This window comes from Balaenoptera musculus, chromosome 10, assembly GCF_009873245.2.
Source record: "Balaenoptera musculus isolate JJ_BM4_2016_0621 chromosome 10, mBalMus1.pri.v3, whole genome shotgun sequence".
NCBI classification, from domain to species: Eukaryota; Metazoa; Chordata; class Mammalia; order Artiodactyla; family Balaenopteridae; genus Balaenoptera; species Balaenoptera musculus.
The window spans coordinates 33,178,862-33,392,917 of record NC_045794.1 but is presented as its reverse complement, the minus strand read 5'-3'; the positions used below and the strand labels follow the sequence as shown (position 1 = coordinate 33,392,917).

Genomic DNA, 214,056 nt, shown 5'->3' with positions numbered 1-214,056 from the left:
ACAAAGAAGACTACAAAGGAAGAAAGGGAAGCAGCTACCTTGCAGTTCTGTAAAGAATTAATTAGGCTAGAAAACTAGGCCTACGGTTGCTATAAGGTGTTCATATAGATTTAGTTAACAAAGTGTCTAGTCAGTCACTAAACTCTAAAATTTGGTCCCAAGGTAAATATCAAATATTAAAACACTGCCTCTAATCTCTACATGGGTGAAGCAGAACCCTAATGATTGCATTTTCCTCACTTCAGACCAAACTGGAGAACATTTTGCTTACAGCCCATGTAGGGATGCTGATAAAATGTCAATGGGAACTCCTTTCAGCACTCAGTAAAAGAAAATGATTCACCTTGTGTATGCACTTGCTCTTCTTGGCACTCTGCTTTCCAGTTCCTGAGTTAAATAAAAAGTACCAGAAGTGCAAGGAGAGATTTGCTGTCTAACCCCTCTCACTTTAGATACAAAGCACGGGCCATCTTAAAAGGGTAGTAAAATTGGAATGGGCACTGAAGACTGCTAGATTCCCCTCTGTGGCATGTGGCCCTGCCCCACAAGGTCCTTGGGTGAAAGGCTGGGCAAGTATGGGTGTGGAGGTGTTTGGGGAGTGCCCAAGGGTGCGTAGCGCACAGGATTGTCAACACTGTGTGGGCAGGCTTTGGTTGACTGACCTGCTCTCTCCTAAGGCGCACTCGACTGCCGCTGTGGACAGAGAAGCAGTGTACGTGCTAGACCTTCAGACTTTACAAAAGGAACCAGGAATTTGAACTTCTGTAAAACATCTGCCAGATTCTCAATGCTAGCAACTAATTCAAACATTTCTGAAACCCTTTGAACAAAATGAGCCTGCCATCAGCAAGCCCCCAATGCATGGGTTATAAATTAAGCACTTGAAGCTGTCTCTTAGAGCTGTCTCGAGGAGGCACGACTAATTACTGTTTACAGAAATACATGTGACCTTTTTTTGAGGCACAAGGAAGAAAAATTATTGGGATTAAAAAAAATTCCACTAAGAGCCTCATTACCAATTTAATGTTCACAACACAATTATAAAAAACCTTTTTAATTAGGCAAATGAGAAAATTGCTAATTGCCTAGTTAGATTCTCTAGCCATTCTTCGAACTGTCTAAAAATAAGGCATGCTCCTGTACAGTCACATGGGTTTTCTGTTCACTTTCAAGCACACGAGGAAGGCTTCCAGGTAAACGGGAGAAATACACAGGAGCAACTGAAATTTGCATCTCTGAGCTCATGTTTTGCCAAAGTCACAGAAGCAATAACTCTACCAGGGGAAGAAAGTTGAAGGGTGGCTTCCACAAAATGTTTAGGAAGGAAGTGTGGAGGAAAAGTAAGACATGGGGTACGTGTATAGACTTGGTCACAGGATCAGAGCCAGTCTATTCTTTTTCAACAGACCCAGCTAGCTGGTCAGGTAGTCCCATTTTAGAGATCCATTTTAGCCTCAACTTCTCTTTTTGCAAAAGAAATTTCACATCCCTACTGCTGTGTGTGTACCAGGTGCTGTTTAGGACAACTTTAGAAGTAACTTGCAGCCCATTCTCCAGAAGCATTTGATTCCAGACAACATAAAAATACTAAAAATATGAAACTAGTTCTCTTAAATGCCAACACTTGTTGTAGTGTTCTTAGGTCAACGAACCAAGTAACTGATGCTGGAAAAGGTGATTACTGGTCTAATATAAATCTACCATAAAGCTGACCTTGGAGTGACGCGAAGCACACTGGACTTCAGGATTCAGGAGATCTGGGTTAGGAGACTCACCTCTCTCATTCACTCAGGCGGGTTAAAAGCTCTGACCCAGTTTCCACTTCCGTGAAATGAGAGTACTCAACCACCCCAAAGGTCTCCTTCCAGCTTCAGTATTCTGTGGAGACTGAATTTATTGGGTCAGCCAACAGAAAAGTCTTCCCACTCAGCATAAAGTGTTGTTTCCCTTTTCTGACTCTTTCATTTACCAACATATTAGGCAAGGATTCCTAAAAGGATGATCCTTCCAAACAAACACCATGGCTCATGGGAGTTGGGAACTGTAAAGACAGTTGGTGCTTTTTTATATTAATGCTTGGGACTCTGAATGGGCAAGAGGTTAAACTAAACCATGAAGTTTGGAAATGGTTATCTCCCTATCAGAGCCTGTAGGCAGTCTGGAGATGGCACAGAGTATGTGGAAGACAAGATATTTTCCTCCCAAATGTTGTTTCTCCCCAATTAACAGGATGAAAAGTAAGATTTTTTTCTACAATGCTATTGGCAGCATAGTCTGGAATCTCTGAACAAGTTGTAAGCAAAGCTGAAAAAGTGTTAACTGTGTTTAATCTTGGCTCCTAGAATAGGAGAGTTGAATTACCAGGCTCATTCCACTGAAATGGCTCTTGGCAAACCACCGTGGGTCCAAGTACCGCAGCCGAAGAAAGAGCTCTGGCTGTGGGCCCTGTGACCCTACCTGCTACCTGCCCCTTAACAACCGCCTCTTAGGAGCCTCAAAGGTGTGTTCTAAACTAACTCCAAAGCACAGGTCATGGGAACCGATAGGTGAAAACCAGGAAAAATCTACTGAGCTAGGATTTGAAAGTTATCGAAACTTTTTTGTAAAGTTATTTTTATATATTGCCCATTACAGTCATATCACACTTTAACTGTACATACCAATAGCTAGTGTGTCCTGGAGTCAGGATTGGAACCTAGTTCTGAATGACCACCGAACTTCCACTTCTTCCAAGAACAAACACTGAGTGTAGAATTGAAAGATTTGGGTAAAACCTTGCCTCTGCCCCTTCCTGCTATATGACCTTAGATGACTTTTACCTTCTGCCCTTAACTGTAAAGTGAGAAAAAAATCCTCATTGGCTTATAACCTGTGAAAGTGTGTGTGAATCTAAAAAACACTAGCGTGGCCATTCTAACCTTGTTCAGATAATGAAACAAATGAAAATCATGGTGCTCCTCTGAATCCTACACTTAGTATCTTAAACCCGAAATGTACTGTAAGCTACATCCGATATGGTACACTAGAGTCTACACAGAAGTAGCAGAATACAAAGTTTTTAAAAATGGGAAATTCCTACAAGGTGGGACTAGTCCCGTGCCCCTCCCCCCGCTTGCAGGGCTTATCTCCTTCACTCAACGTTCCCACCTCAGGACTGGGAGGCCGTGGCCTTTGCAGCAGAGGTTGAGCTGCCCCAGAGGGTGAGATGTTGAGAAAGCAGTGCCTCTCCTCTTGGCCGCTGGGGTGGACCAGGTTGCCCTTGTGTTGGAAAGAAAAGGTGACTTTCACACAAGACTCACCTCTTGGTTGAGTAAGGCCCACAGGGTTCAGTAGAACTCCACCCACTGGGATGGTGGAAAGCCACACTGGCCGAGCCCACATCATGGCTAAGGTTCAGTCCTGGCCAGTAAAGGAAAGGGAACGCGAACGCTTGAGCACGAAACATACCTCAGCCTGCTGAGCGGCCATTCTGCTGGACTGTAGCTTCTCTCTCCCCTCCCTGAGCCCTCCACACTCTCTCTCACACACACACACACACGCAGCCCCACCTGCTGGGGGCCGACCCCCTTTCTGGCCTCAGAAGCCTCAGGCGAGCGTAGGGTGTGGGCACACCCGTCGGCTGGTGCTGGGCCCGCTTGAAGGCATCACAGACGTTTGGTCTGTCTTTCTCAGGCGTTTGGTCATGAAGGATGGCCTCTTCCCACTCAAAGGATGCAGGGACAGTGTACCGTGTCTTGTCACCGGATCCTCTCCCTTTCCCCGGGCAGCCCGCCCTCAGTGAACCCTCGCTGCCCTCAAGGACAACAGCAGGGTCTCACCCAGAAAGCCTGAGAGGGGGCACCAGCAGGAGTCCCCGGAACAGGGCCCTGAGCCAGGAGGAGCTTTCCCGGCTGGTGCAGTCCTGAAGGCCACGTGCCAGTCAGCCAGGGCTACTCTGTCCTCTCCTCTCCCCATCTCATACGTGTTCTAACCAGGAAAAACATGACCGCACATGGGCAGCTTAGGTGGTGGATAGAGACCTCAGATGTCCTCTTGCAGCAAGTGTCTGTGTATGTTGTGGTTATTTTCTACCTTACATGTCCTCAAGTGTTTATATTTCAATAAACTTCAACCTTTTCTCTCTCTCACATACAGACACAAATGGGAAAAAGATTTAAAACCTTACACAATTTTAAACAAGTGTTGGTGAGGACGTGGAGAAAAAGAAACTCTCATACACTGTTGGTGGGAATATAAATTGGTGCAGCCTCTACAGAAAACTGTATGGAGATTCCTCAGAATAATTTAGAACTACCATGTGATCCAACTATCCCACTTTTTGGTATTTATCCAACGAATATGAAAACAGTAAATTAAAAAGATACATGCACGCCTGTGTTCACAATAGCCAAGATATGAAAACAACCTAGAAGCCCATCTGATGAACTGATAAAGATGTGGTACATATATACAATGGGCTACTACTCAACCATAAAAAAGAATATCTTGCCATTTGCGGCAACATGGATAAACCTTGAGGGTATCATGCTAAGTGAGTAAGTCAAACGGAGAAAGACAAATACCATATGATTTCACTCATGTGAAATATAAAAAACAAAACAAATGCGCAAACCAAACAAAAACAAACATGTAGATACAGAGAACGGAGCAGTGGTTACCAGAGGGGTAGGGGTGGGAGGGAGGGTGAAATGGGTAAAGGGGATCAACTGTATGGTGATGGATGGAAACTAAATTTTTGGTGGTGAGCACACTGTAGAGTATACAGAAGTAGAAATATAAGGTTGTACACATGAAACATATGTTATAAACAAATGTTACCTCAATAAAAAATAAAACACAAAACCCCCCAAAAAACCTTACACAATTTCAATAATAATGGTCTAACATCAGAACACCATTAATCTATGGGAGCAGAGCTCAAAAAACAACATGCTATAAAAAGCAGGCTGTCTCTACTGCTATACAAATGTGCACGCAGCCTTAACAATATTCGTCATCAAGTGACATCTTAAACACAACTTGAAACAGACTCTACAGTAGACTAGCAAAGCCTTTTATATAATCAGTCCCCATTACTCCAAGATCAATTATTATCGTACAATGGAAATGCAGGACTGGTGCAGCCTGCTGAAAGCCAACTTCAGTGAAGCTAACCCTCAAATATCATTTGTATTAGTTTGAGCAAAAGGGGAGCTGCTAGCCAGAAACCAGTAACATGGCTTAAACCATAAAGACGTTGATTCCTCTTTCACATAACAGTTCAGCACTCCATATGGTCACACAGGGATCCAGGCACCTTCCATCTTGTGGCTCTGCAACAATTCAAGGCTGGGTTGCTATTCCTATTACCTTAGGGAAGGGATAAGAGAGAGCATGAAGGAGGTACATCCACTGTCCTAAGGGTCCCAGCCCAGAAGTAGCAGCACTTCTGCTCAAATTCCACAGGAGAGAACTTAGTCACCTGATCACACCTGTGATGAGAGGGACACAGCAAATATAGTCCTAATTAGGCTGTCATGTGACTCAATTTCAATTCCATTACCACGGGAAAAGGGAAGAATAGATTCTACTAACTATACCTTAGTTTTACTAGCTGCCCCCGCCCCAGCACTTTTTTCTTTTTCACTGAATTGGGTACCATCAGTGCTCTCAAGAGAACTGGCAAGAAGGAGATGCTAACCCACAAACCTTGGTCTAACAAGCAGAATGTGGCCACCACTCACTGGAGGTGCCGGTGCCAGCCTGAGCAGTGTGACAGACATCATGCCGCTTGGGTGGCTGGCTGCCCAAAACACTGAATATTGTCCACCATGAATATTTCAGGGATGACCAGCTCACCATCTCCAAAGTTGCTGCCAAAAAACTGTCAGCGCTCTCCTGGGGGTTTAGGATCCCTTGTAGGAAGAAGTGTGAAATGAAGCTGAAACCACTATACAATATTTCGGCATTGTAGCACAGTCCTTCCTTTCTTAAGGGGATCTGCCCTCCCTTTCCTTCGTGAGGTTCTGGGTCTGTGAATTGGCTCAGGGCTGGGAAGTGGCTGAGGGGCTGTGAGAAATCAACATTTTTGGCAAGAATAAATACAAAGGTGATGATTTTAAAATCTTATTCTTAAGCAGGAGATTTCGGATTCAAAGTCCTTCATATTCTGCTCTCAACCTACCTTTTCCTACATTCGTCCCCTATTGTCTTCCCCAACCTGAACTTCTAATACTCTTCATTCTCTCCCTGAATAAGTCCTATTCCTCCCAGACCCAGGGGATCAAATGTCACTTCTTTTGTGAAGCATCAAAAAATAGGAGGACCTACAACGTTCCAAACTATGCTAGGAACTGGGGTCACAAAGACAATGTGGTTCCTGTCCTCCAGAGGTTACTATAAAGACGTAGGATTTTAATTCTGTAATTCTCTGAAACTCAGATTCCTAATTACACAATTACTGGGCACTACTGTACGCTCAATCTTCTCTCGCTTAACTGCTTTCTCAGACATGGAGACTCCCCAAGTCACCAAAGTTAATAGTTTCTCAATCCTCAAATTTCCTCCATCCTGCTGCTGAGTCAGGAGCCATCTTGCAGTAGAGGGTAATAAAAATCTACATTTAAGCAAGACACTCTAAGCCTGTTAAGAAAAAAAAAAAAAAAAGACAATCTAATTATTTAAACCCAGTTGCTTTATTTTGCACTTTTAAAATTCACAAAAAGCTTCACAATATCTGCTCTTCCCCTGTTGATCATCAAGGCTTTATGGTAAGACAGTGAAACCTTTATCACAGGAATTGGGCACACTCAAAAACAATGGATCATTTACAAACAAATTTCTTTAATCAAGAACATTTTGCAACATACATACTCTGGCACGTATCTGAATTCATCTATCTTAAAATAAGACTTTAAAAAGCTTTAAAAATAAAAGATTTAACACTGACAAGCCTACCAGAATAATGCTGATGGCAAGCTATAAACAGCTTTAAATGTTGAATGTAATTTGGGGAAAGGGGAAAAGGAATTATCTGTTGAACCTATATTTAAATGCATCTGTGAGTAAAACTTCTCTAGTTTAATGAATTTCAACAAAGTGAACAACTCCTTTGCCTCAAGGTAGTTGAGTCTCAAGTTTTATTTTTAAACTTGTGACATCTTGACTTAAGGAAATGAATCCTGGAATTAGAATATTTAACAAGAAAAACATTGGCGCCAGAGAGAAACAAGACTACTTTCTTAGTCTTTCTAATGTGGATAACAGATAAAACCACTGTTCACATTAGGGAAAAATAGCAAAGATGATACGTAGGGTTTAGTTTTGGCTTATGTACAATATCTAAATTCAAGGTGGTCTCATATAGGAAACTTAATAATTGTTGCCTTCAATTAGTTTTTTAATTTGTGGAATGGCATAATACATATTTTGAGGCACGCATTACAGGATCCACTACAATTATTTACACTGCTATTTTCACTTTTAATATAAGTTTTATCTACTCTGGGGTAGCTCTCTGGATATAATCAATAGAGGCCACTAAAAATAATGCCAGAATTCAAGTGAGAGGAGAGTGGAAATGGAAAGAGGATGGGAGGATAATGAAATTGGGTAGCAATAACAAACATTTTTAAAGGTTTCCGAACACATGCCATGAAATTACATATTTTGGCTAAATGCCATTGGGCAGCTGGAAGTGATCAGGAAATGAGTGGAATATCCTAATTGTCCCAGTTAGATTCTTAACTAACCCGTGATTTGGATGGCTCGCTCATGAAGGACTGTTTACATAGGCTGCTTGGTGAAGGGTAGTTGTGCTAGGCTTACAGCCTACTCTGCTTTGTTTCGTTCAAGAACATTTTTAGAGGGCTATGAACCCCTAAAAAGGGCAGCAGAACAAAGAGTCTGTTAGACTACAAACAGAGATTAACAAAGGCATAATCTGTAAATGGTTTAATTATGGATATGTCATCTATCACCTTCTTTCTTGAGATGGGGAATATGGGCCTACGGAAAAAATGAAACTCCACTACTCCCCCATATTGTAAATTTTTCTATTCTGGTTAGAAAGTTTTAAAGAAATCTCAACTTTAAAATAGGCCTCATCTTTCATCTCGAATTGCCCCTTCTCTTAGTCTTATATATGATATTGTTTAAAACTCACACATCAGTGAGACCAGTCAGGAGTTTCAGGACCATTTTAATAGAAGACAGTTCATTTACTTGGAAAACAGGATTTTATTATTTTAGAGATTTAAGTGCTCTGTTTTATCACAATGAGAGTTATCCTCAAAGCAAATATTCTCTAAGATAACAAAGTATTCAATTTATTTGGGTAATATACTTAAACATATTAAAAGTTACAAAGCCTAAGATAAGCAAGCAACAAGTCAATAAAAATCACCTCAGGATTCTAACATCTTCACATGGTATCACTGACTATGAAATGCAAAAAGACTATAAATGTTTAAGTGGAATGATCTCTAACCTATACAGTACATTAGTCTGACCAAACAAATGATCGCATACTAAGGAAGACTACAGGACATGAGTAAGTACAGAAAGCTGCTCTCCAGGACTGCATTTTCAAGAAAGCTTAAAAAATTAACTGACCATCATTTTAGGAGGGAAAAAAAGATAAGTATGGATTAGGAAGCTCTACATGTAGATTAAAAAAATTCGAATTAAAATATCTTCGACTATTTTAGATGTTTATTTGATACTGGAAATATGGTCACTATCATAAAGTATTTCTCTTCATCACAAAAATTCCATATATTAAGGATTTACACAATCCAGGGGGAAAAAAATCTAGAAACTTTTTTTTTTTTGCCTGAGCAAGTAATCTAAAAAGGCTCTCCAAAATCTTGACTAGAGGTATCATACTCTGCAATAAAATGCTTGAGTTCTTCAACACACCGCTCACCTATTTCATGTAAATTCTGTCTCAATGCAAACTGTATAGACTTTTCTAATGAAGGATCTTTTTCAATCAGCATTTTCACAACCATCCCAAAAGTTTCACAGTCTTGTCGGTAAACCTAGAAAGATGAAATACATTGTGGTTAGCTAAGAATAATTAGCCAAACATTGAGCTGATTCAGCTGGCAGAACTATGGTGCTAAAATCTAAAAGGGAGACACAATACTGCTGAACCTCTCTTGGCTCTGAGTATACACTACTGCCAAAGGCCATTTTAACCTCTATCTCTGAGATTTGCTGACAAGCTGAAAGAGTAGAAAAGCACTGATACACCACATCACTGACTATAGAAATCTGGCATGGCGTTTGTCAAGCATAAGGCAGTCTACTAACAGGACATCAGACTAGAAACGAGAAGAACTGAGAACAAATGCCAGCTAGGTAAGGCACGCTGATGGCTTTATTTTTTACTTGTTTGGAAGAAGTAAGTTTCCAAGCCCCTAACTTCAGATTATTTGTTTGAATCATGACCAGATGACAAATTTTAAATTCTGTTTAGTATACAAAAGACAACTATAAGAAGGCTGAAAGTATTTATTTGAAAAAAGCTTTTCAAGTTATAAATATTTAACCATAATTAAAATCACCAAGGCAGAGTTAAGATCAAAACAGTATGTTATACACATACATGTTCATGCATGCATGTGTGTACACATATATGTATATATAGATACACACATGTATACATGTGTATACATGTAAATATTTTTTCCACCTCAATGTATATATTATACTATTTTACTTCAATATGTATATATAATTTTTATCAATGGCAATTAGGTATTATTTCCTGCCCAAAAATTGCTAAATTTTCTCCAGACTAAATGTTATTTCTTCAGTTTACAGTCACAAAATGCATTTTAGATTTCTATGCTATTTTTCATACTCTGCAATTCATGTATTTAAAGAAATATTACAGTTAAGTCTCCATGAAAATTAAGTGAAATACAAATTGTCTGATTTAAAAGAACTGTCACATTAATTTTAACTTTTCCAAATTTAACAAAAACAATCAACATAACATGTTTATTCTCTGAAAAAGGATTTTATTCATTTTTTAAAACCTTAGAAAGAAGTAATTTGAGACATTGCTTCGCTTATGATAGTTTTCATTCCTCAAATGATCACTGCTAGTTGTGGTTGCTGCTAATATTTTTTAAATGTCTGCAAGATTTTTTTATCCTTTAAAATAGATATTTAAAGAAGAATATTTATTTTTGACTCTCAGTACTAGGTTGCTAACTTATACTAAATTCACTTCTTTGCTCTTGAAAACTATTCACAAGCCCCAAATTAAAAAGAATAAGTTTTTCAAATGACCTAGAAATTAAAATATATAAAACCCTCAGCTGCCTTCTCCATCTCAGTACTAACACACACACACACACACACACACCCCTTTTTCTAAATAGTGATGAAATTTACTAATAGCCATTAACTTTAATCCAACTATTTAAACCAAACATTTATTCCAGTTTATCTTAAGGTTTACATGACCCAGAATTGATATTACTAACTACTCTAATAAACCAACTTAGGAAACAGTATACCATTCACATGATATTACATAGGCTGTCAAGGCAATAGAGCACAGGAATTGGTCTAACAAACACAGAGTACCTAACCTAATGAAGCCAATGCAGTCCCCATGGGGGAAGGTAAATTCCTTACCAAACCAGTCAAGCCACATAATAACAGCATTCTAACACCAACCACAGGCCTCAGAAGACCACTTTGTGGGTGGCCTAAATTTTATAGGCTCCTTTATAGCAGATGTAACTAGATGAGGATAAGGTTACACTGTGAATTAACCTGCAAATTCTTTAATGTAAATCTGCTGTTTTACCTAAACTGTAACTCTTTGTCTAGCATATTTACAGAACATAAATGTACTACAGATTTGCATATCAAAAGTAAAACCGTATTAAAATGTGTTCATACATTTAAACTGCAAACTACTGTCACTCTGGAGACAAGATAATACAAGCATTTAAAGGCTGTGTTTTATTTTTTAATTGTAAATGCTTTTTGAATTATTCACTGAAATAGACAAATTTTTGTACATTAGTTGACAACAACTAGAACTGCCGAAAGCAATGTAATTCTCTACTACAGGGTAGATTTTCTAAAAAGACTGCTTAAAATGCAATGGTTGGGCATTAGACAGGAAATAATCAGTTTTTTGTTAAAGGAAGAACCTCACCCTCCAAACTTTTATAAATAAAATTCACAACAGTCAGAAACATATTTCCGAAATCTGTTCCACAGTAAACTCAATCCCAAACAGGAAGGGTGTAGTTATCTGTGGAAGAGTTTGTTTGCTTATGGTCCCAAGCTGGAAATGCATTAATAATCTTCAGATTTGATATCTACAGGCCACACAGGAAGATTTTTTGTTGTTGCATTTTCCCTTGATTGGACCTCATCAAAATGGGAAACATGTTAAAGTTTGGGTGGGGCTCACATACAATGCATAGAAACATAGTTAAGTTTGCCAGCAAAATGAAAACACTATCCAAATGTGCTTTCACACAGTCCTTTATTATAGTAGTCTGTGTTAATAGTTGAATTCTCATAAAGTGCTTCTAGGAATAAAGGGATATGATAAAATAAACTACCAAGGCTTTTTACTATTAATTATGCTGTCTAGTGACTGAAAGAAGAATATCTGGCAAAACAAACTACATACTTATAATGACATAAAATTCCTCTAAAATGTATATCATTGTAGACCTTACCTCTGTTCCCACAAAAAGAGAAAACAAAAATTAAGGCAAAATGAGTTGTTAGAATTTTCATTTCAGACAAACCATCTTTAGCATATATATTACAGCTCCGTAAGAGTAGTTCGGTGGAATGATAGAGATAACACAGCCATTAGCCACAGGAAGCTACTTAAATTTAGGTAAATATGCATATACTTATCTTAATATTTAACTTATAATTTATATTAATATTAGGAGGTACATGGATAAATCGCCAAAGTCAGACATGCACACAGCCTTAAAAGACTGAGGAATCAAAAACAATGATTTTTCTCTATTGTTGATACCTCAACATTCCATATAATTTCCTTTATCTGAACTCATTTGGTTCAAATCCTGTGTGTCCTATTTCAGGAGAGTCACATCCCAATGGGAAAGGTAAACACAGACAAGTAAAACACAGCATAAAGGAGATGACTAGATGTGGAAGGTGACAGGGAAGCTAGAAAGACGGAGTTCAAGTCCTGACTCTACTACTGTGTTGGGCTGAATAATGTTCTCCACCCCCACCCCACCCCCGAGATGTCCATATCCTCATGCCTGGAGCCTAGGAATGTGTTACCTTACACGGTACAAGAGACTTTGCAGATATGTTTACGTCAAGGATTTGAGAAAGGGAAATTATCCTGCATTATCCAAGTGAATAAAATATAATCACAGAAGTCCTTAAAAAGAAACACAGAAAAAGAGAGGAAATGTGATCACAGAAATAGAGGTTGAGTGATGACCTTTAAAGATGGAGGAGGGAGCTACCAGCCAAAGAGTACACGCAGCCTCCAGAAACTGAAAAAGTCCAGCAAAGAGATTCTCCCCTAGGGCCTCCGGAGTAAGTACAGCCCTTGCAGACGCACTTTTGGACTTTACACATTCTTCTTAAGCTCACGTGGAACGTGCACCAAGATACACCACATTCCAGGCCATAAAACATGCCTTAGCAAATTTAAAAGAACAGAAATCATACAAAGTATACTCTCAGACCACAGTGGAATTAAGTTAGAAATCAAAAGAAAGATAGCTAGAAAAATCCCAAGATATTTGGAGATTAAACAACATACTTCTAAATAACACCCAGATCAAAGAAGTCTCATCAGAAATTTTAAAATATTTTGAACTAAATGAAAATACAACTTATCAAAATTTGTGAGATGCAGCAAAAGCAGTGCTTGGAGAGAATTTTATAGCATTAAATGAGTATGTTAGAAAAGAAGATATAAAATAAACGATGTAATAAGCTAGGATTCTAGAAAAAGAAGAGCACATTAAATGCAAAGTAAGTAGAAGAAACTAATAAAAATTTGAGCAGAAATCAATGAAATTGAGAAAAGAAAACTAGAAAATCAATAAAACCAAAAGGTGGTTCTTTAAAAAGATGAATAAAATTGATAAACCTCCAGCCAGGCTAACCAAGAGAAAAAGAGAGAAGACACAAATTATTAATATCAAAATTGAAATAGGGGTCACCACTACTGACCTCCCAGGCATTTATAATAAAGGACTATTATGACAACTCTATGCGCACTAATTTGATAAATAGATGAAATGAACCAATTCCTTGAACGATACAGTCTAGCAAAGCTCAAACAAGGAAAAATAGATAATATAAATAGGCCTATATCTATGAAAGAAATTGAATTAACAATAACATACCAAAACAAAGCATTAGGCCCAAGTGGTTTCACTGGTAAATTCTACCAAACATTTAAAGAAAAAATGATAACAATTCTTCACAATCACTTCTAGTAAACAGAAGCAGAGGGAACATTTCCTACTGTTCTATGAGGTCAGCATCACCTTATTACCAAAACCAGACAAAGACATTACAAGGAAGAAAAATTACAGACCAGTATCTCTCATGAACACAGATGCCAAAAAATTCTGAAATCCAAAATACAATAAAAAGAATTACACATCACAATCAAGTGGGATTTACTGCAGGTATGCAAGGTTCGTTCAACATGTGAAAATCAGTTAATGCCATCCATCACATCAATGTGCTAGAAAAGAAAAATCACATGATCATATCAATAGATGCAGGAAAGCATTTGAAAAAAATCCAACACTCATTCACAACAAAAAGTCTCTGGCAAACTAGGAATAGAGGAGAACTTCCTCAACTTGATAAAAAATATCTACAATAACCCTACTGCTAAATCATGGTGAGAAAGTAGATGTTTTCCTCCCAAGACAGGAAACAAGACAAGTACATCCCCTTTTACAACTCCTATTCAACACTGTACTGAACACAGATAATGCAGTAAGACAAGAAAAGGTATACCAATTATGAAGGGAGAAATAAAACTCTCTTTGTTTGCAGATGACATGACTGTGTAGAAGATCCCAAAACTGACCAAAAAACTAGTGGAACTAATAAGTAAGTGATTAGAGCAAGGTTGCAGGATACAAGGTTAATATACAAAAGTCAACTGCTTTCCTAGATAATAGAAATGAACAACTGTAATTTGAAATTAAAAACAAAACACAGCACCAAAAACACTAAGTATAGTATAAATCTAACGAAACAGATACAAGATCTATATGAGAAAAACTATAAAACACTGATGAAATAAATCAAAGAAGATATAAATACCAGCATACCTCATTTTATTGCACTTTACAGTGCCTGCAGTGTTTTTTACAAATTGAAGGTTTGTGGCAACCTTGCATCAAGCAAGTCTATTGGCAACATTTTCCAACAGCATTTGTTCACTTTGTGTTTCTCTGTCACATTTTGGTAATTCATGCCATACCTCAAACGCTTCACCAGCAAAAAGATTATGGCTCACTGAAGGCTAGCATTTTTTAGCAATAAAGTATTTTTTTAATAAGGTATGTATATTGGTTTTTTAGACATATTGCTATTACACCCTTAACAGACTATATAGTATAGTATAAACATAACTTTTATATGCATTGGGAAACCAAAAAATTCATGTGACTTGCTTTATTGTGATATTTTCTTTATTAAGGCGGCCTGGAACTGAACCTGCAATATCTCCTAGGTATGTTTGTAAATGGAGATATAGTCCATGTCCATGGATAAGAAAACTAAGTATTGTTAAGAAATCAGTTCTTCCCAACTTGATCTATAAATTCAACACAGTCACAACAAAAATTCCAGCAAGTAATTTTGTAGATATTGACAAACTGATTCTAAAGTTTATATGGAAAGGTAAAAGACCCCAGAAGAGTCAACATAATACTGAAGAAAAAGAACAAAGTCAGAGAACTGACACTCAACTTACTATAAAGCCACAGTAATCAAGACTGTATGGTATTTTCAAAAGAACAAAGAGATCAGTTGTACAGAATAAAGAGCCCAGAAATAGATTCATACAATTCAACAGTCAACTGATCTTTGACAAAGGAGCAAAGGCAATTCAATGAAGAAAGAATAGTCTTCAACAAATGGTGCTGGAAGAACTGATCATCCATGTGCAAAATCTAGACAGAGGTAAACTCAGAATGGATCATAGACCTAAATGTAAAATACAAAACCATAATACTTTTAGAAGATAACAGAGGAAAAAATCTAAGTGACAACACCAAAAGCATGTTCCAAGAAAAAAAAAAATGGATTTCATTAAAATTAAAAACATCTCCTCTGGGAAAGACAATGTTAAGAGAACAAACAGACAAGCTACACACTAGGAGAAAAATCTTTGCAAAGCATATATCCAACAAAGTACTAGTATCCAAAATATACAAAGAATTCTTAAAACTCAAAAACGAGCTCAATTTAATAAATGGGCAAAAGATCTGAACAGACACCTCACCAACGAAGACATTTAGATAGCAAAAAAGCAAATGAAAACATGTTCAACATCATATGTCATTAAGAGTATTGCGTATTAAAACAATGATGAAATGAGATACCACTACACACCTATTAGAACTGTTAAAATCCAAAACAATGACAACCCCAATTTCTGGTGAGAATGCAAGCAATAGGAACTCTCATTCATTGCTGGTAGGAATGCAAAATGATACAGGCCACTTTGGTAGACTACTGAGAAGAATCACACAAATGAAAAAAAGAGGGGAAACGTTAGGTACCCTCTGTGCCTTAGTTTCAGTATCTACAGACCTAACTATGCTGTTGTAAGGACGGAGATAATAAACAGCACTCAGTATAGTGCCTGCTCTGTAGGAAGCATTTAATATATGTTAAAGATAGCGATGCTGATGATGGAAAGAGGAAAAACACTCTTCTGACTTTGTCTAGAGAAGGGAGTATTAGAAAATGATATTGTAACTTCTTTTTAATGTTTAACATCTAATTATATTTCTAACATCAAAGACTACAGTTAAAATTTTATCATTAATGCTTTTATTTTGGTTTTAGTTTTATCTCAAGTCCTTTGTTTTCTGCTGACATTAATCAGGTGCACATTGAAAAAAAAATCAATGTGAAGACCACATTTCCCATCTCAAGAGCTGATTCTTTAAACATGAGGAGTTCTCACTAGGAAAACATGAAGGAGGAAAAGGAAATAGCATTTTGGGAAAACTCAATTGGCTTGGCATAGTTAAAGCATGTTAACCTCAAAATAGGTCATGAAGAGCTTTCTTTCAAGGAGTTTAGATCTCAACTTATACATTAACAATTAGCAAATGGGTAAAAAGCTACAAGCAAGAAGTGGATCCTTTTGATGTATCAGGGAGAAAATGGTTAGGAATCAATGCTATGGGTTCCTGAGAACCAGAACTATGAATGCCACGTGATGTGTTAAAGAAAGAGGCTTAATTCAGAGTAATTAAGAAGCAATATGGATATGATAATATCAAAAAAACAAACAACCCAATCCAAAAATGTGCAGAAGACCTAAACAGACATTTGTCCAAAGAAGATATACAGATTGCCAACAAACACATGAAAGGATGCTCAACATCACTAGAGAAATGCAAATCAAAACTACAATGAGATATCATCTCACACCAGTCAGAATGGCCATCATCAAAAAATCTACAAACAATAAATGCTGGAGAGAGTGTGGAGAAAAGGGAACACTCTTGCACTGTTGGTGGGAATGTAAATTGATACAGCCACTATGGAGAACAGTATGGACGTTCCTTAAAAAACTAAAAATAGAACTACCATATGACCCAGCAATCCCACTACTGGGCATGTACCCTGAGAAAACCATAATTCAAAAAGAGTCATGTACCACAATGTTCACTGCAGCTCTATTTACAATAGCCAGGACATGGAAACAACCTAAGTGGCCATCGCATGATGAATGGATAAAGAAGATGTGTCACATATATACAATGGAATATTACTCAGCCATAAAAAGAAACGAAATTGAGTTATTTGTAGTGAGGTGGATGGACCTAGAGTCTGTCACACAGAGTGAAGTAAGTCAGAAAGAGAAAAACAATTACCATATGCTAACACATATATATGGAATATATATTAAAAAAAGAAAAAGTTCTGAAGAACCTAGGGGCCGAACAGGAATAAAGACGCAGATGTAGAGAATGGACTTGAGGACACGGGGATGGGGAAGGGTAAGCTGGGACGAAGTGAGAGAGTGGCATGGACATATATACACTACCAAGTGTAAAAGAGATAGCTAGTGGGAAGCAGCCACATAGCACAGGGAGATCAGCTCGGTGCTTTGTGACCACCTAGAGGGGTGGGATAGGGAGGGTGGGAGGGAGACACAAGAGGGAGGAGATATGGGGATATATGTATATGTATAGCTGATTCACTTTGTTATAAAGCAGAAACTAACACACCATTGTAAAGCAATTATACTCCAATAAAGATGTTTAAAAAAAAAAAGAATAATGGGTGGAAGATTTTAATTTATTTCAAGGGGGAGGGTATTGGGAATGGGAGATAAGGTCAGTACCTAATATGTAATTGAGGCACCTATCAAAAGGAAGTTGAGTACTGAGTCTAGACTTTAGGAGAAAGAAATAGAGGAGGGAGGGAGGGGGAGAGAGAGATCATTTTCAGCACCAATGCCAGCTTAGGCCATGGGAGTTCCTTGAAGAACGGGATAAGTTCTTTCCAGCTCCAGTATCTGATAAAGTAGATATTCAGTAAATGTTGAATGAATAGCTAAAGTCAGTTCTGAGAGAATGTATAGTATAAGAACAAAAGACAAAAAAAAAAAAAAAAGAACAAAAGACAGCCCAAAGTAGACATCTAAAAACGTCAATACCAACCCTAAAAGTGACAATAAGGAAGACTAAGAACCAGGAGAGAATGAAGGAGAAAGTTTGTAAAATAAGGACACAGTCAATCAAATGCCAGAGAAAGGTTTAGGAAGCTGACAAACAAAACATGTTCACCGGATGTGGAAATGAGGGAGTAGCCGGTCAACTGCAGAAGCAGTTCACTGGCTGGTGGCGCTTATGGAGCTATGCTGCCCAATCCAGCAGCCACCAGCCATATGTGACTACTTAACTTTAAACCTTAATTAATTAAATCAAAAATTCAGTTCCTCAGTTGCACTTTAGTGGCTTCCATATTGGATAGTGCAAATACAAAACGTTTACATCGTCACAGAAAATCCTATTAAACAGTGCTGTTATAGAAAATGGAGCAGTGAAAAAAGGGTAAAGTGACAAGTGTTGACCTGGTAAATTAATTAATATATATTTGCAACTATTTTACCATTAAAGTAGAAATAGAAGTTTACCACTTTTAAAGAAGCACTGTGAAATATTAGTACCTGTGAAATATTCTATAATCTTTTGGTGAAATTCATATAAAAATGTAAGTTAAAAAAAGTAACTCCAATTGAGGCTTAATATACAAGGAAACATTCATAATGTCTAATGTGTTGATGAGGCTGGGAAAAAAGTGACAGCATACTGATGTTAAATACTGGAGCAAACTTAAACCTTTTAATTTGGGTCTGTGGTAATGCAGAAGGTGTCAAAACTACTGTCATTTACGTTGCTCCTTGTGCTATATTAATAGAAAAAGATATCTTTGAAACATCCTCCTCAAAACTGCACTGGCTCTTAAAAACACAGCTCCTAAAAAGAACACTGATGGTTGCTAAGAAATGCACTATGAATACATGGATTAGATCTCAACCGCCTACATTCAATATGTGGGTACAACTACTACAGCCACATAAAAAAGTAAGTCCAAAATTAATGATAAAGTGGTTAAACGCTAAAAACACCTTAGCAATTAATGTCTGTAGAATTCTCATCCATAAATACAGATCAGTTTATAAACTTACACAATTCAATCAAAGATTAATATTTAAATGGTTTTCATTTTATCCTTTCCAGCTTATTGGTTCTTCCAATCTTAATATACTCAACAGACAAAAATAAAAGAAATAAATCCAAAGAGTCTACAAAATTTTTCGCTGATGCCAAAACCAGGTACCATGGAGATTAAATACAGGAACAAGACAAATCTCAAATTAATACTGAGCAAAAAAAAGTTGCAAAGGAAATTAGAGATACCATTTATGCATGTCTTTAAAAGTTTATTTAGTTTAGGGATACATACATATAAACTAAAAATACATAAGAATGACAACCCTGAGAAGGGAGGGAGAAAGCAGGGATCTGCGAGGGGCTTTATCTACATCTGTAATATTTTATTTATTTAAAAAGAGGGGGGGAAAGCCACAAATATTAAACTCTAGTTAATGACATACATGAAGTATTTAGGAGTGAAGTGTACTGAGATGGGCAACATGTGTTGACATGCAACTAAAAGTAGGATGAATTAATGGATGAACAGAAGCATGGATGGATATGTCAAAGCAAATAAAACAAAATATTAATTAGAGAATCTAGGTGATCAGTATATGGGTTTGCACTGTATAATTCCTTATGTTTGGAATTTTTATAATAAAATACTAAAGGGAAAGAGAGATCTAAAGCAAAATAAGGCCTAATGATGGGTATATGGGTCTGGGCATCTCAGCTTACAAATGAAGATGGATCTCTGTTTTGCTTGGACTCTGGGTACTGAACTCTGCATCTTATCAAAGTGGGTTGAGAATTACAGATATTAATGAATCTGTAAATGCAGATATAAATTTGAATGACAGACAGCTGTGCCCGTCAGACAACTAGAACTCATCTACTATGTGCAAGGCACTGGATTTAGTCAGTAATAGAGCAGACCCTGCCCAAGGAAATTAGATTCTAATAAAAAACAGTAATATGTTTAAGATAACCATAAGGCAAGGCAGAATACAGAAATACCTCAGAGATATTGCGAGTTCAGTTCCAGACCATCATAATAAAGCAAATATCACATCCCATGAATCTTTTTGGCTTCCCAGTGCATATAAAAGTTATGTCAGATAACCTATGGACTAGGAGAAAATATTTGCAAACAATGCAACCGACAAGTGGTTAATTTCCAAAATACACAAACTGCTCATACAACTCAATATCAAAAACCCAAAAAACCCAATCAAAAAATGGGCAGAAGAGCTAAACAGACATTTCTCCAAAGAAAACACACAGGCCAACAGGCACATGAAAAGATGCTCAATATTGCTAATTATTAGAGAAATGCAAATCAAAACTACAATGAAGTATCACCTCACACCAGTCAGAATGGCCATCATCAAAAAGTCTGCAAATAATAACTGCTGAAGAGGATGCGGAGAAAAGGGAACCCTCTTTCACTGTTGCTGAGAATGTAAACTGGTGTAGCCACAGTGGAAAACAGTGTAGAGGTTCCTTAAAAAACTAAAATTAGAGCTACCATATGATCCAGCAATCCCACTCCTGGGCACATATCTGGAAAAGATGAAAACTCTAATTTGAAAAGATACATGCACCCCAGTGTTCATAGCAGCACTATTTACAACAGCCAAGACACGGAAGCAACCTAAGTGTCCATCCAACAGATGAATGGATAAAGAAGATGTGGTACATATCTACAATGGAATACTACTAAGCCATAAAAAATACTGAAATATTGCCATTTACAGCAACATGGATGCACCTAGAGATTATCATACTGAGTGAAGTAAGTCAGACAGAGAAAGACAGGTATTATATCACTTATATGTGGAATCTAAAAAATAATACAAACAAATTTATTTACAAAACAGAAACAGACTCACAGGCATAGAAAACAAACTTATGGTTACCAAAGGGGGGTGGTGGTGAGGGGATTAACAGATACACACCACCATATATAAAATAGGTAAAACAATAAGGATTTACTGTATAGCATAGGGAACTACATTCAATATCTGGTAATAACCTATAATGGAAAAGAATCTGAAAAAAAAAAAAATATATATATATATAACTGAATCACTTTGCTGTATATCTGAAAATAATACAATATTGTAAATCAACTACACTTCAAAAAAAGAGTTATGTTGGGACTTCCCTGGTGGCTCAGTGGTTAAGAATCCGCCTGCCAATGCAGGGGTCACGGGTTCGATCCTTGGTCCGGGAAGATCCCACATGTCGCAGAACAACTTCTGAGCCTGCGCTCTAGAGCCTGCAAGCCACAACTACAGCAGCCCGCGTGCCACAACTACTGAAGCCCACGTGCCTAGAGCCTCTGCTCCACAACAAGAGAAGCCACCGCAATGAGAAGCACGCGCACCACGACAAAGAGCGGCCCCTGCTCGCCACGACTAGAGAAAGCCCGCGCGCAGCAACGAAGACCCAACGCAGCCAAAAATAAATTTAAAAAAGTTATGTTTACACTATACTGTAGTCTATTAAGTGTGCAATAGCATTATGTCTAAAAAATTGTATACACCTTAATTTTAAAATATTTTATTTCTAAAAAATGCTAACCCTCATCTGAGCTTTCAGTGAGTCATAATCTTTTTGCCATAATGACATCAAAGATCACAAATCACCATAACAAATATAATAATACTGAAAAAGTTTGAAATATTACAAGAATTACTAAAATGTGACACAGAGACACAATGCGAGCAAACACTGTTGGAAAAATGGTGCCAGCAGACTTGCTAGATGCAGGGTTGCCACAAACCTTCAATTTGTAAAAAATGCAATATCTGCAAAGCCCAGTAAAGCGAAGCACAATAAAACAAGGTATGCCTTTACAGTAAATGCCATAAGACAAACACAAAATATTGGTATTATAATAATTCCAAAGAAAAGATCATAATGAGTGGAGAGGGGGAGGACTAAAAGCACTTAGAACGCTGGCTATTTTCAGGAATCCTGGAAGATTGCTAACAAAAAAGCATAGAAAGAAGAATGAATCTTGGAAGACAGGGAAGATTTGGAAAAGATGGCTAATGGATAGACTAGAATCAAATGGAGCTAACATATGAACAGATCGGACTTGAAATAACTTATGACTGGCCTACGGTTTAACTTCTCCTTGGACTTAACTTACATTACATTGTAGACAAACATATTACATTGTAGACATTTTTTCCTTATTCAGCAGACAACAAACAAACCTCTGAAGATTGCTGATTAGAGGGAAATGAATGTATTCATTACTCAATATCCCCTTCAAATCTGATTCAGTAGACCAGGAAAAGTAATTTGGTGCTCAATGCCAGTTACTGATTTAAGAAAAGAAATTCTAAGATTCAAAACATTTTATAAAAAGGCTATATCTAGGGACTTCCCTGATGGCTCAGTGGTTAAGAATCCGCCTGCCAATGCAGGGGACACGGGTTCGAGTCCTGGTCCGGGAAGATTCCACATGCTGCGGAGCAACTAAGCCCATGCACCACAACCACTGAGCCTGTGCTCTACAGCCCACGAGTCACAACTACTGAGCCCGTGTGCCACAACTACTGAAGCCCACACACGTAGAGCCTGTGCTCCACAACGAGAAGCCAAAAAAAAAAAAAAAAAGGCTATATCTAAAGAAAAATAGTCATAATGAAGATAAAAGGCAATTAAATAAAATAGGTTTAAAAATTCTAATTGCTGAGAAAATGGTTAACAATAAGCATTTTGCAAAATGACAAAATTTATCTGGTGGCTTTTAATATTCTGATGTCTAAAAACAATAAAAAATTCTTTAATAAAGGCCAGGAAGGATAGGCTCAAGTTAGCCATTTTCCCAAGTTAATGTCTAAAACATTCATCACCATGAAAACAGATCACAGGTTAAAATGACAAGTCAGCTTCTTAAAAGATACTTGTCACTTAGAAAGTATTTCCCTTGAATAAAAAATAATCAAATGTAAAATTTCTCATGTATATCCTGAACTGATTTTTTTAACATATAGCTATTTGTTATAAAAGAACTTATTATATTAGTTGAAAATTAAATGAAGCTAATGAGTATACAACCAAAAGAAAAACCTAACATACAGTTTAAGTTAGTGTTATCCAAAGAAAATTTATTTTAATTAAGATTACTTCCAAATAAATCTTTTTAGAAATTAATAGATTTTAAATTGTTCATGAGGTTAGTCTAGTCCTCAAATGATTTAACATTATCAATCAGAAAAGTACAAAGTCTTGCCTTACAAAAGGTCACATTTTAGATTTGAATAAGGCTAAAAGAAAGTAAATAATTAGCAACAGCCTGTTCCATAAACGAAAAATCTTACATTGGTTTGAGAGAAATAAGAGGAGCAACCTCCATCCACCCAGTAACCCTCTGACAGGAGAAACCCTTAGGAGTGACTAAGCAGGAAGCAGCTTAGCTACTTCATGACCCGTCCACCGCACCCCCTTCCTCCTGGTTCCTCTCTCACACAAGAGGTTGGAGAGAATCCAAAAGTAAGGTTGCTTTAACCTTGTGAAGATATGGAAGAACGACTCAGAGCCTAAGCCCAGTCAGTGAGCCATCAGGAAGGGCTCACTACACAGGAAGAATTTTAAGAAAATGGGGAGGAATCCTAGGCAAACGTCTCTATGATTAGAAATGGTTATGGGTTACAATTCTAAAGGCTTTGTTTGTTTAAACATAATAGTATTTAGAAATTACTGGCATATTAGAAACATTAAGTCACTAACAACATCTTCACATAGACTTTTTACATTATTTTACGTACCAGGACTATCCTCATTTTACAAAAATACTGAAGCAGAGAGATTAAAGGAATTCACAGTTGCAAGAAGTATGACTAACATTCACAGCCTAGGTTTCTAATTTACCCCTTACAATACTTCTGCTATAACCCATGAGAATTATTTAAATCCAAAATTAGAAATAAAGCCACGACTGAGACTAAATCTTTGGCAAAGATAAATTAATCTGCTTGGTTTTGAAGAGTGGTGTAAAGAAAGATGACCTGGAAGGCAGGTCATCTGATCATGATTCCTAACTATCTTAAGAAAATGAGACATTATTTCTGTGTGTGTGCTTCATGTCTAATACTTTATAAGTCATTCCCCTAGTGCAATCTGAAATTTGGGTTATTTTTCCATACAGCTTCAAGGATGCCACTAAGATAAATTTATGAAAAATAAACAAGTCAGATCAGCCATCTTCCCCATGCTGAGAAAAAGCACTACTGTTCTGTAAACTATTTATGCTGTTGGTTTAAAGAGCATTTTATGGCTGAAATGGGACATTTTCAATGAATTCTACAGGGGAGGCTAGTTCTTCTCTAGCTTTTTGGCCAGGTGATTCAGTGCACCTTTTTTGCTATGTGATTCACTCTATCATCCCATTTCTTTCAACATTAAAATTCTATACTGTAAAGTTGATTTTAAGGGAAATTACTTTTCCTACTGTGAAATTTCCCCATGTCTCACACTGAAAAAATTAAGTTATGGTTCAGCACATATGTGCTGTTGTGCTACTTTTTCTTTTCCTCTGTTTTCAGTGACACTAGACAGTTTTAAATATTTTATATGTAGTGCAGTCTAGAAAAACTTTCATTTTTGTTACAGTATCAAGGTACTGTGAATTTTCAGCTCAAGATAAGAAGTCCTTGCTAATAGTTTTGGGAGACTTAAAATGTATGCCATCGTCTCTTCTTAGTGAAGGTAACGGGAGTGGGGGTTATGCAGAGGTCGCTGAACCAGAAGGTGCCAGTGAAGGGGTCGGACACACTAGAGGTGGTCAGAATTAACTATAACTTCAGTATTCTGGCAGCTTCAGCAGTTTCTGCTTAGCTGTACCTTATCCACCCCCACCCCGACCCCCATCCTGAGAGAGGCCTCCGGCAGCTATATTTATATTATATTCCAATTGAAAAATACATATTTAGAATAAAATTTAAGGGATTTTGGTGATAAAGACAAATCCCAGGGCGTGCTAGATTATGAATTAGGTTTATGATGCTGCATTGCCAAGGAACAGGAAAAGTAGACAGCTGGTGGGGAGGGAGGCATGGGGAGAAAGAAGGAAAATTAAGGAAGAAGTTTAGAAACTGCCTGGTAGCCTTTCAGTTCCAGGCTCTAAACCTGGTTTTTGCCCTGTATTTCATGAGAAATCCCCATAAGCTTTCCATACTTTCCCTTTACTTGCTAAAGGTAGTCTGAGCGGGTTTTATAACTTGCAACCAAAAAGAACTTCCTCCAGATACCTAGCATGATAGCCTGCTGCATGTAGTAGATGTCATCCGGCCCTTCTGGGCTGGGGTGACGATCTGGGAGCAGCAAAGACCTGTGCAGTTACACCTGCACTGCAGCATATCTGCTCATCGGTAGTGCTTTCACACTGGCAAGAGTGCCAAGGTGATGGTAGAAATCTATTTTCTCTTCAATACAGTTGCAAACCTATCAAAAAGGTGCTTCACAAGGCTTTATCCAACATAGTTGAAGACAGGCTATACTGTTTCATGGTGAAAGCTAAACAACTGCCAATCCTTGGAGTTCCATTGAAAATACAGCTTTTGTTACTCCTACTGAAAAAAAAAAAATGTATCTGCTTTCAACTCATCATATGCAAATGTAAGAAATAGAATATTATCAGTCTACTTAATTGTACTTCTACCAGAGAGAAGCTTTTCAATTGGATAACATATAGTACCACTCTGAATACTTCTAATATGTGTTCTTTTTTCTTTCCAGAAGAAAGGAATTATTCATAACTAACACAAATAGCACAGCTTCATTTTAAAAATAGGAACTGCAGTAACCGGTATATTAAAAGTAGGTTAAAATTAATGAATGTTTAAAATAACTTATTATTTTACTGTTATCTCTGAAGGTATTTGTATTATGTACAGTGGGAAAAGTCCATAAATCCCACTACATATGAATGGAAATACACATTTTCAAGGTCTCTCTGCAAATATTTTCTAGTCTATACATTTAATAGCAAAGTCTACAGAGTAATTGGTATATGATTTAAAATTAGTCTTAATATGTCTACTTGACATTACAAATAAAACTACTAATGACTTCTCAAATGATACTGAAGTACCTTCCAAGAATCAGAGACACACTTATAACAATACTGTGCACACAAATGAACAGACACATGCTAGAATCATGATGCTGTCATCATTACATCAACCAATTATGCCGCAACTTCCATTTTATGTTCAAGATAAGGACCATGTATTAATTGTTGTCTGATGTTATTAAATTTTTGTAAATAAGATGTAAACCTGGTCCTCAAAAAAGCCTTTTTGAAGATGGAATTTAGCTACAGCCAAGGATTTGAGATAGGAATCCAGTCAAATGAAATTTTCTAATGTTTGCAGATAATTTGGGGTAAGCTGCTATTACAGAATACGACTACATATTTCTAATTTGTGGTAAGCTGCTATTACACAATACAACTAAATATTTCTAGTTATTTGAAATTATGAGGATAAAAATGAAAGTACTAAAACTGTACTTTTAAATTAATAACTTTTTTTAGCTGGCAAAAGTCACTAAGATTGGAGTGATTGGTATAGTTTAGGTAAGAATAAAGGGGAAAACCAGACATTAAACCTTTGTTTGGATTAGCAGCACTGAACACTGAATTGTTTCAGATGAAATAATGGTCAGAAGGCTGGCCACCTTCCTACAAGAGCCAAAAGAAACTGTGGGCTATAGTTTCCCCTTTAACCTTACTTCATTCAAGATTATCACGTGCTCATGTTGATACAACATAGACAGAAATTTTTCATATAAACACATCCTGGAAAAATGCATTAAACCATTTCTTTCCCCATACATATTTTCAGTGTCCTATGTCAATAAAAAGCATAAATATCAAAATGTGGCTTCACTCTCTGAGGGTTCAGTGTGCTTCATGTTATAGTAATTAAAAGGCCAGAAATTAATATTGAAGGTTAGGACGTACTGCCTGAGAAAACACGAAATCATCTATAAAAATTAATTGCTAAAGTATTCTACTGTTAAAAGGGACTGTTTACACACTTTTGGAAGTACCATAGTGCTGCAATCTGACTCTGTTGTATACCTCCTTATTTCTTGATTGTGCTATTTCTACAGTCACGATACTGGTGTGAACCTAACCAATACAACTCTGTTATAACACAGTAGCCTTCTTTCTAACTGTTTTGTTTCTAGTCTTTTTATTCTAAACTCTCCTGCTCACAGAAGCCATTATCCTATTGGCTTCCAAGATCTGACTCAAATTCTTTAATAAAATCTTAGCTACTAAAATAGACTTATCACCTACCAAAATATCATGCATCATACATTTTTCAGGATTTTACTTGCTCTCATATGCCATTTGCATTTCCTTGGTTGCTTTTCTACTTCAATTTATTCAAAATTTTATTCAAGATATATTTCATGAAGTTTTTCCAGATCAAATTTTTCCAGTTACTTGAAATATCTAAGAAGTATACATTTATTTCTGGCCATCCTACCTCTATTATATTGAGGGTAAATACAATTTATTTTGCTTCCTTTGTAACTGTCTCCCATTAGGTATAAGGCTGGGAACAAAATGGATCTTTAATTCTCTGATTAAGTTAAAGGTTTAACATCATATATTCTGGCCTTGGCTCAAACTTTAATTAGACATTTTGGCAATCCTTCCAATTGATCCTAAATGCAAATTCTTTGAGATTAGTAAATGAATCTGTTCATAGGTGTTGTGAATAAATATTGTTCCTTGATCAAGTAAATATCATAATTAAATTTTTAATTGATTTAGCATTACAAGCAAGGTGTAACCAGCCCTGCCCATACCCACCAGTCTGTAGGCGTCAGGACTGGAACACATCAGGCCAAGCAACTAACTGGGCAGGGACACAGCCCCACTCACCAGCAGACAGGCTGAACCTGAGCCCACAGTTGCCCTTGGACATGGCCCTGCCTACCAGAGGGCCCAGGAACTGGTCCCACGCACCACTGTGCAAGTACTAGACCCAAGACCCCCAGGCCCTGCAGCCAGAGCACCAGGAGCCACCAGTGGGCAGACAGTAGGTCCAGAATCCCCTGGGACTTGGCCCTACCCACCAGCAAGCCACATCTAGCCTTGGGAAAAGTCACATCCACCAAGAAGTAGACTCAAGCCCCAGGACCACTACAGCCACAAAGCCTGCCATCAGGCTAGTACCAGCCCTAGGATGGGATGGGCCACAGCCTTGCCAAGCAGAAGTCCAACACAAGCTTCAGGACACCACAGACCACACAGTCAACTGTGTCATGAACTGGCAGAACACACCAGCAGTCCAACACCAGCTCTGGGACCCCTGGGCCTTGCACCCAGACCCCAAGACACAGCTCTGCCCCCCAGTGGGCTAGCACTAGTCTGAGGACTTGGCTTCATCCATCCACTGGTGGGCAGGCACCAGCCACATGATTTCCTGGACCCCAACTCTGCCCAACAGTGAACCAGCACTAACCCCAGTGCCCGCCAGTGTTCTGCGGCCAGGCACCTCATGATGCAGCCCTGCCAACCAGCAGCAGGCAGCCTCCACACAAGGCAGAACCTGGCAAACAACTGGACTGGGAGCCAGCCATGCCTACCAGACTGCCAAGAGTAGTCAGCCTGCCAAAAGAGAACAACCCACACAGCCGACATAGGAGGTATCCCTAGAGCAGATAACTCTGGTTACCAAAAAAGAGTGCACTGCTGGGACCCACAGGATGTCTCCTACAAAAGGTCACTTCTTCAAGGTCAGGAAATGTAGTCAACCTACCAGATACATAGAAACAAAAACAGCAAGTTAGGCAAAATGAGGAAACAGAGGAATATGTTGAAAATGAAGGAACAAGATAAGACCCCAGAAGAACAACTAAGTAAACTGGAGACAGACAATCTACCTGAGAAAGAGTACAAGGTAACAGTTGTAAAAATGATCAAAGAACTAGGGAGAATGAATGAACAGAGCAAGAAGTTAGAAGTTTCTAACAAAGAGTTAGAAAATATAAAGAATAACCAAATGGAGATGAACACCATACCTGAAATGAAAAACACACTAGAAGGAATCAACAGTAGACTAAACGATACGGAAAACAGATCAGTGAGCTGGAAGACAGAGTAGTGGAAATCACTGAAGCTGAATAGGAAAAAAAGAAAACAAGAATAAAAAGAAATTAGGACAGTTTAAGACACCATTGAAACAACATCAAATGTACTAATATTCACATTATAGGGGTCGCAGAAGGAGAAGAGACAGACAGAAAGGGGCAGGGAACGTTTTTGTAGACATAATAGTTGAAAACTTTCCTAACCTTGGAAAGCAAACATACACCCAAGTCCAGGAAGCACAGAAGCATACAAAAACTGCAGAAAACACAAACATGTGGAGGCTAAACAATATGCTACTAAACAACCCATGAATCACTGAAGAAATCAAAGAGGAAATCATAAAATACCTAGAGACAAATGAAAATGAAAACACAATGATCCAAAACCTATGGGATGCAGCAAAAACAGTTCTGAGGGGGAAGTTTATAGCAATACAAGCCTACCTCAAGAAACAAGAAAAATCTCAAATAAACAACCTAACCTTACACCTAAAAAGAAAGTAGAGAAAGAACAAACAAAACCCAAAGTTAGTACAAGGAAGGAAATCATAAAGATCAGAGCAGAAATAAATGAAATAGACACAAACACAAAAAAAGGCAAAGATCAATAAAGCTAAAAGCTGGTTCTTTCAAAAGACAAACAAAATTGATAAGCCTTTAGCCAGACTCAACAAGAAAAAAAGGAAGAGGGCCCAAGTCAATAAAATCAGAAATGAAAAAGAAGTTACAACTGACACCATAGAAATACACAGGATCATAAGAGACTGCTATGAACAACTATATGCCAACAAAATGGACAACCTAGAAGAAATGTACAAACTCCTAAGACTGAACCAGGAGGAAAGAGAAAATATGAACACACCAATTATTACAGAAATCGAATCAGTAATAAAAAAAAAATTCCAGCAAACTATAAAGTTTAGGAACAAGTGGCTTCACAGAATTCTACCAAACATCTAGATGGGAGTTAACAACTATCCTTCTCAAGCTATGCCAAAAAACTGCAGAGGAAGGAATGCTTCCAAACTCATTCTATGAAGCCAGCATTACCTTGATACCAAAACCAGACATAGATATCACAAACAAAAAAAAATTACAGGCCAATGTTCCTGATGAACATAGATGCAAAAATCCTCAACCAGATCAGAACCAAGATGGCGGAGTAGAAGGACGTGCTCTCACTCCCTCTTGCGAGAGCACCAGAATCACAACTGGCTGCTGGACAATCATTGACAGGAAGACCCTGGACTTCACCAAGGAGGATACCCCACGTCCAAGGACAGAGGAGAAGCCACAGTGAGACGGTAGGAGGGGTGCAATCAGAGTAAAATCAAATCCCATAACTGCTGGGTGGGTGGCTCACAGACTGGCGAACACTTATACCACAGAAGTCCACCCACTGGAGTGAAGGTTCTGAGCCCCACGTCAGGCTTCCCAACCTGGGGGTCCGGCTACGGGAGGAGGAATTCCTAGAGAATCAGACTTTGAAGCCTAGTGGGAATTGATTGCAGGACTTTGACAGGACTGGGGGAAACAGAGACCCCACTCTTGGAGGGCACACACAAAGTAATGTGTGCATCGGGACCCAAGGGAAGGAGCAGTGACCCTGGGGGAGACTGAACCAGACCTACCTGCTGGTGTTGGGGGGTCCCCTGCAGAGGCGAGTGGTGGCTCTGTTTCACCGTGGGGATAAGGACACTGGCAGCAGAAGTTCTGGGAAGTTCTCCTTGGCGTGAGCCCTCCCAGAGTCTGCCATTAACCCCACCAAAGAGCACGGGTAGGCTCCAGTGTTGGGTTGCCTCAGGCAAAACAACCAACAGGGAGGGAACCCAGCCCCACCCATCAACAGTCAAGTGGATTAAGGTTTTACTGAGCTCTGACCGCCACAGCAACAGGGAGGGAACCCAGCCCCACCCATCAACAGTCAAGTGGATTAAGGTTTTACTGAGCTCTGACCACCACAGCAACAGTCAGCTCTACCCACCACCAGAGCCTCCCATCAAGCCTCTTAGATAGCCTCAACCACCAGAGGGCAGACAGCAGAAGCAAGAAAAACTACAATCCTGCAGCCTGTGGACCAAAAACCACAGTTACAGAAAGATAGAGAAGATGAAAAGGCAGAGGGCTATGTACCAGAAGAAGGAACAAGAAAAAACCCCAGAAAAACAACTAAATGAAGTGGAGATAGGCAACCTTCCAGAAAAAGAATTCAGAATAATGATAGTGAAGATGATCCAGGACCTCGGAATAAGAATGGAGGCAAAGATTGAGAAGATGCAAGAAATGATTAACAAAGACCTAGAAGAATTAAAGAACAAACAAACAGAGATGACCAATACAATAACTGAAATGAAAACTACACTAGAAGGAATCAATAGCAGAATAACTGAGGCAGAAGAACGGATAAGTGACCTGGAAGACAGAATGGTGGAATTCACTGCTGCGGAACAGACTAAAGAAAAAAGAATGAAAAGAAATGAAGACAGCCTAAGAGACCTCTGGGACAACATTAAACGCAACAACATTCGCATTATAGGGGTCCCAGAAGGAGAAGAGAGAGAGAAAGGACCAGAGAAAACATTTGAAGAGATTATAGTCGAAAACTTCCCTAACATGGGAAAGGAAATAGCCACCCAAGTCCAGGAAGCGCAGAGAGTCCCATACAGAATAAACCCAAGGAGAAACACGCCAAGACACATAGTAATCAAAGTGGCAAAAATTAAAGACAAAGAAAAATTATTGAAAGCAGCAAGGGAAAAACGACAAATAACATACAAGGGAACTCCCATAAGGTTAACAGCTGATTTCTCAGCAGAAACTCTGCAAGCCAGAAGGGAGTGGCATGATATACTTAAAGTGATGAAAGGGAAGAACCTACAACCAAGATTACTCTACCCAGCAAGGATCTCATTTAGATTTGATGGAGAAATCAAAAGCTTTACAGACAAGCAAAAGCTAAGAGAATTCAGCACCACCAAACCAGCTCTACAACAAATGCTAAAGGAACTTCTCTAAGTGGGAAACACAAGAGAAGAAAAGGACCTACAAAAACAAACCCAAAACAATTAAGAAAATGGTCATAGGATCATACATATCGATAATTACCTTAAACGTGAATGGATTAAATGCCCCAACCAAAAGACATAGACTGGCTGAATGGATACAAAAACAAGACCCATATATATGCTGTCTACAAGAGACCCAGTTTAGACCTAGGGACACATACAGACTGAAAGTGAGGGGATGGAAAAAGATATTCCATGCAAATGGAAATCAAAAGAAAGATGGAGTAGCTATACTCATATCAGATAAAATAGACTTTAAAATAAAGAATGTTACAAGAGACAAGGAAGGACACTACATAATGATCCAGGGATCAATCCAAGAAGAAGATATAACAATTATAAATATATATGCACCCAACATAGGAGCACCTCAATACATAAGGCAACTGCTAACAGCTATAAAAGAGGAAATCGACAGTAACACAATAATAGTGGGGGACTTTAACACTTCACTTACACCAATGGACAGATCATCCAAAATGAAAATAAATAAGGAAACAGAAGCTTTAAATGACACAATAGACCAGATAGATTTATCAGATATTTATAGGACATTCCATCCAAAAACAGCAGATTACACTTTCTTCTCAAGTACGCATGGAACATTCTCCAGGATAGATCACATCTTGGGTCACAAATCAAGCCTCAGTAAATTTAAGAAAATTGAAATCATATCAAGCATCTTTTCTGACCACAACGCTATGAGATTAGAAATGAATTACAGGGAAAAAAACGTAAAAAAGACAAACACATGGAGGCTAAACAATACGTTACTAAATAACCAAGAGATCACTGAAGAAATCAAAGAGGAAATAAAAAAATACCTAGAGACAAATGACAATGAAAACACGACGACCCAAAACCTATGGGATGCAGCAAAAGCGGTTCTAAGAGGGAAGTTTATAGCTATACAAGCCTACCTAAAGAAACAAGAAAAATCTCAAGTAAACAATCTAACCTTACACCTAAAGAAACTAGAGAAAGAAGAACAAACAAAACCCAAAGTTAGCAGAAGGAAAGAAATCATAAAGATCAGAGCAGAAATAAATGAAATAGAAACAAAGAAAACAATAGCAAAGATCAATAAAACTAAAAGTTGGTTCTTTGAGAAGATAAACAAAATTGATAAGCCATTAGCCAGACTCATCAAGAAAAAGAGGGAGAGGACTCAAACCAATAAAATCAGAAATGAAAAAGGAGAAGTTACAACAGACACCGCAGAAATACAAAGCATCTTAAGAGACTACTACAAGCAACTTTATGCCAATAAAATGGACAACCTGGAAGAAATGGACAAATTCTTAGAAAGGTATAACCTTCCCAGACTGAATCAGGAAGAAACAGAAAATATGAACAGACCAATCACAAGTAATGAAATTGAAACTGTGATTAAAAATCTTCCAACACACAAAAGTCCAGGACCAGATGGCTTCACAGGTGAATTCGATCAAACATTTAGAGAAGAGCTAACACCCATCCTTCTCAAACTCTTCCAAAAAATTGCAGAGGAAGGAACACTCCCAAACTCATTCTATGAGGCCACCATCACCCTGATACCAAAACCAGACAAAGACACTACAAAAAAAGAAAATTACAGACCAATATCACTGATGAATATACATGCAAAAATCCTCAACAAAATACTAGCAAACAGAATCCAACAACACATTAAAAGGATCATACACCACGATCAAGTGGGATTTATCCCAGGGATGCAAGGATTCTTCAATATACGCAAATCAATCAATGTGATACACCATATTAACAAATTGAAGAAGAAAAACCATATGATCATCTCAATAGATGCAGAAAAAGCTTTTGACAAAATTCAACACCCATTTCTGATAAAAACTCTCCAGAAAGTGGGCATAGAGGGAACCTACCTCAACATAATAAAGGCCATATATGACAAACCCACAGCAAACATCATTCTCAATGGTGAAAAACTGAAAGCATTTCCTCTAAGATCAGGAACGAGACAAGGATGTCCACTCTCACCACTATTATTCAACATAGTTCTGGAAGTCCTAGCCACGGCAATCAGAGAAGAAAAAGAAATAAAAGGAATACAAATTGGAAAAGAAGAAGTAAAACTGTCACTGTTTGCGGATGACATGATACTATACATAGAGAATCCTAAAACTGCCACCAGAAAACTGCTAGAGCTAATGAATGAATATGGTAAAGTTGCAGGATACAAAATGAATGCACAGAAATCTCTTGCATTCCTATACACTAATGATGAAAAATCTGAAAGAGAAATTATGGAAACACTCCCATTTACCATTGCAACAAAAAGAATAAAATACCTAGGAATAAACCTACCTAGGGAGACAAAAGACCTGTATGCAGAAAACTATAAGACACTGATGAAAGAAATTAAAGATGATACCAACAGATGGAGAGATATACCATGTTCTTGGATTGGAAGAATCAACATTGTGAAAATGAGTATACTACCCAAAGCAATCTACAGATTCAATGCAATCCCTATCAAATTACCAATGGCATTTTTTACGGAGCTAGAACAAATCATCTTAAAATTTGTATGGAGACACAAAAGACCCCGAATAGCCAAAGCAGTCTTGAGGCAAAAAAATGGAGCTGGAGGAATCAGACTCCCTGACTTCAGACTATACTACAAAGCTACAGTAATCAAGACAATATGGTACTGGCACAAAAACGGAAACATAGATCAATGGAACAAGATAGAAAGCCCAGAGATTAACCCACGCACCTATGGTCAACTAATCTATGACAAAGGAGGCAAAGATATACAATGGAGAAAAGACAGTCTCTTCAATAAGTGGTGCTGGGAAAACTGGACAGCTACATGTAAAAGAATGAAACTAGAACGCTCCCTAACACCATACACAAAAATAAACTCAAAATGGATTAGAGACCTAAATATAAGACTGGACACTATAAAACTCTTAGAGGAAAACATAGGAAGAACACTCTTTGACATAAATCACAGCAAGATCTTTTTTGATCCACCTCCTAGAGTAATGGAAATAAAAACAAAAATAGACAAGTGGGACCTAATGAAACTTCAAAGCTTTTGCACAGCAAAGGAAACCATAAACAAGACGAAAAGACAACCCTCAGAATGGGAGAAAATATTTGCAAATGAATCAACGGACAAAGGATTAATCTCCAAAATATATAAACAGCTCATTCAGCTCAATATCAAAGAAACAAACACCCCAATCCAAAAATGGGCAGAAGACCTAAATAGACATTTCTCCAAAGAAGACATACAGACGGCCACGAAGCACATGAAAAGATGCTCAACATCACTAATTATTAGCGAAATGCAAATCAAAACTACAATGAGGTATCACCTCACTCCTGTTAGAATGGGCATCATCAGAAAATCTACAAACAACAAATGCTGGAGAGGATGTGGAGAAAAGGGAACCCTCTTGCACTGTTGGTGGGAATGTAAATTGATACAGCCACTATGGAGAACAATATGGAGTTTCCTTAAAAAACTAAAAATAGAATTACCATATGACCCAGCAATCCCACTACTGGGCATATACCCAGAGAAAACCGTAATTCAAAAAGACACATGCACCCGAATGTTCATTGCAGCACTATTTACAATAGCCAGGTCATGGAAGCAACCTAAATGCCCATCAACAGACGAATGGTTAAAGAAGATGTGGTACATATATACAATGGAATATTACTCAGTCATAAAAAGGAACGAAATTGAGTCATTTGTTGAGACGTGGATGGATCTAGAGAGTGTCATACAGAGTGAAGTAAGTCAGAAAGAGAAAAACAAATATCGTATATTAATGCATGTATGTGGAACCTAGAAAAATGGTACAGATGAGCCAGTTTGCAGGGCAGAAGTTGAGACACAGATGTAGAGAATGGACATATGGACACCAAGGGGGGAAAACTGCGGTGAGGTTGGGATGGTGGTGTGCTGAATTGGGCGATTGGGATTGACATGTATACACTGATGTGTATAAAATTGATGCCTAATAAGAACCTGCAGTATAAAAAAACAAACAAAACAACTAATACTAAACTTTCATTGGGTTATCTGTATGGAAATATGTTAATATAAATGTTTCAGACATTACATGAAATTTCTAAAAATCTTATATTTGTATTTGTATGGAAATATGTATGGAAATATGTTAATATAAATGTTTCAGACATTAAAAAAAAATCCTCAACCAAATATTAGCAAAATGAATACAACAATACATTAAAAGGATCACACATCAAGATCAAGTGAGGTTTATCCCAGGGATGCAAGGAATGTTTCAACATCCAGAAATCAATGTGATACACCATACTAACAAACTGAAAAATAAAAACCATATGATCATCTCAGTAGATGAAGAAAAAGTTTTTGACAAAACTCAACATCCATTTATGATAAAAACTCTCCAGGAAGTGGGTATGAGGGAATATTTCTCAACATAATAAAAGTCATATATGAAAAGCTGACAGCCAACATCACACTCAGTGGTGAAAAGTGAAATGCATTTCTTCTAATATCAATAACAAGACAAGAATGCCCACCCTCAACACTTTTATTCAACACAGTATTGGAAGTCCTAGTGAAAGCAATCAGACAACAAAAAGAAGTAAAAGAACTCCAAATTGGAAAGGAAGAAGTAAACTGACACTATCTGCAGATGACATGATACTATTCATAGTAAATCCTAAAGACACCACCGAAAAACTACTAGAGCTCATGAATAAATTCAGTAAAGCTGCAGGATACAAAATTAATATACAGAAATCTGCTGCATTTCTATCCATTAACAATGAATTATCAGAAGGAGAAATTAAGGAAACCATCACATTTACAATCACATCAAAAAGAATAAAATACCTAGGAATAAACCTACCTAAGGAAGTAAAAGACATGTACTTGGAAAACTAAAAGACACTGATGAAAGAAATTGAAGATGACACAGATGGAAAGATATGCTGTGTTCACAGATTATAAGAATTAATATTGTAAAAATGACCACACTATCCAAGGCAATCTAGACTTAATGCAGTCCCTATCAAAATACCTATGGCATTTTCCACAGAACTAGAATAATTTTAAAATTTGTATGGAAACACAAGAGACCCTGAAGAGACAAAACATCTTGAGAAAGAAGAACAGAGCTAGAGGTATCCTGCTCCCTGACTTCAGACTATACTATTCAATACAAAGCTACAGTATTCAAAACAGTTTGGTGCTGACACAAAAACAGACACATAGATCAATGAAACAGAATAGAGAACTCAGAAATAAACCAACGCACTTACAGTCAGTTAATGTACGACAGAGGCAAGAATATACAGTGGGGAGAAGACAGCACCACCTAGGTGGTACTAGGAAAATTGGATAGCTACATATAAAAGAATGAAATTAGAATTTTTCCCACAACATATACAAAAAATAAACTCAAAACGGATTAAAGACCTAAAAGCAAAATCATAAACTATAAAACTTGTAGAGGAAAACATGGGCAGAAGACACTTTGCCTGTCTCCCTAGGCAAAGGAAACAAAAGCAAAAATAAACAAGTGGGACCTAATTAAACTTAAAAGCTTTCGCACAGCAAAGAAAACCATCAACAAAACAAAAAGACAACCTAGAGAATGGGAGAAAATATTTGCAAATGATATGACCAATAAGGGGTTAATATCCAAAATATAGAAACAGCTCGTACAAGTCAATACCAAAAAACAAACAACCCAATTAAAAATTGGGCAGAAGATATGAACAGCCGTTTTTCCAAAGAGGAAATGCAGATGTCAACAGGCACATGAAAAGATGCTCTACATTGCAAATCATCAGAGAGATGCAAATCAAAACCAGAATGAGACATTACCTCATACCTCACACCTGTCACACTTTTGGCTATCATCACAGAGACTATAAATAACAAATGTTGGCGAGGATGCTGAGAAAAGGGGACCCTTGTACACTGTTGGTGGGAATATAAATTGGTACAGCCACTGTGGAAAAGAGTGGAGGTTCCTCAAAAAATGAAAAAAAAGAACTACCAAATGATCCCTTTTCCACTCCTGGGTATACATCTGAAGGAAATGAAAAAACTAATTCAAAAAGATACATGCACCCCATGGACTTCCCTGGTGGTCAGTGGTTAAGACTCTACACTTCCAATGCAGGGGGCGACAGTTCGATCCCTGGTTGGGGAACTAAGATCCCACATGCCATGTGGCACAGCCAAAAAACAGAAAAAAAAAAAAAAAAAAAAAAAGATACATGCACCCCAATGTTCACAGCAGCGTTATTTACAACAGCCAAGATATGGAACCAACTTAAGTGTCCAACAACAGATTAAAGGATAAAGAAGATGTGGTACATATATACAATGGAATACTATCCAGCCATAAAGAAGAAGGAAATTTTGTAATTTGCAATAACATGGATGGACTTGGAGGGTATAATGCTAAATGAAATAAGTCTGACAGAGAAAGACAAATACTATATGATATCACTTAAATATGGAATCTAAAAACTACACCAAACTAGTAAACATATAACAAAAAAGAAACAAGACTCACAGATATAGAAAACAAACTAGTGGTTACCAGAGGGGAGAGGGGGAAAGAGAGAGGCATGGTAAGAGTAGGGGATTAAGAGGTACAAACTACTATGTATAAAATAAATAAGCTACAGGATATATTGTACAACACAGGGAATAAAGCTAATATTTTATAACTATAAATGGAATATAACCTTTAAAAATTGTGACTCACTACGTTGTACACCTGAAACTTAATAATAATAATAATATTGTAAATCAACTATAACTCAATTTAAAAAAATTGGTCTAAAGTTTTTTCCCTGTAAGACAATCATATTGTAGAAAAATAATAAAATTCAATTAGAAACACTGTGCTTCACTATACATTCATATAGTTTTCACTATTAAAACTGAACACCAAAGGAGAAAATAAGTTTTTTAAAAAAAGACTATTATACAAAGAGACAAGTTGCAAAATGTCTAAAAATATATTTATATTGCCATGTACAGAAAACAAACAAAACATACACACAAAACCCAAAGCAAAACTCATCCAGAAATGGTACCATTCAGATGACAGTATTTAAGATGTCAAGAGGATTGCATGTTACTAAGATGAAGCAATAATTAAAATGTAAACATATTGCATGTAAAACAAAGGAAAATTCTGCCTCTGTCTCTACTGTGTAGGTGTGACAGGAAAGCTCTAAATTTTTCCCTCAAACACTGAATCATCTCCAGTGATTCAAGCCAGTATTTATCTCATATAACTCAATTGTGTAGCCGCTGCATTCTGTATTTTTCTTTAAATGGCACTTAAGTTATTTCAGTTTTAGAGACAAAAGAAACCACATTAAATTGGAAAAACCAAATACAACTTTAAAAGTCAAATTTTGACTATAACATCCTATATCTCTGTCAAAAAAAAAAAAGAGAATAATATACCATTCTTCTCACATACTGAACACATTCTGAATTATCCATATGAAAATTACCCATATAAAAATCAGATTATGTTTTCTTAGCCTTCTATCATATGTGGGACATAATTACCCGTTAAAGCTTCAAATTGAAATCCTTTGCACAATAAGAATCAACTTGCTATGACCTTGAGGAATAAGCCACTTATATCCACAGGTATTCCAAAAAAGAAAAGAAAAAAAATGTAAAAAATTATCATAGGTATAATTTCTTATCATTTTCTTTCTACGAAAGAAAGAAGTAACTTTTTCATTCATACTGAACGTAAGTGGTTTAAACATAATTCAATATTCAAAACTAAAAAAAAAAAACTTAATTCTCCAACCCTTTAAAAAATTCCCACAGATGCCACTATTATAAAAGGTAGGCTCATAAGCATTTTAAACGTCCAGTTTTATTTTTTCTTACTTTTAAAAATGTGTATGAAAGAATTTAAATTATTAACAGGATGGAAGGGGAATATGGCAGAGTGATGGAGATGATGGATTTTAAGGTCATGGAGTCCCTAGGTTTGGGTTGCTGTGTGTCTCTGGGCACAATATTTAATTCTGTAAGCCCCAGCTGCCTTGTTTATAATGTGGGTATTGTAACATGACCTTATGTCACACGGCTTTTGTGAGTATTAAGTGACGGAGCAAACATAAAGTACTTAATACTCAGAAACCATTCACGCAACAAACATTTGAGGGCCTACGAGCCAACAAATATTTGAGGACCTACTATGTACAAACCCTGTGCAAGTGGTGAACAAAAAAACATACAGTCCCTATCCTCAGAAAGCTTTCTTTTTAGTGGGAAAGATACGCAATAAAAAGTATAAAAACATATAAACATATGTATAATTGTGGGAAGTGTTATAAAGGAAATAAAGTAGGTTCAGTGATGGGGGAATTACTTTGATTGGTCAGGGGGATAAGGAAATGTTTCAGTGAAAGGGTAATATTCAAGCAGGGGCCTGAAAGATGAGAAGAAGCCAGCAAGAGCATTCCAGGAAAAAGTAATAGCGTCAACAAAGGCACCCAAGGGGGAAGAGAGTGTGGCCTATAAGAGGCCAGTATGACTGCAGCATGGTGAACCACGAGGGTAATACGAAAGAAATTTGGAGGGAGAGGTAGTAGAAAGAACCAGCAGATCTCTACAGCCACGGTAAAGACGTTGGATTTTTATTCTGAAATACTATAATGGGAAGCCACTGGAGGGTTTCAAATGGGAAAACATTATATTTAACAGGTTTAGAAGTCAGGAAATAACCATAGCAACATTCCATTTGACTAAAAGATCGAGATTCAATGTATCCTGGAGCACTGCAACTCGCTTGTTTAAAATACTATTGTTTGGGACTTCCCTGGTGGTCCAGTGGCTAAGGCTCCGCGCTCACAATGCCTGGTCAGGGAACTAGATTAGATCCCACATGCCCCAACTAAGAGTTCGCATGCCGCAACTAAAAGATCCTGCATGCCGCAACAAAGATCCCGCGTGCTGCAACAAAGATCCCGCATGCCGCAACAAAGATCCTGTGTGCCGCAACAAAGATCCTGCGTGCCGCAACAAAGATCCCATGTGCCGCAGCTAAGACCTGATGCAGCCAAATAAATAATTTTTTTAACAAAGTATATATTCCCTATTTTAAAAAATACTATTATTTGTTTCTTTCAGGTGGAAAATTCTAAAATACATTAGCCATTTCATATCTAAGGCTAATATATATGTATTTTTAAAAAGACACCTCAAAAACATTAAAAACTAAAGTACTTGTTTCTTTTCCCCCCTTTTAAATGCATCATGATCAACCGTTATGCCAAGTTATGAATGTAAGTTTAATTTTTATCACTTGCCTCTTCGATTTTGAGTTGCACAATATGTCAGTTGTTCAAAAGCCTGGGCAACAGAACTGGTCAAACTTCCTGGCGTATAAATAACTGAATTAAAAGAGACTAAGTTTGTGTCTTTTTTTTTTTTTTCAGTAAAATCATCACCTTCACCATCTATCAGTGAGCCTTTTTTGATTGTTTAGTAATATTTAAGGTGTTCTTACTTGGTTAGCTATGGATAAACAATCTGGTTTGCTTTTCTACTCTTACTCAAAGGATACTGTGAATTACTGGAAAAAATCCAAAACTGCAATTATTTGATCCACCACAAACTCTTTAATCTCCCTGTTGAGTTCTATATCAACACGCACCATTTGGGGTATCCTAAGCCCGTTCCTTGCCCAAATCAGGAACGCCAACTGCTGATAGGACTCTCTCCTCCGTATCCATTTCCCCGTACTCTGAGCAAAACTGCCTCTCCTAAACTGATCCTCCTCTTCACCTCAAAAATGCTGCCACTTTATTCTCCTTTGCCCTAGTTGCAGAAAAAAGTGTTCTCTAAATTTTCAAGGTTAAGTCCCTCTATCTGTGCTACTGATAGCTTGCTTGCTATCAATTATTGCTTCATCAATATTTCATCTGTTTTCTTATCTCACTCTCTCTCATATTACCCTTAACCTTTCACAAGTGGTCAAAAGTAAGTAAATAAATAAATAAATAGGGCATCAAGTTTTGTTTGTTCTCCTGCCACATGTTATCACACACTAGTTCTCCACTGCTGACTTCACCAATCTAATTCAGGCTCTCATCATCCCTCACCCGAAGAGTAGCCAAACAGCTCTACACAGCCAAACTCATCTTCAAAACAATCCTGATCCTAATTCTCATGTATCTGAAATTCATCCATAAACCCTACTGCCTATCAACAGAATTCAAACTCTCTTTTTCTGGCACTTAAATTTTTCAGCAAACTGGCTTCAATCCACCTATCCTCAGAAAACTATCCTAGGCTTGCTATCTACTATCTTTTCCCTACCAACAAATTTCTGTAAAATACAGTCTATAATCACACCCTTTCTCACACTACCTTAGTTTCTCATCTTCTACTTGGAGACTGTGCCCTTTAACTTGTGGGATCTACACTAACTGTGAGTGGTTAATGCCAGAATTGAATTGCAGTACACCAGTACACCAGATGAAACAGAATACTTCCTTCCTGATTTGTATCCTTTATAACAAAACTGTAATCAGAAGTTTAGCACTTTCCTGAGTTCTGTCAGTTGTTCTAGCACATAATTGGTCCTGATGGGATCACGGGGAACCCCAAATTTGTAGCCAACTGGTCAGGAGTTCAGGGAGCCCCAAAGTACAGCCAGCTGGTATCTAAAGTAAGGGCAGTCTTGCTGTGCCCTTTAACTTTTGGGGTCTGCACTAACTCTGGTGGTTAGCAACAGAACTGTAGTAAACCAGGTGGGACTGAAACAAAATACTTCCTTCCAAAGTCTTTCTACCAAAGCAAGACAAAGATCTTAAGCCCATTACTTGAGACTATTCAAGATCCTTCTAATAATACCACAGGAAATAAAATTTTGTCAACATCTACTCTATGAAATCACAGCAATAAATGCTGTGGCTGGGGAGTGGAATAGGAGAATGAAGGGTATGAGGGAAAGATTAAAAAATATTCATGTACAGATGGGCAATAGGCACATGAAAAGATGCTTGTCATTGCTAATTATTAGAGAAATGCAAATCAAAACTACAACGAGGGTCTTCCCTGGTGGCGCAGTGGTTAAGAATCCACCTGTCAATGCAGGGTACACGGGTTCGAGTCCTGGTCCGGGAAGATCCCACATGCTGCAGAGCAACTAAGCCTGTGAGCCACAACTACTGAGCCTGCACTCTAGAGCCCGCGAGCTACAACGACTGAACCCGCGTGCCACAACTACTGAAGCCCACGCACCTAGAGCCCGTGCTCCACAACAAGAGAAGCCACCGCAATGCGAAGCCTGCGCACCTCAATGAAGAGTAGACCACCGCTCACTGCAACTAGAGAAAGCCCGCACGCAGGAACGAAGACCCAACGCAGCCAAAAATAAATTAATTAATTAAATAAATTTAAAAAAACAACAAAACCTACAATGAAGTACCACCTCAGACCAGTCACAATGGCCATCATTCAAATGTCTACAAATAATAAATGTTGGAGAGGGTATGGAGAAAAGGGAACCCTCTTACACTGTTGGTGGGAATGTAAATTGGTGCAGCCACTATGGAGAACAGGATGGAGGTTCCTGAAAAAACTAAAAGTAGAGTTGCCATATGATCCAGCAATCCCACTCCTAGGCATATACCCAGACAAAACTGTAATTCAAAAAGATACGTGCACCCCTATGTTCATAGCAGCACTATTTACAATAGCTAAGACATGGAAACAACCTAAATGTCCATCAACAGAAGAATGGATAAAGAAGATGTGGTATATACATACAATGGAATACTATTCAGCCATAAAAAAGAATGAAACAATGCCATTTGCAGCAACATGGATGGACCCAGAGATTATCATACTAAGTGAAGTAAGTCAGAAAGAGAAAGACAAATACCATATGGTATTACTTATATGTGGAATCTAAAATACAACACAAACGAACTTATCTACAAAACAGAAACAGACTCACAGACACAGAGAACAGACTTGTGGTTGCCAAGGGGGAGTGCAGTGGGGGAGGGAAGGACTGCGAGTTTGGGATTAGTAGATGCAAACAATTATATATAGGATGGATAAACAACAAGGTCCTACTGTATAACACAGGGAAATGTCTTCATTATCCTGTAATAAACCATAATGGAAAAGAATATGAAAAAGAACATATATGTGTATAGCTGAGTCACTTTGCCGAATAGGCAGAAATTAACACAACTTCGTAAATCAATTATATTTCAATAAAATTTTTTTAAAAAGTAGAAACCCCCCAAAAATTCATGTGAAATATGATTTTACCTAAACTAAACTACTTGTAATTGTTTTTTTTTAAACAACTTTATTGGAGTATAATTGCTTTACAATGGTGTGTTAGTTTCTGCTTTATAACAAAATGAATCAGTTATACATATACATATGTTCCCATATCTCTTCCCTCTTGCGTCTCCCTCCCTCCCACCCTCCCTATCCCACCCCTCTAGGTGGTCACAAAGCACTGAGCTGATCTCCCTGTGCTATGTGGCTGCTTCCCACTAGCTATCTATTTTACATTTGGTAGTGTATATATGTCCATGACACTCTCTCACCCTGTCACACCTTACCCCTCCCCCTCCCCATATCCTCAAGTCCATTCTCTAGTAGGTCTGTGTCTTTATTCCCGTCTTGCCACTAGGTTCTTCATGACTTTTTTTTTTTTCTTTTGATTCCATATATATGTGTTAGCATACTGTATTTGTTTTTCTCTTTCTGACTTACTTCACTCTGTATGACAGACTCTAACTCCATCCACCTCATTACAAATACCTCCATTTCATTTCTTTTTATGGCTGAGTAATAAATATTCCATTGTATATATGTCCCACATCTTGTTTATCCATTCATCCTATGATGGACACTTAGGTTGCTTCCATGTCCTGGCTATTGTAAATAGAGCTGCAATGAACATTTTGGTACATGACTCTTTTTGAATTATGGTTTTCTCAGGGTATATGCCCAGTAGTGGGATTGCTGGGTCGTATGGTAGTTCTATTTTTAGTTTTTTAAGGAACCTCCATACTGTTCTCCATAGTGGCTGTATCAATTTACATTCCCATCAAGAGTGCAAAAGTGTTCCCTTTTCTCCACACCCTCTCCGGCATTTATTGTTTCTAGATTTTTTGATGATGGCCATTCTGACCGGTGTGAGATGATATCTCATTGTAGTTTTGATTTGCATTTCTCTAATGATTAATGATGTTGAGCATTCTTTCATGTGTCTGTTGGCCATCTGTATATCTTCTATGGAGAAATGTCTATTTAGGTTTTCTGCCAATTTGTGGATTGGGTTGTTTGTTTTTTTCTTATTGAGCTGCATGAGCTGCTTGTAAATCTTGGAGATTAATCCTTTGTCAGTTGCTTCATTTGCAAAATATTTTCTCCCATTCTGAGGGTTGTCTTTTGGTCTTGTTTATGGTTTCCTTCGCTGTGCAAAAGCTTTTAAGTTTCATTAGGTCCCATTTGTTTATTTGTGTTTTTATTTCCATTTCTCTAGGAGCTGGGTCAAAAAGGATCTTGCTGTGATTTATGTCATAGTGTTCTGCCTATGTTTTCCTCTAAGAGTTTGATAGTGTCTGGCCTTACACTTAGGTCTTTAATCCATTTTGAGTTTATTTTTGTGTATGCTGTCAGGGAGTGTTCTAATTTCATATTTTTACATGTAGCTGTCCAGTTTTCCAGCACCACTTATTGAAGAGGCTGTCTTTTCTCCACTGTATATGCTTGCCTCCTTTATCAAAGATAAGGTGACCATATGTGTGTGGGTTTATCTCTGGGCTTTCTATCCTGTTCCATTGATCTATGTTTCTGTTTTTATGCCAGTACCAAACTGTCTTGATCACTGTAGCTTTGTAATATAGTCTGAAGTCAGGGAGCCTCCAGCTCCATTTTTCGTTCTCAAGATTGCTTTGGCTATTCGGGGTCTTTTGTGTTTCCATACAAATTGTGAAATTTTTTGTTCTAGTTCTGTGAAAAATGCCAGTGGTAGTTTGATAGGGATTGCATTGAATCTGTAGATTGCTTTGGGTAGTAGAGTCATTTTCACAATGTTGATTCTTCCAATCCAAGAACATGGTGTATCTCTCCATCTATTTGTATCATCTTTGATTTCTTTCATCAGTGTCTTATAATTTTCTGCGTACAGGTCTTTTGTCTCCTTAGGTAGGTTTATTCCTAGATATTTTATTCTTTTTGTTGCAATGGTAAACGGGAGTGTTTTCTTAATTTCACTTTCAGATTTTTCATCATTAGTGTATAGGAATGCAAGAGATTTCTGTGCATTAATTTTGTATCCTGCTACTTTACTAAATTCATTGATTAGCTCTAGTAGTTTTCTGGTAGCATCTTTAGGATTCTCTATGTATAGTATCATGTCAACTGCAAACAGTGACAGCTTTACTTCTTCTTTTCCGATTTGGATTCCTTTTATTTCTTTTTCTTCTCTGATTGCTGTGGCTAACACTTCCAAAACTATCTTGAATAACAGTGGTGAGAGTGGGCAACCTTGTCTTGTTCCTGATCTTAGTGGAAATGGTTTCAGTTTTTCACCATTGAGAACAATATTGGCTGTGGGTTTGTCATATATGGCCTTTATTATGTTGAGGAAAGTTCCCTCTATGCCTACTTTCTGCAGGGCTTTTATCATAAATGGGTGTTGAATTTTGTTGAAAGCTTTCTCTGCATCTATTGAGATGACCATATGGTTTTTCTCCTTCAATTTGTTAATGTGGTGTATCACGCTGATTGATTTGCATATATTGAAGAATAGCTGCATTCCTGGAATAAACCCCACTTGATCATGGTGTATGATCCTTTTAATGTGCTGTTGGTTTCTGTTTGCTAGTATTTTGTTGAGGATTTTTGCATCTATGTTCATCAGTGATATTGGCCTGTAGTTTTTTCTTTCTTTGTAACATCTTTGTCTGGTTTTGGTATCAGGGTGATGGTGGCCTCGTAGAATGAGTTGGGGAGTATTCCTCCCTCTGCAATATTGTGGAAGAGTTTGAGAAGGATAGGTGTTAGCTCTTCTCTAAATGTTTGATAGAATTCGCCTGTGAAGCCATCTGGTCCTGGGCTTTTGTTTGTTGGAAGATTTTTAATCACAGTTTCAATTTCAGTGCTTGTGATTGGTCTGTTCATATTTTCTATTTCTTCCTGGTTCAGTCTCGGCAGTTTGTGCATTTCTAAGAATCTGTCCATTTCTTCCAGGTTGTCCATTTTATTGGCATAGAGTTGCTTGTAGTAATCTCTCATGATCTTTTGTATTTCCGCAGTGTCAGTGGTTACTTCTCCTTTTTCATTTCTAATTCTATTGATTTGAGTCTTCTCCCTTTTTCTCTTGATGAGTCTGGCTAATGGTTTATCAATTTTGTTTATCTTCTCAAAGAACCAGCTTTTAGTTTTATTGATTTTTGCTATTGTTTCCTTCATTTCTTTTTCATTTATTTCTGACCTGATCTTTATGATTTCTTTCCTTCTGCTAGCTTTGGGGTTTTTTTGTTCTTCTTTCTCTAATTGCTTTAGGTGCAAGGTTAGGTTGTTTATTCGAGATGTTTCCTGTTTCTTGAGGTAGGCTTGTATTGCTATAAACTTCCCTCTTAGCACTGCTTTTGCTGCGTCCCATAGGTTTTGGGTCGTCGTATTTCCATTGTCATTTGTTTCTAGGTATTTTTTGATTTCCCCTTTGATTTCTTCAGTGATCACTTCGTTATTAAGTAGTGTATTGTGTAGCCTCCATGTGTTTGTATTTTTTACAGATCTTTTCCTGTAATTGATATCTAGTCTCATAGCGTTGTGGTCAGGAAAAGATACTTGATACAATTTCAATTTTCTTAAATTTACCAAGGCTTGATTTGTGACCCAAGATATGATCTATCCTGGAGAATGTTCATGAGCACCTTGAGAAAAATGTGTATTCTGTTGTTTTTGGGTGGAATGTCCTATAAATATCAATTAAGTCCATCTTGTTTAATGTATCATTTAAAGCTTGTGTTTCCTTATTTATTTTCATTTTGGATGATCTGTCCATTGGTGAAAGTGGGGTGTTAAAGTCTCCTACTATGATTGTGTTGCTGTCGATTTCCCCTTTTATGGCTGTTAGTATTTGCCTTATGTATTGAGGTGCTCCTATGTTGGGTCCATAAATATTTACAATTGTTATACCTTCTTCTTGGATAGATCCCTTGATCATTATAGTGTCCTTCTTTGTCTCTTGTAATAGTCTTTATTTTAAAGTCTATTTTGTCTGATATGAGAATTGCTACTCCAGCTTTCTTTTGATTTCCATTTGCATGGAATATCTTTTTCCATCCCCTCACTTTCAGTCTGTATGTGTCTCTAGGTCTGAAGTGGGTCTCTTGTAGACAGCATATATATGGGTCTTGTTTTTGTATCCATTCAGCCAGTCCTGTGTCTTTTGGTGGGAGCATTTAATCCATTTACATTCAAGGTAATTATCGATATGTATGTTCCTATTCCCATTTTCTTAAATGTTTTGGGTTTGTTATTGTAGGTGTTTTCCTTCTCTTGTGTTTCTTGCCTAGAGAAGTTCCTTTAGCATTTGTTGTAAAGCTGGTTTGGTGGTGCTGAACTCTCTCAGCTTTTGCTTGTCTGTAAAGGTTTTAATTTCTCCATCACATCTGAATGAGATCCTTGCTGGGTAGAGTAATCTTGGTTGTAGGTTTTTCTCCTTCATCACTTTAAGTATATCCTGCCACTCCCTTCTGGCTTGCAGAGTTTCTGTTGAAAGATCAGCTGTTAACCTTATGGGGATTCCCTTGTGTGTTATTTGTTGTTTTTCCCTTGCTGCTTTTAATATGTTTTCTTTATATTTAATTTTGGATAGTTTGATTAATATGTGTCTTGGCGTGTTTCTCCTTGGATTTATCCTGTATGGGACTCTCTGTGCTTCTAGGACTTGATTAACTATTTCCTTTCCCATATTAGGGAAGTTTTCAACTATAATCTCTTCACATATTTTCTCAGTCCTCTTCTTTTTCTCTTCTTCTTTTGGGACCCCTATAATTTGAATGTTGGTGCGTTTAATGTTGTCCCAGAAGTCTCTGAGACGGTCCTCAGTTCTTTTCATTCTTTTTTCTTTATTCTGCTCTGCAGTAGTTATTTCCACTATTTTATCTTCCAGGTCACTTATCCGTTCTTCTGCCTCAGTTATTCTGCTATTGATCCCGTCTAGAGTATTTTTAATTTCATTTATTGTGTTTTTCATCATTGCTTGGTTCCTCTTTAGTTCTTCTACGTCCTTGTTAAATGTTTCTTGCATTTTGTCTATGCTATTTTCAAGATTTTGGATCATCTCTACTATCATTATTCTGAATTCTTTTTCAGGTAGACTGCCTATTTCCTCTTCATTTGTTAGGTCTGGTGTGTTTTAACCCTGCTCCTTCATCTGCTGTGTGTTTTTCTGTCTTCTCATTTTGCTTATCTTACTGTGTTTGGGGTCTCCTTTTCACAGGCTGCAGGTTCGTAGTTCCCATTGTTTTTGGTATCTGTCCCCAGTGAGTAAGGTTGGTTCAGTGGGTTGTGTAGGCTTCCTGGTGGACTGGACTAGTGCCTGTGTTCTGGTGGATGAGGCTGGATCTTGTCTTTCTGGTGGGCACATCCACGTGTGGTGGTGTGTTTTGGGGTGTCTGTGGCCTTATTATGATTTTAGGCAGCCTCTCTGCTAACGGATGGGGCTGTGTTCCTGTCTTGCTAGTTGTTTGGCATAGAGTATCCAGCACTGTAGCTTGCTGGTCGTTGAGTGAAGCTGGGTCTTGATGTTGAGATGGAGATCTCTGAGAGATTTTCGCCAGTTGGTACTACGTGGAGCTGGGAGGTCTCTTGTGGACCAGTGTCCTGAAGCTGGCTCTCCCACCTCAGAGGCACAGCCCTGATGCCTGGCTGGAGCACCAAGAGCCTTTCATCCACACGTCTCAGAATAAAAGGGAGGAAAAATAGAAAGAAAGAAAGAAAGAGGATAAAATAAAAGAAAGCTATTATAATAAAAAATAAGAAGAAAAAGAATTATTAGAGAAAAAATTTATTAAGAAAATTTTTTTTAATTTTTAAAATAAATTTATTAATTTTTTATAATAAAAAATAAGAAAAAAATTATTAAGCAACAAATTTATTAAGAAAAAAATTTTTTTAATTTTTTAAAATAAAAAATATGGAAAAACTTATTACGAAAAAAAATTTTTTAATTTTTAAAAATAGAAAATAAGGAAAAAATTATTAAGAAAACATTTATTAAGAAAAATAATTTTAAAGTACAAAAAAAAAAAAAAAAAAGGACGGACCGAACCCTAGGACAAATGGTGAAAGCAAAGCTATACAGACAAAATCTCACCCAGAAGCATACACATATACACTCACAAAAAAAGGAAAAGGGGAAAAATTAATATATCCTGCTCCCAAAGTCCACCTCCTGAATTTGGGATGATTCGTTGTCTATTCAGGTATTCCACAGATGCAGGTACATCAAGTTGTTTGTGGAGCTTTAATCCGCTGCTTCTGAGGCTGCTGGGAGAGATTTCCCTTTCTCTTCTTTGTTCATAAAGCTCCCGGGGTTCAGCTTTGGATTTGGACCGGCCTCTGCATGTAGGTCACCTGAGGGCGTCTGTTCTTCGCTCACACAGAACGGGGTTAAAGGAGCAGCTGCTTTGGGGTCTCTGGCTCACTCAGGCGGGGGGATGGGAAGAGTACGGATGTGGGGCGAGTCCGCGGCGGCAGAGGCCGGCGTGATGTTGCAGCAGCCTGAGGCCCGCCGTGCGTTCTCCTGGGCAAGTTGTCCCTGGATCACGGGAGACCGGCAGTGGCGGGCTGCACAGGCTCCCGGGAGGGGCGGTGTGGATAGTGACCTGTGCTTGCACACAGGCTTCTTGGTGGCGGCAGCAGCAGCCTTAGCGTCTCATGCCCGTCTCTGGGGTCTGCGCTGATAGCCGTGGCTCGTGCCCGCCTCTGGGGTCCGCACTGATAGCTGCGGCTCGCGCCCGTCTCTGAAGTTCGTTTAGGCGGCGCTCTGAATCCCCTCTCCTCGCGCACCAGGAAACAGGGAAGAAAAAGTCTCTTGCCTCTTCGGCAGCTGCAGGCTTTTTCCCCAGACTCCCTCCCGGCTAGCTGTGGTGCGCTAACCCCTTCAGGCTGTGTTCGTGCCGCCAACCCCAGTCCTCTCCCTGCGATCCGACCGAAGCCCAAGCCTCAGCTCCCAGCCCCGCCCGCCCCGGCGGGGGAGCAGACAAGCCTCTCAAGCTGGTGAGTGCTGCTCGGCACCGAGCCTCTGTGCGGGAATCTCTCCGCTTTGCCCTCCGCATCCCTGTGGCTGCGCTCTCCTCCGTGGCTCTGAAGCTTCCCCCCTCTGCCACCCGCAGTCTCCGCCCGCGAGGGGCTTCCTAGTGTGTGGAAACCTTTCCTCCTTCACAGCTCCCTCCCACTGGTGCAGGTCCCGTCCCTATTCTTTTGTCTCTGTTATTTCTTTTCTCTTTTGCCCTACCCAGGTATGTGGGGAGTTTCTTGCCCTTTGGGAGGTCTGACGTCTTCTGCCAGCGTTCAGTGGGTGTTCTGTAGGAGCAGTTCCACGTGTAGATGTATTTCTAATGTATCTGTGGGAAGGAAGCTGATCTCCGCATCTTACCCTTCCGCCATCTCTGTAATTGTTGATTGTTCCCTACAGTGTCCTATTTTTCAACTTATGTTCATGTCATTCACTGCTATCTAGAATCTTTTACCTCATATTCCTACCTATGAGACTCCTACCTGAATTTTAAGAGTCCAAACCATTGTCACTTCCAAAATGAAACCTTTCTGGTTCTCCTAACTGAAACTGATTCTTTAAATCTCAGTTTCAAGGCAAACAAGAATAACAGAATGCAATAAGTTAAGGAGCAGTCACATTTTTACCATTTCCAGTATAAACTTGAATAAGTCACTTCAGCTTTTTAAACTTGTAAAATAGATATAGGGCAAAACAACACATTATTATTTCCCAGAAAACTCTCCTTCCTTAAAAAACTTAGAAACACATTCTTTTAGAAGCATAGCTAAGCTCTTAAAATAAGTGAGGGGGGAGCGTCCCTGGTGGCACAGTGGTTGAGAATCTGCCTGCTAATGCAGGGGACACAGGTTCGAGCCCTGGTCTGGGAAGATCCTACATGCCGCGGAGCAACTAGGCCTGTGAGCCACAACTGCTGAGCCTGCGCGTCTGGAGCCTGTGCTCCGCAACAAGGGAGGCCGCGACAGTGAGAGGCCCACGCACCACGATGAAGAGTGGCCCCCGCTTGCCACAGCTAGAGGAAGCCCTCGCACAGAAACGAAGACCCAACACAGCCCAAAAAATAAATAAATAAATAAAAATTAAAAAAAAAAATAAGTAAGGGGAACTGCCAACAGTCACAAATGAAGAAAGAAAAGAAGCAAGAAACCAGAGTGCTAAGCTAGTATCATGAGCCATGGCTGCCCCAAAGAGCCAGGAACTCACAGCCTGGTGGGCAATGAGAGACACGACTTCTGGCTCATTCAAGATAGAGTTGGTTTTAAGGCCTCTGTATAAAGCTAAGATTTTTGTGAAAGGTCGAACTAGAAAAAAACAAACAAAAATCACCCGTCAGTAAAAGAAAATGACAGGAAAACTTCTCTGCCTTGGTCTAGGCTCTTGAGGTGAAGAGATGCAGTTTCCTCTGTGAATTCATAAGCACAGTCTACCTTCATATGCATTTGTAGTTCTAAATATAATATCACAACTCCAAAATACAAATTACATGAGGGAACATGCTACCATAGGCAAGGGTTAGCAGAAACAACAGCTGGATTAAAGACCTGAGACTTCAGCTATTAAAATGATCAGTTACAGAAAATAAGATGTTTAAAGAAATGAGAGAATGAAAACATAAGCAATAAACAATCTAATTCTAGGTAGATTTACAAAAGGAACCAAATTGAACTTCTAAAAGTGAAAAATATTAACCGAAATTAAGAACTCAATGGATAGATTAAACAACAAATTAGATACAACTGAAGACTTAGAGGGAGTCCTGAACAAAATACCCATAATTTCAAATAGAAAAAGATAGAAAAGATGAAAGAAAAAAATTTAAGAGAAATGAAAGATGGGATGAAAACATCTACCTGTGTCCAACTGGAGTACATAAAAGTAGAAATACAGGATACTCAAAATTCAGAGAGTTAAGAGTTTATAATTTTCTAGCTCTAATGAAAAATGTAAATTCTCAGAAAGCATAAATTATCTTACACAGAATAAATTTTAAAACATCCTTATCTAGACACATTATAGTGAAACTGCACTTCAAAAGTAACTAAATTTTAAAATAATAATCTCTTCCTTGTCCCTTCATAGGTTGTTGTAAAGATCTAATTTTTTACATCAATAACAATTTCTTACATCAATCTTCTAATATGTATTTTAGTCATATGTAATAAATATATGAGAAATCCTCTCAACCTTGTAGACTATGAAAACCATTAAAATCTGGCTATGCTTTTGCAACAAAATGAATGAAGATGGTTTTCCTTCTTCCTTTAGTTCCCAATCCCTGGAAGGGAAAGATCCTTGAAGCTAAAATGGCAGAGCAAAAACTACATGGGACCAAGGTTGCTTTGGGCACTGCTTCTAGTTCCATTCGTTCAACTGGTAAACACACACTGTGAGTCTACTGTAGGCAAGGAACTGGATGATACAAAGATGATTGATTGGTAATTGTCCTTTCAGCCTATTAGAAAGGTAAATAGCATTGTGGATGAACATATGCTAACTACGATTAGGAGAAAAAGATGTTATTAACTTTTGACTGTGTAACTTTCATGGGCAAACAACAGTTGGCCGTGCAACTGATGAATTCAGTGAATAAAAATAAAGTTTTAGCATAAATAAAACAAAATTTAGAAAAGTAAACATGCTGCAAACAAACTGTCCTCTCTTAATACCCTGTTTCAACAAGAAAGTCAATAATTTAATATTTTTTACACTTTTGCTTTACATGGGGCCCTGATCTCTTTCACAATTACAATCAAGAATGTACTACATTTAAAAAATGGAATGGAGGGCTTCCCTGGTGGCACAGTGGTTGAGAATCTGCCTGCCAATGCAGGGGACACAGGTTCGAGGCCTGGTCTGGGAAGATCCCACATGCCGCGGAGCAACTGGGCCCGTGAGCCACAACTACTGAGCCTGAGCGTCTGGAGCCTGTGCTCCTCAACAAGAGAGGCCACGATAGTGAGAGGCCCGCGCACCGCGATGAAGAGTGGCCCCCGCTCGCCACAACTAGAGAAACCCCTCGCACAGAAACAAAGACACAACACAGCCAAAAATAAATTAATTAATTAATTAATTTTAAAAGAAAAAAATGGAATGGAAAACTATTTTTATGTAAGAACAAATTCTTTACTGAGAGAATCAGATGCATTTCTTCAAGCTTGGTTTCAATAGAACCAAGAATTTTTACTAACATAGTTCGTGATTAAATACTTAAGTAGAATAAATGAGTACTATTTAAATCTCTAGATTAAAAAATCTGTGTTATTATTAAGACCTTATTTGATCTATAACTTTTGGACAACAAATATAAAGGACAGACAGAGAAACACATGCAGTTGTTGAAGTAGTAAGTACAAGAGGTTTTTCTTAGTTCTCCTCAAACAGTGTCAATGAAGGATGTTAATAAACAGAATAAAATTTCAGGGCAGAATAACACAAATCATAATTAGAGAGCAATACAGTATGGAACTGTCCAAGCTCTGGGCAAAATTATAATTAAGAATCCTCAAAAGAAGTGTATGTATGACTATATGTAAGAGAGAGAGAGAGAGAGAGTGTGTGTGTGTGTGTGTGTGTGTATATACACCCTTATAATTAAGCCAATGAAGCTAATGAAAACAGATAAATAATCTTCAAAGTCAGAAATATCCTAAAGATAGAAATAAGCACCACAATTCAATACAGTCTACATATAGTAAAAGACAATGGAGTGTATATGGTCAGGAAAATGTTCAAGAAAAACTGGATACAAAGAAGTGGTTTAATGGGAGAAAGGCATACTACTATATCTGCTGACATGGAATTTTAAAAACTTTGTAACTTGAATTCACATACCATAAATGATTATTTCAAAATCCCCGGAAATAAAATACTTCCTATCAATCTAACATGCGTATTGTATGGATAAAGCAATAAATAAAAGACAAAAGCCCTATTCAAAATATGAAATTGCTAATATATATTTTATAGACTTTTTCCAAGCAAATTAATCTTTAAAAGATATATATACAAAAATTAAGTCCTACTATAGCCTCAATATAATCACTACCATCATAGGTAAAATGGAGATGACAATATAGCATCATATTATCACCATTCTACATGTTTCAGTTATTCAATATCTATTTTGCCTTTTACCTTTCACTCCTAGTAAGAGGGACTCACTAGATGAAAGTGAGAGGAGGAGTCATTTTTGTCCTCCTTTGTTTCAATGACGTTAATTATAATTTCAACCCATTCACGAAGATTATAATTTAAAATACAAGACTACCAAAGGAACAGATCATTTTTCAGTGTGACTTACAAGTTACTTGGTCAGTTTAAGCCTTATTTTTTCTAAGCTGGGATTCCATGTGAATCCACAAAAATCCTGTAAGCACACAAGACTTAATACTTTTCATCTACCATGAAAAATAGTACAAAACAATAGCAGCAGCCATGTTGATACTGACAATATACTAGGCAACTTAAATATGTATTCCCACTTAATTCTACCTTTACTATGAAGAGGGTAATATCACCATTCCCGTTAGAGTAGTGAGGAAAAAGCAAGGCTCAGAAAAGTTAAGTGACTTTCCCAAAGAAGCACAGCAAGTGGCTGAACTGGGATTCAAGCCAAATCCCCTAACTCCACAGTTCCTACACTACTTATTCTAACTTCTAAAATACTGCAGCAGCACTGTGGTAATTCTCCATAAATCCTTCTACTGAGTATACAGAATTCCATAGTGTGGATGTGCTAGAATCTATTGAGTCATTGTTCTTCAGGTAGAAGAAAATGATCCTTGATGGAAGTTAGAGATGTAAGAAGCAATGAAAATAACAAAAAGGGTAAATATTTAAATAAACCAAATGAACATTAACTGCATAAAATACTATTAAGTATCTTGTGGGGTTTAAAATACATATGGGAGTAAAATACAAACTAAATCAAATCAATCAAGAGGAAGTTCAATGGATTTCAAATGATCTAAGGTGGCTGCATTGATCATCAAGGAGTGAAAAGTACTAGTTTATATTAGACTTCAATACGTCAAGGATGCATGGTGTAAAGAATGTATAACTACAAAGAAAATGTGGGTGTATGGGAGATGAACGATAAATTTAAAAATACCAAAGAAAGAGAAAAGGAAAGAAAAAGGACTACAGAACAGGAAGAACAACTAAACATAAATATAACAGTAACTACAGTAAATGGAAATGATTCAAAGAAAAGATGTATTTTATTCAAGATGGATTTTTTAAAAACTCAACTATATGGCTGCTTACAAGAGAAATAACTTAAATACAAGAATGAAAGTAAGGTAACAAAAACAGACATCATGCCCAAACTAACTTAGATAAATATGAGACATTAGAGATTAAGGGGACTATTTCATAAAGACATAAAATAATTCTAAACTCATATGCACTTTACATCATAGCCTCAACATATAAAAGGAATAGAAACATTTAAAAGAGATATGCAAATCCACAAACATATTTGAAGGTTTTGACACAACTCTTTCAGAAACTGTTAAGACAAGCAAAATCAATACGGATATGAAAGAGTTGACACAATAATAAACTTTATCTTATTGACATACTAATAGAACAATGCACTCAACAAACAAAAAATACACCTTCTTTTCAAGTATATAGAACACTTAGAAAAACTGACTGGACTTCCCTGGTGGTGCAATGGTTAAGAATCCACCTGGCAATGCAGGGGACACAGGTTCCATCCCTGGTCCGGGAAGATCCCACATGCTGCGGAGCAACTAAGCCCGTGCGCCACAACTACTGAGCCCGCGTGCTGCAACTGCTCAAGCCCGCATGCCTAGAGCCCGTGCTCCACAACAAGAGAAGCCACTGCAATGAGAAGCCCATGCACTGCAATGAAGAGTAGCCCCTGCTCACTGCAACTAGAGAAAGCCCATGTGCAGCAATGAAGACCCAACACAGCCAAAAAAAAAAAAAAAAGGAAATAAAAAAGAAAAACTGATGATGTGTTGGGCCGCAATGTAAGTTACAACAAATTTCATAGGACTAAAATCCTAAAGAATATGTTTTCTGACTACAGTGGTTTAGAAATAGAAATTTTTTTTTTAAACCTACAAAATCCCCATGTTTGGAAATTAAAAAATATTCTAAATAACTCTAAATAAGAAATCCAAGGAATATTAGGAAAATATTCTAAACTGAATGACAATAAAAATAACATCAAAATTTGGAAGATGAGCTAATGCCATGTTGAGAGGGAATTTATAGGTTAAAAGAAAAACTACAAATCAGTAAGTATCTATCTCAAAAATTTTTTCAATAACAGCAATTAAACCAAAAAATGAAGAAGGAAAAAAAACAATAAAGGCAGAATTTAATGAAATATAAAATCAAAACAAGAAAAAAAAATGAACAAAACCAAAAGTTGGTTCTTTGAAAAAGACTAATAAAGCTGGTAAATTCAGGTTACAATGATCATGGAAGATGTGGCAGCCAACCCCCAGATAGCCCCCAGTGATCCCCACCCTCCTGGTATTTTCATCCTTGTGTAATCCCTTCCTGTTGAGTGTTGGCTGGGCTTAGTGACTCACTTGTAATTAACAGAACAAGGTAGAAGTGACAGACAGTATGTGACTCGGAGAACAGACCAAAAAAGGCAGCAAAGCATTGCTCTTTTTTGCTCACTCTTGGGGGAGGCAATGATTACATGCAAGGAACTGAAACTCATGCCAACAGCTACATAAGTGAGCTTGGAATCTCAAGTGGAGATTGAGATTCCAAGCTCACTTGGAATCTCAGCTTGAATTCCAAGCTCACAGTGGATCTTCCAACTCCAGTCACATCTTGAGAAACTATAGCCCTTGTTATCAGCTTGACTGCAGCCTCGTGAGAGATCCTGAGCCTAGATCCCAACAGGCTTTGTTTGTTATACTGAGAACATGAGAAACAAATTCTAAAGTTTCTACAGAAATTCACAGTTCCAAGTACAGGCACCCTTGAAAAAAAAACAACAGGGAGGAGGATTTGCTCTACTGGATATCAAGACTTAATTGTGAAGCTATAGTAATGAGGACAGTGCAGTACTTTTACATGAATCAAAAGACCAATAGAATAGAACTGAGTCCAGAAACAGATTCACATATATATGGACACCTGACTTATTACACAGTGCAGGTGTCAATGCAGAACAGTGAGGAACACATGGTCTTTCCAAAAGATGGTTCAGTGTCAAATGGATATCCACATGGAAAAAAGTGAAACTCGATCCCAGCTACATTTAATATACACTATACATAAAATCATTTTCAGATGGATTGTAACTCAATGTAAAAGACAAAACAGAAAAGCTTCTAGAAGATAATAAAAGAGAAAGATATCTTAAATAGGAGACAAATAAAAGCAATAAAGACAAAGACTCAAAGTCTGGGCTACATTAAAAGTAAGAATTTTTATTCCTCCATAGATATCAAAAGAATGAAAAAGCAAGACACAAAATGGGAAAAGATATCTGCAACACACGTAACTAACAAAGGGCTTGTATTCAGAATATATAAAGAACTTCTACAAATCATTTAAAAAAAAAAAAAGAACTCAACAGGAAAACAAGCAAGAATCTCAACAAGTACTTTACAGAAGAGTACTTGTACTATGTGCGAATAACCATATGAAAAAATCCTCAGCATCATCTGTAATCGGGGAAATGCAAATTAAAACCAAAAGGAGCTATATTACATGTAACAATATCAATGAATCTCATAAACACAATGCTGAACAAAAAAAAGCTAGGCACAAAATAATATCTACTGTATGATTCTATTTGTGTAAAGCTCAAAAACTATACTACAATGTTAGGAATCAATTTAGTGGCTACCTTTGGGAAAGGAGGGGCAGTGATTAGGGAGGGGGTATGATGGGACTCCTGGGGTGCTGGTAATCTCTATTTCTTGCCCTGAATGGTAGTTTTCACTAGTGCTTGCTTTGTGAGAAATCATTCAGGTTAATTATGTTTTGAACACTTCTCTCTGTACATGTGTTATACATTGTTAAGGTGACTTTCTTAAAGTAGAGCATATTAGTAATCATAGCAGAGTTTAGCATAATTGAACATCAGCTAACCAGAAAGCTGAATGATGCTGAACTGCTCATTTCCCCTCAAGTCCAGATAACTGAAGGATTAGAAATCTTAAGATTCAGTTCAGAGGCAGACAAAAAAAATCTCCAAATAATCTCCTGGCTAATTCAAGTAAACAAGTATTCTAAACAGAAATGATATATACTGCATTGTCCAATTTCCTGTACTACTTTTTTTAAAAAACAAAATTTAAAAAAGAGAAAGAATAAGGGAAAAGCACACAAAATAATAATATAAGTGACTCCCAACATCAACTCACTTCTAGTGCTTAATTTCAAGTTACCTTTAAGTAGAAACATAAGATTATCTAAGTGCAACTTTTAAAACACCATCTATAAATGAATTGAGAATATCAATTAACTCACACTGTAGTCAGCAAATGAGTGTATATAACAGACAAGTTTGTTATCTCCTTGCACAATACTTGAATTAAACAACAGTTAAGAGAAGACAGCAGATGTTATAGGAGGGATCACATCTTAAAAATAAGGGATGACAAGTGAAGGGGGATATATGGGAACAATTTATGTCTTAGGAATGGGGAGGGAAAGCAGGGAATTCTAAGGAGAAGGAAACATTAATCTTTTATGGTACTTCTTATGTCTAGAAAAATAGATAAGGACCAGTGAGATAAAAAAGCAAGCCAAATGGAAAATGTGAAAGGAAAATTACAAAGCCCCCCAAAATAAATAAAATATTTCATAGTAAAATTATTTTCACATTTCATTTTGAATAAAGGGGAAATCCCCCAAAATAAAAACAGAAGTAAAAGGACAAGAGGTAAACAGCCCAAATCTTCACACTGATGAGAAAATGGGCTCTCAAAGTTAAACTTATACAGGAAACTTGCTATAAAATATTCCTAAGAGGTAATCTGAAAGTAGTCAATATTCCAAGGTTGCAAAGAAACAGGCAAAGTAATACTCAACACAACCATAAGCACTTGTATAGTGATTTTCAATATATAAAGGGCTTTCACATACAAGAGTTTGTTAATTCTGCAGGAAAACATGCAACTAATCCCATTCAACAAATGAGGAAAAGGCTCTGAGAAGTTAAAGCACTAAATGGAAGCATCCAGCAATTTCTATGCCACACTACTTAGAAATGTTCCCAATGTGAAGTACTCAGAGACTAAATAAAATTGTTAACTTACAAAAGGGGAACTGAATAGCAAGTGACAGTAATTTGGAACCACTAGAGAAAATCCTTACCTAACACTGGTTAACAGGAAACAAAGAAGGGAGGTGAGAGAAGGAAGCTCATGCATGGGCTTATGCCATGGGGAATACCTGTATTGGGTACTTTTGTTTAAATGATGACATTCCCAGGGATAATGTCCAGGATGGCCTTATCTCTTCTGGTACTTGCAACATTTTAAGTATGGTTTTTATAAGGCTTGGTATCTGTATTGTCCAAATTTTATATTTTATGTAAAAATAGTATCTTAACAGTCATCAATCTCCATATTTATGGATTTATATCAGGTATAAATAATAACTTACTTTTAATTAAACGTAAAAGCTGAGACACTTGGTTTTGACATTTCAAATATGATACAAATTACCTTCTGAGACAGCTTCCAGATGAAACTCCCTTAAAGTGAAAACTTTACACTTAGGTTTCAGCAACAAGTGTCTATAGTAAGAGCATGAACAGAATCTGACTGATAAATTGTAACTTTCAAAAACTCGAAATTTAGCCAAAATAAATGATTTATTTTCAATGTGTTTTGGGAATAAGAGATTTTTCAGAGGTAAATCTTATGTGAGTATATTTTACTAAATCTATATATGTAAGGTCCGAATAAGTGGTTGGTAATAATGGACTGTTAAATACAGTAGGGTAGACTTGATGTCTAGACAAGATAGTGGGTAAGAGCTGCACTTTTAAAAAGTTCGTTACTTGCTCTGATAAAAAGAAAAAACAAAGAATGTTTCTATCATGTAGGATTAGTATAAAATGCTTAGATCATGCATATACAATGATAGAGTTGCCACTACTTTGGAAACAATTTCATTTTAACCCATCATGTGTGACTCTTTTCCATGTCCGCAACTCTAGTTAACATTTCAGGAAGATGGTTCATTTGATTAATTTTCAAGCTTTTTCTCTGTAAAAGTAAAACAAAAATATCCTATTTTATATTGAGGGAGAAAGAGCAAGACCCAGTGAGAGGACTGGGAAGCATCAGCTATATAGTTAGATGGTGACTGAAACTAGACACTCTAAGAAAAGAAGAGGGCCACAGGCAGAATGGTGACTAAGCGGAACATCTTGTGTACTGAACAAAACACTTTCTGCACAATTCATTAGCTCAACAAGCACTATTAATTACTGACTGATGCATAGCAATGATAAATATTTGAGTTTTTAAAAAGCATTTTAATGTAAGTACACTGTGTCCTCATTAAGAGGTTTAAAAAAGAATCAACACCTAAATATTCTATAGTGAAATCTGAAATTAGCTTCTTTATGTACATATGTAATAGTGTGTACAGAAGAAGCAACATTTAGCTTTTAATTTTTAATATGATTTAGATTAGGAAGAGACCTAAGATTATTCAGCCTAACTTATTTTGAAGAAGAAAATGAAGAAAAGCCAGTGAGCAGCCCATACGGTCACAAAATGGTTAACATGTAGAATTCAAATTAAAATAAAAACCACATATTAAGTAGATTGATCTAGACTTACAGTAAAACTGTATTAACCTATAAGACTGATGACCTAGACAGGCAACAAAATGATTTCGGAAGTAACTTGATTTTTATTAACTAGAGTAAGGAAAGTGGCCCCAACATGGCTAAGAAATAAAATTTCCTCAATATAACAAGGCTGGCATAGCTATGATTGACTATAAAAAATAATGTCTTTACCAAAACAAATGCATATTCAGTTTAAGTCTTTGGAAGTTAAAAGAAGGAAAGAAGAAAAATACACAATCCCCTCTATCAAGAGTCTCTGAGTACTCTCTCTGTTTTAGAACATTAGATTGGCACCCTCTCTGGATCTAAAATGATTCCTGTCTATATTTTAATTATAAATTATCAGATAAATATAGTAATCAACCATTCAGTTAACTGAGAGACGTACTTGCAGGTAGAAATATCAGCTTTTTCATAAAACAGCTTTATGTTATTAGGATCGTGTCCTGAAATAGCCAAAGAGGTCTTAAAAATGAATTTGCCTTCATGGTACTTGTTCTTTTTTGAATTACTCACCAAATAAGAAGAAAGAAGAGATGGACTTTCCCCCTTACAAATGATGACTTTCTGCGATTTGAGGAACATCATGAGTAATGCATTTAAAGAATATTATCAGGTACATCCCCGCAATTAGATTGGCTTAGATTTTATTAATTGCTTGCATCTACTAACATCATTTTTAAGAAAGGCTGATAAAGACTGGTACAAGCAAGAAATTCAGATTCTCTACAAACTCACATATTACAGTTATTCTCAAACTTGGCATGCCATTAGAACCATGAGAGGTAAACAGGCACTCTGGTGATCTCCTATGCAGTTATTAAAACCTGCACAGCACTTCACAAAACATAAACACAGGCATTTGACACCCACAGTATTAAAGCAACTCCACAGCCCCAAACTGTATATTTTAAATGTAATATTTTATTTTAAAAATACATATATATACATTTTTTTAATGTGGAGAAATCAGAGGACCTATATTTTGAAACACGGTTCCCAAGGGATTATAAATGTCTATTAATAGGGGACTAGTTATATATACTGATATAGAATGGTCACTAAGACATTGAACAGGGTAGAGAGTATTCTACTGTATTTAAAGAAAAAGCATGGAGACACACACACCAACTTTTATTTTTTTTAACACTCAGGAATGACTTTTTAAAAATTTTTTTAATTTTTTTTTAAATTTTATATATTTATTTATTTATTTATTTATGGCTGTGTTGGGTCTTCGTTTCTGTGCGAGGGCTTTCTCTAGTTGCAGCAAGTGGGGGTCACTCCTCATCGCAGTGCACGGGCCTCTCACTATCGCGGCCTCTCTTGTTGCGGAGCACAGGCTCCAGACGCACAGGCTCAGTAATTGTGGCTCACGGGCCTAGTTGCTCCGCGGCATGTGGGATCCTCCCAGACCACGGCTCGAACCCGTGCCCCCTGCATTGGCAGGCAGACTCTCAACCACTGCGCCACCAGGGAAGCCCCACACACCAACTTTTATCTCCACTCATCTGAATCAAACATGCTCCAGATGTGTGTGTGTGTATATGTATGTATGTATGTATACACACATACATACTGTATATAAACTCTGTGTATACACATATATATGTATATATACACATACAAATATATACAGTATATCTACACGTTGGGGAAAGAAACTGGGCAGCTAAGAATTACAGGTGAGAAGGAAACTTGTTTTCACTGCATAATCTCTTGTGCCTTTTGAATTTTATCCTTGTGTATTTTATCTCTTAAAATACAGCTTTCAATGGATAGGCTGGAGGATATTTTAACATAAACTAAATCAAAGGACATGCTTTTGAGATATAACCATGACGTTAGTTCCTAACTGAATGTTATTACTGTCAGTAAAATCAACTGCATAACTGAATAGAAAAGACTTTCATAAATATTTGTTTTGGGTGATATTTACAAAGTGCTACAACTGTTACAACTTATCCAACTGAATATTTAAGATCTATGCATTTTATTGCATGCTAATGATACCACAATTAAAAAACAGACAGTACAAAAGTCTCTTAATTTACATAAAAGGTGGTAATAGTTTTCAACCTTTCAGCACATTAGAAAGTATAGAAGAACTTAAGAAAAAACAGTCACCTCCTTCCAACTCCTTGTTACTCCAAATATGGTACATAGACTAGTAAAATCAGCGTCACCTGGGAGAATGTCAGACATTCCAATCTCAAGCCCCATCCCAGATCTACTGAATCAAAATCTGTATTTTAACAAGATCCCCCAGTGATTTACACCCACATTAAAGTTTGAGAAGCTCTGATAACTAACTTACCAGAATATTTATGGCAGATATCCAACAAGCTCTACTTTTTAAAAGCCCCACAGATGTACAACAAAAGCAGAGAATTACAATATAAGCACAGTGCCTTGAGAGTGAAGAGATGAAAGGTTCTTTTTTTAAAGACTAGTTGGCAGAGCAAAATATCCTAATAAACTTCAGTTACTCACCAACTATCCTTACAGTTGCTTCACTAGGCACCTGCTTCTCTACAACTTCTTGTGTCTTTAGGAGGATTTTAGCCACCCTGACACTCTCAGTCATATGATTTGCTAGGCCAACCATGCATATGCATATTTTTTTGTCTGTGTATGTATACATATACATGTGTGTGTGTGTGTGTGTGTGTGTGTGTGTATACCCCAGATCTACTCATATTATCCGATTCCATCTGAAGAAAGAGTAAGATAGAAGAATCGAAGCCAGATCTTGCCAGTGGGGAATTACAAGAAGACTTAAATATCATTAGATGCCAGGACCCCAAGAAAACAGAGGATCTCGCTGACAGGCTATGTCTAAGCTCAATTTTATCAAAGTATGAGGGATTTTGCAAATCTTAAATAAGAGAATTCCAAAGAGTTAAAGTAAATATTGCTTTATCCCTCAAGGTACAATAGAGGAAAGAAGGGTATGTAATAATGGAGGATTTCAATTTGCGTCGTTCATTCAAAGTAACAATTCGTTAAAAGCCAAGATTCCTCACTGGTAAAATAGCAAGGAGTAGGATGCCCTTTCAAATCAAATAGTTCAGTAGTAGTAGGTATGTGAGGTCTTGCAGGATATATCACGATCAAGGGGTTAATGCCAAATACCTGAACCACAATATGAATCATCTATATTTTTTTTTTGAATTTTAGAATTTTATTTATTTTTTTATACAGTAGGTTCTTATTAGTTATCCATTTTATACCTATTAGTGTATATATGTCAATCCCAATCTCCCAATTCATCACCTATATTTTTGTGGATTAAGTCTCTCTAGGAATTACCATAATGACAGAAGAAATTCTGAAGTTCGCCTCTCTAAGCTCAGAAGCCAGAAAGCCTAGGAAAATATTCCAGTATTTGAATGCAAAAGGTGGCCCAAATTGGGTAAGAGGGGATAATCTGGGGAAATAGGGGGAAAAGATATACCACAGGATCCAAAGCATAAGGAGGATAAATGTGCTGTAGCAAGAGAATGAATCATACCCACTAAAAGATATTTACGTAAAAGTGAGATGTTTCAAATGATCTCTAGCAACATAATATTCAGAGATGCAATCTGATGTCTTCTGGCTCAAGGATTTTAGACCAGTGGTTCTCCACTATATACGACTATAAGCTGGCAGCTTTTTCAAAAGGCACCTGTACCTCTACCCTACCGAATTCTTATATGCCCAGGAATGAGATGGCAATAATATGGCAAAGAACATGAATCTGTGCTTATTGAAGCGATTCTGATACAATCTATCTCCATATGTGTGCCCTTAAACATCAAATAAGCCACATTTGTAGGCCCTCTGAATTAAATCAAATTTTGGCCTGAAGATTTAGTTTATTACATATTGTAATACTGCCTCAAGTTAATGACTTTCTTTGGATTCAAGGGCTGAAGGACCTAATTTATATAAACCCTCAAAAAATTACATGTGGAAATTTATAAGATACCTGAACATATTGCACTTGACATAACAGGGAGAAAAAGCAACTTGGCTATAACACCAATATTTACATTCCTGCATTATTCTAAGTTTGATTTGTTGGCCTCATCTATGCAGGCCCTTTTTTGGGGGGCTATTATTCATTTTTTAAATCATGCAATATTTCAAGTATATGGAAAAATATAAATTACTAGACAGCTGTAAAACTAACTACCATCTAGCTTTCTCAAACCTTTATAATATTCCCATCTATCTGGTATTTAATCTCTAAAAATAAAATGTGCAAATGTTGGAGAGAAATCTCCTTAAACTTAATTTTTTCATTTTCAAAAATCACTATAACATTAAGACATGATTTATAAAATAATTATATGTCATTATTTACTAGCTTTGTGACATTTTGAGGAATTTTGGTTTGATTTTCTTGTCAATATATGAAAACCAAAGTACCCTAGCAAGAACACAGTAGTTACATTCCAACATTTAACATCATTAAGTTCTCTATTTTATAATGGTTTTACTTCTCTAGTACATCAGAATACAGTATTGACCTTTTAGAGTTATTTTTCTTTCTTTAGGTCATCTGTCCTTGTTCAATATACTTTAGTATCAGATTTTTCATGTGTTTGAACAATGGGCAGATGAAAACAGAGATATAGTCATACTTACAGGTCAAACATATATGGGTGTCTGTAAAGTATACAAACACTGGTTTCATATTAAATAATTTTATGTGTGTGCTGCTAAGCTAGGCTCTACCTCTGACTGGTAACCCACCTTTTCAAGATCAAATAGATCAACTACGACTAATAACAAGAGGAGACAGTACAAATATTAATAAATAACAACCCAAAATACTCCCTCCCAATAGGGGAGTCAGTCAAGTTTTTCTACCGGTTATATTCTTAAGAAAACCTCTCCTTTAAAGAACTGCAATTTAGGTGAAAAAGAAAAATAACATTAAATAATTCATTCACTTAACAATCACTTATCAAGCATTTACTATGTGCTGGGCCTAGGCACTCTGTTAAGTGGTCAGGTTAAGACGCACTCTGATTTCAAGTGACTCAGTGACTATCCGTACAACACGTATTTCTTGTGAGCCCACTACATGCCAATCACTGTTCTGGGTAATGAAGATAAAGCAGTAAACAAAACAAAGTCCTTACTCTCATGAAGCTTCCATATGGAAGGGAGACAAGCAAACATATGTCAAATGGTAGGGGAAAAAAAAAAGCTACAAAGAAAAATAAGTCAGAGTAAAAAGACAATAATTTTATATAGGGCAATGATATTCATATTCGTATTGGACGATACACCTAGTGAGCAAACCATTTATTTACTCCCATTTAATTGATATCTTGAAAGGCACCAATCTGCCATTCACATCACCAAATTAAACCGGATTTTCTCAGTCACCGTTTTCCTATATAAGCTGCACAATCATATCTAGGATTTAAATAAGATCTTCTACTTAACCAAGGGAAATAGATTTTAATTGATGTGGAAATGGACAGCACCTTGAGAAAAGGTTTAATTTTGTTCTAATTTCCAATAGTTTTTAGAAGATTATATAACAATATAATGACATTTACTCAAGGCACTAGAGAGTAACAACATCAAAAACAAACAGCTGTACAACATGTCACATTTTATAAAGCCCTTTCACATTTCATTTACTTCATTTAATTCTCATAAAGTGATAATACCGTATAAAGCAGGTAATATTTCCATATTGAAACACTTTCAACTTTTCTATGCATAATGAGCATATGCAAGGAGAATTAAAGAGGAAATGATGGCTACTTTTTAAATCTTAGGTAAAACAAAGCCTCTAGGCTTATTCTATTCCAAAATTACATTTCACACTGTATTAAGATACAGATAGAAGGTTTTGTCCTATAACTATTCCTTAAGCAATCTATTCAATCTAGTAAAAACAAGATCCTGACTTTTCAGAATGACATCATTAAAATTAGATTTAAATACCTATCCTTTATTTTTTCTTTACTATTTGAAAAATACTTAAAAGTATAATGAAAACCATCAAGAAACATCTGTAATCCCAGTATTCAAAACTAACATTTGCTATCATATTGGTATATTTTTCAACCCATCTCTATGTTTAATAGTTTTTTAATTGCTCCACACTAACTAGAATATTAATATTCTCTAAAATAGAAGCTTGCTTTTTATTAAAAAAAGAAAAAAAAATTAAGCAGGGGTGGAGGACCAAACTGATCAAAATTACTGTGAAATCAAATCAAACACTTTTTAGAATTTTTTACATTGTAATTTCAGGGTCACAAATGGAAAAAGACAAAATGAAATATATTTATTCAATAAATATTTACTGTAACTACTGTGTAAAAAGTGACAGGAACAAAAGATTTTGTACTTTAAGCAGACTGGATTCTCACCTGTTCAATCTCTTTGGTTTTTGAAGCTATTGCTTTAGAGCGACTGGTTAGCTGACTGTCTTCGAATAATTCTATGCCATCTGTTGCATTTGGCTCAGGTTCTTCTGGCTGGTCAATGAACAATGGTGCCGTGGATCCCGCCTTTAAAAAGAATTAGAAATCTTTTATTACTTTCTTAAAGGACATACAGCATTTTAGATGACTGAATATAAGCACCAACTGGCAGATTATCTCAAGAGAAAGTGCTAAATTTAACCTGACTTAAGAAAAGAAACACTTTCAATCTTGCTATGCAGAATGAACATATGTGAGGAGGATTAAAGAGGAAATGATGGCTACTTTTTAAATCTTAGGTAAGACAAAGCCTCTAGGTTTATTCCAGTCCAAAATTATATTTCATACTATATTAAGACAGAGCTAGAAGGTTTTGTCCTGTAACTATTCCTTAAGCAATCTATTTAAGAAACACAGAAGAAAAAAGTCCAACTGGAAGTGAGAAGTGTGAACACACATAAGCAAATATATTACACAGGAACACAGAAAAGGACTCTACTTTCAGAAGTTAAAAATACCTTGCCTCCTGTAGCCTAAGAATTTATTGAAATAACTGAAAAGAAAACAACTCCAAACAGCAATAATTATTACTTCAACAATACTGCAATAGTTCATTAATGAGTAAATGATCCCATAAAAAGCCCAAGGCCGATTATTTTACTTTCTAAAAATACTTCTGAGGAAAACTAAATAAATGAGGGAAAACTATTATTTAACTACAGTGCATTAGTTTACTCAAAAATTTATTCTATGATAAATGCCAAGCACTGCTCAAGGGACACTAGATATATCAATGAACAGAACAGACAAAAGTTCTTGCCTTCACGGAGCCTGCAGTAAGCAGTAACTTGGAAAGAGTAAAGTTTGAGCTAATATATTTTACTGTTGTATATTTTAGTTGGGTGGGAGGTGAAGAAGGAAATAAGAAAACTGTACTCATCACAAGTTTATCAAAAAACTTACAGTTTTTGTGATTGAAGTAGCAGCAAACAGCAGTAGTTTTAGAGAAGTCACAAGATATATATTAATTAGTGGTATTTTTCACCAGTAAGAGCAGTGGCATTCCAACATCTAATGTGTTGTACACTGCCACAACCTCTTTAGAGAGTAATTTGGCAATATTTATCAAAATGTACCACATATCCCTTTCACCAAGCACCTTCACCTGTAGGAACTTAATCTACAGATACACACATGAGCAACAAATGCTACGATATGGCTGCCATTAATGGCAAATGATTGAAAACAACCTAAATGTCCATCAAATAAATTATGCACTATCTAGAACCATGGAATACTAAGAAATCATTTAAAAGAATAAGAACAGTCTAAATATATTGCATAACGTATCCTAATTTTTCTCCTGGCAAGTCCCGAAGGTCATTCCCCATAAATATACTGCCAGTTGGGCTTCCCTGGTGGCGCAGTGGTTGAGAATCTGCCTGCCAATGCAGGGGACACGGGTTCGAGCCCTGGTCTGGGAAGATCCCACATGCCGCGGAGCAACTAGGCCCGTGAGCCACAACTACTGAGTCTGCGCGTCTGGAGCCTGTGCTCCGCAACAAGAGAGGCCGCGATAGTGAGAGGCCCACGCACCGCGATGAAGAGTGGCCCCCACTCGCCGCAACTAGAGAAAGCCCTCATACAGAAACGAAGACCCAACACAGCCAAAAATAAATTAATTAATTAATTTAATAAAAAAAATATATATATACTGCCAGTTGTGTCAAAAATAAAAGGGAAGAGGGAAGCATGGGTGTATATACCTTTATGCATATATATGAACACACTACCTCTGGAAGGATATTACCTATGGGGAAAAAAATGATAAAAGAGGCTGTCTCAATAGGGATAACTTAGAAGACACTGTACTATTCCAATGCCTTTTGAATTTCTGACATGTGCATGCATAATCTACTCTTTTAAAAAACCTGGTTTTTATAAGTCTGAGTTATATATCTTCAGGGATTTAAATTGAAAGTATATGAATCATTTAGGGGGAGAGGATTCTGGGAAGACAGCAGAGTAGGAAGCACTAGCAATCTGTCTCTCAACCTACACAAAAAATTACACTGGCATAATGTCTGATTTAACTATTGTGGAACTCTGGACTCTGTTGAAGCCTTGTCCCTTCCAAGGAAGACATGGGTGGTAAAACTGAGGTTAAATTCAGCTCTTAGCACAGTAGCAGCTGCCCATCTCCCACCCCTACCCACTTGGCAGGAAGCTGTGTACATGTTCCTAGAGCAGCTTACACATTGCTTATGGGAGTCAGACTGGGGAAAAAGTACGCTATCCTCCAAATATCAGAGAACTGTGCTCCAACCACTGATTGCTGCTTCTGATCAGAGGGGCAGACAAACAGGCGAACAGCCATTATTATTATACCTCCCCCGATTGTTGCAAGTCCCTCTTATTCTGGCTGAAGTGACTTCCAGGGGATATAAAGGACCAGAACCCTTCCCTCCTTCATTTTTCACGTCTTCCTCTTTTGGGAGCCAGACATTAAAGATAAGAATGTTCAAAAAAAAACTGTATACATGGGGGAAGTTAGAAAGTAAATGGGCACAACAAGGGAAAGGCTCAGAAAGAACAGAGAAGACTTTGTTTATACCTCAGACTGATCCTCAGTACAGAAACAGCCAACAATAAAAAACAAAAACAATAACAACAACAAACCCAGCAAGCCCAGGGGTACAGGGAGAATCTGACTTACAGTTACCACATTATTAGATTCAAATGCCCAGTGTTCAACAAAAAAATCACAAATCATACAAAGAAATGGCAAAGTATTGCTCATTCAAAGAAAAAAATGAATCAACAGAAACTGCTCCTGAAAGAGACCTAATGGCAGATCTACTGGATGAAAAAACTTTAAAATAACAGTCTCTAAGATGCACAAAGAACTAAAGAAAGATGTGGGAAAAGCCAAGAAAGCAATGTGTGAACAAAATGGAAATATCAATAAAGAAATAAAAAACCTAAAAGGAAACCAAAAAGAAATTTCATAGCTAATAAGACCAATAATTACAATAAGAAGTTCACTAGAGGGATTCAAAGGCAGAAGAAAGAATCAGTGAACTTGAAAAATAGGACAAGGAAATAGGAAATTATTGTCTGAAGGACAGAAAGAAAAAAGATTGAAGAAAAGTGAACAGAACCTAAGGGATCTGTGGAGCACCATTAAGTGGACCAATATACACTTAATATATACATCCTTCTGGGAATCTCAGAAGGAGGAGAGAGAGAAAGGGGCAGAGAAGATACCTGAATAAATAATGGCTGAAAACTCCCAAATCTGATGAAAGACATGAATATAAACATCCAAGAAGCTCAAAAAACCCCAAGATGAACTCAAAGAAGCTCAAAAGACACATTATAATCAAACTTTAAAGATAGAGACAAACGGAGAATCTTGAAAGCAGTGAGAAATCATCATCATCTATATAAGGGGTCTTCAACCAAGATTTAGCAGATTTATCATCAGAAACTTTGGAGGCCAGAAGACAGTGGACTGATATGTTCAAAGTGTTAAAAGAAAAAACTGCCAACAAAGACTGCTATATCCACCAAAACTGTCCTTCATAAGAGAGGGAGAAATTAAGACATTCCCAGATAAACAAAAGCTGAGGAAGTTCATGATACTAGATCTGTCATGCAAGAAATGCTTACTTAAGGGAGCCCTGCAAGGTGAAATGAAAGGACACTAGATGGTAACTCGAAGCTGTATGGAGGAATAAAGAGCTCAATAAAGTTAAATGCATGGGCAGTTAAAACAGCTAGTATTACTGTAAATAGTTGGAAACTGCACTTTTTATTTGCAACATGATTTAGGAGACTATGACATTTAAAGAAAAAAATTATTAGTGTAAAAACTAGTATCACTGTAATGTTCGTTTATAACTCCAAGTCTTATTTTCTAGATAATTTAATATGCTAATGCATTTAAAATAATTATTAGTTTATGGTTTGGGGCAGCACACAATGTATAACGATGTAATTGTGGACGATCAACAAATGAAGAGGTAGAGACAGAGCTGTAAAGGAATACAGGCTTTGTATGTTATTGTAGGTAAGCTGGTATAAATTTAAATTAGTGTTACAATTTTAGGATGTTAAATGTCATCTCCATTGTACCCACAAAGATAACAGCTATAGAATATACACAAAAGAAAACAAGATAGAAATTTAAACATTTCACTACAAAAAATCAACTAAAAACAAAAGAAGACCTGAATGCAGGAAATGAGGAACAAAAAAGCTATAGGGCATATAGAAAACAAATAGCACAATGACAGGAGTAAGTCCCTCCTCAGTAATTACTTTTAAGTGTAAATGGTTTAAATTATCCAGTCCAAAGACAGAAACTGGCAGAATGAATAAAAACATATGATCCAACAATATGTTATCTACAAGAGATTCACTTGAGACCCAAAGACACAAACAGGTGGAAAGTAAAAGGATGGAAAAAAGATATTCCATGCACATAGTAACCAAAAGAGAGCAAGAGTGGCTATAATAATAGCAGACAAATAAACTTTAAATAAAAATGGTTACAAGAGACAAGGACATTATGTATTAATAAAAGTTTCAATAAAGCAAAAAGATATAACAATTACAAACATTTACACACCTAATGACAAACTATAAAAATATATGAAACAAAAACTGACAAAATTGAAGGGAGAAATAAACAGTTTCACAATAATAAGTAAGGAAATAAGTAAGTAAGGGAATAGTGGGCTTAAGCAACACAATACACTAACTACATCTAACAGACATATACAGAACAATCCAAACTTCAACAGAGTACACATTCTTCTCAAGTGCACATGGAACATTTCCCTGTATTGGTGCACATATTAAATCTCAATAGATTTAAAAAGAAAAAATCTGGAAAATTCACAAAATTGTGGAAATTAATGCACTTTTAAACAAACAAAGAAGAAATCACAAGGGAAAGTAAGAAATAGTTAGAGATGAATGAAAATGAAAACACAACATACCAATGAACAGATAAACAAACTGCAGTACACACACACACTGCTATACTTAAAATAGATAACCAACAAGGACTTACTGTAAAAAATTTAAAAAAAAAGAATGTACTCCTAGCCCATCTGAAAACCCCAATCAATTTCCCCAAATATCACTAAAGTATCTTTTAAACCTATTTAAAAATCCACTAAGGGATTCTAAATAATATAAAGCATTTAAAACACACACACACACAAACACAAAATATAGTACACACATACACAATGGAATATTACTCAGCCTTTTAAAAGAAAAAGGAAATTCTATAATATGCTACTACATGGATGAACCTTGAAGACACTATGCATAATGAAATAAGCCAGTAACAAAAGACAAATACTATATGATTCCACTTAAGTACTTAAAGTAGTCAAAATCATAATGACAGAAAGCATAATAGTGGTTGCCAGGGACTGAGGGAGGGGGAGAATGAACTGATAAAATTGCTTTGGAGAGTTGTTGTTTAATTGGTGTAGAGTTTCAGTTTTACAGGTGAAAAGAGTTAAGGGGATGGAGGGTGGTGATGTGCATAATAATGTGAATGTATTTAATACCACTGAACTATACACTTAAAATGGTTAAGATGAGCTTTAAATGACACAATAGACCAGACAGATTTAATTGATATTTATAGGACATTCCATCCAAAAACAGCAGATTACACTTTCTTCTCAGGTGCGCATAGAACATTCTCCAGGATAGATCACATCTTGGGTCACAAATCAAGCCTCAGTAAATTTAAGAAAACTGAAATCATATCAAGCATCTTTTCTGACCACAACGTTATGAAATTAGAAATCAATTACAGGGAAAAAGAACGTAAAAAATACAAACACAAGGAGGCTAAACAATACGTTACTAAATAACCAAGAGATCACTGAAGAAATCAAAGAGGAAATCAAAAAATACCTAAAGACAAATGACAATGAAAACATGACAATCCAAAACCTATAGGATGCAGCAAAAGCAGTTCTAAGAGGGAAGTTTATAGCAATACAAGCCTACCTCAAGAAACAAAAAAAATCTCAAATAAACAATCTAAACTTACACCTAAAGGAACTAGAGAAAGAAGAACAAACAACACCCAAAGTTAGCAGAAGGAAAGAAATCATAAAGATCATATCAGAAATAAATGAAATAGAAACAAGGAAAACAATAGCAAAGATCAATAAAACTAAAAGCTGGTTCTTTGAGAAGATAAACAAAATTGATAAACCATTAGCCAGACTCATCAAGAAAACAAGGGAGAGGATTCAAATCAATAAAATTAGAAATGAAAGAGGAGAAGTTACAACAGACACTACAGAAATACAAAGCATCCTAAGAGACTACTACAAGCAACTCTATGCCAATAAAATGGATAACCTGGAAGAAATGGACAAATTCTTAGAAAGGTATAACCTTCCAAGACTGAATCAGGAAGAAGTAGAAAATATGAACAGACCAATCACAATTAATGAAATTGAAATTGTGATTAAAAATCTTCCAACAAACAAAAGTCCAGGACCAGATGGCTTCACAGGTGAATTCTATCAAACATTTAGAGAAGAGCTAACACCCATCCTTCTCAAACTCTTCCAAAAAACTGCAGAGGAAGGAACACTCCCAAACTCATTCTATGAGGCCACAATCACCCTGATGTCAAAACCAGACAAAGATACCACAAAAAAAGAAAATTACATACCAATATCATTGATGAATATAGATGCAAAAATCCTCAACAAAATACTAGCAAACAGAATCCAACAACACATTAAAAGGATCACACACCATGATCAAGTGGGATTTATCCCAGGGATGCAAGGATTCTTCAATATAGGCAAAGCAATCAATGTGATACACTATATTAACAAATTGAAGAATAAAAACCATATGATCATCTCAATAGATGCAGAAAAAGCTTCTGACAAAATTCAACACCCATTTATGATAAAAACTCTCCAGAAAGTGGGCATAAAGGGAACCTACCTCAACATAGTAAAGGCCACATATGACAAACCCACAGCAAACATCATCCTCAATGGTGAAAAACTGAAAGCATTTCCTCTAAGATAAGGAACAAGACAAGGATGTCCACTCTCACCACTATTATTCAACATAGTTTTGGAAGTCCTAGCCATGGCAATCAGAGAAGAAAAAGAAATAAAAGGAATACAAATTGGAAAAGAAGAAGTGAAACTGTCACTGTTTGCAGATGACATGATACTACACACAGAGAATCCTAAAGATGCCACCAGAAAACTACTAAAACTAACCAATGAATTTGGTTAAGAAGCAGGATACAAAATTAATGCACAGAAATCTCTTGCATTCCTATACACTAATGATGAAAAATCTGAAAGAGAAATTAAGGAAACACTCCCATTTACCACTGTGACAAAAAGAATAAAATACCTAGGAATAAACCTACCTAGGGAGAAAAAAGACCTGTATGCAGAAAACTATAAGACACTGATGAAAGAATTTAAAGACGATACCAACAGATGGAGAGATATGCCATGTTCTTGGACTGGAAGAATCAATATTGTGAAAATGACTATACTACCCAAAGCAATCTACAGATTCAGTGCAATCCCTATCAAATTACCAATGGCATTTTTTACGGAACTAGAACAAATAATCTTAAAATTTGTATGGAGACACAAAAGACCCTGAATAGCCAAAGCAGTCTTAAGGGAGAAAAACAGAGCTGGAGCAATCAGACTTCCTGACTTCAGACTATACTACAAAGCTACAGTAATCAAGACAATATGGTACTGGCACAAAAACAGAAATACAGATCAATGGAACAGGATAGAAAGCCCAGAGATAAACCCACGCACCTATGATCAACTCATCTATGACAAAGGAGGGAAGGATATACAATGGAGAAAAGAAAGTCTCTTCAATAAGTGGTGCTGGGAAAACTGGACAGCTACATGTAAAAGAATGAAATTAGAACACTCCCTAACACCATACACAAAAATAAACTCAAAATGGATTCGAGACCTAAATGTAAGACCGGACACTATAAAACTCTTAGAGGAAAACACAGGAAGAACACTCTTTGACATCAATCACAGCAAGATCTTTTTTGACCCAGCTCCTAGAGAAATGGAAATAAAAACACAAATAAACAAATGGGACCTAATGAAATTTAAAAGCTTTTGCACCGCAAAGGAAACCATAAACAAGACCAAAAGACAACCCTCAGAATGGGAGAAAATATTTGCAAATGAAGCAACTGACAAAGGATTAATCTCCAAGATTTACAAGCAGCTCATGCAGCTCAATAACAAAAAAAGAAACAACCCAATCCAAAAATGGGCAGAAGACCTAAACAGACATTTCTCCAAAGAAGATATACAGATGGCCAACAGACACATGAAAGTATGCTCAACATCCTTAATCATTAGAGAAATGCAAATCAAAACTACAATGAGGTATCATCTCACACCAGTCAGAATGGCCATCATCAAAAAATCTAGAAACAATAAATGCTGGAGAGGGTGTGGAGAAAAGGGAACACTTTTGCACTCTTGGTGGGAATGTAAATTGATACAGCCACTATGGAGAACAGTACGGAGGTTCCTTAAAAAACTAAAAATAGAACTACCATACGACCCAGCAATCCCACTACTGGGCATATACCCTGAGAAAACCATAATTCAAAAAGAGTCATGTACCAAAATGTTCATTGCAGCTCTATTTACAATAGCCAGGACATGGAAGTAACCAAAGTGTCCATCATCGGATGAATGGATAAAGAAGATGTGGCACATATATACAATGGAATATTACTCAGCCATAAAAGGAAATGAAATGGAGGTATTTGTAATGAGGTGGATGGAGTTAGAGTCTGTCATACAGAGTGAAGTAAGTCAGAAAGAGAAAAACAAATACAGTATGCTAACACATATATATGGAATCTAAGGAAAAACAAAAAAAAAAAGGGTCATGAAGAACCTAGTGGCAAGATGGGAATAAAGACACAGAACTACTAAAGAATGGACTTGAGGATATGGGGAGGGGGAGGGGTGAGATGTGACAGAGTGAGTGTCATGGACATATATACACTACCAAATGTAAAATAGATAGCTAGTGGGAAGCAGCCGCATAGCACAGGGAGATCAGCTCGGTGCTTTGTGACCACCTAGAGGGGTGGGATAGGGAGGGTGGGAGGGAGGGAGATGCAAGAGGGAAGCGATATGGGAACATATGTATATGTATAACTGATTCACTTTGTTTTAAAGCAGAAACTAACACACCATTGTAAAGCAATTATACTTCAATAAAAATGTTAAAAAAAAAAAGATGAAAAGACAACCCTCAGAATGGGAGAAAGTATTTGCAAATGAATCAACAGACAAAGGATTAATCTCCAAAATATATAAAGCTCATGCAGCTCAATATTAAAAAAACAAACAACCCAATCCAAAAATGGGCAGAAGACTTAAATAGACATTTCTCCAAAGAAGACATACAGATGGCCAAGAAGCACATGAAAAGCTGCTCAACATCACTAATTATTAGAGAAATGCAAACCAAAACTACAATGAGGTATCACCTCACACCAGTTAAAATGGGCATCATCAGAAAATCTACAAACAACAAATGCTGGAGAGGGTGTGGAGAAAAGGGAACCCTCTTGCACTGTTAGTGGGAATGTCAATTGATACAGCCACTATGGAGAACAGTATGGAGGTTCATTAAAAAACTAAAAATAGGGGCTTCCCTGGTGGCACAGTGGTTGAGAATCTGCCTGCCAATGCAGGGGACACGGGTTCGAACCCTGGTCTGGGAAGATCCCACGTGCCACGGAGCAACTGGGCCCGTGAGCCACAATTACTGAGCCTGCGCGTCTGGAGCCTGTGCTCCGCAACAAGAGAGGCTGCGATGGTGAGAGGCCCGCGCACCGCGATGAAGAGTGGCCCCCACTTGCTGCAACTAGAGAAAGCCCTCGCACAGAAACGAGGACCCAACACAGCCATAAATAAATTAATTAATTAAAAAAAAAAAAAACTAAAAATAGAATTACCGTATGACCCAGCAATCCCACTACTGGGCATATACCCAGAGAAAACCATAATTCAGAAAGACACATGCACCCCCAGTGTTCATTGCAGCACTATTTACAATAGCCAGGTCATGGAAGCAACCTAAATGCCCATCGACAGATGAATGGATAAAGAAGATGTGGTACATATATACAATGGGATATTACTCAGCCATTAAAAGGAACGAAATTGGGTCATTTGTAGAGACGTGGATGAATCTAGAGACTGTCATACAGAGTGAAGTAAATCAGAAAGAGAAAAACAAATATCATACATTAATGCATATATGTGGAACCTCGAAAAATGGTACAGATGAACCAGTTTGCAGGGCAGAAATTGATACACAGATGTAGCGAACAAACGTATGGACACCAAAGGGGGAAAGCGGTGGGGGGTGGGGGGGTGTGATGTGGGATGAATTGGGAGATTGGGATTGACATGTAGACACTAATATGTATAAAATAGATAACTAATAAGAACCTGCTGTATAAAAAAAAAAAGATGCCTGTGTCCCTACTGCCACCTAATGGTTCTTTGAGCATTAAGGTCTCCATTGCGTAGTTCTTTTTTTTCCAACTGCTGACACTATACCAATAAACTGGCTAAATGTGACCATATCAAACTATGTACCACTAGTCTTACTGTGGCAAAACTCTGGGGCTCATTCTGGTTTCTGGAAAAAGTCATGTTAACTGTCTCCTTTTTCCTCTTTACATTTGGGAATGTATATCCCCCTACTCCCCATGGTTGTTTGGTATAAGTATCATTTTAAAAAAAGATTGTTTTATAATCTATCCACTGTGCAATAAAAGTGCTGTGGAACGTTAAAAAAAAAAAATGGTTAAGATGGAAGTTTTATGCTATATGTATTATACTACAATAAAAAATAATTTAAGAAATAAATCACAATATCAGTATAAGGTTTCTAACACTAGACAGACAACAGTTAGTTTCAGATGATGTCAAGAAAGATTATTTATACTGTGTTCTGACTACCCCATGGTCAAAATAATTCTGCCACTAGATTCCATTTTAGTTAGGTCAATGCAAAACAAACAAAACAAAAAATTATTAAAGTTTTACAACACACTCAAAATAGGAATTTCAAGCTTCATCATAATTCTAGACCTACATACAAAAATAGAAATTGATGAGCATAATAAACACATCAGTGTAGATGAGTTTTGGGAAAATAAAAGGCAAGTAACGAAGAGAAAAATAACTTGAATTGACACTAAAAGAGCTCATTAGCTACAGTAATCAAAACAGTATGATACCAGCATAAAAAGAGACACATAGGCCAAATGGAACAGAACTGAAAGCCCTGAAATAAACCCATGCATATATGGCCAACTAATATTTCACAGAGGAGGCAAGAATACTCAACGGAGAAAAGAAAGTTTCTTCAATAAATGGCGCTGAAGAAATCAGGTTATTCACATGTAAAAGAAGGAAACTAGAGCCCTATCATACACTATTCACAAAAATTAACACAAAATGCACTAAAGACTTAAATGTAAGACTGGAAACCATAAAACTCCTACAAGAAAACAGGAAAGAGAGTTCCTTGATATGGGTCTTGGCAATGATTTTTTAGATATGACATCTAAAACACAAGCAACAAAATAAAAAATAAACAAGTGATACTATATCAAACTATGAACCTTCTGCACAGCAAAAGAAACGATTAACAAAATGAAAGACAAACTACAGAATGGGAAAAAAATATTTGCAAATCATATATGTGGATAAAGAGTTAATATCCAAAATAAAGAACTCATACAACTCAATAGCAAAAACAAAAAAAACCCCACACAAAACCAAATAACACGATTAAAAATGGGCAAAGGACCTGAACATAAATTTTTCCAAAGAAGATATATGAATGGTCAACAGGTACATGAAAAGGTGCTCAACATCACTAATCATTAGGGAAATGCAGATCATCACCACAATGAGATATCACCTCACACCTCTTAGAATGACCAGCATCAAAAGGACAAGATGTAACAAATGCTGGGAGGATGTGGAGAAAAGGGAACCTTTGTGCACTGTTGGTGGGATTGTAAATTGGTACAGCCACTACAGAAAACAGTATGAGATTCCTCAAAAAATTAAGAAGAGAACTACCATATGATCCAGCAATTCCACATCTGGGTATATATTTGAAGAAAATAAAAACACAAACTTGAAAACATACATGCACCCCAATGTTCATAGCAGCATAATTTACAATAGCCAAGATACAGAAGCAACCTAAGTATCAATCAACTGATATACAGACAAAGAAGTTACATGCACAATACAATATTATTCAGCCATAAAAGAGAAAGAAATTCTGCCATTTGCAACAACATGGATGGACCTTGAGGGCATCATGGTAAGTGATATAAGCCAGACAGAGAGACAAAAACTGTATGATCTCACTTATATATGGAATTTTTTTAAAAACTCATAGAAAAAGAGATCATATCCATGGTTACCAGAGGTGGGGGCTGGGGAGTAGTGGGGTGGGAATTGGATGAAGGTGGTCAAAAGGTACAAACTTCCAGTTATAAGATAAATAAGTACTGAGGATGTAATGTACAACATGATGTTTATAGTTAACAATGCTATCTGGTGTATTTGAAAGTTGACAAGAGAGTAAATCCTAAGAGTTCTCATCACAAGGAAAAAAATATTTTTCTTTTTTGTGGTGTTTATATGAGACAATGGATATTAACTAAACTTACTGTGATAATCATTTTGCAATATATGTAAGTCAATTCATTATGCTGTACACCTTAAACTTATACAGTGCTGTATGTCAATTATATTTCAGTAAAACTGGAAAAAAAGAGCTTATTAGTAATTAAATTTAGTTTAGTTCATTAGATATATATTATCCAAGGTACTGGAGGGAAAACAAGACATGAGATACATTCTATCAATCTATCTATCTATCTAAATTACTAGACAAGTAAAAGAAATTTTTAATAAAGGCAATATAAGGTCATCAGTGAAACAGTGGCAAAAAACTTTACAACAGGAAAGGAAGAAAAGTGGAATCAAGAAAGATATTGAGTCTTATTATCTCGAGCACTACTGATTTCACTGAATGGATCTGAATTTGAAAGAAGGCCATGGAAGTTGGGCATACTTCACTAGGGACAGGGTAAGCGGAAAATAACACCTGATACGTGGAAACAACATAATTCACATTTTCACATTTAAATAAGAAACATTTTAAAATTTTCTTCTGCAGCAAGAAGCAACAACCTGCTCTACCACAACATTCTAATAATCTCTGAATAATTTGCTTTTCATTTTGATAGCCAAAAGCAAAACTCTCATGGCCATATGTTTACAGATAGTAAATTATATCTCTACCAAACTTGACCGCAAGCTCTTTGAAAGCTAGGATAGTGTCTCTAATGCAGTGTTTGACATAAACAGACGCAGAATGAATATTTAGTGAATTTAAATAAACTATGAGAAAGCCAGTATAGTATTATTTTCTGAAAATACATGCCTTAAAACACTAATACTAAAATTTGCACTGTGAAGAAAAATTCAAGCCAAAAATTTGATAAATTATGCAAACTTTACTATTCATCCTCCTGTCACAGACCACTAATGAGCATATTAACATATTAAAATCTCTGAAAAGTACTGAAATGCCAAAATCAACCTACCTCTTTTAAATCTAGCATTTCCCAAATGTAAGGGGGCTAACAGAATCTTTTTTGTTCTTCCTCAGACCACTAAGACCCTTCAGAATTATCATTCTATCAAATACTTTAGGAAATTCTCTATTAGAGTCCAAAAGGTAAATGTATGCAAACTGTTACAGAAGAATGAATTATAATATTCCTGAATATTTAAACATATCACTGAATTTACCTTCAATTTCACTGGACTCTATTAACTACATGGTCTCCCAACCAAATTGCTTAAAACTATATTGATGACAGCAAGAGAAGATAAACCGGAAACTTAAATATTTAATCTCCTCTCTATTCAACAGCTAATATAAAGATTGTCACAATTAGATTTAAACACACACACACACACACACACACACACACACACAGCACTATGCCAAACTCTTCCATAGCATCAAAGTCCTTTTTTCCTTCCACCTTATTCTTTCAAATCAGATAGGAGTTTATAGATAGGAGATAGGAGATAGGAGAACCTAGATAGGAGAACAGATAGGAGAACCAAGGTCAAAATTCTCAAAAAGTTTACTTCTCATAAAACATAGATCACTGAAATGAGCAACTATTTAAAAACTACCCTAGAACAAATGTGACTATCTGTGCCCAAAAGACAGAGTATCGTTAAGAATTTCTCAACTGCTTTATCTCCAGTATGGAAAAGTATCAATGTAACTTGAAGAACATTTAGATGCTATGAGATTGATAATGCCGCTCAACGCTCATGATGTACACCAACTAACAAACATACTAAAGTAATCTCAACCCTGCTCTCACCTTGCCTTTGGTCCAACAAAAAATCATGTCTGACCTATGACCCACATATAGATTTTTAGGATTACTGACTTCTCATTAATTCAAAACCTAGCAAATTCTGGGCATATTTTAGAGAAAAAACAAGGAGCCTGAAAAAAAAGTCTTTCTAGACCCAATGTCACTGACTATTCAGAGTCAAAATCTAGTCAAGCAATGAAAAAAGACTATAAATAGAATATTTAAAATCTGGAAAAGGTGGATAGTGAGTTTTTTTTTTTAATGAAGAGCTATCAAAGAAGACGAGGGGGGAGAATGAATATATCTTAATAAAGCTTTGCTAATTGAAGATATAGTATTTAGGAAACAAAAAATTAAGTATTTTTGGAAGTTTTTGGTTTAAGTACTCTGAGAAAAATTATCAGATGTCCAAATTAGCAATTTTAAAGCACATATTTCTATTATTAATATAAAAACCATTATTCTAAATTATTAAGGAAAATAGGCAAAATGATCCTATTAAATGTATGACTGTATTGTTCATGCTTTTAAATAGTGCTAGAAAGGTACCAAAGAAGGACAGCTTGATATTTTTATATCTTTACTTGAAAATATGCATATCTATTATTATAGCTACAGTAGCAAGGAAACCTTGACCTATTTAAGAACAACTGATAGCTAAATGATAAATCAGCATCTTAAAAAAGAAAGGCTCTATTTCTGAAAGTACTGATAGGGTTTGTACTGGTTTGTACTTTCTATGAGCAGTGTACATTAGTTATTTTGGAAAGGATCTTTTCATAGTGTATTAAGATGTATGTAGGTATATAATTTGTACATCAAATTCTAATGCTTGATCTGTTTTATCAAAGGACCTTCCTTAAAAGGCATCCAAAAATATATTGTAAAGTCAAAAATCTCCTCCGAATATACATAATTTGTCATCATACAGAGATTTTTATATTCTCTGCCAGGTCAAAATAATTCCTCTAGTAACAAATTCTGAATCTAGAAGCTTAACTTTGGCCACAAAATATCTGTATTTCACTCCATTACAGGTTATACAGAAATTTTTCAGTTCATTTTCAAATATTTTAATGAAAACATTCTATAAAGAGTATTCTGTGGACCCAAAAATGTTCTCATTTTTTGGTACTCAAGACTCATCAAAAAGCACAGGTAGACCAAACAATGCATAATTGCATTTCTTGGAATATTTATGAGATAATTTGCATAGAGTATAACATGCAATATAAATATAGCCCAAGATCCAAGGTTTAATTAGATTTTTGTTCTGAATTCATTGCCTTGTGACTAGTGGCTTAGCATGATTTCTAGAAATACTTTTAAAAGCTCACAAAAGAAGCATATAAATATTGCATTTTCCTTATACTCCATATTTATACTATTCTTACACTTCTAAACTACTAGAGACATTCAGACATAGTATAATTACTGAATTCAGAGTCATTCACATTCATTCTATTACTGTGTGTAGTAAAATTTAATAATCCTTGAGGACATTTTCCCCAAATATACTTTAAAACACTAGAACAAACTAAAATTTTCATCCATAATTTAAAATCCAGGCAAAACTCTCAGATGTGAAACATAAAGAAGAAATTTTGCCTTACCTCATACTCAGAAATTTCAGGTAAGTTACTTTCATCTGCCTTCTCTAGCTTTTCAGCGGCCCACTTGCTTGCAGCCTCAGCAAGTTCCTTTTCCGTTAGCCTACTGGGTTTGTCTAACACCTAATAAAAACAAAAGAATGGTTCTGTTACAGTTCTCAAGGGCTTTTAAATTTCAAATACATCAAGAAGTATACCCCACTTACACATAAAATCATATAAGCCTTCAAATTTATATAGAGAACAAGTACATTCTTCGCTTTTTCAAAAATATTCAACACAGAATTTAGTTGAGTTGCAATTTGTTTGGGACATATAGAGTAGATCTGACTCCTACTTTCATTTATATAAGCTTTAGAAATTCATCTAAGGAACAAAACAAAAGACACTGACAACTAATATACTAAATAGTGCTTAGAATATACAAGACATTATACTGATTTCAACTTTGTATCTTTAATTATATTCAATGAAATAACTAATGCCAAAATTTCATCAAGGTAAATTCCTAATTAACGAAACAGAAAAGTCCAGATATGCTATTTTATACTTTGTAATAGTTTATATAAATCCTACTCTTCACACGAAATGTATACACTTAAATTTCATTTTTTGGTACTACCACTACTTCCCTTCTCCAACCACATACAATACTAAACAAAGTATAGGATTTGGAGTTACAGACAAAGCTGGGTTTGAATAGCAGTTTCATCACTAGTGAGGGTAGATGATTTTATATACATAACTTATGACACTGTGAGCCTTCGTTTTCTCATTTACAAAACAGGGATTAATAATATTATATTCACTCTTAAAGTAGTTGTGAGAATCAAGGGAAGTAACAGACCTGAAAGCATCTAGCATAATGCTTGGTACTTTAATTTTGTCTCCATCTCTTACTTCTATAACGTCACATCATTGATTCTAAATATACCTCTTCTGGATGACAGTGTCAGTAAAAATCCCCACGTTATGGTACACTATCATTTAAAAGCGCTTACACATGCAAACCAAAAAAAGGTATTTTAATTAAACGGAATTTCATGAAAGTGGCTAGACTTCATCACCCCCAACTTATAAACCAAAAAACTGAATGTCAAAAGGTTAGTGATTTGCACACAGTTACCAATAAATGCTGAGCTGGAACTTAAAACTAGGTCTTCTAGATGAGTAAGGCCCTTGACCACCTTCAATTCAATTTACCAAAAAACTGGTTTGCCATCCATAATATTTACTGGAAGATAATCACAGTGTATCTACATGGAGTGTTTCCATGGCCACTGAGTAAGCCTAAATATCTTACTCCAAAGCCCTACCCATACATAAGGTTAAAAAGATGTAAGCGGGGCTTCCCTGGTGGCGCAGTGGTTGAGAATCTGCCTGCCAATGCAGGGGACACGGGTTCGAGCCCTGGTCTGGGAAGATCCCACATACCGCGAAGCAGCTGGGCCCGTGAGCCACAACTACTGAGCCTGCGCGTCTGGAGCCTGTGCTCCGCCACAAGAGAGGCCGCAATAGTGAGAGGCCCGCGCACCACGATGAAGAGTGGCCCCCGCTTGCCACAACTAGAGAAAGCCCTCGCAAGAAATGAAGACCCAACACAGCCAAAAATAAATAAATAAATAAAAATTAAAAAAAAAAAAGATATAAGCAATACCTTTATTATTACTCAGTAATAAGGTTAAAAAGTTTTTTAAAAAATAAGAAACACACACAAATACATTTTTTTAAATGTACACCTCACTTTTCTTTGGTACCTGTTTTGAAGAGAAAGTTATAGAGCAAAAACAAAACAAAACATTGTAAATTATCTCTAGTAAAGGAAGCAAAATCTTTTATAACTGAATCCTTCTATTCAACCATTATTAACTCTGTACACTTAAAAAACTCTCATTTGAAACTGCCTTCTAACAGCAGAAAATAAACTCTGAAAAACTATTCCTACGTGACAGTAACCATAATGTTTAAAAGAAAAAGTCCTCCACCATATCAGGAAATCTAGGTAATAAAGCTAGCATGTAACCCTGGGAAGAGGACACAGGAAGCTGTACTTTCCCAATACATAAAATGATTATAGATCTAAAATTCTGAAATTCTAATTCCATTCTAAGACAAAAATGCAAACATCTAAAATAAACTGTCAGATGAAAATATCTAAAATCCATTAGGGTTGGATTTTACGGTTAAAATATATTTTTATCACGTACCATAAAGTCCTATGCTGTAACATATTCACACCACATTATAGTTCAAGAGAAATAAATATTTCAAATATCATAATTTAAATATTCATAGTGACTTAGATGAGTAAGTATTATTTACTCTTCATTCATTTCTAGCTGGGGAAAAAAAACCCAAAAAAACAAAACCAAGCCAGTGTTTCAGATGGGTAAAGCACCCTTGATATGATAAGAAGGAACCGAAAAATCCAATCAATCTTTCCTATTCAAAATCCAGCATTCTAGCATCCTCAGACTTCTGGGAAAGCTCCAAAGACACAAGTTGTCACAAAGACACCTTTTCTTTTTTCCATTTGAGGCAGAGAAGCAGCTGCCCACTGAACACCAGCACAGACCACCAGGTGATATCTATTCTTACAGAAAAGCCAAACATACCAAAGACAGAAAACAAAAAGAAGTGAAGAAAGACGAGAATAGAAGTAACAACAGTTATGGAAAGAGAAAGAGTGTGAGGTTGGTGAAGAGAACCTCAGCAACACCCCAAAGTTTTAAGTTTTGAGGATTAGAACCATGCACCTTTTCAACATGTTTTCGGATGCTGAGAAGGAAGGACTGAGAAGAATGATGAGTGAAGACTGGCTATGTCCTTGAGAAAATGATTTAACATCTAAGCCTTTTCCATAAAATGGAGATATATACCCACTTTTTTTAAATTGCAAAATAATCACAACCTTAGCGTTAGCTAACACCTGCATCATGTCACATAATTACCATTTCTTTTTTGTGGTGAGAACATCAAAGATCTCTTAGCAAATTTCAATTATACAGGAGAATATTATTAACTATAATAACTATGCTATACATTAGATACCCAGAAGTTATTCATATTATAGCTTCAAGTTTATAATCTTTCACCAACATCTCCCCTTTTCTCCCATCCCCCAGACTCTGGTAACAACCCTTCTTTCTGTGAATTTGACTTTTTTAGATTCCACATGTCAGTGGGATCATAGAATACTTGTCTTTCTCTGTCTGGCTTATTTCACTTAGCATAATGCCCTCAAGGTCCATCCATGTTGTCACAAATGGTAAGATGTTCACCTTTTTCATGGTCAAATAATATTCCATTGTATATGTATACAATATTTTCTTTATCCATTTATTCATTGAGGGCAGGTTAGGTTGTTTCCACATCTTGGCCATAGTGAATAATGCTGCAATGAACACAGAAATGCAGGGGAATTCCCTGGTGGCCTAGTGGTTAGGATTCCAGGCTTTCACTGCCGTGGGCCAGGCTCAATACCTGGTCAGGCAACTGCGATCCCGCAAGCTGGGCAGCACAGCCAAAAAAAAAAAAAAAAATGCAGATATCTCCTTGAGATACTGTTTTCATTTCCTTTGATTTCTTCAGTGATCCATTGGTTGTTTAGTAGCATGTTGTTTTGCCTCCAATGTGTTTGTGTTTTTTTTTTTTTTTTTTTTTTTTTTGGTCAAATAGGAGTTAAGTATTTATTATCTGATAATTATTTTAGTTTATTTTCCTACAACGATTATTTGGGGAAGGATTGTTTTTTAGGGAGGAAAAACTGACACACGAGGCTCCCGAAATTGGACAGAATGTTTATGAATAGAGCTCTTCCTTTAGGATTTTTCTACCAGTAAGCTCCTAGCACCTGAATTTTCACACACTGCACCACAAACTTTCTCAAAACGACCGCCAACTTCTACAACCCAACAGCTTTTCAACCCACCCGAGTGCATGCCCTGGGCACAAGGTACAGTAGGGAAGACTCAAGTGAGGAGTGAGACAGCAGTGCAGTCCCTGAGGAAGGAGCTATGGCAGCTGAAAAAAATCAGGATTTCTCTGGAAATATCAGCACAATAAATGACATACAGACCTGAATTTTCTCTATTTTTGTGGTGTTTAACGTTTCTGTTAAAGTGATTAATCATTTTTGTGGTGGATTTAAGTTAAGAAGAAAGGAGGACAAAAATCCCACAGCCATCTGCCAAGCACCTATTAAACAAAACCTAAAGTAGCTCTGATTCTCCTCAGGCAAGCCTTTTGGCCTAGGAGATAGATAACAGCAAAACCAACCTGGATGAGGCTGAATAAGGATGCAAAAGCCAAAATAAGAAAAACACACAATCAATGGCTTGATGTCACATATGGCTGTAATGTAGAAATACTGTAAACTGCAATTTAGTGTTAATACTGTCAACTAATCAGGAACTTCTGAAAACTGGCAAGGCCTAAACCACAAGGATAAATATACCTTATGTTCTAAGTCTATCAGCTTGGGATTTTAACTATTCCATGTCTGGTAGAGTACACCCTGAAAAACAAAATGCACAGCTGAAACAGATGAGCTAGGAAGTACCCAGAACTTAAAAGACAAGAGCATATGTACATAAAAATCCTTACTGGAACCACAGAACTTACTGAATGAGGGCTATTCCGTTTAAGTTTTCTTTTCATCTTAAAACCCTATTTTCTAGCAATAAGTTAAATTAAGGACAGCTCCACTTGCATTAATCTACAGAACAGTCCATATGCCAGCGTGAGGCTGCTATCCCAATACCAGCACAGCTAGCCTGACTTTCCACTAGTGGTATTTTGGCAAAAATGTCAAAGAGGCGATCAAAGACAGGACAGGTCGTGGGTTTCTCCCTAGGAAGGTCATCGCTCCCTTTCCCTCCCCCACCCGACCCCAACTCATGGGAAAAATAAAGACTGCGGTAGTAGCATCAGCGTGCGCTGCCAGTCCAGCTGGGGGCCTTAATTGTTGCCTTCTCCACCGTCGTCGTCTTGCTGATCGCTTGTCCAGAGCGTGAGGTTGTCGCGGAGGAGCTGCATGATGAGCGTGGAGTCCTTGTAGGAGTCCTCGTTGAGAGTGTCGAGCTCGGCAATGGCGTCATCAAAAGCGGTCTTGGCCAAGTGGCAGGCTTGCTCTGGGGCGTTCTGGATCTCATAGTAGAAAACGGAGTAGTTAAGGGCCAGGCCTAACCTAATGGGGTGAGTGGGCTGCATGTGCTCCTTGCTAATCTCATGGGCTTCGCTGTAGGCCTTCTCAGATGACTCCACGACGGTCGCCCTCTTCTCTCCAGTGGCGACTTCGGCCAGGTAGCGGTAATAGTCCCCTTTCATCTTCAGGTAAAACACTTTGCTCTCATACTGGGTCTCACTGCAATTCTTGATCAGGTAGTTATCCAGCAGGCTCAGCACATCCTGACATACGGCCTCCAACTCCTTCTCTATTTTTTCACGGTAAGCACGGACCATCTCTATCTTCTTCTCATTACCATCTGCAGATGTCTTCTGCTCAATGCTACTAATGACCCTCCAGGAAGAACGGCGTGCCCCAACCACATTCTTGTAGGCCACAGAGAGAAGGTTTCTTTCTTCATTGGACAGTGGCTCATTCAGCTCTGTCACGTTCTTCATGGCCGCGGCCATGTCGTCGTAGCGCTCCGCCTGCTCCGCCAGCCGGGCTTTCTGCACCAGTTGCTCGCGGTCCACCATCTTCACGGGCTGGGTCGGGCCGGGCGAGGAGACCGGGGCGGCCTGAAGGGCTCGGAGGGCGGCTGCGGGCGCGGCTGGAGCCCGTGTGCCGGAAGGACCGACCCACGAAGCGAGCGGCTGAGGCGACGGCGCGAAAGCTGCGGCTCGAGCTGCGACCGAGGGCTGTGTTTGTGTTTTTTGCAGGTTTTTTCCTCGTAGTTGATTTCTACTCTCATAGCCTTGTGGTCAGAAAAGATGTTTGATATGATTTCAATTTTCTTAAATTTACTAAGGCTTGTTTTGTGGCCTAGCAAGTCATCTATCCTGGAGAAAGTTCCATGTGCACTTGAAAAGAATATGCATTCTGCTGCTTTCTGGATAGAATGCTCTCTCTATATTAATTAAGTCCATTTAGTCTAATGTGTTATTTAAGGCCTATGTCTCCTTACTGATTTTCTGTCTAGATGATCTGTCCACTGATGTAAGTGGGGTGTTAAACTCCCCTCCTATTATTGTGTTACTGTCGATTTCTCCTTTTATGTCTGTTAATATTTGCCTTATACATTGAGGTGCTCCAATGTTGGGTGCATATATATTTACAACTGTTACATCTTCTTCTAGGATTGACCCTTTGATCATTATGTAGTGTCCTTCTTTGTCTCTTGTGACAGTCTTTATTTAAAGTCTATTTTGTCTGATATAAGTACTGCTACTCCAGCTTTCTTTTGATTTCCATTTGTATGGAATATCTTTCTCCATGCCCTCCCTTTCAGTCTGTATGTATCTCTAGATCTGAAGTGAGTCTTTTGCAGACACCATATATATGAGTCTTGTTATTGTATCCATGAAGCCACTCTATGTCTTTGGTTGGAGCATTTACTCTGCTTACATTTAAGGTAATTATCAATATGTATGTTCTTATTGCCATTTTGTTAATTGTTTTGGTAGGTCTTTTCCCCCCCCTTTCTTCTTTTGTTCTCTTCTCTTGTGATTTGATGACTATTCTTAGTATTATGTTTGGATTCCTTTTTCTTTTTTGTGTGTATATATATTACAGATTTTTGGTTTGTGGTTACCATGAGGTTTCTATATAACAGTATATTAAGTTGCTGATCTCTTAATTTCAAATGCATTTTTAAAACCCTGCATTTGTACCCTCCTCCCCTCACGATTACTGTCTTTATCTTATTTTACATCTAATTGTTTTGTGTATCCCTTCACTGCTTATTGTGGATACAGATGATTTTACTACTTTTGTTTTTTAACCTCCTTACTAGCTTTGTGTGTAGATGATTTCCTACCTTTACAGTTGTGTTTGCCTTTACTGGTAAGCTTTTTCATTTCATAATTTTCTTGTATTCTTGTTGTGGCCTTTTCTTTTTCACCTAGAGAAGTTCCTTTAACATTTGTTGTAAAGCTGGTTTGGTGGTGCTGAATTCTTTTAGCTTTTGCTTGTCTGTAAACATTTTGATTTCAAATCAAACCTGACTGAGAGCCTTGCTGGGTGAAGTCACAGGTCACAGGTTTTCCCCTTTCATCACTTTAAATATACCGTGCCACTACCCTCTCTGGCCTGCAGAGTTTCTGCTGAAAAATCAGCTGATAGTTTTATAGGAGTTCCCTTGTATGTTATTTGTTCCATTCCCCTTGCTGCTTTTAATACTCACTTTATCCTCAATTTGTGTCATTTTGATTACTATGTGTCTCAGCATGTTCCTCTTTGGGTTAATCCTGAACAGGGCTCTCTGTGCTTCCTGGATTTGGGTAACTGTTTCCTTTTCCAGATTAAGGAAGTTTTCAGCTATTATGTCTTCAAATACGTTCTCTTCCCCTTCCTCTCTCTCTCTTCTCCTTCTGAGACCCCTATAATGTAAATATTAGTGTGCTTCATGTTGTCCCGGAGGTCTCTTAAACTGTCCTGATTTCTTTTAATTCTTTTTTCTTTTTTCTATTCAGTGGCAGTGATTTCCACTACTCTCTCTTCCAGCTCACTGATCCGTTCTTCTGTATCATTTAGTCTACTATTGATCCATTCTAGCGTATTTTTTTAATTTCAGTTATTGTATTCTTCACCTCTGGTTGTTCTTTATATTTCCTAACTCTTTGTTAAAAACTTCTAACTTCTCACTCTGTGCATCCATTCTCCTCCCAAGTTCTTTGATCATCTTTACGATCATTACTCTGAACTCTTTTATAGGTAGATTACCTATCTTCACTTAGTTCTTCTTCTGGGGTTATATCTTGTTCCTTTCTAGAACATATTCCTCTGCTGCCTCATTTTGTCTAAGTTGCTCTTTGTATTTTTATGTATGTGGTAGGTAGGTTATGCTTCTCCACCTTGGAGAAGTAGCCTTCTGTAGGAGACGTCCGTTGTGTCCTAGCAGTACACTCCCTCCTCCGCCATCACCTAAGCTATATGCTCTAGGCGTTCCCCCTAAAAGGGCTGTGTGGGTCCTTCTGTTATGGTGGGCTAACTATGTGGGTAGTCTGGTAGGCTTGGTTGGCCCCTAGTCCAGTTGGCTGCCCCCAAGTCCAGCTGGTTGCCAGGCCCTGCCTTGTGGAGATGCTGCTGGCTACTGTTTAGTTGGGCCTGGTCACAAGGTGGCTGGTTGCAGAACCCTAGGGGGCCCCAGAGCTAGTGCTGGCTCACTGGTGGGCAGAGTCAGGGTCTCAAAGACTCTAGAGCTGCTGCCCACACACTGGCAGGTGAAGCCAGAACTGGGGTTAGTGCCAGACTATTGGCAAGCAGAACTGCTTCCTGGAGTCTGGCTGCAGGGCCAGGGATCCCAGAGTTCATTTCAGATTGCTGGAGTAGGGGGGAGGCCAGTTCCTGAAACAGTTGGGTATGGGGTCTGGGGTGTCCCGAAGGTTGTGCTGGCCTGCTAGTGGTCAGTGCCAGGGCACAGCTGGTCCCAGGGCAGGGTCTGGCTTGCTTCTGCTGTCTGCCCCCTAGTGGGTGAGGCTGGTCTAGAGGCTAGTGCAGGCTTCCTGGCAGGAAGGGCTGGTGCCTGTCCACTGGTGGTTAGAGCTGGGTCTTGGCCCTTTGGTGGGTAGGGCTGTGTCTAGGGGTGTGTCTAGAGGTCAGGAAGTCTTTAGGCAGGCTGTCTGTTGATGGATGGGGCTGTGTCCCCGCCCAGTTAGTTGTTTGACCTGAGGCACCCCAGCACTGACCCCTACAGGCTGCTGAGTGGGGCCAGGTCTTGGTGCTAATGAGCCAAGATGACAGCAGCCAGCAACTGTTCATGTGTCTGAGCGTTCCCTAGTATGTCTGCCACCAGAGTCCATGTCTCCAGGGTGAGCCGCAGCTGCTCCCTGCCTCTCCAGAAGACTCTCCAAGACCAGTAGGTGGGTCTTGTCCAGGCTCCTATCAAATTACTGCTTTTGCCCTGGGTCCCACTACACATGGGATTTTGTGTGTGCCCTTTAAGAGTGAAGTCCCTATTTCCCCCACTCTGTGGGGCTCCTGCAATTAAGCCCTGCTGGGCTTCAAAGCCAAATGCTCTGGGGGCTTGTCTTCCTGGTGCCAGAACTCCAGGCTGCGGAGACTGACATGGGGCTCAGAACCCTCACTCCTGTGGAAGAACTTCTGCAATATAATTATCCTCTAATTTGTGGGCTGCCCACCTGGGGGGTATGGGATATGATTATACTGCGAGTCCATCCCTCCTACCTGTCTCGTTGTGGTTCCTTCTTTACGTCTTTAGTTGTAGAAGATCTTTTCTGGTAGGTCCCACCCTTTTTCACTGATGGGTGTTCTGCAGGAAACTGTGATTTTGGTGTGCTCCTGAGAGGAGGTGAGCTCAGGGTCTTTCTACCTTGCCATCTTGGCTGCTCTCCTTATGAGAGCAGTATGAGCAGTGGTCATACATGCATACTGAAGCATCATGGCAGATGGACACCGAAATCCCAGTGTTGACACGTGGGCTGAGTTTTGTGGCCAATAGGAGGCAGTTTATGATAAAAGATGCTTAGGCAAGGCTAAGTGAAGGGGTGCAGAGCTTCCTTGCACTCTCAGAGCTGCCATGTGTTTACCCTGTTTTCAATTCTTTTGCATATATAACTAGAAGTGGCTTGCTGGATGATATGATAGTTCTAATTTTTTTTTTTTTGAGGAATCCCCATACTGTTTTCCAATTTACATTCCCACCAAGAGCACACAAGGATTCCCTTTTCTCCATATCCTCTCCAACATTTGTTATTTGTACACTTTTTGATGACAGTCATTCTGACTGGTGTGAGGTGATAATCTCATTGTGGTTTTGATTTGCATTTCCCTAATAATCAGCAATGTTGAGCATCTTTTCATATGCCTGCTAGCCATCTGTATGTCTTGTTTGGAAAAATGCCTATTCAGGTCTTCTGCCTGTTCTTTGATATTGAGTTGTATGAACTATTTATATATTTTGGATATTAATCCCTTGTTGGTCATATCATTTGCAAATATTTTCTCCCATTTTGTAGGTTGTCTTTTTATTTTATCAATGGTTTCCTTTGTTTTGCAAAAGCTTTTAAGTTTAATTAGCTCCCACTTGTTTATTTTTGCTTTTATTTCTTTTTAGGGTTTTTCTACATATAAAATCATGTTATCCACAAATAGTAACAGTTTTACTTCTTCCTTTCCAGTTTGGGTGCTTTTTATTTCTTTTTCTTGCCTAATTGCTCTGGCTAGGACTTCCAATACTATGTTGAATAAAACTGGTGAGAGTGGGCATCCCTGTCTTGCTCCTGATCTTAGAGGAAATGCTTTCAGCTTTTTGCCACTGAGAATGACGTTGGCTGTCAGCTTGACATATATAGCCTTTATTTTGTTGAGGCATGTTCCCTCTATGTCCCCTTTGTTGAGTTTTTATCATAAATTGATGTTAAATTTTCTCAAATGCTTTTTCTGCATCTACTAAGATGATCATATGATTTTTATCCTTTATTTTATTAATGTGGTGTATCACACTGATTGATCTGCAGATACTGAACCATGCTAGCATGCCTGGAATAAATCCCACTTGATCATGGTATACGATCCATTTAATGTGCTGATGAATTTGGTTTGCTAACATTTGGCTGAGGATTTTTGCATCTATCTTCATCAGAGATATTGGCCTGTAGTTTTCTTTTCTTGTAATGTCCCTGTCTGGTTTTGGTATCAGGATAATTCTAGGCTCATAAAACGAGTCTGGAAGTGTTCAATCCTCTTCTATTTTTTGGAAGAGTTTGAGAAGTACAGGTATTCTTAAATGTTTGGGAGAATTCATCGGTGAAATAATTTGAGAAAATTATTTAACTTCTGAGCCTGTTATATAAAATGGAAATATACACTTACCTACATCATAGAATGTTTATATGAATTAATAACAGAAGAAAATACATAATATAGTATATAGAATCAAGTAAGTATACAATAAATATTAGGTCTCTGCCTATTACCCCACTTCCAAAATAAAAGCACAGTCTCTCAAATATGCCTCATCTGGATATTCATTCCCACTCGGCTATGGTCAAGATGAGAAGGGGCTCAGTAAATACTAATTTTAGCATAACCTGTGGAAATAATTCTATGAGAAAACTGCTCATTTACTCTGGGGGCAACTTTTAAGTTATGGTTACTTAAAACTCAAGCTTTCAATGCAGCAAATTACCCCCATTAGGAGTGACAGTAAAGAATAAAAGCATCTGTACTATACAATCCATCTCATTTACTTTGTGTTTCCTCTTTGAATTGATTTTAGAAATACAACAAACCTTTGATGAAGGAACTGCTGAAGAACTTGAGGGTGAAGTGTCTCTTGATGTTTTCAAAGACTGAACAGGTCTTTCTTTACCTATATAAGAAAATATAAAATGCAATTTTCTAGCTTATTTGTTTTCAACTAGAGTGATTTTGTAAATGAATAAACAAGGGGTGGAGGTCATACACTTATTTTAATAGTGAAATCTTTATTACATTATTAAATTAAATCTGTTAATATCTAAATCCTCCTATCTTAGAGGCTGGGCACCATCAAAAATTTCAAATAACCTAGAACCAAAGGACAGCATATATGGCAATCTAGGCCATATCAATGCCAGTTAGCAAACACGGAACCACAGAGAAGACCTCAGGAAAGGCAAAAAACATTTTAAAATCATAAATGCTTCCTCCTCCAAGTTCCGAAAAGTTAACTTTTAATACATCACACTAAAAATCCAATGGAGGTTATTATATAGATACTACCAAAGAGAATTAGCTAATTATTAGCTAATTAAGCTATAGCTCAAAGAGAAAGGTATGTAGGAAACTTAGCAGGTATTCATGAAATGTTTTAAAAAAATTAAAACTAGAAAACTATAATAGAGCACTCACTAATCCAGTACCTGATATGAATGAGTACCTAAATATTTGTTAAATGGTGAAAAATAAATTTGTATGCGATAAAGTCACTAACCTTTATCTTTGGTCACTTCAGACACTCACATAGTGCTCTATGTGTACTATTGTTTTTATGGAAATATAAGCCAGAAAATAAATTTAAATATTATTTTAGTTGGTTCAACGAAAACAACAAAAATGGGTTTAGTTAAATATAATCTTAAAAATAACAGTGAGCTGTTGCTAATAGAAAAGCATTTCATTAAATTATCTATATGTCAACTGTAACAGATATCCTCTGCTTTCAAGTGCTAGGAAAACTTTAATTACAGAGAAGAGGAAAAAGTAGCACCAAGTTCGGAGTGACACAGAAACTGGTCAAGACTGGATAGTGGGTTAAGGCCAGGAAAGCAGTCAAGAGCAAAAGCGGAGACAAAACGACCTTGAAACTGAGGCAAAGCCAGCTCCAGTCAAAAAGCCTCTTAAGCTCTTCCTGCTATGGTCAAGACAGCGAAGTAAGGGCCTGGAGGTCAAGGGCTTCCAACCACCTGGCGATGTAGTGAATAACATCTCTTTCCAATGTCCTGCAGAGCCGGAAAGGCTTGCTCAAGACGCCCCCCACAGCTCCCCGCACCCACAACACGTGGCAATGTGTGAAGATATTTCTGATTGTCACAGTGGGTGAGTGCCACTGGCACATAGTAAGCAGAGGTTAGGGATGCTGCTAAACATGCTACAAATGCACAGGGCAGCACCCACAACAAAGAATTATCCAGCCTCAAATGTCAGTAGTGCTGAGGTTGAAAACTCCTGCTCTAGGCACAGTATTCCAACTGTGAAGCTCCAATAGTCTTAAAAAAGACCTAACTCTAGAATCTTTTAACTTGTGGTACCATTAAGAGACTTTCACACTAAGCAAGTTTAAAAGTTCTTACAGACCTTAAAAATCAAAAGCAAAATGATACCAACCATCACTACATCCCCAAATGGCTAAGAACATGGTTTATTTAGTCATTCCCTACTGTATTTCCATTGCACATGGCAAATTCCATATCATAATGTGACAGTGTCAGTCTATCCCACTGCACCAAAAGCCCCTAGAGGAACAAGTATCATAGCTCATTTTTTTCCAAATACCCAAGGCCTACCTAGTTGAGTCCTTTAAGAAAAGAGTAGGCACTCACAAACTGGTGAAAAGATGAATTCTTTTTCTACCCTTAGGATTCAATGACCTCCCCAGTCTATTCTGATTAAGTATTTCCTTGAGAGATGAAGAACTCAGCACAGCACACTATGTTAATTAAAGACATAATTATAGGCTCAATTCTGGCACACAGCAGCTAAACACAGCAAAAAACTTTCACAAGCAGCTGTTAATCTCTTATTTAGCACCTCCTTTACAAACAAAACAACAGCACTACAGGTATGCCAAGTATGGTATCCAAGTGTAGTCTTAGGATCTTTCACGATTTTAGCTGCATAAGGCTAATTTAAGCAGATTTCAACCAATCTCAGTGTGCAGAAGCAAAGGAACATTGAAGGAGAGGGCAGTGGTTTATCAAATATCAACATATATTCATATATACCGGTGGCATGAAGGGCAGGGACAGGCAAGAAGCAAAGGATAAAGAAAAAGGATGATACAGATGGCAGCAGAAAGAGCACAAAAATGGTAAATAGAAATATCCTGATCCTACTGATGTTGGGTCCTTTCTGCCAGTGACTTGTCTACTCTACAGATCTCAACCTCCTATGAGGTGGCAGTTGCTGACTGGGAGTGTCTAGCCCAGACAACAAACCCACATGTCTCCCCAAATCCTACTACCTGAGTCTGCTATTGTTCAACTCTGGTTCCAACAGCAGACTAATGGAGCAGTTATACACTTTTCCCATTTCTATAACCTCTATCAATTATAGCCCCCCACCCTTCACGATCCCAAATCACAATCTAGCTCAAAACTCACCTCTTTCTGGCTTTCCTTCATTCTGCCGTTTGTAGGAGGCACCAGCACGCACGGACTCTAGGGAAAGGTGGGCAGGGAGGAATTAACACCAGCACCTCTGTGCCCAGGAGGAACAAGAACCCAGAAGTAGGAGTAATGAGAACAGGAACTTCTGAGCATTTGCCAGTGACCCTAACCACCTTCCTACCCTGCTTTCAAGTTGGGCTGCCTGAGCAAACACCAATGAAGAGAAATAAATAACAGAATAGGAGAAAAACTCTGTTTAAGATTGCGTCCAACAACAATGATGTATGAAGATGAGGCTAACCAAGGACAGCATGAGCAGAAAGAAATGAGAAAAGGATCCTATGATAAGACACCAAAAGTTAAAGACGGGGATCACACGTCTTACTTATCACTATAAGCATCTAATCTAATCTCCTCCATAAAGTCAATATTCAAAGGATTAAAGAATGACACCAAAAAATCAAGAGTGAAAGATGAATCACCACTAGAAATCAAAAAGGACACCTGGGAAAGTTTTCATGGTATATCATATCAGTTCCCTGAGCATAGGACGGCTACCGGCAAGCAGTCATTCTGAACGTGTTCTCAACAGGTAGCCTATTACTAAATCTTGCTAATTCTTTTTATACGAACTCTCTCACATATGGATTTTCCTTATAAACAAATCCACAGCTACTTGATCTCCTAATTATCCCATACTTAGAATCTTGTAAATATTTTGTTAGTTTCCTTACCTGCAAACTCTTAATGATGCAGATGGAATCGGCTTTCTAAATAGCCTAAATAAACTAGAAGGGGCTCTCAGCTATATTTCCAATAAGTTTTCTTATCATTTATTTCAAATTATTCTACTATAGATCCCAAATTGCCAATTTTATCTTTTTTTCTGAGAAAATAATACATTTTCTGAATCACTTTGGCACTGTCAGCACCTTGCATTAAAAAAAAAATTCAAGAAACATCACACAAATATTGCCATCCTACTTTTGCAAGAACGTTGAAGACGCAGTATCCTTATCTAATTGTTCACTGATGTCATCAGAAAGTTTTGTTCCTCCTGAGCAGCTGATGTTTTTATCTAAGTTTCACTATGAACACTATTTATTGCTCATTTCCTCTTTGTTTTAGGCAAATCCTTAGTTCACTTATAGTAATTGTTGAAATCCTTATCATAGGCAACTATTTCATAAACTACTAACTTTATTCTTTTATTTTCACACCCTTATTTCCCTTTTATATAAAATTCTTCACCCGTTTACTTAATCCTGTTTTAATAAGTGTTTATTTTTGTTAACCTGCCTCAAATTCTTTGTAGATCAAGAGATCAGGACAATGATATTTTTTTATAGGAGTGTCTGGGGCTTGGGCCTGGCTCACACTAGCTGTTGAGAATGAACTGTCTGTATCTCTTCCAAACTCTTAAGTTCAGTGACTCCACACTGGTAGCCTGAAATCAGCCATGGTAAAAGTATTCACTCCACGAATATTGGCAAACGTCACAATCAGGTGTTTTTCCCCTGAAGAGTCAGTTTACTAACACACCACTGGTGCTGTGTTGATTGATTTTGATTCCAAATTTCAGAAACACTGTAGGAATTACTGCATTTAACTACAGATTCCCATCCATGCTACCTTCAACAGACCTGGGCTACTTAATAATACCCTAACAGACAGTAAAACCACCCAGCTGAATCCAGCTCAGACTGCAAAATTGTAAACAAGTGGTTGTTTTAGTCCACTAAATTTTAGAGTATTTTTTTTAACACAAGAGATAATAGAAACAACCCACTGTGCTTAAACTCTTTATCCCAGAGTTTCCAATGATCTGCTTACATTAAAACTGAAGGTCTTTCTTCTTGTCCTCTACTACTGCAGCTTAATGATTCATACACAAGTTCTTCTTAATATTTTACCATTTGCTTTTCATGCCTTTGTACGTTTCTGTTTGTCATCCTACATCTTCCTACCTTTCTCTTTCTTCTTTGTTGGTTATTGTTCATTAAATATGAATGTTCCTCCTATCCTCAATCCTTTTTGTTTTGTTATTCTTCCGTGGCTCCAACCAATACTATGAAGACAAATGTCTCTCAAATCCACTTCTTTCACTCACACTTCTATATTTCTAATTGACAGAATGCTATTCCTTGGCTAATTAGCCATTACCTCAAATTCATCTCACATGTGATCTTAGTAAGCAGAAACTAACTCCTACTTGAGAGCAGGGCAAAAGGGCTCAACACATTCCTGCCTTTGCTGTGATTTGCTAAAGAAAATGAGTTCTAAAGTAGGATGAAGGAAAGAAACCAGGAAAGAAAAATTCTAAAGTTGGCAATATGGAAATCAAAATCCAAGTCAATGTATTGGTGAGTGAAAGAATAAATGGTGAGGAAGACAATGAACAAGAATTTCAAATACTGGTTCCATAGACTAGATATAAAGTTCTTCCCACGCAGGTGAAATGAAAGCCAGAGAAGCAGCTTAATGTTACAATAAACATTTAAAAGTTCTGTAAGAATTTAACAATATTTGCTGTCTCTTTGAATATAATAGCTGTAAATCTGATACGATCTTTCAGAAATATACTTTCTTGCTGATGTGTTCTCCTGATGAAAGCAGCGATGAACTTAACCAGACTCACCCAATCCTATCAAGTATTATTAATTATTGATAACCCATATAGGAGCAAAATACACTGCTAGGAAAAAAAATTAAAACCATCCCTAGAGGGACTTCCCTGGAGGTCCAGTGGTTAAGATTTCGCCTTCCAATGCAGGGGGTGCAGGTTTGATCCCTGGTTGGGGAGCTAAGTTCCCACATGCCTCGTGGCCAAAAAACCAAAAAACATAAAACAGAAGCAATATTGTAACAAATTCAGTAAAGACTTTTAAAAAATGGTCCACATCAAAAAAAAAAAATCACTGGAGATAATAAAATTAGGGGCTACATCTTGCAAACTATTAAATTCTTGGTACAGTGCCTGATGTATAAGAGAAAACCAGATACTTCTGAACGTCTTATCAATAAACAAATAAACTTAACAGCGCAGGTAGTAGATTCATCTCTCCTTTGATAGCTGAAGCATTAAAGGGGAAATTAAGATATGAACAAATGAAGATGTGGTGGCTATAAAGATGCTGAGGAAATGATTCATTTTTCTGGATCATGGATGAAGACATGCAAATTTGGGGCTCTTGGTTAGGAAGAACATGATTTCTCAGAGATCTACTGGTTTATTCAAGAAGGTATGAAACAGGGAATTCTCTGGAGGTCCAGTGGTTAGGACTCCGCACTTCTGTAGCAGGGGGCACAGGTTCATCCAGACACGGGTAGAAAAAGCTCTCTCTGTATCACCTCTGCTTCCCACAAATAACAAACTTTTGGAGGTAAGAGATCCAACAAGTTGAAATAAAGGCATATTAACTATGAATACATGGAAGTGCATTTCTGAAGAGAACTTCCCTTTAATACATCAGTTACAACCACATGGGCTCACTTTTTAAAATATAAGTAAAATATTACATCATCTGTACATATTATGAACATGTGCAACAGGGATGCTATAAATGCCTACACATAGGAAAATGCCATTAATTGATTACTGTTTCAGAACCTCCATCACTCAGGTGCCAGAAAAGCTAAAGCTGTACTCCTGGGATTCACCCAGAAAACTCACAGCCAAAGCTCTTTGTGATATAATAAATAGACTCTCACACACAAGAATACATTGTAGAATCTAATTCAATAGCACACTTACAGCCTGGATCAGTTAACAGCCCACGATCAAATTCCTCATGAAACAACTCATCCCAATAACGCTTCTCCACTTTCCTCCTTCCACCAACTTCTGCCCACTCTTCAGATATCCCCTAAAATGCCTAATTCCATGTAATGATTTGTCTCCTTCTCTAACCCATAAACTCAGAGGGCAAAGACTAGATCTGTCTTGCTTGGCAAACCATTTATATGAAATATATTTTTGTTGAATGATTTTATGAGTACTGAACATAAATACAATGACTTTCAAACCAAGAAACACTATAAAATTTAGCTGCTAAGAAAATAGGTTCTTACTGCGTAATAAACATGATCTGATGGTAAAGCCTTATTTCCATATTCCCATTATCACTTACACCCGCACAGAAAAGCCTTCTTTCTAAAGGCAGAATTAAATCTCTAAATTTTATTGGAATTTCAGCTGTGATCCAAAAATTCATGTGGACTTCCAAATTCATTCACAGCCAACAGGTATTAAGACATGTGTCTTTTCCCATTATACTTAAGTTCAATAATAGAGTCTATCTTCCAAATACACTCTTCTCAAAATAGTATTTTTAATTCTTGTACATTTTCAGTTATTGTAGAAGATATGCTTTCGAAAAGGATTAAACACTGATGAATAAGTCTTTCTTAAAAATATCTTTCATTCTTAACAATGGCTGCTGATATTGAGAAAATAAGGGGAGGCTGAGCCCAAAGTCAGAGCTATAGAAAATCAGATACAGACCAACAAAAACAATAAACTTACAAATCTTCCATAGTAATGACATTTAAAAAATTCAACCAAAATGTCACACAACCTAATTTATATATGAGCATCACTGGTAAATGTGACATTAATCTGTAGCAAATGTTTAGAATGAATTAACAAAGAGTTTGTAAATACTTAACATAATCATCCCTAGGAGCCACAACAGATTTACAAAACAAAGCAAGGCTATCTTTATGTCATTGTTTCCATAGTGGAAATGCTTTGTAATCCTCAAGTGGAAAAGAAAACAAGATGGGGAATCACAACTGGTTGAATAACAGCAAACAATGCAGATAAATGGCTGTGGTCCACAGAGGGAGGTGCCTAGAGGTTTCTATATTGGGCCTATGCTACTCAACATAATTTTTTTTTTAACATCTTTATTGGAGTATAATTGCTTTACAATGGTGTGTTAGTTTCTGCTTTATAACACAACATAATTATTAATGATTAATACAAAACACATAAAGCATACTTCATTTGTAGATAAAACAAAGCTGTTTTTATCTGCTGCTAAATACACAGGATCACTAAAGAGATTTTAAGACCTTTATGGAAGAGAATTATAAGCCAAAGTTAACTACATGAAATATATCATTCCAAGATTTTTTTTTTAATGCATTAACTACAAACAAATAATTGCAGCTGAAAAAAGTACAGGCTGCAGAGCTTTTTGTTTCATAGTAATATATGTGAAAATGGCCTAGGTTTCAGTTGTCTGCAGTTTCAGTAAGGACCAGTAATACAATATGGTTGACAAAATAAAAGTTCACTTCTGGCATCATGACTTAAAAGGAATAGAAAGAAAATTAGGAAAGCAAAAGGTCTGAAAACCACGTCAAATGAAAGGAACAGCTGAAGGAACTAAATATATTTAAACCTGGAAAAAAAAAATCAAAAAGATTATGATGGTACTTTTCAAATACACAAATGGTTCCAACAAAAAAAGAAATATCTTTACGGCTCTAAGATAAATAACTAGTATTAAGTAGACATTATAGCAAAACATTTTAATTGTTTTTTAAAATGAGCTATACAAAAATGGAAAGACTGTACTGTGATACAGTAAACATCACAGGAAGTACTTTAACAAAAAGTCTCCTATACCCATATGGGAGACTAAACATAGTGATCATTATTAATGCTATTATCCTAAACAGAGGTAAACAGCAAAAGTATAAGATAGGAAAACAATGAGATTCATTTGAGAGAAGGTAGGGAAAAAGGAAATAAATAAATAAGAGATAGTTGACAAATGGGGAGATGTTTTGTTAGATTAATTAGAATAAAATAAACTTCAAGTAAAAATACACAAGGTATACATAACAAAACAATTTTAACTATAACAGTATCATAATAATCTGTTAATAAACAGATTAAGAAGGACAACCTACACTGTTAGCATGTGAATATGAACAACAATAAGGAATGAAAAACAGTATCGTAGTCACCGTTATGACCAGGTTAGTCCACTTAAGTTATAGGCAGAAAATTCTTAAACGTGAAACACAAGGTGTAAACAGTTTGATTTAGGAAGATAATTAGTCTATGTCAGTACAAAGTTCCATAAGATTTAACCCAAAAGGCTAAGTAGAAAAAATTTAAATAACATGTGTGGACATGTGTGCACACGTGTGTATGTGTGTAAGCACAAAATGGGAACTAAGCAGCTGAGATGAAAAAGTAATAATCATTCTGTGGCTTATAATTAAGCACAGATACATTAAATGCACAGAACAATTGTGAAGAATTAGTCCTAAAATAATTACCATGGACAAACTACTAGTGATTATTAAAATAAATAAAATTACTCTGAAAAGTATGAACAAGAAGCAAAAAATTAAAAGTTAAAGAATTAACAAAATGAGGGCATAAGGAATAAGAAAATTATTTTTTACCTGTTACAGAAACATTTAAAATCTTTGTCAAAATTTCAATTTACATTGGAAAACTAAATTAACCCATCACTGTTAATTAGCCCAGTTTAAGTGACTGATAATTGAAGGATGATATTTCTCAGTCCTTTTTTGAAGAAAAGCAAGGTGCCATCAACATTTGTGAGATTTAGATTTAAAGCAAAAACCATTATCACAGATATGTAAAATAACAATTACTTTTTCCTTTTATTGTTTAAAGCAAGACTTTTACTGTTAACTTTTTGGAAGATGATCTCATATAACTATTCTAAAAACTATTTAATGAAAGGAGTACAGAAAAACATTTCAACAGTTCAGCCCAAACAGCTAAGGAATCAACCAAAGTAACCCGTAAAGAGAGTTTTCCCAGAACAAACTGTTTTTCTTGATTAAAGAACTTTACTTTCAAAGCTAAATGACTTAAGAAAATAAACATAAAGGCATTAACAAAGTCATACACTCTATTTCATTCAATTCACACCAGATTTTAGTCTCCCAACTTTCTCTGTTATCCTTCCATCACTGCAAGATATTAAAGGTATTAGACCTCAGAGGATGGGGAAAGCATATCGCAGACACTAAGACAGGAGCATCACTGTGTGACTCTACATTTCATCTTGAGATTTGAGAGTTTTGGCCACTGACTACCAGGCCAAAGGCAGACAGAAGATGCCTCCCTAGGAATCTGTTTTAGAGGAGAAATGTAAAAAATAAGGCTAATTCAACAGTAACTTAAATAACTTAATGGCTTCACTATAAGCTGTAAAGAAGGATCTCAAGCTTCCATTTTACTCATGTTTTGTTAAAAAGGCTTCAAAATCAGTTTCCAAAGACACTTTCTTCCTCTTAACCAAATTATTAATAGATTTGGATTTAAGTCACACACATCTAAAAAAATATCGTCGGTCTTAGAAGGTATATCGGGCTAATTTGGGATATTTAGGTCTGTGCATGTGAGCATAAATTAGACTTAGAGGTTATTTATCCACTTGAAGGGTGAGGGGAGAAAAAGGAAGTAAAGCATAGGAGAAAATACCAAACTTTTAACACTGAACTCCACAGTAAAACTTTCAGTTACCTGGAACTATTCCAAGAATATTTTAAGCAGTCAGGCATGTGTAAGTGACTATGTTTGTTTTAAATCCTTCAAATGGCATTCTTACACATATATCCAAAAATATGTTTTTTGGAAACCCCACTCTACCTAGCTCTGGAAACAGTAGACAAGTGATAAATGTTTGTTAAATACAGGAATCCAGCAACAGCTACAATGGAGACAATCTAATGATCTGAAGTGATCTTGCCTCTGAACATGCAGGAGGCAAAGACTGTTGAACTAAAAACCTTATCATTTGAAAAAAACAGTTAAAAGGGAGGAAGTTAAAAAGGAAAGAAAAATTATTGGCTTATAATTCCTTCTACCTAGAAGATACTTCTCCACCTGTAGAAGTCTGAAATAAAAGATAAGCCCAAATGTCATTTCCTCCATGGCATGTTCTTCCATCCCCAGAGTGAGAGTCTCTTACCCTGACCGGCTAATGTCATGTTAACTCATTTACGACATAACGAGCCTTACATCAAAGTTATACTTTACATGTTATATTTACATAATGATAAAATTGTTATTAGTTGGGGAAAAATACACATATATATTCTAGTTCCTTGGTGACAGGGACATCGTTCTAACACAGTGCCCTGGATACAGAAGGCATGAGGAAGTGTTTTGTGAATGAGCTCAACTGCAGGTAGTAGAGTCTAGAATGACAACACAGGAAAGCATTACCTAGAAAAGTTGCTTCATTTATTTATTCCAACACATACTGAGCAACTGGGCCAGGATGACATGCACTGAATGCCATGCATGTCCAGGCACTCCAAACTTAAAAAAAACAAAAAACAAACTGGAGGTTGGGAAAGAATTAAAAAAAAAAAAAAAACAAATTGGAGGTTGGGAAAGAATGAACCTAAGGTAGGTTTTAGCTCTAAATTCTATAAGGCTATATACCTTATATTTAGGGGGATCCACTAATATTTTTCATGAAAAATATAAATAGATTTCCTCTAGTGACAGAAGATTAAAGAGGTTGGATCAGCTCAGGAATTAGCAGAAAATACAGGAGGTGTGTAACTTGCCAACATGATTACAACCTCTTCCACGCTGAAGAACTAGAAGTGAAATGTCATATAGACTGCAATTTAAATGGTTTCAAAATGTTTGTGTGTGTCTATGTGTGTGTATGACATTCATTATACTATTCTTTCAACTTTTCTGTAAGTTTGAAATTTTTCAAATAAAGAGTTAAAAATAATAACACATATAAGGCAATCTGACTCAATACGTTCTTATCAGTGGAGGTTGCAAAAAAAAAAAAAAAAAAAAAGGAGAACTCTTAAAAATACATACTTCTATGTTGAGACTGATGGAAAGAGTAAGTTTTGCTTCTTTCTGGGGAGTAACTTCTACTGCTGACACTGGAGCCAGATCTGCTGTGTGGAGAATCCTTTCGGCCTGCAGGTGATTCTCTGAAAAAAGGAGTGTCTCTTTTATGAGGAGACCGGTCTCTCACATAATGGGAAGAGTAGAAACTTTTTCTTCTAAAGCCGTCTCTCATGTCCCTTTGAAGAAAAAATAAAATAAGTTAATTATATCCTATACTCTCTATATACAAGCTCAAATGGCAAAAGCTCTGGTTACAAACCACTGTTTGTGTTGTAATTTATGTCCCCTTTTTCTACCACCACCTAACTTCTGAAATCAGTCAACAAAATGAAACTTTATCAGTGAATTATGTCATTTTTTCAGTTTGGGGTAGAACCAGGTGGTTAAGTGCAAAAGTTACTTTATTTTAAGCAAGCACAAAAATTTTTTAATGTGAAAAAGTCACATAGTCTCTACTTCTGCTTGCTACTAACAACATACCACACAGCTACCATACTCTCAAAGACACCTAGAGAATGCCAAAGATTTCCCCAATGAGACAGTTCATGGTCTACTATCCTCTTCTAAGTACAGTATATACCACTGGTTTTCAACTAGTGTGATTCCCCACTGCCCTCCATGATAATTTGGCAACATCTACAGACACTTTTGTTGTTACAACTGGAGAGGAGGGAATGCCCCTACTGGTTAGGGGCAGGATGCGCCTAAAATGCTACAATGCCCGGGACAACACCCACACATATACACAGTAAAAAACTATGCAACCCAAAGTGTTGACAATGCCAAGGTTGAGAAACCCTGGTATATACCTATTAAATCCTTGCTCTCTGAATTTACAACAGATTGTTGCCAATCTCTAAATACCAACTTTTTATATCATCTTTACTTTTATAAATTAAATTTCCTTAGTAAGCAATATCATCAACTCAAAGCAGAAAGTAAGCCCAAGTAATAAAGATTTATAAAGCGAAACTATGTAACAGTAAAGCAAATTAAAATTATTAAATACAACTATGAAGACACAAGCCTCAGACTTCCCTGGTGGCACAGTGGTTAAGAATCCGCCTACCAACGCAGGGGACACAGGTTCAAGCCCTGGTCCAGGAAGACCCCACATGCCGCGGAGCAACTAAGCCCTTGCACCACAACTACTGAGCCCACGTGCCACAACTACTGAAGCCCGCGTGCCTAGAGCCTGTGCTCAGCAACAAGAGAAGCCACTGCAATGAGAAGCCCGCATGCCTAGAGCCTGTGCTCAGCAACAAGAGAAGCCACTGCAATGAGAAGCCCGCTCACCGCAACAAAGAGTAGCCCCCGCTCGCCACAACTAGAGAAAGCCCGCGCAGCAATGAAGACTCAACGCAGCCAAAAATAAACAATTAATTAATTAAAAAAAAAAGACACAAGCCTCTATTTAAAAGAACACTTGGAGTCAAACAGGTTTTAATTGAAGATTTAGCAAATGTACCTCCATATTAAAATTAGAGACCATTATCTTCAGACAGAAGAATGCTAAAAAGACGAGCCAATTGTATGAAATTTCAACTGCTCAGAAAATAATTTCAGCATATTGACTGGTAGTCCACAATATATAAGTAGGTTGTTGTCATTAACTGATTAATACCCAAACTATATCCTCTTTCCAGATATAATTTTCTCTGTGCAAAAGTAGAAAACAGTTAAAACTCATTTATGATAAATAAACTCAGACAAAATACTAATACTGAAATAAAGCATTAAAGAAATTCCAATATATTCAAGTTCAATCACTAAAGCTATAGAAATCATATCAATATCACTGAGAGCTGAAGTAAGTAGCTATATATGTATTACACAGATTTTAGGAACTGTACCAGGAGCTGGGGACCCAGTGGTGAACCACATGCACTCAGTCCCTGCCATTACGGAACTCTCAGGCTAGTGGGAGAGGCTGATATTAAACATACAGACAAAACATGTAGCCAGTGGTGTGTGCAGGGAGACTAGGAGTCTACTTAGTCCAGGCAAGAGACAGTGGTGACTTAGATAAGGCGGGAGCAGGGGAAGGGTCACAAATTCAACATGCACAAGAGTGCAGTTTTGTAGACTCAACGAGACAAGGTAAATGTTTGACTAATGAGTGTGAGAGATGGTGGATGACAAGATGATACCCAGAATTCTGGCATGATGGATTACTGAAATAAGAAAAACAGACCTGAGAAATAGGGACAGGGTGGGAGATCCACATTTAGACTTGATAGTGCTATATTTGAGATGCTCATGTAATATCTTGGTAGGCAACTACAGATACTGGTGATAATATCAGAAGAGATTTTTGGCTATAACTATAAATTTGTCTGTAAACAGGCAGTATTTAAAAGCCTTGGGTATAGATGAAAACAAAGGATAAAAAGTGCAGAAGGCCCAGAATCTAGGGCTAGAAAACTGCCACACTGAGAAGGAAATGGGATGTCTGAGAAGAATGAGAGTGGCCACAGAAACATGAGGCACAGGTGAGTAAGTTATCAGGGAAGGCAATGAAAGAGTGCTCCAAGAAGGAGAATAAAGGTTTCATACAGCGAAAGTAAATGAGCTCTTCCTGATAACTTACTCAGGAAATGGAGAAGAACAGGCCCACATTCAGAGGAGAGACTGCCTATCTTCTCTGGAGGGAATGGAAAGATGAAATGCTGAACCACAGTTTCCTAATTCTGACACCAGATGGCAGTAAAATCACAATAGCACAGTTGAGAGCTGTCAGAGCGGCTTGGGGTGGCTAGATACACACGGGGGAAGTGCACATCAGATTTTAACATCTCAGAGCAGAGTAACGTCTCTCCTCTCCTTCACATCAGCATCTCCTACTGACCATCAGATTAAGCAAAAACATCACCACAGGCGTCAGCTACCGTAAGTACATGGTACTACTTTGATAAAGTGGTAATATTAGCCAAGCCATTTATTCATGTGTGTATGTATGCATACTTTTTCATATCTATATATCTCTGTCCCAATATATGAAAGGCACTATGAGGAATTACTGTGGCTCTGAAGAAGCTTAATATCTAATGGGGGGATGGGGAGTAAATGTTCCAGAAGGCTGGTACTGTAATTTAGAAGAGACATATATACATATTAATAGATGAAAAACTGACCAAGGAGTCTTTAAGCAAAGGTGAAATTTAGATCAATATTGTCTAAGAGAAATATAATCAAGGCACAGATGATGCAGTCATATTTCAAAAGTAAAGAGAAACAGGTGAAATTAATTTTAGCAATATTTTACTTAACCCAATATATCTAAAATATTAGCAACATGTAATCAATATTAAAAAATTTAGTGAGATACTTTATATTCTCTCTTTCATCTTACAGCTTGAAAATCCAGTGTGTATTTTACACTTACACAATATCTCAGTCTGAACTGGCCACATTTTTTTTTTTTTTTTGGCTGTGTTGGGTCTTCGTTTCTATGCGAGGGCTTTCTCTAGTTGCGGCGAGCGGGGGCCACTCTTCATCGCAGTGCCCGGGCCTCTCACTATCGCGGCCTCTCTTGTTGCGGAGCACAGGCTCCAGACGCGCAGGCTCAGTAGCTGTGGCTCACGGGCCTAGTTGCTCCGCAGCATGTGGGATCTTCCCAGACCAGGGCTCGAACCCGTGTCCCCTGCATTGGCAGGCAGACTCTCAACCACTGCGCCACCAGGGAAGCCCCTGAACTGGCCACATCTTAAGTGCTCAACAGGCACATTCAGCTAGTGGCTCCCATATGAACAGCACAGATTTAGATGGTGGGAAAAGCATTCCAAGCTTCAAGAAAAAGCAGAGAAGGATTAAAGGATATTATGCAAACAAGAAGAGAAGTAGTCAGAACAGTGAAAACTTAAAAAAGCAGTAACTAAAAAACAAAGGAAGAAATTTTTGAAAAGGGAAAAGGTAGTTAATATCAAATACTGCAGAGGCTGGAAGAGATCTTCATATTTAAAACCTAAGAGTCACATGACCAGTGAGTGGGCTGTCCAGTAAAACTCTGGAAACCAAATCAGACTATAAGAAATTATGACATATCTACTAAAGGAGTTAAACTACTTTTCTTCTAAAAAAAAAAAAGTTTGGCAGAGGGAAGAAGGAAGAGAATTGGGACAATACTCTGAGGAAAGGGGCTTACTTGGTCATATTTGGAAGCTGGGGGGAAAAGGCTAATTTCCTATTGAAGGAGAAACTGATAATCCAAGACACAAAAATGGTAACTGACAAAGAAGGAGCCAAAAATCACCAGGAAAAAATGGGACAAAGGAACTAAGTAGAAGAGAATAGCACTGAAGCCAAGAAGAGAAGAACACGAAAAGGATAAAGAGGAAAATTCTCATTTCAAGAAGAAAAAATATGAGAAATCTCTCTTCACAAGTCCTTTACCTCAGTAACATAATTCTAGAAGTCATTAATAGAAAGTAAAGAAAGTAAGGACATGAACAGACGCTTAGGGCAGAGTGGAAAGTATTTGTCCTTTGGGGGAAAGTATTCATTTGAGCAGTGTTCCTCAAAATGCAGGTCCCCAGACCTTCATCAGCATTACCTTGGGAAGGTGATAGAAATTCAAATTCAGGGCATCAAACCACACCTACTGAATCAGAATTTCTGGGAGTGAGACCAAGGATTCCGGGCTTTAACAAGGCTCTCCAGGTGATTCAGTTGCACAGGAAACTTTGAGAAGGACTGAACTAGACAAACTCACTAACGTCTAAGAGCTGTGTACGTATAAATATGGTATCTTTAAGTCAAAAACAGAAACTCAGGGCTAATGATAGAGGCAGAACATTTTCCAGTGGTGATGATTGTAGGGTTTGACCATGCCAGTGGAGAGCTAAAGAGCTGAAAACACAAGAAAGAACTGGTGTTAATTAAAAGCATCATCAAATCAGGATAGGGAGGGATGGAGGAGAAGACTATATGCCAGAAACTATAATAATCCAAGAACAAGAAATGGGGTCCTGGAAGTTCATCAAAGAGTACAAAGATGAGGACAGGTGGTACAAATGGAGAAGTTCAGAGATGACACTGGAACTGTGGCTTGGAGGAGGTAATAAGGAGCAAGAAGTATGCCCAGAACTTATCTCAAGAATCAAGGAATTAGGAGGCAAGTGAGTTGGGAGGTAAGTGGTTTCAACTCTTGGAAGTTAGGTTCCTGTTGCAGAAAATGGATGGAAAGAACAATAGAAAATATATCCACTCTACTTTGATACTAAAAGACCAAGTCTTTGCCCTCATGAAGCCTATATTGTAATGGAGAAGACATATAAATACAACATTTCAGACTGACAGGCAGTATAAAGAAAGGCAGATGTGAGGGAGGTTATTTTTGATGGGATGATCGGAAGAACATCTCTGAGAAGGTAATATCAGAGCAGAGATGTAACAGAGGGGATGGAACCCAACAAAGAATGAGGCAGTAGAGAGACCTGATGTACATTTACAATGATCACTCTAATTGCTCTGTGAAGGCATCATATGTTGGTGCCAAGGACACAATGATGAGTCAGAGAGCTTTCTTGGCGTTTATAGAATTATACAGCACCAACATTTCAAATATAATACTAGCTCTATGTATAGGACTTAACAGAATCATAACAAGTAGAGGAAGGAAAGAGACTCCTAAGGCCCTCTGTGAACTAGCCTCCTAAGTACTAAAAGCCCCTCCCAAAGTAACTACTGACTCCATGACCTTGAACAAGTTACTTAACCTCCTTATGCCTTAATTTCATCATCTACGAGGTGGGGATAATAACAGTACCTACTTACAGCTGCAAGGAGTAAATGAGATATTATATGTAAAGCACTTAGAACAGGGCCTGGTACACAGCACTCAACAGATGTTAGCTAATTCTATTGACAGTATTACCCCACTATGATTTCCATCAAATCGGTATAAAGGCTTATTCAAGAAATTAGCTAAGCGTGCCAATACAACCGCTTGATAGCTTTATCATTCAGAAAAAACTATGAAATCTTACATATTTGTTAAGAGTTTAAAACCTACTCAAAATAATAAAACCTCCAGAACAAGACTTCCACTTGACTTCCCAAGCAATTTGCTTTACAGAAGATGAACTGTGGATAATTCAATGTAAAGAATGGCAGTTATGGAGTTCTGTACACAGACAAAACACATATAAAGTGAAAAGTAGGCAGAATGGCCATTTGCTAGACTAGGGGGTCAACAAACATTTGTTTAAAGGTCCAACTACAAATATTTTAGGTTTTGTGGGCTATATGGTCTCCATCACAACTCCTCAACACTCCACTCTAACACAACAGCAGCCACAGATGATATGTAAACCAATGTGTGTGGCTGTGTTCCAATAAAACTTTATTTACAAAAATAGACAGCTGGTCAGATTTGGCCCATGGGTTATAATTTGCTGATCCCAATGTAAACAATTATGTACTTCTTGAAGGTTTCCAAACACAATTTATTAAAGAATAAAGAGTTTACCTATAGCTTCCTTTTTCTCACAGAACACAAAGAAAAGTATGGGGATTTTTTTCACCTTACCCCTTGCCAATATCTCAAGATTTTTATGCTTTAGAAGTTTAATTGTATTTTGGAGAGCAAATTAGTTACATAATGATAGAAATACGTTTTGGCTGATTCATATTTTCTTTTCTACCAGAGACCTGACTTTATATGTTTATAATGTAATTGTAAATATACAAATTTAATGTTTATTTACTTATAATATAAAAAAGCCTTTCTCAAAATATGTTCCACAAAATACTAACCCACAACTGTGGGAAACACTGAGTTTAATAAAATTAAACACCTTTATTTACAGTGACACTTCTCAGAGCATTCTCTGCAGGAAGACACAGACTCAAAAATTAGTTCAGCCGCTCATGTATGGCCTTTGATCTTAATTTACTTCCTAACTCCTTTAAGCACAGCAACTTTGCAATGAACGGTATCTATGACTATAGTTCTAAGCTTTAGTCTTTTCATTATCCGTTATCTTATTTTTAACCTTCCCCCAAACATATGGATCCTCAAGTTATAAAATATTTTACCTAACTTTGAGACAACGTGGGGAAGAGGGTGATAGATTCTCTTTCCTTTAACACATACTATGACAAATTCAGGCTGACTAAAAAGCTAAATGTTTGGAAGGAAGGGATAGGAGAAAAAGACCTGTCTCTCTGTCTGTCTGTCTGTCTCTGTCTCTCTCTCTCTCTCTATATATATATATATTTAAAAGATACTAAATAATTATAAGTCAACAGGAAGAAACCACTGTGTATCAAAATACCAAGTTTAAACTACATACCAAAAAAGTGCCTAAAGTTGAAAATTTAATTAGATTTAAAGCAAATTTCCAATTAAGAGGGAAAATTCCAACATCTGATGGCAGTCTTAAATGTTAGTCTTTAATAATTTAATGAATGTTGACAAACCTTTGAACAAGATGAAAACACCAATAAAAAGTAGATGAAGGATATGAAGATAAATCAATGAAAGACAAATGTATCACCTCACTAAATATTTAATATAACTCAAGTTATTTTAATTTTTCCCTATCAAATAGGCAAATGATCCCATCCAATAGTGAAAATTAGGGTGGGATATATAAGCCTCATCATGAATAATACACAATTTGGGTTGGGCTGGAAATTGCTAGGGATTTACTGGTCCTAAAAAGAAAAATACTACTCTAGTCCATAAAACAGAGTTAGACTTCAAGGTCCACACTGTCAGAATGCCTTTCTTATCTTTAAATAACAAGTTTCCTTTCTCTCTTCCTCTATTTATATTCTGTACAAATCTCACTTTTTCTAGGCTCAATCTAACGTTACAAAATGCTACACAATACTTTGAATTCCTTCTTTTTCTAGGCATAACACCTGGTTAATTTAGTTCGCACTTGGTTTCAAATGTCAACCATGAGAGTGTCTATCTTTGAGAGAAAAAAGTCACAGCTATCAAAACAATCCAGTAATCCATAAATAAGATGGGTGTCAATGTATATCACTAGTGCACGTGATATTAGTTTTATGAAACAACTGAGTCTTAATTTTCTTAAATTTTTGTCTTCCACTATAATTTATGACAGACTTAGGTAAAAATGGATATACAAGGACTTAGCTGTTTTGTTCTTTAAATTAAGATAATATGGCAAGGACAAATTGAGCAACCTTGTATCTTTTACCTTATACCTAAACAAAACCCTTTCATTTACTTCGATTTCTTTGGCATAAAATGTAATGTAAGAGTGCAATGAGTTTTTAAAGCATGTAATTCAACAGAAAATCAACAGTGCTTTCATCTGTAAACTTATTCCTAGTAAAATCAAGGAATTTTTTCCTTTCTTTTCAGATGATTTCTATAATGTGATTGTAAGTACTTCATAATGTAAGTTTCAAATTTTTATTTTTATTTAATTAGAAATTAGTTGTTAAGTTTTTTTTTCTTTCATTTCATTGATAGTTCCTATTTATCAAGTGGAAGACCAAATATTTCACAATTATTTAGTAAATCAGTTTGACTATTATAAACAACATATGTAACTAAATATTTTCTGATGTCAATATTCTCTTAAGTTCCCTATTTTAGATTTTAAAAATTGATCTTCCACTACTCAAAGCCACCTCCCTCCAACACCAACCTTCCAATCCAAAAAGAAATCTGGATAGCTAATATTCTCCACAGTAATTAAGTAGCTGTAATTATACTTCAAAGAGGAAAAGCAACCTCTAGAAACAGTTTCCTGATGCTTAATGTACTCAAGTGACGAGTACAGCTATTATTACTGCTCTGAGAGTCTGATACTCTAAATGCAAAAAAACCCTACTTATCCAAATTATGAATATGAAAAACAGTCAAAATATATGCAAGGATAAAAAAGGATTCTATTAGTGAGGCTCCTTAGTATACTGATGGTTCTCAAGTGACAGTGATTTTGCTCCAAGCAGGACATGTGGCAATATCTGAAGACATGACATTTTTTACTGTCACAACAGGGGGATACTACTAGCATCTAGTGGGTAAAGGTCAGGGGTGCTGCTAAACAACCTACAGTAAACAGGACAGACCCCCTCAATAAAAAACTGCCCAGCCCAAAATGCCAATAGTGTCAAAGTTCAGAAATCCTGAGACAGACAGACACACGTGCATGCACGCGGGCACACACACACACACTCACTCAAATTTAATCTATCAGTTTAAGAAATAAGAAGAAACATTCTAAAGCTTTCTTGGAACCACTTAACAATTCTAAAATGTTACTTTATAACATACCTAACATCAAGTATTAAAATTCCTTCAACTCTTCTAAACATTCAAATTATATGTTACATTTTCAAGTAAAGTATTTTCTATTCTATTTTCAATCTTTAATTTATATACAGTCCAATAGTTAAGAGCATAGACTCTGGAACAAGTCTGCCAGGTTTCAAATCCTGGCTCCATCATCTGGTTACCATGGGAGAGGTGTGACAGTTACTTAACTTCTCTGTGCCTGTTTCGTCATCTATAAAACGGGAATGATGGATTAAGAGGAATAATGCCTACATAATTCATAATACATAATAAGTATTCATACTTATTAACTCAAATTAAAAAAAAAAAGACACTGAAAATACCAAGTGTTGACAAGGATGTGAAACAACTGAAATTCACATGTGTTGCAGATGGGAATATAAATGGGTGCAAAGCTGCTAGCTCTCAGTCCACAAATCACCACAGGACTAACAAATGCACATCATCATCAGTGACGAACCGCACTGCATTTTTCAAAGGCTTTTGGATTAGTCACGGTGCATCTGTTACTCAGTTCATACACAGACAACAAAGCATGTAGTTTTGTTGCCTTCTTGTTCCCAGTGATAAACCCACATGATATTTTATAAAAATGGATAATTGAAAGAGAATTAGTCAACAAAGACAAAAGTGCAGCCAAGAAACAAAGAAGTGACAATGATAGGAGTGGAATTCAAATTGAACATAAATGGAGTTACGGAAGAAACAGGTGACCATGGGAATGTTGACAATGTTGCCTTCAAGATATGCAGCCTGAGGAAACTGGTGAAGGCAAACTTATTGAAGGCAAACAACGAAAGGAACTGTGACAAAAAAGGATGAAGATGTCCCAGAGGAAGTGAGGCTAAGAAAAAAATTCACATTAAAGGAACTCTCAGAGATATTTCACGGCAATGAAAATGCAAAGGATAAAATGTTGGAAACTGATCCAAACTCAGAATGGAGTACATATGACCATTCACCAAGGCATAAAAAAGATGCTTGCTTCGAGAAGAAGACAAACACTGTTCAAACTACTCTTGATAAGTTTTTTTACAAAGAAATAAAACTCAAACTCTCAATGTTTCTAATGTTATAAATTACAGTGTATTAAATGAATATTAGTTTTACCATTTATTTTACTTCCCTATACATTTCTATTGAAAGAGTTTAATGTTTTGACAAAAGGTTTTACAAGTCACAACGACTGTAATTATTCTCATTGACTGTTAAGATGGCTTTATGTCAGAATAATGATCACCTTTGGCGAGGAAGAAGAAAATAACTGAATAGGTGCATGAAGAAGCTTCTGGGGTGCAAGTAATGTTCTATTTCTTAACCTGGATGTGGTTACACTTACAGTTAACACTGAGCTATACACCTTGATTTGTGTACTTTATGTATGTTATATGCTCTAATAAGTGTCTATGAAAAAGAAAGGTATTGGGACTTCCCTGGTGGCACAGTGGTTAAGAATCCATCTGCCAATGCAGGGGACACAGGTTCGATCCCTGGTCCGGGAAGATCCCACATGCCACAGAGCAACTAAGCCCGTGCACCACAACTACTGAGCCTGCACTCTAGTGCCCGCGAGCCACAACTACTGAAGCCCATGCACTCTAGGGCCGGTGCTCCACAACAAGAGAAGCCACTGCTATGAGAAGCCCACGCACTGCAACGAAGAGTAGCCCCCGATCGCCGCAACTAGAGAAAGCCCGTGCGCAACAACGAAGACCCAACTCAGCAAAAAAAAAAGAAAGGTGTTTATTTTCCTCTAAAAATGTGATATACAAAAATTTAGCTCCTTATCACTTAAAATGATGTGAAGGGATTTTTTAAAGAAAGCAAACAGAACTTTCATCTTCGAGAAAAGAATTTTCATTTTTAATATTTTAAGGGAAAACAAATTGTAAGACCAACTACTGTCTAAAAATCATTATTATATTTTAAAGATTTATTTCGAACACCTGAACAGCATAGCATTACTCGCCAAACCCAAGAGAAGGCAGCCTTGTCAACTTCAACTACCAACGTGGTGTCAGGTAATCTTCCCAGAGGATCACCAAGAAATCAGGGCAACATGATTAGCTTCCTCCTCCTCAGGATATTCTCTCTGCAAAGGCAAACCTTATAATATGTCTTGACCAAGAAATAATCCAACTTATATTTTGTTGCTATTTATTTTTCCATTATTCAGAAAAATGCTATACCTTAACAAAGCAATTCTTAACCTTCAACGTTATTTCCAAATATGATTCTCTTCACCTGACCTGCAGAAAAGTTAGTGCACAGATTTGAAGACAATCTTTTTTTTTTTTTTTTTTTTTCTTTAGACATCTTTATTGAAGTATAATTGCCTTACAATAGTGTGTTAGCTTCTGCTTTATAACAAAGTGAATCAGTTATACATATACAATAGGTTCCCATTTCTCTTCCCTCTTGCATCTCCCTCCCTCCCACCCTCCCCATCCCACCCCTCTAGGTGGTCACAAAGCACCGAGCTGATCTCCCTGTGCTATGCGGCTGCTTCCCACTAGCTATCTATTTTACAATTGGTAGTGTATATATGTCCATGACACTCTCTTACCCTGTCCCATCTCACCCCACCCCCTCCCCATATCCTCAAGTCCATTCTCTAATAGGTCTGTGTCTTTATTCCCGTCTTGCCACTAGGTTCTTCATGGCCTTTTTTTTTTTTTTTTTTTTTTTTTTTTCCTTAGATTCCGTATATATGTGTTAGCATACTGTATTTGTTTTTCTCTTTCTGACTTACTTCACTCTGTATGACAGACTCTAACTCCATCCACCTCATTACAAATACCTCCATTTCATTTCTTTTTATGGCTGAGTAATATTCCATTGTATATATGTGCCACATCTGAAGACAATCTTTTATAGATAAAACATTAAAAAAAATAATCCTTTATAACAAAATATAAAATTTAAAGATTTTTTTGTCTCCCATAGTTTTTCTTAAATCTTTGGTGCCTGCTATTGTATGTATGCAACTAAATGTTATCAAATGACTAATGAATAAGCAAACACAAAATAATTATTAACAGAAAAATTTTAAGTCTTCTGTTGCCCTTGCTTTAACAGCTTGTATTTCTGTAAACTCACTCACGGTTTTACTCTGTACCATATATTTAATAGATATTTTCTACTAATAAAATCTTTGACATATTTTTTAAATATTTCTGTTTCATAGAGTTTGACCTAAAGATACCATTACTTCAAGGCTCACCTCGATTTCTGCTACTTCAACAAAATACCACTACTACATTTAAGAAATACTTCTATGTCCAAAAATGGGGAACTAAATAATTCTAACTTTACTGCTGAAAAAAATCTAGAAAAACTGGACAAAAGATTTGTTTTTTAGTAATCTGCTCAGAGTCATCAGAGAGCTAAAAATGTAGTAAAGAACTATGGATCCAAAGTACAAGAGAAGTAGGAAGCCCAGATTGCTGAGCCTGTCTTTTTTGGGCTGCTTTTGCTTTTATATATCTGCCAATTTCAGAAGCAGGATTTGAGAGGATGAAAAGCTGAGAAATAATTCTGATGGCTTCACAGAATGAGGATATAAAGATCTTCCTAAGGGTTACACAGTGAGCAGGGTGAACCTGGCTTCATATGACCTAAATTCCCTTAGGTTGACCCTGAATTGCTAATGACTAACCCTCTATTTGAAATACTTCGAGATTTCTGTCTTCTTGATCACTAATTAAGATTCCTTAAAATTATTTCAGATGTAAAAATCCCATTTTAACAAGAAAATCTAAGTATTTAAAATCACATAAGTAAAATAAATTTAAGCTAAACGTTCTTAAATACAGAACTGTCTCCTGAAGAACGGTACAAATTAAAACAAACCCACATACACAACTGTCATTTAGTACTTAAAATGCAAAACATAAAATCTCTATAGTTTATCATTAGTTTGTCCAAAAAAAATTAAAAGAATCGATTGAATAAGTATCACAGTTTTATTCATACTTTTTTCTTTTAAAGTGTGTTAGTCCCAACACTCATGATTAGCTATAAAATTCAATTAATATCAACTAGTATAATTTTCTTTGTGCAAGTATCATCCTGATTTTAAGAAAGAATTTTGTTTAAAGATGCCCCTGAAGCATGCTAAACACAGCAACATGATACTGGGAACTTGAGCACATTTTAATTGTCATTCCTTAATTCACAGGGTATAACTCTGCACTGCAAGTAAGACGAAGTTCCATTTACTGCACAAAGAAAACTTACATCAAAAGCCTTCAAACTATAAAGTTTCTAGCTATGTTGAAAATGAGGATATCAACATATATAATGAATCCAATCAAAAAGAGAAGAAGAAATATAAGTACAGCTAGAATGCTTACTATGAGGCCTCCCAAAAAACCCCATATATTTAACAGAACTGATCCTTTTTATTATCAAAAAAGTATATAACTTGAGAGCTAGGACAGCATCTTTGGCTGTGTCACAAACATTTCAGCCATAATGCTGGGCATATATATAGGGGGCAAAGTCACCTAGAGAATGGAAGATGGGAAGAACTAACATGCTATAAGGCACTGTTTCTCAAAATGTGAACCTGGGACAATCTACACTATAATTACCTTGAATGCTGGTTTCAAAAGCAGACTTATAAAGTTCAGGATTCTCACCTGTTAATATACACCCCCAAAGTAATTCCACCCCTCACACCAAACCAGACAAACTGTGATCAACCTCTGAATTTCAGCAGATGTATGTTTACTGGTTAAGAGTAAAAATCAGGCAAAGATATAATGGGAGGGAACAAGGGGGAGAAAGAAAGCATTTTACTTCTTATTCAGGACCTCATCTTCCTTTCCTTCCCACATTCAACACTCAGAAATACTTCACACAAAATACTGCCTACTTCATTTCTTGTCAACAAGAACTTCAAAAAGGAATTAAAATTTCAGGAATCATTTAGAGAAAGCAGCTTGGTAACTAGTAGAGCAGGGTTAAGAAAAAGTTAAGTGCAGACCTCAAATATCTGTTTTTAAATGTGGAACAAGAGAACGAGGGGTACTGTTACTTAAGCTAAGGGATTTCCCACATTACTTTTTACTCTATACTACCCCAAAATCAAGTAACTGTCTTATACCAGAGTTGAGATGAGAAGTTTGGGGACCCAGTGCAGAGTTCTTCCCACAAAACCACATCTTTACAGTTAAAAGTCATCTGGGAATGAGATATGGGCTGAGATCTCCCAGCTAGAATACAGATCTTTTCTGTGTTATTCACAATTTGATCATTGACACCTAAAACAGTGCCTAACGTTAAGGAAAAACGTTCCTAACTTGCTATAACAAAAATACCAAAAAATGTAATGTTGAGTCATTACACAAAAGAAGTCTATCTAACCACCATGAAACAGTCTAGGGCAGGCCTTCCAAGGTGAGAGACTCTGCTCCATGCATCATCCAAGAACCCTGGCTGACCACTCTGCTATTTCAACACGTGGCTTCCAAGGTCACATGCCTGCTGCCATTGCATTCCAGGGTCCACCCTGCAACATGGGAAAAGGCAAATGTGTGTGGAAGAATATGTGTAGAAACAGAACTCCTACTCACATTATTCTGGACATAAATAGTTACATGGCCACACCTAGCTGGAAGGAAGGCTGGGAAAAGTAGTCTACCTATATGCCTAAGATGTGTGAAGAAGAGGTTGAAGTCTTTTCAAGAATGATGAAATAAAAAGTTTTCAATGAAAAGTCTGGGATTCCCAAGTGAAAATGTGTCTAATAGGCAGTTGGATGTGGAAATGTAGAGCTCAGAAAAGAAGCCAAGGCCAGAGATACAGATTTGTCTGCCATCAGCAGCAGACAGTACAGGTCAGAGATTCTCAAACTTCAGTCCTCAGACCCTCTGCATCACAATCATCCAGGGAGCTTGTGAAAAATACAGGTGATTCAGATTCTAAGGCTCCACTTACTGAATCAGAATCTCTTGAGATGAAGACTGGCAATCTTCATTTTTAATGAGCTCCTAAGCAATTCTTATGAACACAAGTTCTAGAAACATAAGCAAAGGGAATAACTGCTGTCAAAAATAAAGATTCAAGATGAAGTTAGCACCAATGAGAGAAGGTGCCAAGAAGTCACTGTTAACATGATCCTGCAGTTTCTGGACTGTTGTCGAGCCACACTACCTATTAGATCAACGGTTCTCAAGTCTAGCTTCACATTAGAACATCTGATGAGCTTTTAGAAAATACTGATGCACAGGTTCCACCCAAGACCAATTACATCAGATCACCAAGTGTGAGGACCAGGAATTATGGAGTATTTTTTTTTTTTATAAAAAGCTTTACACCTAATTCAGAGTACAGCCAGGACTGAGAAACACCATTATGAGACAGCTGCTGTTACATGCTCTTCATTTCAGAGTCCCAGATTATTGCCCTACTCCAGAGATCACAAACCCTTTTTTTAATTAGTTGTGAACACTGAAAAATCAAGAGATCTAACATTTTTTAAAAATCTGAATTTCTGACTTCTTTTGAAGCAGGCCACAGTGGCCTTATATTATTCAACAGCAAAGATCAGCTGGTACCAGGTAGCAGCTGCTCCAACCTGACCCTCGGCATTCGTTTACATTCCCTAACTGGCCACTGTAGGCACATGAGTTACTGCCATTGATAGACAGGGACGTTATTACCACAGATAAACAAATATGTTAACTACTCACCTGTGAGTATTACAAGTACTTTATGCTTAATAACTGTATTTGTTTCACTCAACGTAACAAAAATATAGTAATCTGAGTCAATCTTGTAATGTTTTCATATCAGCTTCTTCATAAACCAATCCCTCCAACTTCCTTTAACTGAAACCTGGCAATGGAACACAAATACTATCTCCCCTCAAACTCTTGAGTAATAAGTGCACATTGATGACTTTACCTCAAGCTCCTGAGGTATATGGGGCACAGGATTATGTTCTAAATCCTCCATCCTCTAAGAAAAGGGAGAAAGAGCCCGACAACTCCTTATTTAAATTCATGCCATCCCACTGTAACCCCACATTGCCTATATTACCAACCTTCTGGGAATTTTCCCACATTTCCTAAAGCCTTTAACTCAATGCCACAGTCTGCACTGTAACATATCCTACCCACATCATGAGTGACTTTCAGAATTCACGTGGATCCTCTGTGCAGCATGGTAGCAATTCCTTGACCACCTCCTACCTCTTCACAATACTTAGGCACTCCCTGAAATCCAAAACCTTGCCACTTATTACCCAGAGGTGCTCTTCATCAGAATCCAATACTGCATTCTTACCACAATCTCTTATCCTTCAGTTTTCTCACTCCTACAATAACTCCACCTACACCTCATGGATACCTGTAAGTCTCTTATATTTCCTAGCAATCCATGAACCCCATTCTTATTGTGCTTCCAGCCTAAATTACAGTATTTGAAATACTTTATGAAAACCACTAACTTTCCCTCCCGGCAATTCTGATACATCATCTAAGGCAACCCAAAGCCTGAGTTAATTCCAAAATCTGTGATTTTTTTCACTGATGTAGTTGGGTTGCCATATCCTACAGAGAAATTACACAAGCCTACAGATTGGTCCCCCTTTGGATACATGGTCTCTGACTTCCACTGTGACTTCAACTCCACTAGTAATATTTTTATTTATCATTAGTGAGCTCAATCTCCCATTCATGCCAGCAAGTATTCTCTATGTTGATAATTCTCCCCAAGTCCTTTAACCTAGAACCAAACTTTTCACTCTCAATGAGTGACCTCACATACTGAAAAATACAGCAATCTTTAGGCATGAACTACCTCAACTGCCAGCCCACACCCCTCTCCCCCAATTTGCCTTCATCTGCCCACCCCTAATTCTGTCCTTCCTTTCTTGGTATATGACTCTCTCCTCCCCACCATTAAAAGTTAGACTTTCTTAGATTGGAAGATTGGGATTAACATATACACAGTACTATATATAAAACAGATAACTAGTAAGAACCTACTATATAGCACAGGGAACTATACTCAAACTCTGTAATGACCTATAATGGAAAAGAAGCTGAAAGAGTGGATATATGTATATGTATAACTGATTCACTTTGCTGTACAGCAGAAGCTAACACAACACTGTAAATCAACTATACTCCAATAAAAATTAATTAAAATAACAAAACTATCTGTCAGGATGCCATACCACAGCTACCTAAAAAAAAAAAAGTTAGCCCTTCTATCAATGGTCTTCATCCTCGTCCTCATTCACCTGCTTCATCAGTTATCCCTTTTCTGTCTTGTATCTTCAACCTCTCTTTCCCTTCAACCTATAAATATGCTCAAATTACTGACCAGCTAAAAAAAGGTTTTAGGTGATCTCCCTTTAGCCAGTGTCCTTCTCCAGCTAACAACATTGCCTACTTTCCATCCCAGTTAAGTATTTCTTAAAAAGTTATCCACCCAGGCTGAATCTACCCCCTTCCCATGTCATTCATCCTGACACTGCCAAACCCAAGAGATATTTTAATCTTTACATCACTGAAATACTCAGTTGCATTAGACATCGGTGACCCATAATACCGTTTAAAAAGCTTTATTTTCCACCACTTCCGTAAAAGTGTTCCCTAGGGTTCTGACCTTAGTCCACTGCTCTTGTCTAACTATACTTTCTCCTTGGACAACCTCAATTTTGAATGCAGCTCCTCCCTTGAAACCATTCCTCCTATACTGCCAATCTCAGATAATGGTATTATTACACACACAGTAAACAAACAAAAAATCCAGATATTCCCCTCTTCTTCTTGTTTTTATAAATTTATTATTTTATTTATTGATTTTTGGCTGTGTTGGGTCTTCATTGCTGCGCGCGGGCTTTCTCTAGTTGCAGTGAGCGGCGACTACTCTTCGTTGCGGTGCGCGGGCTTCTCGTTGCAGTGGCTTCTCTTGTTGCGGAGCACGGGCTCTAGGCGCACGGGCATCAGTAGTTGTGGCACGTGGGCTTCAGTAGTTGTGGCTCGCAAGTTCTAGAGCGTAGGCTCAGCAGTTGTGGCACACAGGCTTAGTTGCTCCGCGGCATGTGGGATCTTCCCGGACCAGGGATCGAACCTGTGTCCCCTGATTCAGGTTCTCATCGCTGCCGCTGTCTTCCGTGTCTGAGTCGATCACAACGCGGCCTTTCTGCTTCTTTACCATCGTGATCCCCCGGCTCCCATGCCAGACGCCGCCCGGACTCCAGATATTCCCCTCTTCTTTATTCCCACATCCAACAACCACATCTTGCTGATTTTTCACTTCCTAACCATTTATCAAATTTAACCCTTTTCCTCCACCCCCAACTCCCTTTCTCCAATTAAGATAGTCATGGTTTCTTATTCTATCTCTAGTGCCATCTTTATTTTTTTTTTTAATTTATTTATTTTTGGCTGCGTTGGGTCTTGGTTGCTGTGTGCGGGCTTTCTCTAGTTGCGGCGAGCGAGGGCTACTCTTTGTTGCAGTGCGCGGGCGTCTCATTGCGTGGCTTCTCTTGTTGCAGAGCACGGGCTCTAGGCGCCCGGGATTCAGGAGTTGTGGCTCGTGGGCTCTGAAGCGCAGGCTCAGTAGTTGTGGCGCACGAGCTTAGTTGCTCCGCGGCATGTGGGATCTTCCCAGACCAGGGCTCGAACCCATGTGCCCTGCATTGGCAGGCGGATTCTTAACCACTGTACCACCAGGCAAGCCCTAGTGCCATCTTTAAAAGTCATCCCCTACACTGAAGACAAGCTACAACCTGACTGCGTTACTGTAGCCCCCCTCTTTCTACCAAGCTAAAATTTTTCAGTAGTTCCCCACAGTTAATAGAATAAAACCCAGACTTCTTAGAGATTAATCCACAGTTCCCCAGCTCTTACATAATCGTCTATTAATAGCTCTACACATCATGCTTTACACAGCTTTGCTCACGCTCTTCCCTTTGTAGGAATATGGTCCCTGTTACTCTTTTTTTTTTTTTTTTTTAATTCTCCTTTTCCTTCTTTTTTTTTTTTAAACTTTGGGTTTATTTATTTATTTATTTATGGCTGTGTTGGGTCTTCGTTTCTGTGCGAGGGCTTTCTCCAGCTGCGGCAAGTGGGGGCCACTCTTCATCGCGGTGCGCGGGCCTCTCACTATCGCGGCCTCTCTTGTTGCGGAGCACAGGCTCCAGACGCGCAGGCTCAGCAATCGTGGCTCACGGGCCCAGTCGCTCCGCGGCATGTGGGATCTTCCCAGACCAGGGCTCGAACCCGTAACCCCTGCATCGGCAGGCAGACTCTCAACCACTGCGCCACCAGGGAAGCCCCCCTGTTACTCTTTTTCTGATTAACTCTTACTTTTCCTTCAGGTTCTGTTGAAATTATCCACCCCTCCCAGAAACTTTTAATAAAACCTCAGTACAGGATAAGTGCTTATTTGTCTTCAGCACTTGATGAAACTTCAGCACGTATTATATTATGCTATGTACTTGTGCATCTATTTCACTACCTAGACTGTAAGTCAGTGATACAAACACAGTGGCCTAACATAGTAAACACTCAATAAACATTTGTACCCCTGAACTAAATAGAAAAAGATGTTATACAGTATTTTTCTCCATCAAACAGATTATCACCTAAGAAGATAAAACAGCTATAATAAAATTAAAAATTAAATCTACTCTTTTTAAAAAATCAATAAGTATGAAATACTTAACAACTAAATCAAAACTTTCCATATGTGAATGCAGGAAAAAAAAACTATTTAAAATTAAAGTATACTGACCACTTGGTGACACTCTTGCTCCATATTTTTAGATATTATTTAGTACTTTAAACAAATTCCATCCTAAGGTTTATTCTGAGACCTCATAAGTACAGGGGGAAAAGTGACTGTTAAAAATAACCTCATTCTATCTATATCAATAAAGTATGACATGTTCCTTGAATACAAAATGAAAAAAATCCTAACATATTCTGAATTTCATCTACAAGTGTGTTTTGAACAAATAGATAATATAATCACTGGGTAAATACAGAACCAAGATTAGTAGGTGATTATATACTTGAAATGTAGACAAATTACCAGGTATGTGGCTCTATTAAATAAGAAAGTGAGGGAGGGGATATGGGGACATATGTATACATATGTCTGATTCACTTTGTTGTATAGAAGAAACTAACACAACATTGTAAAGCAATTATACTCCAATAAAGATGTTAAAAAAAAATAAGAAAGTGACAGGCGGGGGGCGGGGGTTGTTGCATGCGGATGATAGAAAACTTGATACATTCTCTTTTCCTCTGTTAGCTGTTATTTCATTCAGTTGCTTCCAGTGATTCCACAGTCCTACTAATAAAACATATTTGAATATAAACCACTAATTCACACACACACTAGATTTATGAAGTACGTAATGTGCCACAATATGAAACACATAAAACAGAACGTTCCACTGCCAGTAACAGACCTGTGGAAGATGGTGTGAAAGCAAGGCACCCCAGTAGCAGCCAGTGATGGCAATCTGCAAAAGGAAAGTGCTGAGGAGTATGAGAAGAAAGACCGACAGGGTCAGAGGATTAACTATGTACAGGAATGTAAGCAAATATATTGAAGGTGCTGGTTTCAGCTCCGAGATCAGATTTTACTCTGTTTACAAGCTAATGAGTTAGACTGTTACTATTTCATGGATGCCTGCAGAAGACACAAGACTCTTGGATCAGAGACAAAGTACTTAATACATCAGCATAGCAAACAACATAAGCGCTGGCACGTTTGTGTCAGTTTCCCCAGGTCCCAAGTCCCACAGGGATGATGTGATATGAGCCCAGATGGATGCACATGTCGTGGGTTTGGTTCATAACTGAGGAACACTGAACTCGGGGAACCCAAGTAAAAAACCACTATTTTTACCCCAAGCAATAAGCAAGCCTGTTCTTTGACACAGAGGGAGATATTACCTTATCCTTCAAGAGTGCTCACTACAAACTCAGCTCTGAGAAATAATATGGATAAAAAGTGATCAGGGCCTTGCATTCCTGGTGTAACTTGGCCAGATGTGTAGGAGTGCAAGAGACCCATGGAGGACTGTCTCTACCAACAAATGGAAGCCAGGTTTCTCACTGATGAAGAAGCGAGGTGAAATATGGAAAAGATGAAAGGATACTGCCATGAACTCATATATGTAAATACTGTATAAAAATAAATACAGATGTAAAGGTGTGTGTGTGTTTGTGTGTGTGTGCGTGCATATATGCACGCACCTAGTGTCCAGTTCTTGGTTATAAAAAACCACTCTCCACTAAAGAGAACCTGTGTTCCTTAGAGAAATTGCTGATTTTAGGGTCAGGGCAGGGAAAGTATAAAAAGACCATGAACATCTTTCAGCAGAAAGTAAGGAAATAATCAAAAAATGAGGTAGATAAGTCAAAACAACACAGATGATCTTAATTTGGCAATAAATTCTTATATGACACAAAAACATTAGCAACAAGAGGAAAAACAGATACATTAGATTTTATCAAATTTAAAAATTTTGTACATCAAAAATGGACATTATCCACAAAGTGAAAAAACAAGCTAAAGAATGGGAGAAAATATTTAGAAATCACATATCTGATAAGGATTTAATATCCAGAATATATAAAGGACTCCTAAAACAACAACAAAAAGACAAACAACTCAATTTTCAAATGGGCAAAAAAAGAAAAAAAATGAATAATTTCTCCAAAGAAGAAATACAAATGGCTGATAAGCATATGAAATGAGTTGTTCATCATTACTAGTCATTAGGGAAATGCAAATCAAAACCACAAGATACCACTTCACATTTACCAGGATGGCAGTAATAACAGTAATAATGATGGTGATGATGATGATAGGAATGTAACAAGTGTTGGTGAGGATGTAGAAAAACTGGGACTCTTGCACATTGCTGGTACGAATGTAAAACAGTACAGCTACTATGGAACAGTTTGGTGGTTCCTCAAAAAGCTAAACATAGAATTACTGTATGACCCAGCAATTCCACTCCTGTGTATGCATCAAAAAAATTGAAAACAGGGACTCAAAACAGATACTTATATGTCAGTGTTCACTGCAGCATTATTCACAATAGCCAAAAGGTGGAAATAACCCAAATGTCCATTAGAGGTTGAATGGATAAACAAAATGTGGTATATACATACAATGGAATATTATTCACCAATAAAGAGGAATGAGGTTCTGACATATGCTACAATATGGATGGACCTTGAAAACACTATGCCAAGTGAAAGAAGCCAGACACAAAAAACAAATATCGTATGAATGCACTTATATGAAATATCTAGAACAGGCAAATTCCTAAAAGTAGAATGTTGGTTGCCAGGTGCTGGGGGTAAGCGGGGGATAAGGAGTTATTGCTTAACAGGTATGGAGTTTCTGTTTGGGGTAATAAAAAGTTTTGGAAATAGTGGAGATGGTTGTACAACACTGTAAATGTAATTAATGCCAGTGAACTGTATAACTGAAAATGGTTACAATGGCATATTTTATGTCATATATATTCTACCACAACAAAATATTTTTTAAAAAAAACACAGAAGTTACTTTGAACGGATTCACACTGGCCAAATTTGGGCATCAAAATAATAATGGCAACAGATTATACCACACAGAACAAAGTTTTGTTTGTTTTTTAAAGGGGCTGGTGGAGAGAAGAGAAAGCTCTTCTCACAACAGAATGCCTGCATAATAAATATAGAAAGAAGCACCTAATTACAAAATCACCCATTTAAAAGCATCTCATTAATAATTAATTCAGGCAAGAAACATCAATGGATGCTAAAACTAGGGGGTGAAAGTGGGATGAAGAATGGCATAATCACATAGTTTCAAAGTATCTCCCCACAAACACTAACTTTAAGGGAGGAGGCTAACTTCACAGTGAAGAAATTTCACAGGCCCCATCTTAATCAAGTGATAAAAGACAACAATACTGGGCTTCCCTGGTGGCGCAGTGGTTGAGAATCTGCCTGCTAATGCAGGGGACACAGGTTCGAGCCCTGGTTTGGGAGGATCCCACATGCCGCGGAGCAACTAGGCCCGTGAGCCACAACTGCTGAGCCTGTGCGTCTGGAGCCTGTGCTCCGCAACAAGAGAGGCCGCGACAGTGAGAGGCCTGCGCACCGCGATGAAGAATGGTCCCCACTTGCCACAACTAGAGAAAGCCCTCGCACAGAAACGAAGACCCAACACAGCCATAAATAAATAAAAAATAAATAAATAAATAAATATTAAAAAAAAAAATTAAAAAAAAAAAAAAGACAACAATACTAATAAGGGGACAAATCAATAGCATGTGCAACCTAACAGGATGCAATACAAAGAACACAGCATCACTTCAGAAACTGCATCAGAAAAAAATGTATAACCTGGATCTAATCATGAAGAAACATCAGACAAACCCAAATTGAGAAACATTCTATAAAATGTCTGTCCTGTTTTCATTTTGCCAAAAACAGCCATAAAAATCAAGGAAAGACTGAGAAACTGTTCCAGATTAAGGAAGTCTACAAAAACATGACCTATGAGATCAGATAGATCTTTTTGCTATAAAGGGCATTACTGGGGCAGTGTTGGAGACATTAATGGGGTCTCTTGTGAAGGATTACAGGAATTCTTTGAATTATTCTTGCAACTTTTTTAAATTTTAAAAACTGTTTCAAATAAAATATTTTAAATGTTCTAATATTTCCTTCCCGTAATAAGGAATTATTATGTATACCCCACTGACAAAAACAAAAACACTGACTAGCATGGTTCTCCTAATTGCTCAGAACATTATTCTCTTACAAAAATACACAACTACTCTGTCTGGTTTACAATGCAGTAATTTTTTCCCCCTAGAACAACAGCTATTTTCCACTCACAAAGTCTTTTAGGTAGAAGCTCCAGAAAGATGCCAGCCAGTAAAAGCTATAGCTTTTGTGATAGTGTAAAATGTGAAATGTTACTGAAGACATCCAGACATCAAGTGAAGGTACAGGAAGGTGCTGAAGTAGAAGCACTTTCTACTCCACTACCCTGTTTTATTTTTCTTCATAAAACTTATGTTTTGTTTTTTATCTGTTTACTATCTATGATCTATACTAAAATGTAGGCTTCGTGAAAGGAGCTTATTGTCTCCAGAGGCTAGAAGAGTACCTGACATAGTAAACACTTACCAAATGAATGAATATACCATATAGAATTAACTCTATACCCTGAAAAGAGAATATACCTTGCTTTTTTTCCACAGTTAACATTTATTAAATGATTACTATGTGACAGGCATGGTAAAATATGCGTTGTATGTGTAAAATCACTTAATCCTTTTTTAAAATTGAAGTATAGTTGATTTACAATATTGTGTTAGTGTCAGGTGCGCAGCATAGTGATTTAGTATTTTTGCAGTTTATATTCCATTACAGGTTACTTCAAGATAATGGGTATAATTCCCTATGCTATACAGTATTGGGCTGGCCAGAAAGTGCCTTCGGTTTTTAATTAAAATTAAGACACATTTTTCATTTTCACCAAGAACTTTATTGAACAACATATTCACCTTTTTGTTTCACTACCTTCTGCCATTTTTCAGGCAACTTCATAATTCCATCTTCCCAAAACTTTTTATCTTTTTGAGCAAAGAACTGTTCCAGGTGCCTTTTACAGTCTTCCAGGGAACTGAAATTTTGTCCATTAAGAGAATTTTGTAAAGACCGAAATAAATGGAAATCTGAAGGTGCAATGTCTGGTGAATATGGCGGATGAATCAGAACTTCCCAGCCAAACTGTAAGTTTTTGCCTGGTCATCAAAGAAACATGCATTCTTATGTTATCCTGATGGAAGATTATGCGTTTTCTGTTGACTAATTCCAGATGCTTTTTGTCAAGTGCTGCTTTCAGTTGGTCTAACTGGGAGCAGTACTTGTTGGAATTAATCGTTTGGTTTTCCAGAAGGAGCTCATAATCCCACCATATATACAACATCACCTTCTTTGATGAAGACCGGCCTTTGGTGTGGTTGGTGGTGGTTCATTTCACTTGCCCCACGATCTCTTCCGTTCCACATTTTTGTACAAGTATCCACTTTTCATTGCCCGTTACAATTTGTTTTAAAAATGGAACGTTTTCATTACGTTTAAGTAGAGAATCGCATGTGGAAACATCGTCAAGGAGGTTTTTTTCGTCTTACTTATGTGGAACCCAAATATCAAAGCGATTAACATAGCCACGCTGGTGCAAATGATTTTCAATGCTTGATTTGGATATTTTCAGTATGTCGGCTATCTCCCATGTGGTATAATGTTGATTCTTCTCAATTAATGTCTCAATTTGATCACTATCAATTTCAAATGGTCTACCCGAGAGTGGAGCATCGTCCAGCGAGAAATCTCAAACACGAAACTTCGCAAACCACTTTTGACATGTTCAATCAGTCACAGCACCTTCTCCATATACTGCATAAATCTTTTTTGCGTTTCAGTTACGTTTTCACCTTTCCTGAAATAATAAAGCATAATATGCCGAAAATGTTGCTTTTTTTTCTTCCATCTTCAGTATTAAAATGGCTACATAAAAATTCACCAATTCTGATGTCTTTTTTTTTTAATGCACGCTGATATGACAGCGGTCACATACAATCTAACAAAATTGTTTCGAATGAAGTTAAAGACAACTAAGTTCTACTAAAGCCATCTTACGGAAAAAACCGAATGAACCTTTTGGCCAACCCAGTATATAGTTATTTTTTATCTGTTTTATACTGATACACAATAGTTTGTATCTGTTAATCCCATACCTCTAATTTGTCCCTTCTACCTTCCCTTTGCCCTTTGGTTACCAGTTTGTTTTCTATATCCGTGAATCTGTTTCTGTTTTGTATATACATTCCTTTGTATTATTTGTTAGTTTCCACATTTAAGTGATACAGCACTTGTCTTTCTGACTTATTTCACCTAGCATAATATTCTCTAGGTCCATCCACGTTGCTGCAAATGGCAGTATTTCATTCTTTTTTTATAGTTCAGTAATATTCTATTGTATATATATATATACCATGTCGTCTTAATTCATTCGTCTGTTGATGGGCACTTCGGTTGCTTCCACGTCTTGGCTATTATAAATAGTGCTTCTATGAACATTGAGGTGCATGTATATATCCAGAAAAAATTCAAAAAGAAAATATCTTATTTTAATGCTCATGGTACAGATAAGAAAACTGATCAACTAATGATCAATGAATTTCAAACAGCAGAGTAAGAATACAGGCAACATTCTCTGATCACAGAATAACTAGAATATACTATGTCAGAATCAGTATAAAATTGCTACATATCTGAATCAGTGGGATACAGTTACAACAATGCTTAAAGGAAATTTCAAAACTTTACTTATGTTAATAAATAAGAAAAACACTTCACATCGGTAAGAATGGCCATCAACAAAAAAATCTACAAACAATAAATGCGGAGAGGGTGTGGAGAAAAGGGAATCCTCCTACACTGCTGGCAGGAATGTAAACTGGTATAACCACTATGGAGAACAGTATGGAGGTTCCTTAAAAAACTAAAAATAGAACTACCATATGACTCAGCAATCCCACTCCTGGGCATATACCCAGAGAAAACCGTAACTCGAAAAGATACATGCACTCCAAGGTTCATTGCAGCGCTATTTACAATAGCCAGGACATGGAAGCAACCTAAATGTCCATCAACAGAGGAATGGATAAAGAAGATATAGTACATATATATACAATGGAATATTACTCAGCCATAAAAAAGAACAAAATAATGCCATCTGCAGCAACATGGATGAACCTAGAGACTGTCATGCTGAGTGAAGTAAGTCAGGCACAGCAAGACAAATATCACATGATATTTGTGGAATCTAAATCTTACATGTGGAGTCTAAAAAAAAAGGGTAGAAATGAACTAATTTACAAAACAGAAGTAAAGTCACGGATGTAGAAAACAAACTTATGGTTACCAGTGGATTGCGGGGGGCGGTTAAATTGGGAGGTTGGGATTGACATTTACACAATACTATATATAAAATAGATAACTAATAACAACCTGCTGTATAGCACAGGGAACTCTATTCAATACTCTGTAATGGCCTATATGGGGAAAGAGTCTGAAAAAAAAAAAGAGTGGATATATGTATAACTGATTCACTTTGCTGTACATCTGAAACTAACACAACACTGTAAATCAACTATACTCCAATAAAAATTTAAAAAATAAAAAAAATAAAAACTCTGCTTCACCAATGAGAAAAAAAAAAGAAAAACAAATTAAACTTGAAATTAAAATATTAGATTTTTAAAATGAAAGCATAAGTGTTTTAGGCTTTTAGAAGGCAAACTGGAAACATCTATTAAAATTTTAAATATATATGCCCTTTGACCCAGAAACTCCACTTTTGGCAATCTATCCCATAGAAACCAAAGTACTGTTTCTTAAAGATATTATGTACTCAGATTTATTGCAGCACTGTTTTGTACTGGAAACAGCATGAATATTCATCAATAGGTGAACAACTAAATTATTTGGTATAGCCACAAAATGGAACATTACTTGGCCACTAAAAAGATTCAAATTAAAGTTAAACCAAATAACTTGGAGGGATTTTCACAAGCCTCTGAAGGAGAAAAGCAACTTCGAGAAAAGTGTGTGTAACATGATCTCATCAACAAAAATCAAATACCCCAAATGTCTATGAATATGGAGAAAAGTAGAATATACACGAAGCTGTTAACATAGCTTTTAAGATTGAGGAGTCACATATATGATTTTATTTCATTTATGTAAAATTATACACAGGCACAGGAAAAAAAATGCTAACAAAGACAAAAACAAGAAAGATAAAAACAGAAACTCTAATTTTAAACACTGAAAAACAACAGAATTAAAATAATCCAAGAGCTGTTTCAAAAAAAAAAAGAGCTGTTTATTTAGGGAGAAATATAAACCATTAGCTAATCTAACCAAAAGCTGTGTTGTTTTTTTTTAATTTTGCTTTTCATATTCAGGTCTCTAGTATATCAGATTATTTATGTTGACATGCCAGGCTTCCAGTTTCACATTTTTTTTTCCCCCAAATGGATAGCAGTTTGTCCCAGTACTATTTATTAAAAAGTTCATTCTTTCCCCATTTGACTTTTAATACTACTAATATCCTAAATTCCTAGACATATCTAGGTTTGCTTCCAGATTCCCTATTCTATTTCACTGTTTACATTACTACAGCTTTAATAAGTTTTGATATATGGCATATTCAGTCTTCACATGTTTTTCAATATCTAGGTTTGCTTCCAGATTCCCTATTCTGTTTCACTGTTTACACTACTACAGCTTTAATAAGTTTTGATATATGGCATATTCAGTCTTCACATGTTTTTCAATACCTAGGTTTGCTTCCAGATTCCTTATTCTGTTTCACTGTTTACACTACTACAGCTTAATAAGTTTTGATATATGGCATATTCAGTCTTCACACGTTTTTCAATACTATTTTTGCTATTTGGCCCTTCACTCTTCATATTAATTTTAGAATCAGTTTGCCACCTTCTATGCAAAAAAAAAAAAATCCTGGAATTTAGACTGGAACCACATTGAATTCACACCTGAATTTGAAGAGAACTGACATATTTGTGATGCTGTCTCTTCATAGCCAAGGATGTACTCAGGACTTTAAAATGTTCTTTAGAAATGACTTGTAACTTCATCCAAATAGGTCTCACACACTTCAGTTAAATTTATTCTTATTACTCCTTATAGTTTTCATACTATAGTATTTTTGTAATTAATTAATTTATTTATATATATATATATTTTTTTTTTTGGCTGTGTTGGGTCTTCGTTGCTGCGCATGAGCTTTCTCTAGTTGCAGCGAGCAGGGGCTACTCTTCGTTGAGGTGCGCGGGCTTCTCATTACGATGGCTTCTCTTGTTGCAGAGCACAGGCTCTAGGCGCGCGGGCTTCAGTAGTTGTGGCATGCAGGCTCAGTAGTTGTGGCTTGCGGGCTCTAGAGCGCAGGCTCAGTAGTTGTGGCGCATGGGCTTAGCTGCTCCGTGGCATGTGGGATCTTCCCGGACCAGGGCTTAAACCTGTATCCCCTGCACTGGCAGGCAGATTCTAAACCACTGCACCACCAGGGAAGTCCCTGCTATAGTGTTTTTAAATTACGTTGTCTAATTTATGCTGCTGATAGTTGATTTTATTATACTGAACTTTGCTAATATCCTAGTAGTTCTATAGTTTATAGACTCCTTTGGATTTTCTGCATAGATAATTATACAATCTGTAAATAGTTTTGTTTCTTTCATTCTAACACTTAACCTTCATTTTTCTTGTCTTACTGAAGGTGTTGAGACCACCATTACCATAATGAATAGAAGCAGTGAAAATAGGCATTATTGCTTTGTTCTGGTTTTAAGGCGAATGCTTCTAACTTTACCATTCAGTATAGCAAATGCCTATCAAATAATGGTAATTCTCTTCTATTTCTAGCTGGCTGACAGTTTTTATAATTACTGAGTGTTAAATTTTATCAAAGTATTTTTCAGCATCTATTATCTCTGTTGCTTCTTTTGAGAGAGGCAGCCTGCCATGAGTTCTGAACGCCCTTGAACATGCCTGCCATACATACCAAACTGAAAGACCTAACCATCCAGTGATACTGAAGAGCTTTTGTAACTGGTCAAGAGACAGTTCAACAGGTCAAGGTGACCACAGCATAATTACCATGTGACTGCTTACTCCCTGGGAAAGGACTGGCTTGCTTCCTGACTGCAACAAAAGGTACCCAGCACTTAACTCTGGGTTCCTTAGCTGCAATGCATAGCCACCATCTCTGCCTATCACATCCCCCTGTGGGCCTTGGGGGCAGGAAACCAATACTGCCATGCTGATGCCCCTTCTGGCTGCTGTGCTATGAGTAATTAACTGCCCTGCTCTTATCCATGGAATCCAGCTGTCTACTTCTGGCACCTATGGAGCTGTGGCAGTTACTCCTTGCCATTCTCCATGAGTTTGGGATTCTTGTCTGACAGTCTATAAGAGATCTTTAAAAGGCTCCTTTTGCAACTTCCAACACTACCAGAGTGAAATCATTTAAAAAAACAACTACCAACCTGGTTAAGTACGTCCATCTTTTTTTCCTAACTATTCTATCAAATGCCTCTATTAAGTAACCAAAGCTAACAATGATCGAGGTCCTTCCAAAATGTGTCTTCCCAACAGAACTTAATTGATCAAAATAAAGCAACTGGGAGATGCTTTTTAATAGGAGACAATTTGTAATGACTCAAATATTTTCAAGAAGGATATTTCTGGAAAAAATGCCTTATTTTCTAATTAAGCAAATATACACCTTATAATCCACATGACTCATTAAGAATAATTAAATAATTAGAGAAGAATATAACAAGAGTTTAAATATTTTTAAATATATATTTTTACTGTCAATTACAAAATGCCAAGAGATACAGAACACTAGCTATTAGTGCCATTAATATATTACACAGTCACAAAAAGAATATAATGCTAGTTGCTTTCAAATTTTTAAATCCTATTAAATATTTCATTGATTTGCCTTGAGGTTAGATTTCAATAGCAGACATCTCAGTGAGGCAAATATCAAAGTAATTATGTTATTTTTATCTTTTTACCTGTATTCAGGCTGTCGGCTTGCAGAATGATCATCTCTTGTCCACCTATAGCCAGATTCATCCTGTAACAGAAAAACGTTACTTAGATATTCATTTACATTATTTTGGTCAGGTAGGGTATATATGTATCTAACAGAACTACTAGAAACTAGTCTCTAAGACCAAAATAATATGAGGGCAAAAACACCTTTCTAAATTTCTCTGAGCTTCAAAGGCATAAAAAAGTAAAAAGGATACAGCAAGTCATCCATTTCAACAACTAATTTGGTAGACTGAGAACCTGTGGTACCATTTATCTCTATTAAAATACTTAAAGTATTTCTTTGGTAGGCCCAAACAGCCTTATTACCAAAAGCACATGCCAACATTCACAACATAGAAAGTCTGTTCGAGAACAAAGGTTCAATTTAAATTTAGCCAAGCACACATTTCTCGACCTTTCATTTTATTCTTCCTCTGTCAAGTTTGCTCAGCAATTTTCATATTCAAGCCCAATGAAGAACTTGTCACTTTTCCACTTTTCTTGTTCAAGTTTCCTTTTCTCAACCTACCTCCCATTAAAAACCACAACTGGAAACAATATAATAAGAAATCAACACTTACTGATAAGCTATATTAGAACAAGATGTGGCACTAAGTTTAAAATTAATCAAAGAAAGCACACTTTGTCCTCTAAAACAAATTTGGAAAAGGTACATATAAAAGAACCACATGGTAATCCATACTCAATTACTTTAAAATTATACAAAGAACAATGTACAATCAGCCGTCCATACCCACAGGTTCTGCATCGGCTCAAAAATATTGGAGAAGGGGGAATTCTAGAAAGTTCCAAAAAGCAAAACTTAAATTTGCTGCATGCCAGCCAACTATTTACATAGCACTATGTTGTATTAGGTATTATAAATAATCTAGAGATGATTTAAAGTATACAGAAGATGTGCATAGGTTATATGCAAATACTATGCCATTTTATATAAGGGACTTGAGCAACCTCAGGTTTTGGTATCCTGGTGGGTCCTGGAACCAATCTCCTGATATCGAGGGACAACTGTAACATGTGCATTACCTACAATCAGAAACATTGATTCACCTAAAATAAATACTATCTTCATCCTCCTCTTTAGCATCACGTACTCTATTCTTACAGAAGTAAAATGTATTCATCATTTTCCTTCCCAACATTAAACCATTAACAAACAAAAGAAAAAACTCAATAGCTATAATAGAATATTGGATCAAGTAAGCAGTTTGCTTTATACTAACTGAACTCTAGGTAAGAATTAGCATCATGAGAAACCTAAGGATCTCAAGTGGGCCTGCTTGTTTGTTTGAAGAAAATTTAAAGAGAAAATGTGTAAAGTATGAATAAACACAATTTGTAACAACAATAGTAAAAACTATTATCGAGGCACTATTATGCTGCAAGGTTTTAGAAAAAAATCTTGTTCATACGGCTTCAAATACAAATTGGTCCAATGAATCCAAAATTCCCTGTCTACACTAAATGGCCACAGGGTTTTCCTAAGAGGGATAACAACTGTTTATGCAAAGGGCAAACTGTTTCTTCTTGAGACTACCTGGAAGAATGGCTCTGATGGCAAAATCCAGTATTTCTAAAATAGAGATAACACATAGTATTTACTTTTCAATACCAAACCCTTCTTCCTAAAGGAACAGCATGACATTTAAAATTGAACAAAATAAAAATCAATTCTATTGAGAAGTAAGGAAGCTATAACACCCCAAACTTAAAAACAAACACAAGAAAATATTGAATAGTCTCACTGCCACTTTAGAATTGTCAAGGGTCACGATGATGTGGTAGTAAGAGAACTAAACTCCCATACATACTCATCTTGGGTAAATCACCTTAGCTCCATTTCCTCAGGTGTAAAGTATGGAAACTAATTCCAATGGCTACTGTGAGGTCAAATTTATCATAAGCAATGTCTGAATATGTACCATTAATTACAACATTATATAGAAGGGAAGGAGAAAAAGGAGAAAGTGTAGGAAAATGGTCTAGCAAAGGAATGTTATAAACATGCAAGCTAGGTCAAAGGAAGTGCATCAAGGAATAGTTTAATCAAGTTCAATAACAGATTATTGCAACATTAAATATATACTTCTAGATTACTAAAGATGATCAAGAGAAAAAACATAATAATAATAGCAATAATGGCTAACACTTAAAAAGTGCTTATTATAGAAAAGGCAATGTTTTGAGGGCTTTCTAATCTGAGTTAGGAAGTAGACTTTAATAATAACAAAAATGAGACTGAATCTCAACAACCTTAACCCAACCTTACCCACAGCATTTCATCATGATGAAAATAAAGTAATTGTAAGTGGGCACATCCAGTAAAAGATAACTACCTGGTTATCACTTATTGAATACAAAAGCAATAGACAAGATTACCTTTATCTGGTTCTGCAAATCCTTGCCAATTTAGGGGATAAAAAAGCAGGCTAGCTGGAATTAATGTCATTTAGATAGAGCTATCCAGAGGGCTTACCCACTTTGTCCAGCACCCCAAGATTCTTGACTACCAGTTCCCATTTGACAGCTCCAGCAGGCAAGTCAACAGAGCATCAAGCAGGAAGTGTTTATTCAACTGCCTTCATGGCCAGTCCCATAAATTCCAAAAATTACATGATTTTTTAAACTTATAAAATATAACAATTAGTACATGGGGGAAATTTACATACTCCTCTGTGAGGTGGACCACTTCTTCGATCATGAGAAAAACTGCGGCCCTCGTCATATTCTCGGTAATCAACATGACTGTAATATCTACTGTAGCTTCCTTCACCAGGTCTGTCTAGCAGTGGTGGTTTCTTTGGCACAATATTAACTACTCTATGGTAGCCATCCTAAAACAGACAAAAAGAAATATATAAAAATCACTAACTTCTCTATTTGGTCTTGGAAAGGTTTTTTAAAAAGCACAGGAGTTCTTATCCTTAATCAAATAGAGTAAATGTATAAACAAACAAAAATGCATTAATGAAATAACATGAATATAACTAATAGTAAGGTCTTCACATGAATTAAAGGAAATAAAACTGTTCAATGAAGAAAGCCAGGTGTTTAAAGTAACATGCAGCAATGCAAAAAACCAATCATAAGTAAAAGAAAAAATACAATATTATTGTTTTAATAAAAAATAAACTACAAAAGTGAGAATATTACAGTAGCTCTAATCCCTAACTGTCTAGGAATTTTATAAGTAAAACCATTTAAGATAGCACACATCTTTGGTCTACTGTGTTTGAAGTACTGTTCAGAAGAAATATAAGATTTTTACACACAACCAACAGCAAATAGGGAGGTAATACTGAGCTAGAAAGATCTAGAGAAAACATTTTGCTATTTCTCCAGCAGCACTAGAGAGAGGAGAGCATTTGACATCACAAGTTTTGAAGCAAAATAAAACTCGTTAAAAAATTTGAACTTTCAAATAATTTTCAAAGTAATACATTAATGTTTTAAAGTTTTAGTAGCTGAATGGATTCTTAGTGGGAGTTGGGAAACTGGACAGAGGGAGAGAAGAACACCTGTCTTAGACAAGAAGCTGCTGTAAAATAACTAAACAAAAATGATTATCAACAAGAAGAACTGGAGAGCTACAGAACATGTATCTGTAAACAATCTGGTCTTAAGCACTCTTGCTATGTTTATCAATACCAGATTAGGTATATGTGAAAGAAACTGGCAAGCTATCTAAGTATAAGATATGATCAATATGAGTTAATTAATTTGACAAAATGAAAAACCAAAATATAATGCCCAACGTTCGGGGCTGGTTATTTTACCATCTTAAGTCTCAGTTTCATTATCTGCAAAATGAGATTAATACTAGTACCTACCTCATGGAGTTGTGAGGATTAAATAAAAACCAAATTGTAAAACATTTAGCACAGCAGGACACACTAAGTGCTCAAAAAATGTTTGCTCTTTTGATTACTATTTTTGCAAGTCTAAGTGAAACACTAAATTCCTCAAAGTGTCTATTTCCTTACATTACTTCTTAGCATTAATAACTACAACTATTCAGATATAAATAATTACATCCAATTCAAATTTCCCAATGGGTAGGAAATTTGTCAATGTGTTAGGAAAAAATAAAATCAATAGTTCATATCTATTTGACAGTTAAAATGACCTACCTAATTTTTTTCCATGGGGATACAAGTTGGTTTCCTTCTTTAGTATGTTAGACATTAAACTGTAATATATATTCTGTATGATTACATAAAATATAGTACACAAATGAATTTATTGACTCTTTCTTCTAAACACTATCTTTCACAGAGATTTCAATTAAATCTAAACAAATACTGAGTTTCTTTTTTAAAAAAAATGGCATTAAGCCAAAATTAACATTACAATTTATAGCATTTTCTAATTCAAAATTTATTATACATAAAATTAGAATCACTGATTTCTCCAATTCCAGGAAATCATAAAATTCCACTCCACAATATCCTTGTTTGTACATGCTTTGGTGAAGGGATGGTGGGGTGAGCATATACGCCTAAACGCTTCTATTAATAGACAGCTTATTACCTTACCAAGCAGCCTGTTTCTGTGTTCAACTCCCCCAAATTACTACAAAGTTATTTAAGGATTTTAAAATGTATATGGTAAAACTTTCAAAGAAGTAAAACTCAAGTCACATTTAGTTATATATTTAACAAATTGTTTCTACAAAATAATACAAATGAAAATAATCATTCCAAACTTGTTAATCAGCAAAAGAAAAAATCTCCTAATGACAGTTCTTACATCTAGCAATGAAGATGAAATTGGCATTTCCTTTATGTTCTGAGAAAGTCTTCAAATGTAAGTATCATTATACCATCTCTGCTCTGTAGGCATCTAATCTTAAAGAAAACTCCTTCATTCTATGAAAAGATTTAAGGAAATGAAGACGACTGTAGAGTCTGTGACAAAGCAAGACTGTGTTTTCAGAGAGTTCATAGCTTATCCAGATATACCATTCAAGAACTTTTTTCTTTCCAATAAAATCCATGATGAGAGGCAAAGATTTCAGAATCTCTCTTTCAAAAGCTTATATTATTAAGAAAGTTCAAACAGTATTTTATATTACTTACAAAGCCAGATCTGAATGGAAACACCACCACTGTTTGAAATTCTTGTACAAATCTTACATTAAGCTATAAATATGTAATTTTCCTTCCTAAACGCTAATGGAAGTACACAAGGCTTCAGATACTGATGTTTGGAACCTCCTTTAAAGAAATGTTTTGGAAAACAATGGCACCATAATACATGAACCAGAAATCAAAATTATAACTTATGAAGAATATGTTATACAGGGTTTTTAAGAACAACAGGATCATTTTCAATTAATTAAAAAATAAACTCAATGGAATGGAAACATTTATTATTTAAAATGCAGATGGATCCATCGGCTTTGCTTCTCCAAAGTTAGTATTAATGGTATGATCAGTCAGACCAAAAATAAATAGTATATGTAGTTCATTAAAAAAAAACGATAAATTTAAAAACCCATTTTACTTAATCATTTATCCACTCTGGCAGGACGTAGAAAGCAAAAACATGTATATAAACTTAACCACTTTTTTGAAAAGTTATAGTTCTATGATTTTTACACTTTTGTAATTGTCATTACCTTTTAGACGAGACAATTCCTACCACAAGGCTCTCTGCATTTCTGAAATATGGACTATTCACAGTTTGCTTGTGCTAACAGAAATCTGATCAGATTAAGATACATATCAAATTAGTTTTGCAATTTTGAAATCTGAAATGGTGATTGTGTTTTGTTGCAAAACAACCAATTATTTCTTCATTTTCTATAAATTCCAATTTAATATAACTACCTGTTATGAGAAACACTTTCATTTTAGTCAAGTAAAAGCACCAAGTTTGATGTTTTCTTTGATTCCATATATAAATTACATGAAATTTCCCACACTAATGTTTAGTCTCATTACTAACTGCGTACAAATTATCAGGATTACATTTCTTTAAAAACATTTATTTTCCATTGTCCTTAAAATATATTTTCCACCCATTTTAACACAAAAACATTTTTAATATATAAGCACCCCCTTAAGCATCTTTATCTTTTAGGAACACATACTGAAATATTTTCATTTGAAATAAGTTTTGGATTTACTTCAAAATAATCTAGGAGGGAGGAAAGTGGTGAAGGCATAGACAAAACAAGATTGACCATGAGTTGATAATTACCATTTGAATGATTTGTCCTTGGGAGTTCATACATCATTTTGTTTACTTTCATATACTTAACTTTTACCCTTATAAAAAGTCAAAAACAACTAAAACATTAACCTACCAACAAAGTAACTAAGTACAATGGTACATGTAACTATTCAATGCCATTATTTCCTGACACAGTCAACTTAGTATGAATGCAAGTTTCATGGGCACAGAAACTTTGGTCTTATCCACTGCTCTATTCCCAGCACCTGGAACAGTACTTGGCACACAGCAAGCACCACATACATAATATACATTCCACTTTGCTATCTCAATTTTACGCTCCTGTTGGCATCACATGCTTTTTACTAGAAAAGTACAACACCTAACTAAAAAATTTGATTGCCCACCAGGCTGGTGGACTTCTGCTTTCAAAAGCTTGAGGTTTCCTCACTCTGATCCCTCATGTTTTATGAGATGTCTCTGTATAGTAGCACTTATTGGTTTAATTCACTCACTGAATTTTCAATGAAATATTGATTTTTCTGGGTCATTTCAATGGCTTTTGGGAATAATGGGTCAAATATCTGAAACTGGAACTGCCCCAGAAAATTAGGACAGGACTTCCCTGGTGGTGCAGTGGTTAAGAATCCGCCTGCCGATGCAGGGGACATGGGTTCAAGCCCTGGTCCAGGAAGATCCCACATGCCGCGGAGCAATAAGCCCGTGCGCCACAACTACTGAGCCTGCGCTCTAGAGCCCGCGAGCCACAACTATTGAGCCCACGTGCCACAACTACTAAAGCCTGCGCGCCTAGAGCCCATGCTCCACAAGAGAAGCCACCGCAATGAGAAGGCTGTGCACCACAACGAAGAGTAGCCCCTGCTCGCCACAACTAGAGAAAGCCCACGCATAGCGACGAAGACCCAATGCAGCCAAAAATAAATGAAATAAAATAATTTAAAAAAAAAAAAAAAGAAAATTAGGACATATTACAGAATGTAGCCAAGAATTGCTCATATCTCTCTGGAAATAGTGACAACAAAAAGAAAGTTAAGTTCATGCAATTCTGTCAGCCAAAAAAATTAAACACCTCCTAGGGCAGCTCTACACAAAGGAACATTATTAAATCAAAACTCAGCAAATGAACACTTAAGATTTTGTATTTCACATACGTAATTTTCACATTTCAAGTAAACTGTAAAAAAAAAAACATTGCACTTTAGGTAATGATATGCATGTTTAGGTAGGTAATGTAAAGTGTACTGTTGTCCACAGTTTACCTTGAAATGCATCCCCAAAATTTGATGGATTAAGTGTATGCATAAAGGACAGACAGATGGATAAAGACATGATAAAACAAGTTCAGTAAAATGTTAACAGCTGAATCTAAATGATGAGTAAATGGATGTTCACTATAAAATTTAACTTTGCTGCAGGTTTTAAAACTTTCATAATAAAATACTGAAAAAAGTTTTATTTACATGGGTAAATTTACAGGAACACTGACTAGGTAAAACAATAAACTGCGGGGCATAAAAAGAATTAAATCATGCATGTGCACACTTTTAATAAGTGTTTCATGAAATAAGAGTGGGAAGAAAAGGAATATTTCCACATTAATATACTTTAAGCAATAGTATCTGGAATATGTATATAACTGAATTGCTAAATTAAGTAGACCTGATTATTTCAAGTTGGATTAAAAACAGATGTCTGATTTTATCTTGGGTACATTTAAATATGAGAATACATGGAACAAATATATGTCCTATATATTACCTATAAGGCCTTAGAAATTAACAAACTCATGTTCTGAATTCACTAAAAAATTGATTTCTGATTGGCTAGAGTCTCCAAGAGGGAAATAACCAATGACAAGAACAGTAGAAACATTCAACTAACCCAAGGAAATAAATATATTGTTATGTAATTACTTACTTATAAAACCTAGTTATGTAACTCAAAACCAATTATATGTGACAGAAAAATTTTTTTAAAAAAAATGTTTTTTTGGCCGCACAACACAGCTTGCAGGATCTTAGTTTCCCGACCAGAGTTTGAACCCGGGCCATGACAGTGAAAGCTCCGAGTCCTAACCACTGGACCGCCAGGGAACTCCCAAAAAATAAAATTTTTTAAAAATGTTGCTGCTCATCACTACCCTCAGTCTTTACAATTCTCACTGCTACCAAGATTAGAAAATCTTTTACTTAATATGCATTTGTTAAAGGAACAGAAGAAGAAGGCAGGTAGAAGCAGATAGGATTGCTTCAGTCCCAGTTACATTACAGTGCCCCAAATATAAGCTGCTAGTGTTTTGATCCTAGTTTCCAAACTTTACCATCTCTAAAAATCTGAAATAAGCCAATGGAAAATGGACATTTTATGTTGCAACTTCATTAAAATGTTCCACATTACCTATCTGTTCCCTATCAGGCTAACAAGGCGGACTTCCACAACTGGAAATTTACTGGTATCTAAAAGCCATTGTCACAAAACTTGAAAAAGGCTATAAAATCATATAACCAAGCTCACAGAAATTACAGATTAAAAAGTAGAAAGCATGTTTTTAAAAATAAAGACCTTACAGGGACTTCCCTGGTGGTCCAGTGGTTAAGACTCCATGCTCCCAACGCAGGGGGCCTGGGTTCAATGCCTGGTCACGGAACTAAATCCTGTGTGCTGCAATTAAAGATCCCGCATGCCGCAACTAAAGATGCCGCAACTAAAGATCCCGCATGCTGCAACTTTATTTATCCCGGCACAGCCAAATAAATAAATAAATATTTTTAAAAATAAAATAAAATAAAATAAAAAGTAAAAGCCTTACAGACATCTAGAAGTTAAATGTAGATGTTCTGTGATAATCAGTGTCCTCCCAACAAAGGAATGTGTATGTTTACATGCAGATTCTGTGTAGTATACTTCTTTGGGCTTAAGTCTCCTATTTATCTACCCAAGTTTAAGACTAAATAAAAATTTATGTGAAGCACCTTAAGAGTAACTTATTATTGATACAGAAGTAATTTTTAAATGCTCTAAAGTGCTAAAATAATAATTGATATATTTGTCAAGTTGTACATTGAGGATAAGCTTTCCAATACTCAAATTAAGTGTAATTTAACATCAGCACCAAAATATATGTGTCCAATTGCCTTCCAGGTTTATCAAAAGCTAGAAGCTCACAAAATAGTTGCTTTATAACTGAGGTCATACTAGTGTAGTAGGTACCTTCTAGAGTCCCTATTTGATGTCATACTTTATGTCATAGCAATAGTTTCTCAAACACATTTCTGATGTATCAGAATTGGGAATGAATGGGACAAGGGGAACAGTAAGAAAAAAAAAAGAGAAATGCAGTAAAATCGTTTGTTGCTAGAGAACAGAACCCAAACATACAAAATAAAATAGAACATTAACTTTGTCTATCCCAGACACTAATGAGAGTGGGTTCTCACTTTATGAAGGACTGGCTAAAGTTTTACATTTAGAAAAAAATATATATTCTGTCCTTTCAAAATTTTAAGTAAAGTTTTATTTAGGTATGACAGCCACATAAAAAAGTGTACAAACCGTGAATGTATTTCTGGATAAATTTTCACAAGGTAATCATACTGTGTAACTACCACCCAGATCAAGAAACTGAACATTCCTAGCATGGCAAAAGCCTTCCTGTGCTCTCTCCCAGTCACTACCTCTGTCTCCCAAAAGTTAACTTCTTTCCTGGCTAGTTCTGCCTGTTTTGAAACTTTGTATAAAAGGAATCATACAGGACACACTCTTCTTTCTTCCAGTATTGTTTGTGAGGGTCACACATGTTGTTGCATATGGCAGCAGTCCATTCTTTCTCATTGCTGTATAACTGCACAATTAATTTATCCATGCTGTTGGACACTTGGATTGTTGCCAGTTTGGAGTTCTTACGAATAATACTGCTTGGGAACATTCTTGTACATATCAATATCATACACCAATATACTTTTTAAAATAACATTAGATGATCTCTGCTTTGTAAGCAAATATTTTAAAACTTTTAATTATGTTTTTATTAGATCCAAAGTCAGAATTACAACTTCAGTGATTTACATTTCTAGTTCCAGTGTCACTTAAACGCTTTAACCCAAGAATTCTGTCGGTCCATGAAATCAGATGTGAATAAAAAATTACTTTTTCACCTAAAAGTAGGCAACAAACAACACAACAGCAAAAGCAGTATCTGTGGCTTCACCACTAACAGAAATCACAGATATTTTTATGTTCATGTTATAGCTGTTGCTATAACAACAAAGTATCATTTACACTCATCACTCCTTTGAAAACACAGCAATGAAATCCCCACCACTAGTTCTTGCTTGATATCTAATGACCTACTAAAAGAAGTATATATTACTATATCACAAATTTGGTTTCTAATAGTTTTATAATTATATTCAAATATAAGTGGTCTCCTTTAATTCTGTGTATTTTATTTTATAGTTTTAAAAATGCTATTCTAGGAAGAGATCCATAGGCTTCACAACACTGCTAAAGGGATCATGGCACAGAAAAGGTTAAGAACCTATGCTTTTTTAACTAAAATGTAGGTGTAACATAAAAAGCAAAGGGATAATTTTCCAAGAGCCATCAAAGGGGTATAACATATCAAGAGGAAAGGAAGGCTTTAAATTACTAACCATAATAAGACCAAGTTCACCAGAAAAAATGTCGTGTCTTGAGTCTTGTGGAGGGGGGGGATGTGGGAAGACAGAAGGATTTATAAAGTAATAGAAGTTGACTGTGGGGGATGGAGAGACCAATCTAATGGAATTAAAAGAAGAAAGACCAGAGGAATGAACTTGGACAAGTTCTGGGCACATTCCATGCTCCAGAAGGAGAAAAGCAGTCTGGGCTCTTCCCCATCTAGGAGAAACCTAGTAGCCAGAGAACTTAAGGAAGTGAGATTTACCTTTAGGCACTTACAGTTGAGTATATCCAGTCTGATTTTAAGGGCACTTGTGGTAAAAACATATCTCCCTATCTGCTTACCGTTGATGAAATTATTTTACAAAGGAAAAATGCCTCTGTTTCACTTTTACACACACACAAAAGGTATAAAATGAAAACGTTTGGGTTTGTTTAAATTTTACTACAATATCCTCATTCATTGAGGACTTCCCTCACCTGTCATCTTTACCTCAACCGTCATCATCAGCAACTTCAGTGTTCAGCTACAATCTGACTTTCTTAACTCTGCATACAGGAATCACCTGATGAACTTTTAAACAACACTATTGTCCAGATCCTATCCATAAAGATTATGACTTAATTATCTAGGGCCCATTCATCGGTATTTAAGAGCCCTCTAGGTAATGTACAGTGAGGACTGAGAGCCCCTAATCTAGATTACTGATCCAAAATCTAACCTCAAAGTTTTGTTGACCTCAACTCCAATAACCTTCACCCACCCTCATTCCCACCACCATATACTGAACTTCAGTCACCCAGAACTGTTCCATCTTGGAAACTCTACATTCCAAAATACTGATTGCTTATCTTTCCACCATACCCTGGTCTTCAACCTCATTAAGCCTTTCCTGTCCCTCAACCCCTTACTTCTTTCAATCCATCGTCCCTCTCATAGCCTTATTCCCTTTCCTAATCAGCCCATTCCACATATCACCTCAATAATTCTTCAATATCCTTATCTCCCTGGGTCCACCATTCATCTTGGAATCTTAAATCAATACAACTTGCTTTCTCTACTCCCAACCTGGGCTACTTAGATAATAAAGCACACAATCCTGCAGATTGGTGCCCCTATAAAATTTAAGGTACATAAGCTTACAGCCCCTCAGCAACAGTCTTTTTAAACATATCTAGTCAGGAGATACCTACAATGGCTACGCCAAACTTCAATGGCCTCAAGTCTCCCTCTACCTCCTCCAATTTCAATAGATGATCTTGCCACCTCTTACTTGAGAGAAAAAGGCTGTTAGATATGAGCTTTCTCAAATCCATTCTCACACAGACAATGACCTTACTAGAGATAGAGAGGGCCCTACTTATTGGTCTTTATGACACTGATAAACTGATTATTCCCATCTTAAAACTCACTCCTCCCCAGCATATTTAAGCCAGCTTCCTTGATAAGCAATAGCCTCTGGGCAGGTCCCTCAGCTTCCAGTTTTAACAGCTCTTTAAGCCAACTCCCACTGCAGTGTGTTCTATCATATAACAGAGCATGCACACATAATGCAGAATGGTGTCTTAAAAGTTTTACATCATAACTTTCCCCACGATTTTATCGTATTTCCCACTGTTCTCTGAAATTATATTTCTGTATATAAATCTCTGTCTACGTTATAAGGCTTCTAAAACACTCTACTACATTCTAGAAATGTACCATTCAACACTGAGAATTGTTTTGAAGATTAGGAAGTTGATATATACCTCACTTACAGTAGGTAGGTACTAGTTAAATAGATAGTTACAATAAATTTCCATTTAAAGTAAGTCATCCCCTCTCTAAATTACCTTATTTTATAATTTGGAGCCATGTAAAAGTGTTACATTAAAAAAAAAAAAACTAATTAGAAAAGAAAAAAAAAAGGCAAACCCCCAAAATCAAAAACAAAGCACGGCTTCCCTGGTGGGGCAGTGGTTAAGAATCCGTCTGCCAATGCAGGGGACACGGGTTCGATCCCTGGCCCAGGAAGATCGCACATGTCGCAGAGCAACTAAGCCTGTGCACCACAACTACTGAGCCTGCACTCTAGAGCCCGTGAGCCACTTGAGCCCAGGTGCCACAACTACTGAAGCCTGCGTGCCTAGAGCCCATGCTCCGCAACAAGAGAAGCCACGACAATGAGAAGCCCACGCACCTCAACGAAGAGTAGCCCCCGCTCGCTGCAACTAGAGAAAGCCCACACACAGCAATGAAGACCCAATACAGCCAAAAATAAAAACAAAAAAATTAATTAATTAAAAAAAAAAAGGTAGGGGCTTCCCTGGTGGCGCAGTGGTTGAGAGTCTGCCTGCCAATGCAGGGGAAACGGGTTCGAGCCCTGGTCTGGGAAGATCCCACGTGCCGCGGAGCAGCTGGGCCCGTGAGCCACAATTACTGAGCCTGCGCGTCTGGAGCCTGTGCTCTGCAACAAGAGAGGCTGCGATAGTGAGAGGCCCGCGCACCGCGATGAAGAGTGGTCCCCACTTGCCACAACTAGAGAAAACCCTCGCACAGAAACGAAGACCCAACACAGCCATAAATAAATAAATAAACAAATACTTAAAAAAAAAAAAAAGTAAAAGTCTAAAAAAAAAAAAAGATGTGGGGAGGTGGATGATATCTTTAAAAAAAAAAAAAAGGTAAAACAAACCCAACTATATATTCAGTTAATGGCATAACCACACAGAAAATTCCTTTAAGTATCCCAAATTTCTAATAGGATATACCCATTGGAGGGTAAGGGACCTAAAAAAATAATTTAAAAAAAATTCATCCCTTTTCCCATCCCTGTGTTAGTCCTACATCTTGTTTATCTATCACTTTTTTGTTCTAGGTAAACTATAAAATAATTCTATCAAGCTGAAAAAATTTCTAAATTGAGATTTTGATTAGAAACATCAAGACTATTAATTAACCTGGAAAGAAATGACATTTTGTAATAATTAAGTCCGCCCCTTCTGAAATATGGGAGGCCTCTTCATTTTTTCCATCTTAATTCATTTTAGATCAACCCCAAGCTAAGCTGTAACCTAGGCCAAATGACAACCATGAAGATGATATCACCCATCTAAGTGGGTTGTAGGATTTACTTACAACATATACAAAAAATAACTAACATATAAACTAATATTTGTGCCCTTTGATAGTGTATAGTGAATCCATAATATACCCATATACCATCACCATGAGCCCAATCCCTTGGTGCTTAGAATGGACCTAAGCAAAAGTTTAAGATTGACAGCTTCTTGACCTTACCCAAACCCTCCCTTGGGTCTCTATAGAGGATTTTGAGGAGAGAAAGAGAGCACACACCCATTCAATAAACAGTAAGCTCCTACTATGTGCCAGGTACTAAACACAGTGCTGGGAATACAATAATAAGCAAAACAGCAAGCTCCTTTAGAAAAGAAAAGGACTGGTTCAAAATTATCAATTCCCAGAGCAACAAAGAGACAAGCAGTAGAACAGCATACCAGAAACTGCCTACCTCCCCCTACTTTAGAATTTCACATATCCAATTTGCAAACATTTTTAGGAATATAGAAAAACAGGTGACAGCCAATAGTAGCAGCAGGTGCTCAAATATTTCTTTGTTAACTGATGGTCTGAGCTTTATCAAACCTTAAATTTTCTTCACAAGTTAAGTATAAATCCTCCCTTTTAGAAATTTAAGCAAGAAATATAAAATACAGATTTTCTACATAAATAAAATGTTGCCTTTCATTTTCAAACTTTTGACTTTTAAAAGATAAGCTTGATCTATCTACATTTCAACTAGCTTTTGGTAGACAAAATTCACTTGGACACTTGGTTCTGAATTATTCTATAGGTAAGAACAACTTACACTGGGGTGACTTCGAGGAGGTACTCTTTCTCTTGGAGGTCTTTCATAGTCATATCGTCCCTCAGACCACATTTCATCTCTTCTGTAAGCCACTAAAGAATAAAAAAAAAGAAATCAAAGAATAATGGGTTTTATGTTACTATGAAATAGTAAAGAAGAAAAGGAAAAAGTAAATGATTACATTCTAATACAGATATTTTCCAGAGATACTTAAGGGAAAAAAAAAAATGTAAGTGACCGAAAGGAAAAAACAATGATTATGGCAATTCTTCAAAACAATTTTGAAATTTTCTTAAAAAAAAAAAAAGTAATAGAAAGCCCCACCTTCCTTCTATTTCCAAGGCTGTTTAAAAGCTTCAAAGACCTTATTCTCATCAACTGTGGGAAGATCCATAAGACCACAGATTTTTCATTCTCATAGAGTAAAAATTAGAAAAGATTCATTTTAATGAACAGTGTAAAAGGCTAATAAGCAAAGCTGGATGGTGTGTACAACAGTAGTTTCAGCTTTTCTACATCCTTGGAGCTTACTGTCTATGTCCAATGAAGTGGTTTTAACTGAAAAAAATACTAAATAAACAACCCTGTAAAAACACACTCAACAGGACTTCCCTGGTGGCGCAGTGGTTGAGAATCCACCTGCCAATGCAGGGGACACGGGTTCAAGCTCTGGTCCGGGAAGATCCCACGCGCCACAGAGCAACTAAGCCCATGCGCCACAACTACTAAGCCTGCGCTCTAGAGCTCGCGAGCCACAACTACTGAAGCCCACGTGCCCCAGAACCCAAGCTCCGCAACTACTGAACCTGCGCTCTAGGGACCGTGTGCCGCAACTACTGAGCCCACATGCCACAACTACTGAAGCCCACGCACCTAGAGCCTGTGCTCCGCAACAAGAGAAGCCACCGCAATGAGGCCGCGCACCACAACGAAGAGTAGCCCCACTCGACACAACTAGAGAAAGCCTGCGCGCAGCAACAAAGACCCAATGCGGCCATAAATAAATAAATAAATAGGAAAAAAACCCCCACAAAACACACTCAACAAACCCTGAGACAAACCACTCTTGATTTTGTTTTTAATATTATAATCTTATTTTAATGCAGAGGCACCTTCATAAATTTGACATTAAAAGTTCTGTCAGCATTTTTCCCATTTGGGATGCAGAGAGAGGCTTCCTACTTTGATGGAGAGCTGACATTTTCTGGGTAGAGGGCTAATGCAGTGCGTTACAGAGTCCAGATGAAAGAGCATCTGTGAACAGGTAAACAAGGCAAATAAGACAGAAGATGAGAATAGGGTACAGGAAACAGCCCAAAGGTCATTTACAGGAAATGGTGATACAGTAATTGAGGGGTTGGCGAATGTTTTTTTAACGGACCAGGCAAATATTTTGGCCCTGCAGATCACAGGTCTCTGTCACAACTACTCAATTCTGGTAGTATAAATGACAACAGTCATAGGCAATATATATAAATGTATGGGTGTGGCCGTGTTCCAAAAACATTTTATTTACAAAACCAGGCAGGTGGCCCACAGGGAACAGCTTGACAAGCCCTGGAGTAGATGACAAATGGTTAACAGGGCAGAACTGGGGGAGGGTGAAGTAATCACGGAGCAGGTTAGAACAGTGAACCATCCTGATGCGTAGAAGGATGATCATGAGCGAGCAGTGAAAATGGAACAGGTACCAAGTTATGGCCTTTTAGTACATAGAAAATAAGGCAACAAGTCCACATACACAGTCCACAGATCAGTGAAGATGAAAAATATTTCAGAGAAGCCATATATCCAGAGATTTTTGGTGGTTCTTTCTGATGTACTACTAAGGGGGAAGAAAAAGAAATAGACACTCCCTTCTGGCAGCACAGAACTGTAATAGTTTAGGTTAGTTTAGGCTAAGGAAAAAACAAAGACTGGAAGATGAGAGCAATACTTTTTTAACACTATCATAGTAAAATCAATCTTAATTTTCTCTGTACAAACAAACCTATAATACTTTCTAATACAATCAGACCAAATAAAATGAACTAACTAACCAAAGATACCTAGCGAAATGTTAATTTAAGTTACAAATTAGCTTTTAACATTATGCATAAATCAACCTGAATTCTAACTCTACAATCAGACATCATTAACAGTGTTATTTCAAAGTAACCAGTCTTTTAGGTAGAAGAACTGATGGAAGCTTAAAAGGAAAAGAAATAGTCAACATGGAAAAGAAATAGTCAACATTGCTTCTCCTCACCTACCTTTACTGAATCCAGGTTTCAGTAAAAGGGTTTCAGTCTAAAGAATGAGTTAGGTTTTATACTACTTAAGATACAATACACAGAAATAGTAACAGCAACAAATTGAAATCAAATCACAGGAAAAAATCAACAACCCAAAAGAAAAATAGACATATGATATGAAGACAGTTTACAAAAAAGGAAACACAATGGCTCAATCTTTTGAAAAGATGCCCACCTTTCTTCAAAATAAAGAAGATGAAAACTAAAACTATAATGGAGTACCCAAAGCTCTGAAGAAAGCAAACTGTTTTGATGAGAGTAAGGAAAGCAACACTCATAATTAATGGAGGAAGTATAATTTGGAACAGACTGGGAACAATTTGACAATATCTATTGAAAATGTTAAATGCACATATGCTTTGACCTGGCAATTCCACTTCTACATATACTTGTACATGTGCATGGCAAAGACTGAAAGCAACCTAAAATGTCCTTCAGGAGGGTACAGGTTAAATACAGTGTTGTACATTCATATAAAGGAATTCTATGCAAACCATTTCAAAGAAAATAATCCCATATATAACAATATAGAAAGATTGCCAAGATACACTGCTAAGTAAAAAAGAGCAAAGGGCAGTCTAACATGTAGAGTATGCTGACGCTTTGGCAGTAAAAAGGCAAGATATGAATACATATATGCTTTTGCACAGACCACTTCTGGAAGTATAAGCAAGAGAACATAACCATGCCTGCCTCTGGGAAAAATGGGGTGGCTGGAGTATAGGAAGGTAAATATTTTCACCGCATGTTTTATACATCTTATTATCTATTATAAAAATAAGAAACTGTTTTTAAAGGTCCTGAAAATCATTCAATAAGTATAACGTGTCAGTTGATGGCAAAAATTATGACTATAAATTAATGAACTAAAGGAGAACATAAGGAAAAGTAAGATTTTGTAATTAATGTGAAACAAAAATAAACTACAAGAGTTCTAAAGAAATCCTATATAGTTTCTTAACTAGATACAGCAATAAAATACTGAAATCTACTGGCTGCCCACAAAGAATGTATGAATAATTACTATACCACTTACTTGAGTCTTTTCAGGAATCAAATTTAAAGTTTTCAACAATCTCCTGCAGGTGGGGGGAAAAATACAGACATAAGGATTTGTGTCTGTATGTATGAACGGAGAAAAATAACTAAACCTTCATTATTTGTATAAATAAAACTCTCAAAATAAAAAATTATGCGCCTTAATAAGCAAGACTCCCTTCAAACACACCTTTGAAAATAGAAGATATTATTTTGACCACCAGAGGCCACTCAAGTTTCGTAAGAATAACAAAATTACATCAAGAAGACTTCTAGTCCTAACTTTGCCAGTTGAGAGCTGGACAGGGCATAGCTCTTATCCTTTCTCTGAAAGGATTGCACTAGATGTTTAAGTCATTTTTACCTAGAATATTAAAAACACTAGCTTTAAAATACCTCACATATTGAAAGAAAATCTGGCATCCTCAGCCTGGAAAACCCTACAGTTTTATTTTGGCAATAAATGGTCCCATGTTCAAAAGTAATCCCAATATCAAGCCAGTAATCATTCACTCATCAAAGAACACCAAACTTATAAGGTATAAGTTTGATGGAGAACTTTTAATGACTTTCTCTGAATATATACAAAGTACACTGAGCAGGCTTAGGTAAAATTAAAAAAACAAAAAGGGCATGTACGATTAACGATGGAAATTCCAAATATTTCAAATATTCTTACGTTTAAAAAAAAAGTGACTCTAAATCTACTCAAGCCTGTAGCCCTACCTACCACTTTACATGAAATTCAAAGGATAGAGGAGTGGGTCTACTAGAAAGACTAGGCTCACCTAATTGCTTTACAGAAATTTTGAGAAGTGCCTCACTAGCTGAGTGCAGAAATAAGACTGTATTTATAGTCTTAAATTTATAGGTCACTCCTGATCTAGTTGCCTTTTTCTGCTTGGCAGTTTGGAAGACAAATAACAAAAATTTTATTGCAATTACCTCACAGTATTTCTACTTTAATTAATAAATCCACAGCTTACAGAAGCTAAAAAAAAAAAAAAAGCAGCAAACAAAGTAAAAGTATTTAATTTTGATGAAAACCTAGCAATTGGAAACAAAGCAGCTAGAACAAGGCAAAAAACAGAAACATAATCATACAGAAAGTCAAAACAGCACTGTCTAGAATATACATCATCAAGAGACAAGAGACCAATTAAATTCATTTGTGGAAGAGCTAAATGTAAGCAAATGAATCAGAGTTAAAATCCAGAGACAGAGAAAAAACCTAAATAAAAGCAAATTTATCTGATGGGGAGTCATTGTTTAATAGGTATGTTGTTTCAGTTTGGAAAGATGAAAAGCATTGGGTGGTGGTGATGGTTGCACAACAATGTGAATGTAAATACTTAACACCACTGAATTGTATGCTTAACTGGTTAAAAAGGAAAATTTTATGTATATTTTACAATTAAAAAAATTTTTTTTAACGTGAATTTATCTGGCACCAAACTCCCAGCTGACTTTGCTGAATGTAACAATCACTTCTGTAAGGCATCAATCTGTATTTTGAACTTAATTTCTACTAGAAACAGAGAGCATCCACAAAACAGCAAGATATTACACTACTGTTACCAAAATTTCAATTCCTATAGTTAATCCTATGACAACTTTGCATATTTGACTTCATACCTGATGATGCCCCAATGGAGTAGTCACCTTACCCGGAGCTACAGAAATCACAGTTTCAAGCAAAAATGTTTAGTAAATAAGGTAAATTTTCTTTACCTTAAAAAGTTGACAATTTTTAAAGATCTTAATTTAAAATTTCAATTACTGTAAGTATAGGAATAATTTTATAAAAGGAAGTTAGTTTCCTTTACAAATAACAAATAAATTGCTTACATGTCTATATTACAATGATTAAACAGAAACATTAGGCTATAAAGTAATCTCATAATCAATTATTTCATTTTTTAAGTTATCTCTTACTAGTGAGTATACTGAAATATTAATATCTTTACAGAATCTGCAGGTATTCAGTTTTTAAATGTACTCTTACCATACCTATTGCTTTTACAAAACAGCAATATCAGAATATAATGCTTTATTGTTATCTAAATTACTGCGTATTTTCAGAATAAGAACATAAAAATAGTAGAACACAATGTAATGGTGAAATTAAATAGAGCTTGGTGTAGCAAAATAATTAGCACCTACTAGTAGAAAACACCGCAAAAAATCAAACACCACTGGTGAGGCCCATGCCAAATTACTAAACTTCTTTTATCTTTAAGAAACCTACACTACCAAGGGGGAAGGGGGGTGTGGGTTGAATTGGGAGATTGGGATTGACATATATACACTACTGATACTACGTATTAAATAGATAACTAATGGGAACCTACTGTATAGCACTGGGAACTCTATTCAATGCTCTGTGGTGCTTCCTTCCTAAATGGGAAGGAAATCCAAAAAAGAGGGGATATATGTATACGTATAGCTGATTCACTTTGCTGTATAGTAGAAACTAACACAGCACTGTAAAGCAAGTATACTCCAATAAAAATTAATTTTAAAAAAAGAAGCCTATATAATTGGGGAAGGCAGTAGTATAAATAGACGATTCCATATGCAACCCTGTACTGTTAGTAAAACAAAACAGAAGACACAGTTTGATGATTACATACAAAAGAAAGAACATTGGGCTGTAAAGAAGATTGGCTTTAAGCCAGATCTTTAATTAAAACAACAGAAAAGGGAAAAGGTATTAGAGCAGGAGGATATAACGAAGGTACTATAGGATAATAAGGGAAGAATATGCTAATACCACCTTGAATTCAAAGAATCTTTTTTGTAACTTTCAAAGGATTTTAAAATAACTGATGAGTACAGCAACCTTCTGATTAGCGGCACATGTTTATGACATTATCCAGATTTAGGCTATTGACCCGTTCTGCAACTGAAGCCAGTCAGCTAAATTTAAACCAAGGTGGGGCTTCCCTGGTGACGCAGTGGTTGAGAATCTGCCTGCCAATGCAGGGGACACGGGTTCGAGCCCTGGTCTGGGAAGATCCCACATGCCGCGGAGCAACTAGGCCCGTGAGTCACAACTACTGAGCCTGCGCGTCTGGAGCCTGTGCTCCGCAACAAGAGAGGCCGCGATAGTGAGAGGCCCGCGCACCGCGATGAAGAGTGGCCCCCACTTGCCGCAACTAGAGAAAGCCCTCGCACAGAAACAAAGACCCAACACAACAATAAATAAATAAATAAACAAACAAACAAACTAAGGTGCTCTGACTCCCAGTGAAGTGATCATGTTACTTACCCTGTCATCACTTCACTAATCTCCCATTAGGGGAGTATCAGAAGTACTCCAGTAAAGTTCTCTGATCCAACACCGTATGAAAACTGAATACAACTGAAAAACGGAAGGATCCTCTACATGACAATTAAGCAGAGAACAGAATTAGAATTCAGTGTGGGGAATGTAGGCTTCATTTAGAAGTTTGCTAATAACTGGTCATAGATTATAAAAATCTCATTCTCTTATGCCATATTCAATAGAGTACGTTTAATATACCATCATGGTATATTTACGTCCAGGAAGAAATAAGCTTTCTTAGAGCATTCCACTGAGCTACCCAACCACTGTCATGTTAGCTTCAACTGAGGGCGAAGATGAAGTCTCGGTAAGAGTAGCCTGGAAATTGAGAAACCGGAAAGTCACAGGCAATATCCTTCTGTAAAACTATTCACGCTTTGAATCCACAGGCAAGGCAACAGAGAAAGATCTGTTTTTCATTTTATCTATAAGGTTATAGTAGCAGCTTAGACTACACAGAAACTCTGCACATTGCTCTAGCCAGCTTCCAGTATTAAATACACTCAGGATAAATAGCTTTCCCTCCTTCCCAAATGCATTCCTTTCACTCTTTATATTCATTCAGTAACTTTTTTTTTTTAATTTTTACTTTATTTTTATTTATTTATTTATTTATTTATTTATGGCTGTGTTGGGTCTTCGTTTCTGTGCGAGAGCCTTCTCTAGTTGTGGCAAGCGGGGACCACTCTTCATTGCGGTGCGCGGGCCTCTCACTATCGCGGCCTCCCTTGTTGCGGAGCACAGGCTCCAGACGCGCAGGCTCAGTAATTGTGGCTCACGGGCCCAGTTGCTCCGCGGCATGTGGGATCTTCCCAGACCAGGGCTCGAACCCGTGTCCCCTGCATTGGCAGGCAGATTCTCAACCACTGCGCCACCAGGGAAGCCCTCAGTAACTATTTTGATAGCAAACCATGGTTAGGAATTAGGTCACATTTGACCTCATGCTTTAGATGAGCCATAGGCCTTCGCACTGGCAATTCCCCACCCAGGATGCTTGTCTCCAAGTATCTGCATGGTTAACCTTTCAATGTCACCTCCAATGTCTTCTTAAAGTTATTTTTCTACCAGATCCCCCTAATCTTGCTGTTTTTTTTCACAGCACTAATCATCTAAGATACTATATAACTTTGATGTATATTATTGGTCCCTTGCTACTAGGAATGTGAACTATATGAAAGCAGGGATCTCTCTACATTGTTCACTGATTAATATTAAGCACCTAGAATAGTTTGCACAATGTATGTGCTCAGTATTCATGGAGTAAATCTATTAAAGCTGGTAACATGCCCCCTCTGGATAAATGATTCCCACGTCTCCACTTCCTTTCAAGAGGGTATCTCACAGCACCTCCAACTTCATATGCCAGAACAACTCTTCACACTTCTCAGAAAACTGCTTTATCTCCTGTGTTCCTCATTTTGGTCAATGACACTATATCAGATACCCAAAGGCCCAAATCAGAAACCTGAGTCACACAAGACCCAAAACTTTTCATATCTAAGTAACTAAATTCAGTTTTATCTACCACCTCAATATATAAGGCACATGTATCTCCACTTCCCTAACCCAGCTACCACTGTCTTTGTTCATATGCTCTTAATCTAGCCACTGGACTCCCTAACAGTAAAACACTGGTCTCCTTGCTTCTGATGTCACCTCTTCCACTCAGCAAACTGTAGCCAGAGTGTTCATTCTGATAAGACACCTTATTTTAAAATCTCTCAGTTATTCCCCATATCCTAAAGAATGAAGTCTCAGCCTAAACTTGAAAAAGCTTATTTATGACCTTGCTCCTACCATTCCAGCTTCACCTCCTACCAATTCCCCAACAGCCTCCAGAACCTCCAGACATAACAAACTACATCTTGTTCTGCAAGTGTGCCACTATTTCTCACCACCATATCATGGCATGCTTTTCTCCTGCCTAGAATATCTTTCTTCTACTTATTTGCCTTCACCCTCTACTCTTCCTTCAGGGTTCAGCTCAAATGTAAACTTTTCTTATATTCTCCAGAAAGAATAAAGTGTTCCTCCTTTGGGCCCCTTAAAGCGCCCTGCTATACTAGTGCTATGTAACATTATATTCAAATTACTTTCCTTCCTCTCCTCCCTCCCAAACTAAACACCACTGCAAAGGCAATGAATGTGTACCTTTCTTATTCCTGTTGCTTAGCACAGTAAAGGTACTTATTAAATATTGATCAAATAAATATATTATTCATATGACCACTGCGTGAGCCATTCTGAAGAACCTAAATATTAGTTTGTACCTTTTGGTTACTCAGAAAATTTCCAATGAGCACTATTAGATTATGGCTCCTATCACACTTCTCATGACACTAATGCCATTTCATTTTTGAGCAAAAGGTACCAATGAGAATCCTTTAGCTCTAGCACCTAAAGCAGTGATTCTCAACCCTGTCTGCATATTAGAATCATCTAAAGAGCTTTAAAAAAAATACTAATGCCTAGGTCTTGTCCTCTGAAGTCCCTATACAGTTGCCTGGGACATTTTTTTTAAATCTTAAACTTATCTTAGGATGAGATCCATTGATGTTAAAGCAAGGTAAACGTATTCCTGATATCCTAAATTAAAACAAGAAGTTTTTAAGTGTTGACTTGAACCTAAAAATTACATAATACTACTTCTACTTGAAAATGTTTAAAATTCCAGACATCTAAAACAAAAATGAATTTTAGAATATAAAGTCTGTGAAGAAAAAAAAATAACATTGGATGTCAATTAAAATGGTCAAAATAAAGAATCCACAGGAATTAATCATTGTTCAGTACCCAGGGAGAGATAAATGCAGGCAATGATACTTTAAAAAAAGCCAAGAAAATTTAATCTTGAGAGAGTGCTTAAATGTGGATGAACAACAGTCAATGGTAGAATCCAAGAAAACAGAAAGGAATTGGGGAAGATAAAACGTCCATGAGAAAGATACAAACGACCAGGGCAGAAGATTGGCATTGCAAAGGAGTGGGAAATGAGCCTGCATAGGTATTCAACAAGCTTTCATTTCCTCCCCTGAAGGAGATATTATCCCTCCCATTCCAGAAAAAAAAACACAGAGACTCTGAAAATCTCAAATCTCAGAGGCATACGGAGCCTGGAATCAGACTCAGGCCTGTATGACTTTAAAAACCAAGCCCTTTCCACCATATCACCTTGCTTCACAAAGCAAACAGGCAAGGACAGAGAAAACAAAATTCAAGGGCATTAAATGGCACAACAAAGCAAAAAAAACAGGGACTTGCCTGGTGGCGCAGTGGTTAAGAATCCGCCTGCCAGTGCAGGGGACACGGGTTTGAGCCCTGGTCCGGGAACATCCCACATGCCGCGGAGCAACTAAGCCCGTGTGCCACAACTACTGAGCTTGTGTGCTGCAACTACTGAAACCCGTGTGCCTAAAGCCCGTGCTCTGCAACAAGAGAAGCCACCACAATGAGAAGCCCGCGCACCACAATGAAGAGTAGCCCCCGCTCACTGCAACTAGAGAAAGCCCGCGCAACAACAGACCCAACACAGCCAAAAATAAATAAAATAAATAAATTAAAAAAAAATAAAGATACATGCCAACTAAATACTTAAAAAAGAAAAATGAGAAAAACTAGAGGAGGAGCTCCCTGTAGGCTTTTAAACCTAGAAATAAGGTGAGGGGGGAAAATGTCATTCCAAATGACATTAACCTGGCAGTATACACGAAGGACTGAAGGTGAAGAGGCTTGAGGAAAGGAGATCGCTGATTGCTTCATAACGAACAATAGAACTTAGTACTGTTAAAGTACTGCATTCTTTAGTAGTTTCACAAGTTACTTGACTTTTCACTGCTTTAAGGAAACTTCTTTTATGTAAGTATTAAATACTTAGTAGTAGATTCTTGATTGTTCATCATAAGTGATCAAGTAATGGAAATTACTCAAATAGGCAAAGTTTGTGTGTAATATTTTCAAATCTAAATCTTATTTCACATCTGGATGGAGTTTACAGTCTTTAGTGGTCAGCCTCCTTCCTGTCTTTTACCCTCCATTTCACCCTTAAAAAGGGATACTCAATTAACTTTGCTAATATGTCATTCATATCTGAAGTTTCCCTGATCAAGAACCCAAATAGTTTCTTATTAATTAACTGTAACAAATCCAAACATCTCTGCCCTTTACATGCCCCCTTCTACCATCTCACCTAAACTTCTGTTCTCTCAGAAAGGATCATTCATGCCTTCCTCCTCACTGTGTCACAAAGTAACAAACACTACCCTGGAGCTGTCTTATTTCCCAAACTGGAATACCTCTTTCCGTTCTCTCACTCAACTTCCAAACATCCATAGAGGCCCAGTTCAAAATCTATTATTCTCCAGAAAGCCCATTTCTGAACCCTACAACACTTACAAAAGATTCCATAACAATGACTGCGAAGCCACGTGTGACTTATGTTTGGCCCAGGTTTCTTTTTTTTTAATAAAACTTTAGTCCATTGACCACACTTAAAAACTGGAAGATAACCCTTTAAGAAACTATATTTCCAACTTTCCTTGAAAAAACTGGACACTCTGGCAACGCTGGGATCACACAGTCACACAGCCACAATCAGCTGTAGCTGAGTAGCAGCTGACGTCTTTTGAAAGATTTTTACATTTTAAAGTCAGGAGATGACATCAACCGCCTGACTTCTGAGGCTGTATCTGCAGCAACTGCAATGATTCAAGAAATACTTGACTGCCTGTTAGGCAGTGGAGTTACAAAAGTAAACAAGACAAATACAGTCCCTCCCCAAAAGCCTAGCTTAGTAGCAAAGACAAAGAGATAAGCAATCAGGATACATCCTATAAGTGCTACTAAAAGGGAAGTAGAGGGCACTTAGCACACAGCAAGGGTACCTAATTCTGTCTATGGGAAGTCAGGGAACACCCCTCAGAGAAATTGACTAAACTGAGATCTTTAGCAGGTATAGGAACTATCCAGAAAAAGGTAGGGTAGGGATCAGGAAAATCAAAGAACTTTTGCAAAGACGCTGACTGAAGAAAAAAGCATTAAGAAAGTGAAATCAGTTCCATATGGCTAGAGCCATGACTCACCCACAAACGCAGGTGTCAAGAGAAAGGGCTCAATTGAAAGGGTTGGAGGGAAAAAACAAGTGTTAGTTAGGGTCAGGAGACGTAAGAAAATTTCCATAAAGAGGCTGAGTAAGTAAAAGTTTGTTAAGCAAGGAAGAAAGGTTTCAGAGAGCACAGTTGTTGTGTTGAGGGGTGAAATGTGGAAGAAAAGTAGGGAGAAGCAGTGAAAGCCTAAATCAAGGCAGAGGGAGCGAGCACAAAGTAGCACGGGGATGGGGGTGTAGCATAGAAGACCAAAGGGGCTTACATCTTGGACGGTAACCAAGGATAACAGGGATGTGAAGCATGGCAGTTTTGGCTGGCCACAAGTTTGCCAAGAGAATTAGTCCCAGCGGTCCCCTGGTGGACGCGGAGGCATTCGGGCCTCTCAAAATTCTGCTGCGCCCTGGCTGGATTGCACTTCCGTCTCTCTAGAAGACATCGGCTTCAGTCTGGATGGATTGTGCAGGCTCCAGGAGAGGCTCTGAGTTCCAGGCTGCTGGCACGCAGGCTCCCAGGGAGTGGTTAGAGGCCTGGTCTGTGTGTGCTGGTGGGTAGAAGTTAAGTATAAACTACCTTGCATTATTTTCTGGTTTTTCTGTCGGAATGACGGGCCTGTTTACAGCCACTTGGGGAAAGAGCAGTGTGTGCCCATTATAGATTTACAGGAAGAAAAAAGGTGCCAAGAAAGTTAACATTTGTCCATACCAATACTCAGGATGAGTCATTCTGTGAATCCGAGTCTCCCCAGGTTGACCTTGTCTCCCCAACGAGACTGAGATATCCTCCAGAAAAAGGCCGCTTTACACTTTTTTGTAGCTCCCGAAGTGCCTATAACCGAACTGGGTACGTCGAACACATTCAGTAAATTTACCGACTTACTAACCGACCTCGGCTCATTGAAGTCACCTAGTTCAGTCCTCTTTTTGCATATTACGATGCTAAAGAAAAGCGAACCTGTATCACAGACTCAACACTTTCCTTTATTCCAAACTCCGCTGCGTCTCTCCACCCTCAACCGCAGGAGCAGAATCGTTGCACGATTCAAATGCAGCGGGAGACTCCAGGTTCCGCCGCGGAAAGGCCCGCCCGCCCGCGCCCTCCCCTCTTCCCGGTGTAGCAGCCCATGCCCATCCCCGTCCACCTCTCGGAAAGGTAAAATGCGCTCACCGACTCTGGGCCGCCGGGAGACCCCGTAAACGTAGTCGTCCACTCGCCGCCGCGCTCCCAGGGAGGCACTTCCGGCGCGCGCAAAGACGTCAGCAAAAGCGCCCGCCCCTAGACCCGCCTCCGGGGCTTGGGTCAAAGGAGATCCTGGAAGAGGCACTGCTGCTAACTTCTTGTCGCCGGCTCCTGACCCCTCCCAGGACCCGTGATGCCAAGGCAGCTGCAAGGGGCGACGAACAGTCGGGGTTGAGCCCCGAGTGAGCTGAGGGCTCGCGCTCTTCTAGTCTCCCGGGCCTGCCCCACCTGAAGGTAAACGCCTACCCAGCTGCGGCCTTTCTCCCTGCGGGCTCCTCCCCAGACCCAGCTGCCGGAAACATTTGCCCCTCTCTCCCGCCACCCTTTTTATTCCAGGACCTTTACTTTTACCTACCCTCGCCATTCTCACCAGAACGGCTAACGTGTGAAGAGTTTCAGTTGGAAGCTTTTAAAAAGCGACCTGTCGATAAAGTTGTCCCCCAAAACATCCCAAGCATCAAGCGGTTTTCCCATTACATCGCGAACTGGCACGCCTTAGAATCAGTATTTTGATATTTGTGATCGTAAATACACACCACACACACTTTTTAAATCGAAAATTTGAACTTGGTTGAGTCTGATATCATTTTCAGAGATAATTTGCTGACTTTGCTATATACGGTATGAAAATGAATTACAGATTATATTTGTAAACTGAAAAATACATATACAGGTCAATACCCTTCAGGGTACTGAAAACTATTACAATAATGAAATGTATCATTTCATAATTTAGCAATAATATGCAAAATTAGAGATTTGAAAGAACTTTTTTTACATCGTCAAAATGTGAGGCTGAAATTTCCTCTTAGCACCGCTCCAGAGAAAAATATTAAGACAACCAAAAAGTTACCCAGCCAAATTAGTGAAAATCAACAGCTAAGGTTCTTTCTGAGCTCCCAGGCTCTTTCTCTCGTGGGTAGTCAAGGTATTAGGCATATCTGAAAGCACTTTCTTGCTCTCAGCCTGAGGGGAGGTTAAGAGTAGCTTCAGAGTTTTTCCTTCATCTGTTTGAAACTCACCTCTCCACTCACGCCATATTCCATCACTGAAAGGGGTTAGTGTAAAGAATCTACTTGAAAGGAGGACCAGAAAACTCCTTTAAGTGGTGTCTGGAGAAAAGAAATTCCTTAATTCACCCAGCTGGAGTCAACGTTTCCTGAGTATTACTAAGAAGGAAAGTATATAAATTTGTCACTTGTCTATAGTATTGGTTTTACTTGGAATGAAGAATACCTGGTTTAGATTGCTTCTGGGTTGGTTTGTTTGTTTTTTAGAAATGAGTGGTGGATTGGCCCCAAGTAAAAGCACAGTGTATGTATCCAACCTGCCCTTTTCCCTGACCAACAATGACTTATACCGGGTAAGTTTTTGTATTAGTATTGTTATCTACTGAATTCTCTGTTTGAGATACAAATGTAGCTTCAGCAAACAGTTCTCTTAGGCAAAATTCATAATAAATACATTACAATGCACTTAAATCATTAATATCAAAGACCTCTATGGCAAACATAAGTAAGTGAAAAAAATTAGACACTTGTAATTTCCGAAGAGAATTCCCAGTGCTTTATAGAGGATAACAAGTTTTTTATAAACACAGAAGACACTACTAGCATAATGATGCTGATTTTTCCTGCTTGCTTACTTGGCTTTTGAAACTGGTAGTGGGGTGGAGGTTTTGGAGGAAGGGCTGATGGAAGCAAAACAGATCCCTTTCCTAATCCTCCAATTCTGAAAGTATATCTTAATTTATATATGTGGCAAAAACTTAACAGTTTAATAAAGTTTGTTTTCAATTCAGGATAGGGGTGATTGGAGGAGAAAAAAATCCCTGCCAACATCTTCTTTCACCTTGTTGCCTTACAGAGAACAAAATTTCCTTCTGTGCCTGTCCTGCAGATGGGTGGTTGAGAGGGACTGGTAGGAATGACATGAGTCCTCTCTACAAGTGTGCCCTCTTTTCTCTGCTACTTTGGGTAGATGTTAAATACAGTAGAGAGATGCTGCATAGGTGGTACATAGTACTTGATTAATTAAGATAGCTTGAGTCTCCAAGAACAGAGAAGAAAACAAACTTTAGTGTCCTTCCTTGTATCAAAATAGAGACATCTCTTTTTATTGAACACTTACTATATGCCAAGGCACACTTACAAGTACTAGGTACACATCAGTGAACAAAAAGATGAAACTCCCTTTTGGCATTCACAATGTAGCGAGATAGAGAAACAATTTGAAATATAAAAAATTCAGATGATGCTATTTGTTAGATACTAAGTTAATGCTAAGGTGTTAGGTGCTAAGGAGAAAAAATAAAGCAGGAAAGGAGGGTTAGTCAATGTTAGGTTGGGGGTGAAATTTTACTTTAGGAAGGTGACTTTCGATTAAGACATGAAGGAAGTAAGAGGCAGCGATGCAGCTGTCTAGGGGGGACAAGCATTTCAGGCAGACAGAGTAAATAAAGTGGAGAGAAGAGGAGGGGCAGTCAGAGGTAAGCCCATTCAGGGGTGCCTTATAGGGCTTGCACAGATAACGGTAAGGACTCTGAGTGAAATGAGAAGCCATTAGAAATGTTATGTAGAAAACTGTCTTTCATACAGATGGCCAATAGGCACATGAAAAGTTGCTAAACATAGCTAATTATTAGAGAAATGCAAATCAGAACTACAATGAGGTACGACCTCACACTGGTCAGAATGACCATCATTAAAAAGTCCACAAACAATAAATGCTGGAGAGGGTGTGGAGAAACGGGAACCCTCCTACGTTGTTGGTGGGAATGTAAATTGGTGCAGCCACTACGGAAAACAATATGGATGTTCCTCAAAAAACTAAAAATAGAGTTGCCATATGATCCTGCAATCCCACTGCTGGGCATATGTCCAGAAAAAACTATAATTTGAAATGATACATGCACCTCTATGTTCATAGCAGCACTGTTCACAATAGCCAAGACATGGGAACAACCTATATGTCTGTCAACAGATGAATGGATAAAGAAGATGTGAGATAGATAGATATACATACACACACACACACAATGGAATACTACTCAGCCATAGAAAAGAATGAAATAATGCCATCTGCAGCAACATGGATGGACCCAGAGATTATCATACTAAGTGAAGTAAGTGAGAAAGAGAGACAAATACCGTATGATATCACTTATATGTGGAATCTAAAATATGACACAAATGAACTTATCTACAAAATAGAAACAGACTCACAGCCATAGAAAACAGACTTGTGGTTGCCAAGGGGGAGGAGTGGTAGGGAAGGGATGGATTGGGAGTTTGGGATTAGCAGATGCAAACTATTATATACAGAATGGATAAAAAACACGGTCCTACTGTATAGCACAGGGAACTGTATTCAATATTCTGTAATAAACCATAATGAAAAAAATATGAAAAAGAGTATGCGTATATATATATATATATATATATATATATATATACATGTATATGTGTGTATATATACATATACACTTTGCTGTACACCAGAAACTAACACAACATTGTAAATCAACTATACTTCAATAAAGTAAATTTTTTTAAAAAAAGAAAATGAAAGGCAAACCACAAAAAAATAAAGAGAAAACTGTCTTTTTGGTCTTCAGAATTCAGTATTACTAACACTGCAATCCAGTTATACTATGTTCCATGGTTACACAACTTATAGAACTCAAGCATTTATTATTACTGATTACATACATTAATGTATTCTGAAAGACTTTTGTACGAAGCATTATATAATAAATAGGACCGGCTGAAACAGTAGAAGTAGATGAGATTGCTTAGAGTGAAGATGTAGATGTAAAAGGGAAGAAAGGGCCAACTGTAAAGTACCACCAACATATTATGGTGGGCAGATGGAGACTGATGGGAATGGATTTTTCATTATAGAAGCTTTTTTGTTTTATAAACAGTCTACGTAAGGGTTTGTCTTCTGACATAGTGATTGCTTGATGGGGTTGGGGGTAGGCCAGGAACAGTGATATTCCACAACATTGATAGTTGAAGCACAAGATTTCTCTGGCGCTATGGTGGGGTTGATAGTTGTCATGGATATACCACAGGAACACTCAGCTGTGCAATGTGTGTGGCTTCAATCTACCACATATGAAGAGTGTTTTTTTTTCTTCTGTCAGAAATTTAGGAACTAAGGCAAATACCTGTGACACCAGTAGCCAAAAAAAGAGTATTATGCTAGTCACTAAAAAAATATATCTTCTAGGGCTTGCCTTATACACCAGAGGCTAAAAATTTTCATAAACTACAACAAACAATGTGGTCAGTATATACAGCCTGAAAGTTTCATGTTTTCTTATGATTTTAAATTAAATTGCAAATTATTATGTGGAAATAATTATTGCAAATAATTATTATTATTTGTTTCAGATATTTTCCAAGTATGGCAAAGTTGTAAAGTAAGTATATCAGATTTTGAAACTTCATTTAAAAGTCTATCGGAATTTACTTCTCCATTATTTTCTTAATGGAAGTAGATTTACTATTTTTTATAAAACAGATATTTGATATAAAAAAGAAATAAAAATACTACTGTTAACATTTTATGTATATTTCAGTAATTTTTTAATATACATAAATATCTATAGGCAAGTTTTAAAAGACAATTCTATACATGCAATTTTGCTGTCTTTTTTTTAACTTGACATATCGTAAATATCTTTCCATGTACTATATAGATACATCCTTGTATGTAATGATTTCATGGTATTCCTTTATATGGCTTAATTTATTTAAATAATATAATTTTGTACCATATTACTAAGAACTAAAACTGATCCTGTTATCCAATATAAGACATAAGTTAAAGGCTCTGATTAAATATATATTTTAGGTACTAGGAGGTGTGTTATCAAGTATACTATAAATGGATTATTATTTGTCAAACAAATAGAATATAAAAACAAACACAGTTGACTCTTGAACAATGCAGGGTTAATGAGAGTATAAAGTAAAAGCAAGATAGTGTTATTCTATCTTACAACTAATAATATGTTCTGGTATAAATTTAAAGTCGTACTTAAAATCCCAAGAATTTAGAGCATATTTATCTTGCCTAGTTGTTTTTCTTTTAGCTTTGACAAATGGATGTTAAACAGTTGAAGTTCATCTGCATCCTGAGGTTAACTTCTTTTAAACTTACTTCTCTATTAAAAAACCATCAAAAATGCTACTAGGTCTTCAGAATTTCAAACAGTGATCATTATCAATCAGAACACTAATAATGATGATATGTAACAATGAACACATAAATACACTATGCATTGTTCTAATATCTTTACATAAATTATCTCATTAAAGTCTCACAACTACCTTTTAAGGTAGCTACTGTTATTATCCTGATATTATAAATGACAAAACTGAAGCACACAGTAAACCTAAAATCATATTGCTGGTTAGCAGTGGAGCCAAGGTTTGAATCCAATAGTTTGATTCCAGCCTATTCCTTTAACCTTTACCTTTTCTTGATTTTTCCCTGTCAGAATCGCTGAATGAATTTCCGTACAAATACATAATTATAAGCCATGAGAATGCTATGAAGTTAGACACAGAGTTATAAGCACCTATAAACAGGGAAGACCTGATCTAGGCTAGAGAGTCAGGGTAGATTTACCTAAGTCATTATCCTTTGAGTTGAAACCTAGAGGCTGAGTAAGAGTTAAGTAGGTTAAAAGAATGGGAGGAACATTTCAAGTAGAGGGACTTGCTTGTGCAAAGGCCCTGTGGCAAGAGAAAATAAAGCAAGATCAAGAAACAGAAAGAAGGCCAGTGTGGCTTGAGATGAGTGAGCAAGAGGGAGAAAGCACAAGACAGGTCCAGAGATGGAAGCAGGTTCCTCTAAGGACACCAAGAATCCATTAAATAATTTTAAGTGAGGGAGTGACATGATCTGAATTTTTAGAAGCTTATTCCATCCAGCTTCAGTGTAGAGATTGGATTGGAGGGGAACAAGAGCAGATGCAGGGAGACCAGTCAAAAGATATAACAATAGCCCAGGGGAGAAATTTGGACTAAGATGATACAGGTGGAGAGGTAAAGACTGGTCAGATTTGAGAGATCATTAGGCAGGAAAATGGGTAATACTTAGTGATATACTTACTTTGTATGTAAGGGTTGGGTGAGCGAGAAGGAGGTGTTATGGATGACACCCAGGTTTCCCAGAATAGTGTCTGCTTCACTTCATGTGCTTAAATGAGTACATCATCTACCTTATATCAGGAAATGGTACCACCATCTAGCTTTTTTCCCATGCTAGAGACATGGGAATCATCCTAGGTTTGTCCTTTTAAATCCTTGCTGAAATTATTTTTCTGTTACCGTAGAAGGTACCTCTATCAAAGTAATGTATTTTAATTGGTTTATAGGTCTTTCTCCACCTCTAGACTGTAAGCCTTTTCCTGGGGATAAAAACCTGTCCTATTGCCAGTGCTTAGTACCTGTGCTTGAGGCTAATGGAAAGACTGAATGGCCACATGAACAAACAAATGGATGCACGCTTTTGAGAAACTGCTTTCCCATTTGTATCTGTCTTTTTGTTTTAACATATTGAGGTAGGATTAATAGGGGTTACAGAAACAATCTTAAAGAAGATTTTTATATCAAAACAGGTGAGATGAAAGGAACATTTTATAGATAAAGCTTAGAGAGGTGCCTGGCAAATAATAGAGTAAAAATTCCATCACATGTATCCAAACGTAAAGATTTGTGATCACTGCAAAAATAAATTTTTTGAATAGGGGAGGTGAGGCCTTGTTTATACAGAGATTTCAGTAGAGACAAGCAGAAAAGCAAGGAGAAGAAATTATTTCCAGTTAAGAACTGATACATTCTGAACCCTGAAGAAGGAGTGAAATTTTAATGGGCAAAACATTGAGATTTGAAAGCGGATAGAAGCCATATGAACAGAGGCACCAGTTTAGGGGAAGTTCAGGCCATGCTCCATGAACACTGAGTGCCTTCTTGTGGCTAGACCTCATAGTTTGCAAGTGAGGAGCAGTGAAAGATGAGGGAAATGGGAGCCATAATCATGAAGGATATTGATTGCTGGACCAAAGAATAGGCAACTTGAAGAACAAAGATTTTTGAGCAAAGGAATAAGTGATTTTATTTACTCCTCAAGTAGAAGACTTTTCCACTAGCAGATGAGCGTAAATTAGCATCAAGGGAACCAGTAAGAATAGATTATGGAAACAGTAGTGCCACCGTGGACAAGAAAAAAAGCAGTGGGAATGGAAAAGAGAGGACAGATGAAAGAGATCATTAGCTGAGTATGACCTAGAAAGCTAACACTTCCAAATAGTACTTTCAAAAAAATGATTTATGACTTTAACTGACATCACAACATTATGAAATTTTTAAAAAGTTAAAGTAACTATCTTACTTTATACTCCTTTCAAAATTGGTTAAAAACTTTCCTGTTTATGCTAACTGGTGTGGCTTTGAAGAAAACCAGCCTAAAAAAAAAAAAAAAAAAAAAAAAAAAAAGAAAACCAGCCTAAACTTGAGCTGCGTCAAGTGCTTGACTTCTCTTCCTTCCTTCTAAGCCCAATGAATAAACAGATGCAGCCTTTTGAGAAAGTAAACCATTTTTGTTGCCCATTTTTCCCTAAATTATTGTAACATATATTTTTTAATGAAATAAGACATCACTTCTCTTAATATAGTGGCATCTTTTTACCAATTTCATTCCAATGACTCTATAGGTACCTAATCCCAAATCCAAATAAAATAAATTTCAATATGTGAAATGTAATACTAAATCAAATTTCTGTTTATTTATTCATTCATTTTCTCTTGTCTGTTTTCCTGTTAATTCAGTTTTTAGAAAATTGTTAAGCTTTGTCTTAGAGCTTTGTCTCTTTTTTTGCTATTTGGAAATAATTTCAAATTTATAAGTTACAAAAATAGTACAAAGAACATCAAAATATCCCTTGCCCAGATTCTTCACTTATTAACATTTTATCCCCATTTACTTTATCATTTGCACTCTCTCCCCAATGTGTGTGCATGTATGGGGGGCTGTGTGTGTGTGTGTGTGTGTGTGTATATATATATATATATATATATATATATATACACACACACACACACACACCCATATGAGTATGTCTATATATATGTGTATACATACACACACACAATTTGTTTTTGTGAGTCATTTGAGGCTGTTATAAACATCATCACCCTTTACTCCTAAATACTTCAGTGTGTATTTCCTAAAAATACAATAGGGTTATATGTTATATAACCACAGTACAGTTACCAAACTCATAAATTTATCCTGATACAGTACTTTTGTTGAATCAGTCATCCACGTTCCAGTTTTGTCCGTTGACCCAATAATGTCCCACATAGAATGTTTTGCCTCTAGTACAGAATCCAGTCTAGAGTTAGGTGTTATTTTAACTGTCCTATCTTTTCAGCCTCCTTTAATCTGGAACATTTATAAATAATATAGCTCTAACCCATCTTTTTTTCCCCTCATTTTGTGTTTTCCTGATGTTGCCTCATGATTATATGGTGGTTATGTATTCTTGGCTGGTATACTCTCTGGGTGATGTGTTCTGAGGGTGTCACATCTGGATTCATACAGCATGCATCTGTCCCTCATTAGTGATATTAATTTTGATCACCCAGTCAAGATGTTAACCAACTTCTCCACTGTATGATTACTTTTTTTCCCTTTGCAACTAAGAAGCAGTCAGTGGGAGACACTCTTAAGACAATGTAAACATCCTATTCCACATAAAAATTTCATTTTAGACATAGCATTTGTTGATAATTCTTGCCTGATGCAGTACCATGATTGTTGCAAATGGTGATTTTCCAACTCTAGCACTCCCTATACATTCACCAGTCATCCCTTGGCATTCAGCAGCTCTCCTTTCTCCCCCTTTTATTTATTATCAGTATGGACTTATGAATTCCTTTTTTATGTGGTTTATAATTCATTACTGTATTTAATTATTTTGGTACTCAGACTGTCCTAGATTTGGCCAATGGGTGCTCCCTCCAACTGGCTTCTCTGTTCTTGTGCCATGCCCCATCATTACTTTTTTTTTCAAGTACTCCCTTTCTTTTTTTTTTATTTATTTATTTATTTATTTATTTTTGGCTGAGTTGGGTCTTTGTTGTTGCACGTGGGCTTTCTCTAGTTGCGGGGAGCATGGGCTACTCTTCTTTGCAGTATGCAGGCTTCTCATTGCGGTGGCTTCTCTTGTTGTGGAGCACGGGCTCTAGCCGTGCGGGCCTCAGTAGTTGAGGCTCATGGGCTGTAGAGCGCAGGCTCAGTAGTTGTGGCGCACGGGCTTAGCCGCTCCGCAGCATGTGGGATCCTCCCGGGCCAGGGCTCGAACCCATGTTCCCTGAATCGGCAGGCGGATTCCCAACCACTGCGCCACCAGGGAAGCCCCAGTACTTCCTTTCTGGCATAACAAGATGTTCCAAGTTCATCTTGTACATACCCTATCCCAGCCTTGGAGTCAGCCATTTCTCCAAAGAGCCCTGTTGAATATTTTCTTAAACTGTATTTAATGACATATGATGAGCGAGGACCACAGGACTAGGCATGGGTAAAGCATCAGGAGAAAGAACAGGCTCTGTGCTCTTATGACCATCCCTACCACTTACGTACCTTGGGTAGTATGGCTAAGAAGCACAGAAATGGAGATTCTTTAAAAGAATATTAAGATTATAGTTATGTTCTAACACCTAGAAAAAAATAATTTGAGTAAATCACTTTACTTTTTGGGTAGAAGAGAACATCTCAGTTTTGTTTTGTTTTTTTTTTTTCCTGCAGAGTGAGGGAGTCAGTAGAGAAGAGAAAGTATGCTTACTCCTCAAGATTCCATTGTCTCTAATCTCTTCATCCTTCAACCTCTGATTAATGTTAGATTTATCAGATACTCCTAATCATAGCTGTGTTCACTTGTGTGAAATCAGTATCACACTTTCCCATTTCCATTCTTCTTGATATCCCATGACTTTGAAGAGTTAGCTGTTTGTCAAATATATTAATTTCCTTGCTTATTCTATAAATGTTTTATTAACCCTTTTTGACCACTTGAGTTTTTCAAGTATTTATTCATATATTTTGTTTATTGCTGCCTCATTATTTTTAACTGGCTATTTGTTTATGCTTTAAGGGTTACTATAATGAAAGATAAAGATACCAGGAAGAGTAAAGGGGTTGCATTTATTTTATTTTTGGATAAAGACTCTGCACAGAACTGTACCAGGGCAATAAACAACAAACAGGTAAGCCATTCATTCCCAACAAGGTTTTTAACCAAAAGCCTTTGTGCTTATCCAGGCTAAAAATGTGGGGATGAGGGGATGGTCACGTCTGATGGATATCAGTAGGTCCTGAGGGTATTTAACTTACAGAAAAGAGGTCAAAACTGTACTGGGTTCCCAAAACACTGGTATAATATAAGGAATAAAAGTCTATTCTACAGGAAAGAATTTGTCATACCTAAGTGGGCAATTGCTAAAATAATCTAAAAAATAAAATGGAATTGAAGGTTTGAGGAAATGGGATCCAATAACTGTAGTTTTAGGTTTCAGTGAAATACATCCTTCTGCATTTGCATTTTTCTCTGTTCTAGTTATTCGGTAGAGTGATAAAAGCAAGCATTGCTATTGACAATGGAAGAGCAGCTGAGTTCATCCGAAGACGAAACTACTTTGATAAATCTAAGTGTTATGAATGTGGGGTGAGTATACCTAAAACAGTATAATTTTCCATAGTTTACTTGAAGTATTTTTCACATCAGTGTTTTATTTGTGTTCTCCAAGACTTCTGGATGGCTAAAATCGGGTTATGAAAGTTTTACTTTGGGACTCTAGACTCATGTAAGTAAACTCAATTGAAATGTTGTATGTAAAGTTAACCTGAGTTGGGTAATATAGGGTGGTATTTTCTCCAGTTTCCAAACCTTTGAAAGTTGTTAGATTAAAAAGTTTAAGACTAATTACTTACATTATTGTCTGAAAGATTTTAGTGACCCATAAATTTTTGTGTTTCTATAACATTTTGCCAATGATTAAGTATCACAGGTCAGTAAAAACATTATGATATGACCCATCCTCTGTGAGATATTGTTTTGAAAAGTCTTCCCTCCTGTTAGTACTGCTGATAGTTCAGGAGCTGAACTATACCCAGATTTTCTTATCTAGTTCTCATCATCTGTTGTTATCCATTTAAACTTTGGGTGATTAGGAGAGATGTATAGCCACAACACAACTTTGCCCAAGGCCCATAGTTGTATCAAGAGAATTTCAGTCTGGGTTTGTTGCTGCCTATTTCTAAAATGTCTTTATATATACTAAAAAAGCAGGATCCCAGAGGTTAATGGTGAGCTTTCTACTGAAGAGAAGATTACTGGGAGACATTGTCCTGACTACATGATCATATGGAAAAATAGAAGGAAATGTGTTGGGGTCCTTTCCCCAGTGCCACTCACTCCCCCTCAAAAATATATACATATACAGACAGATGGGTGGGTGAATAGATAGATGGATAGATGGTTGGAAAGAGAGAGCAAGCAAGGCACTGGGTACATTCTGTCAATTTTTATGATTCTGACACCTAAGTTAATGTTTCAAAACCTGTGTTCCAGAGTCCATCATAAAAAAGAAAAAAAAGAAAGGAAAGGAGGGTGGAGTTGTTATGGTCAGATAGATAAGTATATATCCACATATTCACAGTAAATATTAAATTATCCGAGAACTCCTGGATGAATCTGTTAATCTGTCTTTTTGGTTTGTGGATCCATAGATTTGTCATATTATACTTAGTACATTATAATATTTCTTAAAACTCCCCCTGCAAAAATCTGTTTACGTTTATTTTAGCCTGATTTTTCCCAAAGCTATTTCACTATTAAACCCCTGCCCCCGTTTTTTTTTTTTTTGTATGGGATATGTTAACAGTTTTTGGTATACCATTATTCCAGAAACAGTTTGAAAAATGGTTCTCTGAGTACATCCTCTCAGCAGTTCATTAACAATAACACCTCTTGGGTTCAGCCATGTCCCCAGGTATACAAAGTACACAGTCTATTTGATGCTTTGTAAAATATACCTGAAAAGCATGATTATTTTTCTCTTCTGTTGTTCTAATCCTGGCTCAGCCTCTCCGCACACCCTCATTCTCACATATTACTTCTAAAGGTATTTTGGTAAGCCAATACACAGATTCATTGTCTCGTTTTACAACTCAAACCATGTTATGGCTCATTATAATGTTACGGCTAGTCCAGCACTGTCAAATACAAACATATGCAAGCCACAGATTTAATTATAAATGTTCTAATAGCCACATTAAAAAAAATAAAGAGGGTAAAAACTTAATATATTTTAATTCAAAATATTTTCATTTGAATTATGTAATTAAAATTTTTTTAAATTATAATATTTTACATTTTTTTCATACTGTCTTCACAGTCCAGTATGTATCAGTTCAGACACATTCTCAGTAACCACAAGAGAATTATAGCTAGTGGCTACCATAAGTGGACAGTGCAGGTATAATCTAGATATGAAAGAAGCAAAATGAAATTAATTGATAGGAAAAGTGAGGAAGACTTTAAATTTTCCATTTGTTTTTAAAAGAAAATGTTCAGCAACATCTTGGAAGTTAGGAATAGTTTTGTCCCCATTTTATCATAATAACTTAAAATTTTTACAACTAAGGTAGATGGTCCATTTACATTTTGAATTATTTTATATCCTGAATCTTCAGATTTAAAATGTTTGAAGGGAGAAAACTTCTTTTACTCTTAGTGAAATGACTAAAATACTTCCTTATTGGGAGTTATGATATCATAATCTCTTCTAAATATTAAAGTAATGGGTTTTAATTTCTTTGTGTATATTCCCTGTGTGACAATATTCTTTTTTTTAATTAATTTACTTATTTATTTATTTATTTTTGGCTGTGTTGGGTCTTTGTTGCTGTGCGCGGGCTTTCTCTAGTTGCGGCAAGCGGGGGCTACTCTTCATTGTGGTGCGCGGGCTTCTCATTGCGGTGGCTTCTCTTGTTGCAGAGCATGGGCTCTAGGCACACGGGCTTCAGTAGTTGTAGCTCGCAGGCTCAGTAGTTGTGGCGCACGGGCTTAGTTGCTCTGCAGCATGTGGGATCTTCCCAGACCAGGGCTCAAACCCGTGTCCCCTGCGTTGGCAGGCGGATTCTTAACCACTGTGTCACCAGGGAAGCCCCTGTGTGACAGTATTCTTTCTTAAGTTCTAAAACATTTTAGTCTTAAGGAACCACCAAGTTTTCTGTTAATAACACAACAAATGTAATATTTCTCCTTTCCTTTCTAATGGGAAACAAAAGGAAAGTGGACACTTAAGTTATGCCTGTCCTAAAAATATGCTTGGAGAACGTGAACCACCAAAGAAGAAAGAGAAAAAGAAAAAAAAGAAAATTCCTGAACCAGAAGAAGAAATGTATGTATATCCACTCTTAGAAATACATCATTGTGTAGCTTCTGTCTCTTTCCTGTTGATTAAGTGCATGCTGATTTTTTTTTTTAATAATTTAGTGAAGAAGTAGAAGAAAGTGATGATGAAGGGGAAGATCCTGCTCTTGACAGCCTCAGTCAGGCCATAGCTTTCCAGGTACTGAACAGTTCTCTTCTAAGGCACCACGCCATAGCTGCCTGGAGTTCATAGTTTTATATTCCTTGCTTACTTTACTACTCATCTCCTGATGGCAACCTCTGTCTTCCCCTTTGCCCCTAAACTTTAGGAGATAGGCTCTTTCTTTAAGGTCTTTAGAACAGTGTGGTGGAAAAGTGCCTATCGGTTCTTTCTAGATTTTAAGGGCCCCACAACACTGTTACTGTCTTAATCTGTTTTCATTATAGAATTGAACAGAACTATTTGATTCAAGTGAATTTAGCCCAATGGAAAAGATTTTATTAAATCGAAGATACTGTTTTAAAAGAAGCTTCATTTTAAAACAAAACCAAAAACATATTTTTGACCGTTAAGGGTCCTAATACAAGTATACGAAACATTTTTTGAAGAAGGGTGTATAACTTCCTGATTTTATATAACCACTTGTTTTAATGTAGTTGATAAATTGTAAATGCATACATCAATTTATTTTTTCCTTTTAGTTAACTAATGTCGTATTTTATGTAACATTCCCACATCCAACAGGGATGACAAGTAGGCTTCATTTCATATGCCTGTTAATTAGTAGAACTTGTCTAAAATAATTTTGCTTAAAATGGTAAGACTGGGACAAAACTTGGGGGCAGGGGAATGGCATCTTAATGGAGTAGAACTGTCTGCACGGCTAGGAGGGTAGAGAGTGCTGGCACTTGTGATGTATGTTTTGCCATGTTTTGAATCACTGGACTATAAGTAATATTAAACAGATTCCTGATTTTGTTTTGTTTGTTTTCTGAACCACATTACAGCAAGCCAAAATTGAAGAAGAACAAAAAAAATGGAAACCCAGTTCAGGGGGTCCCTCAACATCAGATGATTCAAGACGCCCAAGGATAAAGAAAAGCACATATTTCAGTGATGAGGAGGAACTTAGTGATTAAAATTATATATATTATGTCAATATCATTAAAAAAATTTTTTAAATCTTGGAGTACCAAGTTCCATTGGGACTAATGATTACTTTTAGAATTTGACCATAAGAACACTTAGTATCAAATAGTTTTTTTACTTTAAAATAGTTCATAGGAAATTGAAAAGTAATTTTAAAGTATCATGTTTATCTTGCATCAAGATTTGCTAATAATCATTAATCTTGAAAACAGTTCATTTGAATAAAAAAAGAAAACTTAATACTATCATAATAATGCTATTGTCATCCCAAGAAAAAAGGTAGATAAGTAAAAAGATTTGTTTGAGAAGTTCATTATAAAAGTTTATTCATGATTGGCTTATTTGAGGACTTTTGAAATAAATTTCATCTTTAAAACAAAAACCTCTTAAAGACTGAAAAGGTTGAATGATTTATTGTTATTAATGTTAATAAAAATTTCTCAAGAGAATTTTATTTTTAAATGTAGGTGTTTTTCTCATCTTATTTCTTTTAGCTTTATCCCAATCTGGATACATTGTAATTACCCATAAAATTTAAAGTAAAGTAGCTCTCAAAGGCTTGTAACCAAAGAGCAGTAATTTGTCCTTTGGCACAAAGTTCCATTCCCCAAAAACAGCCAGCTTCTATATTTGTGTCTTTTCACATGTACATACATCTTGCTAAATAAAATGCATATATTTCTGCCACTTAATCCATAAAAGGATGAAGGAAGACTTTTCAATCTCCTGTACTCCCCTCTGCCCTCCTTCACCTTCCCAACATGGCTATGTTAAAATTTTTGGTTAAATCCATATTTTATTGTTTTTATTTTAGGACCATTGAAATACTGTACACTTCAGAGCTAATGAGTGTGCTATGATTACATTTTTCCTAGAGTTAATAATTGCCTTATTTTTTTCATGTATTATATTTCTTTGTATTTATGACTGAAGCTTCCCATACCTTTTGCAGATGGTTATATGGGAATGGGATTATGGAGCCTTTAATTTTCTACTTTCTCTATTTCTGTACTATTGAATGCTTTTTAAAAGAACATCTATTTATTAGTTTCTTAATTACTAAAAGCAATAAAAATATTTCCACTTTGAAAACTATAAAGGCAATGAAAGTGTTAACCCCTCACCAGCAAAATATCTTCTAGATCTCAGGAGACCAGACAAAAAGATTGAATGCTGGACTCTATTTTCTGTTTCACCCATTAATTCATCAAATTTAAAGCAAAGAAAAAAATTGGGAAAAAACATGCTACAAAATATAGAAAAGTTTATATGAATACCTTAAAACAGAATAGAAAATGAGCTAGTAATGATGAAAAACACAATAAATGAAATTAAAAATACTCTAGATGGGATCAATAGCAGAATAACTGAGGCAGAAGAAAGGATAAGTGACCTGGAAGATAAAATGGTGGAAATAACTACTGCAGAGCAGGATAAAGAAAAAAGAATGAAAAGAACTGAGGACAGTCTCAGAGACCTCTGGGACAACATTAAATGCACCAACATTCGAATTATAGGGGTCCCAGAAGAAGAAGAGAAAAAGAAAGGGACTGAGAAAATATTTGAAGAGATTATAGTTGAAAACTTCCCTAATATGGGAAAGGAAATAGTTAATCAAGTCCTGGAAGCACAGAGAGTCCCATACAGGATAAACCCAAGGAGAAACACGCCAAGACACATATTAATCAAACTGTCAAAAATTAAATATAAGGAAAACATATTAAAGGCAGCAAGGGAAAAACAACAAATAACACACAAGGGAATCCCCATAAGGTTAACATCTGATCTTTCAGCAGAAACTCTGCAAGCCAGATGGGACTGGCAGGATATACTTAAAGTGATGAAGGAGAAAAACCTACAACCAAGATTACTCTACCCAGCAAGGATCTCATTCAGATGTGATGGAGAAATTAAAACCTTTACAGACAAGCAAAAGCTGAGAGAGTTCAGCACCACCAAACCAGCTTTACAACAAATGCTAAAGGAACTTCTCTAGGCAAGAAACACAAGAGAAGGAAAACACCTACAATAACAAACCCAAAACATTTAAGAAAATGGGAATAGGAACATACATATCGATAATTACCTTAAATGTAAATGGATTAAATGCTCCCACCAAAAGACACAGGCTGGCTGAATGGATACAAAAACAAGACCCATATATATGCTGTCTACAAGAGACCCACTTCAGACCTAGAGACACATACAGACTGAAAGTGAGGGGATGGAAAAAGATATTCCATGCAAATGGAAATCAAAAGAAAGCTGGAGTAGCAACTCTCATATCAGACAAAATAGACTTTAAAATAAAGACTATTACAAGAGACAAAGAAGGACACTATATAATGATCAAGGGATCGATCCAAGAGGAAGGTATAACAATTGTAAATATTTATGCACCCAACATAGGAGCACCTCAATACATAAGGCAAATACTAACAGCCATAAAAGGGGAAATTGACAGCAACACAATCATAGTAGGGGACTTTAACACCCCACTTTCACCAATGGACAGATCATCCAAAATGAAAATAAATAAGGAAACACAAGCTTTAAATGATACATTAAACAAGATGGACTTAATTGATATTTATAGGACATTCCACCCAAAAACAACAGGATACACATTTTTCTCAAGTGCGCATGAAACATTCTCCAGGATAGATCATATCTTGCGTCACAAATCAAGCCTTGGTAAATTTAAGAAAATTGAAATTGTATCAAGTATCTTTTCCGACCACAACGCTATGAGACTAGATATCAATTACAGGAAAAGATCTGTAAAAAATACAAACACATGGAGGCTACACAATGCACTACTTAATAACGAAGTGATCACTGAAGAAATCAAAAAATACCTAGAAACAAATGACAATGGAGATACGACGACCCAAAACCTATGGGACGCAGCAAAAGCAGTGCTAAGAGGGAAGTTTATAGCAATACAAGCCTACCTCAAGAAACAGGAAACATCTCGAATAAACAACCTAACCTTGCACCTAAAGCAATTAGAGAAAGAAGAACAAAAAAACCCCAAAGCTAGCAGAAGGAAAGAAATCATAAAGATCAGGTCAGAAATAAATGAAAAAGAAATGAAGGAAACAATAGCAAAAATCAATAAAACTAAAAGCTGGTTCTTTGAGAAGATAAACAAAATTGATAAACCATTAGCCAGACTCATCAAGAGAAAAAGGGAGAAGACTCAAATCAATAGAATTAGAAATGAAAAAGGAGAAGTAACCACTGACACTGCGGAAATACAAAAGATCATGAGAGATTACTACAAGCAACTCTATGCCAATAAAATGGACAACCTGGAAGAAATGGACAGATTCTTAGAAATGCACTGAAATTGAAACTGTGATTAAAAACCTTCCAACAAACAAAAGCCCAGGACCAGATGGCTTCACAGGTGAATTCTATCAAACATTTAGAGAAGAGCTAACACCTATCCTTCTCAAACTCTTCCAAAATATTGCAGAGGGAGGAACACTCCCAAACTCATTCTACGAGGCCACCATCACCTTGATACCAAAACCAGACAAAGATGTCACAAAGAAAGAAAACTACAGGCCAATATCACTGATGAACATAGATGCAAAAATCCTCAACAAAATACTCGCAAACAGAATCCAACAGCACATTAAAAGGATCATACACCATGATCAAGGGGGGTTTATCCCAGGAATGCAAGGATTCTTCAATATACGTAAATCAATCAATGTGATACACCATATTAACAAATTGAAGGAGAAAAACCATATGATCATCTCAATAGATGCAGAGAAAGCTTTCAACAAAATTCAACACCCATTTATGATAAAAGCCCTGCAGAAAGTAGGCATAGAGGGAACTTTCCTCAACATAATAAAGGCCATATATGACAAACCCACAGCCAACATTGTCCTCAATGGTGAAAAACTGAAACCATTTCCACTAAGATCAGGAACAAGACAAGGTTGCCCACTCTCACCACTATTATTCAACATAGTTTTGGAAGTGTTAGCCACAGCAATCAGAGAAGAAAAAGAAATAAAAGGAATCCAAATCGGAAAAGAAGAAGTAAAGCTGTCACTGTTTGCAGATGACATGATACTATACATAGAGAATCCTAAAGATGCTACCAGAAAACTCCTAGAGCTAATCAATGAATTTGGTAAAGTAGCAGGATACAAAATTAATGCACAGAAATCTCTTGCATTTCTATACACTAATGACGAAAAATCTGAAAGTGAAATTAAGAAAACACTCCCGTTTACCATTGCAACAAAAAGAATAAAATATCTAGGAATAAACCTACCTAAGGAGACAAAAGACCTGTATGCAGAAAATTATAAGACACTGATGAAAGAAATGAAAGATGATACAAATAGATGGAAAGATATACCATGTTCCTGGATTGGAAGAATCAACATTGTGAAAATGACTCTACTACCCAAAGCAATCTACAGATTCAATGCAATCCCTATCAAACTACCACTGGCATTTTTCACAGAACTAGAACAAAAAATTTCACAATTTGTATGGAAACACAAAAGACCCCGAATAGCCAAAGCAATCTTGAGAACGAAAAATGGAGCTGGGGGAATCAGGCTCCCTGACTTCAGAGTATATTACAAAGCTACAATAATCAAGACAGTTTGGTACTGGCACAAAAACAGAAATATTGATCAATGGAACAGGATAGAAAGCCCAGAGATAAACCCATGCACATATGGTCACCTTATCTTTGATAAAGGAGGCAAGCATATACAGTGGAGAAAAGACAGCCTCTTCAATAAGTGGTGCTGGGAAAATTGGACAGCTACATGTAAAAGTATGAAATTAGAACACTCCCTGACACCATGCACAAAAATAAACTCAAAATGGATTAAAGACCTAAGTGTAAGACCAGACACTATCAAACTCTTAGAGGAAAACATAGGCAGAACACTCTATGACATACATCACAGCAAGATTCTTTTTGACCCAGCTCCCAGAGAAATGGAAATAAGAACACAAATAAACAAATGGGACCTAATGAAACTTAAAAGCTTTTGCACAGCAAAGGAAACCATAAACAAGACCAAAAGACAACCCTCAGAATGGGAGAAAATATTTGCAAATGAAGCAACTGACAAAGGATTAATCTCCAAGATTTACAAGCAGCTCATGCAGCTCAATAACAAAAAAACGAACAACCCAATCCAAAAATGGGCAGAAGACCTAAATAGACATTTCTCCAAAGAAGATATACAGATGGCCTACAGACACATGAAAGAATGCTCAACATCATTAATCATTAGAGAAATGCAAATCAAAACTACAATGAGATATCATCTCACACCGGTCAGAATGGCCATCATCAAAAAATCTAGAAACAATAAATGCTGGAGAGGGTGTGGAGGAAAGGGAACTCTCTTGCACTGTTGGTGGGAATGTAAATTGATACAGCCACTATGGAGAACAGTATGGAGGTTCCTTAAAAAACTACAAATAGAACTACCATACGATCCAGCAATCCCACTACTGGGCATATACCCTGAGAAAACCATAGTTCAAAAAGAGTCATGTACCAAAATGTTCATTGCAGCTCTATATACAATAGCCAGGACATGGAAGCAACCTAAATGTCCATCGACAGATGAATGGATAAAGAAGATGTGGCACATATATACAATGGAATATTACTCAGCCATAAAAAGAAATGAAATGGAGGTATTTGTAATGAGGTGGATGGAGTTAGAGTCTGTCATACAGAGTGAAGTAAGTCAGAAAGAGAAAAACAAATACAGTATGCTAACACATATATACGGAATCTAAGGGGAAAAAAAGCCATGAAGAACCTAGTGGCAAGACGGGAATAAAGACACAGACCTACTAGAGAATGGACTTGAGGATATGGGGAGGGGGTGGGGTGAGATGTGACAGGGTGAGAGAGTGTCATGGACATATATACACTACCAAATGTAAAATAGATAGCTAGTGGGAAGCAGCCGCATAGCACAGGGAGATCAGCTCGGTGCTTTGTGACCACCTAGAGGGGTGGGATGGGGAGGGTGGGAGGGAGGGAGATGCAAGAGGGAAGAGATATGGGAACATATTGTATATGTATAACTGATTAACTTTGTCATAAAGCAGAAGCTAACACACCATTGTAAGGCAATTATACTTCAATAAAGATGTTTAAAAAAAAAAAAAAAGAAAAGAAAAAAAAAAGATGTTAAAAAAAAAAAAAATCTATCTGACTCCCTGGGTTTCCGGGAAAAGGACTGTGGACCTGTAATAAACTGGATGATTTCTAACGTAAAAGCATCTGTCAATCAGAGAATGCCCATCCTACCAGATATAAGATATGTTTCCTTTCCCTCTTCAATCATTTATTTACTCATTTGTTATTTTGGGGTTTTTTTGACTAGGTGCCTATTCTGGAACTGCTGGTTATAATTTTCAGATTATCACAAAAAACAGATGGCCACATATAATAGGACATTTATAAGTATTAACTGTTAATTCATTTCTTTTATATTCCATAAGTGTGTGTAATTTGTGGTACACAACAGTGATCATGAAATATTTAGGCATTAATACGTGTAAATAGTAAAAGAGAAGTACTTGAAAGCTTTACATAGAATATACCAGAGCTAGATCAGTAATTTAGACACAATTGTTTATAGAGGAGTGAAGCATGATTTTAAAAGGGGAGGTAAAGGATCACTGGATCATGTAACTGAGACATCTAGCTTCAGAAATGGATGAAGGGGTTAAAAATGTAATTAGAAATCTGTTTTTCTTTGTCTCTTAACCACTGCTTTCCTCTGTACTACTTTTGTTTTCCCACAAACTTTCTTTATGAGATAGCAGAGATGACCACCAGTATCTCTAAAGCTAGGAATCCTAAGAATGAGAACTCGTCTCCCCCAACGGTTCCAGCAAAAGTCCCAAGAAAAGCCCTGATGTGCCCGGCCTGTGTCCCAGTCCCCATTCCGGAAGATGAGGAGTATGTCAGTCCCACCCAACTCACAGGGATGTTCCCATGCAATGTGGTATTTATTTTCAGTTTGGAATCAATATGGAAGTTCCTTATCTTGTCAAGCCTATTAGGCTCTCCCTTCATCATTGTCAAAGACAGAATACTGAGGCAGCTGAGCAGGATGCAGAGAGAAAACAGAGATGCAGCACCAAACAAAAAGAAGCTATTTCCCATAATTAGCAATGTTCACAGATAACTTGCAAAACATGGAAGGAGGGTAAAGGCTCTTTGGAAAGCAGTTTGATAAGCACTGTTACTTAAAGTAACAACGTAAGCAACTGCAGTCAGAGAGCAAACCCAAGACAACAGGATGGGTTTAGCCATTGTCAGTTATTTTAAAAATTGCTTTTATAAGATCCAAATTTTCAGAATCCTTAGGTACTGTTACAGATAGAACCAATTAATAATTTTAGTTAAGCTCTGGTACCTAGAATAAGCAGACCAGAAATGCAACACCTTTTATAGAATGTGGTCTTAAGCAGATTCCTTTCTGGGATTGTTGCATTTTTTATCACTACATCTTTCCAAATACATGGCTTTTTTTTTTCCTCCGATTGTATTTTTCTTTTCCATTATGGTTTATTACAGGATGTTGAATATAGTTCCCTGTGCTATACAATAGGACCTTGTTGTTTATCCATTCTATATATAATAGTTTGTTTGCATGTGCTAGTCCCAAACTACCGATCCAACCCTCTCCCACCCCCCTCCCCCTTGGCAATCACAAGTCTGTTCTCTATGTCTGTGAGTCTGTTTCTGTTTCATAGATAAGTTCATTTGTGTCATATTTGAGATTCCACATGTAAGTGATATCTTTCTCTTTCTGACTTACTTCACTTAGTATAATAATCTCTAGGTCTATCCATCCATGTTACTGTAAATGGCATTATTTCATTCTTTCTTATGGCTGAGTAACATTCCATTGTATATATGTACCACATCTTCTTTATCCATTCTTCTGTCAGTGGACATTTAGGTTGTTTCCACGTCTTGGTTATTGTAAATATTGCTGCTATGAACATTGGAGTGCATGTATCTTTTCGAATTATAGTTTTGCCTGGGTATATGCCCAACAGTGGGATTGCAGGATCATATGGCAACTCTACTTTTAGTTTTTTCAGGAACCTCCATACTGTTCTCCATAGTGGCTGCACCAATTTACATTCCCACCAACAGTGTAGGAGGGTTCCCTTTTCTCCACACCCTCTCCAGCACCAGATGCATGGCTCTGTGTGAAACACATAACCTTTTATAAGGAGATGGTATAATTTGGTGAGATTTATTCCAGGATGGAAGGATGATTCAACAGCCACAAATCAAAATACCACATAAAGAAAACAAAGGATGAAAATCATATGATCATCTCAATAGATGCAGAAAAAGCACCTGACAAAATTTGGTATCCAGTTACGATAAAAACTCTCAACAAAGTTGGTATAAAGAGAATATACCTCAACATAATAAAGGCTACATGTGACAAACACACAACTAACATAACTCAATGGTAAAAAGCTGAAAACTTTACCTCTAAGATCAGGAACAAAACAGGGATGCCCATTATCACCACTTTTATTCAACATCATATTGGAATTCCTAGCCATGGCAGACAAGAGAAAGAAATAAAAGAAACCCAAATTGGAAAGGAAGAAGTAAAACTCACTATAGGCTGATGACATGATAGTATATATAGACATCCCTAAGCACTTGACCAAAAAATTATTAGAATAAATGAATTCAGTAAAGGTGCAGGATACAAAATCAATATACAGAAATCTGTTGCATTTCTATACACTAATAATGAACTATGAGAAAGAGAAATTAAGAAAGCAATCCATTTACAATTGCATCAAAAAGAATAAAATACATAGGAATAAAATAACCAAGGAGGTGAAAGACCTGTACTTTGAAAACTATACAACACTGAAGAAAGAAATTGAAGACAACACAAATAAATGGAAAGATATAACATGCTCATGGACTGGAAGAATTAATACTGTTTAAATGTCCACTCTTCCCAAAGCATCTACAGATTCAACGCAAACCCCATCAAAATATCACAGGCATTTTTCACAGAACTTGAACAAATGGCCCTAAAATTTGTATGGAACCCAAAAGACCCAAATAGCCAGAGCAATTTTAAGAAAAAAGAACAAGACTGAGGTATCATGCTCCCTGATTTCAAACAATACCACAAAGCTACAGTAGTCAAAAGTGTATGGTACTGGCATAAAAACATATACATAGACAAATGGAACAGAATAGAGAGCCCAGAAATAAACCCATGCTTATGTGGTCAATTAATTTAGAACAAAGGAGCCAAGAATATACAATGGGGAAAAGACAGACTCTTCAATAACTGGTGTTGGGAAAACTGGACCACTTTCTTACACCACATATAAAAATAAATTCAAGGACTTCCCTGGTGGTGTAGTGGTTAAGAATCTGCCTGCCAATGCAGGCTACACAGGTTGGATCCCTGGTCCTGGAAGATCCCACATGCCACGGAGCAACTAAGCCCGTGCGCCACAACTACTGAAGCCCGTGCACCTACAGCCCATGCTCTGCAACAAGAGAAGCCACCGCAATGAGAAGCCCGTGCACTGCAACAAACAGTAGCCCCCGCTTGCCGCAACTAGAGGAAGCCCGCGCGCAGCAACGAAGACCCAACACAGCCAAAAAAAATTCAAAATGGATTAAAGACTTAAATGTAGATCTGAAACCATAAAACTCCTAAAAGAAAACACAGGCAGTATGCTCTTTGACATCAGTCTTAGCAATATTTCTTTGGATATGTCTCCTCAGGCAAGGGAAACAAAAGCAAAAATAAAAAAATGGGACTACATCAAACTAAAAAGCTTTTTGCACAGCAGATAAAACAATCAACAAAGCAAAAGGCAACCTACTCAATGAAAGAAGATATTTGCAAATGATATATCCAATAAGGGGTTAATATCCAAAATATATGCCTTCATATATTTTTATGTTTAAATATGTTTTCAATTTAAATAAAAATTTGAATTTCAAGTATCACAGGACAGTGCCTTCATTTGGACCATGATGGTTGCAAGTATCCTAGAGAATTCACAATTCAAGCAACTCTTTCATGTAAATGTGCTTATTTTTTCAGTCTAGAGCAGGTTGATATGACATTAGATAAATGCGATAGCGATAAAAAGTATTCCAAACACAGCAGGTGACACAGTATTTTGGGGGATTCATTTGCCAAACTTATTTTGGTATTCTGACTTGAACTCAAGAAATGGAAAGGGGAGAGTAGAACAAATATATACTATTTTGTCATTTTTGTTAGCAGAAACTAACACTTTACAGAAGCTTAATGTACCCAAAGTTCTGTGGGCTTTGTAAGACTAGCATTGTTATAAGGCAGTGTTTCTTTAGCCTAGGGAGCCTTGTACAGGAGTCTTGGAAATTTTAGTAGATCTGTGATATGTCCCAAGGAGTAGGTTTCTGCAAAAATAATTTCCCTAGTGTAAGTAGCCTTTTTGGGGGGACTCATTCCCTTAAAGGATGAAGATGGCTTACATTCCATGGATGTTGAATTCAACCAAGAAAGTGAAAAGGTCCAGCAGTAATTGTGCTACAAGGTCACAAATTGGCATGCTGAATATTGAGAATTCCTTTATTGTAGTCATTTTTCCTGGTGTATTTTGTGTTTGGTGGATTAAATGACAGGTTTCTGTGTTGTACCTGCAGTGATATATATATATCCCATGTGTCAAAAAAAGAAATCAAGAGAATTAAAAAACATTTTGACCTGAATGGATTTCAAAATTTATGGGATATAACTAAACAGTGCTTTAGATGCAAATTTACAGATTTAAATGCCTATATTGGAAAAGATGAAAGGTATCAAATAAACAACCTATGCTTCCACCTTAAGAAACCAGAAAAATAAGAGCAAACTAAACCCCAGGCAAGTAGAGGAAAAGTAATAATAAAGGTCAGAGTGAAAGTCAATGAAATAGAAAACAGAAAGAGAGCAGGAAAAAAACATCAATGAAACAAACACTGGTTCTTTGAAAAGATCGGCAACACTGAGAAACCTTTAGAAATACAGACCAAGGCAGAGATAGAGACAGAGAGAGAGGGAGAGAGGGAAGGAGGGAGGGATGGGGAGAGAAAGAGACAGAGAGAATATACAAATTACCAAAATCGGGAATGAAAGAGAGAGACCTCTTTTAGGTCTCTACTGACCTTAAAGAGACCAAAATGACTGAAGGATTGCTAGGAAACACCATGAACAAATTTGTGTCAACAAATTAGACAAATTAGATGAAATGGACAAATTCCTTGAAAGACACAAGTTAACAAAACTAACTGAAGAAGAAATAGAAAATATGAATAGTCTAGGTATTCATTTTCTATTGCTGCTGTAATAAATTACCTCAAATTTAGTGGCTTAAAAACCCACAGATTTATTATCTTACATTTATAGGTTAGAAGTTCTACTCCCTGAGGAAAAATTATAAGTCTCACTGGGCTAAAATCCAAGTAACAGTAGGACTACATTCCCTTCTGGAGGCTCTAGGGGACAATCTGTTTCCTTGAATTTTCCAGCTTCTAGAGGACACCTAGACACATTGCTTGGCTCATGGACACCTTCCTCTATCTTCAAAGCAAGCAGTGGCAGGTGTGCTTTGCATATCACATCATTCTGACTCTTCTCCCTTTCTCTTTCACTTTTAAAAACCCTCGTCATTATATTGGGCCCAACTGAATAATCCAGGCTATTCTCTCCATCTCAAAGTCTTTAAATTAATCACATTTGCAAAGTCTCTTTTGCCATGTAAAGTAATATATTCACAGGCTCAGGGGATTAAGACATGGGTATCTTTGGGAGATCCTATAATAAGAAACTGAAGTACTGTTTAAAAATGTTCCCACAAAGAAAATCCAAGGCTCAGATTGCTTCACTGGTAAATTCTTCCAAATGTCTAGCAAAGAAATAATACCAGTCCTTCCAGGAAATGGAGGATGAGGGAACACTTCTAAACTCATTCTGTAAGGTTAGTATTACTCTAATATCAAAGCCAGACAAAAACATCATAAAAAAAGAAAACTGACCAGCATCGCTTATGAATATAGGCACAAAAATCTTCAATAAAATACTAGCAAACCGGACTTCCCTGTTGGTGCAGTGGCTGAGAATCCGCCTGCCAATGCAGGGGACACGGGTTCGAGCCCTGGTCCGGGAAGATCCCACATGCCGCGGAGCAACTGAGCTCGTGTGCCACAGCTGCTGAGCCTGTGCTCAAGAACCCGCGAGCCACAACTACTGAGCCCACATGCCACAACTGCTGAAGCCCGTGCGCCTACAGCCAGTGCTCCGCAGCGGGAGAGGCCACCACAATGAGAAGCCCGTGCACCACGACAAAGAGTAGCCCCTGCTGGCCGCAACTAGACAGAGCACGTGTGCAGCAGCAAAGACCCAACGCAGCCAAAAATAAATAAATAAAGTTAAAAAAAAAAAGATTATTAAAAAAAAAAATGCTAGCAAACCAAGTCCAATAGCATATAAAAAAAAGATTATACACCATGACCAAATATTCCAGTGTGCAAGGTTAGTTTAACGTGCAAAAATCAATTAATATAATACAACATTTTAATAGGGCAAAAACATAAGATTATATTCATACATTCAGAAAAATGTTTAATGTAACCATATCCAGCACCCATCTATGAAAAAATCTCTCAGCAAACTTGGAACTTAGAATAGAGGTAACTTTCTCAGCCTGATAAAGGCCACCTACAAAAACCCTACAACTAGCATATACTTAATGGAGAAATGCTGAAGGCTTTCCCTGTAATATTGGGAATAAGGCAAAGATCTCTGCTCTCACCTCTCCAGTGTTGTAGTAGATATTCCAGCCAGTACAATTTGGCAAGAAAAAGAAATTAAGTCTCCAGATTGGAAAGAAAGAAATAAAATTAGCTTTACTTGCAGACAATATAATCCTATATGTAGAAAATCCTAAGAAATTCACCAAAAAATTAACCAAAACTAAAAAAAATAAGTTCAGCAAAATCACATAATTCAAGACCAATAGACAATAATCAGGTTTATTCCTCTAGCAACAATATGAAAATGAAAAGAAGAAAACAATTCTATTCACAAAATAATCAGAAAGAACAAAATGCTTAGGAATAAATTTAACAAAAAAGTGTTAAGATTTTGTACACCGAAAAATACAAAACATTGCTGAGAGAAATTTTTTAAAGATTTGAATAAGTAGGAAGATATTTCATGTTCATAGACCGGAAGATTCAATATTATTAAGATGGTAATGCTTCCTAAGTTGACGTGTAAGTTCAGTGCAGTCCCTATAAAATGCCAGCAAGCTTATTTTTATGAAATTGTCAAGCTGATCCTAAAATGTATATAGAGATATAAAGAACCTAGAATAGCCAAACAACCTTGAAAAGAAGATCAAAATTAGAGGGCTTATACTACCTGATTTCAATACATAATATAAAGCTACAACAATTAAGAGAGTGTGGCATAAGGATAAGCATATGGAAAAAATGAAACAGAATTTTGAGTCTGGAAATAAACCCTTACACTCATGTTCAGTTGATCTTTGACAAAGATCCCATGGCAATCTAACAGGGAAAGGATAGCCTTTCCACATTTATTGCTGGGAAAATTGGATATCCACATACAAAATCATTAATTTAGACACTTACCTCACACCATAAAAGTCACAGGAACTTAGTAAACACCTTGAACTCAAGAAGGGCCAGGCCTTATGAATAAAGATCAAGTTCCTAGAGAGGAATAGGCTCTAGGACAAAACCTAAGCAGATTCATACTAAAAAAACCTACAACCAAGACTCTAGAAGATCAGGATGATTCTCCAATAATATAATTGCCTGCTAGAACAAAAATCAACACTCTTCAGAGAAAGATATTATAATTCAGAGTCTCGTCATCTTATCATCCACCATGTCAGTATATGATAAAAAATTACTAGACACGTGAAGAAATAAATTGCCTACGCTAGTATTTTTTATTACTGAATTTGACTCAAAGAGAGAAGGGTGAACAAAATTTCTAAGGTTAATCACTAACCCTTTGGCTTTTTCTTACCAAAACAGGCCAATATTAATTTTTAAATGTTTAAGGTAAAAAGCAGAACACTCAAGAATGAACTCCTTAAACAAGCTGTCCGAATAAAAAGTATTATTCAGATTTCATAGAGTCTGTTATTGTTTGGCTCTGGATTCACTTACCAAAATTGATGCTATGGAAATTTTCACTTTTATTTAAACTGGAAAGAACAGATAGGAAATTATGTAATTAATAATTTTGATAAAGCAATTGTAAACGGATGGCAGTGTTTTCAAGAAGCTGTCAGAGGATAGCTGTTCCCTATTAACACTGCCTTGATTTCTGGAAACTCAAAAAGGTTCTAAATTAACATAAGACTGTTAACAATGACCATAGAATTTTCTAATAGTAAAACTTAAAAGTCTTTCCATTGTTAAATCCTGCAAAGTTTCAGGGTGGGAGTGGGGAAACCATTATTATATCAGCGTGACTGTATATAACCCAGAAAATCCATTATGTTTCATTTTGACTCGTTAATTTGACATAATATGAATAAAACTATCATTTCCCTTTTTCTACATAATAAGTGTACTTTCCTAGGAACTAAATAGCCTCCTGCCACCACCTTGATCACCACCTCTTTAGTTATTTTACTCACACTTAACACTGTATGATACCACCTCAAATAGAATCAATTAGTTAAATAAATTTGGTTCATAACCCAACCTCTCTCTCATTCCCCAAGGAAGAAAGGGGAAAATGCTACAATAAATGCTGTTCATAGTGCCAAATAATTCAAGGTACATAGGCAGAAGCGTGGTCAGGGTATATTTGGAATAGAATGATCACAATTCTGTATTCAGGTCACAATTATAGGAAAAAGTCTGCATTCAAAGTTCATACATGGAGAAAAGATAAAATCAGAAGCAGAATATTTACTTCATAGGCAGAAGCTGAGGTTTGGGATTCAAGCCAACTGCAGGGAAACAGTTCATAACCAGGCAGGAAACTTCTCTGGAAACAAAGCAGAGAAATGAGGTCACACAGTAGTGTAAGCCTGGACTAACTGCCCACTGCTCTTTCAGTGATGTAACGGATTGAACAGATCAGTCCCAACAAGCGTAGATTACTCTTAGAGCAAAATAGTGTGCAGGAGGTTGCAGTTTGAGTGTCCGTTATGTAATTTTTAAAAGAAGTGATGAGCAGACAGAGAAAATAAACTATTGTTACGAAAGGAAGGCAGCGGGAGGGATAAATTAGGAAGGTTGGGAGTAACGTATACACACTACTAGATATAAAATAGATAACCAGCAGAACTGTTTAGCACAGGGAACTCTACTCAGTATTTTTGTAATAACATATAGGAAAAAGAATTTGAAAAAGAACATTATGATATATATATAGGTGGTAGTTATATATATATATATATATATATATATACACACATATATATATATATATCTGAATTGCTGTGCTGTACATCTGAAACTAACATGATATTATAAATCAACTATACTTCAGTTAAAAAAAAAAGGATCCTTTTTTGATGGATGATGAGGAGCCTTTAAAAAAAATTTTATATCTCACACAGAACAAACATATGACCCAGCAATTCCACTCCTGGGCCCCTTTAGGGCCTCCTATAGGCAGAGCTGATACAGCTAACAAAGAAATGTGGTTTCCAGAGTCCCAGAACCAGCATCACAAAGGGGGATTCAAGCTCAGAGACAGTAGCTTAATAACCAGCACACTTTCTAATCCTTATATCTTTTATTTCTTTTTCTTGCCTTACTGCCCTAGCTAGGGCCTCCACTACAACACTGAATTGAAGTGGTGACAGCAGACGTCCTTGTCTTATTCCTGACATCAAAAGAAAAGCTGTCACAATATCACCATTAGATATGATGCATACTGTCACTTATTGGTAGATTAAGAAAATTCCCTTCTATTCCTAGGTTTCTAAGAAATGTTAACTTTTATCAGCTAATGGATATTGAACTGTATCAAATGCTATTTTTCAGCATCTATTGAAAGGGTCTTATCATTTTTATTTTATTCTGATAATGTGTGAATCACATCACATTCCTTGAATAAATCCCACTTGGTCATGATGTATGTTTATGGACTGAGTATTTATGTCCCCTCAAAATTCATATGTTAAAGCCCTAACCCCCCGGTGTAGCTCTATTTGGGAATGGGACCTTTAAGGAAGTAATTAAGGTTAAGTGAGGTTATAAAGTGGACCCCTGATCCCATAGAACGAGTGTCTTTATAAGGAAAGACTTCAGAGATCTCCTGCTCTCTCTTCATGGGCACTCAGAGGAAAGACCTATGAGGACAAAGTGGCCATCTCCAAGCCAGGAAGACCGCTCTCACCAGAAACCCAACCAGCCAGAACCTTGATCTTGGACTTGCCACCCTCCAAAACTGTGAGGAAATAAATTCCTGTTGTTTAAGCTATGTATTCTCTGGTATTTTGTTACGGCAGTCTGAGCAGACTAATATGATACATTATGTTATTTATATCTTGCTAGATTTGGTGTGAGAATATTTTGTTTAGAATTTCTTCATCTATACTCTGAGGGGCTTTCCTTCTCATGATATTCTTCTAAGTTTCATTTCTCTTTATATCCCTGTTGAGTTCTGATATCAAGATCATGTTTGCCTCGTACCCTCTGGCTGAGATGTTTTACACTGGCATTTCTTTCTTAAATGTTCCATGAAAATATGCAGGGGAGCTATCTGGGCTTGCAGGTTTCTTTGTGGCAATTAATCATAGACTCAATTTGTTTAATGGCTATAAGAATATTTTGATTTTCTAGTTTTCTTGTATCATATTAGATAAGCTGTATTTTTCTACGAATTTGACCATTTTTTCCTGAAATTTCAAAACTATTAGTATAAAGTTGCTTACAATAGCTTCTATTAACTTTTAAAATAGCTTAGAACAAATAGTTATTTGCACCTTCTCTCTTTTTGATTTATGCATTACCAGAGGTTTATCAATTTAATTTTAGCTTTGTTGATTTAGCTTTCCACTGTTTGTTTTTTTAATTTCTATTCTTATTGTCACTATTTCTTATTTTGATCTTTTGAAGTTTATTTTGTTGTACTTTTTCTAACTTCCTGAATGTTTAGATCATTGATATTCAACCTTTTTCATTTCCTAACATATACATATTTAGCCTAGAAATTAACCTCTAAGTACTATTTAGCTGCATCACACAAGTTTTAATAAGCTGTATTTTTATTATCACTCAGTTCAAAATACTATTGAATTTCCATTGTGAGTTCTCCTTTGAAACATGAGTTATTTGGTAACGTACTTATAAATTTCTACAATGTATGAATATTTTCTACTTCTATAATAAAATTCAAGTTTAACTTCATTTTGATCAGAAAACATACTGTATATAATTTCAATCCTTTGAAATGTGTTTATATTGTACAACAAATGGTCAATTTTTATTAACGTTTTTCTTTTTGAAAAAGCATGGATTCTGCAGTTGCTGCATGCAATAAAATTGTTAATTATATTGTTCAAAGCTAGGACCTGATTTTCTTTTCCATTTGTTCTGAGAGGAATGTTAAAGCCTCCCACTATAATTATCAGTTTATCTATTTATTCTTGTAGTTTTGTCCATATTTGCTTTTGATGGGGGGAGCTGTTACTAGTCACCATAGGAATTTAGAATTTTTCTATACTTCCCTCTGAATTAAACCTTTTATCATTACGAAGTACTCTTCTTTATCTCTGGTAATTACTTTTGCCTTAATAGCTATGTCAGCTTCCCTTTGGCCAGTTATTTTACAGTATATATTTTTTCCTTTCTTTTACTTTCAATCTTTTTTCCATGCTAAATTTCTATTTCAATGTTATGCAACTGCATAAGAATAAATATTTGTTCAATATTCACTTTCAATCTTAATGTATTCTTACATTTTAGCAAAATATATTTAGGTATTTTTTTAGTGAAATCTGAAATTTTCTGTCTTTTAATTAGAGAACTTAGTCTGTGTATCAGTTTAGGTCCACTCAGAAGAGAGAAACTGTATGGTAATTTGAAGGGAAAATGTAATATAGAGAATAATGAACTATAACAGGCAGTTGGATAATGAAGGATTAGCTAGTAAAAAGCAGAGAATTCTAATACATATAGCAGATATAAGGAAAAGCCACTACTCTAGGGCTGAGACAGAGTGTCCAAGGAAAAGTACACCTCCCTCCCCCACCATCTCAGGACTGATCATAGCTAGGCTCACTGGATGGCAGAGAACTCTCTGTGGTGCCATGTGGGTGGAACTTTCTGGAATTCTACCCTCTGGAACTTACCGGAAATCCTCACTCCAGGACGTTGGGGAAAGCTGTTCATGGGGAAGCATCTCACAACGCCACCCAAGAAATGGAAAGGTGCTGGCCACTGGGTGCATATGGTCACCATGCATGCAGGAACTTTGTGCTGGAGAAAGGACAAGTGCTTGAGGCTGGGGAAGCCATGTGCACTGCAGGAGCTGGATGCTGGAAAGCTGCGCATGCTGCCGGAGCCTGAAGAGTGAGCACAGTGGCACCAGGATATAAAAACCCTTTCTCTCTGTAATGTCTCTCCGGCGCCCTCTACTGACAAAGCCTCAGTGCCATCTGGCAAAGGAAAAATATTTAAAAGGCCCAGAACCATTTCCACAGAACAGAAAAAAGGGTGAATTTGGAGCTGAGGCAATAAATTGAAAAACAGCACACAGTCCATTTATACTTTAATGTTATTACTTATATATCTGAGTTTAAATCTACCATCTCACAGTGTGCTTGGTATTTGTTCACCTGTTTTATGTTCCTCTTTGTCCCCTTTCTAGCTTTTCTTTTCTTTTCTTTTTGGTTAAGTATTTCTATTATTCTATTTCACCTTTATTTTGCTACTGTTTTAGAGGTAATTCTGATTACAAAACATGTCATTTTACGTAACAGTTTTTAACAGCTTTATTGAGGTAAATTACATACCATAAAATTCACTCATTTTAAGTGTACAATTAAATTGTTTTTCAGTAATTTTACAAAGTTGTGAAATCATCACCACAGTTTAATTTTCGAACATTTCTGTTGCCCCCAAAAGAAAACTTGTGGCCAATTTGCAGTTTCTAATTCTAGGCAACCACTGATCTTTTTATCTCTATAGTTTTGCCTTTTCTAGAAATTTCATATGAATAGGAGCATACAAAATGTAGTCTTTGTGTCTGGCTTCTTTCACTTAGCATAACATTCTGGAGGTTCATTCATGTTGTAATATGTATCATTACCTCATTTCTTTGTATTGCCTAACAGTAGTCTCCTTTATGTCTGCACTACATTGTGTTCATCCATTCACCAGTTGATGGACATTTGAATTATTTCCACTTTTTTGGCTATTATGAATAATGTTTCTATGACCATTTGTGTACAAGTCTTTACATGGACATATATTTTCATTTTGAGAGGGTAAATACCTAAGAGAAGAATTGTTTGGGTTATGTGGTAAATTTATTTTTAACATTTTAAGAAACTACCAAAATATTTTCCGAAGTGACTGTACCATTTTACATTCCTGCTAACAACATATGAGGGTTCCAGTTTCTCTACATCCTCACCAAAATCTGTTATTGTCTTTTTCTTATTAGAGTCATTTTTGTGGGTGTGAAGTGTCATCTCATAATTTTTTTTTTTTTTTACGCACAATATAAATGCTTTATTAACAGCAGATCATCCTCGTGGGCCAGGTGGTCGACCCAGACATCCAGGACCCAGTCCCAAGTTCAGCGCAGCCTCCGAGCCTCTCGCTCTGACTCCAATAGGGTGAGCACGTCGCCCTCGCGCACGGGGCCTTTCACGTTTCGGATGATGAAGCGGCTCATGTCATCCATGAATTCTACGCGCACCTGCATGCACTGTCCCTGAGAACCGGTCCTGCCCAGCACCTTGGTGACCCTGGCAAGCTTGATGGGCTGCACACGGCTCATATCCATGAGGGTGGCGCGGTACCTGTCGGGCGTAGAGCTCATTATAATTTTAATTTGCATTTTCCTAATAACTAATGATATTGAGCATCTTTTCATGTACTTATTGGCCATTCATATATTCATTTTGCTGAAATGTCTATTGAAATCTTTTCCCCATTACTTGTCTTATCGTTGAGTTGTAAGAGCGCTTTATATATCATGGATATAAGTCCCTTATCAGATATATGATTTACAAATAGTTTCCAATCTGTGGATTGTCTTTTCACTTTCATATTATGTTTTCTGAAGGACAAAATTTTTAATTTAAATAAAGTCCAATTTATCAGTTTTTTCCTTCCATTGCTTGTGATTTTCATGTTCTTTCTAAGAAATCTTTGCCTAACCCAAGACCATGAAGATTTACTCCTACGTTTTCTGCTAGGATTTTCATAATTCTAGGCCTTACATTTATGTCTATGATCCATTTTGAGTTTATTTTTGTGTATGGTATGAGGCAAGGGTCTAAATTCATCATTTTGCATGTAGATATCTAATTATTCCAGCACTATTTGTTGAAAACAAATCATCCTTTCCCTCACTGAATTGTCTTGGCACCTTTATTGAAAATCGACATAATAAATATGAGGGTTTATATCTGGACTCAAAAATATATTCATGACTTGTCAAATTCTAATGATAATTAGTACTTTACTTTTCCTCTGGTGCACTTTTATTCTACTTAACCTCCTCTATTGGTTTATATGCTAGTGTTATCATGTTTCAATTTCTATATATTTTGAAACCACCCCCCAAAAAAATCCTAGTATTATTATTTGATACAGACCCTGTTTACTCAGATTTACCCAGAGCTTTACCATTTTTGTGTTCTTCATTCCTTCTTGCATCTGGAAACTTCTACCTAGGACCATTCTCATTTTTTAACCTAGAGAACTCCCATTAGTATTTCCTTTAACACAAGTGTGCTGACGATGGATTATCTTAGTTTTTATTTGTGTGAAACATTCCTGAGGAATATTTTCACTCGGTACAGAATTTTAGGTTGGTAGTTGTTTTCTTTCAAGCTCATTGAAAAGTGTGTTCCATTATCTTCTGGCTTCCATTGTCTTTTAAAAAATATATTTTATTGGGACTTCCCTGGCAGTCCAGTGGTTAAGACTCCATGCTTCCACTGCAGGAGGCATGGGTTCAATTCCTGGTCAGGGAACTACAATCCCACATGCCACACAGCACGGCCAAAATATATATATATATATATAATTATTACCTTTGGGATTTTTATTCTGAATATTCTCTTCCAGTTCTATCATCCAGATCACTAATTACTTCTTAAACTTTGTCAAAAGTTCTGTGAAATCAACATGTTGCAGGCTTAATTTTGTTCATAATGATTTTTATTTCTAGAATTTTTTTTCAAATTTGCAGTTGTTTAAGGATAGCCACAAATTCTTTGTTACACTTCCTATTGAGACATTAAGTCCAGCTCCTCTCTCTGAATCTGAGCTGACTTTAGTGATTTGCTTGGCCAATAGAATGCATTGGAAGTGATGTTCTGGGACTTCCAAGGTTAAATCATAAGAAGCTCTGCAACTTTGACCTGAAATGCTTGTTCTGGGGACACTTAGTACTCAAGATGCTCCCTTTGGGAGCCCAGCCATCATGTTAAACAAGCCACATGGAGAATGTGTTGCCACTCGTCAGAAGTTCTAGCTGAGCTCCCAGCAGACAACAAGCATCAACTTGTCTGCTAATATCCACGCAAACAAGTTGTCTTGGATATCCAACCTGTTTAAATCGTCCAATAACTGTAGCCCCAAAATAGAATTCCTAAGCTTACAGTTGGACACAGGAACAGACTAGGATCAGCACCAGATTAGCCTCAGTGCTTCTCTTTCACTTTTCTTTTTCATGCCATCCTTCTCCCACCTTTTTCTAATTAATTTTCAGAGTTTTCAAAACTCCATTTTTCTATTCCTTTTACTGCCACTCTTATTCTTCTTTCTCTGGACATGAAAGTATCCATTTTAGACTATAAAGACTATAAAGAGGTGATGGAAAATGGAGCTAAAATAATACAATTGGAATTCAGGAGAGAAAACAATGTACATAAAATGTGCAGAATATTGAAAAGAGTGGTTTTATTTTTTAAGGCCAAATTTTATGAAGTTATTCTCTTAAGTTTAAAGATCAATGATTCAGAACTTGTACAAATTTGGGAAAACAATTAAACCAATTATACTGCCATAGTATGGTGGAAATTACTTGCCTTACTAGACACAAATATACAGAAATCCTGGTGTTGGTGAGGAAAATTAATTATCTTTTTTAGCCTAACATTATAATATTTGTTTTTCAGGGAAACATTATTTGACCCATCGCTTAAATAAAATAATAAATTAATGAGATTTTGTTTTAGGACAAGGTATAACTTTCAGTGGAAATGATTTGACACAGCACACAAATCTAGGTACTAAACAAGCTGTGTTATAAAGGGACTTTAACATACTAATAATCTACAATGGAAGATTTTCTAGGGAACATTTAATTCAGGGAAAACTTTTATAAACAATAAAATGTATGGTGATAATAAGTACTACTTTATGTGTTATGTATAACATTTTAAGTTTATTTTGTTTCCTTTGCTTAAGGGGTAGTAATTATATAATGTATTACTGAATGCTCACTAAATATTAATTGCGCATAGGTTACTTTTAAGAAATTTTATTTTTTATTGATTAGGAAATATAAAATATTTTCTCCAAGTTTTAGGCAGGTAAATTCTAAAACAATATGCCCTTTATTTATTTTCATATTACTACATATTAAGCCATCATTTCCCATATGCAGCTACTGCTACTGATAATATATATCCTATGTTGAATGCTTACAACGTGCCAAAACCTATTCTAAGCACTTAAAATGTATTTTCTAATTTAATCCTCCTAAGAATGGAAGGGGTAATGCCCATTTTACAGATGAAGAAACCAAGTCACTGAGAAGTTAAGTAATCTACATGTTTTATGGCTGTAATACTAGGTGACGCTTAATTTTATGCAGAGTCAATCTAAGTAACACATCTTGCTTAAATTATATAATTACTTAAATTATATAAGTTATATAATTTTCTAATACCTTTTTAAAAAATGACTGTTAAGGACACTGCAATTAACTTCAGTAGAATGCCAGATGCTAATACCTAAAGGTTATGATAAAGTTAAAGGATAAAGATTAAATTGACCTGTGAAAACTTAAGCAATCAAAAATTCCAGCATAAATGAGAAAATACATCTTACTGGACTAGTCTTTTGAAACCCACATTTTCATCTCCATAGCAAATGTCAGGAATTCAGGTTGGACCTGAATGTTTTATGGCTGCAGTATTAGGTGATGATCTCAGTATGAGCTTTTCCAACATTCTGCATTTGTCTTATACTGTCAAAATGTATGACATTGGTCTTTAAAATCCTTGCTCAGAAAGATATCTGTATTTTTATAAAAGTTCTATGTTCTATAATAATAGTTTAGCCTGGAAAATGTCAAGATTCTTTTTAAATAGAACCTCTAACTCCTTTTTAAAAAATGTTCTTGCATACCTTCATTTAGTTCTCATCTGATAAATCTGAACATATAGCTTTAGATAATGTATGCCTTCTCCACCATACCATTTGAATTTAAAGAATCAAATTGTAGAAACCCATATACATCAAATTATGAACTGCGTCTTTAAGATAACCTCTGAAAAAATATCTTTACTTGAATAAGCTAGAGAGATGATGATTCATGCCATAATTTTATCTCATGAAACTATAGCAAATCTCTTTTGGCTAACATCCCAGCCAAACTCTAAATGTGACTTAAATCTAGATGGAACATAGTTGTCAGATTCTGTACTCATTTTAAGTTTCTTAACTCTATACTCCAAAACTGTATTTGACCACCTGTAGCCACCAATTACAGAGAAGACTGAAAATAAAACCACGCTTAAGATTTTAAGCCCTAAGTATAGCTCTGGGAGGTGCAATAGTTACATTAAGCACTAAGTAATTTTTGCATTTTCATTCAGTTTTGTGTGTTTCTGTATCTAGCATAGAGGATTTTCTTAAATAATCATAATAGCAAAATGAAGAAAAGAGCTACAATTTGAGGATCTCTGCACCATGTACATTACATACGTTACTGCCAACCAGCATTACGATCCTGGAAGATAGGTGGTGCTCACAGGCAAAGGTGGTACTCATTGCTCTAGTCTTTTGTCCTCTGACTCAGTCTATAAGGAGGAGTTTGGTTTGGCCTGGTTTGGTTTAAGGAACACTGCATTGGCCACGTCTAGGGGCTCGGTGTATGGCTATTTATCAAATGCCGTACCAAGACTGGGATACCAATAAGAGCTAAGAATTAGTACTACACCTTTAAAATGGAATCAGCTTTTTCTCTTTTGATTTTATCCTCACAAGAAACGTATTACCTTGGAAATAAAATCGTCCCTTAAGAGTTGAAAAACACTTTATTCTGAATGTTGGCAGTAAGGTGTTAAAATATATGAAGTGGCAACTTGTAGGGATGCAAGCCTCCTTAGTGCTAAAATGAACAGTTTTAGCTCATAGCTGAGACTCAATCTAAAAATTATAGAAATCACTTAGATTCACATATGGTGTCATTAATTACTCGAAGGAAAAACAATGAGATCTTTCTTTGCTAGATTTCTATCTATTAATTAAGTGGGCTACTAATCTGCATTCATTTGGGGGAATAATAGCTCCAAGTTATTTCTAAAGGCAAGTGAAACACTTTCTCCTATGGATACTCAGGCTTCAATTCATGTTATAAACAAAAGGATGGGAATTGAGAGAAGAAATGTTACTTTCTATCCATCCTCATTACAAGATGCTTACTTATAGGTCATAATCCAAGATTGTAAACAAGCTTCAACTAAAAAGCCTACAAATAAAATCATTTTAGAAGATGGGAGGTCATAGGGGCTGATAAAACAGTTTACACTGTTCTAATGTAGCTCTCAGTATCTTGTGTTGCAAGACGGATCAAAGTCTCTACAGACCATTAAGGAAAAACTAAAGCAAAAGTAGCCAGAGGTGAAACCAGATACAGAGAAGGGCACAAGCCGGTGCCCAATGAGACCTAGTGAAATAAAGCAAAAGCAGAATCAGTAAATGGCAAAGGACACAAACCAAGTTGCCCAAACGAAACAATAAAAACTAGTAGAGATAGAAAGAGCAGAGATCTAAAAGATACTTAAGATTTAGATCTGCTTGGGCTAAAAGAATCAAATCAAAGAGAGCACACACAGACAAAAATGTCTTTGTGGAAACCATCAAAGATGTGCTGTAGCAGCCTGAGCCAGAAAGCATGAGAATGAGTGTGAATCTCTCTCTGCTAATAAGACACAACTCAAGGCACCTGACCCACCAGGATTAAATCAGAAGAGCCCTATCTGTGTCATGTTACTAAGAGAAGGTATTGGCCCTTTTGCAAAGGTTCTGCCAATTGGCTCTTTCTAAATGTGGAAAAACACTTATCACCATTCTTGGGATCATTGGGGTTATTGGCTCTGACTTCAGATAAGTAGGATAAACAAACCTCAGCTCAAATGGAAGCTTCTTCTCTTGCATTCCTCCACACCAGGCTCTCACAGTTAATTCTGATTGAGAACTTCTAAAGGATTACCCATATTTATTTGCTTTTCTCATGTGTCTATATCTTCACATGTACCTGGTTTAATGGACAGCTCTTAAGAGTGTTGTCATTTCAGGTGTTTCCTAATGACTAAATATTTGCCCTATTTTGGCAGTGCTAATCAGCTCACCTGCAGATAGGGATGTCCAGTGTATTTAGTTTTTGCTTTTGTTTTGGGCAAGGGTCAAATAGCTTATGATGGACCCCTTTTTAAAAGCATTAGTGATATATTTATTTAAATAATATTCTCACTTAAGTTATATGGGGACAGGCAGGATAAGGTATCCATCTGCCAGAGGATAGGCTGATTTCACATGATCTCTCCACTAAAATTTATGAAATAGGAAATGGAAAACATTAAGATTTCTTTAGAATTCTCTTTTACGGTTATACACATTGCCCTACACCTACCATTCTATGCTTGAGATTGCTATGATAGAAGAGTAGGATGGTAGAAAAGGACTGGGGGTAAAGTGCAAGAAAATGGAATGAATGAGAGAGCCACTTATAATTTGTTCAGATTTAAGTACTGGATTATCGATTTGCTAATAGGATGGTTCCCCCACATGGAAAATATATGCAAAGCTGACATATAATTTTTGTTTTTTTAAGTTGCTATATATTACTCTACCTTACTTGTCTAAAAGACATTCAGCCAACAACCTCTCATCTCTGTATTATAACCAAGAAGCAGGAAATAAGGGGGAAGGCTGTAATAAACCAAATGAGAAATTACAATTTTTGTCCACTAGTGCTCATGAACTTCACCCAGAAAACAACCCTTTGGATTTTCAGTCAGTCTCTGTTTTCCCTGCCTGTGGCAGCATAAAAGCAACAGACTAGAAAGGAAGACAAGGCAGGTAATAGAAAGCACAATGATAGCATAAGAAGTAGAATAATGAATACGAGGGAAGTGACAGCTGAATAATGGGGGAAGTGACAGAAAAAAATGCAAAAGCAGATTGAAGACCTTAAAAAATTTAGGCATCTGAGTGTATCTATTATATATACAAACAAATTACACATCTGAATAAGGGAATATCTTTTATATGATACTAAGGAGTTTAGATAAGTAATTAGAAGTCATTAAAGACCTTTAAGCGTTAGAATAACACAGTCAGATTTAAATTTTAGTTTTAATCAACCAGACAAGGAATATTTAGCAAGAACAATACTACCTGGGCTAGTACTAGGGCCATAGAGGTGAACAAGTTACACTCCCTGTCCTCGTGGGGTTTACAGTGTGGAGAAGAAATTATAGAAGGAGTCAAAGGTACTAGACCAAGCAGAGGAATGGCTAAAATACAGAAGATGTTAAAGAGGTTAAAAGCAACAAGACTTAGATGTGGATGTGGAAGGTGACAGGATGCGAAGATTCTAAGATGAGTCCTGATTTCCAATGTGGGCAGTGGGGTAGATCGTGATGACATTAAGCAGGATATGAGAAACAAGAGGAAAAATGTATTTGGGGGAAAGGATGAGTTCACGTGTGAGATGTTTATGGGACAGCCAGAAGTCAGAAATACTGTTGTGGAGTTCAAAAGAACATTCTTGGCATTATCACTGATGGCTAATTTTATGTGTCAAACTGACTAAGCTAACTAACGTCTGCTAGGATTACTGGTGGAACATTATTTCTGGGTGTGTCTGTGGAAATGTTTCTGGAAGAGATTAGCATTTGAATCAGTAGACTGAGTAAAGTTCAATGTGGGCAGGCATCATTCAGTCCATCAAGGGTCCAAATGGAACAAAAAGGCAGAGGGAGAGCAGATTCTCTCTCTCTTCTGGAGCTGGGATACCCACCTCCTCCTGCCCTCAGACATCAGAACTCCTGTTTCTGTGTCCTTTGGGCTCTGGCACTTGCACCAGTGGCCCCCAGGTTCTCAGGTCTTTGATCTCAGGCTGGGAGTTACAACATTGTCTCTCCTGGTTCTCAGACTTTTGGACTTAGTCTGAATTATACCACGGCTTCCCTGGTTTACTAGCTTGCAGATGACACACTGTGGTGTATCTCAGCCCCTAGGATCACGTGAGCCAATTCCCATAATAAATCTCACATATACAGCTCCTACTGGTTCTGTTTCTCTGGAGAACCCTAACTAGTACACTCATGTATATGTGATGAGGGAAGCTGGAGGTGAACATGAGAATACTGTATATAGAGTGAAAAGAAGATGAAGCCCAGGAACTTGAAACATCTATGCTTAAAATATGCATAGATGAGGAGAAGTTAGGAAGGATATTGAGAAGGATTTGGTTCAAGGAATAGGAAGAGAATTATTAGGAGAGAATAGTGCTATGAAAACTAAGTAGAAGGTCAAGTAAGGTGAGTGTTGAGAAACGATTTTTGGATTTGACCACTAGGGCATATTTAGTAAGCAGTGAAAGGGGGAAGCAAAATCTAAAGGTTTGAAAAGTGAATGAAAATTGACAGAATGGGGAGGGCAATTGCAGACTTTCTCAAGAGACTTGGCTATGAGGGTATGGCTGACAATCTCTAAAATGGCCACCTGGTATCCATACCTTTGTGAAACCCCCTCCCCTTGAGTGTGGGCTGGACTTAGCAGCTTGCTTCTAGTGAACAGAATACAGCAAAAGTGATAGAATGTCACTTCCCAGATTGGGTTACAAAGAGACTAGATTCTGCCTTGCTCACCCTTTCTTGTACACTCTGCTCATTCCAATGAAAACCATCTGCCACGCTGTGGGCTGTTCTGCCGAGAGGCCAACACGGCAAAGAACGCTGGAGGCTTCTGGCCAATACCCACTAAGGAAATGAGTCCCTTGGTCCAACAACCTGCAAGGAACTAAACCCTGTCATTACCAGATGAATGAACTTAGAAATGGATCCTCCTCTAGACAAGCTTTTATTTTATTTTATTTTTTTACACAGTGCTTGGGTTTTATTTAACATCACTTCCATGACCAAGAGCCAGCTTGGAATCCACAGTCAGGACGGAGCCACGTGGGCCACAGCGGACCAGGACCCGCGTCCTCCCAGCCTGCCCCGCACACACAGGTCTTAGAGCCCTCGTAAAACGAGCTCCTATAAGCAGCTGCTTCTCGTGGAAACTTAGACGCTGGGCGGGTGGGTCAGGGTGGGCTCCTAATTGCTGGTCTTCTTTCGTTTCAGTCTAAGCTTGTTCCAAATCGTCTCCAGGGCCACTTTTCCCATGAAGAAGGTGATGGCAAAATTACGCTTGTACCAGTCCCTGTTGTAATACATGTGCTTCTGAAAATTTTTACTTAAAAATTCCTTGTAAAAGTCAGCCATTTCTTCTGCATTCAATGTTGCTTTTTGACCTGATTCAGCTCTCAGTTCCAGGCCTTTGGCTTTTAGTCTTGAGTCAATAAATTCTTCTTCTTCCTTAAGGAAAGTCAAATTCTTGTTTGCCCAGAACTGTTGGTTCCATTCCTGTGTTTCTTGTCTTAATTCTCTTAACTTTTGTTCCAATGGTGATTCATTTTCAGGGATGTAAAAGTGAACAGGTCGAAGGTTTGACTATTTATGTGGGGGTCCTATCCAATCATGGCAAGATTTTCTTGGAGGGCAGAATCTTGAGACCCGGCTCGGCGCGGCATCCCTGCGCTCACCGCCGCGCTCGGGGACGAGCTGGCAGCCGCCGCCGGAGAAGGCGCGGCAGAGAGGAAGCAGGGCCCTCCTCGGGGGTCGCAAGGCCGCCATGGCTGCCGGCTGGCGGCTCCCGCGACGCACAGCCTAGACAAGCTTTGAGATGACTGTCACCCCAGCAGATATCTTGATTACAGTCTTGTGGGAGACCCTGAGCCAGAGGACCTAGCTAAGCCATACTGAGGCTCTTGAGCCCCAGAAACAGTTATTTTTAAGTGCTAAGTTTTTTTGTTTTTTTTTTTAATGAGCTTATTTATTTATTATTATTTATTTTTGGCTGTTTTGGGTCTTCGTTTCTGCGCGAGGGCTTTCTCCAGTTGCAGCGAGCGGGGGCCACTCTTCATCGCGGTGCACGGGCCCCTCACTATCGCGGCCTCTCTTGTTGCGGAGCACAGGCTCCAGACGCGCAGGCTCAGTAGTTGTGGCTCACGGGCCCAGTTGCTCCGCGGCATGTGGGATCTTCCCAGACCAGGGCTCGAACCCGTGTCCCCTGCACTGGCAGGCAGATTCTCAACCGCTGCGCCACCAGGGAAGCCCAAGGACTAAGTTTTAAGGTGATAGGTTAGGCAGCAATGGATAACAAATACAGAAGATAAGGTGTGAGACAGTGATGCCCTAAGAAGAAAAGATTTTGGAAAGAGACTTTTTTTTTTTTTAAGATCAGAGAAATTCAAGCATTTTATATGCTGAAGAGCCAGTACGGAGAGTTTGAAAATAAATCAGGGAGGAAAGATAATTAATTGGTAGAGCAAAAGGAGATGAGAGGGTATCAGACAACAGCCTTGTTACTCCGAGTGTGGTCTGCAGACCAGCAACATCAGCGTCGCCTGGAAGGTTGTTAGAACGGCACAATCTCTGGTCCCACTCCAGACCTGCTGAATCAGCATTTTAACAAGATCCCCCTGATTATTCATGTGCACTGACCCAGAACACAAGTAAACAAAATAGACTGAGTCAGTAGGAAGGTAATCCCCACCTGACACTGGAGGGACTAGAGAAAGAGACGGAACTATAAATAAAATTTTTAGATGAAGTTGAGAAAGTGAGAACTTGTTCACAAACATTGCTTCAGTATTTTCTATAAAATACGAATTCATTCAGAGCACAGAGCTTGAAATGAGTGGCAAAGAATTATAAAAACGACTAAAATGGATGGAAAAGGAAACTGGCCCAGAAAAATGTATAAGTATTTTGCAAAGAAGTACTAGGAGCCCAGCTGAGATGGGAGGGTAAGAATGTGCTGGGTGTGGGTTTAAATGGTTTCTGCAGTATTGCTCAGCAGCCTGTGTATAGCACCAGAAAAGGCAGATAGCAGAATCACTGCAAAGATGTGGTGGTAGATGGGAATTCCCTGGTGGTCCAGTGGTTAGGACTCTGAGCTTCCACTGCAGGGGGCACGGGTTCGATTCCTAGTTGGGGAACTAAGATCCCACATGTCGTGCAGTGTGGCCAAAAAAAAAAAAAAATAGATGAGGTGGTAGAAATGGGATGGCAAGTTGAAATAATGCACTAGAACATCTTGGCTGCAAAGGAAAAGAAGCTGAGCCCAAGCTGGGAAACACAAGATTTAATTGACTAGTGTCTAGAAGTGAATATGAAGAAACAATAAGAATACTGGGCAAATAGACAATTATATTTGGAAACCAAAATAAAAGAATACGAGATTTCAGAGGTGAAAAACTTGGACTGTGAAAATACTTCATCTTTCCCCTCCATTCTAAGTCCCTCTAAACAACAGAACAGATATAAAAATTGTAACCATATCATTTAACAAGCTCAACGTAAGGTTATAATTGATGAACTTTGTGGTTGACTATTATCCCTGTAAAACTTATTAAGTGGGGGAAGTAGTTCTGTTGCCCCATTGAAATCTCCAGCAGGCCCCCAAGACTCTCTTGGTCTCTCTTTGGAAATAGACTCTCATGTTCACTTTAAGTCACCAAACACAGTCTGAATATGGAAATTAGTACAGTCAATTCTTTGCAGGAATCATAATTCTAAAATTGATTTGGAATGAAATCCTCTCTTCTCTTACAGTTAGGGCCAGCTTCAGGCAGACCTCCTGACACGTGAAAGAGGAGATGTCATGACTTTCTTTTCCTTCTTTGTGTTTCCTCCCTCAGCGTGCTACTCATAACTTACGGTCCCTTGAGGGTTGGGCCACAAAGAGAGAGGAAAAGAAAGGGGACAGAGAAAGTTCTCATTTGACAGATACTCTTATAAGTGACCTCCTTCTCTCTAGGCCTTGCAGGTGTTCAAAGTAGACTCTCTCATGGGTGTTCTGTAGGTCCTTTGCTGTGTTTATCCAATTGCATGTGCTGTGATGAATTCATTTTCCTCAGTGGACCCTGCTACTTCTCCTCTAGAATCTCAGCCCACTCGCACAGACCCCCTCTTGAGAGGGTGTCTCCTTTTCCTATGGCAGAAGCACTGGAACATTTTTTTTTAAATTATTTATTTATTTTTGGCTGCGTTGGGTCTTCGCTGTGGCGTGCAGGCTTCTCATTGTGCTGGCTTCTCTTGCTGCAGAGCATGGGCTCTAGGCACGCAGGCTTCAGTAGTTGTGGCACGTGGGCCCAGTAGTTGCGGCTCACGGGCTTAGTTGTCTTCCTGGACCAGGGATCATACCCATGTCCCCTGCACTGGCAGGTGGATTCTTAACCACTGCGCCACCAGGGAAGTCCCTGGAATGCTTTTAAAATGACACTTGGCTGATATTCCTCCCAAGAGTTCTACACTTCATCCCTGATGGCTGTGCACTTTGGCTTGTGTCAGAAAGGAATGCAGTTACTTCTCAAAGCAGAAACATCTCTCTGTGGCTCTGCCCTGACTCCCCAGCCCAATGGCAGATGCCAGACCAACGTGCTTCTCAAACTCCAGGGAACACATATCAAGCTCTCCAGTGGTCCCTTGAAGTCTACTCTGGCTAGGCTTGAGGGGAGGAGGGAGTGGAGGGTTGTAGGATAGGAGTACAATTAACATTATGGCAGTAGCTCTCCCCAAAAAATCTCTCCACACATTTTCTCCCTCCTCTACTTTCTTAACCTGTTTATACCTTCATTGTGGGTCAGTTTTCTAACTGCTTTTCAATCTCCTGCTTTGAAAATCTGTATATGAGTCTATCACTTCACTTGGGGATCTGATTATCTACTATCTTATGGTCTTGGTCAGAACTTCCAATTTCACAACCAGTCACACTATAAATAAATTCATGACAGTGTTGAAAACAAGTAAAGATGCTCTTGGTGGGCCAAAAATTATGAAGCATCCCTCAAGGCGAAAAGTAGCTGGACTCAGTTTGACGAAAGAACCAAAGCCCAAAACAAAGAAAAAAGAGGACTGTTAAAAATATGGGAGTGGGACATCCCTGGTGGTGCAGTGGTTAAGAATCCGCCTGCCATGCAGGGGTCACGGGTTCGAGCCCTGGTCTGGGAAGATCCCACATGCCGCAGAGCAACTAAGCCCATGCACCACAACTACTGAGCCTGCACTCTAGAGCCCGCGAGCCACACTACTGAGCCCACGTGCCACAACTACTGAAGCCCACGCAGCTAGAGCCCGTGCTCTGCAACAAGAGAAGCCACTGCAATGAGAAGCCCATGCACCACAGCGAAGAGTAGCCCCCACTCGCCGCA

General features: G+C 37.0%; 4 protein-coding genes and 1 pseudogene across 15 annotated transcripts; 1 reads left to right on the top strand and 4 right to left on the bottom strand.

Annotated features, from left to right (window-relative positions):
• Window positions 1–8,159: 8,159 nt before the first annotated feature.
• On the bottom strand, window positions 8,160–166,456 carry PPHLN1 (periphilin 1). Of its 11 annotated transcripts, none has more exons than XM_036864785.1 (11): window positions 166,359–166,408; window positions 156,763–156,805; window positions 153,433–153,524; window positions 141,376–141,540; window positions 138,664–138,725; window positions 107,675–107,886; window positions 98,821–98,877; window positions 96,250–96,329; window positions 84,835–84,954; window positions 68,623–68,763; window positions 8,160–9,020 (listed from the first exon to the last, which is right to left on the bottom strand). In XM_036864785.1, coding segments are annotated over exons 2-11 (1,125 nt in total). In that variant the 5' UTR covers window positions 156,764–156,805; window positions 166,359–166,408; the 3' UTR covers window positions 8,160–8,825. The 11 variants fall into 11 exon arrangements, with proteins under 11 accessions (XP_036720680.1, XP_036720683.1, XP_036720681.1 ...); XM_036864788.1 differs by lacking the exon at window positions 156,763–156,805 and adding an exon at window positions 165,897–166,030 and having other exon boundaries at window positions 166,359–166,396; XM_036864786.1 differs by lacking the exon at window positions 166,359–166,408 and adding an exon at window positions 158,400–158,418.
• Window positions 89,301–90,690, bottom strand: LOC118901566 (14-3-3 protein gamma). The gene has a single exon (XM_036864796.1). The coding sequence runs from the start codon at window positions 90,532–90,534 to the stop codon at window positions 89,791–89,793; it is 744 nt and encodes a 247-aa protein (XP_036720691.1). The 5' UTR covers window positions 90,535–90,690; the 3' UTR covers window positions 89,301–89,790.
• A 31-nt stretch (window positions 166,457–166,487) lies between the features above and the next one.
• ZCRB1 (zinc finger CCHC-type and RNA binding motif containing 1) lies at window positions 166,488–182,254 on the top strand. 2 transcript variants are annotated; one of them, XM_036864797.1, is made up of 8 exons: window positions 166,488–166,664; window positions 167,708–167,793; window positions 170,828–170,856; window positions 176,602–176,713; window positions 177,064–177,171; window positions 179,799–179,911; window positions 180,007–180,082; window positions 180,892–182,247. In XM_036864797.1, the coding sequence occupies exons 2-8, from the start codon at window positions 167,710–167,712 to the stop codon at window positions 181,021–181,023; spliced, it is 654 nt and encodes a 217-aa protein (XP_036720692.1). In that variant the 5' UTR covers window positions 166,488–166,664; window positions 167,708–167,709; the 3' UTR covers window positions 181,024–182,247. The 2 variants fall into 2 exon arrangements, with proteins under 2 accessions (XP_036720692.1, XP_036720693.1); XM_036864798.1 differs by lacking the exon at window positions 167,708–167,793 and having other exon boundaries at window positions 166,495–166,664; window positions 180,892–182,254.
• Window positions 182,255–200,817: 18,563 nt separating this feature from the next.
• On the bottom strand, window positions 200,818–211,418 carry LOC118902213 (40S ribosomal protein S28-like). Its single transcript, XM_036866300.1, has 2 exons — window positions 211,414–211,418; window positions 200,818–201,139 (listed from the first exon to the last, which is right to left on the bottom strand). The coding sequence occupies exon 2, from the start codon at window positions 201,106–201,108 to the stop codon at window positions 200,899–200,901; it is 210 nt and encodes a 69-aa protein (XP_036722195.1). The 5' UTR covers window positions 201,109–201,139; window positions 211,414–211,418; the 3' UTR covers window positions 200,818–200,898.
• On the bottom strand, window positions 209,763–210,475 carry LOC118902212 (annotated as a pseudogene).
• Window positions 211,419–214,056: the final 2,638 nt, after the last annotated feature.

Bases quoted from the DNA above. Each gene is read 5' to 3' on its own strand.
- LOC118901566 (XM_036864796.1), bottom strand. From the start codon at position 90,534: ATGGTGGACCGCGAGCAACTGGTGCAGAAAGCCCGGCTGGCGGAGCAG.
- PPHLN1 (XM_036864784.1), bottom strand. From the start codon at position 165,496: ATGCTTCACATCCCTGTTATCCTTGGTTACCGTCCAAGAT. The intron at 98,878-107,674 runs GTATGTATTTTT...ACCTTTCCCTAG, and splicing joins CCATCAGTCTCAACATAGAA to AGTCCGTGCGTGCTGGTGCC. The intron at 68,764-84,834 runs GTAAGGCAAAAT...TTCTTTTTAAAG, and splicing joins CTGAAATTTCTGAGTATGAG to GCGGGATCCACGGCACCATT.
- ZCRB1 (XM_036864797.1), top strand. From the start codon at position 167,710: ATGAGTGGTGGATTGGCCCCAAGTAAAAGCACAGTGTATGTATCCAAC. The intron at 176,714-177,063 runs GTAAGCCATTCA...TCTCTGTTCTAG, and splicing joins GGGCAATAAACAACAAACAG to TTATTCGGTAGAGTGATAAA. The intron at 179,912-180,006 runs GTATGTATATCC...TTAATAATTTAG, and splicing joins CCTGAACCAGAAGAAGAAAT to TGAAGAAGTAGAAGAAAGTG.
- LOC118902213 (XM_036866300.1), bottom strand. From the start codon at position 201,108: ATGGATATGAGCCGTGTGCAGCCCATCAAGCTTGCCAGGGTCACCAAG.